Source organism: Prinia subflava, chromosome 6 (genome assembly GCF_021018805.1).
Source record: "Prinia subflava isolate CZ2003 ecotype Zambia chromosome 6, Cam_Psub_1.2, whole genome shotgun sequence".
Lineage (NCBI taxonomy): Eukaryota > Metazoa > Chordata > Aves > Passeriformes > Cisticolidae > Prinia > Prinia subflava.
In genome coordinates this window covers 13,293,052-13,579,568 of record NC_086252.1, presented here as the reverse complement: position 1 = coordinate 13,579,568, position 286,517 = coordinate 13,293,052, and the positions used below count along the sequence as shown (strand labels likewise).

Genomic DNA, 286,517 nt, shown 5'->3' with positions numbered 1-286,517 from the left:
CAGGCACTCAAGAGAAGTTACAGCCTGTAGGGCCCGTTCCAGTTCTTCAGCCTCTTCTGTGGTCGGAAGAAGATCTCCATTTTTACCTGCAGAAACAGGGACACCACCAGTCAGTGCACTGCTCTCAGGTGAACCTGGCCCTGGCACTCAAAGGATGAAGATGTACAGACATCAGTACAGAGTTGCATTGATAACCTTCCAGCATGGCTTGCAGTACACAGAAAGTATCATTCATCATCTTCACTAGCTAAGCAAAGTAAGAAAACCATGAAATTACACCTTCCTCTACCATGGAAATCCCCCCCTCTCCCTTCTCTTCCACATACTACAGTAGGAGATGCCTCTTAAACTTCATAGACTTAAAGTGAAAATGCTTAAGTAAGATCTTCTTCAATGCTGCAATAACATGTGGTCTGCAATCCCTCTTTCTACTTACCACATTACAGCCTCGACCTAAAATTTACACAGACAGTATAATTCAGGTTAATTTCAATTTAAACACAGTCTGATGTCATGTTATATCAGAAAATGACCAAAGAAATCACGTACTCAACTCCAGGCTGCTACAATTTCTTTGTTATATGTTACAGGTAGTGAGCTATAGAATGCAGAAATTCAAGCACATTTCTGATCAAAAGCTAGTTTCAAAAATGTATTTAAAGATTTTATTCTCACTCTCTTCTCTTTTTATCAAAGGCCAACATTGACTGTGATTCCAGCCCCACTCGATGGCAGGAAGATGCGATTACTGAGAACACTCTTGATTAAACTGTAACCCTGACAGGCAGTAAAAATGTAAAATGAGTTATTAAAATACTAAACCAAGTATGCTTTTCAGAGCAGTAATTATATGAGCAAGCAGAGAACTATGCACACAGCCTTCTTAAAAGTCTGCTTTACTTCAGAGCTCACAAACAATGCACACTTCCTTCTCCAGAATTTATTACCTCTGTAGGAAAGCAAGCAACTCCTCAAAATGCAGTTTAGAAACACTCACTTCTTCAGTTCACTGACTGTGTTCATGCTAGCATAAAATAAAATGGTACCTTCAAAGAAATCAAAATCTTGCAAGTCATCGGGCAGCCGCGGCAGGACATCAGAGAAGTCCTCCTGATTCAATTCCAAGTCATGTGGAATGTCTGTGATTTCATTGGCGATATCATCAGGCAGCTCATCGGCACTGAGCTCTGGTGTGGAGGGGCTCCTGAACAGAAAGGAACATTAGTCCCTGGTGTTCAACTCTGCCTGCTCCAAAGGACAACTATCAGTGCATATCCATCTACAACGGATGCTTCCCCACACATTTTTTTCTCCATTATCTAGGAAAAAAAATGCTTTTAGGTAGTTTCTTCAGGAAGCTTACACTTAGGCTACTCATTAATTACCTAAGAGGCAATATCAGGAGCAAGCAAGATATTTTACCCATCACACGCCATAATTGCTCAAATCCAAAATGACCCACTCTGAAGGTTTTTTCCAACAGCCACATGGAGATACAATTTTTAGCCCTGCTCCAGATGCTGCTTGGCAGCTTTGCACAGTGCTCACTGGCAATGCTGAGGCCAGCAGTGGGAAACTGGGCAGGAAGAGCACTGACCGAATGTGGGGTATCTCTACTGGCAGTGAGACACTGGCAGGCATGGTGAGGTTCCCTTGGGGCACTGCAGGAGGAATGGGTTTCTGGGGCCGGCGTGGGCCTCGCCTTCTCTTCTTCTTGTGTTTTTTGGTAAGTGCAGGTGGCTTCGTTTTTTTCCTGGGTTTCCTCTGCTGCTGGTGCTGAACTTTACGGGAGCTGTCCCCTCTCAAGAAATTATCCTTTGGGAACAAAACAACACCAACAGGAGCAGATTAAGAACAAGTATTACTTTCCTTGCTTTTTTCACCCTGGTCACCCCACAGACATGTAGAATTTAATGTAAGAGGGACTGTTAGCTTACACCCAGACACAGTTTTAAAAATTGAGCTGTTTCCTTCCTCATTGACCCCAAAGGCAAAAATAACATAGACCAAATTATGAGGTATTGTAAATACCTCATAATAAAGACCTTTAAATACCTCATAAATACCTTTAAAAATTATCACAGCAAACCCTAACTAAATACTGCAAAACTGTAACCTTTAGCAGCACTCCTGTAAGTATTAAAGACAAAAGGCTGTTGTGAGGTGGTGTTAATGTGGATAACGTGCAGCAGCTGAAGCCAGAATCCTCAAGTGCCCACTGACATAACAGAGGGACAGCACTGAGGAGACTAAATTAATACTGCTGGATTAGGATAAGGATGTGGATAAACAATTATGGCCTCATTGCTTCTGAACAGCAATCACTGACACATTAAAAAATAAATCAAACCATCATCAGTCTTTAGTTGCCATCATACTGGGAATGGCAGAGGATTATATTTGCTACAGAAGTAAACCTTGAGGGACATACTGAAGATTGCCTAGAAGAGGGGGAAACCCCATACAGATCTGTGTAGCACAAACACTCGCATTTTAATCCAAAAAATTCCATAATTCACAATTAGTGGAGAGGCTGGGAAAAAACAGTAACAAAAATCTTTCAATAATCCAACAAAAGATAACAAAAAAGGCAGTTTTACACCTCATTGAAGGCAGGACAAGAAGCCTTGAAAGAGGGACAGGGCAGAAGGGGATTTGTGAATTATCCTAAAGGTTTTGTTATGGAAGATTGGTGTCATAAAAGGAGAGCAGAGGACATCAATTTCATTTCTCCATTCTCTCAACTTGAGGTAGGCCACTGCTTTTTCTCTGGGATCTAGGGATCCTTGAAAGAGGTTAAAGATAAATTCTAATAGTTACTAAGGGGTTAATAAAGTAGCAAACCCATTATTTGCATCCTTTTAATTGCTGTCAACATTTCCTTCGGAAAGTATTTTGGGGCCCGTGTACTGAGACTGCTTAAGATGCAGTGTTCTTAATACCACACTCACATTATAGTCAGATCCAAGGACCACGAGTGAGCCCAAATAAAATGACCACAGGATCCCTCACAATGACCTTCTATTTCTTAATTCAAGACAATAATCAAATTTCCTCCAGTGAAGAATATTCCCATGTATGCTTTATTATATCCTCAAAACTAGGTAAAAGATTTTCACAACATACTTTATAATAATTAGGAATGTTTGGCAAGTTTTACCTTTTTTAAAAAAATAACAGCAAACAAACACTTAAGTTTGTAAACTTGCTAGTTGTCAAGGAAGAGTTCATAGGAAGACTGGGGTTAAAACTCCTGATCATCCCAATACACAAATAAATACAATGATGGCTTTGTACTCACCATTTTTTTGGCATGTTCTTCGCACAGAGGTGTCTGATGTGTAATGTCAAAAACTGGCACAGAGCACTGTTGACCATCTGCAAACTTGGCTGTGCAACTCGAGAAGAGCTGCTGAGAACGGTTCAATAAGATATCTGTGCATTTCTGCATCAGGAATAACACAAGACAGTGGTGGAGGAACGCCCTTTGATTTATCAATCTGATAAAGATCAGAGCATTCAACTCTATCTGTCCATAGCTGCTATTTTTAATGAGCGCCTTAAGTTTGCTATTTAAGTTCAAAGCTAGGTAAGGCTCAAACCCAACTTTTAAAGTGAAAAAACTGCATTCATGCAGAATCTCTAATGATTTTATTATATACTGAGATAGTTTTATAAAAGTGGCCATTTCACTAATGAGTTCTTAGCAAAAAGAAGCCTTTTCCTGGAGCCTTAATCAATAGATCAATAGTAGTAGTTGGAACAGTGTAGTCAACAGGACTATTTCCTTACAGACTAATGACAATCCATACTGAAACATTAAAGAAAGAGTATTTCTTAATTCAATCTTTTAAGGTACATTCTTGGCATTTATCTTTATAGCACAGACAAAAAAGTTTCAAGATCCTTCCTGCTCCTCTGAAAAAAAAGATGTGCAAGCAGACAGAAAGGTCAAGTAAATCCACACATAAGCTTGCTGAGATTTCCTTCAGAAAATTCCTTAGCAGGAGTAAAAATGTTTCCAGACTTACAGCAAATCAAACAGATATTTCATTGAGTATTTTTTCAAACAACATTAGAAGCACTCCTTCAATCTTGAACAGTTCTCAGACCTCAACATCACTATGTATGTTTATAAAATGTTAAAACAAAAAAAAAAAGGACAAAGAAAATGAAAAACCTGCAGAACAATCCAGATAACAGACCTGGATGGATGGGTCAGAACTAAGAACCTGTTCATTTACAGAAGAAAATGCAGAGAGAAAAAATGGGCATACATGCAAACTCACTACTCTTGACTACCCTGCTCTACACACAGCAACAAGCGAGACCACTTAAAATTTAAAAAATACCCAAACAAAAAAAGCCCATCAGAATCATGAGCCAAATCCCAAACTCAGCTGTATGCCTTGATGCTCTGTCATAGAGATTTTAAACTGCTCTGCAGACTGCTTTTAAGTGACCTGCAAGAAAATCAAGCAATAAAAACAAGGCATCTGCAAAACAAAAAGATTGCAAAGGTGCTGCAGTCTGTTAGTAGCTGAACACATCAGCACTAGTCACTTTTAATACCAAAACCAAAAGTTCCAACAAAAGGAGTCACCCCAACAAAAGCACCAACAATTCTTCAGCTAAAAAACAAAAAAGATAAAGTCTGCAGAATTTTTAAGTATTACAGGTCATAAGTCTGTCCCTTTTTATAGTCTTCAGAACCAAAATGTAATCACATCCAATATGCTCTCTCCTTTGTGCAATCTTCAGCCATTCACTTTTAACATCCTTTCAAGCACAGGGAATCCCTCCTCATCTGGACTATCAGGTTCTGTGACTCCTTCTACTCTGCATCTTTAAACAACACAAAGTATGATTTCCATCTTTCTGCTCATTGTAAGCCATCTTTTCATACTATCTATAAAAAGATTTTCCATAAAACTGTCCCAGGAAGCTGGTCTATTGGAACCTACCAAGAGCTGTACGAAAGCCAAGAGGCTGAAAGTCACATGGTTTGTACAAAGTCCTTGTGAAGGATGATCATTTTGTAAAGGTTTCTTGCACATGCTAAATACAGCTCACAAAGTAAAATGATGTTCCCATTACAGATACCAGAAGCAGACTACTTATCCTCACTGTCCACAGACCCAAATTAAAAGCAAAGGAGTTGATGACACACTAACAAATAGGTATTTCTTTGTGAAAACTTAGTTGCCATGCAAATATCTAACAAACAAACAAAAATCCTCCTAAACCAGAACAGCTTCCACGCCTGAATGCAATTCCCAGAGTTAAGAGGATACGCTGAAAACAGTGCCTGGTGAATGGAAGGGCCTTGTTAGTGCACTGCTCTCCCTTCGAAGTTCCACTGCAGGTTGTTGGTTCCGCATCTCTCTGCCTTGCTTGGCTTGTGCTGAAAAGAAAGCATAAAAGAGTTTACAGACAAACCCCCAGTCTCGGGTGTTACTCAACACAATTATTATAATGAATGTGGAACAGTAGGATGAAAAATTGTAACACACAAGTGTGTGCCATGATCCAGATGGGTGCACACTACTACCAGGCTCTACACAGGGACATTGAATAGATGTCAATGACAGGTGAAGGTGTGATTGTAGTAACAGGATTATCTCTTATTTCACAGGGCCTTAATTGTAATGAGAGGTGCTATGTGCTACTACCACGTAAATATTACAACACCTTGCAACAGAAAGGGCAGCAGTAGGTGAGTGTCAACACAGGTGACCCTCAAAATGAGGTCGCTCTTTAGAATTCAATGTACTGAGTATGCCTAGATGGGAGTCAAGTGCACTTCCAAGCCTGTTGATAAATCCAAACATGCCGAGCATCCCCAGAGCTTGCATGCAAGCATGTGCTCAGACAAACTTAGACTGAGCTCTGGAGCGGCAGAGCCTGAGCGTGCTCAACATGGATCAAAGCTCTCCTTCACCAACGTGCCACAGCCCAATCCACCGGCAGGTGCCCGGAGCTGGGCGCTCCCCCAGCACAGCCCCTGTGCTCTGAGCCTGAGCTGCAAGCAGGCCACCAGGCAGCAGTGTGGACGAGTACTCAAGCGTTACACAGCTCGCTCTCCAGGCATGTCACCTTCATGGAGATAAAGCTGGCGACTCCAGGGCTGACTTGCACCTCTGTACACGTTGTTTTCTAGGTTGACAAAAAGCTGTCTGTAGCCTGACTGTTTTCCTTCAGCCATTTCTGTCATCAACTGCACTTTGACTGAGCAAAGTTTTAGTTAGCACTATTCCTCCTGTGAAAAATTTTGTATCTGAAAAGATTCTGTGGCTACTTAAATTGACTAGAGCAGTGATGACAGGCATACCTGGCTTTGCTGGTCTACCCAAAATAACATTTTTTCTTAATAAAAGGCAAAAATAATAGGGAAAAAAACCCAGCAAGAGCTTGTCAGTTCAGGTAAACTTTTGCCACAGTTTAAGTTTGGAGACATTTATAAACAACTTTGTAAGCTACTAATGGACTTCTACATTACACCTCAGAGCAGCTCTTTAGAATCAGTCCACCTCCCCAACAATGAACCCTCCAACTGTCATGAACCACATCCCACTGTCCAGGCACAAAAGTATCCCATTGAACAGAATATACTCTCAGTACCCAGCTCCAATCTGAATCTCATACTATCCAGTACACCCCACAGTCACACATCCTCTAAAGCAAAACCACAACAGCAAAAGGATGCTTTGGATACCCCAAATGTAACACCAGGGTTCAGACTTAGTCTCTTCCTGCACTAATATGAATCAACCAACGCTCCATATGCTGAGAGCCGCAGGGATGTTGACATTATCTAGAAGGAATTCCCACAGAAGATAACCTTCAAAGTTGTTAGAAGTTATGTATTTTGTTGCCAGGTTTCATTTAATGTTAGATTGAGTTAAATCTAACCAAAAGCATGAGCTTAAATTTGGTTTGCTGGGAAGATAATTAAGAGGAGGTACAGACGTATCAAAAAAAGCAGTCTGAAAAACAAAGTCTGAATTGAAGCAGTGAACTACAGACCAGACTGCACACCTTCTACTGGCATAGTAAAGGACCAGATATCTGAGCCCAGAAACTGCTCAACAAACATCCACATTTTAAAACATAAAGCTGGAGAAGGCCTGTCCTCATGGAAAACTCCGTATGCCCCGTTTATTTTACTCCACTGACAGGCATTTGTGCGTCACGTTTTTCCTGCCTTGTGCAGGTTCCAGAGTCCACCATTTCAGGTGCTGCAGGCTCAGCCCATCTCCGCCCCGGCCAGCCCCAGGCTCTGCAGTCTCAGGGCAGTCTAACCTGGTACAAGCACACGTGGCTCTGCGCAGCTCCCGCAGGAGCTGCCCCGCGCGCTCCGGCTCTCTGCTGGCCGCCTGCAGCAAGGCTTTCCGGAGCGTGTGCCGGCATTTCTTCTGGCGAGATTCTGCCCGCTCCAGGCGGCAGAGGTGCTTGTATTTCTGCTGAAAGTAAGTGCAAAGTCTGGTCACCCTGGAACTCCTGTCATCTGCATTGTCATCATCGGACCTGAAGAAGGGAAAATAAAAACAAGTGTTTTAAGTTACTACTTTTTTTTTTTCCCCACTAAGTTAATTTGTCATTCTAATAGAATTAAGTTGGCATCCATCTTCTAGCCACACAAACATCCAAACACTGAAATCAGGCAGTGTTACTTGAGAAACAGCAAGAGCAGGAGCCCTTTTAAATTCTAAAGGTATTTACTCTTCTTAGTATGTCATTATTAGAGATTACATCACTTTAGCGTCAAGTTTGACACATTTAAATGTCTAGAGCCTGCTGTTCAAAAAGAAATCTATACTATTAACCTTTATTTACTGCAAATGTCTCAGCAAATGAGACCAATGCTTAAACCAAAGTGCAATTAATGGAGAGGACAAGAGTAGGGAATTGTGTAGTGGAAATTTATTGAGGAATGATCATGCTGGAGAAGATGGTCAAGTTCTAACCAGTACCTAAACTGCTGACTTCTTCCAATTCCTTTTACTCTGCCAGGCAGTGTACTCCTTTTTAAACCAAAGCACCCACTAACACAGCTAACAGCTGATTTCCCCTTGCTGCAGAGTTGCAGTTGAGTTACAGTACAACAGTAGAGAAGAAATTCACATTTAACTCAAAGATACTGAGGGAAAATCAGACCAGGACTAGGCAATGCCCAGATGAAGGACTAATTCAACTCTTTGTTGGCTTAAGAAAGTCTCCATTTATCTTGGCTCTCTGAATGTCCAGGCACATATCAACAAGACTATCAAACCATACCAACACATTCAGTTATATGAAGTAAAAGTTATGAAACAGAAAATGATCACTGGAACTTGTTAAAAGAACAAGGTCCATGAAGCTAACCAGAAGATCTCCACAACAAGCACTAGTTTGCAAAATGAGTTTTTTGTTCATGGAGCAAGAAAATACATGTGCTGAATTTAAGCAGACTCTGTTCAGCTTTTCCTCTAATTGTTTTCTCATAGAACAGAGAAAATTTTTGCCAACTTTCCTATCTGTAACACAAAGAAGGGGCAGGAGATAGAAGAGGAATCCAAACAAATTAAGCAAATCAAAAGCTGGCAATGTTCAGAGCCTGTGGGACTCAATGAGCTGACACCCAAACCTGCACACAGCAAAGGAGGCCACCACTTTGCAAGAGATGTGAAATACCAGCCATGATATTTACTAAATAAAGTAAGATCCAGAAACACAGACAGCAGATCTGTCCCTGAAAGGCAATATGGTGCAGACCTACTTTCTTTTCTGGAAACTCTGACTCTACTTAGACACAGGCCAAATGGAAGAGACTGCAGTCATCTCCACTAAGGCTTCCCACAAAAACTCCACAGCAGCAAACACTGCCTTTGACACAAATGCAGGTTTTTGTGAAGAGTTATGTAAGTCAACCATACGATGTATTTTATCTGTTACAACACATTACAGCTTATTTTCTAGAAGAAAAAATACAAGTAATTAACCTCTGCAATTACATGCTTAACAGCAAATATAACCTGTTAAAAATATTTAACATATGTAATGTTTAGAGTATTTTTACATTGAAAATCAAAAGAAAACACACTTTTAAGATCTCTTAGGAAAGAATGCTTACTGGGAAAAACTATCTGTTCAGAAAAAATTGACTGTGGGCTATTTAATACATATTTTTCTTTTCCAGTGTATTACTAAAAGAGGATAGCATGTATATTTATTGGTAGGTTTAATATCTTAGATGTTTCCTTACTGCTCTGGGCCAAGACTATTAAACAAAGTTACAGATTTAATTTTAAATACAGTTAAAATTAACTCTAAGAATAACAAGAGTATTTCTTAGGGGAAAGAAGTTTCTTTCTTGTGGAGTGTTTGTTAATGTACCTTTCTCTGTATTTGAGACTTTTTACTTCTCTCACATTGAAAGAATCAGAAAAAAATGTCACTGTATGCTAAAATATTTTTGATCTTCAGTTCATGAGATCTTTTTTAAAAATAGATGAAGACATATATCAAAGGTATAGAAAGAAATCATGCCTGCAGTGGGCAAGGGCTTATTTTGAGCCAAAATTTCTAAAAGCCCGTTCAGAACTTTGTTCCCAGGCCAGTAAGATTAGCCAAAACATTTATATGTTCAAAGAAACCTAAAAATATCAAAATAAAACCTTTTTTCTTCAGTAGACATGAGAATGAAAGATACTTTTATTGTTGTTCTTTCATAAACAAGTTTGCCAAACTCTATTTAGTTTATTCTCCTAAGCCGCATATAGAACTTCTGAAGTTCAACTTAACGTGTGGCATTTCATTTTTACAAAGATTTCTGAAAGTGCACACGAGCCATTTGATAATCCAAAATGCTTTCTCCCAACCCTTCCCTTTCAGACTGTTGTGTGAAACATCAGGGGGATTATTGCTGAGTGTTCATGAAGAAAACAAAGACAGCACGAAGCAGCAGACAGGAAGAGCAAAAGGCAGCACGAGCAGCGAGGCACCACCAGGGAATGAGGAGAACATGCTCTCTATTCTGAGACACCCCAACAGCTATATTTCAAATCCCTCCTTACAGAGCATTTTGAAGAACCTTCCCTTCTTTCTTTTAGTTATTCTACTTATTGGGAGTTATTAAATCCAACTTTTGACAACACGGTGTTGATATTTAATCCTTTGAGTGAGTTGGTATGAGGAGGGACTGACACTCCTTTTTCAAACTTGCTACTTGAAACATTTGCTTTAGCTATATTTTGGTGCAGGAAGTGAAAAAATACTTTGTTATAAAGGCATTTGTTTTCCAGCACTTTCTAAGATACCAGACTCAATAATCAAATAATCTAGGGGGAAGCTTCAGTAATCTGCAGCAGGGAACAGCCCCTGCTTTCTCTCCAAATTTCTGCTCCCACAAGGGATTCTTCCCACCCCAGCAACCTTCTCTGCCAGCACCCAGCCTGCACTGTGCCCACTGCCAGCTCCTGTGCTATTTGAACTCAAACATTTGTGCCTGTCTCGAAGCACTGCATCCCGAAATCCTGGGAGCATAGGAACACAATTTTTCAAAATTAAAGCCCAGAATAATAAAAGCAAACATTTGGCCCGCGTTTCCACAGATGATTGCAACAATATGAATTTTACAGATTAAAAGGCCAGAAGGCAAGTGAACCAAAAAATGTATTATTGTTGTCATGGTTTAACCCCATCCAGCAACTAAGTACCACAGTGCTGTATGCTCCCTCTCTCTCTCCCTGCTCCCACCAGTGGGATGGGGAGGGGAATCAGAAAAAAAACACCTTGTGGGTTGAGCTAAGAATAGCTTATTAACAGAAACAAAGTAAAATATACTACTACTATTTATTGTAATTAAAAAGAAAATAAACCCCACGAAAAACAAATGATACCCTTTACAGTTGCTCACCACCCACTCGCTGATATTCAAGACCACCTCAAGCAGCGATTGGTTCCCCCCAGTTTCTGTCCTGGCCATGATGTCCTGGGCTGTGGGGTACCCCCCCCTCGGCCATTGGGCTCAGTGTCCCAGCTGTGCTCCCTCACGGCTTCTGGTGCGCCCCTCTCTGGCAGAGCATGGGAAACTGAGGTGTCCTTGACTCTGGGCTAGCACTACTCAGCAACAACAGCCAAACCATCAGAGCATCATCAACACTGCTCTCGTACCAAACACAAAACACAGCACTGTGCCAGCCGCTAAGAAGAAAATGACTACTGCCCCAGCCAAAACCAGGACACTGTTAAGACATTAATTTTAAACAAATCTGGTACATTTTTGAGAGTTTAAGAGCAGCTAGACTATTACACAAGAAGTTCAACAGAGGTTTCCCCCACAGTCACACAAGCAGCAATGCTGAGAACCAGCTGTCTAGTAAAGCAGAAATTAACTGTTCACTTTCTTTCAATAGTCTATTCTGAGAAGCATTCCTCCCACTGTCTTCCATGTAGTCAAAAGGAAAAAGACAGAATGCAGTTAGCTGGTGAGGATCACAAACTTAGATACAAATGAACAGAGAAAAAAGAGCTTTAATCTTACTATGAAAACCAGCAAGTAAATCCCCTAAGTTTAGGTATGTGATTTCAAAAACTAAAAGTTTTGGGAAATAATGTCCATTGGTCTTCTGGTAAAATAAGTCCCCAGAATTCAGAGTTTTAACAAGTCACTGGCTGACTTTAGGAGTCACCAGTCTGTATCACCAGATTAGCAAGACCGAGTCATTTTGACAAATCAAATCTCCCCAGAAACAGCCTGAACTAATTCATCTTCAGCAGCAGACAGACCACACTGCAGAAGTGTCAAAGTGAAACATTTCAGGTAATAAAAACCTCTACAGAAGTTTGCAGAATAGGAACTAAAGTTTTAGAAGGCTGACATCAAGTGAATGCTTATCCATTATCGAAATTAGTAAGGTTGTTGAAGGGCTAACACTGAGCAGGCTGATGGAAGTACAAAAGAGCCAGCTGCATCCAAAAATTTATCCATCATGGATAGTTAAGGCAGCATTTAACTAAGGTGCACAGAAAGCTAGAATGGAACAGAAAATGTCAAGACAAGGTATTATTTTCTCTCAGTATGTGAAAAGAGTAGGAAGAATCTAAAGGAAGTTAAGACAAATAGAAGACATACAGAGATGACCTTTATAAGTTGACAAAAAAATAGGGATCCATAGAAGAATCAAATCAAATGTCAAAGAGAGAAGAGTGCAAGGGAAGTTATTTAATAGATATATCTGCTGTGAAAAATTATGTATGGTTTAGAAGTCTGAAAGTCTGTTCACATTTTCCCAAAACATTTTATTTAAAAGTTGCCTTTTAAGTTAGAAGTAATGAGAAAGCTCACTCTGAAACTGCTGATGCCCTAAAAAATGACAGTCATTCATAACAAAAAAAGACCCCTTTATTTTAAAAAAGTGAAGTCTACACTCTGCGTAATAGCTTTGAGTCACTGAAGGCTCTTAACATTTAGCATGCTGGTGACAAAGATACAGGTTTGTTGTTCACCTTGAGGACAATCTTCAGAGATGGCAGGAAATCCTAGTAAGTTTCAGAACTTTCAGAATTTAACAACAAAATAAGATTGCATTAACACCATTATGCTAAGTGTGATAGTTAAAAATTTAAAAAATAGGGGACAGTTGTAGTATCAAACAGCCCAGTTGCACAGTGAATTGAGAGTCACGTTACAGAAACTATAATCAAATTCTAGTGAGACCTCAATTTCTTTGTTAATAAAATACAACAGTTTTGTTACAACCCTACACCTGGGATGCTTTAACTGTGCACCTTTAAATTTACATTAATAGACCTATATTATCATATCCTGCTGTAAATTTAGAGTTGTGACCGAGCAGTACATAGAGACTATCATAAGCCTTTCTGCACCAGCAGCTAATTGCTGCTCTAAGGAACCAGCAGCTAAATCCTTTTGATCTCATAACTTCCTTCCAATGCTCACAAGTATTGACAGAGGTTTAAGTTTCAAAACTTAATTATTAAAAGAAATACCATGGCTTTAAAAAAAGCACATTAAAACAATAGCCTGCATAATTATTACAAGAATTAAGGAGTAAAATGTAGCGAGTTTACTGACAAAGCTATTCACAACCAGTAGGAAAGACAAGAAACTAATAGGAACCCCATTTGATTCTAATTCAAGACCTCCAATCATCAAGGCACACAAGTTCATTAATAAATCCCACTAAACTCAATTAAATTCAGGCAAACAAGCTTAAATCCTTTCCTGATGCATCCTTATGACAGCAGGCTGCACAAAGGTCTCGAAGTTAGCTGGAAACTGGGACAGAAGGTGACAAGCTGTTCCACAGCTATTACAAACAAATGAGTTCAAACAAGCCTTTGTTTCAGAAAAACACTTCAAGTGCTGAGGTTCCACTGACTCCACCTGAAGTGACGCTGACATTTGCATGATTTATTCCACCAAGGCCAGCACGAATACTGAAGAATCATACTCACTCAGGTCTCTCATAGCCGAGGCTTTCTCGGATAGACCACGCAACCTGGTAAGGGGAGGTCTGCTCTGAATCCTCCAACTCTTCTCCACTGTCTTCAGACCAATCCAGCCCTAAGGGAATTGAAAACATGGGTATTGGATGAAAAGAGCATCTGCCTTATATAAGCCTCTGAGTAACCTTTGGCACAAAAAATGAATGTATGGTAGAGTTGCAAGCATGATTACATTCAATTAAATCATGCAGTATTCTCAATTATACAGAAAAAGCTACAGTAGCAGCTCCATTACAGTGTGCAAATAGCACCCATTGATTTTTGTCATACCTGAATTTTCCTTTTAAAATCCTTACTGGCTTCTTTATCCATAAACAGTGGAAGAAAAATCACCAACAATCTTACTCACAGAGAAATACTGGTTTTCATAACCAAGTACGAGATAAGAGAGAAGTCCCTGTCATGAAGAACTGACTACTTGGTAAATTTTAATACTATATGATCTAAATAGGCCAATTTCATTTCTGTTCATACTCTGACCCCTTCTCTGTGCCAAAACATAGAATAATATGAAAACTGTAAGACACAGCAGCATGGACAGAGATAGACACAGAGCTACCCAGGATGTTCCTCTGCTCAGTTTCTGTAATTGTCTGCCAAAAGCACATATTAGCATGAAGAAAGCTGAAGAGAGAGGTGCAAACACAACACTCCTGCACTTTTACCAAGCAGCATGTTTTCACTTAATGATGATGCAGTATGGTACATTTAGGGTGTGCTCCGGCAGCCTCAGTTAGTCAGCCTACACAGAGCTGTTGAACAGGACAGCCAGAAAGAGGCCAGGAAGTTCTCAGGTGGAACATTTTATCTGGAACTTTATCTTTGTAGTTTTTCCTATTCTCTCTCCCACACCCAGTGAAATTCTTGCCACTTTCTTGCAGCAGGTGGGATAAAATCCCATTGCTGCATTTACAAACTAGCATTTTTTGCTTTTTCACCTTCTTCTGTGCTCCTTGAAAATTGACAGAGTTAAGGAGCATTTCATTTTTGCTAAAACTGAACTAAACAACTATATCTGAGATGATTCCAAAGTCAGATGCCTTGAATCTAGAAAATGCATCAGTACTCGGTCAAGCACTTTTAGAGTTAGATATACACACACATGCCTGGAATACAATCATCAGGTAACTCTTCATCATATAGAACCAGCACTTTAACAGGAATCACAGATATCAGAAACCCAAATTATCAGGAACTTCAGCATCCTAAAAAAATTATTATTTGTTTTTATTTTTTAAGACATACATTTGAACTAAATTAAGATACCTAAGACATTTGATAAAATGTCAGAATTATACTTTCAACTTAAATGTTCCTTTTTCCTGTTGTCTCTTCCATAAAGGAATGAAAAAACAACTTAATCATTCCATAAAGATGTCCACAGTTAACAGCTACATAACAAATTGTTAACCCAAAGTTTAAAAACAAAATCAGAAATCAAGTTGTTTTGCTTCTCCTGGGCACTGCAGAAAGGAAGGAACAAAATTGAATCCAGATTCAGCTATACTGACACTGAAGACTGCAGTTACATTAATATCCAATTACATGGCTCTGATGTTGGTACACATAAAACTGGCTTAATATGTTGAAAGATTCTGTGCAGTCATCTCTAGTGCTGCTCAAATATAGAAAAGAAATCCTGAAATTCTCTGAACTGGCATACTAGTCTTTAATATTAAGGCTTATAATGAATAAATAACAAATAAATTTTCCACTCTCACATAATTAATATGTAAATTCCTTTACTTTGCCAAATATAAACTGTTCTAAATGCATCCACATAGTTATGCACCTGCCTAACTGTACATGTATATGTCTAACTGGTTTTTATTTTTACTGTGACTCTTTTTTAGAAAAACATATTCTCTTCACCACTTGAGAATGTAGAATATTAAGCACAGAAAAGGCTCTTTCCACAGTCTTTCAAAACACAGGTCACTTTCTAAGCTCTTGAGGTCTGAGGTGACACTCAGAAATGCCTCTGGAGTTGCCATTCCTCTAAAGACCTGCACTACATATAGGACCAGCAAAGCTGTTTTCTGAAGAACACTTTCCTTTGGAGACACGCTATGGGATGCTAATTATCTCCTGAACAAGAAGTCAAACTATCCCATGAGTGCCAAAGGGCAGATCTTAACAGCAAATTAAGAAAAAGTTAATTGAAATAGGAAAAATTACAGATGTTTGCAATTAACTAAGACATTATATAGGGAATGTCCAGATTTATCTGAAGTCTTTTTTTGTTTTAAAAATCATGAACAATGTTCTTAACTTATGTCACACAGACTCACATTGCCTTTTCCCTGCCCGTATTTTACTTGTTAGATATATACAGTGTAAAACTAAGCAGAAAAGTAACTTGGGAGGGTGAGGAAGATGAAAAGGACAGACAGGTGTGCCTAGGTCTACATTCACAATCAGACAAATCAGCCACAAGGTCAGCTGCCTTTTCAAAGCTTACAGAGCACTACTATCACAGCACCAATTTGGTTATATTTGCTTGTATTTTCACAAGCAGCTGTTGATTATTACGTGTAGAAGACTATCTCTGCACGGTATGCATACAAGACTTCATCCTTCCAACTACCTTCTGTAACAATGCTGCTCTCCTGAAGTGGTCTTTTCCTTTTGTTCATCCATATTCTATACATTAACAGGGCCCAGTCAAGAAAAATTCCCATGTGTTCCAATTTTCTAATTAAGTCAACTGGAATTTCGAATCTGCAGAGATTGATGGCCCATATTGCCAAACTTTTAAATTAATTATCTCACGTGCACTTATCACACACCTAATTCCAATGTAACTTTGTCCACTCAGGTAGGTACCGCTAGCGTCACCTTTACTACTTGAGTTGCAAACCTTCTACATGAGGTCTCTATAATGCAAACAATGTTTTCTACACCTCAGTTTGATTTCTCAAATGGTTAACACCAAGAAGAATAAACAACCAAAATGCCATAAACCATTTGAGAGGGGTCCAGGCATTCCCTTCATAGACAACAGGGCTAAAGAAAATGCCAAGAGATCACCTAGCTCCAGGACAGGGCTAGGAAGACAGTTCCCTTTCGTCTTTTGGTTTTGGGTTAAAAGACACGGCTGCAGTGCATCATTCCCTACTTTCCCTACTCACCTAAGTGAGGAAACAGATCCGTGTCCAGCTGCTGCTTTCGAGTGCACAGTTTCACCAGTCTCTGGAGCCGGCTCATGCAGGACGAGTGCGGAGAGAAGGCCGTGGCTTTCATGAGGACCCGGTCAGTCCTGGGCGGGTCCGTGACAGGAGCCCTGGCGGGTGGCAGGAGAGGCAGAGGTCTCTTGTTGGACAACTGCCGTGCTTGTGCTATAGTGTGTGTGGTGGGTGCCACTCCCTGCATTGGTAGGCTGGTGTTCAGAGGTTGAGGTGACTTGCAGACGATGCCCTGCGGTAGCCCTGTCGGCTTTAACGAAGCTGATGAAGGTGGCAGATGGGAGTGCTGCTGCTGCAGAGGCTGCTGCTGCAAAGGTGCAGGAATGGGGCTAAAGTGCTCTTGGCGAACTTTTAAAATCTCTGTCTCTCTCTGGCGCTGCCGGTTTTGAGCCAACTTGCTCTGCAACTTTTTCTTCACTGTTGCCCCTTTCTTTAGGTCATCATCCTCCTCATTGAAAGCAAAGGGGTCTTCTAATTCTGCCTCCAGGTAGTGGAGAGGAAGCCTTGCCCCTGGAGGGGACAGGGACATCCCGTCCAGTCCGTTGGGCATCTTCAAGGCCAGGGTGGGCACTGTCAGACTGAAGGCCATAGCATCCATCTGATGCCTGACCTTTACCTCCTCTATGGGATCATTCTTTTTCTTCCTCTCCTTTTTGGGTATAAAGCCAAGTACCTGCAGGTGGCTGTTGCAGTACCTTTGAAGAGTAAAAGCAGTCAGTTATTAACTAAACTTCTGCAAGTAAAAGAAGACAAGACATCACTCAGGAGAAACCCACACACATGCATCTCAAGCAAATATAAACTGAAACACAAGAGGTTTTATAAGAATTGTACACAACTATTTTGAACACAACAGGTAACTGTGGTGCTCCCAAACCAGCAGGAAGAAAGCTTTTACAAGAGTCTATTTCTAATCTTAAGATATAAGATTCTTCATTCATTATTCATAGGAGAATCACATACAATCCTTCAAAATCTTAACTCTTCTAATATGGTAAACAGCCAAATCCAAACAGTCAAAATCCAAAGTGAACAAAACAAATGGGCAGTCTGATACATAAAGCAGCAGGAATACAAGCCATTAACTGCTCAGTACAAAAGCTCCTTAGAAAAAGTACATTGAAGGCTATTTCCTTTCATTTGCCCATTCCTTCAGTGGAAGTAGTTAACACTTTCATCAATGCATACATTATTATTATTATCATTATCATTATTATTATCAACTCCCCTGTAGTAGGGAGCAGTCTCTCATAAGGACAATCTCAGTAGATATCTGCTACAAAAGAGCCCTATTTCCACTTACTGAACAAGTAGCATAAATACTTAAATTCTGTTTTAGTAGTTTAACATGATGAATTTCGAAGCCAGAGGATTAGCTGAATATTCTTCAACAAAAATCTAGTTTAAAACAAATTCCCTGCTGCTAGAAAGAATTTACACAATGCCAGAAATATGTATACATACAATCCACAAGCACAGATTTTAGGTTCTTCTAATATAGAAAACTTTCAAAGTCATGCTATTAAAAAAAAAGAAAGCAAAAAGGTCTGTGAAAATCTGTCATGAAAGTAAAAAAATAATTACAATTTATGCCACAGATAACATACTAAAAAGTAAGCAATTAAATTTGTTTAATTGGAACCAGCATGTGACAGAAATTTAGGAACCATGATGTGATCCTTTTTCTGTGTGCCCCAGGCAGGCACTCCTGCCTCTGCAGAACCCACCAATAACGAAAATTTACCCTTGCAGAATCCCATCTACACCTTACAGCTTACAGATGACCTAAGATACAAGGAAAGACTGATGTCACATCAAGGTAATTATGGACAAGATAATGAAATACCCATGAAGGCATTCTTTAAAATCTGACCAGTATGAATCTGAGAACAGGAAGTTTTGTTGAAAAAATAAGTTAAAATGATATTACTTCTGGTCTTCATGGAGCAAAAAATAGCAGAAAAGCCCAAAACAACCCCCCAAAAAGGTTTAGCACTTCAGTTTAGTCACTTTCAATTTGTCAACCCATTTATAAAGAAACAATGTGTGAACAGCTCTAAAGGGTCCTTAAAAGGGAAATAAGAGAGCAAATTCCTATACGCTCTTTACTGGTTTCCATATATGTAGCTTCTTGAGAGACACAAACTCCTACAGTTTCACAAATCAGAAAAGGTTGAAAAGCACTGCTACTTATTATTGCTTAAATAATTTCTTCATTACATTATGTTGTAAATAATAACTAAACCTAGATGAGGCAAGCTAAAAGACAACAACTTGTGCAGTCCTTATTAGAACACACTGGAATACTGCAAATTCATACTAAGAGATGCACTTCTAAAAATAAAATTATATAATGAGGGCTCAATAAAGCTTCCCTTAAAGTCAACAAGCACTGTTTCCATATTTAAAATTAAGCCCATTTTAAATATTTTGTTTGAGCAGTTACCACAGCACTTTTAGTACGACAGAAGAAAAAAAACAATAAACAGACTAAAAAAACACAAGGGAATTCTTTTCCCTCTTATGCCAATAAAAAGAGTGTTTTGCTCAACACAAATGCTTCCCTTATATTGTTCAAAACTTAAAGTATTGTCATCCCGTGCTTGTGCTGATGTGAGGAGGTAGAAATGCATAGTCTGTTTTCATTGCAAAAAAAGTAAGAAAAGAAATAGAAAAGGTGAGTAAGTCTGTGGAAAGGTAATAAGCTTCCTAAAATTCGCTGAGTTTTAGGCTGTTAAGGGTTTGTCTTGTTCATTTAACTCTAACACAATTATTTTTCTATGGCAGCGAATAAAGCTTTGGCTCTAACAGTTGACCATACTGCACCACTGAGAGCCAACTGGCTCCTCTGGACACAAACCCACGGGTGCCAGGCTCCAGCATTCAGATTCCAGCACACACTGACTTGGCTCTGTGCTTTCGCCTCTGTCAACTCCCTCTCTTCCAGTACAACCAAGGCTGTTACACCTTGGACTAACAGGAGCAAGATTAACCAGGAAGAGCAGTTCAGTCTTCTCTGGGTAAAGAAGACTGCACACAAGCAGTTTTGGCTAGCATAGTTCCATTAGCATCCCCTCAGCCTTCACCCTGTTGGGTTCTTGCTTGCCCTGTGCACAGCCAGGGGGGCATGCACCCACATTTCCCCATCCTGCCATCCCAGGATGCCTGTTTAGTTGGTCCTGGCCTAAACTGGCTCTGACTTCACCCAGTGCTGCAGAGTCTGCATCAGTAGTTCAAACTCCATTGAAGTCAGATTACTGGGAAGACAGGAATCAAACCTGCAAGCAGCACAGTGCTTTCCACATAGCTCTGAGCATGAAACCTGTTAGGGTCAAGCTGGCCCTACAAGAGCCAATTCTGACGAGCCTGTCTCAGAGGCTCAGTTTGTCACTTCTATAAGCTGTCTGTGAGTTATGCTCAGCTGATAGTATCACAGTAAGTGTCTAATACAGGTTTTTTTCCCCTTCCTCATTGAGCACCAAAGGCACTTTTTCTGTGCAGGTAAGGTCAAATGAAGTCCACACACATGAGACTTGATATCCATCAGAATTATAACATGAAGCACACAAAATGTGATTGGCTCTGAAGACTTCAGCTGGACAGTTTCCTGCATCCACTGGGAAGGCAAGAATTCAGACAGTGAGGTTTTCAACCTATAAATGCATTCTGCTTTTTAGTACATCCCAGGTATCAATTTCCATCACTTACTTAAAAGAAGATCCAAATAAACTGGGGAGCAGCTTGTATATTAACAAAATATTTTTAAAGGTTCTCTTAAGTGAGGAGAATTAGAGACAAAATAGTGTTTAACCCAACTAAACTGTAGTAAACCTATATTTAGAAATCAGTTGCATTTCATTATCTTTGTGTGTATCTGGTTAAGAAAGAAGTAGGAGATATATTCAGAGAAAACAGATATATAAAACCTATGTGTGTATCATCCCACATATATATATTCTTTAAAAAACAAGATAGTGAATAGAAAAATCAGACTTCAAATAAGGCAATGAACTCACACACTATTAATAGATTTAATTTGTAGAATGTTAATGGTTAATAAGAAATCTAATAATCTGGCATCATATTAACCATCTTTGTGGCTGGTAGCATCTCATTTGTCTGGGATCAAGTGATAAATCTTAATTATTTGTGGACAGACTATGAAGCTTTTGGCATATAATGCATGCATCTTCTTGAAATACTTTTTTTTAACAATCTCTAAAAGTATGAAAGAAGATAGCTGTCAGAGCATCATACAGTCTGCTTCTGATCATGAACAGTTACGTGTCTAAAACTGACAAAATGACCATCTGACAGTAATTCTGTACACAGAAAATGAAAAGCTATCAGTGAAGAACTCAGACACTGCAAACATCTTTATATTGAACGGAGTGTGAAAAAAGTCTTCTAAGATACAGGTTTGCCTGCCAAAAAAAAAAGAAGTTTAGAACAGCCGCAGTCTTATCACCAGCATTCATTAAATGTTATTGTTAAAATTAAACTCTGCCCTGAGAAACAGTCTTTTAAAATATTCTTTCAAACTATCACATCCTCTCATTTGAAATTAAAAGTTTTTTCTCTTTCAGACACCTGCTGTCCTCTTCAAGTACTGTAATGTGACACTCGACATGCAATTGAATTATTCTAATATAACATACACCAGATGTCATGACCACACTTCACTTTAACTTGAGAAAAATCAAAAAGAACAAAGTGTGAACTCAATTCAAGGTGTAAAGAAAAATCACAAATTCCACGAGAACATATGAGACATAAAAAAGTCATTAAGTACTTTTACTTCTATTGTTTTTCAGTATGACCCCTGGTAAACAGGAACTCTCTCAGTCAGCTCTTGCATCTGAAATTACAGCATACCATTTGTGCTAACAATTTCTATGATCATTTCTGTGAGCTTATTTCCAAAGAGCCTCAATTGTATAGTAGCAAAGAAACACTCACTGACTGTCAAATTACAGCTTAAAGTTATTCATCTTGTGCCATTTGAGCATTTGCCCTACAGCTTTTGACAAACATTCATGTTTTTTTCTCACTTCATCAGTCTCCTCAGCTGAAATGGCAGGTGAAGTGCAAGTTAATTTAGAGCACAGTCCAACTGTTGTTTCAGACAAGAGAGGGAGCTGTGAGCAGAGAAGGAAGTTATATGTAGGGCACAGTGGGAACACTGCTAATAATGCAAAAGGTTAGTGAATGGCAGCTAATAATGTGAAAGGTCAGTGAATAGTGGCTTGCTTTTTTGTGGCATATTTTGTTCATAATTTAGGTTTTAAGAGAACAAGTCTCAGATAGTTAACACACACATCAATTAAACACTGTGTTACTGGCAAAACCTGCAATGACAGCTCTGAAAAACAAAGTCATATATAGATGGCAGCCAAGATTAGACAAATTTTGCTATTTCAGCCCAAGCAGCACCAATGAGACTGGTGTTCAGGAAGTTTTAAAGAGCATGGAAGAATGCCCTTGTGGTTACAGTATGGGCTGCAATTCACGAAACCTGCTTCTAACTCCAAGCTCTCAACAACTTCAAGTATTTTACTTTGAAAAGAATTTAATACCTGGGCACTCTGGGCATCTTCATTTCGGTAGGGAAGGGGAGAGAAATAAGGGAAGCAAAGAAGGAAGGGAGTACGTGGCACTTCCCCAGCTGGCTCATCAGTTATCAAGTAATATTTATTTTATTCCAGTAAAACAACACTACAGATCAGTACCAAATCACTAACACTGTCTTGTCATTCTGGATTTGTCCCTGTGTGTCACTGCTCCCCGTATCCAGAAGATAAGCATTTTCAACTGCTTGCCCTGAAAAAGCAGATGGAAGTGTGCCTTTGGCACTGCTGGCCAAACAAGCAGGCCTTTCTAAGATCGTGGACTGTGAGTGACAAAGCAAATGAGTTAGAACAGCTGATACTGTGTAGCAGGTTTGAGCCACAGTTTATAGTGAATTTGAGAAAAGCAGTGAACTCTCCAGTAAACTTCCTTGTGATTAAGTTACTGCCCTCTTACTGAGTACTTGACTCCCACAGAAAATAAAATAAAATTTACTGGTCTTAAAACAAAATCCTCAAAGGAACATCCTGGAATACAATTCACTCAGGCCAGTTCCTCCCTCATCCTGAAACCAGGCAGCAACTTAAACAAAACATTTCAGCCACTTCCCACTTTGCAGAGAGGAAAGCACAACTCACCTACGGTCCTCAGACTTGGGGATGGGGTTGGTGCAGCGTTGGCTATTGTACTTGGCCACATATTCACATTGCTTGAAGGGGGCAGTCTTGTCCTCCAGAACGTGTCTGATACAGAAGGCGTAGCCGTTAAGTCGCCTCTGCTTGCACAGTTTGGGGCTATACGAGCACAAGGGCTTATTGTCAACCTCAGAGAAGTGTATGTGTTTGCCTTCATACATCACGTGACTCTATTCCTTGTGAACATCAGCTGAAAGAACCAAAATATTGAGACAAATCACAGAAGGGAAGAAAAACTGCATTCAGTTCTAGGTTGTGTGTTTCGTTTTTGGCCGGAAAGAAGGACCCAAAACAATACCTGATTTTAAATCTTCTGTACCATGTCAATGTTAAGAGAGAGCCCCAAGGACACCACTATCCTGGAATGATGATGAACCAAGATGAAGCAGATTGTCTAAGGAAAATATGAAAAGGATTAATGTCAGTCAGAATAAAACAGAAATTACTACAGTAAGTAAATGGGCACATGTGAACCACACCAAGCCTGTGGTTCAGCTAGCATCCAATAAAACAATAGCACAATACTTTTCAATCAGTAGTCACAGATCTTTGGAAAACATGAAAGAAATTACTGGGGGAAAGAAAATTCTGCTGCCACCACACTTAAAGCACTTTAACAGAACTTCACTCATCTACCAGAAAGTGATTAGAAGCTACAAGTTGGAAAAGGTTAGGTGTCATCAGATTAAGATCACTTGCTTTCATAAATCAAGCTGAAATATGATTAACCCATTTGATTGCAGAGGGTTTACTTCAAGGTGTCTTTGCTTACAAAACCACCATAGACGGTCTTTGTTGTGCAAAATTATTTTGCCAGTCACTGCAACAAAGCTTTATTTTGAGAAAAGCTTTCTTTACCACACCTGATGACCAGTCTTTCAGATCTTGTAGCTGCTTACAATTTCTGCAAGCACCCATATGCAGTCCTTCCTGAGGTCATCACAGTTCTTCAAAGCTTATCCTACCTCACTGTACTTATTTTAGTGAAATACAGGCATTAATATCAGTCAGCACCCCCATCAATACCAGAAGGGCTGCAATGTCAATTCAGCAAGAGGCTGGGTTGTTTTCCTACCTAAAGTAGGTTCCTACAGTGCAAATCCATGCAGACATAAGGTACTTTTTCAGTTCTCTACATTATGGAGGTCATTGGCAATCATCTTTTTAAAAAAGCAAACAAACCCCTCAAAGCAGTTTCAAAAAAATTAACAGTACATACATTCTGCAGCTACTGTGACACACTAAGCTTAACCTGCCAAAGGTAGCTTTTATTCAGAAAGGTCATCCTGAAGCACTGGAATGAACTCTTTTCAACACTGTGTATTCATTCAGTACTCAGTTCAGTTTCATATGTTTTACACACCAGGGGAAGGAATGTTCATAGAGGTGATATTCAGGAAATATGTAATAAATTAGAGGCATGTGACAAATGTACAGATTACCACCTCAACGAAATTACTTGTTCCCGAGGCCCAAAAAGGCAAGAGCAGAATTACAAGGAGGAAGCCTACACAGACTTTGCAGGAAAGATGTACTTTCCTCTTGCAAAAGTACAAGCCTCCACTTTCTGCTGTAAAAAAGTACCATGAGAAAATGACAAAGCATTATGGCACAGGGGGATCTAGAAAAACAATTTTAAGTCACTAGGGCAAGACAGAACCCCCTATCCCACAGAGTAAACCGCATAAATCTGGCCTTCATTAGCATATATCTAGCTGTAGAAGCAGAAAGACAGAAGAGTACTAAAGATTTAAAACACACTTAAAATTCGTGGAACAGCTGTACATGCACACGTGCAGCATACAGAGCCTAGAATGGAGACAGGTGCTACAGAATGTAACTACTGCAAGCGACCTGAACAATCATTTGGCAATAACAGTAACTTTGTATTTCCTCTTGATACACATTTTCCCTTTCCATGCACACAGAGAAGCAGCCACCCCCAGAGGCAGGGGCCTCCCGCTTTGCTAACACAGAGAGCCACAACATAAGCACAGGCACCTAGTCCAGTTCCAATCACCTTTCCCAACTTTTCTCAAGGCATAGAAGCACATACACTATATATATATATATACACATATATATATACTTGAAACCAACTAACCACTGGAGTATGGCTTTCCACAACACATCAGTCTTAAGAACAAGAAAGATATTCATTGATATTCATTGTTGACTGTGCCCTTCAAAAAGACAGAATGGGAAGAGGGAACAATCTCTTCTTTAGCATGTTAAGGACCAAATATTCCTTTCAGTCACCTTGGCTCAGGCAGATACTGACATACCCTTCAGTATTGTTCAGCAACAACATGTAGAAAAAACATAAATCCCATGGGAACACAACCCATTACAGGAGCTGTGGTCAGTGTTTGTATCCCATGTATTTGAGAGATGGACTCTTCTACCACTATGGCAGCAAAAGTAACCAGATGAGTCTTAACTACTCGCATCTCACACACACAACACTGACAGAAAGCCTTTTGCTGGAGAGTCTGCTTCTCTCAGTTTATCAAAGCTTGTATTAGGCAGCACTGGACTGGACATAAAACTTGAAAGACCAAGTGTATCTTGCAGCTGGGGTGACCCACATGTTGCTCTCTATTTTCTTCTGATTTATCATCTTTTTTTAAACTACTACTATCAAGCTTTGCAGAGTTTCTGATGGATCACTAACTTTCTCCTCTTTTGTACAACCCAGCCATAATTCTTTGCTGAAGGTTAGCAAGCAAGAGACCAAAGAAAAAGAGTTCCTCAGGATGGTTCCAAAGTAAACAGTGAGAAATGCATACCTTGTGTGCCTCCGTTAAGCTTCTGTAAAGAAACTGCTCCACAGTTCCCAGCCACTATAATCCTAGATTTATTCTTGTGGCCGCAGTCTTATTTTTGGATTTAACTCATAATTAAGACTTATTTTTGCATTTAACTTGACTGTGCCAAGGCAGGCATGGTATTTCACTTCTCTCTTGTCTGAGAGATACAGGGCACAAGGACAATGCCATATGAAACATTCACACAAAACTACTGACAATAATCCCCTGGGAAACCAATGAGCATGAATGTGAGGTTTTGGGTCCAAATATACACTAAGAGAAGCCCATGCAAATATAATCATGTTAAAAATCCTGACAGCAATCAATTAGTGCAACTAATTCCTTGCAAACGGTGCAAGGAACAAGACAGCAAATAAGCACAGCAGCCAACCAATGTTATATTTAAAAAACCAACACAGCAATTTTCTCAAATTTGCAATTGTCTTTATTAGCAGATTCTTGAACAGACTCCCCAAAAGACATGTCACTATGTGGATACACTGCCAGGATAAGAAGTTGGACTTAATCTAAAAAGAGCTTTTTTTTTTTTTTTACTTCCATGGCATACCATAAAAGAGCGTGTGTGTGTGTGTGTGTATAAATATATATATAAAAATAACGAAGACACTTAAATCTCTTCATTCTGATTTCATTTGATGCAGTGGTTTATTTTGAACAATTTACAGGAGTTTTCAACAGAGCTTTTTGCTGCTACGTAAAAAGTAGCACAAGCATGGAATAGGCACGTGTCACTTAACTGAAGAGAACTGAAACTACACTTAGCTAAATAGTGGGTGGGGGAGAAATTATTTTTGTCCCACAGGATTCAGTAAGAGATGACGGAAACATGGACTTCCCCTGGAAAAAGCAAATGCTTAAGCAGCTGTACTTCATATAAAAATATCAGAATACAAAACTTCCTGGAAGCTGTTTTTGGTTTTGCATTTATACTCTCCATTGAAGATGTAGGAAGGTTCAACAGAAAAAAAAATTATGCCTGCATGTGCTCAGACTAACTTTAGCCACAACCTGTGAATGAGAAACCAGAAGCTGCTTCTTGAGGAACCTAGATTTTCCTTCAACAACTGATTCTAAATAAAAGATTTTGAGCTAGTCAGAAACAACAGGCCAAAGAACAGAAGGGAATCACAAAATGCCTGCCTTTGCCAAACGATGTCATACATGACTGAGGTTTAAGAAATCATGGTAGGGAATAAGGTAAATACAAAGCAGTCATACCAGATCACACAGTACTGCAACTAGGGGTACCTGATGAAGTTAGCAAGAGATTGACTCAAAAGATATCAAAGAAGTATTTCTTTATTGTTACTGCTCACAGATAGTGAACTGCTGGAGCTTGCTGTCACATGAGACTATGGAAGCACACAGCACCATCAGGTTCAGAGACAATAGAGAAGTTCATAGACAACAGGGACATAAGTGATGCACCTGCTAGCATGACCAATTTAACAAACATGGGTAGTGGAGGAGTAAGAGAAAAAAGCACAAAAAAGGTGTCTGGGCTTTCATGCCCTTCCTAAGTAGCATCACTTATTTCTATTGCCCAAGACAGAACATTAGGTTGGATCCAAGCTAATCTGACCCAGAGGATATTTTTCACGGTCTTATGAGGTTATCACTAATATTTGTAACTTCATAACACATTCACTTCTCCCCTTGTCCCATTTTTTATTCTTGAGCAGCTGACTGGAACACAATCTCCTCCCTCTGGCTAAAGTCCTATCTGGACATGTGAAGAAGAGTAACAAACGTAGCACCCCAGCAAGGCTTTACAGCAAGGACAGGCAGGACACAAAGTAAAGTCACACTCTGAGACATCAGCAGTTAAGAGCAGAGCTGTTTGTCCTGCTGAGTGCAGCCACTGGTAGTCTATAAGAAAACTGAAGGTGGTTTGCACAATGACTACAAAAAGAGAAATTAAAGACTTCAATGCACAAGGTACACACCTGTCCAATTGCCAGTATCTACTATCACCCTCTGGAACAAGCCAGCTCCCAACTGCTTTTAGTACTGGTTTTTCAGGGCAGGCACAATCAGCTCCCGGCAGTGCACATCAGCTCCAGGGACAACACAGTCATAGCTCTGCACCCCACATATCCTCTTCCAAAAGAGTTAAACAGTCCTTCAGAGAGGCTGGAAAACAGTGCAGCAGCAAGCTTTGGAGGACAATCTTTACTATAACCATACCCAAGTACCAGCATTATGTCATACAGAATCTGGTACCTAACACTGTGAGTAGTCTACAGGGAAGTTAATGGCTTACTCACTAATGGAAAGCCCAAAGCACTAGAGCCTCAAAACTCAGATCGGTAGTCTTGTGCAAATGCTGTGCTGAAAATATTAGAGTATTTTAAATCATGTGGGTTGATACATTCTTAAACATATGCTCAGAACTTGACATTCAATGTACGTAAGACCCTTTTAGGCAATGGAATCCCCAAATGCATTGTAAATTGCAAGGCAATTATATCCTGGTGGTTAAAAGATGTATAATTAAGAGGACTGAGCTTAGAGCTTCACACACTGCAACCAAACAAAATCCACAACTACAGAGGTCTTTACTATGTTGTTTGCATTTGCTAATACTAGCCTAAATTTCATGTTAAATTGCCTGGTGTGTTCATGACCTCTCACAGACAAGGCACAATCATCTCTGTATGATCCCAAAATCATCAGCTTGGGGCCAGAAGTAGAACATGGATCTAACAAGAATCTCAGCTTCTCCACAAGCACAAATAAGATAAATAGTACTTCTGTCATTTCCTCTTGACCAAGAAAGAACAAGTACCTGCCACTGTCAGACTCATTTCCTGAAACTGAGCAAACACGCAGAGTGCAAGATGTTTGGAAACATGGAATTTCATCCATTCCAAGACGAACAGAAGCCATAAAAGTCACGACAAAAAGACACACACTTAAAGCTATTTTGAAGCAAAACTTTTCAATCAGTATTAGTAAAAATTATACTTCTAAGTAGGAATCTAAAACATTCATTTTTTCTGTTTTATAGCAACTAATACCTCTCTCTGAAATGTTTTGTTCTATCATAGAAGCTGTACCACATCTAACTGTGGTACAATCAACACCACAAAGTTGTAACTTCTGTCCCTATGCTGTGATCTAACCATAAGTTTGGCTTAGTTGTAGTGTTTTAGCAGCTCAATTCTCTACTACATTCAGCTACCAAACCAAGAATGCTGTAATTGTGGAAACAAGAGTCTTTTTGTCAGTAAATGCATTCAAATTAAGACAGAGAACACTGGGAAGCAACCAAAGTCAACTACAAGAGTTCCTGTACAGAACACTTTTATTAACTGGAGTACAGCCCTTATTCAGGAAGGCCTCTGAAGTGCAGGTACATGCAAGTACCCTGACAGATCAAGGTATTCAACATGTTAAGATCTTACAAGGTATTTTTAGTTACCACCTGGAATCATATTTTGGACTACTTTTTTCATATGTTAAGATCTACCTAGGAAGAAAAAAGCAATATTGCCCTCATTCTGCCTTTTTAGAAAGCTTATTACTTCAGCTCTGGCAAAAGGCAGTTTACATTACATAAGGATGTCCAATATATTAGCAGAAAGGCTGCAGAATGTTTTAGGCAACACTGGTAAAACAGATTATACTTTAGAATATAACACAATAAATACAAAATTAAACTCAAGCATCATTCCTAATAATAGCAACAGCTAGAGGACTTACAGAATTGTAACTAGCTACAATCAAGAGCAGAAAACATAATTAAGAGGAGGGAAAAAAGAAGTCTTTGCTCACAAACTGAACAGGTTCTTTTCGTTTTCCTACACCAAATGAACTTAAGTAGGAATTTTCAGCTGATTCACTCATCTGTACCTCATAGTACCTTACAGAAAAACTGACAAAGGTAGCCCAAACCCTAAAAAAACCAAACATTTAAGACTCTATGAATTTTAGAAACTTCAGAGGATTTCTAAAGGAAAAAAGAACTTATGTAGGAAAATTTCTAACTAGTGCCAAGAGCACATTCCTGTAGATTTTAAAAAACTAATTTCCTAAATATGGCTATTCCTGACCTAAGGTTCAAGATGGGCTCTGTATCTTGAAAGTCTTTTGAACAGGGATTTCTCTATTTGAGCAGGTCTCAGGCCCCAGTCCTGCTATCACATCCTCACAGGGCAGTTGTCATGCACGCTTATTTCAATGTAGTTATAAGCAGGCCTGGGTTTTGCCAGGATGAGCAGGGCTGCAAAGAGGTGGCCTTCAGATACAGCAACAAATAAATAGGACAGTGCATATGGCAGAAATGTACTTTAAAAGTATTATCTCAAAATACCAAAAGTAAGATCCTGAGATAAAAGTAGAGATTAAATATACTACAACACACCTTGCATCTGTACTTGGGGGAAAAAATAAGTCCAAGTCTTTCATTTATTCAAATAACAAATAACCTGCCCTTCCATATGAGGTTAAACAAAATACTTTTGTCTTATTTTTAGTCCCAATACTACAAAGACAAATAAGCTTATTTTCTCACAATACAATATCATTCTTGCTTCAGTAGGAATACTCAATAAATAAACCAATAGAGCTCCTCACAGAGGAGCCCTTCAGCAGGCATAAGCTACTGGAGTTTCAGTGTGGTCTTACAATAAATTTGTACCTCCTGACAATTCACCATACACCTGTATTTACCATACACCTGTACCTCCTGATGATTTACCATACCGTGGTGTGGTAACATACCGAACATGGTATATACAATTCTGTAGGACCAGGCCCTACACACAAATTCATTCACTCACCACAAAAATACTGAACATCAAAATAACCCCCAGTACGTAAATTTTGCATTGCTTTCTGTAAATAATTTAGCTTTATAATTAATAAGACTTGTGCAATCTTTGTATATACTACAAACAATTAATGCAAAAGGCTGAATGTCACCAGGCTGTAAGTGACAGCTTGATACAAAACACGAGCGCTGCAGTTCAGCCATCAGCAGTGGTACGTGGTGGGCATGGCCTGAGCACCAAACACTGCCAGTACAGGTGAGCCCACAGGGAGGGCACCTGTCTGCAGGGGAACGGTGCACTGCCCTAATTTTGTCAGTCTTATTTTTACATCTCCCAATCCTCAAAAACTGAAAGGCCTTAAAATAAACCCGCACTGCACGTTACAAAGTTAGAACTAACTCGATGTATTTTAATCAGATGGTGTAAGGCTTTAGGGTGAGAGTGACTATCACTTGCAAAATTCATTTGAGGTTACTTGTACAAAGCCATTATCGTTTTGACCTAAAAAGACACACGAAGGAATATTTGACCAAAATGTGCCACCTCCCGCATTAGAAACCGGAGCTATTTCACCTGTGCGGGGTGAAGCGCGGTGGTGGGTCTTCCAGTGCACTCACTTCACAACTACCAGACGTTCTTTTCCCTGAAAAAAAGGATCCTTTCATTTTCAGTTCTGGGGGCAGCAGCACCTCACACAGACTGCCCCAGCCCGGCAGGACCCCAGCCCACGGGGACACTTGGGGTGCTCACCGGGACACGGGAGGGGGTCAGACACGGCCCTTGCCGTGCAGGGGCCCCTGAGGCGATCCCCTGCCCTGGCTGGGGTGCAGTGGGCTGTGGCTCCTGTCCCGCTAACGGGTCCTGGCACCGTGGGGTGGCCGAGGGTCCCCGGCCCGGGCTCGGCAGGGCTCAGGGAGCCGCCGGGCCCGGCATGAGCCGGGGAGCGAAGGTGCAGCCAGGGCAGCCCCTCGCCCCTACCCCTCGTTCCGCGCTCCGGGGGCCGGCCCGGGGCCCCACGTGCCGGCAGCTTAGGGGGCGGGGGGGACACTCCGAGGGCTTCCCCGCACCCCCAGAACCACCCCCCACCGCCTCCCAAAAAGTTGTGCGGCAAACCCGCCCGCCGCCGCCCCGGCCGAAGGGGGTCACCGACGGGGGGAAAGGGGGTACGGGACGGGCGGGGGGGACCTGCGGCCGCATTGCGAGGCGCCCCCGCCCCGCCGGCACCGTCCCCACGGCCGCGGGCGGGGGCAGGGCGGCGGCGGCGGTGGGGGGGTAAAGCACCCCAAAAACGCCGCGAAACTTTCCAGGCCGCGGCCGGCGCAGCCCCGCGGGACCGGCACCGCCTCCGCCGCGGCGGCCCCGCACCGGGCTGGGGGAGGGGGTGCCCCCCCACCCCGCCAGCGCTCATTAAAAGTCATTTCGGCAAATTAATGCCGCCCCCGGCCCCCCGTCCCGCGGCCCTCTCGCCCCGCGGGGGGGGGCGGGGGGGACAGGGGGGGAAGAGCGGCGCCTGCCGCGGCGCCCCCACCGCCTCCCCCCAGCCGCCCGGCCCCGGCGGCGGCGGGGCTCGGCCCGCTCTGGGCCCGGGGCCCGGCGCGGGGGGCCCGGCGGGGCGGGGAGCGGAGCGGCCGGGCCGCGCCGCGCCGCGCCGAGGCCTAGCGCCCCCCCGCCCCCGTTCTCCCCCGCCGCCCTTCACCTCCCGGGCAAAGGCGCCGCGCCCCGACCCTCCCGCTGGGCCCCGGCGGCCGTCTCACCCCCCTCCGGCGCTCCTCCTGGCGCCCGAAAGGTTCAAAAACCCCCCTGGCTCCCCGCACCCCCTACTGCGGCCTACGCGGCTCCGGCCGATCCCCGGCCTCGCGTAGCCCGCCTCCCCGCCCACCCTGCACCCTCCGCACCGCCTGCCGCGCTACGCGAGCCCGGGGATGCAGGCCGGGCCTGGCTTACCTTTCCAGCTGCTTTTTTTTCCCTCCTCTCTCTCCTCTCCCCCCTTTCCCTCTGTTGGGCTGACAGATCAGAGTTTCCTCCCCAGCAGAGGGACTGGGAATGTGCTCGGGCTCTGTGCTGAGGAGCTGCTGCCCCCCTGTCTCTGAGAAGATCCTGCTTTTTGTGGGGAGGAAGCTTTGGGGGCTCTTTATTATTTTAAAACTACAAAGTGCTCAGAGGGTAGGTGATTATTAAGGGGAATCCCTGAATATATTCTCCAGCAAAGAAGGCAGGGCTGCTGGGGCTGCTCAAGAAGAGAGCCAGCAGCCTCCTATAGCACCACTACAGGCACCGAGAGGACATAACATCAGAGAGCGGCTCCACTGCCCTCCAAAACAACAACTTTCCTACCATCTTGGAGGTAGTAGAGAGGGAGAGAGGGAGGGGGAAAAAAGTACAGAAGGTTTTTATAAAGTGACAATTTAGAGGAGGAAGCCAGATGGCCAAAACAAAATATTTTTTCATTTGTGTGACTTTTTATTTTAAATAAAAATGAAATATAAAGGCTCGTGGCTGAAGATTTTTTTAAAATAACCTGTAAAGAGCAGCTCTCTGGAAAAAAAAATTTAAAAGGTACGGTAAAATCTATATTTTTAGTAACTTCGTTTTTCTTAAAACCATGTAATTTTTTTCTGTATTTCTAAAGTTGATAACTTTTTGTCATTATGTGATGGTTCTAAAAATTAGTGTGTAATTGTGAAAGTTCGAAAGTAACTTTTTTTTTTTTTTTTGTGGTACTCGTAGTCTTAGTAAACAGCTGAGATTGATGTTGGATAGTTTGGCGTAACTGTACCATAACGTCTTTCTCTCTCTGAAGGCATTGTAAATCAAATTGGATATACAGGTAGGAAAAAAAACATATTCTTTTAATTTTTGCTTTTTTGTTTCTTTCTAGAATAGGCTATGTAGAGAAAAAAATGGGGGATTTAGTGGGGGTGAGAGGAACCTATGATAGACATCTGAGGAATTGTGCTGTCATAAATTTAGCATTGTCTGCCCTTTAGGATGGGATAAGAAAAACCAGAACTCATAGCAAGAAATTTGGGGGCAACAGTTTAGTTTTGTTTTTAATGTTTTCAAAGCGTTTTGCAGCCTTCTAAAAATCTGTTTCAGTTCTTTTTAAGTTACTGTTTTGATGTGGGGGCTTTGTGCTTGATAATTATGAATATTATTCCTAACTTACTTACAGAGTTGAGAAATGCTATAAATTTATGCTACAGTGTCTTGTAATATAAATTAATAATATTTTTCTTTAGATTGTAAAAAACTTATTAAATGCTGTCAAAACGATGTCGGATGCTGTGGTGTATGTATAGGTGAAGACACTGATCACTATTCTGCAGAGCTGTGATAGTGTTTCTTGAAGCAGTATTATGCACAGCCCTATTCAGAGATGAAGTGCAAAGATGCCTTTTTATTTGTCCCGAAGGAAGAAGAAATAATTAGGAGACTAATGAGCTATACATTATGTTTTTTCCATTGTAAAAATTATCCATATGGTATAGACTAACTGAACTGCAGTCAGACTAATGTTGTATAGATGAAGGTACTGAATTACTTCGTGTATTATCAACCTCTTCCTCTCCCCATCCAAATCTGAAATATATTGGTTTAGTTCAGTTCTTGTAATCCCAAAAAAAAAAAAAAGAATCCTGTATTTTAGGTACATCCGCATTTCAAAACATACTTTGAGTTTGCCCAGCCTGCATGGTCAGTGTAGTTCGTGTGTTCATAGTGGGTTTTTCATTTAGATAAATAGGTTTTAATTAATGTATAATTAAAAGTCAGCTGGTCTTTGTGTCAAACTGGTTTCGTTTAGCAGGAATTTTTGTAGATTATGGTTAGTCTACCTAGCTCACTTTAATAATCCAGAGTGTTGCGTTCAGTGGAATTATTGCATGGCAGGTGCTTTTCTGTTGGGTTCTTTTTCCCCTGTTTTTCAGTTATTAGTCTGTTAAATGCATAGTTCTGCTGATGTTAGAAAATTACAAAAAAACCCCAAACCAAATATGTTGCTCCTATATTGTATTTCAAAAGAGTTTGTATTTTGTATAGAAGTAACGCAATAATTAGGGTCCTTCATCATTTTACTAGTCATTATTGTATGCTTTGCAGCATGAAGTATGATTATTCTTTTTGTAAGCTGTTTCAACAAAAAATACTTTTATATCCTATACAGAAAATTCATTACAGGGATTACAAATACTGGTCAGGTATGTGATGATTGAAAACTGCAAACCCTTTGAAATAAATTATCTCAATTGATTTAGGAATATACAAATGCAGCATAAATTAGTATTTCCTTTTATTTTAAATAGATAAATAAAAGGCCAAATTCTTTGACCCCAGTTTTGCAAATGCCTGCAGGCCTTACTAACACTTAATAATTGAGAAGTGCTGGAAGGATCACTCTGTAATTCCTTGCATAAAACTCTTACCAAGTCGGTAGGATTTTGCTAGCATACCAAAGTCAAGTTTCTGTAGAAAGTGATTTCTTGTATCGACCATTGTGTTAAACAAGAGAAGTGCTACTTTCAACTTAATTCAGTAGTTCAGTATAACTCACCTACAGTTCGAGTTCTCTTCATTGGGCCATTAAGACGTTTTTTGTGTTCTAGGAAGAGATGTACACCATGAACAACTAATCTGTGCTGCATCTCTCTGTGGTACCCTTGAGAATATCTGTACAGCACACTTAGTATCTTGGAACTGTATTTTTTAAATGGGATGCAGACGATTCAACATTTTAGAGAAATAGCTATGAATGCATTTGAGCACAGAAATAATATTAAACCTTTTTTCTTTGGCTTATGTGTTTGACTTTGCAGATACTGACTTTAATCGGATTACTTGCCTGCCTAAATTTGAGCATGCATCATAGTAGTGCGCATATTTTGGTGACATCCTGAGATCTGTTTGATGCATTTTAATTATGAAACCAGAAGCTTAATGCCAAGCAAAAGGAGAAACATTTTGAATCTGGAAGTTTGGAATAGGAAAATTTGAAATGGGATGCTTTTGGTATCTTGTACAAAAAAAAATTCAATCTTTTTTAAGGAGGAGAAAGTAAAGAGGAAATTTTTGCCAAATCTTGGTTGTGTGGACTATTGTGTAGTCATTCAACAGAGAAATGAAAATTTGTACTTTATGAATAGGTAAGTTTATTTAACAAAACTTTATTTACCTGAAAATAATTTGCTTTTCACTGATTTACTAAGAGATGCAAATATCATTTTAATTGTTTTGCTGAAAATAAGATGTTACATGTAACAACCTAAAGGAGCAGTCTGCTAGCTTTAGTAATGTAGAATGAAATTATTTTTAAAAAAAGATTTGCTTATCTTAATGGAGAAGACTCCTTAGTTGGGACATAGATTATTTTGATGGGTAGAGCAGTGCTCAGAAATTACACTGGAGAACAAATTGGACTCTGAAACTTCTGTACAAGGACAATGTGTAAACCTAAAGCACAAAAGGTCCCCTGTCCAGCATTCAGAATTGTGTTCTGGAACTTCCATTTCTTCAGAATGGGTCTGTCTGCCTCGATTTAAATCGGCCTCGCCCCTGGACCAACTGCTCCAAACTCCCTGTACACTTGGGCACAGAGTGGTCAGAGAACATTAAAGTTCTGTAAATCACAGCCTTGTGGCTAATGGGGCATTCTGTGCCCATGTGTCTCACTGGTGTTCGGAATGAGACAGAGGGCAGTGACGCAGAGAATAAGCTTTGTGAGTCTAATAAAGCAATGAAAGAGGTGCTTTAGGCTGTACACCAGTGCCTGCAGGAGGCTGCATCAAGAAATGAACCTTGACTCTCTCCCAAGGTCGTGCGCACCCTGAGCGCAGACCTCAAGAATTTTTGGAGCATGACTTAGGCTCTGTGCGTGTGATGAAGACTCTTGGGTTTTCCACAAGTAGTGTTATAATGTTGGCATCTTGGTATTACTTTTTGAAAGACACATACTGAGGAAACAGTTCCAATGTCTTCAAATGCTTGTGAAAGAGATTAGCAATTTATTTAAAAGCAGGTGAATGTTGTGAAGGGGAAGAACAACTCTAAGTGTATTAGATGTTAATTCAAGATTTTCATATCAGAAGAGCCACATTTGTATAGAAGATCTTGTCTTTAGGCATTTAAAGACTGAAAAGGGTGAGAAATTAAATAACCCCAAAATTATGATATATTCTTCTAAGCAATGTCTTGAGCAGCTGTGATGTGGTATTAGTTGGTGTAATAGTGGCAAGTTCTGGGGTAAAGCTAACCATTAAATCCCAACATATCACTATTATGGAAAAATGCTTATTTTTCAACAATTCTTTAACATGGAAATTTTATAGCAGTGGTTGAATCTGAGTTTCAGTTACTCTGCTGTAGTTGTATGTTTTTGATAACCAGCATGCTTTTTGCCACTTTTCCAAACCGCAGAGTTCTTATGTCAAAAACCCTGTCTATGATCTGAGGATTTTTCTCTAGGAAATATACCCCAGTTATGGCATAAATTGAGCTCCTTAATTCAGCTACTAAACTCTTTCAAACCCGTGCTTCAGTGCACTCCTGCGTGGCAGATAGCACAGCAGAAGCTACAGGACAAGCCATATGTACAACAGGGTAACTTTGCCTGATTGTGTTTAAAGCCCCAAATGCCAGCAAAGCAGCACGAAGTACACATGACCAGCCTTGTTTTCCTGAGTCTTGGGGACTTCGTTAAAGCTTTTTTCAGCAATGGGAGTTTTGCTGTGGGTTTCAGTAGGAGTATAGCTGCAGAAGTATTTAACCAATTGGGAGCAGATGTATGCTAGCTATTACATGATAATATAATTAATTGATAGTGAACTGTACTGAAAATGGTAATTAACTGAGACTTCACTAATCTGCTCTTCATTAGCAATGTGTATTTTAATCTGCATTAAATAAATGGTATTGTCTTCCTAAAGCTCAGCAAAGACAAAGCAGTAAGACTTAATTGTGGGAAGATTGTCCAGAGTATGTTAGGCATCTGTGGAGACATCTTTAAATAGAGGACAAATGAATGGAATAAGCTGTCCCAGCAGAATGCTCTAATACCAACCCATTTTACTGGGAAGCCCTCTGTTAATTCAAAGTATACTATTGTATTTTTACTATCTGCTTCTGTCTATAGATATTTCATTAACTGTAAGTGTAGTGGTTAAAAAGCTCCACACTTTATCACCAGTCCTCTCTGCTATTAGTCCAGTTACTCATTTACATTCGGGTTGCACAGGATCTTGGTCACCAGTGCAAGCTGGAAAGATGAGAATTCCCACTCTGGACCAACTCAACAGTCTCTTAAGTCTTCTGAGAGTAGCTTCCAACAAAGCTACTCACAGGAATATGCTGTGATGCATAATTGAGAAATAAAGAACAGACGGGCCAGGATTTTTCTAAAATAGTTGGAGCTGAGCTAACATCAAAGCATAAGGCTTAATTAGTGTCTAAGGTCATGGGATTCCAGTGGATTTTAAAAGTGATTTGTTTCACATGAAGTTTTTTGCTCTCAGTGTATTTCTTTTTCTACGTGGTTCTCATCTCTGATCCATTTCACATAAACATAAACACAGGTGTACAGATGATGACAAGAAGAAATAAAACTATTTCCTTGAAATATTAGTTAATTATATTCAAAATTCAGCATTGGCTGAGTGAGGAGATGTCTTTACTGCTTATGCCTCTAAATCTCAGTAGGCTTCTCAGCGTTAGTCACTGTAGATAGATGTGTATGTGTAGCTGGAGGAAAACATAATTAACAGTGTTTAGCGTAGCAGGCTTTGCTGATTATGGAATCACTCATTTTGTTTGAATTACAAGGTTTTATATATGTTCTTTATGTCTCTCTGTGTCATTTTTCTGCGGTGCTGTGCTACGGCGAGTTGGAGTAATCTGGGTACTCTCAGATACTTTGCTGACATCATTCCATCAACTAATATGTGTTACTATAAAGTGTCTAGTGGATAAAACCTTACACAACAGACAGGACTATGACTTTATGAGCCAACACACAAGTGAAGGATTTGGTGCTCATTTCTGAACTAAGTTTTCCTCGTGACTCTCTGTAAACTTCAGTGTTTTGTTCACAAAGGCACTTGTGCCCATTTGGCATTTTATGAATAATAATAATAATCTGTTAACATCTGTTAATAAATTGAAAATGGTGTGTAGTGCTTGGCTTTGTTTTTTGTTGTTTTTAAATAGGAATTTGAAAAATTCTCAGGTAATTGTGGGAGAACTTATGCATTTTGACGTTTTGTGGGGTTCTAGTACTGGTTCCAAAAAGCTTACTGCCGTTGACCGGGAAGTCCTTGGTTTTTTGCTGCTCTCCAGAATTCCCCATTTACCTATTACTTTTTTTCCATGTTGGTACTCACCATGAAGTTCTCTTCTATCTGTTTGCTTCTTAGCACTTTCTGTTTGTCCTGTCCATGCCTTAAGAGTCATCTTCCAACCCTTCAGCACTAAGGGTGATTTCATCTTACTGCATATTTGAAGGACAGCACACCTAATTATTAGGAGACAGTCTTGTTTTGGGAGAGGATGTCCAGGCTTAGCCATTGCTTACAGTATTTTATGAGAAGCAGGATTGTGGGGACAGAGATGAAGTTATATTACCTTTCTCCTTTGGATTAAGGCTGATGCCAATCTGCCACCCTGCTTTTCCTTTACAGCTATGACCCTGAGCAATTTTTCTGTTGGTTTCAACATTAAAATACAGCACATCTCCCAATCAAGCATGCAGCAGACTGCCTTGCCAGAAGAATCTTATCAGCCTCAGAAGAGGCACTGATCCAAAATTGTGTACTTCTTGGGGAAATACTACAGACACCCTCTTTTCTGCCTTGAGCTATGCTTCAAAATACATTAAAAAATAAGTCAGTTCCAACTATTTTTATGCCTGGCCTAATTTTGCTGGACATTCCAGAGTCTTGCTGAGGACATACCTGTTTGACTTGAATTCCATAAGGTTTCTTTTTATTGAAGGAGCTCACTACACTGCCCAGGGTTTTAAGCACTCTCCCTTTGGAACTACAGAGGTGCACCCATAGGATGCTTGTGCTAGGTTTGGGTTTTGTTTTGGGGGGGGTTTGTTTGGTTGGTTGGTTGGTTTTTGTTTGGTTTGAAATTACAGCTTTAGACTTAGATGCTGAAATCTGCCTGCAGTTACAGTTTCTCTTTAATCTGAATGCACCTGGCTTAAACTTGCTTAAAAGTGTAACTGCATAGTATGGTTTTACCTGGAATTAACACACCCTGTGCTTTCTCTACTCCCCACAAGCACCTGCTGAAGACAAGACTGCAAAAAGGCAAGGTTTCATCTAAGTCATGTTTGGGGTTAATAGTTTGCACACAAGAGCCGTGTTTACACAGGGCTGTGCCCAGAGAGGAGGCTCTTTAATGACCAAGCCCATCCATCTCTCCCCACACACATTCCTGTTCCTTGGCAGGCTGTACAGGCAGGAGGGCACGGGAGCAGGCTGAAATTACTGCACCGGAAGGTAACTGGCAATGCACCCGCTGAGAAGTTCTGCCAGTTGGCCACCAGATGGAACCAGGGCTGCACTCGGGGAATTGCGGGAATTGCGTCTCCTCCGGGGCTGCTCCCAGCTCCAAAACAAAGCGTGACAAAGGCCCTGCCCATCCCAGCAGAGTCGGGATGAAGGCACCCACCAGCCCTGCGTGTGGAGTGAGCTGCAGCAGCACACTGATGGCTCAGGCAGTGTTATTACCTGGCTGCTCAGCCCTTACCTCACCACCTTACCTCGCCACCAGGGACAAGACTCCGAGCGTGTTTATCTCCCACCATCCCAGCTCTTCACTGCCACTTTTTCATAATTCTCTAACCTGAGGTTGCAGCTTCAGGACCAGCAAGTAGTAGCACTATCTGTAAACCTTTTCTCTTAAATAAGCAGAGGTAAGTTGTGTGAATAGTCCTGTTTCTGTAATTTTTGTTCCAATATTTTGCCCAGCCTGTGTCACTTCCCTGCCTTTGCAGACCCCTATTATCCTTTTGTCATTAGCTGGGTAAAAGTCCTCATGTGCACCAACTGTCCAGCCAGCAGAGCAAACAGAAGAGATAAAGGATGGGCTACGCTCCAAACTCAGTGGATAAGAGCGCTAATTTAGATTTCTCTTTCCTATCTAGTTTCAACTGTCAAATTTATAGAGAGCCTTGATGCCATTACCAAGTTTGGCTGAAAAATTCTGTACTTAACTAGTTAGGTGGGAAAGAGAGTAGAAACAGGACAGAGAGCACCACATGCATATCTTCCCCTTCTTGATAAAGGCTGGAGAGTTTTTACAAGAAACAAGAATCTCCTATACATATTAATTGAAGGATGTAGAGTTGTCAAAAAACCAAAATGTGTGCCAGAGCTCCCAAAGTAATGCTACAGCATTAAAGGAAAAAAGAAAATCTAAAGCTTTTGAACCCTTATAAATTCTGAAGTGATAACTGATTTGTTGCACAGCTGAAGTTACTCCTCTGTGTTTGTACAACAAGGGGGCGGGGGAGGTGACAAAAAAGTTTTCATCTTAAGAGCCTGAGAACCCAATGTTTATCTGATTACAGGATTCAGCTACACCCTTTCTTCCTAAACATGTGTCACACACGTTTTTCTTTTGCTCTGTGCCAATAAACCCCTGTTCCTCCTAAAGTAACATTCCACAAGGACAGGAGGAAATTTTCACAGCTGTACTTGGTCCTGTGAACTGCCACATTAAAACCAGATTTGAGTCTCCCTTGCTGCTCACTAACATGCATAGCAGTGTCTGAATAAAATGAACAGTTACCCTCGTCTGTACCACCACAAGAACTGACCCTGTCCCTGTTGGTAACTGGAGAGGGCAGGCTGAGTAAAACCATGTCCAACATTTAAGACTTAGCTCGTGTGAGGACACCGTGATGCACCAGGATAACCAGGAAGAGTCTTCTCCTGGGCAAAAGGAAAACAAGTTTTTAAAAAGTTCCATGTTTGTTACTGAAAAATTTTAAGCATGGAAGATACAAGGGATTTTAATAAACTAAGACTTCTACAGCACCACCCCCATGCACTCAGTACACTACACTGTAGCTTTTCTTCATGCAAATTTGACACCATTTTTAAAAAATAATACAGTTGGAAATTATGGCCTTATGATACTGTTCCCATTTCACAATTCCTGAATTTTAGTAGCCAGTTAAAAAGAAATTTATCCTTCTTCCAAATTTACATTAACCAGCATAATACAGAGGAGAAAGTCCCTGTTCTGAAGTTATTCTAACACATAAAAGATCCCCAACCACCCAACCAAAAAATACCACACACAACCCCTTCTCCCACTTTGCTATATGAAGATTAATGTACAGAGAAATATTCTGAGATTTTTTTTCTGTATTTGAACTGGTATAAAGGCCTTTGGTCTTTTTGCGAATTTTTAAAGCAGTTGAGTATGAGAAAGCTGGGTGAAGGCTGTTCTTTTTTTTTTTACCACAACATCAAAATTATTTGTATTTCCTTCAAGAGTAGTCTCAACTGACACTAAATGAAGAAACATACAAGTCCAGAGCAGGTCTGAACATCAGCATAAACCAGGTCTGAGGGACAACTTGCTTTAAAAGCATATTACAAACCTAGCATGTTCACGTTCTGACCAGGGTTTAATATTAACATACCTGGATCCTCTGGAAAGAAGTTCTAGTAAAATCTAGTATTTTTGCCATGTAAACACCTTCCTAGAAAATCAAGATTTACTGAGTCTGAGTTGCTTGCTGAATTCTTTTCATGGAACAAGCATGAGCTACATGAATTACACAGGTAATGGGTGGCTTGGTATTTATAATTTATTTGTACACAATCATCATGTACCCTGTCTCTGGGTACAGTAAGCTGAGTGCTGCATGTTCCCTCAGACACAACAACAGTCCTGTAGTATGATGGGGCTATTTGAAGTGACAAAAATGTGAATGAAAGAAGGAAAAAAAATGCAACAGCCTGTCAAATAGATTTTGAAAAAATGTATCTGTCACAGCAGTTAGCTGCAACAAAAACCTAGAAGAAGGTGGTGGCAGTCTGGTAAGTCTTTAGCAGATGGATGGCTCTTCTACTGCATGGGCACCTTCAACAACAGCTTTCACACATTTGGCCATTGTCTGGGATGCTCTACTGATGGAATCTGAAAAAAAATAAAAATCCAAACACGTCAGTGCACAGAAACAATACAAAATAAATTCAGTACAAGACTGGATACAGAGGATAAATAAAATCACTTAGTTGAAAATACAGTCTGTGCTTTATATATGTAAATTCCAAATAATTTTACTGAAAAATTTTGTTTCTTCAAAAGACTCAAATCCTATTTATCTTAGCAGAAAGCTTTAAATGAATCATAAGAACTTTACTGGAAAGCTAAGTAAAACGTTCTCATTTCAGAATAGAAAGACCACACTATACATACCTGTCATATAGAAGTCTTTTATTGTGAGCTGAGGTGGAACAAGAGGATCAGCAAGAAGCTGTTGCTTTGCTAACTGTGGTAAGAAAGGAAAATAAAGTCACCTGTATGACAGAAGTTTGTTACCAAAGCATTTGTTTAGTGAATTCTGCATTCAGTGCAGTCAAAAAATGCTTCTCATACCACATATGAAGATTTTTCAAAAAAGCATTGTGCTATATAACAGCACTAAATCATGCCAAGATGCTTCAGTTTTACTTACCTTTGCCAATTCATTTGCCTGGATGAAGTAGTTTGCTTCTTCCACATCATCATATCGAACCAGATTGGGTGATACTTCTTCTAAACGCTTCCGTATTTGATCAAGGTTATCGTAAGGCAAGGTCAAACCAGCCAACTAAGAGAGTCACAGAAAGAAATGCCATCAAGTCCAGGGATTGAACTCACAGTGGTTTAGATTACCAATCCACAAACATCCCTAAAGTCAAATGAGAAGTCTACACCTCTGAAAACACAGGCAGTTAGAATGAACAAACTGAAGCAAAGTCACTGTTCTGTTGGACCTCTGATGCTTACACTGCCAACACTTCCCCATGTTAAAACCAGGCTGTCCTGTTTGCTATATGAAGGATAAAAACAAAGGAAGTACTTTTCTCCTTCCATACTTGCATTTTCCTTAGCTTACCACCAAATGAGGTACAAGTTGATGCAATTACCAATGCATCTTGTTCCCTCTGAGCAGTGAGCACATATTTGACCTCATCTAATGATACCAGACCCTGGCCTCAGAGTCTAAGTTGTTTTCTTTCTAAAAGGCAAGAAACTGTATGCTCCCATCAGCTTCCTCTAAAGCACTTCACAAAGACCTACAAAACTTGCAAAGCTTCACCCATTATGCATTCCAACAGCATGCAGCAGCAACAATATTAGAGTATCCTCAACAGGGAAACAATATGATTTAACTCACAGAATTAACACAGGATTCAATACAGAACATTACTTCTTAAAACTATGTATTTCCCTACCATTTTTTTACATTGGAAAATGTTTACAAAAAAAATTTAACCTCTTGGTATACTTTTATTAGAAGCAACTTATAACACCAACAGTACCTCAGAGACAGCTCTAATAATCTTCCAGTCTTCCCTTGCCATCCCAGGAGGCGTTACTGCTACTCTTGTCTGCTGGGCCCGACCTTCAGTATTCACGTATGTGGCTGCCTTCTCTGTATACGCTGCTCCCGGGAGAATAACATCAGCCATGGGAGCTCCCACATCCCCATGATGCCCTAAACACATGGAAAGAGGAAAGAGTACACAACCACGTGAGACACAACTAAGTCAAAATAAAAAGAAACGCTTTACTAAGACAGAGTTTCTGTGTTCCCATGAAAAAAGGATTTTCTAAGTTTTGCTTAGGCAGCAATCTGAAGCCCATGAGGATGGCTGCTCTAAGATCTTGCTTCTCTGGAGAGAATGAATGGACTACAAGCACGAGTAAATGGTACTTCAGTCTTTACATTCACTCAGATTTGGAAGGTTCTTGGAACAAGGGTTCTTAGACTAAGCTAAGATCATGTTTGGTATGATAGAAGAGCTGGAAACTAATGCTGGCTTTGTCTGCCAAGTCTGAAGCTATGTTTCAGAAGCCCTATACTGATTTATATCCCGTTATTACTCATCAACAGTTTCCCATCTTTAGACAGATAGATAACCAGTACCTCAGGTATGTGTTAGAAGTTCCCTTTCCTGGCAGAAAACAAAAGCTAAAATTCCTCAAAGGGTTTTATGCCATTGTTTATGCTTTTTCTCCATCTATTAAGATAGCAACATTTCTTAATTTACATCTATTAATTACCTTGATAGATGATAAAACAGTCCTTTGTCAAGTCTTGACGTGTTATACAACCCGAATCTGCTCCCAGGAGATACAATACTTTGGGAGGATGTTTCCTAATTGCTTCCACTCCTGGTTTGAAACCCAGGTCCAAAGCAGCGACTTGGCTTGCAACCCTGTAGAAACAAATACATCATGACTTTAACTAATTTCAGAACTCTCCCTCTCCCATCAGAACAGACCTAACTTCTTTTTCTGGCTAAATATTTTGAAGGTATGTAAGAGGTTCCTAATAGTACCAAGACAAATATGAAGCTCAAAGGCAGCTGACATTTTTGACAGAATATCAAGTTAGTTTTGCATTTTGACAACTTGACACCATTTAAAGTTTTCACAGGGAATCTCACCTGTTTAAGATGGGATGGCAAAAATAAAGGCAGACCTTGAAAGTCAGGACCTAGTGGCAGGCAGCTCACTGGTGAAGCTTGATGCTCCACATGACATTTCAGCTATGAATGGAACTCATCAGGCCTTTATTTTAGGGCACTCACATGGAAGATGAAAGACCAACTCTAGGGCCATCAGCTACTTGAAATCAAAGTCTTAAGACCACTATTCATTTATGCATACATAAAAATACTTTTAGAAGAATGAAATAATAATTCCTGTTTTCTGGCAGTCTTCCAAAGCAACAGTTTTTCACAATCCTCCATAATCAGGTGCAAGTCTTACTTAAAAGAAAAAAGATTCTCTCTAGAGTACAGATCTTCCAATGTAACTCATTTTGTCTGCCAGAGTCAGACATAGAGGTTTCAATTAGTTAAGTGGCTTTTTACACTTAAGGTAGAACAGATGGTGCACCATAAGAACAGAAGTCAGTATAAACAACTGCAAAACCAAACTTGTATCTTGACTGTTCTTTAACTCATCAGTATTTTGGTACTACATATTTCAGTTTCAGCAGCAGAATGTTATAGCTGAGTTTCCTTCAGAGGACCAAGCCCTGCTATAACAATACTATTTTTACATGTCAATGAAGCTGCTTTTGGCAGAAAAAATTTGTAGAGTCTCCAGAATTAAGAGCTGTTACATTTGGTGAAATAATTTTTCCTTTACAGAGATGGTCAATTTGACAGTCAGAATTTTAGAAAGGGAATGGTGAAGGACTGTCCAAAGAGAAGCTTGTCTATTAAATGGAGTAATATCCTGACAAACTGAATAGCTAAGATCAAAAGCTCTCAAATGAAAATCTTTGAAGCCTTTCTATTAACTGTTCAGTTGAGAAGCTGCACATTAAAAGGAATATTAAAAAACCCAAATGAAGAAATTGTATTATTTACGTATGGCCATTTTGGTTTTTTTCCTCTAGATAAAATGCAATCATTTAGCAAGTGAACCTGGTCTGCCATGCATCCTACTGAGCACTGCGGTAGATGTTATTAAGCTCTCTTGTATTCTATGTCTAAATCAAAACCTTAAATTCTACATTTGAGTATCAGAAATTAATAAAAACTCATGGAGAGCCAGGCCAAGGAACCCATTTTTATTAAGAAGTTTTTACTAGCCTGTATTTCTGGTTTTTATATTCCCTACAGGTTTTAACCCAGTAAGTTGCTTGTGTGTAAGCAAAGCAATCTGTACACATACGTTGTGGTAACCTGTGTAGCCCAATGTGCAAGCAGGCTGCTCCCAAAGCAGTGTTAAAGCAAACCTGTGCAGGATGTTCATGACCTTCCAGTCGGCGCCGGCAGCGCTCTTGGCCCTGGCGTTCTGTGCAATGGTGGACACGGCAGCGTGGATGGCGGCGCCGTCGCTGCGCTGCAGGGCCGCGCTGCCCACCACCACCATGGGCTTCTTGGCGCTGTCGAGGACCTGTGCAGGCCAACAATCACAAATTCACTCCACAGCTACCAAGGCAATTCTTGGTACAGATTACGTAATAAATCCCCAAATTTCTCCATGTGTCTTCCTTGCAAACCTACGGTTCCAAGATGGTGATTGTTTCATGTAGAGGTAAAGCCAAGAGAAACTGCTGTAAGCAGGGAACCACCTTGTCAGTACAGAACTGTATGCTCCATAGCCACACATTTAAGTGGAAACAGCAGCGCTGACACAGCCTGTTTTATGTCAAGAAATATCCCACGAGTTTTCTGCACTGCAAACTTTTACACACCTGAATACCTTACACAGTTTATGCATACTTGGTGCACACTAATGATTACCTCAGCTCTGCATTTGATTAAAGGCAAATAACCCCATCTACAACATAACACTTTTCTTCAAATCTGTCTCTGGAGAATTCAGATTATTACTCAATGCCTGTGGAATTTAACAGTCACACTCTAAGTTCTGTGTACCTTAGAGAAGGCATGTTTGCCAGAAGCAATGTCCTGAAGTATCTGCGGGGACTCTCCTAGATGTTCATACGAGTAGGTCAAATTCACAGGAGAGCCAACAAGGGCCACTTGCAAGTCATTGTGAAGCCAGCTGAAAATAGAACCAACATTTTGTAAAAATTAAAGAAATACAGAGTTTTACCCAAACAAAGCCACTAATTTTAACTTCAGCAGTAACTTAAAATAGGATTGCAAAGGAATTTAAATGGCATTCATTGTTTTGTTAAGATGCAGTTTAGCTTTATTCTGACTGTTAAGCAATCCTCAAGTTTTTTAGAAGGATTATTTCTCTAGATATATTCCAGAGACAGTACAGAAACACACCTTACATAAGTTCATAACTCAATTCCCTCCTCCCCTCAAGCATCTGCCAACTCAGTTTCACAAATCCACTTATTTTTTAGATAAACACAGAAAAATTTAGTTGGTTAGAATTTTTTTTCTCTTTTGCAACTTCTCATGGCACAGACTTATAAAAATACATGAAAATACACATTCAAAAGTCTCACTGCATTTTCTCCTTTCAAAATTTCAATGCCATTACTGTTTAAAATTATGTATTTTCAAAGATCCCAACATTAAGGACACGGCTTTTATGGACCTCATTTGCCTCATGCTGACGTATCTTATTAAAATTGAATTAGCTATGTTCAAAAGTTTGGGAAAGCCACACTACTTGGCAAAGAAAATGTTGAACTGGAATGACTGCTCCTAAACTCAGCACATCTGATTTGTTACAATACAAACAGCAATAAGCTGATGCTGAAAATAAATCTTTAAGGAATATGCTTTAACAGACTTCCATAAAACAGAACATCTGAGGTGTCTGTGTAATGTAGCAAAGGAATAAATGTCTGAGTAGATGAACTTAATGTAAAATGTCAAAGTGAGAATGAACTAGCTCTACACTACAGGGTACTACCCTTTTTCCACACATAAATCACCATTCCCTTTACTAAAAGGTGAAGTAAATCCAATGATCCCGTCTGAATGAATGCTCTCAAGTTACTGCCTGCAGCTCCAACCGAGCACTGTATCAAATCCAGATGGATTCACATGCTTATTCCCTGCCATGGGATACAAACCTCTTCCGAATTCTAGCATTGAAAAGTGGCGCCTCAAAGCGTGGATTGGTGCCAACCAGAAGGAGGACATCTGCCTCCTCCACCCCAGCAATCTTGGTGTTCAGCAGGTAGTTAGAGCGTAGATCTGTGCTATAACAGAAAGATGTCAGAAAGAGGATGAGAATCCAGTAGAGGGAAGGAATGAAGAGAAAGAAGAGATTTCTCAATCCAAATTACTAATCATAACAGTACTAAAGCTTTCACACCATAAACAGGAATAGATTGACTTACCCAGCTTACAACAGAGTGTAACTGTCTTTCAGTGACTGACTGTTAAACTGCAGCAGCCGTACATACAGTACAACATGGGGTAAAGTGTGCAACCCTTGCTGGCGTAGAGGCTATGAATCAACTCACAGTCCATAAATACTCTGCATTATTTATTTGTAAATTCAAATAAATCCTGCTAATGCATCAGCAATTGTTAGCCCTGCTAATTTCAGAATATTGCCATGAGCTGATCTGTACACTGGAAAGTTTATTAACATATTAATTACAGACAGACATTGCCTGTCCTCTTACCCAGCTCCAGCAGTAGGAAAGATCTCTTCAGTGCAGAGTGTTTCACAATTCACTCTATTCAGTAGGTCTTTCAGAGCTATTAGTGCTTCTGCATCCACCAGCCCTCCTACAACTGCTGCTATATCCTTACCTTCCACTGCCTGGAGCTGGAGAGAAAGGAAACATAAACATAAACAAAAGAAACCGCTGAAATAAATTCTCATTCAGCCCAGGTAAATATTTGTTATGTTAGGGTGTGCCAAAGCCAGCAGTGCAACTGCTGGCCTGGAGAAGCACAAAGGGATCAGTGGTGTCTCCTGCCAGGCAGCAACTCCAGCTCCTTCAGAACTCATGAGAGGCAAGGAGGAGCTCTCTGTATTCTGTGCAGGTCTCTCCCGCTTGAGTTCTCACTCAGGTGTAGCTAATTCTCATTTGGTGTGCTGAGAGAGGAAGGTTGGTGAATGCTTTTATTTTAAGGAAGCTACAGTGCAGACAGAATACAAACTCTCATAACACAAGCTCTGGTAGTAAACTTAACTCAAAGGTATTATCTGAGAAGAAATAGCTTTTGTAACAAACCCTGCTCCTGTACCATGGGCAAAAACATCCTTGAGGAAAGTTCAATTACAGTTTATCAATTCTACTTCACCCACATAAAATTTTTAATCAAAATCCAGAGCAGTCATGCAGCACTTCATTTGAGCTGCAGAATCAATCACCACACAGAGAAAGCACTGAGGAAAGCACAATTCAGATATAAGTAATACAGACTTAATGTCTTTGATGGCAAAAGTGGTGATAGCACAGTTTAAATAAATTTAAAGATGTCTGCAGATTGATCAGAGTATTCAGGAAAATTGCTTCCTCCTAAATTTCCGAAGAAACAGTTTACTTTCCTATTTAAATAAAAGTAATTTCTCTCCCAATGCTCCAAATGAAACCACGAGAAGAAAAAGTTCTTTAAAAGGTCCAATACCTGAAATAGGAAATATTAGTCAAAATAAAAAAAATAAGTGGAAACAATGGATTAGCAGTGAAATGTTCCCCTCTAACCTTAAAGAAAAAAATATTTTTAATATAACTTATTTGTTATTAATATTCATAATACATCCAGCTTTAGAAATTAATTTTAGACTACTTATATTGAAAGTTTTTCTTACCACACCAGCAACACGAGCTAATACATCCTCCCATGAGGCATAAACAAATACTCCTTTCTCATTTTTCATCATTGGCTGAGTAAGTCTCTGACGCTTCAGACCATCATAAGCAAACCTAAGTGAACACCAAGAATATTATAAAAGAGCAAAGACAAAGATAATTGTGTATAATTATGTGAGTTTTCTAATTGCTTTTAGAAAGAGAAAACCAAGAAATATTTCCTTTGAAAGTTTAACTTCTCCTTCTCAAAAATACACAAAAAAATCAGTAATAGAAATAAAAGTTACCATGAAAAAATGTTACAAAAATCAGAACATTAGGCAACTCAGCAACTTCAATTATAGAATTAAAAAACACATTTCATCAATTCTTCTTCTTCACTGTAGCTTTACAATACTAACAGCTGAATACTGAAGTCAGTGCTACTGTGCACATTTCTGGTTCTGCAAAGAGTGCCTTTAATGTATGCACAACCACACATGGGTACAGGCACATCCACACACCTTGTTTTGTCAGATATCCACTCCTCATTGATATCTTCATGCAGCCTTGGCAAGATTCTCATCACTTCTCCAGTCCTCGTGCTCACTACGATGTTGCTTCCAACTGCATCAAGAACATCAATGGACTCTACCTTCCTGTTTAGAAGAACAGATAAACCACTTGCAGTCTTTCCTATATAAGCAACACGTGTCTTATTTTTGGCCTGAACAGAGGTGATTTTCTTCATAGTAACTGGTATAATGCCATATTTTGGATTTAGGGTGTGACTAGTGTGATAACACAGGGATGTTCTAGTTGTTACCAAGCAACACTTACACCACATCAAGGACTTTTCAGCTTCTCACCCAGACCCACCATCAAGGAGGCTGGGGGGACACAGGCAGGACAGCTGACCCCAATAGACCAAAGGGATGTTCTGCACCACACTGCAGCAAGGCCAGCACGTGAATGAGGGGGAAAGCTGGTGGAGGCTGCTGCTCAGGGACTGGCTGGGCAATTGCAGTATGCATCACTTGCTTCATACATTCGAATCCTTTTATCGTTATTGTAATTTTCTTCTTCTGTCCTATTAAACTGTCTTTATTTCAGCCCATAAGTTTTACATTTTTGCCCCCTAATTTTCTCATCTATGCCCCATGGGGGGCTCAAAAGAGCAACCTGCTATGTGGTATTTAGCTGCCTGCTGAGTTAAATCACAACAGCCTTTAAAGCATCCAGTGTGGGGCATGAAGAGTTAACAACAGATCCGACCGTAGTGTGTGAAAACAAATCTGTCATAAGTGCTCATTGTATCAGTTTAACAGGTGCTGGTCTCAGTTGCTGCACACGTTCTCAGAGCTGTGTTATGTAACACTTTGCTGTCTGGATGTGTACCTTGTTCGCTGTTTATCATCTCTGGAAGGTGGGTTAAGGATGTAATTCTGTCACAGTGTGTCACCGGTTTATGATAGGACAAAACTGCCGGTGCAGACACTGCTGCGGTGCTGGCCCCCAGCGCCGCTGCCGGCTCCGTGCTTCGGGAGCCTTCCAGCGGACACGGCTGGTAACTGCACCCTCCCCCTTCCCGGAGAGCCGATCCGCGGGGAGGCACCTTCCTCCGCTTCCCCTGCTCCTCCAGGCCAATTACAACAGCTCTGGGGGATTTGGAATGCCTTGGGATGGTCAAACCAGCATGTTCCTATGTTCGAAGCCAGGCTGATAAAGCCTTGAGCAACCTGATCGAGTGAGAGGCGCTCCTGCCCACGGCAGGGGTGGTTGTGACTAGATATCTCCAAGGTCCTCTCCAACCCTTAACGTTCTGTGATTCTGTCTCCTGAATATGTTTCAGGTCTTGTACAGGGTTAAACAACTACTTAAGAAAATCACGCAGAGATCTGCTCTGAAGCTGAACGGCTTAGTTTCACAAGGTATTTTAAATAACATCCTCAACAATTAGTGAGTTAATAAATTTGTGTTTTCCTTTATACACATCTCTCACTAAGCAATCAGCACAACCTACAAGTCCAAAACATTTTAGGGTAAAAATGAGGAAGAACAGTCTACAAGCTTCAGTCTGCATTCTTCCTTTTCTCAAATCAGCTGTAACAAAATTTGTGTTAGATTCAGTCTATGGGAAAGTCTACAACAAAAACGCAGATAATAAAAATCAGAGAAAATCCTTGTTATCACAGATGGACATATTCTAAGATAAAGTGTACAACAAACAGAGCAAGCTGTGTCTTCAGAGCTAAGACCCCTACCTTGTCTCCCACGGGCGTGCAGTAAAGGCATATGGCTTGGAGGTAAGGGCACCAACTGGGCAGATGTCAATAATATTTCCTGATAACTCAGACATAAACATTTTCTCAACGTAGGTTCCAACTTGCATATCATTTCCTCTTCCAGTTGTTCCCAAGTCATCTACCCCTGCAACCTCACTAGCAAACCTGGTAGGTGCACAAAGAAGGAGAAACAATCTGGCATGTACAGCTGCAACATAGAACATTTTTCAGCCCTCATCTCATTTTCTTATGACAAAACATTAGTTCATACACCTGAAAGAAGAAAACAATTGTTTAGATGCATTAGCCAGCACCATCACATGCAGGATCATCTGCAGAATTTCATTCAGAAAAGGCTACAGAAACTAGGGGGAGTTATATCAAAAACCACAGCAGTTCAGTACCACTGTAATACACCAACTGAGTCCAAGATTAGTCCTAACTAACAAGTTCCTTCTAGAACTAGCTGGGTACATTGTATTCTTTTCCATCTGGCTCAAGTTGGCCAGTACAGCATCTCAGGGATACAGAGCAACACAAATATAGCTACTGGAGCCTATCAAAAATAAATAAATCTTACAACTTGTGGCTGAGGAAGTCACATATCCATTCTGGGACCAGTTCTGCCCTGCAGAACTCTGATTTCACTTTCATGCACTGGCCATCTCTCTCTATTTCCTGTCTGGTAGCTCCAGGAAACCAGCTATCAGTCACTAACAGAAATAAAATTTTTAAGTATCATCAGGAAAGAATTTTTTAAAAAACTGACTACCCCTCATGGGGTTTCCTTCACTAGCGACAAACTGACACAAATATGCCTGCTCAGTACTCTCCTCAGTGAAAGTAAAGGACTTTACCTGATGCATCGAGTGCACTGTATACACCGGGTCATGATGGTTTTGACTAAGGGGCCAATGTTCTTGTCCTCCACAGCACGTTTGCTCTCTCTAAATCTGCTCCTATCACTGCCAAACATCATTGACTGGTCCTAAAACAGACAACACAACACACACATATCCAGGCTTAGCACAATTTCACCAAAGACAAGAGCATTGTACATAAGTCTACATAATTTAACAGGATGTTGTACCTGTAGATCGCATTCTCCACCCTGGTCACAGATAGGACAGTCCAATGGGTGATTTGCCAGCAGGAACTCCATCACACCCTCTCTGTTAGGTTCAGAGAATGAAGTTAATGTCAACTTAACATCATTTAGCAGACAGTACAACTAATCAGCCACAGGAGGCTAAAAGAAAGGTACCTTGCTTTCCTGGACTTCTCCGAGTTTGTCAGTATATTCCAGCCCTTCATAACTGGCATGGCACAAGCAGCAACTGGCTGCAATCACCATAAAAGGCAAGCATGAACAGAATATATTTCTTCACAGCATGGGCACAAAACCCCACCTCCTCCCGCCCAATTCTAATACAGGTATCTGTTATAAATAAATAGAAATAAAGAGGTCTGCAAGGAAAAAAGTGTCAAGAAAGTGTCTGAAAAAGTCACTAGAAGCAGTATTTATTAATAATCGGCTATATAAAAAGGTTAAATTGGTTATAATTTAAAGTTAAAAATTCTACACTTTCCAGTCCCAATTTAAGCAGTTACATTATTAAGAATCTCAGCTGTAATCAAAGGCAAATCAAAGAGCTTCAGCAGACATCTAGAAAACCTCTAGAACCAAAGTTCAGAGTATGACTCATTTACAAGACATTTATTTGCACAAAACCTGTATAGTCTTGGAATAAAATTCTTTGCAAGATTACTGCAAGATTAACAAAAACTCCTGCTTAGTAAACAAATCCCTCTTACTTTTCAGTCATATCACGACTTCTACCTTTAGTGATAACCCAACATTTCCACAGATACAAAGCTCAAACAATGGAATTGAAGTTGGGTGAGCTAAAAAATTTTATGAGTATAAATGTGTAACCCAAGACTGAACTCCAAAGAATGTGCATAGATTTCTTAGTACTGCTGAAGACAGCGTTCACTCCTGAAATCAACTATTTCACAACAGATATCAATGCATTAAAATATAAACTACTAACTAACTGCAATCTTTACTTAGAATGAACCTGCACATACTAATCCTACAGCGAAATTCATACAATATCTGGAGTTTATTATTTCTGTAGTATCAGCTGAAAATGTGTGGCTGAAGTTTGAACTACAAAGCATAAAATGCATCTAACAGCAAACACACAGCTATCAAATGCTCATGTCCAAGAGCAAGATAGCCCACAATAACCTGAGAACTGACTGACTCATAAGCAATCACTGCAGTCCAGTGGGAAGATGAGAAAAAACTGCTTTGAGCAAGATTTAAATTAAGCCCAAGCACAGCAAAAAATTCCTATTGAGTTCCATACTGCAATTCTTATTGCAGTATGGAACACAAACAATACCTTTGGAGCTTTCTCTATTTCCACAAGACACATCCTACAGTTTCCAGCAACAGAGAGACGATCATGGTAACAAAAACGAGGTATCTGTACTCCAGCCTTTTCACAGGCCTATAAAAAATAAGAAACAAAGGAAAACTAAATCTTAGACTTTTCAGTTCCACCTCAGAAAACACTATGCAGCTTTTCAAAGAGCAACACTATCAGTGCTCAAGAATAGAGTGCACTTGACCTTTCATCTTAAGAAGTGACCATAAATAAAAAATCGTGACAGAACAAAAAAAAAGGCAGGATATCAATTACAAATATAGTTTCTCTAACCTTTGTAAGTGATTGAGGAAATGAGAACTGACCTCTCTTTCATTCTTTCCTCCAATAATAGAGAGAATTCTGTGCAACAGGGCACTAGCAATACAAGTAATCATTTAAAGAACACATACACTCTTTAAGGAATGGAGCATGAAAGTAAAAATTGAAAAACGTAAAAAGAGCAATGATAGGCATAATGATTCCTGGAAATTCAACAACACAGACACTGTGTATAAAGTTACTCCAGCACAGTCAATCTTCAACTTCAGCAGACCCCAAACTCAAAGACAACATGACAGAAGAAGAGACAGGACAACAGAGCTAACAGATTTCCAGAGAACAGAGGAGACAGCCTTTCCTGCATAAAACCCCACAGCTGATGGGATCTACGCTACAGCACTATAGCACTATGCCTGCCAGAAGAAATACCACCAAATTTAATAAAAAAAAACCTCTGACAAGATCTAGTTTTTCTGACAATTTCTACCAAAAAACCCTTACATAGCTAAACTGAAAAGCTAATTTAAAAATAGCATTTAAGAAAAATTTACACTAGGTTCCTGCTGGGGGCATTCTAATGCCTAAATAAATTAGGACTTGTATCCAAAGAGCAAGGGCTGTATCTTAAAATAAATTGCATATTTTAATGTTCTAACTCATAATACCACATCTTCATTTAACAGCTTCTTAAAAAAAAGCTTTACTGAAATTTTAGCCTGAAAAGTAACAACACTCAGTATAGGCTGGGAGATCCAGGTTCCCTTTCTTCCCACACCAAGAAGAATAAAAGCAGCTAAGGAGGAGCACTCTGAATCATAACAACTAATAATTAAAAGGAGACAATCCCTCATTTACCCAAGACACACTGTAACAAGACACAAAATGTACAGGTTCTGAAAGGCTATGAGGTCACATAGTGTTCAGAGATAGAAGTTCAACCAGAATTTACTGAAGTCTGTTATTGCATTGCATAAAGTTTTGCACTGGGATTGATGCTGCCTGCATCTTCTTTCAAGCAACCATGGCACATTTTTCTTTTTCACACACTGAATTCCCCCAAGGATTTCTGTCACATGAAATTGCATCACAGGCAGTTAAACCACTGCTAAAGAATTGCAAGAAACAATGTAAAGGCAGGTGGCTTTTCGCTCTGTGGAACAGAACATGCTGCCAAGAAGTGAGATGGGAAGTCCCAGAAAATTGAGAATGCCATTCCCCACACCTGCAGAACTGTGGTTCCGGGGTTCACCAATACAGGATGGCCATCCACAAACACCTCTATTTGGTTGCTGGCTGCTGTTGCAGTTGTACGCCCTGAAGGACATGGAAAAAGAAAACAAAAACAACTTTCACTTACTGCTAGATGGAAACCATCAGACGCCCCACTCCTGATTTTAGTTACAGAGTGCTGATAGAATCCCAATTCTACCAACAGTGCAACACAGAATCCCTCAGCCTGCAAACCGAGTATGCATATGTGCCCTTCGATAAGTGAACTGCACATACATTTATCACCAAAGACCCAGACATAAACTACAGATGCTTACCACATACTCTGGAGGACTGGGTGACCCCAGCTAAGGTCCTGGGGACAGCAAGCAGTCGAAGCATGATGCTTTGGTAAGAGAGAAAACAGCATTGTTGTTATCAGCTGAAATGTTTGCTGGCAAGTTTTAAACAGGCAGAGTAAACACTTCTACATCAGTTGCAAAGGAGCACGTATGCACACCTATATGTACAGTTACGGGAGAGTGAGTTACCTCCTTCAAACGCAAGATACGATTCTCTAACAATCTATACATCACACACAGGAATGTCACCCAGCGGCCTCTCCGCCTGCAGCGGAGCGCCGGCCCCGGGCCCCGCTCCCCCACGGACCGTTCGGCGCAGCTCGGCGGCGGCGGGCCCGGTGTCGCCGTCCCCGCGGCCGAGGGCACGGCCGGCGACAGCGCTACCCGGCGCGGGGGTCACCTTGGAGGCGCCGCCGCCCGCCGGGCAGCCCCCGGCCCGCCGCCCGGCCCGTCAAGGACACAGGGAGCGGCGGCGGGCGGAGGCGGCGGGAGCGGCGGCACCCGCGCCCACCGAGCGCGCCTGCAGCGGCACCGCCATTACCTGGCGCGGGACGGGCCGCGGCGCCGCGGGACGGCTGCGCTCCGCCTCGGCCTCTATGGCGGCGGCCTCGGGCCTTTCCGCCACTGCCCTCAGCCGCCTTCGTCTATCTCCGGAGTCTTCTTCGGCAATCTCCGGAAAGGGCAGTCTGCGCTCGGCAACCTCCGGAGCGACCAGCTTCGGGAATTTCCGTCAAGCTATCGGCGAACGATGATTCCGGCAATTTCCGCCGCTAGCCCATAACCTTTTCGGCCACCGTCATACGCACTGCCCTTCGCTCGGCAATTTCCGTCCCTTTCCGTCTCTTCCTTCGCCCAACTCCAGCAACTTCCGCTGTGCCAGCGGGGCGTGGTGTGGCGACAGTACAACATTACAAAACCCCTGTAAAGCCGCAAAGCCCCCTAGGGTTCATAGTCAGCCTAGCTTTTATTACTTCGACGCTCTCCCGCACCTCTGGTGTCCCGTCCGCTGCACGCCGTGCGCTGCAGCAGCCGATCCGTGAGGGGCTACCTCGCGGCTCGCGCTCGCGGAGGAACACACTTGCGTGCGGTGACGCGCACGGGTACCGGCGCTATATAAGGCCGGCGCAGGCGCGCCGCGGCCCTTTCCCGCGGCGGTGGCGGTCGGGGCGGGCGCAGCGTGTGGGCCGCGCGCCGCCGCCATGGGCTTCGGGGACCTGAAGTCCGCCGCGGGCCTCCGCGTTCTCAATGACTTCCTGGCCGATAAGAGCTACATCGAGGGGTGAGAGCTGGCGGGGGGCTGCCGGGGTGTGGGGGAATGTGAGGGCCTGGCGGAGACAAGCGGTGGGGACGCGGGAAGGCCCTGAGTCACCCCGGCAGCTGCACGGGCGGCGCTGCTCCACGTGTTTCTGCGTGCCCCGCGCAAGGGAGTAGGATTAATTTAGCTTGTTCTTTGCAGGTACGTCCCTTCGCAGGCTGACATAGCAGTCTTCGAAGCGATCGCTGCCCCGCCGCCTGCAGATTTGTTCCACGCTCTCCGGTGGTACAATCACATTAAGTCGTATGAAAAGCAAAAGGCAAGGTATGGTTAAATTCCGAAGCTGCAATATCTCGCCGAAGTAGCCTACAAATCGTTGCGTTTGTTTCATCGAGTTTGAACAGAACTGGTTTTCAGTGGGACCACGTGGCATTTTGTGTTGTTGGAACACAAACAGCTCTAGAAACAGAGCAGACCTCTTCTGTCAGTGCCGAGGACAAAATTAATGATCTGCAGTACCGAAAGACACGAAAAGAAAAGGAGATATGAAAGGAAATAGTATCTCTTTTGTCTTTTATTGGTTTTAGGTGTTCGTGAAAGGTGCTGTATTGACATCCGTGCAGACTGCAGGCCTCTCTGAAAACGTACAGCATAGGTAGGGTCAGTATTGCTGCACTGAGCCTCAGTTCTCCTCAGAGGAAGCGCTTCCAAAGATGGATGGCTCAGTCTCTGTAGTCCGTTTCTGAAGCTTTTGTAATGCTAAAGAGGACTGAGATTCTGAAGTGGTTTCACAAAGTCCATCCTGGAAGCTGCTTACGGTTCCTGAAATCAAACGCCAGTTTTATGGTTCCAGGAAGAGCAGTTCACATTAGCAAGACAACTGTGAGGTTATTCTAAGATAACAGGAGTATATGAGCTGCAAGAGAGAATAAATTCAGGGAGTCTTGGTTCCTTGTACTGTTGAGAGTGAGGGTTTAGGGTAAAGTGTTCATTGAAATTTAGGGAAGTAATAGTTACCTTGCAGTAATGTGTTTTTAGTTACTTCCTAGTTTTTAAACAAGTGAAAGTAGTTCTAGGGAAGCATGAACAAGAAGTTGGTAATTTCTCCTAGGCAGAACACAGTGCAGATAAGGCATTCCAGGCTTTTCCTGCCCATGTACTTAGGTGGACAGGATCGTACCAGCTCTGATGAGATACAGAAAATCTCATATTCACAGATTACTCAGCTGGCGTGTCAGGAGCATTGGTGGTTGTCTTCCATGAGGTTTCAAGTTACAGAACTGGATTTTTACTCTAAAGCACAAGATTTTCATTACAAATGCATTAGTAGGTGTATTGGTAAACTGGCAGCAATTGTATTGATGTTTGAGCAGGTTCCTGATACCTGCATTTTTCTTTCAGCTTGCCAGGAGTGAAGAAGGCTTTGGGAAAATATGGTCCTGCTGATGTTGAGGACACAACAGGTGCGGCCGCAGATAGCAAAGATGATGATGACATCGACCTTTTTGGATCTGATGATGAGGAGGTACTTGCGACCTTTGTGTGTTATTTTTATTGCTTTTTAGAAATTAACACAGGTGTGCAGATTTTCACCTTGACCTAATTGAAGGTACTTGTATTTCTGTCCTTGGTAGCAGGTCCTATTTGCAATTCTCAAGTGTAGCTATCTTTGTCGGATAGGAAAGCTTGGAAGGCACAAACTCAAACAGAAAGTAATGTGTTGGAATGCAATCCAACTTTGACTGGTTACATGATGAGTAAAACAAAAAATCACCATCTTTCGGCTGACAGCTGTGATGTTTTGATTTTATCTGACTAGATGCCAGTCAGTTTGGTAGCGCTTTGGAGAAGCAGAGGTTTGGTGCTCTTCTGTAACTGCAAATTTCTCTTTCAGGAAAGTGAAGAAGCAAAGAAACTGAGGGAAGAACGTCTGGCCCAGTATGAGTCAAAGAAGTCCAAAAGTATGTGTGCCGAGAACTTCCTAATCTTTTACACTTGAGTTGATTTTTCATGCACTTGACAAGGATGGCTGGAAACACTAATTAACTGTAATAATAGATCAGCTTGACTGGAATGAGACAAGAGTAATTAGCTTCACTTGAGTTGCCAGTGAGCTCAGCCTTCCCATAGCAAATAGGAATGTTAACATGCTTTTTGTTCTGATTCATACACTCCTGCTTTTTCTTTCCAGAGACTGAGCTTTCTACATAGGTGGAGATAACCTGAGGCTTTTCTTTTAAAAAAGTACACAAGTTACTCCACAGCTACTGGTCTGGAACTGTTCAGAACCATAGCAGTTGCAGTATTCCCTCTGTGGAAAATAAACTGTTACACAGCATTAGGCTCCTTCTCAGATGTTCTGAAAAGGACTTCCTATGTAACAAACATTGTCAGCTGCTTAAATCTGTGTATGCATTGTGTATCCACAATATTGAACATTGAGATGTGAGCTGCAGTACTTCAGAAATGTACATTGGTGCCAGAGGCCTGTCACAGCAATGTGAGCAGGTTCTTGTTCCTGAAATTGGATAAATTGCTCTTGTAAAATCAGTTTGCAAGTATATTCATGAGTTTTTGAAAGATTCCTACCTCTTCATGGTGATTTTCTTCCCTCAGAACCAGCTGTTGTTGCCAAGTCATCAATCTTGCTTGATGTGAAGCCGTGGGATGATGAGACAGACATGGCCAAACTAGAGGAGTGTGTTCGAAGCATTCAAGCAGATGGCTTGGTCTGGGGATCTTGTAAGTAAGGGGAATGCCAGAGCAGGCCCTTGGGGTAATAGGATGAGAGTAGCTGGACTTGTGGTCACTGTTTGCTATCTCTGAAATGTGGGTAGCTGTAATGCTGCAGTACTTCAGTGTCTTTACATGGTCAGAGAAGGTGTATTAGTGCAGTGACCTAGTTAAGATTCAAGTACAGGTTTTAAAAGCTATAAAACTTCAACTCTGCTATCCTGCATTTCCCTGTTCAGTTCCTGATGCAGCAAACAAACACCTTAACCACCCACATCACCGGTTTGGAGGTCCACAGAAGGAAACTTTCTCAGTCGTTCGTAATGAATGCTGGGTAGTTGATTAGATGGTCCATAATGTGGGCAAAGGGCTGTTTTTACATATTCCTGCAAATTGCTTTGGTCAGTTCAGTCTTAAATCTGGGTTTATAAGAGATTCCACCAATTAAGGAGTACTAAGTGCTTTTTTTTTATTTTGCAGCCAAGCTAGTACCTGTTGGCTATGGTATCAAAAAGCTTCAGATCCAGTGTGTTGTTGAAGATGATAAAGTTGGAACAGATATGCTGGAAGAGAGAATAACAGCTTTTGAAGATTATGTACAATCAATGGATGTAGCTGCTTTCAATAAGATTTAAGTCTTGTTATATCTAGAATAAATGTTGTTGCAAAAAATGTGCAGTGTCTGTGCTTGTTTCAGAATCTTTGAGTAATCCAGCTCCAGAGTGTAAGGTTTGTTAACGGATAAAGTAGAAGCTGGCACTGAATTTCAAGGTTGCTCTGACACCTCACTGTGGTACCCAGGAGCATGAGCAGTGTTACTTCAGAGTTAACATTACCATGGCTTAAAAATACTGAAATGTTCTTTCCTCCGTCTGCAGAGGAAAGGGATGGTTTTAAGGGAACAGAGGAGAGGTCAGTCAAAGTGCAAGCAATGTTTTAGTGGGTAAACAGGAGTATAATTTATTAAGTAACAGTGGTGACCAAATGAACCATGGCTGTGTTGAATGCTGAAACTCCATTGAGAGAGGAAGCTAAGTTCAAAGTGACTTGCAGTTCTTTAGAAATAAGGCCTGAGACTACCCTGGTAGCTTCTCACCTGTTCTATGACTTGGACTGGTTTTCGTTGTTTCCTCTGAGCCTTCGGAACACCTGCAATGCAATCACGCCGAGTTTAGTGTCACAATTACCGCACAAATGATGCTGCTGAGGAGCCGCTTGGTGCGGGCTCGGGCGGTGCCTCCGGGGGGCGCTGCGAGCCCGGCGGTGCCGGGTGCGGCCCCTGCCCGAGGAGCCGGGCGGGAATCGGGAGTTACTGCGGGGTCTGCCCGGCTTACACCGGAGACTGCACACGTGCCCGTGGCTGAAACAAGAACAAAACAGCTGGAAATGCAAACACATCAAGGGCATCAAAAGTGGAGTCATTAACAGCAGTTTGAGCTGTTTGCTCAGCTCCAGATTGGTTTCTAGATTGATTTTGACATTTCTTTTAGCGATTGAAGAACCTGTCAGGAATAAATCCCAAAACACTCTCTATGGGAATGATACAAATGTAGAAGCTGTCAAAGCTGTGAAGCTTCTAAACAAATTCGTAATTCTAGGCCTTGCATTGGCCTGACAGGATTTCTTGTGACCATGAAATGGAATCCTTTTACATGCTGCATTGGTCGCTGAGAAGATGCCCAGTGTCAAAGTCTGACAGCAGCAGCTTAAGTAACTCTGTTGTTTTTTTCCCAGAGCATCTGTGTGGTTATCTGGCACAGCAGGTCCTCTCTCCTTGTTTAAAGGTCTGCCAACTTCAGATTATGTAAGAGATTTGTTTATAATTTGTCTCAGAAAAAAAATCTGCCTGCTAGAGGCTTAAAGCACAATTAAAGATCTGAAAGTGAGTATTGTTACAGGCTCACTTGCCGCCTTCCATAAACCTAACTCTTAAACAGTACCCTTTTTGTGGCAATTCTCTAGCTGTTGCTTCTGCTAAATCATGTAGCTTAGTTTTACCAATTCTGTCATGGTGTTGTTAAAAGCAAGAAACTAGCAAACACCATATCAGAAAAACAAGTGATTAAAAATTCTGCCTCAAAAATACAGATTTTATTAGCTTGGTCATCACTCTTTCTGACTTCCCATTCAATGTGCTGCTTACCTTGATCCTCTTTTCTTGGCTTTCAAATTAAAGCCTGAAGTGGATAAAATGGTTTGATTTATACATGCCAACTTTATTAAAATACAGCACTGAGTCATCCATGTAACCTGCCAGACTGGATTTGTGTGTGTTGCATTTACACTAAGCATGCACATACAAACTCCTTGGTTCTTGAGATTTCTTGTGTGTGTTGGGTTTTGGCAGTCTGTTTTGGGGTTTTTTTTCTAATAGTAAATAAAAAACTTGCACAGAAACAAAAAAACCCCCACCCTAGAGAGCACAGTGTTCCCAGTGAAAAAAATAGATATGTGAGCACAAGTATTCCACTGAATCCACGTATATTTGTGTTAGGTATTTTTGGGTAGTGTTTGGGTATGTGCTGGTATGTTACTGTGTCATTGTGCCTGTGAAAAATTGGCACCCTGGAATAAATTAGCTAAGTATCCCATAACAGAAAGATCAGTAGAAAATCCTGTAACTTCAATATTTTCTATACGGGAATACTGGGAAAACATTTTTAACAAAAACCAATCTACGTAAAAACCTTCAGAAACACAAACTGTCCAGGAAGAAGATAAAAGGTAACTAGAACCTGTCCATGATGAAATGCATCAATAGCTATTTCTATAGTATCTCTTTGCATGGTGACATAGATTCCTTTCCTTTTTCTGGCCCCCTTTTCCCATTGTGGTGAGTCGAATGAGCGTCCCTCAGTCCCAGCAGCATAGAACTGTTGGTATTGTTTTGGAGACTCTTTGGAAACAGAAACTTAGAGCGTTATCTGTTTTGTTTAGATATCTTGCATTAGTCTTAAAGAAATGATTTCGATAATTCTGTAACTGATCTTGGAGTGAACAGTAGCAGTTACATTGCACAACTGTTACTCCATTTAATGCCATAGATCAAGGCTGATTTCGGCCTTATTCAATTCAGTTCTCTCTCCCGTCTCCTTCAGGCCACACTTTCTGACCCTTTATGCAAGATGAGACATACATGCTCTCACATTTGAAAATCAGTCTCTGTGCTGTACATAGTGTGCACACATGAAAAAGCTGAAAAGAGCTGCTGTGAACCCTAAATCCCATAATAGAAAGGGCCAGGGCTTGATTTCACCTTCCAAAATCTTTGGGAAGGAGCTGTTACAAGAAAAGCCAGTCACTATACATTGATGCTAAGGAAAGCAAATGAACATGCTCTTTGGAAACATCAAAACTTTATTACTTCACTTGGACTATAGCCAGGAAAGAACATCATTCTTAGAAAGATGTCAGGGAACATGTGAAGAAAAACTGCAAAATGTTTGATTTAGACACATACAGCAGAATGGTGCCAAAATATTATGATGAGCAACTATGTACCAGGCAGCAAATGACTCAAAGGAAGAATGCTGCTTACCAGCTTTCCAGCCCAAAGGAAAATACACTGAAATTCCACTGATCCTGCCTAACTCCCTCAGACTCTGAAACCAGAGCCCAAAGAAATAGTTACAGAACACAGTCAGGCTGCTTCTACATGAGCAGCTACCAGTATTGGATGTGTTCATGCATACATATATATTTTATACAAAAGCAAATCTATTTTTATGTAAGGCCTCAATTACAGCATAAATGCTACTAATGTGTTGGCAGACCGTATAAACTAGGTAAATTATCTGAAAGTCAGTTTCATTCTATATGCCTAGGCCAATAACTAGGAAAAAAGTTCAAATTTACCCAAAGCTCTATGCTTTTACTTTCAGTGGAGTTTTGTCCCACAGTCAACTTTTTAATTAAGTGGTATAGCATCAGAAATTGGTTTACTCCACACAGCGCATATGTGTGTGTATATATATATATATATTTATATATATATATATTTGCACTGGTGCATGTGTGATTCTGCAGCGAGCAACAAGTTGGAACAGAATACAGCATAACTGGGACTACTTCATCTTTCTTATGGGAGTGGACTCCATTTCCTGGATGAACTGTCTTGCCTCTTATTTGGAAAAGAAGTCTCAATTTGGCTAGAGACTAGTAACAGAATACTGATGAATTCACTCCACCCATTTTTTAAAGCTTGATGTTAAGGCAAACAAAATGTTATATTATTTCTTTACCCTTGCTTGAAAGAGTAATAAAGAGCGATCAATAGTTGTAAACCTCTGTAGGACTAAAATTTTAAACATAGAAAAAAAAAGTGTAGCACAGAAGCTGTAAAATATTTTCATTAATTCTTTGCACATTTGGATTGAGCCTAATGAAACATCTGCTCAGTATTTTGCACTCAGCTAAAAATACAGTCAGTGACCAGAAAACACAGGGTCTCCTGTCTTAGTTTTGAGTATAAGATAAAGAGTGTTGGGAAAAGACAGGTTTAATTTCCATATTTTTCTTTTTTGACAATAGAAGACAGCAATTCAGTGTTCTCCATCTTGAGACTCCTCTCCAGCTGCAGAGTGAAGCCACTGACAGCTTCATTTAGGTGAGATGTAGCCAGGGGATTCCTCCTTGGGGCAGTAGTGGGCAATCAGGAGACTCAAGACCCAGTGAAGTACGGCCACAGCTTCTTCGAGGAGAATGCCTCAACTAAGAGTGGTATCAGCAATGGCAAGGGGGAATATTTTTATAATGTGTTCTTTTGATGTCAATGAGGTATGGAACCACAGCAAACCAACAGGATTACAACAGCTTTCCTCATCAAAAGCCCAGTTACAGTAATTCTACTGATGCTGATAACTTTCAGTTCAGGCTGTATGTGCGTTGCAGGGCACACATCCAAATCATATGTCCCTTAAAAACCTTCCAATTAAAGCAGCAAGTGCAATTAAGCCAGCTGTTTACAGAAGACTGTACATGTAAAGATGCACATCCGACTGGCAGATGTGAAGTCAAGAACACCTCCAAACCTGCTGCCAGCTCTTTTGGAGAGGGCTGGTGGCAGGAGCAGTCACTGGGCAGTTTCACAGCAGTGCACAGGCGCGTTGTCTGAGCTCCAGAGCTGCTCGCTGACCGTCCCCGAGCGGCTCACCTCCCACAGGGCCAGCTTCAGCACCTCAGACACTGTGCTCTTCACCTGCGCTTGGAACTTCTTGCTAATCAGAACGTAGAGGATTGGGTTGAGGCAGCTGTTGATGAAACCAAGGCCAGTGGAGAGGGGAATGCCATCCTGTAGTAAGTCATGCAAGTTCTCATCATGGTGAGCAGACAGCTCCACAATGCTGAATATATGATATGGTGTCCAGCAGACAAAAAAAGCTACAACTACAGCAATGATGGTCCAGAAAAGCCTGCTAGAAGTCAATACAGTTCTCCTCTTCACTTTGACAATCAGCAGTGAGTAGCAAATGACCATTGTCACTAAAGGAAAGAGGTAACCAAATGCAAGCCTCACCCAAATGAGAATGTGATGTGTCAGCAAAATAAGTTCTCTGTCATGCACATGGAAGTTGTTGTAGCAAATGGTGACATTGTTGAGAACTGTAGCTGTGTCTCTAAAGTATAAGGCAGGGCCACCAATAATTGCAGCTGACATCCAAATGACCCCACTCAGAAGGAGGGTGTTCTTTACAGTCCTGTACTTGTAGGAAAAGACTGGGTGGACAAGACGGATGTAGCGGTCAAGGCTGATGAATGTCAGGAAGAAAACACTGGCAAACATATTCAGCAGTGCAATGAATGAGTTCATTTTGCAGAGCCACTTCCCAAAAGGCCAGTGGAAGCCCATTGCCACGTATGTAATATAAAGGGGCAGGAAGAGAACAAAGATGAAATCTGCAATGGCTAGATTCAGGAACCAGAGTGTGGAAACTGATTTATCCCACTTAAAGCCCATAAACCAGATGACAATGGCATTACCTGGCACTCCCAGAAGAAATGCCACACTATAAAAGAAAAGGGAAATGATATGGGCAATGCTGAGGGAGGACTGGGGTGACTCATCTTCCTCAGACAGATCGTAGAAATAAGAGTAGTTCTCAAAATCTTCAAATGTCATGTTGCAGAGCGGCTTTCTGGGGAAGAAAAGAAATGAAATGGTCAAAGGATAAATGTTTTACTGCACTGTAAATAGTAAACTGCAATTCTTTCAAGTTCTTGGCCATAAACCAAAAACATTGCCTTAGTTTGGCATATCTGTCAGCTTTTATCTGTCAGTTGCTAGCATTAAACTCCTGAAGAAATTTGGTCACAGGCCGTTCAAGAAATGTTCAAATCAAAACAGAACTTGAAATCTTCAAGAACTGTTTTCCTTACATTAATTTCGTAACAGACAACACTGAGCACAGTATCACTGATAAATTTCTAGGAGACCAGATGCAAAGTTTTACTGGAGTATGATTGTGTATTCTTTTCTGGTCAGGTTTCATACTTTACTGCTCTGTTCCTATGTGAAGCAAGTTTTAAGGATTATATCTGTCTAAAATCAGAGGAGCATTAGACACCTATGTGGGGAAAAAATTCACTTAAAATGCCAGGAAGCCTTCTTTAATAAATTTTTATCCACCACTCTGCCTCAAATTATAGTTAACAAAATGACAGACAGCGATTTCTACAGCAACTAAAAGTTCATGTGTTTATTAATCTCTTTCATATATGTCTTTGTATCAAGAAATGATGATTTTTAGGTCCATTTGACATACTGGATTTCCTTAACACAGCAAAGAATGTAGAGAGGGAAATATATAGAACATATTGCAAGGATAATACACATCATAGTTCCACTAGTGAGCTGAGAAACAGAAAACAGATGAAAGAAAATAAAGTTTCCCATGAACAAAAACACATGGTAAGAGCTATAAATGAAAATATTTGTGTGTCTTTTTTCTTTTTTTTTAAGACAGAATTACAGAAATTTCTCCATTTTCTTCTCTTGCAAAAGCTTCTGGAACCTGCAAGTACAACATAATTTTTCACACAGAAATTCTTTCTGTGGGTGAGAGGGAAGGTGAGGGGGAGGGCAATGTGGAATATAAACCAAAACTGAGGGGAAAAAAAGAAATGAACGGGAAAACAGACAGGAAACAGAGTTTGAACAACAGAAAGAAAAGCAGTCAGAAGTTATTTCACAGTATTACTTCACAGAGTTTAGTTTGCAGTATACACAAAGCTGCAGCACATACAGGTGGCCACAGTCAGAAAAAAGTCTCTGCAATGATCAAAACAATTATTCTGCTAAACTCTGTCATCATTCAAAGCTGAATTTTTTGGCTGGACTCTGCTGCACTGAAGACCTGTGCCTGAGAGCAGTCAATTAGCCGTGCTATGATTTATCTTACTGCTAAATTTCTGAGTGCTATCTCCATTCGGAACTCAAAATTCAGCCCGCGCTTTTGGAACTCAGCCCTGCATTCCTGTAATTCCATTCATTATAGCATGCTAAGGATAGCAGGAGAGGGGTCTCCAGAGCACACCGTCTGCAGAGCCACATCTGCAAACTTGTATTCATGGACTTACCTCTCCTCCAAAATGTAGTTCACTCAGTTTGAAAGGATTACTCACACCAGAGAAGCTACGCATGTGCACACGCATTAGCAGGATTAGACTTCTCATTTGTAGATGGATAGACAGGGAAGCAAAAAAAAAAGGTTGTGTAATTTTATCTCTCTTGATTAAAAAAATATGTAGTAAGAGTCAGCACAGCCTGTTCTGTCAAGAGGCTATGATAGCATTTGTGATTTACATCAGGCTGAAGGAATGTTATTTGGTTTGCTGTCCTGATAAATGATACTTATTGAGCTGCATTTATGTAATTACATGCCCCTTGGGGGTGGATTCTGCATCAAATACCACTACCACCCATCTGAGTAATTTTTTCAAACAGCTTAACAGCTGCTGAGAGAAGAGTATAAACATGGAGCTGTACCACTAACATCTGGAACATTACATTTGGACAGTTTCAGAGGACAGTCAGGTTAATAACTGGATTGTTAAGTGGGTTTGCCTGTACAAAAAGACTATACCTTCAAATCAAATGTATGCAACTAAACAAAAAAAAAAAATCCAACTATAATGACAATGATAAACCTTTGCCAACTGCCCAACTGGTAATTTTATATTTAGCATTTTAAAGATGATGTATTGCAGGAGAAAAAACATACCCAAACAAATGCCAAATATTTCTGAAGCCTCCTGCAGCTTCAAACTCCAAGGAAAGAGCACACCTTTAGAATGTAATTATTTTTCCAGGCTTCTATTTTTCCTCGTCTCTAACTCTAGTCTTCAACGCAGGGACTCTTTAGCAGTGGGAGTAAAAAAGCAGAAGGAACATTGTTTACCATTGCTCCCAGCGCACAGATGCTGAAATTAGACTCTATGGCTAGGGCTCAGCAAAGACTGCCAATTACATTTGCAAAGCCCAGAAACTTTTACTTCTGACACTGACATATATGAATCACTTCTATAGCAGGATTTGTGGTGTTAAGCCCTGTCTGGAAAAAGATAAGCAGTAGGTGATTGTCAGTGGAGTTATATTGGTTTACATCACTGAGGACACAGATTTTTTCCATTAACCGTAATTCAGTAGGGATGTTTCTCTGTGGCCTTGAAACATATAATCTCTTAATACATGACTCTGAAATTAATAAATTTCCAGAGTCAAAATAGTCTTGCAGTTCAAGTCTAGGTCTTGTAAAGAAATCTAATTGTACTCCTTATTCTGTCACTAATTTCCTGTGTGATCTTTGATAAATGGCTTACTTTCCAAGCTGGAAAAATTGTCATGAACATGTTTGCAAACTGAGGCTCAGTAGAGAAAACAGTATTTTCAGACAGCAGCTTCTGCTTGGCTTTAAGGCAGCTGCTGGAAAGGGTAAGGGAGGTTTGGTGCAGTTCACTGGCTCAGTGTCTGCCAGTCTGGGGAGCCAGTGCATGGAAAGCATTTTCCAGTAAACAGGAAAGTGTGGTTAGAGGCCTGCCAATAAGCCATGGGAGCAGCCACAGGTTACAGAACAGTGTTCTATTGCATATGGATTAATACAACCAAGTTTAGATTTCATCCTGTCCTTTTATTTAAAATAAAAGTTTAAATAGTAAACACTGTGTGTAAAGTGTACACTCAGCAGTCATTTCATGAGTCCATTCCTGTTTGCTGAGCCACAAGCAGCTCTGAAAACTGAGCCTCCTTGATTCAGTTGCTTAATTATGAAAATAGTTGACCAGGAGGTTTCATTTCCTGTCCTCCTCTGTAAAACGGAAGTTAATTTCTAAATGACTTTATAGGAATATAACAGGATGGCTCTTGGCGCTTTTAGATCTTGGGACAGAAAGCAGAATTACCAAGAAATATGGATCATCAGGAAAGATTTCTAAAATACAAAGCCACAGAACTGCTGGGAAGAGACTTCACCACATGTTGCATGAACAGCCTTTCTCTGAATTTCAGCAGAGAATTACAGACTTGGATCTCAGTTGACATATTCACAGCTTTCTACTAAAAGTACCTAGAGTTCATGTCCTCTGCCCCTGATATAGCTAAGCCATAATGACAACTTGGACAAATGATTGGATCTGCCTAAAATAGAACTGCTCTTGTCACACTAAGAATGGCCTTACAGTTATGACATGGGACCGGTACTTTGGAATCTATTCGTGGCTATGCCACATACATCCTGTTGGACCAGGGGAAGTCGTTTGACCTCTCCACACCTCAGCCCTGAGGTCAGTGCAATAGCTTTGGAATTAAATTACATCGGCTTTTGGTCTAAAATAGAAGAAAACAAACAAAAAAGTTGCAATTTCCATCCACTTCACTTGAAGCAAAGTCCTCCTGGGGGTTCAAAGCTCCCTGGGCACCACACAAGTCAGGACCTAACTGAATTACAGTGGCACTCTTTACCACAGATTCGGGCTCAGCCCACACAACCTCTCTCTCTCACATTTGGTCTTCATCACTTTCGAATTTTGCAGAAAGGCCAAAGGGAAGAGTTTATTCATTGTCTATGTTAGTTAAAAGGTACCTCAAATATTTGAGTGGTAGTCCCCAAATCTATTTTTTCAGTGTGATAAACAGTGTTTAGAGCCTCTGCCCAGCTAAATTGGTTCCAGAGGTCACAGTAATGGGTCCTGACTTACTAAGAAAAATTATGGTTGGGAGGGTTGGCTGTCTCAACAGTTCAGTTCATAGAGGGAAAATATTACACAAATCCTCCTATCAATGTCTTTTCAAACAACTGTGAGCACATCAGAATCCATGTGTATTATCTGTGGCTGAAGGAAAGCTTATTTGATTGCATCACTTCAGCTTCTGTCATTTGCAAGAGTCAAAACAACCAGTTTTGCAAAAGGTCACCTCAAGCATGCTTGCCATACTGTGGGTCAGCAATTTTACCTGGGTATTGAATTCAGTTGAAAGCCCTCATAATTTTTCCTTGGAACTGAGGTGACAAATTTTGAATTTATCTAGCTTCAAAAACAATCTTGACATTCACCTGGTAGTTTATCTGTAAAGTTCAAAATTCAGATGGCTGAGCAAATTTATTAGTGGCACACATGGATTTCTGGCAAGCATTTTACAAAGACATAGGGTAGATTGGAAAACACAAGGAATACTGATGAAATTACAGAGTGTCATAGACTCATATTTCTCCCTCAAAAGGACAAAGCCAAGATAACTTGCCTCTATGCAGAAACATTCCTATAGCAGGAGATGCCTGATACAGTCACCCTACAATACCAAATCATAGCTATGCTACAGATTTAGCCTAAAGTTGCCCTGAATACAAAGCTACTAGGTAAGGAGCATCTTAAGGTGGTATACACAAAGGCAGAATCAAGGCTTTTGTCAGTTTTCTCTTTCACAGACATGTACACAAACAATTGTCTTTTGGCTATCCTTTTAATTGTAATTAGACATATGGTAACCTAATTACTTCATATGTCATTCTGAATTCGATAACTAGAATGGGTCACAACAGATACAACATGTGACTGGAAACGTTTTTGAGCCACAATATAGATGTATTTGTTCTAGCAGATAAGAAAGGAATGCAAATAATCATTCTCCATTATGTCTCCCAGTGAAGCAGTGTTAGAAATGGATTTGCAATGTACCAGCAAGACATGTCCTAGAATTTAGGCCAAAACTAACTTTCTTCGAACAAGGCTAAACACGACCCTGTTAGTCATAACACACCACCTCATCTGTGGTATTGAAGCCCTTTGACCAGATAACAGCCTGATAACACTTTACCCAAATAGGATTAACAAACTCATATAGCACAGACTCAGTTAATACTGGTAAATCTACAATTTCAGACTAGCAGTTTTGCCCACACAGAAATGTATAACAAAAAATGGAACAGCCAACTTTATATCTAAATAAGGTTGCTGTAATAGAAAAAGTAACACAGTAGTAAAATAAAAGTATCACATGTATAAAATATCTTCCAATATATTTCCACAGTCAAGGACCTGACAAATGTCTGCAACCATCAACTGCATATCATTGAAACTGATTTATTTTCATGCTGATCCCAGGCACCAAGTCTTCCATTCCCAAAGATGACAAAGAAACCCAGATGTCCCCTGGACATGCACTGGCAAAGGGGAGGGCACTTGATAACTCCATAGTTAATACTTGTTTCTGCTCCTATTCCCTTCTGTTAATACAGCTAAAAGTAAGAATATAATCTTAATATTTCTTTAGAATGTAAGGAGTTGCTGTAGCCACCACAAATCACATAACCACAAAAATCGTACATCAGAGACAGGAAAATGACTGATCATATCTGTGAAATACTGAAAAGTAGCACCATTTTTAGAGAAATATTCTAATATTCTTACCAAAAATTATAGACATTCAGCTAAACAGTGACACTTGAGATTTAAAAATTGCCTAATGTATGTGTCAGCACTGCCAAAGTATTTACATAACCAGTCCCAATGCTTCAGTATTCATAACCCTTATTGAAATGAGGCTCAAGTGAGAAGTATCATCAGTCTGGTTTACTGGAGAATGCTGAGAATGATCTACAGGAAGTCTCTGATCAAACCAAGTGCTAAATCTAGAGTCCATGCCTAGTGGTTCAACCACAGGCCTATCCTCCTTTCTTAAACTTAGCACTGTCCCTTTTCTCATGGTGAAGTGAAGAAACCACAGCTTCACCTCTGGGAGACCTTTCCCTTCCTGAAGGGAGGTTCCCTTCTGTGCCATCATGCTCATTGTGGTGGGGGAAGACAGCACTTACCTGGGCAGCCCTTACAGCTCCTGCTCTGTTTTCTCTGCACGGAAGGGAAAAGCAGCCTGGATTTCCACCCTTTGCTGCCATCCCCACTGCTCTGTCTCAGCAGTGCCAGCACACACCTCAGAGCTGTTAAGCACAGGTCACAGATGGCAGAGCCCAGCAGGTTCACCATCTATCCTATTGGCTGTCAGGTAACACACTAATCAAGTATTGTTCCCTGGCAGCTTGATGTGTTTTCTATTCCTCCTCAAATGCCAGCAGTATTTTCTTTGGCTATAAGCCACCATAATAACTACATACCTACAGCAACAGAGATATCTGATTTAAAAAAATATAAGTGCCTCAGCTTTGCAGTGACTGGACTGATGGGATAATGAATGCTTGCGTTTCTAATTATGGCTTTTTAATTTTCATGTAAAAATTACTTGGAATTTTTACTTTCCAACTGTTTAATATATTTGTGATGAAAGAATATTTTGACGAGCATTCATGTGATCATTACATGATCATGCAGCTCTGAGCATGTTTTTTAAATGGTTGTGCTGTTTCAACAAACACATGCTTTAACCACAACTCCCTCCTAGCAAAAAATAATAAAGTGAGAGTAGAGGATACAGAGTAGATACAGAGATTTTTTTCTGCAGTTGACTCAGCAGACTAATTAAGGCGAATTAAACATGTTAGACAACAGATATTTGAAAGGTATTGCTGGGTAACAACAGGTCATGACAGAAAAAAATCCAAATCACCACTCTCTCCAGCAACATACGAAATATCTATCAAATAACAGATAAAAAATAGGTCACAGTCTGCTATATTTACAATCCTTTAACCAGAGGAGTTAAGAAATAACCCCAGAGAAAACTGGCCCCCCCACTCATTCCTCTAATATGCCTTCTTATACCCTATTCAATTTCACAGATTAATTTCCTAGTCACTTATTACCGTATGCTTGGTTGTGTACTGCCCTCTAAATTGATCTCTGTTTTCCTAGGTTTATTCTACCCCTCATTTATATAACTCAGCAGTTTCTTCTAGTATAAAAGTAATATTGCTATTGCTTATATGACTCTTGACACATACTCTTGAATGGTATATCAGAACATCCAGTTCCAAAATACTGCTAGTACATCTCTTATCAGCTGGAATGTTTTGGATAACACACCTTATTATGTCCTCATAGTTAATATACTAGGATCACTATGTACAGTAGATTAAGGGTGTCTATTCCTGTATCAGTGTTATTCTAATTTTCCTACTCATACAAAGACAACATTTTTTTTTACTTTAAGATCAAGTCTGTAATAAGTCCTGGCTTTATTCCTGCAAAACTGAAAAATTCATATTGTTAAACATAGTTTCAGGAGGACTGGATATTTATCCATTTCTCTAATATGGTATTTGGAACACTCCCTAGCACTGATAGGAATAGATGGCACCTAAGATTAAGGTGTTGAATTCAGAGCTTGGAAATACTGGTTTTACAGGCTTCCCATATTACCTTTACAAATCACGTCTCACTTGACTCTGCCAGACTTGGTACAACACCCTCAGTTAACATTACTCAGGTTTCTTAAATGGGCAACAGTTCTTAACATTACCAAAATATTTCATTAAAATGATGTGGGGCTGAAGTTCATTAAAAGGGCATCACTAGAAGGAAGAGATGGGAGTGTAGAAAGTGGAATTACATTTACTGTACAGGACTTACTACACATCACTTTCTCTCACTCCTCTAGAAGGCCTCAGAGGGGAATAAAATTTGCATGCCAGGCTCACACTTGCTGAAAGAAGCAAGTACTTTATGTTGGGAAAGCACCCAAAGGCCCTAGTCTTTGAGATCAAAGCCTCACTGGATCTACTCACTATAAACATGTAATAAAAGACAATTCCTGCTTTGTTTATAATTATATAGAATAAACACATACAAGAAGAGTAAGGAAAGGACTAAACACATACAAGAAGAGAAAGTTAATCTTGCCCAAAGCCAAACAGTAAATTTGAAGGTAAAGTTGGAAGCAGAATAACTTCCCCAAAAAAATAAAGTGGCAAATATCTTCAGTGGATAGAGGAAAAAGATGCTGGTTTTTGATACTTGTGCCTTTTGATTCTTGAAATACACCCTTCAAGAAGTATCAAAAAGGGACAAGAGAGCCTGGGCAGGGAAAGAGAGGTAAGAGAATGCTACAAAGTTTTTGCTAGCCAATGTCCCTGGCAAGAACTGGATTCTACAGTGCTGGCCTTCACAGAAAATCCTTGCAAGCAAACCTGACCTGCAGCAATGGGTTTTGTTAGCTTCCTTCTGAGCTCAGTAATGAAAAATTATTGTATCTGCAGTAGGTCTGTTCAGCTCACCCAAAGAATTGAACAAAAATGGTGGGCCAGGTACAACAGAGCGGCAAGAAGCTAGCAGAAATTCCTTTTGGAAAGAAGAAACCTTGAGCTAATAAGGAGATTTTTGCTCCTGCTTTAAGGTCCTCAACCTCTGCAACATACTGAAGATACAAGAGTGCAGAAGTAGCTGAGCTCCCCTAGAAGCAGTATATGCTACCTTTGAAGACACATAAAGTTTTCTTTTCATCTCAGGAGCCTCAAGCATACTGTAAAAGTAAAAGCAATTGTAAGAGAGCTCATCTCCACATAATGGCATCTCCCCTTCCAGAAGCAATGCCTCTTGCACTCTGCCTACCCCAGTCACAGCAATCCCTTTCTTCTGCTGAGAGACCGGGAGAAACTGCTCCTCACAGTCAGCTCTCTTGTGCAAAGCCAGCCACAACAGAGCCCAGCTCTGTTGTGAAACTGCGAGCTTCAGACTGAATACAAATTAAACCATTATCAGAAATAATGAGTGCAAATCAGCCAGACAACCAGCCACCACAGTAAGAGAGACAGCTGAACTGCTGGCATATTCCATAGAACAAAATAAATAAATAAGCAAATAATAAGACCATTCAGTACATTACAATCCCCTGGAAACCTAGCTGCTGTTTAGTGCTTGGAATAGCAGAGTTATTAATACAAAATTAATATCGAATAACATCATAAACTTCAAGTGTCTGTTAAAAAACACAAGTAGAAGAAAATTCTTTAAGGCAACTGGATTTATTAAGGAAACAGAAATAAATTTTCCTCTTGAATCAATCTATCTGAAAAAAACAAAAATTGAAGCATTTCAGAAGTTGCTCATTTGGTTGCCAGCAGAAAAAGAAATTCTTAAAATTAGAACAAAGAATGTATAATGTACAGTACATAGAAATTGCATTATTTTGATCAACAATTTTCCTCTGCCCTCACCCATGCAGTAAAAATCTGTAATCAGATCCTGCCTAGGAATCCTTAGACAGAGCTTCCCTGACTTATTATCCTTTTCTACAAAGGCAATTAGAGAATTCAAACCGTAAATTCATTCTCCAGAGTCAAATAACTTCCACTGTGCCACAATCAAAGAGATGCTCAGCTCAACATAAGTGGACTCTGGAGTCACTCATGGCACATAAAAAATCCCTAGGATTGAAGTAGAGCTGACAGGACCTCTATCCTGTCTGCCTGGCATAAGCTGATGATAATGCTTTAAATTTGGCCAGAAGTTACAGTGACATTAAACAAAAGTAAATTGGGTTACCAAAATATTTGCATTCCCCAGTTCTGAGGCAGAACATTATGATAGTGAAAGTAAGCTATCCTGTCCTAAGTAAGTTAATCCTGAAATCAGTTTCTACAAATCTGCTCTGACAATCTATTTTACCCTGACATACCCTCTGTCACTCTCTTCTCCTTAGCTACATATTAGTAAGCATTTTATATTATTCAGGGATACATTTTTTTTTTGTAGAAAGCAAATGTGTTTTAATTCACAGGCAATGTTCAATGTTTTCTAAGTCCACAAAAACAAGTCTGGGATATTGTTTGGCTTGCAAGATCACATCTAGAAAGGCAACAGGTGACAATGACACTGTTATCACTAAGTGTGAATAGGAGGTGGAATCTATTCCTGTCTCATTGTGTGGTAGCATACAAGGCTTCAAATCTTATTGTGTTATAATACGCTTAATGAAAGCTAGATCCATATCCTACCTTATTCCACAAAGGTTAGGGAAAACACACTTTCCAGCTGAAATCACAGAAATCTTATTTAATTCTGTAGAACTGTAATTCTTCAGAAGTATATTGTTAATCTGCTATTTAAGTTGAAATTACTTCCAGTTTCTGTTCTAGAATCTGTTCAGAACTGATGTATTTTTAACTATTTATACTGGAAATTGCTACAGCTATAGAAGGCACACTATGCCTGAGCAAATAAAAAATTTAAAACCAACACACTAGGGGTCACAGAGGAGAGAGAGAGATTTAAGTTAAGGTCACTCACCATTCACTGACAGGATAAAACTCCTTGAAGTGTGTATTATCATAATCAAAAGTAATTAAAAATTAAATTCACACACATTTCCATCTCTTTTCTTAGTGCTGGGGTGGTTCAAAGTAATCTTTGAAGTAAATGAGTATCACATTCTTTCTTCCAAGAAGGTCTTTTAGCCAGTATATGCTAGACCACCTTACAACATTTGCCTGCAAATGTTGTTGCAGCTGTAGAGACTCACTATTTAGAAGGGAAGGGAGAGAAAGATCTTAAATATAAGAGAGTTTGACCTACCTTGCTTAGTTCTTTGAAACAAAAGGCACTGTAAGTCAGGGATGTGAGTTCTGTAGCAGAAGGAAGAGTGGAATGATCTGCAGGGTTCAGAGTCACTTCAGTGTGATTCCAGCTGCTTCACTTGGCTACTGCCTTCCTTCTAATAAAGCTGCAGAATGATATAACGCCCTGTTTGTTTTCAGCTGAGGAAGTTGTTTCCAACTTCCCTTGGTTTTCTAGACCCATTTTTGAAATATTGCCACGCTGTATAATCCCAGCATTTCACCAAAAATAAATGTTAGACATTTGAATGAATCATTTTGGTTAGTGTCCAAGCAAGCAACAGATGTGGTGGCTGATGAATGGAAAGAGACCTTACAGTTGTGGGCTGCTTTTTGTTCTGCAGAGAAGAGGTTGAACAGTATTTCTTTGTAAGCACTCTGGTTTATAGAAAATAATATTGAATGAGCTGAAAGATGTTTAAAAAGTCACACTGAAAGCATCATTTTGTAACTGTACAGTGTGATACATTCATTTGGTATTTAGGATTAGTAGATTCATCTCCTTTTATATGTAAGAGAGAAGTAAGCACCTCAAAACACTAATTAGTGACTCTCTCTGTCAGATAGTGTAAAACTGGTTGGGAATTTGAACTGGATTTTAGGCAGCTGGGCCTGACTCCCAGTCCTGCAAAGAGCCTGATGAGGTTTTGTGGCCAGGCCTCAATCTCCATGTCGCCCAATTTCTCAGTCAGTAAAATGGAAATATTATTTCACTAGTATCTACCTACCACAGCTTACCTGACTCTGATGGTACCACACTCATCATACCATTTTAACTCAGCATAATAAGCATCTGTCAGTCTACCCTGCCAGTGGAAACAATAATTTAACAATTGTACTCCACTGTCATTAATGCAAAACATGTAACATGTTCAACACTGATTGAATCTAGTCAAGGCCAAAATTTCCAAGTATCAAATCTATTGATTCCAGTGAAAAATTAGACAGAAAAATATCCAACAAACCAACCAAAATAAAAATTTAAACAAACAAACCAAACCAAAAACCAAAAAAACCACAAAAAAACCACAAAAAAACCAACCAACCAAACAAACAAACAAAAAAAAAAAACCACACAGAAAGTGAAGTGCTTAGTGACATCAGCTAAACTGGGATTTCAGCATCTGGTTAGCAAGGCTATCAGTGCTTAAGCAATTCTCTTTAGGTTCACAGACCACAGATTCTCTTAACAGGAACCAAAAACTCCACCTAGCAAAACTAATCTTCTTTGTCTTGCCTTCTTGACAGTTCTTCTTCTTCTGCCAATATAACTTTAAACGCTGAAAGTTATACACACATACTAAAGTTTTACATGTACATTGTACCTGAGTGGGAAAGACTCTAAGTCCATGAAAGGAGGATGGGGACTCCATGAAAGGTCCAGGGAAGCCCCTGGACCATAAAGAAAGAACAGGGGAGCAGGATTCCTGTGAATATATGGAGACAGGGGGCTGCCTGAGGAAAGCACCTCACTTGTTTATTTTAAAGATTACCTTTTTTCTCAAGGTAACTGATTGGTGAATCTTCATTAACACAAGCTCTTTTAACAGTAATTATCTACTTTTGTAAATACTGGGATAAGGTAAATACAGGCATCATTTAATAGCAGATCTGCTTAGGGGTTTTTTTGCCTGTAATGGCACAAGTCTGTGTCTCTCTAGGTATTTTGCCAAATCTAGGTATTGAAAGGCAGTTAATTCAAAGGTCTGCTCAGTACTATTTCAGCAGCACAAAGGAAATTAAGAGGTAGATAACCCTCAGGCATAATTAAAAAAAAAATAAAACCCCCAGCAAACAGTCACAATTTGCCAAACACTTTTCGCCTTCTCGGTGAAGGAAGCATTCTGGAGAGTGCAAAAGATTCTTGCAGTTTGGGATAGTGAGGAATTGTCCTTAAGGGGCTGCTCCCTTCACCATAAATTAAAGCAGGTTTGTGACTACTCTAACATATACTGGTGTTGATACCTCAGCTCTTCCATCCTTCAGAACGAAGGAAGGATTAAACCCAGGTAGCAATTTTCCTCATCTTCCCTTACCACTGCACCAAATATGAAATACCAAATGCTAAGGGCCCAGAAGTCATTTTGCAGAGGAAAGTATTCATAGGAAATGAGGGGGGTTTTTTTCAAGAATAGCAGATTACAGCATTTAAAATAATTTTCTACCTCTCTGTCCTATCTACATTTGCTCCTTTTCCATTGAAAAGACTTTTGCTTTGATGAGCAATTACCCAACTTGCACAGTATAACCAGCATAGTAGCATACCTGGGAGACAAAAAAAACCCAAAAAAAACCAAACAGATTTTTACAGACAAAATTGCATCGAATCCAAAAGGGTTTAGTTCTGCTTGTTTTCTGTTTAGCTCTAAATACAGCATTTTACCCATATATAGTTTTGATTAACCACAGAGGAAATCTTAAATCCCTGAAGAATGTAAGCTTAGGCTCTAAATCTCCCATTGTTTTAGTTCCTTCTGTGCTCAGACACAGTGAAACTGGAATGGTGAGTCACAAATTACATGGCTTTTTAATATACACTTTTGTGCAACCCATTAACCACTGACATCATTTGAGTGTGATCTTTTCAGATAATTTTGTTTGGAAGAAAACTACTGAATAATAATAAAAAAAAATACCTTGTTTACTTTCCTGTCTTCTCCTTTCTCTATTTGGAAGTTATATTGTATTTTGCCATCTTATTTGTGCTTTTTCAACTGGGTAAGTTATCAAAGCCCTCGAATTTTTACATTAAGTATGTCAATATGCCAGAGAGCTCTGAAGAGGGACATGCATTCATGAACATACAGTGCATGTGGAGCTTGCAAAGCAGGGAAATATTAATTTATACCTGATGGAAAAAGAACAAAGGAGAGGATTTACATACAGATAATACACATTGGGTGGTCCAAAAGCAAATAAACTGCGTCTATTGAAAAGCAAGCTAATTTTAAAAGCACTTCTGATTCTTTGGGGGCTTTTTAACCCTACAAAACAAAACAAGAGCACAGGATGAATGAAAAAAAAATATACAGGGGGAAAACTTTCAGAAATTCTTTACTGGTATTAGCCAAAGCACAAATTACAAAGCAGTAAAAACAAAACAAAACAAAAGTAACTTTTAATTTGTCTGGACTGGCAACAATTGCCTGATAGTTCTGACAATTATACCCTCTGCTGAGACCACTGGATCTTATCAAGTTGCCTATTAGTACCTGCAGATAATCTCAGCACCAATCAACATCCCATCAATGTTACTAAATTCAGTTAAATTGTACAAACCACGAATATGCAAATTAGATCAAACAAAAGATACTTAGTTTTTCTCAGGGTTAGTTTAAGCTGAACAACACAAGAAAGCAACTACTTACTGTTGTTTACAGTTCGGCCTTTTTTTTTTTTTCTTTTTTTTTAGGAAAGTAATTCTTCACTGTACCTTTGTTCTCACTGTTTGAGTACCTCATGGGCTAAAATCCACTCTGGAAAGACTGCATTCAACTACCAGACAATCAGGCAAAAGTGTAATTTCCTCCCTTCCTGTGAAACTAATGGCTATTTGTGCTTATCCTTTAGGTAAAGCTGTAATGTTTACTTGTGGCTTAACTACCCACTATAAACCAGAGTTAGCAACTATGACAAAATTCTCCAGCGACACATTTGAACAAACCACCCGATGAAGGAAGGTTTGGCTCATTTAGGCAGGTCCACACCTCTTTCTATGCTGATATTAACGATCTGAAAGATTTTCATGTATAACACATTGAAGAAATTCAATAATTCTGCAGATTGAAGAAATTCAATAACCCTTCCTCATTACTTTAGTCAAAACACACAAGCATATATTGTTTTACATGTATATATGAATGCATGTACATACCAGTTCAAGCAAGCAGTTCATGTAACTTCTGCAAACACAGTCAGCAGGGTGTTAAAGTCTATGAATTAATGAATATTAGAGAATAATTCATTATAGTACATATTTATGTGATGCATGTATTAGATGTTATTATATAATGTATTTGTATATGATCCCAGTGAAAAAATACCATAAGTATTACCCTTTTTCCTCCATAGATTTTGCTTTCACATGTGCATTTTTTCTCATTTTCCACAAGTAAGTAGGAATTATTTTCTACATAACTTTCAGACCACAAGCTCTGAAGGTATTCAAGCTCTATGTTCATATGACAATAATATATGAGATTATATCTGCCACTCAGATAACACTTGAAATCCATGGAATTTTCAGAGTGTGTCTTGACAACCAAACTTCTGACATATATCATTGAGTGCTAAAGATTATATTAATTGAACAGCTAACCAGCCAACTCAACAACAGTATTTTTCCATTTTAGCCAAAGTGCTGTCTCCTCCCATAGAAAGGAATGTCAGTGTTTGGAAAAATGATTTCAGAGAGATCTACAGAGATTAGAGACACAAAAAAAGGCTATGCAAACTATAGTTGTTTCACTACATACTTCACAAAATGTTTTCATATCTTCTATACTGGTATACAAATTAACCAACTTGCTCTTTTTTCACCTCACATAAATTACCTACAACAGAGTTACCTCTGTAGACAGGTCTGAGGAGTGAAGACAGAGTTTACTGCACCTTTGATTGAGTCAGATGTCTCAAAATCAGCCCAAAGCCTAGCCAGTCTAGGTTCAAGGAAACCCAAAGTACAGGGATGAACTGCTGGTTACTCTTTACAATATTCATTAGCCATTGGCATTCCTTAGGAATTATAACATGCTAAGGTTTTAAATTGGACAGTAGTTCTTTGCAATGAGGAATGGTTCCTGCACACCAATTGCAAAGCTGATGCAAATCAAATCTAAATCAAACTCAATCACCTATAGCTGTTCAGAGCATGTTCTGAGGTGCTCCTGGTTTGTGGTTTCAATATATATTCATTTGTACGTTTAAAGTTGCTTTTTATAGTCAGATACATTTGTCAGACTATTTTTCAGTTTAGTGGATGTAAACTTGTTTTGTGAAACACATGACCTCGACTCCACAAGGATTTAAGTTTTTTATCCATAGAAAAGAATGTGAGACAGGGAGAACCAATGCAGGTTTCTGTCTACTGCTCTGCATTTGTCCTCTCTGATAACAGTTTGCTTCTAAATCCTACACAGCTCTCAGCCTGATTTGGGAGCTGATAAATCCCTATAAACCTCCTACTTGTGACAGAGGCAAAGCAAATTATTAGATGCTCTGAAAAACACTTTGCTTGTTAAGGGCTTAGTGCATAAGCCAACCTCAACTCTTCCACTGCCTTCAATAAAAGCAAAGCTACCACCATGTCTAACAAACAGGCAGAGGGCTCAGGGGATGAGGCACAAGACACCAGTCTAAGCAAAGAGACAGCTAAACCCCCCAACATTTATTTGCCCATTCTAGTTCTAATTCTTAAGCTCTATCAAGACACATAAAGCTTAATTTTAAATCTTCCTTACTTTGCAATCTATTTTTAAAGAAGACTATATGACTCAAATTCAGCACTCAGCATGAACTTCAATTAGCATTTTATGTAAAGGATATTTAAGTTGCCACTTGTCTTTCCAAGACAAATAGGCTCCCTTCTTTTAAGCAAAGAGAATGGAAGTTTGTGGAGAAAGAACAGCCACTTCTCCATCTGCCTAGTTGAGAGACTAGGCAAAGGGAAATTACACTAATTGTATGTACCTTGGGTGCAAACCAGAAATTGAACTCCAATTACTTCAGTATTAGAAACACAGACAATCTAACAACATAGAATATCTCAAAGAAAGAGAGAGACTAAACTCTGATCCAAAGGAATAGTATCTGAAATGCTGAAGAAACACAAATCAAATGAAAAGCTTTTTGTCTAAAAGTTCTTTTTCTCCCTTTAAATTTTTTTCTATGAAAACCTCTGTGTTTTCAAACTGTAAGACAAAGACTTTTTTCAAAGGCTAATGTTTTTGCTTACCAGCATTCCTAGCCTAAAATTAAGTTTTGTCCTTGGGAAAAAACCCCAGAACTTCTCTTGTTTAACTTTCTGCTTGGTTCCTGAATAGGATAAAGAAATCTTTCTTTAAATTATTCCCATGGTAAAGCAAAGTAGAGAGTCCACTTTTTCTCGGATGTAAGAAAATATCTTATGTGGTTTATTGCAGGAACATTGAAAAAATTTTACATGATTTAGAACAGCCAAAGCAGAGAAAAATAACACTTACTTAACTGCTTTGGGAATACATTTTGACCCCACCTTAAATGGACTGCAGAATATCCAGTGACTCAACATAATAGTACATGTATTTGGAACTCCTCAACTCCTATAAATTGCACTACAGACAAGGAAGCTGCAGAAGCATTTTACATTCCGGATTATCTTAAATTCATATCCATCTATTTAAAATCAGAAAAGTCCCATTAAAACAGATGTATATAAACATTTAATTCAGAATATTACAAGGGGTAAAAGCTGGTTCAAAATTTCTGGGAGCTTGAAAATTCTTGATAAACAGAATTAATAACCTTTCATGCAGCTTTGAGAAAATTATCTCTTTGTATCAGAAAGACATTATTGCCTGCTGGAGTAATGGGAATAAATATTTACTTATGCAAAAATGCCTTGAGTCCCTACTATGACAAAATGTGAGGTAGGCTATAAGGGACTATTAGTCATCTACTATACTTATTTAAAATATTTCAAGACATTCATATTGGCATCTGATTAAAAAGCCACATTCGTTACCTTATCTGTTAATAAAAAGGATGGTTTAAAACAGGCTAAAGAAAATATACTATGCAGATGAGATGAATTCAGTTCTGAGTATAAGTTTATTTCAATGATGTTATCTGACTGTGGTTAATACAAGAACCTACTGGTGTTTCTGTTCCCTTCCTAGCTGAAGGCTCTCAGGCTGCAGAGTCCCTTCAGCATGGAGGAAATGGAGTCATTTTACACCTTTCCATTGCATCTGCCAGCACAGACACGTCGGAAATTATCATATATTTCCAAGAAAGTTGGTAATCAGCAATTATGCTTGGAAATACTGCAATTATCAAGGGTCAATCTGACTGTGGTAATCAGATAATTTAAAAATTTGTGTTATATTTGAAAGCAAATATGAAACAATGGAAAAACAGAATAGAGGAATTCTAAGGAACTGCTATTTTTGGAGCTATAAAAAAACTCCATGCACAACATGCACAACAAGGTCAAAGAATATCCTGCAATTCATGAGCAGCCACCTACAGGCAACCCCAAGCCTAATTACTGACCTAGTCCCTTCCTTTATGTCACTACCCTAAAAAAACAGGCAGAGTTATTTTGGAGAGACTAACTGAAAACAGAAATTACTCTAACAGTAAACTATTCAGCATTTTATGGTGAAAATGTCTTTGAGTGACAGTCCAAGAGATAGAATGTTACATTCTGTCTCGTAAAAATATTCAGGAATATTCTGAGGACAAGCTGTATGGCATTATAAGACGGACTGCATAGGTTTCTCATTGCTAAAATTCCATTCTGGAAAAGAAACTTCAGTGCCTCAGCTATGTAACCAAGCTTCCTTTGTTTCAACAAGCTATGGAGTTAGCCGAGCCACAGTAACTTGCTAATCCTGTCACAAACCATCCTAAAAGTAAACTATTTTAGCCTAAGATAACATGTCTATGTATGTGTTTGCCACATGTTTAAACAATGAAGCTCTGCTGACGCGCAATAATTTGGGCACGTGCCTGATCTTTCCATGCATGCAAATGCTCTCAGCTGAAAGCTCCGATTTTCCCAAGCTGTGTATGATACTAGGCAGCAAAATATCATCAGGCAACTTTTGTTTTGTGATAACTATTTATTTTTCAGCAAGAGTTATATTCATAGGTGTGTATGTATCAAAAGAATATAACAGCAACTAAATTCAACCTTCCTAAAGAGAGGCCTTCTCCTACTCTTCTGTCATCTGCAATTCGTGTTGAATTACTTGCTCAGCGTGGGTGGACATTTCTAAGCTATGGTTTCATAATCACATAGCCACACAGCAGTGCCTTTTTACAGCAACCTCTTTAAATTTTCCACGTTACAGTGCGTTCAAGATTGTTTTCTCTCCACTGCACAATCCAAGCCTGTATCTGCACCTGTCTTCACACATAAGGGTGTTGTGTCTGCCCGGATTGCTTCAAGTACCACGCTGCTTCAGCATAACGAGAGAAATATGCAATGGCTGATTTCCCACAGGGATAAACGTTCAGAACCCTGTACCTGCAAGTAAGAGACCGTGAGGTAAGGTCACATTCTTAAGCCCACTCATAAGAGGAATAGCTCTAGCATTAACTCTGATAAAGTCAGACTTTAATGTTCTGATAAAACCTACTTGAACAACCCACACTATTGCAAACAAGGTACTCTTAATGGCCGAAAAAAAATTAAAACCTTTTAGCCTGCTGTCAAGATACATGAAATAATGTGTTTCGAAGGAGAAAATGACCAGTACAGTTGTTGAAATGAAACTTAGCTAAGAGGTTACTTTTCCGTAACCAAGAACACGCGGCCGGGGCTGACAAAAAGACGCTACCCCGAGGTGTTGTGGAGCAGTTTTCCCGCGCCTGGGCTGGAAGAAGCGAGGCTCTGGGACTCCGTGCGAGCCGGGCTGAGCCCGCTCCCGACAGCCCGGCCCGCATGGCGAGCACCGGGACCGCGGGCGGGCGGGGCGCGGCGCTGAGGGAAGCGGGAGCCCGAGCCCGGCCGGGAGCGGCGGCCCGGGAACTGCAGCTCCCGCCACTCCCTTCGCGGGGCGCGGCCCGCCGACCCGGAGCAGGAAGCAGAGGATGGCGTCCCTTGACCCCAGCGCGGCACTGAGGAGCGAACGGGGAGTGATGGAGGTGAGACAGCGCTGGGAGCCGGGAATCGGGAGCGGACGGACGAGCGCGCGGCCGCCTCAGCGTCCCCTCAGCGCTCGGCGGGGCGGGCGGGGCTCCGCGGGTACGGCCGGCCCCGGCCCCGCCGCCCCCGGCCCTGCGGCTCCTGCGGCTCCTTCGGCTCCGCCCCGGGCGGCGGGGCCCGGCGGGACACGGGGCGAGGCGGGGCGGGCACCGCGGGCTTGGAGCAGCCGGGATGGGAACGGCGCCTTGCGGTGAGGCCACGGGGCAGGGGCCGCTCCTGAGAGGCTGCCCTTGAGAGGCTGCCCTGTTGTGGTAGTGCTGTGGGAAGGCAAGTGCCTCTGTTTAGGGGAGCGCTTCCCCTCTTGGTCTCCCTCTGCCTGCCCAGCACAGTTACTCTCGGGTGAAGGGGAGGCAGAGGTGTTTATGAGGTGTATTTCGAGGAGCAGTTTTTATCGCCTTTTCATCCTTTTTGTTTTACTTGTTGCGGTGCAAGAGTGACACTGTCTGGAGAGCTTGTCTGATAACTTTGGCACCCAGATACTATCAAAATGCATCACTGATATTTAAAAAAAAAAATTTTAATTTTTTTAATGTGTATGTTTCATACCTTTCAGTTGCATTGTTAAATACGATTGAAGCTTTTCATTCTTTATCTGCTGCACACAGAGTAATTCAATGAAGCCAAAACAAAGCCTTGGTTTTAGAGACAGCTGCTAAAATAGCTTGGTTAGAATTTTACAAAATCAAATATGTCTGTATGTAATTGGTTGTTTATAGATTTTTTACAATTTAAAGGATTTTTGTGGTTGTAAAACATTTAAGCTTGATCTTGAACAGATATTATTTACTCTTAATCCAAGAGTATAAGATAGTTCCCACTGTAAATGTCTTAACTAAGGCAGAATTATGCAGTCTCTTGTTGGACGTCTGAAAAATCCTTTGTGGATTTATAGCTGTAGTCCCTTTTTCTAAAAGGTAAGGATCTCAGGCCATCCAGATTTTGGCAACATAAATAAGGTGTCTACATAGCAAACTTCCTTAATATTATTAGCTTGTGGCTTAAGCTTGACTACAGATGCCAAGCAAGCTGTGTATAGTTTGGGTTCAGACTTATTTCTCTGTCCTGTACACTAGTGTTTTTTCAAAACTGGTATAAAGAGAATAGGTTTTCCTTTAAGAAATTTCTCTAAGACAATAGGTCTTCTTCCATCCTCCAACATACTGCAGTTACCGCTGCTTAGCATCTTTGAGATGAAACTAAACATTGGTGTGTCGAGGTGCTTTAATCTCCTTTTGGGCCAGCGGGTGAGTGGTTGTGGTGTCCCCTGCTGGCTGTGGAGCTCTCTGCCTGCCTGGTCTGTGGGGAAGCCTCCTCCGTGGTTGCTACACACTTGCCACACTTTTAGCTTTATTGTAAGATTGTATGTGTACAGGAGGATAAAATAAAATAGCAGGAGGTTGACTTCAAGCAGGTAGAACAAGTTATTTTACATAAAGCATCACTCATGAGGGATAGTGTTCTGTGTTTTTCCTTCACTTTCTTTCAGGTCCTGGCAGTGTATTGGAAATAGAACAGGATGAGTGAGATCAGTTGAGCTATCAAAAAAACTTTTCTCAGCTGCCAGATGAAATGGTTTATAGGAACAGCTGGGGTTTCTTGTTTATTTTGTTTTTTAATATTATTACATAAATTGCAATACTATACGAGTAGGAGTAGGAGGAGTTTGGTGTTTTGGTGGATTGTTTTGTTTGGAGGGGTGAGGGGACGTTTTTAAAGTTGAGCTCTTAGGATATTCCTTCTGACCATAACTGCTATAACAGCCCATGTATTTTATCATGAGCAGTGCGTAGTCTGGGAGATGACAATGTTTAGTACACAGGCCCCATGAGGAAGAAAGAAGAAATAAAGTTATTCCAGTAGGAATGGTTAACATTTACACAGGAAAGATTGTCAAAATTGCTTCCATATTAAAAAAGATGTGCTGCAGACTTCAAAAAGGTATATGCATTTGTTCAACTGTTTGCAAAATGATACAGAGAGATTTACATGCCTTAGGGCATGGAAAACATGCATTATTAATGTTATTTTAAAAGGCTCTTTAACTTCCATGTTGCCAGATGGGATGAGAGAAGTGTCCTGCACTGCAAATGGCCTCCTGTCCAACATTTGTTGCTTGCTAGTCTGGAGTCAGCTTTGGTGGATGAGGAAGATTGGTGACTCTAAGGTAGGTACTAGAAAGCTGATTTAATGCTTGTGTTCCATAGCCTGTGTGACACCTGGAAGTCCTTTGTGTTTGGACTGCTTGTTGCTGCAGTCATATTTTATTAAAAACGGTGAGATTCCAAATTGATTTCAGTTCTTTTGAGTAATAAGGATTACTTTTCCAACCTAGATAATTACTCTGTGTGGTGTAGGTCTCATATGGGTTTTCTTACATATATCTCTTGTCTTAATTGTTAAGGCAACTTATGAAATTAAGTAATTAAATTAATTTGACAAGGTTGTTGCTTAATAACCTAACAGAGTGTGGGTTGTGCTCAGAAGTATAGTATTTGATTTCGTTAATTAAAAAGTTAGCCCCTTCTGCCACAGCTAAAACATATTGTTAAATGTAATGTTAGGGTAACCTAGTAGAGCAGAAGTTTCTATTTAGAATGTACCTTCATTTAAATCAAGTACTGGTCTATAGCTGAAACAGTTTAGAGCTTCTAAAGAGCTTGTAGCTTGCAGTGAAGGAGAAGCTTCAGGATACAGTGAGTATGAAGATGGACTAACTTGAAAAATTTTTTACTTACAGATGTTTGAGAGAATCAAACGATCTGATGAAGCTTCTGCTTCTTCAGCACAAGGTAAGAAGTTGAGAAAGTTCAAAGTAGTCTTTGTTGCAGTTACATTTAAAAATGTGATAACTTATCAATAGAAGCATTAATTCACCTTGTAGTTCAATTGCATATTTTGATTTCTTTAATTTCATTATGAAAATTGGATGGAAGGAGTGACTTCTGAATCATCCACAAAGTTTCCATGTAGGTGTAATTTTCTTGTCCTGTTGTAAGCTCTGTGAGACCCTTTACGTTTTATCTCAGTCATCATGGATGTTGCAGTACCAATGCAGATTGCCTAGTCTTGAACCCAGACAAATCAGTAGAAAAACTCACTCACCTCAGCTATGAAAGAGTGAAGCTTATTTTATGAAATTTTAGGATGAACTTTGCAGACAAAAGGATCTCTTCATGCATTTTTGAACTTACTAAACCTTTTATCTTCCTTTAAAATAGTAGTTTTGATGAATGCAATGTAAGAGAAGTATCTAGCTGCAGGTAAAAGTCTCCATCTCCTTGATACTCTGTTGGGTTTTGCTTAGTACATGTATGTTTGGTTGGTTTATTTCTTGGTTGTTTTCCTTTTTCTGTAGGAATCCAAAGACATGGTGTTGAGGGCTCTCGACAGCAGGACAGCAGTAGCAGGTGAGTTGGGTGATGATCTGACTGGCATCCAGCTTACTGCTTACCAAAGTAAAAAGGGAAGAATCTGCTTTTCAGCCTTATCTGTGACCTTGTGTAATGGATGACAGTGGCACAACATGGATTAAGGGTGTGATTGGAGGTCCTTTGTATCTTATACTAATGTACTCTTAAAAGCTGTGGGGAAGGCATGTTGTGGTTCCAAAACTACTGTGTGGGTGTCAGGTGTCTTTGGTCTTTTTTTCTTTTATTTCAGAATATTAACAGATGCATGAAAAGATGACTCTGCCTTTTTCTTTAGAGGCAATTATTTTCAGATTTCAGCTAACTGTACCTGCAAGTAGTTATCCTCAGTTCTGCATTTAGGGAAAAATTTCTTTAGTGAAATTTGCTTGAGAATACTTTATAATACATAGTCTCACTTACCATTACAATTCTAAAATAGAAACTTCTATCTCGCAAGTTTTTCCCATCTCTGTAGTAAGATAGATATTTAGAATTTCTGTGCTACAGACATGGATTAAGCAACCCAGCATGTCTTGCTAATATTGCCTGCTCCTTTCAGTTTACACAGAAGAGGACAAGAACATCCTCGACCTGGAGCATCCACTTTGCAAAATAGGCAAGGATACTGCAACTGTTGCCACGTACACTACAGTAATCTGGAACAGGTGAGACAGCTTTGTATAATTTGGAAGCAATTTAAGTTCCAACTCAGAAAGATGTTTCAATACATTTTAGTATTATTTGAGACTGCCTAAGCATACTTAAAAATCTCAATTAAGATTTTCAAATAGTAAAAGAAGATTTTTCTTTTTATTTAAATATTTTTATAACACTGGTGTAATGTTTAACCTGGGAAGGAATTTTTAGGAATAGGCCTGTGTGTTAGCAGTAGTATTTGACTAATCATCTGCTCTATCTTTCACCAGCACATTTTCAGCTCCCAGCACAGGCATTTTGCAACATACTGTAGGAATCGTATGGGTACCAGCAGCTTGATGGAGCGTTTCCTGCAAGATGTTCTACAGCACCATCCCCACAGATACCATGACAGCAGGTATAATACAGAAGGCTTTTTGTTTTGTTTTTTTAATATGTGTTACTGGAATGCATGTGTTATGAATCCCTATCCCCTGCTGAGCAGTAAATTTGGCTCATTTGAGGTGAAACTTGTTCAATGAAGACAATTGCTGTTAATAAGACAAATAAACTTTACTACTTAAGGATTTGAAACAACACCTCTGATAGCATTTAAATGTGAAGACCTGAAAAAAGAAGGAACATATAGGTCATGTAGCACTTAAAATGGCAGACTGTACAATCTCACATGCATTTACAAATTCGTAAAATTTAGGCTTTATATGTTTTATTCTAAATATTATAATTCTGGGCTATATATATATATTTAGCAGTGTATTTTATGTATGTTTTGAAGAAGTTCATGATTTTGGTTTGTTGATTATGTCAGGTAAGTATTTATGTGTTTATTTTTTCATTATCCTTGCATGTTCACGTGTTCAGTTAATACTTGAATTACATTAATTGGCCAATTCATTAATGCTCAGATTGGGAAGTGTTCTCTTTATTTACATGTGCATGTTTCAAGAGTGATAAGAGGATCAGTGTGTTAAATTTTTCTCTGTAGCTGAAGGAAAATTAATTAAACCTCATTTGTTATGTTTTCAAAAGCAAACCAAAATCCCAGTTTGATCCCAGTACAGTCCAGTGTTTCTCAGTATACAGCTCTGCTGTATGTCTGACAAACAAGGAGAAAGAGTATTTTGTCTGAAAGCACTCACTGAGATTGTCAGGGATGTGACAGAATTAGCTAATATGCACACCTATGCCAAACTAGCCCAGGACATGAGGTACACATCACTACAAGTAAATAAATTGTCCTCCCATCTTCAATAATTAGATTTAATTGCACTATCTTGAGACCATTCACCATTTTTTGCCATGGAGGATACAGGATTCACTTTAAGAAAGCCGCCTCTTGAGGTGTCGCTGATACAAGGTTGTTCCTTTGGTGAACAAAATCTACTAACAAAGAAAAACAATCTGCCCACGTTCCTCTAAGTTGTTGGAAGAAGGAATAGAATAAGAAAAATAATGTACAAAATCTAGATTAAGTTGGAGGAAGAAGGGGGAAGAGTAACCCCAAATCCAGACAGAGTTTGGAGGAAGAAAAGCAAAGAGGGAAGAGAAAGCATTACTAGAATTATGTTGTGGCCCTGCTCTGAAAAGAAAGTCGTGGTCTTAACTGACACCTGAGGTAAGATTTTGATTCTCTCCTTTCTCATGTTAAAACACTTGGATTTATACACAGTTTCATTTAGTTCTTTAAATACCTGTTTTTGCTATTTATCTGAATTCACACCAGAGATCTTTGTGTCATTTTAAAAGATTATGGAAATATTTGTAAGACTTGATTTGTTTTACAGAACCAGTATATCTAGTAGTTATGTGGAAAAAGGAAAAATTCATCAGAGCTTTGCCTTATACTGAATTTCAAAGGATATTGTTGTTCTACCACAGTAAAAAAACGAAACAAAACAAAACCAAACACCCACAAACCACCAAACCATTCCTTCCTCCAAACTCTTGGTATGTAGTTTTTTACCTAAAGTAATAGTACTGAGCATTTTAGAAAGTGAATCTTCATTCTATTTAAGGGGGTAATTTGTAGCAAAATGGTTAGAAGTTCCTAACTATATAAAACTGTAGTTCTGTTCTCTTCCCCCCAGGGACATTTGCTTAAATGTCATTTTTGGGAAGTGCTTGTACACTGTTAACTGAGCTAGAGACCTAGGAGTTTGCTATGAAAATCTATTTCGTTTTATATTCAGTCTTTCAGCAATTCTAAATGCCAGAATGCAAAGATGTTTCCCATAAAGATGCAAGAACTCTGAAGTTGGGAAGTTAAGAGATTATTTCTGTTGCATCTGGCATTCCATTTAGGTCCTGCTTCAGACCTTAGGGGACTAAGAATTCATGCAAGGGCAAAGCAGCAGTTCAGATGATAGGCATGGTTTGATCATCTGATGTATTTGATTACTTTGCATTCATGTAGTAATAGTTCTTTTTTAATGTTTCATTGTATGAGGTTTCTCTTGCTTAATCAGTCCTATATCCCTTAGCTGTATGTAGTCTTAGTTATATAAACAAGAAAATTACTGTACTATAAAATCTGTTCACAGTACTTCTGTTAGCTGATGTCTGCCATGTATTAAAGTAAGCATCCATTTGGGTCTCTCAAAATCTGGTTTTAATTTTTGAGTGAAACACAATATTCTCTTCTTCAGTTATACTGACATATTTTAAAATGTAAATATTGGATTTGCCTGGCTGCTACACATTGAAGCCTTATGGGTTCCTGTGTTGAAAGGGAAAAATAGTCCATATCTGTCAGCTGTGTTAATTCTGGAAGACACCAACCCTTGTGTTTGAGGCACTCTTCAAGACAGAACTGCAAGTTACAGAATATATAAAATTCTGTTGTCACAGCAAGGCTGAACAATCCTAACTTGGCTTCTTACAGGAGTGAGTCAGAAGCTGTGGTATGTCTGTGAGAAAAAGTAAACATGGAATTCCTTGGCCTCATGTGCAGAGTTCCTATCAGGCAGCCATGTTTTGTAAGGAAAGGGCATTTGTACTCAACAATGTTTTTACACTGTGTCATATTATTGTGTTCCATTTCTCTACAAAACTCGATTTAAGTAATGATAGTATGATTAGTGAAATCACCTCTTTCTAGGCTTACCAAACACAGGAAGTATCTTTACTTTTCCTGCTTTGCTGTATTTATAAAATTATTATAATCTATGCTTGGCTATTCTTAATTGATGATTGCATAAAGAGAGTGATAGACTAATGCCCAAATTGTTATCTTTAGCTTTGTGGAGCGTTTCCCCCTCCATAATTTTAAAAAAATAACTATCTCTGCTAAAGTAGCAGAAACAGGAATTTTAGTCTGTTCAGAAGTGACGCAGTCTAGGTAATTATTCTTAAACCCCCCGCACTGCTGTTGTTTTCAAAATTTTAAGCATATTTACAGTATTTATATGAGCTCTTTTTCTCCCGCTCCTTTAGACCAACCTATGATGACATGCCACTCCCCGTCACTCTGGAGGCTCCTAGGATTTCTTGCCTGTCCTCAGAAGAGATGCAGAAGAAGAGGAACAGTGAGAAACAGGAGATTTCCAGCAAAGACCAGGAGTCCATTAGTGAAATAGGCTCTTCTGTTCCTTGCCTGTCTCGTGAGGGCACAAAGAAAACTTCTGTAATACAAGCAGGTTTTCAAAAACTTCAACGAGGCCAGGAACGTGTTTCAGGAATATCCCAGCAGTCTACTGGCGTTTGTAGCGATAAGAAATGGGTAACTCTGAAAAATGCTCGGATTGCAAATCATAGCCATGAAGGTCAGTTTACAGCTGTGAGCCCTGTACCTCAGCAGTTTTCTCTCAGTCCTACAAGCCACAGTTCCTCTGTTAATCCTAAAACAGGAAAAAACATGAGGGATTTGGCAGCATCAAATTTGTTTCTGTGCAGCGGACGTGATGAAGGAACAAAGGAGCTCTGCAATAGTGATGTGTTATTGAACCCACGTTTGAATCCTACTCCGGCACTGGTTCACCCAAAACGCCCTTCAGTTTCTCATCAGAATCCTACACACAGCCACAGCAATTCTTCCTTTATTACCTCAGGTCAATCTCTCTCAAAGCGAGATAGTTTACGAACTCAGGATGAAACTTTGGTGTCTGATCTCCAGCTCAGGGATACTGTGGGTATCAGCAGCTCCCTAGATCTTGGGACATCCCCACAACTGGTAAGATGCAAAAACATGAAGACAGACAGAGGTGATGAAAGTTCAGTGGATGAAACTATTGAAGATGTAATTTTGAAATACTGCCATGAAACTACATGTGAAGAAACTTATTTCAAAGAGGAGAATAATCCCAGTGTACCTTTTTCATCACTTCTGGACCATACTAATTTAGAGGGCTCTGAAATGAGTTTTGACTGTGATGCACCAATACAGGTAGGAACAGATTTACCCAAGGCAGCTATAAAGGATATAGAATTCCTGAAAGAGGTCCAAGTATGTTTGCAAGATAAAGACTATGGAACACAGCTCTCTTCTGTTTTAAAAACTGAGTCATTAGAGAAAATAGAAACAGTGAAAAAGCATGTCACAGTTCATACCGAAGAACCAGTTCTTCCAGCCCTGCCTCACGTGCCTCCTTCTTTTGTGGGAAAAACTTGGTCTCAAATAATGTATGAAGATGATATAAAAATTGAAGAGCTTGTACGTGATTTCAGGGAAGGTCGTTTTCGCTGCTACTTTAACAGTGAATCCTCAACCAAATGTACAGGGAAAAGAATGAAGAAAAAAAAGCAGAAGGATGAAAAAAGGATCAATATTATTGAGAGTAATAGAACAGAAAGTGCACCGGTTAAAGCATTGCCAGAATTTAATGATGCTTTAAGTGGTGGCTCTGATTTAGATAACCCATCTTTAGCCTCAGATACACTATGCAACCCAAAAACTGTAAAAATGCCTAGGAAAAGGACGTGGCGCCTGGCTTCAAGGTGTCAGGTGGTCAAAGTCAGCCATGGCACCCAAACAAGTCTGCTGAACTACCCTGTGGCAAAAAGGAAAATGTCTAGAAGAGAATCTGATCCAGCTGATCAGAAAGCAAGCATTGCATGGCTGGAGAATGAAAAAACTCCAAACATGAAAACTAGACTATGTGCCCTTAAGCTTCCAGAGTCCTATAGCAAGATCATGAGTCCTGTACAGCCCAAGACAGTGGTGTATGTACTCTCGTGCCCAGAGGCAAAACAGTGCAAAGGTAAACCTATAGATATTCCCAAAATGAGGAAGAATCGTCACTCCACAGATAGCAAGGACTCTGTAAGGTATAAATACAAACAGTGTTCTCTCAAATATTATGACCCACTGACAAATCGAATTCTGAAAACGCCTCCAAAGAGTACAGTTGGAGAAAAGGCCAAAAAGCCCTCTCATGTTCGCCAGCTTTTCAGAAGTCTCAGCTTTGATGCAAACACAAGGAAACAAGCTGATACGCAGAGAGAAAGCACACCATCAAAGTCACTCAATTGCTCAGATTTCTGTAGCTCTTCTTCAGCATCTTTCCTGCCAGATCGAGATAAAGGGAATGATGCAGCCTTAAGTCAAAAGGCAGATGGACCTTCTGTTTCCACAGAAAGAACAGATTGTCTTGTATCTGAGAACTCTTTTAAACACCTGATCATTTCACCTTTGAACTCTGTGATAGAAGGAGACTATAGATTAATTCCATTTAATAGAATTACCAAAACTCCTCTGACCTCTATCAGGAGTGAGTGGTTAGAGAAGGAGACTCCAAAAGCAATATGGAAGAGAAAAGAAGGCACTAATAAAGAACCAGTTTTTTCCAGAAAAGCTGCAGGATCTAAGTCTGTCAGATGTACTATTGGGAGGAGAGGAAACAGAGTAACCACAGGCAAACAAACGTCCAGAACTAAAAAACAGCAGAAAGAGGGGATGAGAAGACAACTCCAGCCTTGTGCCCAGAAATCTGCTTTCTCCATCCACAGGTACCAGACAAGGAAAACTACAATGGGAAAGCACCCTAAGAAAGAAAAGCCTGATGCTAAAAAATTAAAGGTGAGGAGGAAACCAAAAAGGCCCTTTCTGAACTCAACAGTTGTAACAGGGATTCCTGAAAAAAGGCAGAAAGTCACATCAGAATCTTTTCCCAAGAAACCAGAGCAAGCTTCCTCCAAAGTCAGGAAGTGGGAAGTAAGTGGAGATCAGGGTCATCCTGGCACTGTGAGCCGGCCCTCTAGAAGAACTTCTGCTGTACCATTACTTCGAAACTGTCTTGTTCTACCAGGTGAGAGCTAGCTACCAAAAGAACTCTTTCTTTTTTTTTTTTATAGCCAGCACCTGGAAGAAGGAAGCGGAAAAAAAGGAGGTCATAGACAACGCAGTTGAAGTGCTAGAGCTCCAGAAAGTGCAAAGCCAGTCTAATGTGAAACAAATACAACTGTAAACTCAGCTCTTGTTCCTGGAATATGGGGACACAATATATTGCACTGTTCTACTGTGTAAAGCTGCAGAAGTTGTGGATTTGATTTAAAAGCACTTAGAATCATACTTACTAGTCTTCACCTGTACATCAGCAAAATGACCATGAATGGTATCATATTGTTATTATGGTACTGTCAGTATGTAACAGTGCACTATAATAAGGTAATTTGGAAGCTGTGTTAATTAATTGTGCCTATTTTAATTTTTTCACATAATTCTAAAATGCAGAAGATGACTCAGTTGCTATGCTAGAAATTTAATGAAGATACATCAATCGGGGCTGAATTCTATGTATGTATTTTGTGTTTGTGTACTTGTGCACCTTCTTCAACACATAATATATAATTGCCTGTGGAATGGCATTAAAAGTAATACAGTATGATACAGTTCAGATCAATTCAGTGCTTTCTTGAAATGAAATATAATGTTACACATTTTTTGTATTGACTTCTTTGTTCCTGAAACCATGTCCAAAGCTTTTTTTTTTTTGGATTATAAGTCACTGTGGACTCTCATCAAGCAATAATGGACCATGCTGGTAAGGAAATATGTCTCCTTAGGGGACTGTTCAAATGGTAGTGGCTGAAGTGAAATTTCAAATTCTAAAAGGGTTAGGTTTAGGGGTTTCTTTGTTTGTTTTAACAGCTTATTGATTAAGCTTGTAGGTGAATTTCACATTCCTTTGTGAGGGGGGTGGAAAAGTTAAAATGCAAACAAATAGCATTAAGTTGTTTTAGAATGTCAGCCTTGACTTTGGAATTCTGTGCTTTTCTGGCTTTATTTGGTGTAGTGTTGGTTAAATTGTTATGGACTAGAGTTCAAACTTTCTTTCTAGACTTTCGGCAAAATATTTAAATAAACCTAACAGTATGCATCTAAATTAATTAAAGTTCAAATATTTGGTTAAAAAATGGTTGAATTAAAATTATATTTTAACCTGGTTGAATTAAAATTATATTCCATAGAGATTCATGCTTGGCCACTGATGTTCCATCTACTATGGTTTTGTGGCAAAAAAACCCAAACCCAAGGTATTTTAGCTTAGTTTTCTTTCTTTTTTTAATAGTTGTTATGATGACAGTTTATTTAATGAGGTCAGGAGACATAAAGCAAATCTGAGGGATATTTCTGTGCTTTAAAACCCAAGATTAATGGTTCATTTATAGTAAATTAAGCATGTAGTTAAACATCATCAGAATCCAGGCTTTGGTTTTAAAATCTTCGATTTGATATATTATATCATCTATTTTACCTTGGAGGTCTTCATAAATTCTCTAGTGGTACAATCCTTTTTTCAGAACACAAGAAAAACATGGGAAAGAACAGACCCACTGTCTCTGGCATTGAACATATCTGTGCATTTTCCCCTCAGAAAACAAGACCATTCTTGATTCTTCATTCCCTTCTTTCTGAAGGTTCAAGGGTCACACATTTGGACTGAGATAAAGGTGGACTTGGAAATGGTTTATTTTAATGTACAGTATCTGAAGAAAATATAAAAACTGTCATCATAAACCACATGTTCAGAGACTATTTGGGGGATCTTTTTCATGTATATGCATATTTCCCAAGATAAATTAAAAGATGTGCATGTGTCAGCTGGAAAGTAAGTTCCTTTACATGTCAAATATGGTCTGACAGATTTTTTTTAATTTGTTTTGTTTTAATTTATTTTTTATATAAAAGTTGATTTCTATGGATGAATTTTCCTATGGTTGTCAGTAGACACAGAATCTTATTGACTGTATTGCAAGTCACTGGAAAATGAAGGGCTATAATATAAATTCTTATGGCCCTCAACTAATCGTGCCTGTATAACTTAATATTTTGTCTAATATAAAACTGATGTTTTTAAAGCAAAGTTTTAAAGGAATGGTTTTTATAGAAAGGCTGATTTTTAGATAAAGCAAAAGAAGATTTTTAAATAGTTTGTTTTAAAGCAAAGCTTTAACTATAGATAAGTCCCATTCTAACGTATTTTTATGATACAAGAATGTTTTCCTAACTTCTTCCATTTTATTTTTCACAGTATTTCACACATGAAGAGCATGATTATTTTGTGTGTGAATTAAGTTTTAATGCACATTGTACTTTAAAAACACTAGTGTGTATTAGTTTAGAGTCAAAATACTGTTCTCCATACTCATTCATTGTACATTTGTCTTACTCCAGTGCACAACTTTTCCTTGAAATCTTGAGTAATAAAAATATGTTGAGGACTATAAAATGACTAATATTTTTAGACTTTAATGTCTTTTTTTTGTTTGTTTTGATAATAGACCCTCTTATCAGGGTGAGGTTTTTAGAAGAAAAATGTTATATTTAAATAAAAGTGTAAGTAGCTATATATTTTCCGTTAAAAAAAGAAAAATAAAAAAAAAGGATGAAATATAAGAATTTATTAGAAGAAGAAGACTTGAGGTACAAGTCTGGAAATGTTTCTGTGGTTGACATTTTCAAAATAAGGTTTACTGTAGGCTTGGGTGTTAATCTGTGCCTCCCATTGAGTGTTCAGAAACCTCTTCTGTGCATCCTCAATGACCACTAGGAAAAAGGGGAAAGACTGTGATATGAGAAGTAAATGCGGAAACTGCTTTGGAAAGAGAATGATAAACATATTTGCAAAACAAAATATTGCAGAGACACACAATATCATGTGCAAGAAGGACAAAATTCTGGGCTCTTGAGAAGTAGGAATACTGTTACTGTTACTGCTAGATAAGTAATATTGTCCCTATGGAATAGAACGTTGTTTCATGAGCAGCGTGGCTGATACTTTAAAACGTGATTGTGAAGTCTACACTAACGGCAAACTTGAGAACTGAAATAATTTCTCCCCAAAATTGGTGGGGGGGTTGGTTGGTTTTGGGTGATATTTCTTGTTTCTATTTTTGTTTGAGTTTCTTTTTTCCTTTTGTGTTGGTTTGGTTTTTTTGTTTGTTTGGGTTTTTTTTGAGGGGGGACAAAGATATTTTATCATTATGTTTGCATGTCTTAATATAGAGAGGCAAGAAAAGAGCTGGAGTACAGAGGAATAAAGTCATGCGTTTTGAACTAAATTGGCAGCAGTTAGAACCAGTACCTTCTTTAATAATTGAGAAAAATGTTACCATGTCTTCTTCCATACAAATGCAATTTTGACCTTTAAGTTTGTGGTTTTTATTATACATTTCATAATTTTTAAGAAGTCTCTCCCCGCTTAAAGTACTCCTTCAACCTTTCAAAACAATCGTATTCTAAGCAGATAGATTTTTATTATTGACTAGTATTGTGAGCCATGAGTGTCACCCAGTCATATTGTGTCAGGTGCTAACCAAACATAAAATAGCAGTCCCTTTAGATATCTGACACTTGCACCTCGCAGTTCTTCAGTTAATTTTCTGATAGGATTTTTTGCTCTCTTGTTCTTTCTGACAGGTTTGTATCCAATGTTCTCTCTGGGACTCAGATAAATGAGGTATTTCTGTTTATAAGGAGCCTGTGGCTTCATCTGAAGTTGGGTTTAAGTTTCATGCTAAATTTGTGCCCAAATGAGAATGTGTTTTGTGGTTTTCATGTTCTTATTATTGATAATGTATTTTGCAATAATTTTGCTTGATGTTATGATGTTTTATCTGCTACTCTGTCTCTTCAGCCTGTGGTCATTTGACACAATGTGGTTTTGTAAGGATACAGCGATACTACAGAGTCATCCAGTGCTGTTGCTGGATGTTCTTTCTCTGTATCTTCATTTTATTTCAGATTTATTATTTTCATTGTTTTTCTCAGTCATGTATTTGGACTTCTCTTTTTATGTTGTATAGAGCTAAATTTCAGGGCAGTATGTTCTGTTTGGAAGTAAATTAGTGACAGGTGACAGAAGAAGGTGCGGTGCCAGTCTGAAGTACAGAGGGCAGGTTGGCACAGGTGCTCCTGTGCTTGGGAGTCTGCTTTACTTCACTGAATAGTGTGAAACAGGAGTGGCATGATGATTCTTGATTCCTTTGCCAGTCTTCCTTTCTTTTTCCCTTAGGGTCACTCTGCCTGAGAACAAAGTAATCTGAATTCATACTGGAAATAAAGGTGTTTCACTTTTGGTGTTTTGGGGACAGATAGGAAAAGTAAAATGTATCTCTCTCACTAATGTAACTAAAATCACTGAATTTTTGCCTTTAATGTTATATCTACTGAATTACAGCATTCCTAGTAATATTTTTCAGAAATATTTGTAACAGCATAGTTCTGAGCATGCCCAGAAGCAACGGTTTTGTTCCTTGTTTGTTTTGCAGTTATAAATTCATTCATTCCTTCAGCAGAACAAATCTTGTTTTAATAAAATAAAGACTGAATATGTACTTTTGGAGTTGCTTTATTCTTGAAGTGGAATTTACCTTGAAGCTATTTGCTGTAATTTGTTTGGAAAGAACACCACTGAGTGCTGTGGAATAAGCTACTACTATGAAGGCAGACAGTTGTAATTTAAACAACTGTTCACAATGGTGTGATATCTTGACTCAGTGAAGCCAAGATTCATCCTCTTCTGTGCCAGCTGAAGCAATGACACCCTAGGATGGCATTGAAAAGATGACAGATACATTTAAAATGTCTAACTTCATTTTGGCAGCATGAACCCAACCACATGGCAAGGCAGTTCCCTGCAGAGCTTACTCATTAAGAGTTTTTTGAGAATGTGCACATACTATATGAGGGCAGGGGATGGAAGTATTACAGTCTTAAGCAGCTTTTTACTTTATGCAAAACAGTTTGGCCTCTGTAATCATAGACCAAAATAATGCAGGCAGAACTCTCTTCAAAACTGTGCAACAATACTTTTAAGAGTACAGTAAACAGATTGCTGGAATGCCTTGAACAGTGTAATACCTTGTTCTATCAATTTGGTAGCCATTTGCTGTTTGTAGCAGTGCCTGTTTAAACCAGTGTGATCTTTTGCAGGAGCAGTGCACACAGATGTGTCAGAACAGTAAGTGGCTGAGAGGCAGAGGCATGTGGTTTCCTGAGGCTAAAGTAAGTCTTAAAATTTCAGGACACACTTTGCAGTTTTCAGTCCATACTTGAAAATAGCCATGTATTATGTAGTTAAATGTAGTAGCTGACTGAAGTTAAAACAGTGCTGTCATATAATGATTAACTAAACAAATAATCATTCAACCATTTAAACATGGAGTTACAAACATGGTACTATAACCAAAGTTTAAGTCAGGTGGTTGTTCTTTCATGGGAAATCAAAGCAATTAACAATACTCCTATGGAATGTATAAGGGAGATCCTGTTCAAATTGGTGTGTTTGAGAGTTGTGATGGAATTAATAGCATGGGTTTAGTTAGCTTGGGATTCACTGGAGTAATTAGTGTTATAATTATTGTGTTTTGATGGTTCTGGAAGTCATAATTATTTTCTTGGAATGCAGAAGCATTTCTTATGAAACATACGAACACATCATTATTGCAGTTTGTGATTTAACAGCTTCAGCATTTCTAAACTTAGGTTCTTTTTTGTCAGTGTTCTACCCTTAAGGAAAACTGAAAACCAGCTTTTCCCAAATACTGCGATTCATAAACAGGTTTTTCAGTATCACACATCCTCAAGTGTAACTTTACTTCAATATTTTAAAGCTGGTCAGCTTCTGGTATTTGCCATGTTATACTGCATTAACATTGGCATTAGTGCATCTGAAAATGTTGGTTATAGCTTACTGAGTTATGATTAATATTGTGCAAACAAGTTGCAGAATCAACGTGCACCCTTGCTAGCTCTTGCAGAGAGCTTAAAGACTGTGTTGGCCTGAAGATTGTGCTGTAAGAATGAACAGAGAAGCTGAAGACAGAGTCCTTGGCAGACATGTTCCATCCCTTGTGGATGCAAGGCATGTGTATGACTTGCTTTTTATTACACTGAAAGTTTAAGATGAAGAGGGAGGTAAGAGTGATGCATAAGACTTAAATATGTATTTTAGATTGGAACTAGATCAATTAATTTCAGCTTTGGGGGGTTTTGTTTTGGTTTTTTAGTGTTTATTTTATCTGAACCTTGGCAAATAGTTGTCAAAATCCATCTATTCCTGTAGTGGTGCAGGTCAGAGTCTATCACTCATTCTTCTGGTATGTTACTTTTATTTGGTTAATGCATGGATAATACTTCTCTTTACTGCTGCTTGTTTCATACTCTCAGACACTGGTAAGAGGGGAAAAATGTTTATAACAAAGATTGTGCATGTACATCCTTTTGAAGGTTAAAGAGAAAAGTTGTAAGGCAGTACATGGCTACCAGCAGATTTCTTCATGTGCCAAAGGAACTCTGTTAAAATTCAGGTCTAATGATGAGTTGCCCAAATGATGACAGAAATACTTTTCATTTTATTGGCATTAGATGCAATCTGCATATAATTAAAAATAAACATACTGACTTTTTGGTGACAGTTATTTTATGGATTTCTAAATGTGTCTAGTGCTTTAATTTTTTGATCTGTTCTAGCAAATAATAATTTCCTGAGTTATTGCCAACACACTCTAGTTCTGATTGAATCTGTAGTCAGGGTAATAATGGAGTCAAAGTCAGCATATTTTTACCTACCACAATTAGTTACTGTTCATACAGCATTTTCTGTGGATATAAAGAACTCTTAAGTGTGTAATATTATCAAGAATTTTCTTCTGTACTATTCTTATTTTAGACATTCGTGTTAAATTATTTTTAAAAATGCATGGATACATTTATATTTTTGTGACTATACATGTGTATTTGTCATTGATAAACACAATATTTTTTACTTTTAGAGCTCAAAGGAGAGCACTAATGAAATATTACTTTATGTATTTTTATTTCCAATTATACAGAGACTACTCACTTTTTCTGTGCGTAGCAAATTTCTGTTTTTCCTCTCTCGCACTCCACCATTTTAAAATAAGAATTCATCTGCAATGCAGAGTTCTCCATCTTTATTTTCTCAGAGTAGGGTGTGATGAGTGTCATTCGACTGTATCACGAAGATGGTTTTATGTAATTATGTAGTTATTGCATATGCCTTCATAACTACTTCTGCCTTTTCATGAAAGCTGTAAGGGGGAGCCAAGCATCTCTGCCTAGCCCTCATCTTTTTGTCTTGTTTTACTGCCTACCCCATCCTTCTTGAGTTCCCTATGCAGCCAGTGGGTCACCTCCTCTCTTTTACATTGTTTCATTGAGCTATACAGTATGTTGGAAAACAACGTATTTTTAATTCACAGGAAAAAATGAGTTGAAACCATTTTCAACCAACTTTTCCTGTAAGACACTCACATTCTAGTGATTGTGTGGGGAAGCAACAAAACTCTTACATTTTGGCAAGCCTTGTGTTCCCACCATCTCCCCATAGCTCGCAGAAGCGCAGTGAGGGCTGAGGTTGGCAGGCACCTCTTGCCCATCTGCTGCGATGCCTGCTCACAGCAGGCTCAGCTGGAGCAGGCTGCTCAGGCCAGCCACATCCCACGGATTCTGAGCAGCTCCAAGCACGGACCCTTCACAGCCTTCCTGGGCAACCAGTACCAGCACCTGGCCACCCACACCCTCATAGTTAAAAAGGTTTTTACCTCTGTGTTTAAACAGTTTGCTGCGTTTCAGTTTGTGCTCACTGCATCTTCTCCTTTCACCATGCTCTGCACGTTTGTTCCCTGTGTGGCAGCTGGACCAGTGCTCGTGCCACGTGTCCCTCTGTGTACTGGCACTGTCCCCAGGGGCTGTGGGGAACAGCTGGCACTGGCACCCTTGCCCAGGTGTTCCAGGGGACATTTTCTTCAAGTAGGGAGCCCAGCTCATAAAGGTGAAGGTGCCAGTGAGGACCTGTGTGAGGTTTGGTTTTCCTGGGTTTACCTGGCTTCCATGGCAAATTGAGTCTTTTAAGCCAACTTTCTAAGGTTTGATCCTTCTTTTTGTCCTACAAGAGTTGGATCATTTGCATTTTTGATGTTTTTCCTTTCTCTCCACTAGATTTTTCCTTTGTTTGCTTGAATATTTCAAGTTATATGGGTTTGCTGACTGCACACTTCATACTTATGTGCTGCAATTATAATTTTGTTACAAGTCTCTACACTTCTTACCTATGCTCTCTTAATAACTTTTTTTTTTTTCCTGTTTGCTTTTAGCTCTATTTGTTTTTGATTGAGACTTCTGTATTGGTTTACATTGAGTCCAAGATTTTGTTCTAACTGGCTTAGTATTAGTTTGGTTGGATAACAATTTTACAAACATGGCATTCAGGGTAAGTTGCTGTGGCTTATTTTGTTACAGCTTTTTTACACTCTAAGTTTCTTATTGTTTGTTTTGCTTCTTTCTTTTGTATGGACTTTCTTGACTGTGTTCATAAAGAGCCTTTGTTTGGTGTCCTACTGCTGATGATTAGATTAAATAGCTTTTAATGAGGAGGGCTAGAGGAACAGGAGTTAAAAGAGCCCTCTTTTGCTGACTTTTTCTTCCATTGCCTTCTCCAAATCAGGCTTGTGGCATTGTGCAAAACCCCAGGCTTTTATTACTTTGTCACTTTATCTCCTTTCTTAAGGAGATGTCAACTCTGTAATAATATAGGTATGTAGATTAAAAGTCTTGTAGAACAGTTAGAATAGTAACATTAGATTTGCACATTTTGCCACTGTACTCTCTCCTAAATTTGCTGTGAACAAAACCTTGATAAATTTGTGTCAGATATCAGAGAGATGAAGTTACAAACATTCCCAGTATGACAGCTTGCTATGTGTGTCCCTCCTTTTATGCTTAAATTTATCTTTGAGGGCATTTTGTTTTCATTTTGTTTTTGTTTGAATACTGTGGCATGTCTCTGTCATCAGTCTAAGTTCTTTGTCTTAGTCCATCTTAGATAGAATGAGAGCGCTGTATCTTTTCTTTGTTTATATACTTAATTCTCTTAAGATTTCAGGGGAAGTAATTAACATCTACCAAAAAGTGACTTCAAAATCTGAGCTCCCCATCATCAGTTTGTGTGAAACTTGGTAAATTCTTTAAATACATCTGAAGAGGTGGGGAAGGCATGAGTCTGCAACTCACTCTGAAATTTTATGTGAAATTCTTAAGTTGTGGTGGGTTTGAGTTCTTCTTTCTCTTTCTTCAGCACTGTTTAAAGAGCTACTTTGTGCTTTTAGCAGTGTCTTGACAGTAAAAATTCTTAGCCTCTAAGTGGATTTGAAAGGACTGAGTTGTAAAATTCAAGCACAAGTTGACTTGGTTTTAACTTCCATTTTCATGTTTTAACACTTAGAAGTGAAGAGGACTACCATTTGTGTCACAGTATCAGCTTTGTACTTTCAAGGAAGAAAAATTTTCTTTCTAAATGATGAATTATGAAGGTATTTGTATGCTAAGAATGGCTACTTTGAGGAAAGGTTGTGGTAGTTTTTATTTTTATTTAAAGAAAATCTTTAAACTTGATGGACTTGCTCTAAGTGAAGGTCATGTAGCATCTCAGATGTCATTTTTGTAAGCAGGCAGTAGGAGAATACTTGCTCTTTTTCAGCCTCTTCGTATTATGTCACTTAAGGCACATATAATTTCTCTTGCAATTGCAAAATACACATGTACTACAGTGAAAATTAGTGTTGGAAGAAGTACTAAGAGGCTGGAAATACTCTTCTTGATTAAAAAAAAATTGTTGCATATAGTATGAAAGGCCTTTATGATGGCATTCACTATGTGGTGTCACATCACGAGGTTTTATCCATTCATATTTGTACATGTACTGGGCTTATTTGTCAGGAGAAGTCTAATTGAAAGACGGATTTGAAACAAATTATGTTTGAGTAACTGAGATTTCCATAAGTTTGGATGTGGATCTTAATTTTGCAGTTTGAATATGTGAATTTAATAAGTACAAAATAAACCTTAGTGTTGCTGTATCTGTTCCAGTTGAGGGAGGGCAATAGGACGTTAATTCAGTAAGTTACAGCCCAGATCATCTAAGAGCTAACTTCTGTCATCAGCAACCTTCTGTCAGTTCAAGGAGACCTACTTCTGAGCTTTATCTGAAATCTGTAACATTTTGTGCTGAACTCAGAGCCAGAGGCTGCAGGTATAGCAGAAAATTCATCCCTGGGGTTGGGCTGAAATCACCTGGTGACAGGGAGGAGCCTGGGTCAGCTCAGGATGACCTAAGGATGTGCTGTTCCCTGAAGTATCCAGTCCACTAGTCCTACTGCAAGAATATTTGTTCGTTTTACTTAAATATATGAATTATTTTGATACACAGTTATCAGTAGAGGAACAGCTTTGCAACTATAGCACACAGTCATTTCACCATGAGTGTACCTGCCTAACCCAGGAAGTTGAGTTGTGTTACAGTTTCTTACCTGCTGCTTCCAATTTAGGATCTATTTAGCTTGCTTTTCTTCAGTGGCTTACATGTTGGATGGTGTAGAATCAAGGACCACTTCCTATCTCTCTGCCTCGAGCCAAAATGCTAATTCTTCCTGTGTTCTTAACTGGTGCTTTGATATATGTATCACAACACAGGCGACTGCACAGCCGGGCTGCCAGCCTATGTTCTCCTCCCAGCTGTGCAGCTGCTCCAGGCAAGCTAACTATAGCTTTGTTTTTGTGAGTGGCATGTCGAAGCCATCTATTTATAAACCAAATTAGAAAATGCCTTGGAACTGTAATTTTTCTTTCAGGCTTCACTTCCAGCTATCCAGAAGCTCAGTATTCCATATATATAGATTTGGCTATGAAGTTTGAGCTTGTCTCAAAAATAAAAAGAATACATTAAAAAAACCAAAACAAAAAGCCCTGTTAAATTAAATTATAAAATTTTGGACTATAGGTGTAAGTCAAAAACACTGAAAAATATTTTTATACTTTACCTGTAAGATGAATTGTGAAGGATGTGGGGATGCACTAATACAATTATTCATATTTATTTTTCTATTTTCAGTAATTTCCAATTGTCTATCTTGAAAGTATTTCTTAGTAAGAAACTGATATTATGCTTGTTTTAAAGGCTAGAAAAATGAGGTAAGGTAAAATGCTTGAGAGAAGTATTTTAAACGTGCTCGCTAGTTTTGACCTCCTTCAGTTTCAAATCAAAATGCATGCTGACTGATGCCAGAAGTTTGAATGGCTTGGATGCTGGTCCAGGTATTTGCTTGGTATTTATGAGGATCAGGCCCTAGGTAACCTGAAATTATTATCAACAGAAATGACATTCAGCATAAATGGATATCCTTGATCATGTGGGGTTGAGCAACCTTCCCAAATCCACAAAAGCAACACAAAACTCTCCAATTCTTTCTGATTTATAGATTAATACATCAATATTGGAAGGACTCAACTTTTCTTATTATTTTGTAGGGGTCTGGGTAAAGTTGTGGAGTTTAGATCTGGATTACATAGGCTGAACTACACTAAGGCCTGTGGATAATATTCCAGTCTGTAAGCAGGCAGCCTTTTCCCTGCAGAGCCATTCTCTGAACGCGAGAGTAAGACAGCATGAGGTGCCAGTAGACTATAGTTCCCTGGGGTAGGTGATCTTAGGAGTCTATGCAAATGGTTTTAGGAGGGTTTTCTGCATTAAATAATAGACTTCTCTCACAGAATAATCTCCTATAACTAAGCATTTTCTTTTAAATATAAACAGGTCTGTACCACTTTTAGAACACTTGGATTACTTTGTTAAATTATTAACCAGTTTTTATCATCACTAGGGGAGTTTTTATAGAAATGAGAGCAGGATCTTACTCACTCACTGGTTATTTTTAAAATGTGCCAATGTGAAGGCTTGTACTTGTGATGGCCTAACAGAGCTGTTGTACAGATTTTAAAGGAATTACAAAAATTACAGATAGAAAACATTCTTTTTAGGCATTAAACTCCATCCAGGTTTGGTGCTTGCAGTATATTTGATATTCTGTTTCCAGAACCAGTGGATGTTGAGGCTGCATAGCAGCTCTTGTTAAGTTTGTATTATATTTCAGGATACAGCTAGTGAATATTGAAGCAAGGTGAAAAGTGGTATTTAAATCTTAATTTACTGATAAGTATTTTCTGCCTTGACACAAGACATGGGTTGGCAGTAAGATGTATGTCATCTTCTTTCTCTTCTGCTTTTTCTATCGCTTGCAAAATGGGCTGCAGGTAGAGAAGCACTGAGATCCTATTTTGCTGGAAGGCCTGACAGGAGAAAAGTCCAGCTGTAGGGGCACAGCTAAGTGGATTACTGTCAACTAAATATTTACAAGTCCTTACTCCCAAGTTCTCCATGATTTACCTGGAGGATATCAATGTGCCTGTTATCCATAAATTCCAAATCCTGGGCTAGTGGAGTGTGGTCAGGCATGGAAAAGTCTCTAAAATGATGTCTGCTGGATCTGGGGCAGCTCAGCTTCCAGACAGGAAAGACATAGGCTCTTCCAGAGCTGTAGCTCCATCCTCTTTGGTAGGCAACTGAAAGCAAAACAAGTCTGTTTTGCTCCAAACTGTAATGAAACATAATGCAAGACTATATCAAAATCTACCAGAAAATGGAATTACCTTTCTGCAGAGTGCAACTTGTCTGTTGTAACTGAAAATATTTTGGTGAAGGATGGTGTAACAATTAGAGTTGAGAGGGCTTGGGTGTCTCTTCCTCCAAGGCCCTACAGAATTACTTTTTCCAAATAAATTTAGAAGTCCCTGTTTTACATTTCACACACCTGTTCCAGTTTTCCTCTTCAGCAGGTTAATCATGGAAGTGATGTACTGAACAAGTACAGATGTCATGAAGGTGGTTTGTGACATCTCTGAGAATTAATATGGCCATATTGCATTATATGGCCATTTTTAACTAGTGTCAGTGTGCCCAAAATTAATATTTAGGATTCAATAACATCACTTTCAGTGTCTTATTATGCTGTGTTGTATTTCTGCTTTTCTCCTTGCATTGTACAAAACCAGATTTTATTTTCAATGGAAAATTACTAAATTTCAAAATTGGATATGGATATATGCTTTGTACTGTTTATATAGCAAAATGCTCTTCTGACATTGGCAAGGCATATTCAGCAGATGGCTGGGGAGAGTCTAATCCTCTCCCTCCTGGCACAAGGAATGCTAATTACTCTATGCCTTGAGCAAAGAGCCTTCTAGATACTCAGCTGCCTTTCCTATTGGTGCAGAAATGTCTGCTGGAGAATGTAATGGAAAGATCTCCATGTAAATTCCTTGAGGACATCTTTACTGTAAAAACTAAAAACTAAAAAAAACCTAAAAAACTAAAAAAAAAAAAAAAAAAATAATCTCTACTATCTCCAAATGTCAGTTGGAAAAGTAACAGGCCTTGCTGGCAGCCTAATGCAGATCATACCAAAGATTCATGCTGGGTGGAGCTTGGGTTTGGCAGGGTAAGTGGGAAGAGATTACAACTGCTTTCATCAAAACAGAATCCGTTTTCAGGAAAGGCAGCAAAGGATATCTCTGTCTCCTCCTGACACAGCCATCTGAGACCTGTGAAAGATGTGGTAGGAGGGTTACCAGATGAGCATTTGGCACTTCTTGTCTCATTATTTGCAGTTTCTTTGAATTGACAGTGAGGCATTGAAGCAAAGGAGCCAGAAAGAGGTCAGAAAAAACTGCTTGCCTGACATGGGAAAATCACTCAATGCAACCTGAGACCTTGCACCGTGAAAGCAACCCGGAGAGCTCAGGTCCTTCCAGAGCTGTACAAACGGGGAAGGCACACCTAGTGCTTCCAAGGTCCTTGTTCACAGCTGCCTCATTTCCAGCAGCGACATGACAGGAAGCCAAGGGATGAGAAAGACAGAAGGAGACAGTGCTTGCCCTAGCACCCGCTGAGACCTGGCTGTCCTTGCCCAACTCCTGCCTTTACTGAGCCCTTACCTGCCCCTGCTCCCCACTCAGCATGGCAGTGAGTGTGAAAGGTGACCTGGCTGCAAAAGTGGTTCTGCTGTGGGGCTGCTCCTGCCTGATCTGGCGGGGAGCAGGGAAATTCAGAGAGGTGCTGACTGGCATCTTCACTGGCAGTGAGATTTCCTCCAAAGAAGAGCCTGGAGATGGCCATGGGCCAGAGAAGGAGTTCAGTGCCTGACCCATGTACCTACCTGTGAGTGTGTGGTGGGGAGCCTCCTTTTGGGGGCTGGTGGGAGGGAAACAATCACCCAAGGGCCTTTTCTGTCTTTTTGTATTTCCAGCAAATGCCCTCAGACCCAAACCATGCAGGTCTTGGGTGTGGTGTTCAGCAATTTTCCCTGTTCATCCTCAGTCTCTTACCCAGGAACTCTGGGGGATTCTCACCCTCACCAATGAAGCCCCCCTGCCCAAGCCTGTCCCCAGAAGGTTGATGGCACTTGTCAACCCAGCATCTGGAGCTCCTCTGTGGCAATAGGCCAGCTGGGAGAATCACCCTGCTCACAGTTTATGTGAGCAATACTGACATGATCTGGCTGATATGGTGGCATCAGCCAAAAGAAATCCCAAAGGAAGCTTATTGTTTATCCAATATCTGTGCTTTTTAGACATTAAAGTTGTTACCACCTGATATTTACCTTCTTAATACTCTCACATACCAGGAGCTAAAGCTTCTGTGCTGACTCTTTTCACTTGCCCCTCAAGATCTCATGTTTGCTCCCAGCAATGCCTGGGTAAGCTCTCAGGCTTGGGGTCAGCACTCCTGCTCTGTGTCCCTGCTGCTGGGAGCCCTGCAAGGTCCAGTGCCAGAACTGTGCTGGGAGCAGCTGAGAGGCAAATGGGGCAGTCCAAGCTGTGGTAACAAGGTGGCAAATCTGCCACCTGCTATGTGAGCATGCCATTTCCTCAGTGACCTAGTTTTATGAATAAAAGAGTCTTCCCTCTTCATAACTACTGTAACAGAGTTTTATTAATATTTGCCACTATAAAGAAAAGGTTACTGTGTCTTAATTTTACTAGGTTGCTTTAAAACTGGTAAGATTTTATGGAAGTTGGGAGATGGTTTGTGATCAGCTGTCAGTTCTATGTGCATGCTTCTTCGAGAAATGAGTCTGTAGGGATGACTCAGGCTTGGCAACAAAAGATGTTCCCTCTGTAAAACAGTTCCCTCTGAAAATGTAAGGCTGTTTCTTCATTGCTGTCTTGGAGAAGGGAGGGGATGATAAGCTTGCAGGGATGATGATGAATATTTTAAATTTGAGCTCTCAGTTCAGCTGCATGACAGCTCATATCAGCCAAATAACATTTTCTACCCTGACTGGATAAGCACATTAGTGCTTCCAGTACAGATTCTAGTTTTGGCTCTACAACTGGTTGCCTTAACACATTTGTCTGTGACCAAAAAGGGTTCCAGAAACCTGCATTTAAATGTCACTGGAAGACTATTTGTATCTTATCTAAGCCCAGACTGAGGGCTGTTACCATATGCCCATATCTGTAAGGACTGTTCTCAAAATAGGAATAACTAAATTCACTTGAAAACCAGAGAGAGGGAGGTTTCAAGTGTGGTACCTCCTAGGAGGTAACCAGTGCTCTTTCACAGTGGTCTGGGTGCTGGGCTGCAGTATGATTTAAAACAATTAGGCTCAAGAAAATAAGGTCATTCTTTAGCTAGCATAAAAAACAGGCTGACATTTTGAATTGAACTATTGAGAGGCCAGACTTCCTGAAGCAGAAATAGCATTGCATGGGTTTCTTGTGATTGTTACTTAGCAAAATAATGCAAAAGAAACACTGTAATTCTGATCACATTGGTTTTGACTTAGGAATTATTTTATTATTTTATTACAGTGATGCTCCTTGTCTGCTTCCATTCAGCTACTGTTATTTTCCTCTTGGAGTTTGTAGGTGGTACAATGTTGTGATATACTGTTGTACTGCTTAAGCAGAGCCTGAATCAATGGATGGTAAAGGCTGCTTAAGAGCAGTTTTCTCTTCTACAAGAAAAGTCAATATATCTGTAAGCAGAATGAGCAAAAAGGGATATTTTGTGCTCAGCAGGATCTCTTTGGTAAACCTCTCTTTGGAAGTTTCACGGATTATGCAACTGTGTTGGAGAGCACCATAAATTTTGGGATGGGGCTAAAATAATGTTAAAAAAAAAAAAAACAACCCAGTCAGGAAAACACTGTCCAATGAGAAGTGCCTTGAAATGCCTTTGGCCAGCAGAGGTCAGACTGTCCTTTAGACTGGGTAGTTGATCTGTTTTGTACCTTTGGGCATGTTCCCCTGCTGTTAAATGCTCCAATCCACCGAGCTCTGCCAGCTGAAGCATATTTGTTTATGCATTTAAGAAATTCTTTTGCAATCCAAGCTCTACATGCAGTGTCAACACATGAGAACTGCAATAAAAATTAAGGATAATTCAAGTTTCTCTGGGTAAATACTTTATTTTGCAGCCGTATGATCCAAGTTTTGTGTATTATTTGATATGGGAATACTATTTGGTCTGAAATTCCATTTTGTCAGTAGTGAGATTTTTTTTTAAATTTTGGTTCTTGTTTAAGTACTTGATGCTTGCAATGTTTTGATTATTGGCAAACTGGTCCTTTTCAGCTACAAGTAGGAACAGCTAATTTTCTGGAGTTGCTTGCAGTTAGCAAACATTTTCTGCTGCAATTTAATGCATTCCTATGTTTTCTTATTATTTATGTGAAATTCTTTAACTGTGGTATTGTAGGATGCTGCAACTAAACCTGAATTATAGATATGGACTGCTTTTGGTGACGTTTTTGAGCAGTAGCTGGCACCTGTGTGCACAGACAACTGTGCCATGCCCCTTGTGCTGATCTGCACCTAGAAATTGTTCTGCCGTCATTAAACATTGGGGCCTTTGGTTTTCTCAAGGCAACAACCTTGAGAAAAGAAGCTACCTTCTTCTTTATTTATGGGGCTTCTGGTATCCACATATAAAAAAGGGGATGAAGAGACAAGATTCTGAAAATGTTGGAGCACTTCTTAGTCATAAGATATGGATGGAATTTAAGAGAGAAAAGCTAATTAATTCTCATAAGAACAAGTTTTATAAGAAATAACAGAAAAAATTATTTTTGAACTATGGGGTTTGAATAATAAACCTGTTCTTGGTAGTGGGGGGGTATAGGAAAAGTAGCACTTTTTCAATCATGTATGCTACAAAGATACTTGGTGCAGGATGAAATAGTGCTTCTTTAATTTCCAAGGATGTCTTAAAAAACATGCTACATTTCCATAGTAACAACAAATAATAATGTGTGTTTAAACTTGTGGTTAACTAGTGGGATAAGCAAATCCAGAAAACCATGGGGAACATATGCTTATAGAGAAATAATAAGATCTTTGAAGGGTGACTAAGTGTGAGTTCATGTGGGTGAAAGGAAAAATGAACGCAGCGGGGTAAAGGACATAATTTCACATCCCCCAGGTGTGGGTTCTTGACATGACAATCCACATGGGAGGGCTGTGTGTAGCTTCTGTGGGTGTGAAAGAGGTGTACCCTTTTTCATGGTGGTGAGAACTTCAGGGGTGTTCTGCTCTAAAAATTTGTGGCTGAGATTTTTGTCCACGAAATTAACATGAAGCCTGAGAGGTGCGTACTCCATTGGGGAAAGACTTTTTGGATCTTATTTGCATTTGTACAAAGATGATAAAGCAGAAGTAAACCCCTGAATTATCTGCTGCATTATGGCACTGGCAGCTCAAGTCTGGTAAAGCGGTAAAATATTGTTGGGTCGTGATCCTTTCTGTGCTTTGGGAGATTGAAAATTTACTTGAGCTTCCTTAGGAAGCCAGAAATTAATAGCAGAAATTATTAGCAGCAAAACATTCACTGGGATCTGTTCGTAATTTTGATGTAATGTTACAAAACAACTACGTTGATGCTGTCCTTGACAGATGGGTCATGAGAATGACCAAATCTGTGACTAACCTCTAAGATTTTGGAATCCATAAGTCCTGGATGACTGGCAGGGAGAAGCTGAAAGAGGACTTTCTTTGGCTGTATATAAAACTTACAAGGATATTAGTTTAGAAGATCTTTGGTGTGGGGATCATAACACACCAATCTTGATCTATGTCCGATATTGCAAGATATTTTTGTGATAAAAAATATATTTTAGTAACTTGTGTTGGGGACACCCTAAGGCTTTAGTGCAACAATTTGATAATACTTTGCACTGGTTTTTCTTAAAAATTCAGACCATCTCTCTAGAGAAATGATGGTTAAATGTTTTAGGCTCTTTAGGGGAATCAGTGCCAAAGCCTAGATACAGCATCGAAGAGGAATCTTTTAGGGTAGCAGGTTTCATATCTGATTCATCCCTATGCCTAATTAGGGAAAGAGCAGGGAAACTGGTCCAAATTTGTCTATGAAGAAAAGGCAGGATGCCTAATTAGATATAACAGTTTTTGGAGCGTTTTTCTGCCTGTTTCATAGAGCTGCATTTTTTGGAAACACCAGGATTTTCCTCATGCGATGAACACTGCCACTTCTCAGCATTTTTACCTGCCTTTTATAGCATAGCATGACAGCAGTGATGACAGCAGCAGCAGCAGCACCAGCACAGATGTCTCTCTTTAATGCAAGACTGTGTACCTGAGCAGCACCTCAGCACCTGCCAATTGAAGGAAGAATATTTCTATTTCGGGGTGAACATTAGAAAAGCAGCTGTAACACCTTTAAATTCTGTGTGTCCATGCCCGGTGAAGCATCCTCCAAGCAGCAGTAGCTGTAGATAGTAAGTCCCTTTTCGCAGTGAGGTTTAGTAGCTCAAGCATGTGTTGTGCTGGCATGGTCATATTCCTTCTGCTTCTCAGGCTAATGCAGCCTTTACTCTTCAGGGCCTCTCTGTGCTGACAGATATTTTCAACTTCAGTCTCATGAAATTTTCACCTATCACTTGGGCTTACATGCTGTAGCTTTGAGAGCCTGCTCCTTTCTACCAGTAGAGGAAATGAGCTATTAGTGCTAGTGTTGCCGCAGGAACAAAAGGGGGGCACAAGAAGAAATGGGTTTCTGTTGGGCATGAATAAATTTAGACTGGGAAGGAGGAGGATTGCTTAGTGATTCTAACCAGGAGCTTCTGAAACAGCCTTCCAGTGGTAGCAGAAGGACAAACTCCCCAGTTACTCTTGAAGGCAATGAACAGAATGCAGTGGAACAGCCAGGGGCTGGACTTGACGATTCCAGAAAACCCTTGCAGTCCCCTTCTCCCGTGTGCAAGTGTGTCAGGGAATGAGTGATGACATCATCCCTCCCCTTTCCAAAGCTGCACTGGAATAGCTGCAATGTGGCTTTTTTAGAACCAACCACTCAGAAACGTTTGATCAGCTGTGGCAAATGCTTGGCCTGTAAACTCCATGTGTTTATATTGAAGGATATATATATCAAAGTACATATCTAAGTAAGATTTCCCCTGCCACCCCATCTTACTTTCTTGACACTATTTTTACATTTTACCTCACAAGAGTGAAACAAGCTAGCAAGGAGCAGGCTGCTGCCACAGCCAGACTTAGAAGTGCTTGCTTATTTGAAGAGCAGCCTTTTTCCCCTGCTGGTTGCATGGATTTTACTCTCTAAGTATGTCTTCATCAGAGCAGTTGACAAGTGTGTTCTAGGTAGCCTCGTTGACCAGCATGTTTCTGCTTCTGCTCTCTCTCATTAATAATTTGGACAATATGGGTGAATAATTGGAGGTTTTAGTATGAGAATATTTCCACTGATGGCATAAACTCTCACTGCAGTGTCTTCTGTACAGTTTCTGACCTGCAGTTGCTTAAATGCTGCTGAGGAATCCTACTAAACAGCTTGTAAAATCCTTTGGCTAAGAAGGCTTAGTTAATTATACAGGAGGACACAGTGAATTAATTCTGAAATTAGTCTGGCACGTTTATTCAAAATAATTTTTCCTGCATCCAGAATTAAACGATTGATTTTAAGTTTCACCTGGAAGCAATTTGAACTGCAATTAATAAACCCTCTGACCCATTTGCTATTAGCAGCACAGCTCTGTTCCCTTTCCTTCCCTGCTGAACACTGGTAAGATATATTCTTTTATCATTTTACTTTTTTCACTTGACCTTAACATTAACATTTCACAGTGTTAAGGGGAAAGGGCTGACAAGTATATCCTAATTACTGTGTATAGTCTACCCTGGAGTGCTGGAACATAGAGTACTCGCAAAAGAGTTCATTTGTGCAGTACCACTGGTGAGCAGAGTTATTAATGAAGATATGCACACAGATCTCAGTAAATGAATGACAGTTCTGAGGGAAAAGTGACATTTTGTACTGTATTTTATTTTATAGTATTACTGTGTTTAAAACAGTGTTGTGCCCAGTATTGTACATAGTTCCACTATTGTACATAGATGGGAAAACTGTTTTTAGGACTCTGCTGAACTATGAAGTAGCAAGAGAAAGCTCTTCCTCTGAAGTGTATGAGGCTGAAATAAAGATGGAAAAGTGAAGGGTAATGGAAACCCAGTTCTGTTAGATCTACGGTTTGGAAAGTGATGTCTGCTGCAGAACAATCTAGAGTCAGTGCTCTGTTTCCTGAATCTGTCTTGTGTGTTTCTCACATTTCATGGCCCCTCAGTTACCGAAAAATATTTAAAGAGGCTAAAATAAACAGAATAAATGAAAAGTACTGATTTTTCTGACTAAATGCTGTGTTGTTGCTCTGCATTGTTATGTGGTGGGATGTGTAGCAAGACATGGTCATATAATTACAAAAATTTCTAACAGCTATATTCTCTTTTACTCTACTTACTGAGGAGCTCTTTAAGAATAGCTGAACATGGAGAATTGGTGAGTATTCAAACATGAATGATTAAAACCAGTTATGCTAATGCAATGCATTGTTCATTGCAATTACCAGGTTTCTTCTCAGTACAAATTATCCATACTTAGACTGCATATGATACAACGTAAGGAAATATGGGTGGCATGAAGTTTTAGTACAGCTTTGTCTTCACTGTTAACCCCCTGCTGAGAAATAGAGAATGGCTACCACCCTCTTCTGCGTGCAGATTACAGGTTGTGTGCATTAGTTACATGCCAGCTAATGAGGTTCTATTGTTAAAAGTCCCCAGTGTAATTACCACTTTTTAGACTTGCAGCATGCTTGGTACCCCTCCTAGAGCTGTTAGATTTCTTCTGTTATTTACAGCATTGGCTGGCCTATTTGCTATTGTAAATTCAAAGGAAATTTCTCTTAACAGGGCTCTGTCAATTTGTCCTGTATGTACAGCACAGAGCACAGCAGGACCCAAGCTGTTAGTGCTGCAGTAATGTGAGTAAATCAGAATCAGACTTGACTACTGCCCTTCTCTGGGAGCAGGGTTCAGCAATAGCTGCTTCTGCCGTGCTGTTTGTGCTGCCTGCAGCCCGTGGCATTTATACTTCCATTGGCCAGGATCAGTCTGGAGCTGCCCAGCTGGAATCACCTGTTATTACCGAGGTGACAGACTGCTAGTGCTTTACTCCTCTGTAATGATCACTACTGCTGTAGATTTGATCTGTTCTTATGGCAGCCTTGCAAAGACTTTCTGATAAATCAGTCACCCATGTTTGCATCTCCTGAACTTGTCTCCTTCATATTCCATCTGCAACAGAAATATTCCTCTTTCTATTAAAATGAAAAACAGTTTTTGTCTGTGGGGAATATCCAGGAATATCCCACCTGCTTATTTGTTACCGGACTTGTTACATGCATTCTCAAAATAAGTATTAGGTAAGAGACTACTGTTGAAATCTAGAAATTATCTTTATTTTCTAGTAAGATACTGTCTTATTGTGCTCACTCAGAAAGATCAATATTATTTATACTTTGTAAGGAACAAGTTCTTTAAACCCGTATTTTACACAGAGATTTTCCCAGGACAAGTGATATGATGACTTTTTTCAGGTGATATCAGAAAAGGCATTTGATTGTCTTGGAAGTTTGTTATCTTTGTGGTGGGTTAACAGAGTCTGGACCAACATCTTACACCTGAGTATCAATATGAATAGCCAAGATTATAATCAGCAGATTTGCATCTGAAGCCTTTTTTATTTGAGTTGTGACACTACAAAAATTCATCCCCTGTGCTCACTGCACCCTGCACCTCCTTTACCGTGGTAAAGGAGGAAGGAATTAGAAAGCTCTGGGCAATCATCTGAAGTTGTGATGTAAAGTCTGTTTAACACCCTGATGGAAAGTGTGTGTATACTTTGTATGGTACACATTTGCTCCTCGGCCAGTCTTGAAGTTCCAGCTGTCAGCTGTTTCCTGTGTGCTTCTGACTTAGATGTTGCAATTTCTTTTACTGGATACAGATGCTACAATAACTCATGCTTCTGGTATTTTGTTTTCAGACATCTGCAGTGCAATCTGTCTGGGATTATCATAGTGTCTTTCAAAGTTGAAAGCAAGTTCAAAAAAAAAAAAGAAAAGAAAAAGCAGCTGTCATTTGTAGTAGGACACTTCAGCTGATTATGCTCTGTGAGCTGCATATGACCATCTGAAGGTTTCTAGCAGGTTTATGAGGCACAGCTTGAGCTACATGCCCGTCAGGGCTTTGGAGAATAAGCATGTCTGCTTTAGATGGTTTTTCAGGTGCTTATTTCTGCTGGAGGCTTGTACATGTTACAAGAACTTAAGAAAATCTTTGCCCTAGACCACCTTTGTACAAAAAGGAAATCTATTTTCTACCCTCAAAATCTGGCCAGGAAATTCAGGACCTAATAGTTTCAGAGAGCAGGTGTTTCCAGTGTTCATTGTTGCTAGAGTTGTTTCTTGTGTGTGGTGAAAGTTTCTGGATTTTTTTTTTAATTGTCACGGTCATTCTACTCCTCTTTGCTCATAAAATATTTTTTTAATTGTATTTATTTTAGATCTGACTGCACTGACATAGCTGATCCTTTGATTTGTTTATATGTTTATGAGAAGAAACATGAGCTGCTGCTGTTTGAAATATTCTAGTGATATCTAATGATGAGGAACAGCTGGGCTGGGTGGGCTGCAGGGAAAATGCCTGGAAATGTGAGATTTAAGGAAGACCATTTTATGTAGAAAACTGGTATGGCTTTCTCATTAGACCTAGACAACAGTAAAATCCTAAGGCACATTTTATATTTTTTTTTTACCTCTAGCAATACCATGGATCTGTCTTTTCAAAGTGTTTGTCTGCTGCTACACACCTAGATTTTGAGTTTCCACAAGCAGCATCTATTTAACCAGCATGAGAATTCAGAATTAATTTTTTAAAACACTAATAACACTACTGTTATAAGGTAGTCTGCATGGTAATGATCTGTAAAACTGCTTATACAGTCTAAATTAACAATGATAACAAACTCAGGCTGGAATGTAGAGAAAATTATGTAAAACAGAACACTTCCTGTCTTTCTGGAAATCCATGTGGTATGCAGACTCAGATTAGAAGGTATAAACTGACAAATAAAAAGCAATATCCAGGAAACAACAACAACCAACCAAACAAAAAACAACGCACCAGGAGAAACATCTTTATTTCCTCAGCAGCAAGACTTGCACCAAAATAAAGCATATCTATCTGTTCTTGGGTATTAGAAGTCTGCTGGGCAAAACGTTTGCTAAGAACTTCATATCTAAACTTGTCTCTGAATTCAGGTTTTCTGACTCCTGAAGTCACGGAATGAATACAAAACAGCAGATTCATCCGCTCATATCACTTTGAAGTTATTTTTATCTTTGCAACTATTCTTCCTGGTGGTAGTTCACCCCAGGCATACTGGACTGGAAGTATGAGAGATCCTATTCACTGCACAGAAATGCACCAGTCCTTCTGTTTGCAGTCCAGACTGTGCTGCTGAACACAGCACAGCAGCGTGGACTTACACCAGGTCAGAATCTGACCACGCACCTCCCTGCAGTGCTCCTCTTGGTTTATTGTACACATATCTATTTTCTTTGTAATATATGTACACCTTTTTATTTAGGTTCTCACCTTCCACCCCTCTTCATTGCAGGGCTTAGCTGCAGACAGTGAGGATGAGCGAGTCCCAGGGAGAAAAGAGAACGCCGGGGGAATGCAGGGAACAGAGCTGCTAGCTGAAGGCGGTGGGAGGGAGGGGAGGGGGAAGCCTGAAACCCTGCACAACTCTCGAAGCAGGGGCTGCTCATGCATCCCTCTGCAGTAGCTGGAGACTGCCAGCTCTGGAACAGCTCAACTTGCAGAGCTGCCCGGGGCGCGAAGACCGGCCGGCCCGGCTCCCCGGAGAGCAAGCTGCCGCTCAGTCTCTCCCGAGACTTCCGAACTTTGTTCAGGGCTGGCGGATTTCAAAGTAATTTCACTCTGCGCGAAAGTTCTTTAAAATAATTCCTAAGCCCAGCTGGTTGCAGCTGTGCCCACGTCAGGGGAGAGGTCTGTGGGCTACGCCGCGGGCATTCGCGCGCCCGCTCCGAGCTGCCGCTTCAGCCCGGTCGGCCCGGCCGCGGCTGCGGGTCCCCGGCCCGGCGCGGCTCTGCGCGCAGCGGGCGGCGGTCACCCCACCGGCAGGCAGCACCGCTCCCTCGGCCGCGCAGCGGGCGGCGGTCGCCCCACCGGCAGGCAGCACCGCTCCCTCGGCCGCACAGCGGGCGGCGGTCACCCCACCGGCAGGCAGCACCGCTCCCTCGGCCGCGCAGCGGGCGGCGGCACCCGCGACAGGGGAGCGCGTCCGAGCGGCGCGGAGGTGCCGTGAGAGCCGCGTCCCGCCGGGGCCCGCGGGCAGCACATCGGACAGCGGCCGCTGCCCGGCCCGGCCCGCCCGAGCGCGCGTGCGCGGGGCCGCGCGGCCGGGGGCGGGCGCGGAAGGTGCGCGCGCGCCGCCGCGCGCCCGCCCCCGCGCTGAGGTGCCGAGGCGGTGCCGGTGTGTCCCTCACGGCGGTGGCAGGAGCGCACGGGCGGTGCCGCTGCGGGGACCCGCCCGCCCCCGCGCTGAGGTGCCGCTCTGTCCCTCGCGGCGGCGGCGGCAGGAGCCGCACGGGCGGTGCCGCTGCGGGGACCCGCCCGCGCCGCTCCGCCCGCGCCCCCCGGGCCCAGCCCGCCGACCGTGAGGGCTGTGCCGCGCTGCCCCCCCCGCCCCGGGGCGCTATGAGCCATGAAGCCGCCCGGCAGCAACTGCCTGCGGCAGCCTGGCTGCGGCGGCCGCCGCCCCGCGCTCCTGCCGCTCCTCGGCCGCCTCGTCTCGCTGCTCCTGCTCCTCCATGGCTCCTCCTGCCCCCGGGCCCGCGCGGCCGCAGCGGCCGCCGGTGGGTATGACGGGGCTGCGGGTGCCTGAGGTGGCTGCGGTCCCCCGCGATAAACCCCGGCAACATCCATTTCCTCTCAACCATTCCTTCCACCCTTCCCGATCCCAGCTTTGTGTACGTGTCTGTGTCGGTGTGTGTAACCCCGGGGCTCGGTTAACATTTCCTTGGTTTGCTTGCTTACACAAAAGAGGTACGTGCGGTGCCGGTGCTGCAGTGTATTGGGTAGGGGTGCTGTGCGTGGAGAGACGCCGGTGAGGGATGCGACACCAAGTGCTTCGGTGGGCTTTGTATGTGTCACGGTGCGTGTGGACGGCGGTCCGCTCATTTGTCGGCTTGGGGTCGCAGTTTCCTGTGTGTTTTGTTGTTTATTTGCTCTTGGTTGCATATAAGTGACATGTGAAATGCTCTGAGTGCAGTCTGTCTGTGCATCATGTTGTTATTGTTAGTACATTGCCGGTACATCGTAATATTGCTATGCTGTTACGGCACGTTGATTGACTGTCTTGAAATTCTAATGAGGAAAGATGCAGGATTTCATTTTAAAAGCTGCTGCTGAAGAAAAGGGCTCTTGTCAAAGTTAAAAGAAGTAGAAATCAATTCCCTTTACATAATCGGAAGTTTAGCATTCAGTGCACATGGACTTTGAATTCAGTGTATGTTAGCAACACGGGGAGTATTCTTAGCTTTTTGTAGATTCTTTGGGGTTTTTGTGAAAGAATTTAGCTATCCAGGAGAGGGTAGAGGGTAACTACATATCCATTAAGTTATTTTTTTTTTCTTCCTGAAGGTTGAGAGGTATTAAAATATTTATAATCTATGTCTGCATATGAAAGTGCATATGCAATTAAATAAATAATGTTATTTCTGAAACCATTTTATGTGTGAAAAATGAATCAAATCTAGCTTAATGAGTAAGCTGTCTTTTTGTTTGCTTGAATGATTAGTAAAATGTTAGGAAACTGCAAGAAAACATGTAGCTTTTTCATGGAAATAAACACATTCTGCCATGGAATTTATGGCTGGCATATCTTTCTTCCCCAGGCCTGCACTGGAATGAAACAGCAAGCAGTATAGAGGAAGTACTGGCAGATGAAGAGGATACATTTCAACAGAGTAACAGCAGTAACAGTAAAAATAACAGCTACAGCAATGCAATCCAGAAAGAAATCACACTGCCTTCAAGACTAATCTATTACATTAACAGAGATTCTGAGACCCCTTACCATATCCTGGATACCAGGGCAAGGCACCAGCAGAAACATGACAAGGTAGGATAAAAAGAGGCTCTTCTGAAGAATTTTCAAAACAGTGATATGTGATGTGAAACTATGTTTGTTTTAATCTGTAGATATTCAAGACTTGATGGTGGTCCCTACCACAATTTTTAGGAATTAAAGGAGTACATGTAACTAAACAAGAATGTAATTTCCCTTATGTTAAAAATAATTATTGTGAATTTCAGAATGATTCAGAAACTGAACTGTAGATAAAACAAATGAGAATTAGGTGAAGTTGACTGGCTAATCAGCGTAGATTCTGGTGTCTTCACTTCCGGTACACCACCATCAACAAAATGTTTGTTCCAAAAAAAGCTCTGGACTGCAGAAGTATCTGCAAGGGAGCTTCTTTGGAATCCTAAACTTGCAGCGTGAGTTACTTAGCCTTGAGTGTGCCAGGCACTACCTAATGCAGCATTCATTTCCTGCTGCTGTATGGCCAGTGAAGACCACTGTAAAGTGTTACCATTTTTTTCAAACAGTACCTGCATTCTTCATTTTTAATGGCGAGATGTAAAATTCCATTTTGTATGGAAGCAGCTAGTAAGTTGTTTGGGTTTTGTTTTGGTTTTTCCTGAAATTGTATGGAATTGAACAAACTTTGGTTTTGTGGAATAACTTTGTAAAGAAGTAAACCTGTCTAAACGATATCACTTAGTACCTTTTAAATTTATTTCATTCTGTTTTTATAAATCTTTATTTAAAAAATGATTTCTTCCTACAGGATAAAAAGTAGAGTGAAGGTAAAGATGGTTTGAATATAAAGAGATTACTATGGTAGGGCAGAGACAACAAGGCAAATCAGTGTGTATGAAATTACTGAAGGACTTAGCTGTAATGGAGTTCCTACCTATTGGATAGCATTTCTCATGAAATTTTAGACAGTGAATTTAATACGTTATATGTGCTTATGTTGTTCTTGATGATTTGCCTTTTCAAATGTGGAATTAATAAGAAGGTACTGAATAATCTTTGAAAAAAAATTCAGGTATAGTATACCTCCAATACTGTACAGGTTTTATGTTTTAGTAGGAAGAAAGGTTGCTTCATAGCTTACTGAACATGGATATGGGTGTGTGCCTTTGGATGCATCTCAATACAAAAATATGTTCTGGTTGGTGCAGAAAAGCTTTTTGTTTGTTGGAGACTGGAGCTACTTAAGAGAACACTACATTCAGAACTAATACTCTTTCAAATGAGACGACTCTCTTAAATACACTTAAAAACACTAAGGTCTTGCTGTTCCCCTCTTGAGAAGAAGGGGGTTTACAAGTGCTTGCAGAGTTGCCTTTGGGAATAATGCTTCCTTTGTGGAGTTGTATGTGGGGTTTTTTGGAATCCATAGGACACAATCTCCACCAGTCTCTACGCTTACCCAGCACTGCCCATGAGAACATTGCTGTTCCTTTCTGTGCCCTACCTTGTATCTACATGTTGGAGTAAAGCTCTGCAGAAATCAGTGCTGACAGAATTGGTATTGATTTCCCTGGGCGTGCTTGCTGCTGACTGTTGTGTAAAGTGGATCTTCTTTCTACTCACTGTGTCCCTTTTAAGCACAGGGAATGCTAATGCTGCAGTTTTTCCCACAGAAGAGTTCCTTAATCCTAGACCTTCATGGACAGTGACATTATATTGACTTCATTCTTCTGGCATGAAATTTCTATTGTTTTATATTTATTGTTTACATTTAACTGAAGGAAAGGGTTGGTTATGTTCATTGTCTGGATGGATTTTTGTATGTCTTGCTTCCAGATTATCATACCTGACACCTTCACCCCAGCTTGCATCTTGTGCCTTTCCTTGCATGAAGTAATTTCTTTGCCCTTTCATTTACTTTACAACAGCTAAAATATTTGTCATTATATTATTTTCTTCTGTTTAACATTTACTGTAATCTTCTCTGTAGAGCAATGATTGGGCTCCGGGGGAAGTCTGGAAGGTGTAAAAGGGAAATAATCCAAACAACCCATAAACAAACCAATGCAATTGATTGTGAAAGATACTCAGGGGTTGGTGTTGACTTAGAGGGAGGATTCTTTTAATTTCTGGTTTTTATCCTTCTCCAGAATTAAAATAAATGCTATATTGTAATAAACCCTACTTGTGTGATTTTGATGTCTCTTACATTGGTAATAAAGAAAAGTAGCTAAAAAACCTTTATAGTTAGGTAAAGAAAGACATCTGTATTTAGGATTTTTTTAATACCATGTGACATAAGACAGCCTTATATATGTTTAGAGTGGAAAATGTTGAGGCAAAAATGTTTTTGTTGCTCTTCTACTGTTCTTGGGACTATACATTTTAACCTGTATTTTCTTGTCAACCTCAATATGCCATTTATAGGCATATGGTGTGGAAACAGTCTCTAACTATTGATAACACTGAGTAAGCTCCGTTCTGTGGAACTTCTCTGTAGTGATCAGAATAATAAAATATGGCCAGTTTGTGGGATTAGGCCCGAATGCCTCAGAAGTGCTGAGTCACTGTAAGGAGGGGTGAGACCAGAGGAAATGGTGTGTGGGTGGGAAGAAAGAGGTAAAGTTGGAGAAATATAATGATGTAAAATGATTTAAAATGCATTTTTAAAGTCCTGTCCCAAAAGTAAGGGTCTGCAATGTTCTTCATGAAATGTTGGTAGAAATTAAATACTGTAGAGAAGACAGTTTATCAGAGAATTAAAAACCCCATATATAATAAGTTACTTTCTTAGCACTGACTCTCTCTATCCCCTTTTGGTGAAATGTCATCATATTGAGAAGGTGTATGTGATCAAGACCCTCTCTCATTCCTTCTTCTTGGAAAAAGCTTTTTATCACTCTTAAAAGAAAGAAATGTTCACCAGAGTTTTGACAGTGATCTATCTCCAAGGGGGACAGAGTTTTAGTATATATTTTATTTTAGTTTTGTGCTCTTAAAAAAGCAGATTTTAAGTACTTCATGTTTGAAAACTCTAAATTCTGTGTACCTGTTTCCTCATAGTTGAGCTAAGGCTAGCTGGTTTTGAGTTCTTCTGAAGTTATTTTTAGTGCAAAATGCTCAAAAATGAGCATCTATTTATAAAAACACACTGAAGAAGCTTGCAGGCATCCTTAAACTTGATGAAAAGGTCTGAGTCACTTGTATTCTGTCTTTTTAAACTTCTGCAGGTGGAGGTAGTATTTTGAAGGTAATCCCTTTATTGAACCAGATCACTGCTTTGGTTCGTTTTCACAGGCTACATACACAAGATTTTTAGGGCTAGCAGGAAGACTGCACGGGGCACAACTTCTCACAGAAGGCTAGGAGCAAGTCCTTACAGTGGCCAGCAGAAGGAAAAATCCTGCAATGCAAGGTGTTTGAACATAATAGGATTGCTGGAGAAACACAGCCTGGGGCAACCTTAGCAAATTTTGAGTGGAAAAGAGCCTGAACTGGATGCATATGAAGGCAGATTGTGTCTGCTGGACAGTTTCTGAGTCATAGGTTTTCAGGAGCTGTAAAGAAGCCATTTCTTCATGCGTAATTATAAGCTGTTAATACAATTTTGGGTCTGGAGAGAGGTGTTAGGAAAACTGTTTTGCAGGTCCTAAAGAGGGAAAAATAAGGAAGACTACTTTTGGCTATGAAGATTCCACAAAGTTCCACATTCCCCCAAAAGTTTGGTTTATTCTGAGCTATTTTTCATGGGGTGGAACTCCAGGTGTTTCTGATCAGGTCAGCTGTTTGTCATTTACATGAAGAAAATACTCCTGCCAGGGGACTGCAATAATTTTTGCTATGTTGCCTTGCTTTAAAGGTTGAGATACAGTGCTGTCTCAGTAGTTTTAGTACTTGGCATGTGAAAATTGAGCAGGAATGCATTCTTAAGATAAAGGAAAACAACTCTTTTCCATTTAAAAGGAAGTGATATTGAAGAAAAAGCAGGTATGTTTTTGCAAAAGACCAAAGGTCATAACTGGTAAACTCTTAAGAGTTGGCATCATGTGAATTCTTACTAAAATCCAGATAAATATCCTATGCACTAGTTAGTCTTCCCTTTCCTTGCCTGTTATAGGCCATGTTTTCACTTTTAATCCTCATGCAATGAAAATTGGTCAAAATAATGAATGAAGTCCATGTGACTGATATGTATTAGATTGTTATAGAATCTTTGTAGTATTTCAGCTGGCTTTGCCTTTCTTTTCTTTTTTCCTGATCTTTCGGTGGTGGATCTGCAGTTTGCACTACTTGTAAATGGAAGATTCTGTGTACTTTGTACTTTTTTCCATTCTGTATTGAATTTATATTAATGCAAAAGGCTTATCTTGACTCTGTCTTCAGTAGTTACTAACAGGAGGATTGAAATTGGTCTTTCTGTCTTTGGTTTCTGGGAGTAGGAGATTTTCCTTATGCCAACTTAAACTAGATCTAGATCTTTCTTAGCTGAAATGTGGGTCATGTTATTTCTACAACTTTTCAAATTCTTTTTTTTTTAAAAAAAGCTTTTTTGGGTCTTCTCATGAGCTTTACACAATAACCTATAAAAGGTTTCATTTCCTAAGTATTAGGTAGCACAACACTTGTACTTGTTATGCCTCGTTCCAAAATAGAAATACATTAAGTTTATAGGTTTTCTAGCATTTGTGGGAAGCTGGGTAGTGCAGGAAATTGGCCCAAGATAGGGATGCCCTTCTTTATAGAGTCTTACAAAAAATCCTATAGAGGGATATGCCCCATGTTCCTACAGAAGGGTGTCTAAGTATTGCCATGTTGGGAGAGAGTGGTGAGTTCTGGCCCCTGGGGTTTGGAGGCACAGTGGTAGGATTGCTTCCAGAGGCAGACCTGGGTCTTTTTTCACATGCCCACAACCTTTCTTTGAAAGAACAGGCTTCAAGGCTTGGGGTTCAATTGCATCAGAGTAACTCCTCAATTGTTAAAGTCCAGAGACAAATCATTAACAGGAGGTTTTCTGAAGTGCTGTATGTTTTAAATATCAGTTTTTGCATGCTGCTGGGATATTGATGCATTCTGTTTCCATATGAAATGTTTTATTTCCAGGGAGTAGTGGAAGGCTGGCTGGGTGGATGTGCCACGCAGCAGAATGTAACCGAATGCCAGAAGAGGGGATGGTTTCTGTATGGGGACTGAGGACAGGCCAACAAGCTAAAAGGAGGATTGTGAACTAATACATAGTAAGTCACGTTGACTTGTGACAAAGTTAGGCTATTATTAGAAGGAAGGTCTAGAGCAAAAAGCTGTTTTAATGGTCTAAAATCCATCTAAATCTGACTTATATTTCTATTTCTGTAATGAGAGGGGATGAAACCCCTTGCTCAGCTTCTAAACCAAGAGAGGTAGCTTTTGGCCATTATTTTAGTCAGCAGAACTGTATGCAAAAATAGATTTCTAAAAGCAATGAGCTTGTCCTTTGGGAGACTGTATCTGTTTGAATATAGCAAAAGACTCATAGCTACCATCAGTCAGTTAAATAATGCTACTTTTGTTTAAAGACATGTGACATAACTTCATATTTTTGAAGGGATAACACATTATTGCACTGCGCATAGTTTTACTGTGAAGAAAGTAACACCAGTATAGTACTTTTTGGTGATGATTGTAAATTTCCTCAAAGTCTGAAGGAAGTGAATTATCGACAGATGATGCCCAAATGTGATAATGAAAACAATAAAAGAATTCAAGTTGTGACGTAGATCAGTAGAACTGAGATTTCTGTTACAGCCATTTTTATCTTGAAACATGCTGTAACCTAATGACTGATTTGAGAGAAACTGGAATTCTTTATACATATGGATTTTTAGCTTGGAAAAAACCCTGAGAGCTGCTACTTTGCATAAGCAGCTACAGCACTCTGCACTCTTAGAATGTCCCTAGTATGAAGAATCTCTTATTACAATGACTACACCAGTAATTTGACCGTCCAGAACAGGGGAAACAAAAACCTTTCTTTTTTTTTTTTTTTTTCTGCTAAAGTTTAGGTATGGGGACAGGAAGAATTTGAAAGACTCAGACCTTTCTTCAACCCACATCTCTATACATCATCAGTGAATCTTTGAAGAAAAACTTTATATAATTTTGGAGCTTTGCCATTGGAATAGGCTATAGCTGTCAAAGCAGGAACCTCTGCACAGGTTTTTAGATGATAAGCAAACACAGACAAAGGAACTTGGTCTCCTTTTTATGTAAATATGCAGGTGTGAGCATTTTTCCTGCTAAAATGTGTCTAGTCTTCAAACTATGTGCTGATCTACATTATATTCTTATTTGAATTTGTATTTCTATGCCAATGAGAAAAACACTGTGTTTCAGATGATACTTCAGGTATTTGTATTACACAGTAGCTGATGAGAGAATATAGTGAAATTATAAGGTGCATAACAGAATTACAGATACTTTTCTGAAATATTTCCTCCCATCATTGTGGTACATGATGGTTGTAATGCTTAAAACACCTGGTGATAATTCACTGGTAGCTTTCTATGCTAATTTATTGCCGGAAAATAACCAGTTTCAGGATTAGATATTTAGTGTCATTATCTTCAGCTAGTTTCTGGCTTACGGCTTTTGGAGGTGGCTATCCATTGTTAAACTGGCTGTAGGAGCAGTGTATTGCATTCACCTGAATTCCAAACAGTGCTTTTGCTAAAGGCAAAAGGCATTTCAAATCTTTTTGTAACCAATGGTTTCAGCTAAGCTTGGTGGAGAACATGCCCTGTTGCAGGTCATCAAATTAGTGTCAGCTGCGTTGCAGCAATTGTTTTTGTGTACAGGCTGCATCTGTTAGATAGCAAGGAGTGTTTTTAAACACAGTAGTTGTTTTTCAGGAACAGCATGCTATATGTAATTCCACAAGAGGAACAGGTTTTATGATATTGCAGACCAAGAATAAAAATTACTTTAGATAATTTGAGACTGCAGAAAGATAAAGAGTACATGGTTCATGGCTTAGAACACTGAAAATGCACAGGTGTCATTGAATGGGCCTGACTGGACAGTAGAAAAGCTATAGCAGATCAGGCCAGTCATCCAGCTAGCTGTCACTAAAATCAGTATCTGATGCCTACGGAGGGATTTCTCATGTTTCAGAGTGAGCTTAATGGAATAGTTCATGCTCTTGTAAATTTTGCAGATAGTGAACACTGAAATCTTGTTTGTGGTGTGTATGAAGACACATCCTTTTAGGTAAATGTTGCATGTGGAGGAGATTCAAAGCAGTAGCTTGTGTAATTCATAAGTGGAATCTTTACAGTATAAAACTAATTGCAGCTCTTTTACTGTAACAAAATTTCATGCTCTAAAAAATTAAATTAATACATGTGTGTTTTGAAAACATAATAAAGTTTTTGGCATGAACAGGTGCTTGGAAAGCTCCTTGTGATAGTTGTTCCTTGATTTCACAAAAAAAAAAAAAGGATTTGGGGCTGAAAAGCCTCTTCTACTAAGCATGTATTTAACCTGACATTCCCTTTTTAAATTTTTTTTTTTAATGTATATGCTAGCAGATTCTCTCTGGTCATGCCACCTGTTTGTGTTTTACTTAAACTGTTTTGCTCTGCTGATTCAGAGCAGCTGTAAACTCCATTCTGCCAGGCCAGTGTTAGCAAATTGGTGAACTGGTGACACAACAAGATACTTTTACCAAAGAATAGAACAGAGAGAAAGCTTAGTACTAGTTTGCTTCTATATGATTTTAGATATCAGCTAGGAATATTATTTTTTTAATTCTCATTTAGGGTCATTGTATTTTTTCAATAAACAAAACCAGGCTTTAGCTAAGATTGTTTAATGGCATTAAAGGTATTGAAAATATTTTGTAAGTACATGACTTTTATTTTTAAAAAAAGAATCTTGATAGCAAAGCTCTGTGACCCTGTTGAAAGGGTATGATAATGATAATTCTGGCAGCAAAGAATGATAAAGTAATACAGGAAATGTCACAGCTGATTTTAGTCACAATAGCAACTTAAAAAAATTATGTTGAAGAATTTTCTGAAAGATGATGAATAACTTTGCTGAGAAAGAAGATGAAAATTGGTGTTCCTTTGTGTAGTGCAAAAATGGAAGAGAAACATAAAGAGCTTATCCTTTGTGGAGAAATTGCCAAAGGAGAACAGAACTGTGGACCATAAAAGCTAACCTTCATACTATTTAAGTTACACTGTAAATTAGCTAGAATTTGATGTGTTTTCTGTGGCATACTTGAAGATTAATTGTGGTGTTTAATAAAAAACAGGGGATTTTTTTGTCTTTTGATTAACAGGCTTAGTCATAATATTCCAACTTTGTGTAATTATTTATCAAATAAGTGTATCAAATTAGTGTACAAGTAAGCATGATTTGATTAGAACATTATCAGGAAAGACACTATGAAATTCAGATCTAATCTCTTCAACCCTGCTGGAACAGTGTCTTCACAAAAAGAAATCTTGGATCATCTCTTATCATCTCCCTATTTTTCTAGAAATCAGATAAGCGTGTTTTAAATGTCTTTTGCTACAGTTATTGCAGTATAGAGAAAACTAAAGAATACAATTTATCTGACAAGAACTGAATATCCTGACAAGCAAGACCAAGCTAATGTTGATTTGTTGTATGTTGACCAACATCAGTGTTCTTTATAATGGTTTAGCTACAGTGCCAAGTATAAAGCCATTAATTTTGAAGGGATTACTTTGAAAGAGTTTTTCATAATGTGTAATTTGAGCCTTGCCATGATTTTCATATTTGAAAGTGTGTATTACAAATGCTTTAATTATTTCAGCCTTTAAAAGGGAACAATTACAGTAACTTAATTAAAAGAACAGTATATTGCATTACTTATGCTTTTGTTACGTAGCCATCTGGTTATGGCAAAATACAGACATTTGTGTGAAACATTTTTCTCTTTTTGTTTTCTTTTCTTTTTGTGAGGGATGAGTGTGCATTTGAAAGCATGCGTTTCAGATACCATTTTCTTCCCTCTAAAAAGGAAAATGCTTTGGAATCAGAATTTGGTGCAAGGGCAAAAGTTTTCATATGACCCTGAGATTCATGAAAATAAGCATGTTTTTCATAACTTTGTTTTTCACAGTCACATTTGTTATATATACTCAGTGAATATTTTGACAACTGCGTGTTTCTGTTTACAGGCTGTACATCTGGCCCAGGCAAGTTTCCAGATTGAGGCCTTTGGCTCTAAATTCATCCTTGACCTCACATTAAATAAGTAAGTCCATAATTTGAGGTTTCTTTCACTCCTCTTCTTATCATCATGTGGTACAACATCAGGGCATGTAATGTTTCAAGATCTGTTGAAAAAAGATGCTGTTATCCAAGTTTATTAATACAAAGCAACATCTAACATTTTTTATGTAAGATAAACATTTTTTATGTAAGGTATCAGTAACCCTTGCTGACACCCATAAAGTAGATACTCTTAAAATTTTATTGTTTGTGGTAAAATAAGTTATGATAAATAGAGAAATTCTAGCACTGGTAGTGTTTGCAAAGTGTGAATTTTCTTGGTTTTTTTTTTTTTTTTTAACTAATTGATGAATTATCATGAGATGTTTTAGTTGCTCAAGCTGGTTGCTGTAAATACTTGTATGAATGGCTCATCTTTAATGATCTGGATATCGTGCTGTTGTCACTACAGTCGTGAACTTCCTAATGAGATGGGAATCTTAGTGGTGTGGCAGCCCTGAAAGGTGCAGCTGGAGTCTGTTTGCCTGTAAGACAGACAATTTTACATAATTGTTTAGTCTAGAAGAACTGACATGTAATACAGGGCAGTGGTGGTTTAGTTGTTTATATCCCACATGCTTTTATATCACTGCTGAAGGTATGGAACTATGATTTCCTAAAAATTGTAATGCCCTTTTTTTTTGCCACTGAAAGTTTAAGAGTAAAATAGAAGTACAAAATCCATACTAAATACTGGACGGGTAAAATGTAATGCTCAAAAGTGCGTTTGCCCCTTGTATGGCCCTTGAGACTGAACATGCTTTAAAAAAGGAGAAACAAGTTTACAGAAACAATTGCATACTGATTTTTTCAAAGCATTCCTCTGGTCTTGAGGTTCATATGAGGCCTTTTTGTTCTTAAACTGTCATAAAAGGGAAGTATTTTTAGGGACAGAGATGCAAACTTACTAAATCTAGTAGCTTTTAAAAGCAGCAAGTTACAGCTTTATAAAATTTGCAGAACTTATATTTGCGTATTTTGCTTCTTGGCTGCTAATTATCAGATATTTTGCTGTAAAGGTGAACTGGAAATGTTTTCCTTCATCCATGCATAATTTTGAAGTTAGGTTGCTCTTGCATTTCCATCTTTCAAAATGTTATGTGAAGTCTTGAGTATTTGGCAAAGATGAATTAGTGCAAAGGCTAGGAATGCCACACAAAATTAAAGAACAAAGAAAGCTTGAAGTTAACTGGGTGTTCTCTAGGCTCTGGAAAAATTATAGTGTAGTGCAAAACTGTTGTTTTATGAGGGTTAGACTTGTGCATAGTAATTCCAGTGGATGATTGTGACACATTTGTGAAGGCAACCGATATTTAGTGCTCTCTAAGCTACAGGTAATTCCTCCTCTTGGTCTGCTTTCCACTGCTCCGGTTTGCACATCCAGCGAGTAGTGACAGTGAGCCCACATTCCCAAAGTGACACTGTGTGGAGGGTATGGCTGGTCACAGAGACAGTGACAAAGAAGAAACATTGCCTTTACTGGCACCACATAAATGTGCTGACAGCACTTAGGTGAATAAGAGGAAAACAGGCTCATCAACTTCTTCCACAGCTGATGAGAAGTCAAAGTTTGCTGGTCGAAGGTACCCCAGCCCTCTCCTGATTCATGGGCAGGCCTGCATTCACTGATGCAAATGTTAACACAGGCTTTAAGTTCATTCCATATTGATGCCTAGGCTTGAGGTCTCTTATGGGGTCACTGTCTTAGGTCTTAGTCTTTCAGATAGAAGTCTCCTTATAATTGTTGACTGACCCTCAAGTTTCCTTGCAGATGACACCCATGCAGAATAGAGAGTGGGGTCACAAAGGGAGTATTTATTACAAGTAGGACTTAACAGGGGACAGACGGCAATGATCAGGTGCAGGGCTGTGCCAAACAAACCAACTGCCTTGCAGCTTACACTAGTGACTCCTTTTTAGGCCACCTCCTCTCCATTTTCCAACATGTTCTGTCCTGATTCACCTTCTCTCCCCTTGGCACATTCCCTGAATGTTCCCTAAAAATGATTGCACATATCCACAAGTCTGGGCAGACATCCTGAAATAAGTTTGTTCCTTCCCAGGAGACAAATTAAATTGTGTACCACTTCTTATCTGTTCTAAAGTTCTGGCTGAACCTCTTCAAGACCATGCTTGAGTGGCTTCTTCCATGGCCCGTCAGTCAGTGGCCTAACAGAGATAATAATGAAGACCAGAACTTTTATCTCCTGTTCCTTAGGATTAGGGGTTTGTTGCATTTCCTGTCTGTGTCTCATGGTGAATGGCTATTATCCAAATAAAATCACAAACCCATTGACATTTCCCATATCCTGGCAATGCTACCCCTTCTCCAGTCCTGCTGTTTGTCCTTGCTTATTTTTAATAACAAACGGTTCATGAGTAAGTGTATGGATTTTTTCTAGTTGTGGCTGCTTTCTCACCAATCAAGAAATGCAGTGCCTATCACTTCAAAAAGAGAGAGGCAGCTTACTTGCTGTGCACCCTAGCTGAAGAAGTTCTGCTCTTGTGATATCAGGAATGTTCTTACTGCCTCTATATAAGGTACAGGGTTAGGTTAGGTACAGGGTGTTCAGGTGCCTTACTGATATCCTCACTCTTGCCTCTTTATATGTTAGGTTTTCTCCTAGCTTCCTTAGTGATTTTTGACTCATAAACATTTGACTCTTTATCTGGTTCTGCTCTAGAAAATTACTTCAAAAACTTGTCCTTCTTTTTGACTGGACAGAATACTCTAAAACTCTAAGTCATAAAACTTGTACTATAAATTGTAAATACCCATAGACAATGCTTTGAAAAAGACCTGTTCTTGTGTTTCAGTTATGTTTATGTGTTCAGCAAAAAGCAGCGTTTTGCTGTATTGGATTTTAGTTGGCGTACTGGTACTGCTAATGTCTAGTTAGAAGCAAAGGCAGAACAATTTGGAATTCCCTTGTATATGGTGACAATATTTTTGTATCAATTGCCCTAAGGTGAGTTAATGCTACAGACACTGTGTGTATTCTGTGCATTTTGGTTTTGTTCCTGTGTTTTTTTGAATGTTCTACAAGTCATTAAAGCTAAAATCAAGGATGGTTGTTATGTACAAACAGGGTCTAGTTTTTAGTTTTCTTTACCTCTGTTGGAAACTGTGTGATTGCCTTCTATGCTGCAGATGCTCTTTTTTTCACAGCAAATATTATAACTTGACAATTCAGTGAAGAAGATTGGATATTCAATTTCATTAATAACCATTGAGATTTTGTAAGAAGACAAGGTGGCAGTCTGAAAGTTTATGGAGCATGTTACTTGAAAATTTCGCTTTGTTTTCCATCTTGCCATGATGCAATGGCACAAGCAGCTTGGAAGAAATGCAATCTCCTCAAGTCCTTCAATCCAGTGTGCAGAGACAATTAATATGTAAGATTTGTATGGCGCTTGAATGGGTAACCAACTTTGCAGTTATGCATGGTCTAAACCAGATGAAATATAACTTGTTATCCTAAGGGTGATTTTTGGTAGCTTTTTCTGACAAGAAGACTCAGGGAAAAAGACCTCTGTTTTGAACTCCTTTGCAAGGTGGCTTACTTTGAAATTTTAGACATCTTGCCCCTTGCTACACTCAAATGTTTGACCAGTTGCAGGCTCTCGGTGTGGTGCCAGTTATGATGATGCATAATAATTGCAGGTATGTTGATTGTGGAAATAACTTGATGCAAAAAGTAATAATTTTTATAATCTTGAATGGATTAAATAATGTTTTAGTTAATACTCAGTACAAAAATGGCAGATTGTAGTGTGGTAATGGGATAACAGTCCCATTTGAAAAGTTAGACTTACAATTCAGCTATGATTGTCTGTCCAAAAGCAATAAATTTCCTGTGCAATGAATAACATGTAGCATTGTCATAGAACACAAATTATATAAAAAGCCTTTAAAAGTGTTCACTTCTGTCCTCAAACGACAGTGTTGTAACAGTGTTGTAACATTGTATTTGGGTAATCGATGATCCTAGTACATCTGACCAGTTTCTTGTTTTATATTGATGCATTATTTACGCAAACAAATGTTTGCAAGGTGCTAGCAAATTAGTTTTTAATGATCTCATTTCCAGCAACATGTAAAAGGCTTTTAACTTGCTGTTCTGCTGAAAGAGAAGAGTTTTTGCAGGTAACTCTTAATATCCTGTTTAATGGTAGCAAGCTTTATGTTCTGGTGTAGTACTAAAACACATTAAAGAGCAGTACTACCAAAAGCAGTGAATTAAAAATGTCTACTTGCTGCTTTTTTAGAGAAGAGGGAAGCCAGCTGCATTGTCTGGCAGTTTGCAGCCAGGGTCTAGTACCTGCCTCTAAATAAAGAGGTCTTCACCAGCATAGGAGGCTGAGGCTATACTGGAACCTTCACCCACTGGGACTGTGGTGGCTGAGACACGTCCAAGAATAGGGAATTACTTGACTGATATGGACAGAAACAGAAGGTAAAATCCAAAGACAAAAATCTCTCCCTTCCTGCTGATAACTTGCCTCAAAATGTAGGATTCTCGGGGAAGGGGAGAAAAAAAAAATCACCAAAGTCAGTCTAATTTTTTTAACTTTTCCTTCTATTCTCTGTAGAAGTTTATCTTTCCAGGAAACTCTGTTTCCAGGAAAATGGATTTCTTTTCGATGAAGATATCATAGGAAAAATATTTGGCATCTTGGACCTGAACTGAAAAAACCCAACTCTGCTGCATTTGACCATAACATGAGTTAACAATTTGAGACACTAAAATATGACTGTGGTGGAAAGTCAGTTTCTTTTGTGAAGGGCAATCAACATAACAGCAAATTTTATCTAGTAGTTTGGACCTTATAATTGTTGTTTATTCTTTGTGGTATATGTTTCTGTAGGACTGAATTAACTTGAGAATGGTCCCAGAAGAGGTTACAATGTCAGCCTAATTTAAAATACAGTAGGGCAGTAACTGAATTATTTGAGAAACTACTTGATTTTGGTTTTTTTTCATAATTCTTTTTTTATGAAAAAGGGAAAGCTAGTCACAGTTTTTCAGAAGGAAACTTTGAGTAATTTTGACATTCTCTTAAATAAACACTTAAACATTTAAGGTATTAAATGGATCCTACAAGATACATAGGCTAAATTAAATGCAGTAGTAATACTGTGAAAAGTTAAACTCTAGTTGGCTTTAAAAAGTTTGTTACAGGTGAAATGCAAGGAACTCCATGTTAAGATTTTACAGCAATGTGTGTGCCCTCCTGTAAGTACAGTCTTGAATTTCTCAGCTGTAGATAACAGAGCTTTACTCCCAGAGCTGGAGGCAACCTATTCAAACTTATCATTTGTCTCAGTGGGTGTTTCATGTACGAAGTCTTAGAGGCAGATGTGAAAACCTCTTGCCACCCTCACAGTAAAGAGGTCCTTCCTTATGTCTAAATCGGTCATTTTTCAGTTTAAAGCCATTCCCCCTTGTTCTATTGCCACGTGTCCTTGTATAAAGTACCACTTGTCAAACCACTTGCTTGGGGAGTGAAAACTTCATTCTGTGCACTCCCAATCCCAGATTTAATTAAGTATGGATCTCTCATCCATCTGAACAGTTTTTAAAATATCTGTCAGTTGAGATGCAACCACAGCCATTGGTTTGGTGGATTGTTAGGGTCAGCAAGCCTTGGGAAATCAAATACTCATCTGTAGCGATATGACAGTGCTGTAAAATTCCATGTGGCAGGATGAGGATGTTGCCTTCTCCCTCCCATGTAACAATTTCTGGTATCAAATGCAGGAGAAAGTTTGAAAGAAGGTGCTTGTCACAAAAATAATGAAATTAGCTGTTTGTGTCTTCATATCCTTGTGCATAGCACTTTCTAAAGTGATATCATATTGAGCATGATGGTAAACAAAAATATGGTGGAAACTGACCAACATACTGTTGATATTCTGAAGAACTCTTCAAACTGCTGCTTTCAAAATGCTTGCTGGAGTACCCAATAAAATACAGCATGTTCCATTCTCAGAGGGAGAGCTTCAGGACATAGCTAGAGAAAGGATCATGATTTTGTTTTCTGCATTCCCTTGAACTGACTCAGGGTTTCTTGCACTGACAGGCAGACTGATCCAGGAAAAAAAATGCAGCGTTTTCTGCACTATTCTATATGAGTATTCTAAACTATTCTATTATATGCTTTCGTGTCAGTCTTTTCTAGAGACCTACTCCCCATTTGTAATTTCAGTTTGTAAATTTGTGGTTAGGTCATCCTTTTTTCTACCTCAAAGACAAATGAAGCAAAACTAGGCAACAATAGCAAGACCATACAAGGAGCAATTTTTAAATAAGTGTGCTGTTTACTGTTACAGAATCATTACACTATTAATAGCAGAAGTGAGTGAGGACTTCCTTTGATTCCATAGTTATAAAAAAGTTGACCTATACATTTCCTCATGAGTTGTTACTGGTAATTACTTGTAAACACATTTGCTTCATCCACAGTATCATATTCTGATTTTTAAGCTCCTTCAAGATAATATAAGAAAAAGTAGTAAAGCCTTGCTCTGTATTAAAAAATAATGAATATTAGCAGTATGTTTATTCCTTGGAGACACTCTTGTCAGAGTGTCTCCACTCTCTTGTTATTCAAAGATAACAGCCAAGTAAAAACTAATGTAAATGAATGCTAGAAATTTAATAAATTCCCATAAGCACAGTGAGTTCAACAAAGCTTGTGAATATAATTGAAACTGTTAATATAAACAAGGCTGTAGGTGAGCATTATATTAGATGACAGTGCCTTGATTGTCTTAAAAAAGTACTGCAGCAAAGTCTCTTTGTTTTTCCCATCTTTATGTGCTACTAAACTATATCAAATGGACAAAAACATCTGATGGTTGTTCTGTTAAATAATTCAACTAAACTAGGTTGCTCAGACACTGGTACCGAGCTTGAAACATTTCAGAATAGTTAATAAATTATTGCCTGGTAATAGGTTAGTAAAGATAATTTAAGAAGTATGCAAGAAAAGTAATTCTTGCTGTACTCTGTTTTTCTATCAGACTGTCTACTAGGTTGCTGGAAGCTAATTTGCCTTCTTGTATATGAGATATTTTTTAGTCATTTCATAGCATTTCCTACCCAAAACACTTCTGTTCATCAGGATAGGTAGATGCCAGCTGAGGTAAGCCACTTTTTACTCTGCAGCTCTCCTGCTAATGAAAACATCAGCAGTGAAGTACATGCCAGGGAAGTGGATGTGAGCTCTTTGGAAAGCATCTGCTGCTTGCTTTAACAGCTGGCCTGTGCCTTCGAAGGCAGCAGCTACAGGGAGTGGCATATCCCTTTGCTGCTTATTTTGCATTTCTCAGTGTAGCTCAGAAGAGCCAGGGAGCAAGACAGCTTAATAAGAGCAATTATCTAAGATAAGCAAAGCAGGGTGGAAGGAACTGTGGAAAAGGACACAGCAGACAAATTATTTTGTCATTAGTTCATTCAACATGTTGCAACTTGATGTGTTCATTGTAAAGGATCATACAAATGCGTCACTACCTAAATAGACTTCTGTCTGATTTGATCAAGACTGACACTGATTTTGGTTAAAGCTTGCACTTCTGGTGCTTGTCATATTGAAAATCAAATTTGCTGTGCTGGATGCATTTCTGCCCTAAGCACAATGTGAATGGCTCAAAATGGATCAAAGGTGACAGAACACAGTCCAGTGTAGATGAGATGCAAATGTATTTTCTAAAACTCAGGTCTGCCTGTCAGAGGTAAATTTAGGCATTCTTTAAGTGATAATGAAGGAAGAAAAGTTATTTTGTTCTGTGGGGACCCCTACTTTATGCATGAGTTCTGTGCCTCACTCCTCGGGCAATTGCACTTCTACATGAGCTCTTAATCAGTGTATTCTAGGCCTTTCTTTTTGATGCCACTTACATAAAGAACCCCATCACACCTCCTGGTGAAATTAGTGTTCTTCTTTGTATGTCTTTTGTGCAGGAAAAAAAGTTTGGAAGTTATTTTGGTTAAGCATGCTCTTTTTTTCTTTTCTTTTAATACTTTGTCTTTTGTCAGGTCTGTCAGCATTAATAACAGGTAAAAGTTTCGTAGGGGAAATTTGCAGTAGCAGTTTTATGTATATTTTTACATCTGTTGTTATTCTCAGAGTTTTAGCAAAATGTAGAACAAGCTTCCTCAGCCTTCCTGTCTTTCTCAATGGTTGCAAACAAGGCGTTCTTTTGGATATTTTGCTGGTGTAGGCAGATACTTGAAATAAGAAAATGTGATACAGAGTGCCTGACAAAAATCAGGTACTTGCCAAGGTAGAGGCATACAGTTTAAGGAGCAGCTGAGTGATTTTTTTTTTTTTAATGGAATGTTCAAAATTCTTACTCTCCTGAGGGAAATGTTAAGAGAAAAATGCTCTTGCATGACCTTGGTGGTTACGTGTGGCAAGCTTAAAAACATAATAATGACCAGAAACTGGTGATAAACATCCCAGCCCAGCCTCGCATGAGAAATGATTTTGTGAAATCCAAAATCCTTTATAAAAGATTTTCTACTCCACCTAGGTGCTGGATACTGTGTTACATTTGCCAAAAGGGTGCTTCAGAAATTTAAGTTGCCCTTTTTTTATTTATAGCATGGCATTTGGGATGTACAAACAGAAGGCCTTAATTTTCTTTGGAGGGAGTTCATTCAGCCTGGAGAATTTCACTGTGTGCCTTGTATCCTGTGTGCCAGATCCCAAAGGTCCATCTTGGAGCTGGCTGGCACCAACTCTATTGGACATGGGGAAAGTTCCTAACAACTTCTCAGAGAAGCTCCTATAGCCCAGCCCCGCTACCAAAACCTTGCCACACAGACCCAATCCATGTTGGAAAGTCAGTGATGAGAAAAGTGTGGAGTCTACTGGAAAGCTGTCAGCATCCTTGCTTTGTACTTGTAATATCTGTGTATATCCATGTAGGAGTTTTCCACCATAAGTATTCCGTGTTAGGTATCCTAACATATGTGACATTGTATTTGACACTGCCCAAACTGGGAATTCCTTGGTGATTGGAAGTAATGAGAAGCTAAAGAATGAAAAAGGTTGGCAGATGAGGGAAACAACTGGGTTACAACAAAAGCACTACCAAAATTCACTAAACTCTGGAAAAATTCTGGGAAGGGTGGACTAAAGAAATTTTGAGCAGCTCTTATGTTACGCAAAATAGGATAAATCTGAGAGAAATGCTGTAATTAAACTATAGTTAGTTCTGAGTCAGTACACACAGTGGGAAATCACTTACTGCAAGTCTTAGGAGATGCAAAAAGCACTAGATAGCATAGAATGAAGTTCTGAGATCAGTCATATAAGGTTACTAGAAGAGGGCAAAAAAGAAGGTGTAGAAGTGTGAGCTTGATTTGGCAACAGGTAGATAAGTGCTGATCCAGGAATTGGTTTGAGGAAACCAAAAGATCTTTGTGAATTCAAGCAGAAGTGTCTGTCAACGTTGGAATCTGGTCAGGGCCCTATCATGTTGAGCACAGTTCCTGTGTTTAATCATTCTCAGAAATTTTTTCTTAATACTGGTACTGTAATTACAGTTTTTAGTTTTCTTACTTATGTCAGTTACCTGTAGCCTTGTCTGTACCACGCCTACTGAGAAGAGCAGTCTTTGTGCTTCATAACAAGCATAAAAAATGCAAGTAATAAAACAACGTTATCAGCACCCTAAACTTTGTTTTGTGTATGTATGCCTTTTTAAAAGCTTCAGTCTTGCCACGATGAAGAAGTGAATATTTGCATTGTAGTCAAGCACTTAGACTATTTATACAGCATTTGTATTTTCTGCAGAAAGTTTACTATGACACAAATAGTGAAAGTTAAACTGATTTCATGCAACTGAATTTATTTTTAAATTTGCACTTAAAAAAATGTTTTTAATAATGCCTTTCACAGTGATGTTTAAGGCAAATTACTAGACTTAAGTAATTATTCAGGGTTATTAGCATTGGTTTTGCAGGCCCAGAGTGCTCAGAGTGTGCTGTGTCAGTTCACCAATAAGGACTTCTAGGAGAACCCCTGGTGACTGATTTCTGCAGGATGCTCTCTAAGGAGTGAAGTGCCTGATGAATACGGCATGAAGAATTGATTTGTTGAGCCAGGAGTCCCAGAGTTAAAGTGTTATCAGGATTGCTAATAGCCTAATCTAAGTTTGAGATACCCATTATCATGGGTTGTTTTTAGTTGTGAATTCCCATCAGAGTTATTTCGCCACACCAGACTTCCATAATGATGTTTTTTATTTGTAGCAATAATACTTTTGTTTTGATATATGTACCCTTTAATGATTTTTAAATTTTTTCTTTAGTTGCAAGTGTACTTTAGAGAGTTTAAAAATGCTAAGAATTCTGGATCACATTAATTAAAATGCCTGTCTTGCATATTTGGTGGGGCCAGTTAACATCTTTAATTGCTTTGCTCTCCCTGGGAATTATGCTGTAACCCTGATTGCAACAGGGTGAGATGTGAACGGGGCACTGAGGTTATTGCAGGATGTGTACAGGCTGGCTAATTTTAGTTTAAAAAAAAAAAAAGGTAAATTACACAATATGGAAAATTTTATGCTTCAGAAAATTTTCTTGCCAGAGTTAGGAAGAAAATAAGAATGTGAAAGGTACTTGAAAATAAAAAGTAAAAGTAAGAAAAAGGATAGTATGGAGGCTGTTTTGGGTTCTGCATTGTGTGTTTTCTTTTGAGGCACATTACTACTTTTGGAAAAAACTGAGTATTTGAAGTTTGTAAAAGTGATACACTCTTGTCTTCATAACAATGGTATATTTATTTGTTCAGCCTTACTTACACTCTATTTACACTTCTAGATAAAATCTAAAACTTACTTGAAAATGATGATGAACTAAAATACATTTGCTGTCATCAGGGAAAGTTCTAAAGCCAAGGGGTATCTTTTTTGCATATTTAGAATGATGGTAATTAGCTAGCCAATTAATCTAATTGTAAAGCTGAAATACAGAGGATTAGATTGCAGAATGAAGTTCTCCCTTTTGTACCACACTCTGACTTCCAGTGTACCATTAAACCATTTACTGAACACAAACTGCTTGAATTTTTTTAAACTAATGTACAAGGAAAATAAAAATTATTTGAAAATGCTAACAGAAACCCCCAGACCCTACCCATAGCAGTAGAAAGAGTACTGAGATTTTTCTCATCTTTATTTATCCTTTCTTTGACAGTGACTTGTTATCTTCCAATTATGTGGAGATTCACTACGAAGATGGAAAACCAAAATTTTCTAAGGTATTGTGTTCTTAAATTGTCTTCCTGAAGGAACAATGCCAATAAAATGTTGCAAAAGAGAGAAAACATATTTTCCAAGACTTAAAAACTTCAGAAGTGTTTTTCCCTACATAGAAGGTAACTGTGATCTCATCTTGTACGGCTATTGCAGTAATTCAAGAGGAACTGGACAAAAAATAAAAGCTGTGTTTTGGGGTGAGGAGTAGATGGTGGTAGTGGAGATGATCCATTATTGCCTGGACAATTACATCATGTAAAATATGGGAGGTGGGGAGGGGTTGAAGTCACCATCAGATAAGTCTTCATTAATTATTTATGTGTCCTTAGCACAAAGTGCAAGGAGAAAGAATAATGGTAATGTAAGACAAAAAAACCCAAAAGTCTTGCAGTGAATTTTGTTTGCAAGGCTTATACAGTCATGAAACAGAAAATGAAAGATTTAGCTGAAACCTTAACCTCTGGAGTTATTACAAAATCAACATATTGCTGGACATCCAGTTAATTTTGTTTGTCGGACTAGTTCCCAAATTGAATTCAGTGCCATAGGCTACTGATCCAAAGCCAAAGTAAAGTTCTGCAAGGTAGTTCAGCCCTAACAGAACCAGATCAGTCTTTTTGTTTGTTTGTAGTAACAAAATGAGGACTGGAAGGCTCCTAGGAGGGTTATAAGCAACATTTGCAGGGAATTACTATTTTTCTATTTGGTAGAAATGCTGAAATATTTCTTGCAAACTTATTATATCTGTATTTAGAGTGGAGGCAAGCAAGCATTCTGGTTGTATTCATGTCTTCAGAAAATCCAGCTTCTTGTTTGTCCAAATATTAGATATCTGGTTTGTTATTTTGCCCTTGCTGTAGAGAATCTCAAATAAACTAGTACATGGCAGATTAGGGCAGAATTAAGCAATTCCATTGCAACGTAATTACTGAAATATGCTGCTTTGTTTTCTTCCACTGAAGAAGAAAAATAGTTTCATGTTACATACAAAGGAAGTTGCTCCATTAAGACTCAGTATTCTGCAGAATAGGCAAAAATGCTAAATGATGCAAGAAAACAATTCCCTCTGGCATTTAGAAAAGCTCATGCAATTGTTAGCTGCAGCACAAGCATTGAGCACTGCGGTTGCTGAATCATGAATCTGACTGGAAAATTATATTAGAACTTCAGACTCAGCAAATGGGCTACCTTTGCATGCTGCAGTAACTTGATCCAAACTTCCTAGGGGATGTTTTCTGATTTGCTTTATTTAGAAGCAATAATAGAGCTCCTGAGGTCACATTAATCTGTAAAAGGCTTCATTATAGATAATAAAAAGACCCCAAAACCCCACACAATTTGCGTAGGAGGTCAAACGAGGACAGTATCCTGGTCCTTTGCAGTGTCTTGTAATACTTTTTAGGCGTAAGTAAAAGGTTGTTTTGTTTTCTGATGTGGATCTAAAGAAGTGAGACCTCAATGAAAAGTACTGTATTTTCTAGCAAGAGGTAGTTAATTACAAAAATGACTGAAGGACAAACAGCAATTTCTTTACTCAGATGATCATCTTTAAAGAAAAAAATCTTGAAAAGCTTTGTGTGAGAAACATAATCAAATTTAGCTGTTAAAAAGCATGTTTTATGCATTCTCACTGATAGAAAGGTAAACACAGAATGATTACTTGCTATGAAGTACTTTGATTTAATTATACAATAACCTATAAGGAATTTAAATCAGAATCTGAATAACTCATTAAATAAGATGCAAAATGGAAATAATGCTGTTATAGACAAAGAGCATTTACGGTTTTTGTACCTTCTCAAGTTATAATAATTGCATAAAGAATATGCAATGTTTAATATGCATGTTGGAGTTCAGATGACATGACACAACAATTAAAAGTGTTTTTATAATGAATAGTAGGTTTTTCAAACAATGGCTGAGAGACAACCACACTTCAGGGTTTTTAATAAAATTTTTTGAGATTACTTTTTATTTTTAGTCTACCTGAGTTTATTGCTGATAGACAGTAAAGACAAGTACATAAATTAGATAAATGTGTATTGTTACTGTTAGATTTTTTTGCATTGGTTTTGAGCAACAGATATTAAATCAGGATAATTTTGTGTGTGTGATGGTTTGTTTTTAAAAATTATAGGGGGGAGAGCATTGTTACTACCATGGAAATGTCAGAGGTGTGAAGGATTCCAAAGTTGCTATTTCAACATGTAATGGACTTCAGTAAGTGCATGTTCTCACTGTTTAAACAAGGCTATAACTAATTACTATTCTTGAATGTTATCTCTTAATATGTGAGGAACTGAAACACTACAGGCTCAAAGTTTTTTTATGTTTTTGAATTTTTGCTTAGTGTCATTTGAATTAGTGATTTGATGCTGTCTCATGAAACCTTTGAATACAGTTAGTGCAGATAAATATTTCCCCAGGTGACTTACCATGGTAAAGGATAAACAAGAATTACATTTCAGCAGTTTGCATGCTCAGCATTCATGTATGATTGTGTCATAGAAAAATGGATCTTTTTTGTTAGATTGTACAAGGAAAAAATGCAAGAAATTAGCATTAGTTACTGCTAAGTGCAGCTCAGCTGTTGATTGTATTTTTCATGTTCAGGGTGTGTTGTAGGACTTCTTTTTCCAAGGTCAAATCTTCACCCCTTTTGGTACTTAATCATTGCATTGCCATTACATTTAGTGTTAGTCCATTAAAATGTGCCAGATATCTTAACCCTCTCCCAGTCTTGGCTTTAACTACATGTGGTAGTAATGAATATATATTTAATATTGGTCAGTTTTTCAGCCCTGAGTTTGGTTTTATCTTACCAAAATTCATATCCTGGAGTCAAACCAAATGCCTTGTGAACCTAAATATCACTTCTTTTTCTCTATGTTCTAGTGGCATGTTTGAAGATGGTACTTATTTGTACTTGATAGAACCAATGGATCTGACCCACACTGCAGTAAGTTTATTTTTGTCTAATTTATTTGGCTTGGGAGAGTGCTCAAGGAATAGCCAATAAAAGTATTAGAACAAATCAATGAGTGGTATGTCTCATGCATTGGTATGAAAATGAAAGGTATTTTAAAACACTTGATTTGAATTTGTTTAAGGTGGCAAATGTGTCATTATGATTTACCTATGATTTTTCTCTCTTTTTCTTTAATCTTTTGTTTCCTACTTGGCTTTCTTACTTTGAGCATTTAGATGCTGGTAACAGCCAAATAAAACTGTTTCCCATAGCACATGGTTATGGACTGTCAAAAAGTGTTTATCAATTTGCTCTAGTACTTGAACTAAAGTGTTTATAAATTCATTGTAAGGATCTCTGCAACTCATTTATACATTCCTCTCTCAATAGTTGCATCAGATTGCTCTTGGCTTGCCATGATTCCACAAAAAGTGTAGTTAAGTCCATAATTACATCTGGGTATCTTAAACTTTGTATGTAAGTCAGTGATCATTGTATAGCTTAAATGATTGTGATCAAACATATTCAAATACAAGATTATGCCAGATCAGCATATAGGACTGCATTTACACAAGTATTTTGCTATCATTACTTTTGTATTTCATGCTTCCTGTGTACAACTGTTTCTAAAACTTCAGCTGTTAATACAGCTGACACAATTTCACAGCCAGTAGTAAAGCAGGTATATTTCTAACTTTTGAGTGATTGAAGTATTTGATTCTCAGTGAAATGATTTTGCAACAATGAGACAGAGAATTCTTGAGGTTTGTGTCGTGCTTGGTCTGTAGGATGTATTGCAGATGCTGTGCTGCAATTCTCAAGCTTGTCTCGCTCTAGTATGTATAGGACAATGTATGTATTGTATGTGACAAATAACTAATGCTGCAGAACTGACACCTTTTAGTGACTGGAAAGCTGAAATTAGAGTCTGAATAAAGATCTGCAAAATTATTGGCTGATACTGTCAAAGAAACTGGATCAACATTCAGAGGACTCGCTATCATTTGGACAGTCAATTATTGGGCTATAAATGAAACTTCAGAGACATGGGAAAATATTACATCTAAGAGAATCAGTCTCCCCAGGAAGAGCACACATGCTGTGTGTCTGTGATGTAGCACATGTTCATAAAGGTTGCAATTCTATAAACTTGTCAACAGAGACACAGTAAATTCATGGAGATTGTGTTTATACAGGGAAGAAGAAAATTGGACTAAACTGTTTTCTTGCTTGGGTGAACAAAGGAAACTAGGATATCTCTCTGAGTGATATTTCAGTAAAAACTAAGTAGAGCAAAAGTTCTGGTTATAAAAGTGAGCTACCATTTGCCAACTCAAGGTTTCAAGTTGAACTCCAAATAAGAAAACTGAAGAGATGCATAATTTCCTCAAAACTACTGAAAATAATACAGCTACAGAGAGCTTTCAGTGGCTCATTTTTTAATTGCAGTATGTAAGATAAATATCTTGAGCACAGCCTTCAGTATGTAATTTATTCAGCTTGATTAATGTTAACTATAGTAGATATTATATAAAACTCCTTCTCTTTACCCCCAAAATCTAGCAAATATATGCAGTATTGTCCTTCAGCGTGCTCTGTATTTCTTATGGAAGTTACAGAACAGTAGCAACCTACCCTTTGAAAGGAATTGCTTGTGTTGGCAGGCTCTGCAGAGGAGGTGTTACGGAAGAAAGGAGTTGTTTTCTACAGTAGATACTCAAATGTGATCATTTGAGTCAGACTTCTGAAAAATATCTTGTCCTTTTTAAGTGTGGAATACACCAATAAAACAGAGTGAAAGGATCTTCTTTAAGATAATATTGGTTTCTTGCAATTTGCTGCAATTAGATAGGATTTTTTTCATAAATAGTAACAGTGCTTTTCATCTGTGGAAGGAAGATTTCAACCAGATACAGACATTCTAGTTTGATTTATTGGAATAAGAGATCGGTGTTCTCTAACACTAAGGCTTTTGAAGGACTTTTTTAAGGTAATCTCAAAGACACCTGTGACACCTTTATTTTGTAGATTGGTCAATTTGCTGAAGCAGAGAGGCTCTGTGATTTGCTCAGGATTGTAAATAGATCGCTTCAAATTGGTACTACAGTGTCTTGCATTTTATAGAAAAAATAATAATAATTATAAATACTGAAATAAGTGCCACATTTTTCACATGAGGCTATTAATTATAAGAAAATTTCACGTATTTTTCTTTCTAGGAAAGTAAAAGTAGGCCACATATCATCCAAAGAACTTATGGAACACAAGCCTCCAAGCAGTTGCGGAACCTTGGTGTGTTTTTGCATATGTTATGAGCTTTTCAATATTGGAAATAATCATATATATAACTTGGAAAATTTAAATATTAGGCCAGCAGCGTTTATAAAATTGCTGATTATTTAGAAAATCTTTTAAAATAGATACTTATCTGCCTTTTTTCACAATTATTGCAATGGAATACAGATTTTTCAAAAGGCAGCTGTAAGATTTTCATCCATAGACCTGTATTTAGCTTTCCTCTGAAAATCACTGAATTTAATCAGTGATATTAATGTTACTGAGGCAATGAGATGAAAGAAAATATATTTTAGAAAAATTTCTTTTTCTAAAATTAATTTAGAAAATATTCTAAGACCAGATTATAATTTCTTGACCTCTCCTTGCATGCTTTAAGATTTCTGAATTGCTTGAGTTTTGATAAATTTTATATATTTTTAAAAATGACCTTTTGAATAGTAAGGGTGGTTCTAATTTTGGTGATCTTAATCCGCTTTTGGTTTGGACAGGGTACATAAGTAGGATAAAATAATGCCATGGAATTCTTAAATTGTAATTTTTACAGAGACTGGCTCTAGTTCTGAATGGCCCTTTCTGTCTGAACTGCAGTGGCTGAGGAGAAGAAGAAAGAGAGCAGTAAGTAGAAGTGTGACCCTGTGTTAAGATCATGTATAAATCCAAACTCACTAATTTCTATATTTTTTAATGTCAAGAGAACACAGGCTTTAGGAAACAAGTATTTTTAGAAGCTTAATATTATCACATAATACAGTTACCAAATGAGAACTTTTCTTGAAAAATAGAAAACTTGGAAGAAAGCTGATAAACTTTCTAAAGTGCAGCAATGTTATGTATCAATTAAACCAAAATTTAGTAGTGGAAGTTACTTTAGCATTTTAATTTTTTTTTTGACTGCTTGAGAATAAAGAATAATTTTGAATGAACTCTTGCTACTTTGTAGATACCTGACTTTATTGTCACTTGGCTCATTAAGCAGCATGATTAAATCAAACATCCAAATGAGGACACTAGAGCTGGATTACTGTGAGAACATAAGTGAGCAGTCCTCCTGATCTTCACATGCATATTCATCAGTTAGGGAAATAATTGAGTTAAAGTAGATTATTCTGTATTTCTTCACTGAGTTGCGCAATCCACACCATATTTTTGAGGGTGCTTATGTTTTTAGTAACTTCCTCATTAAATCTGTGGTGAGTAGTCCATAATAAGTCCATAAATGAGGAGAGAAGCAGTGGTGGTGTCTGAACAGAAGCAAAGAGTAGAAGACCCTGAACTTTTTTAGTGATGTGGCTCAGATTCTCAGCCAGTGTCTAAGTTACTGGAGCTATGATTCTTTACTCTACTTGCATTTCTCACCCAGTTGTCTACTGGTTTACATACCCTAAACAATATATATTTAATATATATCTATAATAAAAATCAGCTGCAGTTATTTTTGAAGATCACTACATCTTCATGATTTCTGAAAGAATTTCTTTAATTCATCAGTTATCTCGTGGTGTCTTTGAAGAAATGAAATATCTGGAGCTCATGATAGTCAATGACCATAAAATGGTAAGTATAGCAATTCAGTAGTAATCTTCCTTTTGCTGACTGATGTATCTTCCATTTGTAGGCTGATGTACAGCCCTGTGCTGCATCAGCTACTTTCGGGCCCAGGATTTTATTTATCAGCAGCTGTTAACATTTGTACTGTAATATACACTGTAGGCCATAATACCTAATGAAGTTTAATGTTACCTAAAATTTTTTGAGGCAATTATATATTCAAAATGTATCTTGAATGTTTTGGTATCATTAATATGCCCATAACGAACAAAGGAAAGCAACAAACCTTTTTTGTCCTGAACAAACACACCAAATGTTCTAAAATTACATCCTATCTTTGAAGTTGTATAGAAAGAGGTCATAATTTGTTACTTTGAGTTTAGTTTTACTAACTTAAATTTGAATGCAGCAAAACATGTAGACAAAACTCTGATTGTTCTTCGTGGTTATTCCGTACTTACAAACAGGAGTGATAATGGAGTGAAAGGTAAGTTGTTTGTTTGATTCAGAAAGTGTTTGTCATTAAAAAAAAAACCCAAAATTGGTAGGGGGAGGAAAGCCAAATTTTTTCCCCTTTTTGTCTTGAGGAAGGACTGGAAAAAGTCAGACTAAGTGACATTTGTTGTAAGCAAGACATATTTTTTTAAATTGAATTCTGCTGATACAATAGTGTCCCCTTTTTTATTTGCAAGTAAAGAGTTTTTTGTCTCTCACCCTGCTGCAAGTTTCCCAGTGCTTCATGGAGTTGTGGGCTCTGTTGTCAGCACTGAAGGATGATATTCAAGAGCAAGAAATAGAAGATACCAGAACAGGATGCAGTAATTCATACTTGTTCCGGTGCTGAATAGCCAGATTGTGTACCCTCCCCTCACCTCTCTAAAGAATCATAGAAATAGCCTGGGCAACATAACCTATTTTATCTGTGTTCATTTAGCACTGTGGAGGGAATTTGAATGGGTGGAAAAAGTAGGACAGAAATTTCTTGAGCTGTTTTCATTTGTAAAGCCACCCAGTGGGAAACTACTCTGAGAGTGTTCAGGTGTTGGTTATTTAGCAGTAGTGCACAGTAACTGAAGTTATGGCTGTTTTATTGTCTTGTTTGATGTGTGTGCTTGGTATTCCTTATGAAGAGAAAATATTCCTATGTCTGTCTCCTTCCTGGCCTCTTGTATTACAGACACATGCTTGAAGGTGTTCACTACACTTATTACAGACTTTGTTAGAACTTTAGAGCACAAGATTTTTTGCTTCATAGTTATCAGTGACTTAGATAATAATTCTGTTCAAGGAATAAAATAAATATACTTAGGGAGGTGTTCACAGTTAGGAGTCACAGCCTGCCAGTCCTGGAGCTCTAAATGTACTCACTAAATGAACTTTCAAGATTTTCTGTTTACCAGGAGAGGGCAGGTTTCCCCTGCAGCAAAGGTCTTCGTTGGAAGAAGTATCTTAAACCTCCTTGATCATTGTGTTAAATGGTGAATACTGTGTATTTTCCCAACATTTCCTTTTGTCTAGCAATAAAGGTACCTCAACACATTTAATTAGGTTGTTGCATTTTTTACTGGTTTAGGTTAATTTCTTTTAGGATCTGTGTTTAACCACATTATGTGGGATGTTGCTATTGATTTTAGCATTTTAATTCTTTCATGAAAGCCAAGAACATTTTCCAAAGCATATTATTTTACCTTTCCACTTCTGGAAAGGTTTGGGATTGGCTCAAAACAAAAAGGCCAAGCCACCCTTTCCCCTTTCCCCTTTCCCCATTGCCTTTCTTCTCTGGGGACCAGTCCATGGCATAATGCACCTCTCTGTGTAAATCCTAGGCACCTACAAGAACCGTACCTGAGAGCAACTACTCAGTTGCTCAGAGAAGAGTCTCTTCTTCCAAGGCCTCTTTAAGTACTGTGTTTCATAGAGAGAATAACTGACACTTTAATGTAGCACTGTGAGTCAAATGCGACTTGCTGCTTTTAACCAGTAGTTGAAATTAGTAAGTTTTTTGATAAAGGCTTTTCCCCCCGTTCTAAGCTATTTTACATTAATTTTCCATGAGATTTTGAAGACCTATTTTTCCTATCTGCAAATCATACTGTGTAATGTAATCTTGGTTCATAATTTTACAGTTTCTTGAAAGTCATATGGAGTCATGTTCAGATACCATAGCTGCATCTTTAAAAAATTTGAATTTGAACAGAAGGGGCTTGTGAGGCAGGATGAGACATGAAACCATTTCAATGACATGCACAGATATTATGAAGCAGAACTTGTAATACAGCTCATCTAGGTCTATAAAAATAATAAAAAACTAAGTTAGAATTTAAGATATTCAGCTGAACTCTTTTCATGTTCAAACACATTTACTTTTACCATGTGCTCCCTCTTCCATGTTACCTTTTCCTATAATTACTGCTGCATGTCATGGAAGTGTTGTGCTACGGTAGAAAAGGAGGCCTTTGCAGAGAGCTGTGCACAGGATAAGTAGTAAATGCTTCATCTTCATGTGTGGTAATTAAAGTGATGGAGCGTGGCTACTACAGTCTGATATGTAACTCATCAGGTTGAGCAGTTTTAATGGGTAAAGCATCCTCTCAATTTGGAGTTCATGTTTATGTTCATGTTTACCTGTAATTTTGTCTCAAACATTTGAACTCTGATTCTAAACACAATATTTTTTGTGGTTAAATGCTCCTTTTAGAGTTGGGAAAGGCTGCATAACGTACATGGCTTCCTTTGTCTTCCAGGGATTCTTGAATATGAGATATAGGCTGTGGTCTGAAAAGTTTTTTGAGTTTTTCCCCTACTCTTTCTTAAAACATTATTTTTATTTTCATGCTGTAAAAATAAAGACTTAGTAATAAATATTTAATTTTTCACTGTGTTCTACTTTCTCTTCTTTTAGTTCAAAAGGCACCGTTCTTCAACTGCATACGCAAACAATTTTGCAAAGTCTGTGGTAAACCTTGTAGATGCTGTAAGTATCAATGTTTTTGTGAAAACTGGTTCACTGACTTCTACTTTAGCACTGTATTAAAAATGTTATCATTTTCAGATACCAGATTTCAATTGCACTTTAAAGTGCACTTCTAGGTCCTCTGCAGAACAATAGCCTGGGGTGAAGGTATAAGAAACTACCAGATTGTCTGTGGCATTGTTCTTAAAGCTTGCAACAGTCAGAGTATGCCCTTGGCAGGGGTGATTTCCATATCTAGCACCAATTATGAATGAGATTTGATCAAATGTAGATTTGTGAAACAAATCTAACTACAAGTGATCGAAACTGCAAGTATAGCTCACAGGGGTTACATATATGTATTGGGAGAAAAAGTGAGTGTGAGTAAAAAATCTGCTTTATAAATCTCTATTTATAGCTTAAAAACAAACAAAATGCCACTGTAGTACATTATACATGGATGGAACTGACACAGATACCATACTTGTTACTGTGCTAAATTTAAAACAATTTTGCTTACAGCATATAAACTAAAAGTAAATTTTGTGGTAAAATTAATTTGGGTTTTTTTTTTCTCTTTTTGATACACATATAGTGATCACACACATTTCAGAGCTCTGTCTGGAGTGAAAAGAAGTAGATTTTCTAGTAGGGATGAATAAAAATGCTACCAAATGCTGACTCTAAGTCCCTTTTCCATGTGACATTATTTATACCAGTGGAACTGTGGGATATGATTCAGTGCAAAACATGGTCAACAGTTGGTATGGCTCAGAGGAAAAAGTGCACTAGTTGTTCTTACATATAAAGTGTACTGGATGTATATTGAAAATTTAGGTGAATATATTTACAATACATGCAATAACAGAAGTGTTTTGGAATATTTTTCTGTAATGATCTGAAAATGACAGTAGCCTAAAGAAAAGTTACTAGAGTACATAAGAATGTAAATAATTGTAGTATTTCTGCAACTTGTATTCCGCATACCCAGAGAAAAGGTGGCGTCTTTTTTTCCTCATCTGATAATTATTACTCTCATTCCTCTAAATTTTGACAGAAGTTATTTCATCCATCTTTTCTTTCTTTCTCTGTTTTTTCCATTTTTATCTGTGTGTATGCAGAAACGTCAAGCTTCATTCTTGTGTAGAATTCAGTGCCTTCATAGAGATCTTACAAAATGACATCCTAATGGCTTCTTCTTTAAATAAAGCATGAAAAAGAGCAAGATTTTCTGCCTTGTTGTTCCCTTGTGTCCATAGGGTGTGGGCTGTATTTCTTATTGATTTATTGTTGGGAAAAGGATATTGGCTTTCAGAGGCCTTCAGGTTCTCTGCCCTCTCTTCCATTCTTTTGTTGCTGTTTGCTTCAGGAAATAGTTTTCCTCTCAGTAAACAGAAGCAAAGTCTTTATTGATCGACCCCTGTGTCATTTCAGGCAGTTTAATTTCATTGGGTTTTCTCATGTTGTAAACCATTTTCTGTGTATGTTCTCAGCCTGTCTCCCTGAGACTGAAGCATGCTAATACTCTTTTCCTTCAAAGGTCTTGACCAACTGAGTTTAGCTGGTTCCTATCTCTTGTTTTTGTATTTCTGTTATTTTTCCTAAGCTATATTATAAATTGCATTTTTAATAAGGGTAATGCTGCCCTGATACAAAACTGGGTTTCTGGTCGGGGTGAATAAGGAATGCATCTTTTGTAGGTCTCTAAGTTCTGCATAACCGTAGTTAATAAAATTGGACATTTTTTGAACTGAACCTAAAGACAGAAGCAGTTTAATGTCAGAATCAAGTGTCATGCACTGTTAAAATGCATATTTTAAAACTGTTTTGTTATTATTAATGCCTGATTGTTGTTTCATTGTCTATTGCTACAGTAACATTAAAATTTATAGAAAAAGCAATATTTTTCCTTAATTCCACTCAAGCAATATGAGAATTAAGTGATCATACTATATAAATAGAAATCAACCATTAATTAAAATTTGGATTTATTGGAAAACTGAGTAATTATTTAATCTCAGCTTTAAAATTGTCTTTGACTACTCTTTGAGATCATTCTTTTCTTTTTCTTTGAGATCACGCAGTGTACCTTTACGTTTCTTCTTTGCTGATTTTTGCACAGGTTTTCTTCAAAACTCAGAGGCAAAGTTATTTGCCATGAGAATTCTAAAGAAAATGGAGTGGCTCAAAAAAAAAAAGAGCAACAAGGGTTGTTTTTTTCCTTTCTAAAACATAAAATTTAAGTTGATGAGATCAGCTTTTAGGAAATGCAAGGCATTACCAGCTAACTGTTTCCCCGTGTTTTCCTCCTGCTTTATCCCTCTTGTCCTTCCGCTTTACTCTTGCTGGCTAGCTGTGCATGTGTGACCCAGTGTTCCACTCCTGTGCCTGTCCTGTCTCTGCCCTCAGATATACAAGGAGCAGCTGAACACGCGGGTGGTTCTCGTTGCTGTGGAGACGTGGACAGACCGAGATCGCATTAATATTCACCCCGACCCTCTGCAGATGCTGCACGATTTCTCCAAGTACCGGCAGCACTACATCAAGCAGCACGCTGATGCTGTGCACCTGCTCTCGTACGTACCCTTGGCAGTGGCTTGGGATGTTGTTTCCTGTCTACTGCTTTGCTCTACTTGTCTCTTCTTTCTTACTCTTTTTGCTTGGTATTCTCTGTATTAATCAACATCTATCTTCCTTAAGAAACTTAATTGATATTTAACACTTGTTTTTAATAGGTGTAGTATATACCGTGGTCACGTTAATATATATCTTAATGATATTTGAATGTCTTTGCAATCTGGAGAGAGTGTCACATGTGAGGTGTCTTTTGATGAGCCCTTAAGGATGCTTAGCTTTGCTAATCAGGTGTGTAATGTGCTGCTTTTCCCATTATGATCAGGAGAGGGCAGAGCTAACAGGATTATGTGTTGCCACAAGAGTGTTCCAGTTAGGGAAAACTCCACTTGCATCACTAGGCACGACTTCAGCCATGAGCAAGGATTATTTTACTTCGTGGCACTGTAACAAAGAGAAGGAAATGTGTGTTCCCCTGTGCAGCATAAAGATCTTGAGCTGTCTCCCAGCAGCATGACATACTGTGAGGATGGAGTAACTAATGTCTTCTATGGGATTCTCCCGCAGTTCATCTTCTGCAGAAAAAGATAAAAATAGGGGATGAAGAATTTCCTCCAGATTTCCTTAGTACAGGCATTGCAATGAAGATTTTGTTCTTCATAATACAGGCACAGTGCTTGTGACATGCACTCTTAGTGACTGCCATGTATGTTTTATGTCACCTGCTGAAGAGTTTGCCAGCAACAGGCTCTTCTCATGGTGAAAGGTACCAAATCCAACCTGAAACAGAAGAAATTCCATTTAAACTTAGGGCAAAAACCCCCTTTCACTGTGAAGATGCTGGAACAGGTTGCACAGAGAGACTGTGGAGTGTCCATGCCTGGAGATTTTCCAAAACTAATGGAACATGGCATGCTCCAGCTGAGCCTCCTTGGAGCTGGGGGGAGATGAACTAGAACATTTCTAGAAGTGCCTGTCAGGCTCAGCCCTTACTACAATCCTGTCTGTTGTAAAGCCCCTGGGTGCCTTTAGTTAAGCTGCAGTCCGAAAGTTCTGATGGCTGTTAGAATGTTCTGAAAAATAAATACATACCTGTATGAGGTAACGTGTAATTTAAAAGAAAACATTAGTTTTAAAAGATTAGGTCATTTGTGCATCATGCAGGGTCACTGTAGGTTGTTTGTAGGCTGTGTAAATTTATTATTATGACTATGAAGTTAAAATAGGTGCAATTCATAGTCATTTATAGCCATTCTATTGAATAATTTAGATCTTCCAGATTACATTACTTAACTAAATGATTTGGGACTTACTAACAGTAAATGAAGGAAGGCAAGGTTAAAGAGCAGTATTAAATTACTTTCCCTTTAGGTATATTCTCAATCTTTTCATTTGGATTTGAAACTAGAACTTTTAATTGGTTTGGATTAAGATAATAATTTTAAGAATTCTCAATACTGGTACATTTCAGAACAGAATTCCTTCCTGACAGATCATAAATTGGACTATATTGTTAACTTTTTAAAGAAATGTTATCACTGTATTGTCTTAGGAGTCTGGCACGCAAACTTTCTGTGCTTGGTTTGTGTGTGAGTTAAGACTGATTCTGACTCTACAAGAGAAAAATAGTTATTTTGTCAAAGCTTATATAAAACCACCTCTTTCAGTGTTGGTGTTCTGTTTATAAACTTGCAGTTGCTTTTTATGCTAGAAATAGATGAATGTGCATGCAATCTATCATAGTATGTGTGAGAGTATGGTCTTTCAATGAGCTCTTGGTGCCCAATGTCAATGTGTTATAGTTTCTTCATTTTTATTTGTTTGTAAGGAATGTGACATTTCATTACAAAAGGAGCAGCTTAAGTTACTTTGGAGGTGTTTGCTCTGTGGCCAGAGGAGTAGGAGTGAACGAGGTAATTTTTTTTTCATGACTAAAATGAAATAAAGTAGAATCTCTACATTATAATCTCAAGAGTTTGTGTTTCAGTATTTGGGGCTTTAAAGATAACTTATATATTAAAAAGCTAGGATTTTCACAGCCAGCCTTCTTGATCATCATCAAACTACTGCTCAGAGTGCTTTTCTTTTTAGAAAGTATTTGTCCTTATAAAGAGCTTAAATTGGCTTTTATTATATTTGACAGAAATTTAGACCCCAAAAATCTCAGACAGGTGTTGAAACACAGCAATGAATATCTTTGTCCTACCACTGTAAGACACTTGATCTTCTGAGGTACCAATGGCTTGTAATTCTTCTTGAAATTTTTAAACATCGAAATTAAAAAACAAATTGTTCCTGTGTATTGATTTTTTACTCTTGTAATTTTTTTCCTCAGTGCAGTGTTAAATTGATAATGAAATCCTTCTGTTTTTACATGAGTTAAATCCTACTATTACAGGACTGTATTGCATATATATCAAATAGACTTCTTTCTTTAGATTAACCAGTGGAGAGAGATTGCCTGAGACTAGGAGAGGAATATTTTATCTGTTATATACTTTATTGAGTTTGTTTTCCTTATATGCACACAGAATTGTGATTGGCTGCACTGAATTATTGATGTAGTAGGTGTGTGGTAAGCCAGAATGAGCCAGTGTAGTGTGCATTGCAATAACTGATGGTTTGGGGTTTTTTATAATTGTGCTCCTCTTGGAATGCAGTATGGCCTCCCTTTGCCCATGGCACAGGAACTAGCACAGAGTCTTGCTCAGAATCTTGGAATACAGTGGGAGCCAGCTGCCAGGAAACCGAGTATGTACATGGAGTCTTTTGTCTTCCTTAGCTAAATGCATAAACACTTCCTTTCTTACGTTTGAAAAAAATGCCAAAATTGCGGTAACCATAGAACAAGAATTGCTGCTTTTGGAAAAATATGTAGTGAAATTTCAGCTTCACCAAAATAAGAGCCAGCAGTTTAGCAACATTTTGCATGATCTCAGTGATGTCCTGTGTTGAGAGGTTAGATTCATAACCAATATTCAAAGGTATATAGGTAAAAACAACATTAATGTTATTTAGAACTCCTTTTCTATCATAATAAAATCTGTAAATCTAATAAAACATTTGCTGACTTCCTAAAGTGCAAAAATACCTGATTTACAGTTGAAGAAATGGGAAAGAATTGTATCCTAGTCCTGTGTGACATTTGCTAAACGTTTTACCTTGCTGCTTCACAGCCAGACCAAATTTGTGTGGCCTTAATAAATGTAGAGTGTTGGCACAAAAACTGCTGCAAAGCCCTTTTCAGGGCTAAAGAAAATTGTTTGGTTTTTTCACTTGCATTTTGTAAGCAGTTTGGCTACCTCTTCTCTTTGTTTCCTCTTTAAAAATGTGAATAATAACGTTGACTTCATTGTGGAATCACTTCAAAAATCTGTAAATTAGGAAACCATGCTTAGGAATATTGTTTTGTAAAGCATTGCTTTTGAATTGGGTAAACTAGAAAACTGCTAAAATATTTTCTGTATTATTGTTTTTTGGTTACAGGTAAAACAGAGTTCATACAATTTACAGATCAGAATATTTTTTAACTGAAAGATAGAGGGTTTTGATATGATAGCTTAGTGTCCTTACTTGGATGACCTTTACAGAGAAAGATTAATCAGACCTGGGGAGAGTAGAAATAACCATATCAATAATCTCTCAGTATTTCCCATGGAGAAACTCTGGATTTGCAGTAGTAACTACAGTACACCTGTGTTTGGTAGATCATTTTTATGGGCAGTTTGCAGCTTGTTTTACCAACCACAAGGTGCTGATCTTTTGTTTTTCTGTTATGAATTTGGTCACTGTTGACTTACATGCAATAGCAGTAAGTAAACTGTAAATCCATTTTCATTCAACTACTTTTTCGAATGAATGTTTAATTGGCTGACTGACATGTTACTGCTAATAATTTATGCCAAAGGGAAAAGGCCTGGCTTGTCCAGAAACAATCCTCTTCAGGGTATTCTGTATTTTTAGAAAGGAGAAAATGTGAACATTTAAAATCATTATTATTATGTGTACTGCACACAGCTTTGTGCTGCTTGTTTTGAGTGCACATAGGGAAGAACCTTGCCAGCTATTTTTAGCTTTGTGTACTGCCTGAAATTTAGTGTTGAGTCTCAACAGCCTGCAGATATGGAAATCTGAAAGTACCATATATATATTTAATGTATTAGTATGCCTTCAAGTGGGCTGGTTTCCTTTTTGGGGCTAGAGTTTGTACAGCCAAGCAACCATCAAATCTTTGTAAAATTAGTCAAGCTCCGTTTGTACACTGAGTACTTCGTATTTATTATAAGCATATTTATAACTTCTCTCCTTTTCTGTTGTATTTTGGTCTTGTCTGAGAAGAGTGTGACTGCACTGAATCCTGGGGTGGTTGCATCATGGAGGAAACAGGGTATGTCATAAATATCAGTAATCGAGGGCTTTGGAATGAGTTCATAGTTTACATTCTGACAGAAATATTTACGCATTGATTTATCCATGTGTTTTAGTGCTAATAAACAAAAAACTAGAAACAGTTGGAACTCAGTCCTTAGGTAAATAAATGGTCAGTGAAGTCTGAAGGGGAAGCACATCTCTATGGGAGGAATTTCATTGCCCTCCACCCTCACACACTGCCAGAGGTTCTTTTCTCTATACTGTGAGCAACTGATTAGAAAGGGATAACTTCTGAAATACAGAGGTTTGAGTCGTGTAAATCACTGCCTGTCAGTATCTTGCTAACTGTGGAAGCTTGATCACAAAACTCATGGAGAAAATGAGTTACAGATAAGACAGAAGGAGCTTCATTTCTTTGTATGGTATTTGGAAATGGGTTCTTTGGTAGAGTTATTTTATGGCTTCTCTGTAGACTTGTAATTGTCAGCCACTGTATGAATGCAGCAGAAAATCATTCCATAAATTTGCCTCTGCAATCCGAGGTGAGGCGTTGATCAGAATGGACACCGGCTTCCCTCATACGGTGAACTCATCAAGGTACTGGTCTTGGATGGAAGTATCAGAAGAGGAGGCTGTGGAATAAACCTCTTCTGTAGAGAAGGTTAACAGTAAACAAAGGCCAGGAGCAGAGGATGGTCATGTAGAAGCTGAAAAAGGACTGACTAATGAAATGAGTGAAAAATTAGCTGCATTTTAAAGCCTTTTCTCTGTCAGTGTCAGGAGACATTTCTTCTATATGGAATAATTCAGTGGGGAATAGCTCAGTAGCAGTGAACTGTTAGGAAAGGAATGGACAACCTCCTTTATGGCATGGCTACCCCAGTCTTTAGTAGTGTGAATAGATCTCATTCCCAGATCTCAAACATGACTAATAAACACGTCAGACAATTTCTGAGTGAGAAGGTAATAATAAAGTACATTTTCAGTAGTCTGGGAAAAAGATTGAGTTGAGGAGATATGAGAGAAGTCTGTAACATCATGAACAAATGATTACTCTTTCTTCCAGTATAGGAACTAGAGAGAAATGAAATGAGATTAACAAATATGACAGAACAAAATGGGATAAAATTGTTCTGCTACCAGTCTGTATTAAGCTGTGAAACTTCTTGCTGTAGCGTCTTCTAGGTGCTAAAAACAAACCTGAGAGGATACTGGATTATTCATGCAATAGAAAGGCTGAATAGCAGCTACTAGGATAATGTGGGTTTATCTTATTAAGAAGTTTAAAAGCTATAGTTTTATATACTGTACATTCATAAAATAGAAATATAAAAAAGGCAAAATGTTTTAAAATTTTTCTTTTGTTCTGATTCTGTTGTTTGAGAATAAGACTGAGCTGTCATACTGTTGGACACAGTGGTTGTAAGAAACTGGGATTTACAGTATTTAAGAAAAGTTTTTACCCCTTTTCCCCTTTCCAGTAGCTGATGGTGTTTCAAAACGTTTACTCACCTAATTCTTTGCCATTTTAGGGTATACCATTCCAGGAAATTCTCCAAATGCAGCATTGCAGAATACAAAGAATTTTTACTTCGTGGGGGAGGTGCCTGTCTTTTTAATAGGCCAACAAAGGTAATAAATAAGTTGATAGTCAGGACATTGTAATGAAAATGTAATAATTTCACTGACATAATCTGTTCTCAAATTTATTCAGGTATCTGTGTGGGTATTTTTTTGAAGTTGTAATTAGCTGTTCAGCCTCATAGCATTTTAAAATAATATTGAGAGGAATACAACTTGTTTTCCACAGTTCTTCGTACTCAAATAATGATAAATATCACATTCAGCATAAATGCACTACTTATTGAGCTGGAAGTAGTGCAAAATAAATCCAGAAGTGAGGTCATAGTGTATGCTCCACCTACACTCACTTCTTGGACTTTGTGTCTGAGGTTGTAAAAAAGAATGCCAGTTACCACATTAGGCAATAGAAATCCATAGAGGATTTCATATAGACAGTAATACATTTGGTTGTTCTCAATGTTAGCTGAATTTCGTTTCAAATGTGCATCTAGCACACTCTATCATTCATAGCTCTTTCCTTGTACCATAGCTTTTTTTTCCTAAAAACTTACCAAGGTCATAATTTTTTCTAAGACAATGTTAGCCTGACATCCCTCTAAAGCTGAACAGTATAAAAATATTCCATGTGGCTCTTTTTGCCAAGTAAGAGCAATCCAAAGCATTAATATTCTATTTAATCATAGTGTCAAACTGCTGTCCTTGTAGAATTTAATACCACATGAGGCTATTAGGCTGTTCTGTTTACTGTGCTGTACCCTTTGGTGGACCATCACCTTGTACAATTAACTAAAAAAAAATTTTGCTTGTTCGAGTGGTTTTGAATTTTTTTCCCAGGGTAGCAATCTTTGCTTATAGAATAAGAATACAAGAATTCTTACACAAAGAATAAGTTAAGAAATAGAAAAAACACAGCTTCAGTTTTTAGTGATAGTTGTCAGGCAAAGTAATATGAAGAAGTTGTCTATTTGACTCAATTTGACAGAATAAAAATCTGATTTATTTTGGGGAAAAGGTTGAATTATCTGTGCCAGTGCTTTACAGCTTTAAAGTACTTTGGGAGGGAAAAATAATCATACAATGTTTAAATGCTGTTATTTGGAGGACAGGAGGCAAGGTAGAAAATTGTGTGTTTAATCCTTAGGTAAGTAAAACAGAGCTGTTAAGCAGTCACCATGATGCCATTTTTAAAATTACATTCTGAGTTATGCTCAGACATATATATGAATATGAAATGGTTCCTGATTGCCATAGGAAATTTGTGTGTGCCTGCTTGTGTTCTGTAATTTTCTTGTTTGATAGAAAAATGAATTTGAATTTCAGAGTAAAAGATCTTGCTGTTTGCCCCAAAGTGTAGTAGAAACAGGAGCTTACAGAGGGTGGGGGGGAAGAAAAATTAAGTGTTTTTTTTAAATCCTGTCAACATTACTGGTGAAGAAGAGCATATATGGATATTTCTTCACTCACTGTTGTTTTGCTTCTGGCACCCAAAATTGTAGGTGCTATTGATTACCTATGTGGTCTGTACAACAAAAGTGAAATGTTGTATTTCTTTTTTATTAGGCATTATGATTCCCCCCTGCCCCAACCAAAACTACCAAAGAAGAATTCCATACCAGTTTATATATAATTTATATTGTATTATATGTTGTGTTTCATATCTTGATGATTCTCTACAGCTTTACTTCCACTAAGCCCATGCAGAATGGTTTACTCACATCCTTCACCCTTAGATTTATCTGTTCACATTTTAACTTGCTAACTTTTAACTTCTCATTTCAACCATGTTCTAGTGAATGTGTTTCTTTTGCTAATATTCCAGTTAAACTGGAGATTCCTGATATTCTTGTACGATTTTAAAGCAGAGTTATATTGAAAACAGAAAAGCTTCTTGCAAAATTGTTTCTGTGAGAAGTATCTTTAATCAAAATTATGATATGAAACCACTACAGACTCTGCATCATCCTGAACTGCAGAATTTATCTGCATTGTTTGTATCTGGTTCTAGGATTAGCTGTTTAGTACTGTCTGTATGTGGTTGTGTATAACTTACTAATAGGGCACACAGGACTTCCTTTTGGCAGTACTTCTTTATTTTTATCATTTTCATGCACAAACGTTGCACAGGAACAGGCAGTAGCTCATTGCATAAGCAGGTGTGGGTACCTGAGCAAATCCCAAGAATGATATTGTGGACTGGTTTCTTGAAGGAGTTGTCAGAAAACTGGGAGTCCATGGGACAGAAATGAAGTTCAGATGTCATCCCCTTAAATATTATTGTAGTGTGTCTCTATTTATGATGCTTTTCTGAGCCCAGTATTCTCCTAATAGGAGGTCCTCTGTATGCCTTTCATGTCTGAAACATTCTGATGAGCAGCACATGAAAACCACGCTGCCTTTCCGTCACTGAGGCACGGCACCTGCATTTTCTGGGATAGCACATTGGTGTAGCGTTGCAGAAATGGGTTGTGTGTGACACAGAAATCACTTGGCACTAGTTTTATTCTTACTTTGGGGTGGGGACTTTTTTCTTTCAGCTCTTTGAAGCCACCGAGTGTGGAAATGGATATGTAGAAGCAGGAGAAGAATGTGATTGCGGTTTCCGAATGGTAAGTAGGGTTACGTATTACTCCAGAGTCTTTCTTACAAAATTTATTAAGATATATTAAGTGGTTGGTAAGAGAGGGGGGAAAGGTTATGGAAATGAAGTTTGTTTTGCCTGTTGTTTGGGAACAATTTCATTAAAGGCCTGTGTTAAAACATTTTTCCAAATGACAATGAGTGCAGAGACAGTGTCCTCTGAACAGTTCCTGTTACACCAATAACAAGATACAGCAGTTTCCCAGCAGTTTTTGAGCTGCGCTGGAGAAGTGCTTACCCCTTTGCTTTTCCTGGATATCCTGCCTGGAGTGGCAGACTCCTTACTGATACTTTGGAGACTGGTGCCCATGTTCAGAAAGAATAAGTAAACTGCTGTTTCTTTCTCTATAGCAGGAATACTCCAATAAAGTTTTTGCAAAAACCTGCTTTCTAGATTTGAGTCCTCATTCTAGTATTTAAATGTAATTGCACCTGTGATTAGATTGGGGGTTTTTCTGCATTGAATACTATCAATCTAAACAGCATAAATTTGGCACAGGCTTCAGAAGATGTGAATCCCTGTGTTGCTCTAGCATTGTATGTCACAGTTTTCCCTTTAGTATTTGAGTATTGCAAAGGCTTCTTCCAGCTGATAATTTCAGATCATCAGTGCTAAACTGAATCTTTTGTCTGCTGGCACATAATAGTTTATTGTTGGAAAGATTGTGAGGAAAAAAACTTGGTTAAAATGGAAAACTAAACTTTTTGCTTATTTTTCTCTTCAGGAATGCTATGCAGACTGTTGTAAGAAGTGCTCTCTTTCTAACGGAGCTCACTGTAGTGATGGACCCTGCTGTAATACATCGTGTCTTGTGAGTGTTGCTGCCATATATCAGTGGTTCTTTTCAGTTGTCCATGGCAGTCATGTCCAGCCTGCTAAAGCTCAGAGTGTGTTTTAGGTAGAAGGAAAAGGAGCAGCTTATGCACAGATGTATTTTTAGTGCTGAACTATGTTTTTTCATTTCCTAGTTTTTCCCACGAGGTTATGACTGTCGATACGCAGTGAATGAGTGTGACATTGCAGAGTTCTGCACTGGAGATTCTGGACAGGTATGCGTGCAGAAATGTTCTCTGGTTGCACTGCTGATGTTTGTTTGCACTCCTTTTTTTGTATTCATTTAACAGGAAAATTGGATTAACAAACTGCATGGCCATACGCCCAAAACGATAATCTAATAATGGAGTATAAACTATTGTAAACTCATGAAAACAATAATCTAAGTGGACTCAAAGGATGACTTCTCTAGGTTTATTTGATTTTTATACCTCTTGGGGTTTTGTGTATAATATTTGTCAGGCATCCTTCTTTACTCTTTGCCTGGTCTATAACTTAAAAGAATACACTGCAAATATGAATATATTTAAAGGTAATAACACTAGGATTTTATGAAATAAAATAGCTTAAAATATAACTGTAGAAAATGACAACTAATGGAGTATAGAAACATAAAATCATTTAGACCTTTTAGATTGAGTGCAACCTTTAACCCAGAACTGCCAACTCCACCACTAAACCGTGTCCCTAAATGCCACAGCTATGCGTCTTCCAAATACCTCCAGGGATGGTGATGTTACCACGTCTCTGGGCAGCCTCATCCAGTGCTTGACAACCCTTTTGGTGAAGCAGTTTTTCCTAATATCCAACCTAAACCTCTCCAGCATATCTTAAGGCCATTTCTCTCATGGTATCATTTGTTACCTGAGCAGAAGAGGCTGCCCTCTGTGTCTCTACAATCTCCTTTCGGGGAGTTGTAGAGGGTGAGAAGATCCCCCCTAAATCTCCTCTTGTCCAGGCTAAACAACCCCAGATCCCTCATATGCTCCTTGTAAGACTTGTATAAAGTGTGTTATGTTTTCTAAGAGTGTGCACATATATGAGAATTTTAAAACTTGTGGATCTTACACGTTTGTCCTGAAAGCATTTGGCTAATATACTCAAAAATATAGGAATAAATAGCAAACAAAATGTTCTTTTGAGTTCTTTTAAATAGTCAATATTCTGTACATTTTCCATTTTCAGAGCAACTTTCATGCTTTAGGTGCCAAATACTCCCCTTCAATATTGAATGTTTATATATTTATTCTATTTATATAAGTACCTCAAGTTTATATAAAGACTTCGTAACTGATGCAGTCATCTACTGCATCAAGTGCTTACCTTTGAAGAAATGAGATTCAGGACAGATCACAATCTCTCTGGGCATTAGCTGTACTTATAAATGCCAATAAATTTACAATAACTAATTTTATCATCTGAGATGTCAACACATAGCTAAGTGGCTGTTGCCAGTATTTTATCGTAAATCTTTTGCTCTGTAGATGGAACATTCTTCATGAGAGAGAGAGGGGCTTTCTCAAGCTGTCCTCAGAGTGTTGGCTAACACAGTCCAGTGCAGCAGCATACTCTTCCCAAATTTTCACAGGTCCCTTTTAGATGAGGAAAAACCTTAAGAATGGTTTGAAGTAAGTCCTTACTTTAGTAGTCTGAGGCTTCTGGACCTAGTCTCTTGTTTGTACCAAAGAGTTTCCCGTGCCAAGGGAACATAACAATTTACATCCTTAAACCCCCTGAAGCTCTGTAGGCAATAGACTGGTAGGCTGTGACCAACCTCACTGTTGCAGTGGAACTGAAATGAATGTGGTGGCAGCGTTGCAAACATGACCCTAGTTTTAACTACCAAATATCCTCTTACTGAACATATTGGCTTTCATTTTGCTTCACCTCCTTAATTTCTTCTTGGAATATGCAGGAAGTTAGACTTGAACCTTGTGTTTCATGGCTTAAGAAGTAGATTTTTTCATTTCTATTTGTAGCTATAAAGATTATTGCACTAATTAGGTGTTCAACCCCCTTTATATGTTGTGCAGTTTTCTTAAAAGCTGGAAAATTCTGTATATGATACTCTGATGTATTATTACAGTATACATGACAAAAAAGATTCTTAATTTTTTTCAGTGTCCACCAAATCTTCATAAACAAGATGGGTATGCCTGTGATTCTAATCAGGTATGCAGTGTTATAAAAGCTCTGCACATCAGCAAATAGAAATCAACCAAATACACATTCTTGTTTTGTTTTGGCATTGATTTTTTAAAATCCTGAATTCCATATTTCTTCATAAATTTTATCCTTTAAACATCAATGTTGTTTGTGCTTTATGCACTCTATAAATAATAATAATTTCTAATTTGAGTGAAATCTACCTGGTATATCTACATTTTATATGTAGATATTTTACTACACTCCATGTTGAGAAGTTCTTTACAACTATGTAAAAGTATAAAGCAACTGCTTAAATGTATTGGACACAAACTGGCTTTGGGAAGCTGGGCCAAAATGTGTGCTTCATCTACCCAAATTCATGGAATCTACATCCCAACGTGCATGTGAAGAATGAAAATGAGACATTTGTTGTGGGAGGGGAAGGAGATGAAGTTGTTTTCAGTTCTCATTCCTAACATATTGTGTTTTGTTTAGGGCCGTTGCTATAATGGTGAATGCAAGACAAGAGATAATCAGTGCAAATATATCTGGGGATCTAGTAGGTTGACTTTAACTACCTTAAATGTATTTTATTTCTAGTTCGTTCCTGCCTTTGTCTTGGATTTTTCCTATTTTTATTTTCTGTTCTTGTCACTCCAAGTTAAGTTTTCTGATCAGTGGAGTGAGTAGACTGCAGTGGGAGAATGGCTTGATTGCCAAGTGGAATTCTGCATCTGGGAGTGGTGTCAGTGAGGGAGTTCTGGCATGATGTGGCCGCAGATCTGGGGAGAGCAGCAAATGCTACTGGGGCGAGGGGGTGGAGGATTTTTTGGGTATAGTTCAAAAACAGATATTTTGAGGGTTTTCTTAATGACAGTCACCAGTTCCATTATCCCATTAGTGGTTCGTGCCAGAGCTGCTCCACCTTGCCTCTCCTTCCTATGCTGTCCTCCAAGTCAGGAAAATTCCTACACTGGTGTGAACTTAAATATGCACAGGATGGATCTAAGTCCAGAGGTGTTGAGTTAAACAGAATTGCAGTTGCAATGGGCTTTGCTTGCAGCAGAGAGGGGCTGAATGTTCTGTGTCATGACTTTGAGACAATTCAGCAGAACAGAACTACCAGGACGTCCTGTGCTCTGGCATTCAGTGTGTTCTTGTGCATTTTGGCTAATCATAACTGCCACTGAGGCCACTCCGTCTTATTATCTTCCTCTATATAATTGTTGCGGTTTTCTATTTTCTTTTTTTAGATTCATTTTTCGAGAAAAACAATGAGCTCATCAGTAAATAATTATGGGTTTAAAACCTCTTAGTTCAGAATTTTACTCCTAAAAATAAGTAAAAATTACACTTTTTTGAAGTTCGGTTTCTGGTGAATATCTGAAAATTAGAATAAAATCAACATAAAGTTGATGTCAGAATATATGCTTATCATAAACATATATCCTATATAAAATCTTCTGAAAGGCAGATCAGGAACAACTGCATTGAAAAATAGCTAGATTAAATCTATGTGCAACTGTTATGAAGTGAACAAAATTAGACCACAGATAGATTTCATATGCAGAATACAATAGAGACACAGTGGAGGCCTACTTTTAGAAGTTGAGAGCAGATTTTGAACATATCAGTAGGTGTTTCAGTTTAGCCTTTTCTCCCTTTTAGTCTGGAAAATACCATCTGTGCACATACAGGTGTATTTAAATTAATGTTTCGTATTAAAATAATTACAGAGAACAGCTGCAATAAATTATGCACGTTTCAAAGCTGTCATGTTGTTCGTGGAAAGCATGCTTCTTTTTTTTCATCAACAGAGTCTTCAGGATCTGACAAATTTTGTTATGAAAAGCTTAACACAGAAGGCACAACAAAAGGAAACTGTGGAAAGGATGGAGACCGATGGATTCAGTGCAGCAAACAGTAAGCTCAGTTTGGTAGAGATTATAAGTAATTTAAATAGATTGGTAATAGTTTAATACTGTCTACTTTTTCTACTTTTTCATGCATGTTTCAGCAGCTTGTGTTGCATTATTTTGAATCTTCTTTCCCTCATGAGATTTGCATCTTGAAAAAGTTGCATCTGACAAACCTGTGAGTGACTCAGCAATACACTTGTAAAGAATTCTAGATTTTCAGAAGAATATACTGTGACTTCAGTTATTTCAGAGGAGCTGAGGGACAAGACAAAAAGTCCCAAGTTCATAACGTAAAAACACCTCAGCCTTGGCAGGGATAAATTGGGCTGCAAATACACACACTCTGTTCACTTGCTCTGGGACTGACACCAGATTATGCTGTTCCAAGTTTGTTCCAACCTTTATTTTGACCAGAGAGCACCATTAGACATATGGATGCTATAGAGAAAAGGCCCGATTCATTTCCAAGTCATCAATATTACTACATGAATATTTTATTAAATTTACTTTTCATGTTAATGACCATTAGTAGATAGACCTAAATTTCTCCTGATTTACTTCTGTTTTGTAATTTTTAATTATGTACATACAGATTTCAGTTTTGGAATAGCATTTTCCTTCTTTGATGCTTGTATAGTGGCTTTTTTTAATAATTAGTTTTCAGATAGGATCATAAGGAAAGGAGTTGTCTAATGGACGTTTTAATATTTAGATGAGGATAGTGTGTTCTAACATGTATGTAAACCCCTTAATTTCTATAAAAGCTGTTCTTTGTTGGTAGAGAGATGCAGGACAGTGATCTGGCTGAAGGCTATTCACGGCTTTTTTCAGTTTTAACAAAGTCAATTTCCAGCATTCATCCAGCTGCTTCTGTGACTTAGGACAATCAGTACTAGCTGATATCCTTCTATTGAAGATATAAAATACCATTAAAAAAGGCAGATTCTTTACTAAGGCTTGGGCACATACAATGCACACTAAAAAATGTTGTTATGGTTCTGTTGTCCTGCAAGGGAAATCAAATGGAATGAAAATCTTAATCTTGACATTAATGTATGTGTAAGCTGCCAGAGAGAGGGAAAAGCAATTCAGCCTAAGATGACAAAACTTTCTACTGTTTGGCCCCTCTTACTTGTACTGGATTGTTCTTAGAGCACAGATACATCCTGTGCATTCTGTGCTCATGTGAGTGAGCACTCACTGGTGCGTTGGAATGAACGGTGACTTGTTTCTGCCTCTTGTCATTTAAATGAAATAATATTTTATTTCCAGGCTTGCACTCTGAAAGTCTGTCATGTGGCTTATGGTAATATGTTACTGTGATCAGCAGCACCATTGCCAGACTTTCTTTTTTGTAAGTTTACCTCATATTATTCCAGTAATATTTTGATTTATGCTTTCATTTTCCAGTGATGTTTTCTGTGGATTTTTGCTCTGTACTAATCTTACTAGAGTTCCACGAGTTGGTCAAGTTCAAGGAGAAATTATCCCAAATTCTTTTTATCATCAAGGACGCATAGTGGACTGCAGGTAAAAGATAATGCAGTGCTCCAACATGATTTCTCTCTGTCAAACCTAATTGAATTAAGATAGACATAAATGTGAGATTCTGTGTATTTTAGATAATTGCTGCAAAATCATTATTCTGAGTGGTATTTCTTTTGATTAAAAAAAAAATCCCCAAACCGACAAAAGCCGGTGCTTTTTAAAGAGGGCAAAATGTGGGTTATACTCCTGAATCTTCTGCTTGATCCCTCCAACAGCAGAACTTCACATGCAGGGTATAATGCTCAGCATTATGTTTTTCTAAGAGTGGAGAAAGTCTGTGATTGCTGAAAACCCATATTTTAAATATAATGAATTTGAGTATTAAATACTCAGAGAAACAGCTGTAGTGAAGTAAAGGCTGAGAGAGAGGAAACTGCAGAGTTATGGCAGGATAAGGTGCTCAGCTGCAGTTCAGTTGAAGAACAGGTAAATGAGTTTCAGTCTGCTGCACTCCTGAGTCTGTGCACACTAGGTTTGTATTTTGAAGACATTGGCAACATTGCATTCTCCCTAAGAACACTCTCGTACATAATAGGGTCCTGAGTGAACAGTAGTTCTTAATTCTTTCATTAGTCCACTAGGGTTTTTATTTAAATCACATGGAAAGTTAGTTTTTTAGTATTTTTTTCTAACAATAGTATTTCAGAGCATTTGGGGGGAAAAAAAAGGAAAAAAAAAAGAAAAAAAAAAAGAAAAAAATGGCCTGTCAGAGACTTAAAAAAACCCAAAACTTAAGGTGCCCTTCTTAAGTATTTAAACCCTAATCTAGACTTATTTTTATTTTGACAACTGGAACATTGTCATTGCTGTGGACAGACAGAAAAACTCCACAGTTCTGTTCAGTCTGTCTGAATTCTTAAATGCAGGTGTCTACACTGACATGCTTTTGAAATTTTCAGAAGATTCCAGTCCTAATACTAATACTCTCTTAAAACTTATTTCTCCTAGTGGTGCTCATGTTCTTTTAGATGATGATACGGATTTAGGTTATGTGGAGGATGGAGCTCCATGTGGACCTCAGATGATGTGTCTGGACAAAAAGTGCCTGCCAATTCAGTCCTTGAACATAAGCAGCTGTCCCATTGGTTCCAATGGAAAAGTCTGTTCTGGTCATGGGGTGAGTCTGTCCTGGGTGTGAGCAGCTCAGCTTCCCCAGCTCCCTCTGCTCTACCTTATCCTGACACTTGAAAGTCTTCCTAAGACCTTTTGATCTGAAACCACAAATGTTGGATTCAGGGGAAGACTGCCATTTTGTGATGCATAAAATAAATTTAGAAAGGAAAGTTCTCAAATTGTTTCTGCAATCATATCCAAAGAGTTGGGTTTGTTAGTAGCAAGAAAGACGTTATTGTAAGGACTAATGTAATGGACTACCCATACTTCAAGCTATTTGCCATCTTCAATTAAAGTTTTTCCTGCACACTAACACCTTTATAAAGTTGGTCTTGTGTTCATGGATTTATAGCCCATGGCTTAAATAATTAAAATTCCAAACTGTGGGTCCTCAACAGAGACGAAGTCCTTGAACAGATCCAAAGTGTGTAATTTTACATTCAGGCACATTATGTTCTGTTATGCTACCCGTTAGTTCATTTGTCTGAGATGTTTTGATGAACAGAAACACCAATAAAACCCTTCCACTGGGGGATGCAGTGAGACAAACACTTGCCTAAAGGGCTAGACTTTATACAAAGAAGGGCATTATTTCTTCTTGTTGTCTATACTTGAATATGAAAACGAGTCTTTCAAAGTAGAGGGTTAGGTTCAAAATCAAGAAGAAAAATTTTAAAATTGGAAAGTAAAGTATATAGGAGATTAGAAATTATCTTGGTACTTTTTGAGAGCGACATGAAGGGTGAGTGAACTATCTTAACTGTTCTGTTTCGGATTATTACAAGTCCTGATTTTAAAAGGGTATTTCAGCTGATCAAACCTGCCATAAAATGAATCTTCAACTTCTTAGGTAAGATTCTCCAGTGAGTGCTTCTTAAAAGCAGAGCATGATAAAAGTTGAATTAAAAAATCACATGAGCTACTTAGAATCATTTGTGGGTAGGTTGTTTTCTGGGTTTTTTTCACATTATGTTTCAGTGTCCAAAAGACATTATTAGCTGTTTGTCTAATGATTGACTTAATTTCTAGTTCTAGAATCAAAACTTCATTCTTTGTCTGTGTCTTGTGTCATGCTTTTTTCCACAGTAACCTCTTTTAGCAAGACCATTCCATGTTCTTTTTCATATGGAAAGTTTATAGCTATTAACTCCTACTATTGATTAGATGGTTTAGGTTCTGTCCACTGGATAGGTTTTTCTCTATCTAATATACTGCCAATTTTAGAGTGCTAAGTCCTTTTCTAGATGTCATTCAGGTAAATGTAATCTTAAGAACCGCTCCCTCTCTTTTAGAAGCCAGACAAGCATTCCTCATTGCTGCTTAGGAAAAATGCTGACAAAACCAATGAAAATATATCGACTTTGTTCTACTTGGGAGCAAGCTGTAAATGAGAGGGTGGGAAATGTAACCATGTCTCAAACCTTTTCCAAGGCACGTGTTTGTATCCCTTCTGGGCATCCAGGCTCAAAGCCCAGACAGTTGGCTGGGGAAGGTGTAACTAGTCTAGCTAGATTGCTGTTGTTTTGCACAGCCTGTGCAGGTGTGTAGTGCCAGTGATGATAGAACCACTTCTCTTCTCCTGCCATGTGAGAGTATTAGGAGGGTTAAGTGAAACTTCCCGGTGTGTTACATCATTCCAAACACTCAATGCTAGTGTTACAATATATAAATAGGTCCGTTTTGTACCATGAATTTAATTACATGTTAAATAAATGCAGTGTGATGTGTTAATAAAGTGTAGTTAAAAACTAACTGCTGTCACTTATTTTTTTCCAGGTTTGTAGTAATGAAGCCACTTGCATTTGTAATTTCTCCTGGGCTGGGACAGACTGCAGCATTGATGATCCTGTCAGGGATACTGGTGGCAAGAAGGATGAAGGACCCAAGGGTTTGTGTTTTGTTTCAGTTTTTATGTTCTTTTAAGTATTTATGATGTTTTTCTGTTGATACATGGTAGCAGAATTAGCATATAAAAAGCAAATACTGTTGTACAGCTGTGTTTAGACCCAGACAGTAAAATTCTGCTTCATGTAGAGGAAGTAGGTTTTTCTACTTTGAGAATTGATAAAACTTTTACTTTTCTAACATAAATTCGGGGAAGATTTCAACAGATAATGGGTTTTGCCTTTGTGTCTTATTCTCTATTTTTAATGATTGTTTTCGTTGTGATTGGAATCTGACTTCATGTAGCTCTTATTTTTTATATGATAATTAATATTTATATTTTGTTAGACATTTGCAGGACATTTTCATAGTCAGCTAATTCAGAGAGCTGTAGCATAAAAAAGGGAAAAGTGGAATGTCCCTGGTAAAATCAGATTCCTTGAAATGCCTTTCATATTGCAATGAAAGAAAAAATACATTAAGATTTTTGAGAATTTAAATTATTCTTACAGTCATTGTTGCTTGATCTTATGTACTTGGTATATATTTTAACTACATATTAAGTACGAATACAAAGAGGAGGTATTGAGGAAATAATCCAAAAGTTTTTTTCAAAGAGCAAAGAGTAAGGAAAGTATTTGAGTTTCTCTCTGACTCCTCTGCCAAGGAATATCTTTGGATATCTTTGGACTTGTGCTGTCCAGTTTTTTTTAATGTTGTTCCTGTCATCAGGGCACAGTTCAACATCAAACTATACTCATCCAGTCTTATGCATTTACAGACAAAGTTCCCAGTTCCAGGTTCTTCTGCTCCATTTGCAAGGCAGATGGAGAAAAGTGTTATTCAGAAATGTAGTCCTGAGGACTCAGACTCTAATTGATTACTCTGAAAGCACCAAGGTTTCAAGGAAGGAGAGGATTTTGGTATGTCCCTCTGGAGTGGCTCTACATCTGTCTCGTGTGCCTTTTTCTGTTACCCCTTAGCAGAACAGTTCCAGTGGACCTTTGCCAGGAACTGTCTGAAGAGATCATCTTGAAACAAGTTCCTGTTGTGAAGGAGGCTCTGTAGACCCAGATTTGTACAGGGAATCTGTACAGGTGCTTCCTGCACTCCCAATCCCAACACTGGTCAGTGTAGAGCTGCCTGGTTTCTCCTCTGCCTTCCAAGCCACTTATCATTCCATTTCCTCTAAAAACCTTCCTGACAGTGGAATGCTGCTTAGAGAGTCTTTAAAAAAATACAGATACCAACTCTACAGAGCTATTCAGATCTTTGTGTGTGTGGATAAGGAGAGCAGAATTTACAGCTGTGACACTGAGAGCACATGAATTTTACTTTGTTCGTTTCCAAATAGGTAAGAAATTATTTCCTCCTCTGTGAAAAGGTCTATAGGAAGGTAACACAGAAGGTACACTTATCTTTGATAAATTACTGTAAGATTAACTCATCTAGTTCAGAATGGAAATACCTTTATGAAAATTAATACATCAACGTTGAAATATTCTGGGGAAAAGCCTTAAAGGAATAGTATGTGCATGGATTTCTGCCAGCAGGTACAGGCAGAGTTTAGACTGCGTTTTTCAGTGAAGTCCCCTGCAAAATGGCAGACTGTGCTTCTGGTCGAGGTGGCCCAATGATCTCAAAAGATGGATTATTTTTCTTACAGTAATTTACTGATGTTGAATCACCTAGAAATGAATTTAGGAGACAGAACACTATGATCTCTTTCTGTGTGCTTATAGAGGAATTCCTTTGTGAAAAGATTTCAGAAGAGTACAGTAGTAGTTTGTCGTAACAACCCAACATACTCAAGAGTAGCTCCCATTAAGTTTTTATCCCTTATTACTCCCTGCGTCATATGCCAGTTTACAAGGAACCAAAATGCTTGTTTTTCCTTAGCCATAAGGTTGAATGAAGTGAAACACTCAAGATGTCAAAATTCATCTAATAGGTGTAAGATTTTTCACACCAAAACTCCAAGCATTTTTCTTGCTACAATTAGAACATGTATAGTTAGGGAGTGTTGCTATTTATTTATGTATTGTTGTGATAATTGACAATTGACTGCTATTCTGCTGCACTTTTCAGACTTTTTCATCATCCATCAATTGCTTTTTGGCTCCATTCTCAATTTCAGGATAAAAAAATTAATGGTCCTTAATTATGCTGCTATTAATACATGACTCTTGAATTACTCTAAACTCAGCAACCTACTGTATCCTGTACTAGCAGATGTACATTGCATTTAGCAATCTGAGGAAGACAAAGAGTTCTTGCTGTTAGTTTTTGGTTACTGCAGAAAGTTTGAATTTAGAGTGTGGGTTAGCAGTTTTGAAATCAGTGGGACTCCATATACATGTGAGATTTGTCTTTGCAATTTAATTTGCAGAATCAGGCCTTTATTTGACTAGTGGAGTAGCATTTGTTTATTTTAATATAGAACTTATGTCTCAAGTGTGTGTGTGTTTGTGTGTGTGTATTTATGAAACAGGAAAAAAAATCCAAAATATACTTCACTCAGCATGGAGTCTATAAAATCTTTGTCCCTGAGTTCCCACTTGGCAGGGAATCCAGCTGCTTGCCTGTGGTCTGTTGTGACTCAATGAATCTATCAAACTTTTCATCTCTAACGTAGGAGATGTATAGAACGTTTTCCTCAAAAGAGTTCCCTTAAGGATTAAAAATAAAGCCTCAGTGTCTTGAGAGACTATCTGAACATGTCAAAATTTCTAGGGTGTTACCTGAAGCATGTTTCTGGGGTAGGTTTTTGCTTTTAATGGGTGTTACCTGTTTTTAGGTTACATAGATAAACAGAGAGTCCTATTGATAAATGCAGTAACAAAGAAAAATATTAATAATTAGTAAACGAATTAATTTAAAAGTTGGGGGGTTTTTGGTTTTTTTCCTGAGGTGGAATTGTTTCCAAATAGTTTTCATTTTCTTAATTATTCTATGGATACAGTAAGTTTCTGGTGATCAAAATTTCTTACTGGCAGTTTATTTACATTTCAGCTGTTTCAAATCAGCAGTAGGTTGAAGATATTCCCTTTTAGAGTAAATAATAGAATCACAAGCTGAAAGGAATTTATAGGAAAACTCATTGAAATATTTGCAAGCATTCAAAGAAAACCAGAACTCATTTCAGAATTTTTAAAGCTACGTTATTTGGTAAACAAAGGTTTCTGAGGAGATTTGCATTGTTTATCCAACAGTGGATTATATCATAAAGTGTTCCTTTGAGGAAATATTTCATGTTTTCATTTCAGACATATATGTGATGATTTCCTGAAAAATTCTTCCCTTTTCCCTCCACACAGTGAGCATGGCCGCTAACAGGCTAATAGGTGCAGTGGCAGGGACCATTCTGGCCTTGGGGGTGATTTTTGGAGGCACAGGGTGGGGAATAGAGTAAGCACTTTTCTTAGTTTGAGTTCTCTGTCTGGTGCCGTAGTGTGTGAGGTAACCGTATGCACCTGAGCCCTCTGTGTGCCCCTTAGCTTTGTCCTGTGGTGACCGTATTTGTCGTGTGATTTGACTGTGTCTGTGTCATGTGGTTTGCTCATGCAGTGTTGAACCTTCTCCTGTCTGGGATAATGTGGGGCATAAAAAAATAACTTTGTGAAATTTTACATTGTCACCCTAAAATTAAATGTCTAAATGTTTCCATTACACCAAATTCCAAAAAAAAAAAAGCTGGGGGGGGGGGGGGAGGGGAGAAAAATGGAATTTCTTGATTATTTTGCAAAACAGACTGAACTGTTTCATTATGTGGCGGACTTTCAGTCTAATGATCAAGCTAGGCAGAAGAAAGCTGATGACAGTCATACAGACAGGTAGTTTTACAGTACAGCTTCTGAGGGTTCTGTTGCTAGGATTCTGTTACTGTAAGATAGCGCAGTGCTGGAGTGTAGTATTCATGTATAAAGAATATGTATGAGCAATTTTTATTGTCTTTTCATAGCTCTAGGAAATGGTAATCCTAAGTGTTGTCCCAGTGCCTGTTTTAACAATGGCTATGATTTATATAAATTTGTGTTCACGTATATATACCCGTATAAAATGGCCCACGTAAGAGCTGTCTTCATTCTGCATTCACTGTGCAAGCTACAGATGATGACTGCTATTTCACTGCTGTGAGATTTCCAGCTTCTCCGTGTTTCTAGTGCTGTATAAGACACCTGCCTGTGACAGTGGCACACCTCTGGAGGGGCACTCGTTAGCAGGACAGTCTGTGACTTCAGATCAGGCTGAGTGCAGAGGCATTCACACACAGTGCTAGTCCAGTGAGGCAGCACTTCGTGTATCTGAGTCTGCAACCCTAGGTCCTGTCCATACATGAAACTGAGCCAAGATTCTCAGAAGAGTAGAGACCTTTGCGTTCATAAAGGACAATTATTAAAAAATAGAAGGAAGAAGGTAATAGGTCATTTCCTTGAAAGATCAGATCTGTATTTTACTGGTAGCTTGTACAACTTTGCTAAAAACTGAAGACTGTGAAAGTTGTAGAGGTTTGGGGGACAGATTCTGGAGCAGAAATTTAACTACAAGTTGAAGACCACTTGCCTTTTGCCTACATTCTGCCTTGTTCCCCTCTGTTTGTCTCTTCCCTTAACCCCCTGTCTCAAGCCACTCAGCTCTGACCAGTGTCCCTGACCATTTGTTCGTGATCCTGTATCCTTCTGTACCAATGCCAGCTTTTCTTCACCTCTTCTCTGCTTTTATCTCTCACTACCTGACCCATTCTTTTTGTTTCTATTCATTCTTTTTTCCTGCATCTCATAAATATTTCTCTATTCTCTGGTTTCTTCAGATACAAACGTGCACTCAAGGCAAGCCACTGCTACTTTTTGTCGGTTTACGGAAAGCAGCAGGGAATGCCAATTCCCTCTCTGTTCCTATTGCCCTTCAGGCCCTGCTGGCGTTACCGCTCGTGGCTGCAGGGGAGGGTGTGATCATCACAACCTGATACCAGGGCCTGTCCTTCTTTCTGCTTCCTCACCACTTCACTTGCAAATTGTAAATGCTTGTTCAAAGTGCTGAAATAACTTCAATTACCTAATGCTTTGTAAACTTATTTCAGCAACTATGGGGGACAAAATGGTGCAGTAGGTTTTTTTCTCGGATTTTGTACCAAAATGGATACTTAGCTTTGATAACTTAAACAGGAGGATTTGGCTGGCAAAGTGACAGGCAAGAAAAGACATCAGATCACCAGAGTTGTTGTTACCTGCAGGACAGCCTGCAGTAAACTTGCCTTTTCTAATACTGGCAGAGTTTCTGATGGTGTGTATTGGTTCTTGTAGAATCTATTTGATGATGATGAAGATTTAGGTAGTAGTCTAAAGTCTACTAAAGTTACAGGTGTGCTCTGCTTTAACACCTTCAGTAGGATTTGTGTCAGGGTCCTAAAGAATGGCCAGGGACGGTACAATAGCCCTGCCAGAGCAGTGTCCTTGCAGGACAAGAAGGTGTTCCAGGCAGTTATCTGCAGGAGTTTCCTCCTGATAAATCTGTGTCTGCAGGTTATAGCAGCAGTGTGGTGGAAAGAACAAATGTACCAAAGTGTTGCCTCTTGTGATAGTCTGGATGGAAAATGATCCCACAGTATGGTGGTTATTAAACCCTTCCTCTTACTTCTGATTTGTCAAGCATCTGAGTTCAGTGACTATAGAGGCTCATGGAGCTGAAACATGGATTTTTATTTTTCTTCATCTGTGTCCCTTTACTGGTAGCAAAATTCTGGTTTATTAATAATACAATTCATTTAGTAATGCTTAATAAAAAATAAGGCATATATCCTTAGAGTAAGTATAAGACATAAAAGTAATCTCATTTTAAGTGCTTTTATATGCACAGTCTATCTTAAAATGACTTATCAGTGATCCTCTTAGATCTCTGTATTTTGAAACTGGGATTCAACAGTTGGAGTACCCCAGTCTTAAAAATAAGTGGTTGCTGTTTAGTCATATTACCTATTCTACAAGCTTGATTTTTTTATATTTATACTTTATTATTACCTGACCCTAATTGTTTCTTATACTATCTTCTTCTGTTTAAATGGATTGAATTATTTAATATTTATAGTAAATAAAACCAGTACAGATTTGCTTTACTGAAAGAATAACCTGCTGTTTGGTGATTAGATATGCACTGTGAAGTGGATTTGCATCCCTGGGCATTTAACAACTAGGGAACACAGTGAGAAGAGGAATGTAAAAAGTGGTGATTTGGCACATCTTTATCTGACTTATGACTATGTTACAATCAATTAATCATTGTACCTCTCTTGTGAGAAGATGGCATTCTGTGGCTAGAAAGAAATTGGCTTAAGCCTTGAAAAATGCTAATGAAATTTATTACAGATAAATCACTTGCTGTGTTTTGAGTCATTTGTTCTGTGAGATCATTTGATGAAATCCAGAGTAAGCCATAGATCTCAGTCAGATATGGTGGCTCATTAGGCTCATTAGGCTGCTTGTGCAAGCAAGCCTTAATTGGAACCACAATGCCTGCAGGATGGCACTTACCCTCCACCATGCTCAGGCCTGTTAATTTGAGCCAGGTGTGACTTAAAGGTAAGTCCAAATAAGATGCATTCTTCCAAATTGTGCAAAATTACCTTTTGATTTTTGTTGTCAAATTTGTGCACTATTCATCTGTAAAGCTCGCTATATTTTTCTTCAGTCCAAGTATTTTATTCATATTCCTGAATATTCTTTGTATAGGAACTACAGGAAGCAATTTTTAAAACTTGGTTTTCTTTTAGCTAATCAGAATCTCCAGAAGCACTGAGGTGAGAAACATGTAGTGGAGGCAATAAAGTTAGGTGGCTGCAGTAAATTTTAAAACTTAGGGCAAGTGGTTATTGCAGTGTGTGGGGCTGGGCATGGGGAGGTTTTGTGATATCAGCCTGACAGATCAAAACTTTCAGTTGTTGCAGCTTGCCCTTGTTCTTTCTTTGCTGATGTCTGGCTGCTCCTATTTCTTCCTTATATTAGCTGTGTGACAGTTTTCCAAACTCAGGTTCAGAACAATTAATTAGGAAATTTCAATTGCTGCGTAGAAATATTGGTTTGGGGAGAGTGGGATAGGAGGCAAGAACTGTTTCTGAAGGCTATTCCTGGATATGTAAATGGTTAAACAAAAAGTGTGTGAGGTGCTGCAGAAGAACTGTTGAATTGCTTTCATTTTGCCTAAATTCAGATGCCACGTTTTACATCAAAGACTGCAATAGGAAGTTTTTGTACAGAGCAAATGTTAGCCAAGCCTATGTCAGTTTTCCTCTACCCTGTGTACACAGGGCACTTAAGGGTCAATTCTTAATATCTTTAGATGTTCTCTTGCCCTCTTCAGAAAATTGCACGAACGTATTTTGTGCTGCTTCTTTTTGTTGCTCTTTTTTTCTGCTCCACCCTTCCCCACTTTGTTGTTCAGTAGCTTCTTGAGGATGACAAAGAGATGCTTTGATGTTTGGAAAGCTTAGTGGACATAAACTTCTATTTCAGCTTTTGTTCCCTATTATATAATCCTTTGCTTTTGTCAAACAACTGTAAATTTAGCATTGATGTAACTGTAGGGAGTCTGGACTCTGATGAGTAAGTGGTGCTAGATGCTCTCAGCTCAAATTAAAATATCTACACCTTTCAGGAACAACATGTAAAAAGAGAGGGCTTTTTGATTTTTATTTCTTTCTCATTTTCTGTAGTCTTAAAACATACAGCATTCATACTTTTCCCACTCAGTTAAGGAATTGTTCACAACTATCCTAGTGTCCTCAGCTGACTGTTGATGCAGCAGATAATGAAGTAAGTTACAATGGAATTCACTGTCTAATACTAGGTTTTTATCTATGGTCAAAGTCAGCATAGCACAATGCAGAGACCAACAGCTTTGTTTATTCCTATTGTTAAAGACAAGTAAGTTAAGTTGGGCTTGTTGAGACTGTCTAGAGGCATCACCGTGCGTGCTGTCTATATTCCCTGAATTGTTTGACCACCCTCCAGATGCTTCACAGAATGTGAATGAAGTCGTTGGTTCTCATGTCTGTCTTCCCCTAATCCTTTACCACAGGTCCTAGTGCCACCAATCTTATAATAGGCTCCATCGCTGGTGCCATCCTGGTAGCAGCTATTGTCCTTGGGGGGACAGGATGGGGCTTTAAGTAAGCAATGCCGCATGTCTTCTCTTCGGTGGCTCTGGCATTTCTATTTCTTGCTTACATCACTAAATTTTGAGCTCCTGCTACAAGAGTTCCAAGTTAACCCCCCCAAACTCTAACAAACTGCTTTAAACAAAAAAAGAAATTACACATGCAGTAAACAAGGGGAAAAAATAGATTTGAAAAGAATAAATGTTACCAGGGTGCAAAGTTGAATAACAATTAAAAAATCAGGTGAATTCATGAAAATTAAATTAACACTTAAGGAATAAGGTCCTTTTTCACCTCCAGTCAGTAGCACTGTTTTCAGAAGCTGATTACATTGGTTAAAAAGAGAGATGTTGTGTAAATGATCAGTGGTGGAAGGACCAGAGTAGTTTTCAGGAAGAACTGTGTTGACAGAGTTGCCTTGGGAATAGCAGACCTAACTAGTTTGTGGTTACAGATTTTTTATTATTATTGATACACAATTTAATAAAGAACAAATTCAGGTTTAGAGAGACTTGAAACGTTAGAGACTTTAGAGAGGTTTGAAATCTTGAGCTGTTTCCTGAAAGATGAAAGCTTCCTCTCCTAGTTCTAGTTGTGTTTTGTAACTATAAAGACTAACAGATTAGTCATTGCACTTGGGACTGTTAAAGCAGTCTTGTATAAAGGTACTTCATTCCTACCTACCCTTTTTGTAGTGTCCATTCTGCCCACATGCATGGTCTGTATTTGATAACAAAGATCTCCCTTGAGAATCAGTTTATAACCTTATAGATCATGGAAGTAATTAAATACAAGTGATTTCTCATGGCATTTAAAGTTGCTGTTTCTTTTCAATAACATGAATCAAGGTTAAACGATGATACAACAATAAGCTATAATTCTTCAAGGAGAATAAGTAGTAGTAATAATTATTATTATTATTAAAAGAAAATTTTCTGTGGCCTCTATTAATATTTCATGTCAGAGTTGAGAAGAAAAAAATTATTCCCTAATTGATTAAGGCAGTTATCAAAGTGGAATCTAGTGATAAAGTCATATTTATCTTGTAATTCACTTTCAAAGGTCACCTGAAAATGTTTTTTACTTCTGGTTTATAGTCTTACATTTTTGAAGTTTCAGCTGGCCTTAATTAAATATGCAGATAGAAGCAAAATATTTAAAATCTCTTTCAGGCCTGCTGAAAGCAGCAATTCAGGCTTTGCCCTTTCTCCTGGACAAGGCAATTACGCCTTGTTGCACTGCCTGTCACTATTGGTGCTCTCAGAAAGACTCAGCACCTCCACATTGATTTTTCTCTCAGTGCTTGTTTAGAGGGTGCCCGTGGGAATTAACCAAGCTAGATTCTTTTGGGGAAAAAGAAGTCAGCTTACCCTTTTGGATCAGGTTTCTACCATAAGAGACATTTGTCCATTACTTAGCAATTCATAGACTTGGCAGAAACAGGGTGTGCATCCCTAGATGATAGGACTGTATTGCACAAGGTAGTTTGCTGAAAACAAAATCATGTCATGAAAATATAAAATAATTAGTCAGTTCTTCCTCTGAGTCTTTTCAAGCTATCCTGTGCCCTGGCCACCTTTGCCAAGCACTGCAGCCCCTGCCTCCAATAGCCACAGAGCTTGAGAATTTGCACGAGAGAGGAATAGGACAATCCCTCCCTGTCTAAAACAACAGAGGATGTAATTGATTCCTTCTCCGTGTTTCACACCTCTCGAAGTGCTCTCACACCTGGTCAGCTTTGCACCCTGGTGTCATTTGTTTCCCAAAGGGAGAAGCTCCTTACCCCTATAGAGGACCTGCACTGGAAGCGCCTCCTGAAGCTCTTCCTGTGACCAGAGCGAGATACAAGTGTTTATTCTGTAGCAGAACCTCAAATACACTGGCCTGGCCTAGCTCACAGCTTGAAGTGCATGTTTCTTCTGGGGCCAGACGGGAGCAGAAGAGGCTTTTCCGCTCGTAGACAAAGAGGGCTAGCACATGTAGACCCCCGATACTTGGCTTCAGATAGATGTGGAGGGACAGATCAGGATCATAAAGGGATTTTAACTTTGCCTTTTTTTAAGCAAGTGATATATTTAGTCTCTGCAACTATGAGAGAAGGTAGCTAATGCTTTACAAACTGGGAGATGTGATTTCTGTTTCACAGGTTATCAGATGTTCATATGAACATACGGTACTGTGGTGTCAAGGCCATATCAAACGTAAGCTGCAACTAAGCAAACTTTGTTCATGAACTGGGGTGGGGGTTGGAGGGGAAGTGTGAAAGAAGGCTTGATACAAGTTCAGAGAAACAACATAAAAACAGCTGAACAAACAGTGTCCGGTTTCTAGAATGAATCCACAGGTAATTTTCAATCAAGTTAATGTATGGACAGAATAGGAAAGAAAATGTTAACTGACAAGTTTCCAGAATATAGAATCTCATCAGACATTTCAGGTGGCTTAAAGGCTGTGGGTAGAAACCTTGGTAAGAAGTAGATTTTACTCAGTTGAGCCTTGCTTAGTATTTTTAAATCTGTTGGTGTTTAGAGAGTGGTAAGAACTTGATTTTGGTACAGCAAGTCTATGCAAGGTTTCAGTATACAATGTTTAATAGAGGAAGGACTTTTTACCATTAGAGTAGTTCAGGGGCCTACACTTTCTTTTCCTAGCATATATTCACTCATTTCTGCTAATTTACTGCAGTAGTATAAGTCAGTGAATGCTTTTGTTACTGACTGTAACAGCAATTTTGGTAACAAAACACTGCTAAGAGGTAATACTAGTAAAAGTGATGTGGAAATGCACATGAAAAACTGCTGTTGTTATAGCAGAATACAAAAGTGGCAGATAGAGAATTGATTGTAGGTACGATTCTATTTTCAGCAATTGTTCTTAGCAAAAGAGCTCTAAGAATAATAGAAGATTAATGCAGGAACCAAAGACTTACCCAGCTATAACAGATGTTGAGGTCAAACTGGTCTGTGCAGTTGTGTTTAGGCCCTAAAGGTTTCCACAAGTTAAAGCAGTGGAATGCTGGTGGCAGTTTTGTGAGGAAGGGGGTTTTTGTCCCTTACCAGCATTTCCATCAAACGCAAATTGTGGACCAGAACCCAGTCATCACTGCACAAACAGCAGCCAGAATAAACGTGAGGTATTTTCTCATTTTTTCCCCAAACTACTGGAATAAATGGGAGGTCAGTGTCTTATTTTAATTTGCTTTTTTTAGTCCCTCATTTTGTTAATGTTAATCAGTTTTGTAGGAAAAGTTAATTTATTTAAGTTCTTCTTCAGCATTTGAACCATGCTTTAAAAATGCCTATGAAAACATTAGCTAGTTGAAGTGATTAAAATACTGGGTTTCCATAAAATCTGTAAATACTTCAATAAAGTTTTGTACTTACATGCTCACACACAGGGACACACATTTGCAAGTAATGTACTCTGTGACCACTTTCTAGTCAGTTGCACAAAAGAATGCAGCAGATAGCTGCAAGGTATTTCTTGAAAACCTCCAGCCCTTTTTGAAATCAGTTTTTCATTTCTGAAATGTTTTTTTCTTTGTAAAAACAACGTTAGGCAGAGATGTGCTGTAGCATGGAGTGCTTTTCTGATTAAAAATAACCTATACTTTTCTTTTTGTTGGAGACCCTTTTTCTGGTTGGATTACAGACAGAAAGGCTGATCCTCATTATTTAAAGAGGCATTAAAACTTTAAATGCAAAGAACAAATTGATCTTGTAAGATCTTCCACATAAACTAACACGGAACTAGGAAGCAGCATCATTCTCCTGTGTGTCCTTCCATAGAGGACACTTCTGCCCCCTTACATAGCAGAAGGAACCTTGTCCTGCTGTAACTCACAGCTTAAAATGATGGAAACATCCAGAACCTGCTACTCACCTGCTCTTCTTTATTGTAATTTTCTTGGTGAAGAGGGAGATTAGTTCTATTTGCCAACTGACATTAGACAATGAGTAGTCTTCATTTTACTGTTATAATGGTTGGTAATTCAGGATGAAGTTGTTAAAGCAGGTCAGGTAATCAGAACTTCAATTCCTTGCAGGGTAACACCTCCCTGCCCACCTCTGAGGTGCTACACTGGCAGCTCTTGTTAAAGCTTTGCATGTGTGTACTGTTTCCTTATTGACACTGTACCTCACATTCTGTATTTCAGGCTCTTAATTTAGTTCTTCACATGTTTCTCTCTCTCATACAACATTGTTAGCAGAATATCTTAAGTGAAGAAAGGCAGTGGTTTTTGGTCAGTATCTTGTTCCTCAAAGGCTGCGTTTCTGCTGAATAAAACTAGGAAATAAGTAAATGATATGGTTTGGGCAGATCACAGAATGCATGATGAGGTTTGTACTGGAACACTGCACTTAGTGAAGATCAGATTAGAAAAGAACAGACAGGAAAAAGTCAAAAGGGTTCTGTTAGATTGTACTGGGAAGCATCTGTCTTCTGTAGCATGTTCTAAGACTTTGTAAAGTCCATTTCTTTAAATAAAATAAATTCAGGTAACAATGTAATTCAGTGTCTGTTTTAAGGACTTGTCCTCTTCAAGCAAATGGGGATATGGTACTTCCCGTATAGTAGAAGGACAAGTTATGTCACCTGGACTTTTCATCTGCATTGTTGATTTAAAAGGACTGACTGATTAGTTATTTATCATAGTACTTGAATTCAAGGATACTAGACAGTATTTAAAAGGAGGACGTGGGGGGAAGAGAAGCAGATGTGTCCTTTTCCCAATGAAACTGGCAGGACAAGCAGATGCACAGCAGCCTTTAACTCACATTTAACCAAGTTGTGTAAAATTCATACTTCCTATCTGGCAGTTTTGCAAGTTGGGCTGGAAATTAATTTCTTTATCTCAATTTATCTGTAGTTTAGGGGATGAGGAATTGAGATACTGAGGTAATGTCAGCCTCATTCCAAAGAAGCATTAGTACAGTAATCCTGGAGGGGAAAAGACAAAGATGAGTACAGTAATCTTCTTTCAGAAATTAGCAATTCTTAAGCATTCATGTTGCACAAATTCAATCTCAGGCATCCAAGGAAAAAAATCAAGGATACCCAAGAATTACTAGTCTTTGGAAGTCCTCTCAAAAAGAAGTTGCCTTTGCATTAGTCTCAAGTTAAACCTTACGTATAGAATAAATATTGTAGCAGTGGTGGAGGTTAGCAGGGCTGCAGAAGATTGAAAATCCAGGGGTTGGTCTGTAGCTTTAGAGAACATTGAACTCCTGTTCTGTATTTTTTGCATGTTGGTTTGGTGGTGGTAGTGGTGTGTATGCCCAATGGTAAAACTAAATGCATGAGCCCCTTGCTTGATGCCCCACATGAAGCCAGATCCTGGGGAGGTTGCACCCACCTTTGTTGTTGCTTCCTGATGTCGTGCTGTTTGACATAGGACATCAACATCGCAGGAGATTGGATGTCACCAGCTTGCTGCCCACGGTTAACATTCGGTTCTAATCCCACAACTGACCAAGCTGGCCAGTCTCCTTCGAATGCAATGTCTCAGCTGTCTTCTGCACCTTACTAAGACTCACAGCACGTACGGTCAGTAGTGTGGTAAGGGCTCACAAAGGCACACACACTTCTGGATTACATAAACTAAACTCTGGTGTAGCCAGAGCTGGACACTTGCTCTGAGAACTCAAGCCTCTGGGGGCTGAAGTGTTGCCATTCCTGGCCCTTGTGACTCTCTTCAGGTAAACGTGTGCATTCTTGGCCTAGCACACACATGTGTTGCTGGGAGCTGAAAAGTTCTACAAATTTAGAGCACCACTTGAAGTACTACAGAAATAATTGATTTCTGTATGCCAGCATGATCTTTAAACTGCATAAGGAAACAGTACTTGATATCATGCTGCAGAAAGCATGCAACCAAATTCCTTAAATAGTTACCCCTTGAAAAAATTACTGGTTAAACTGTGTCAGTGTGAGCCTTTTACTTTACTATGACCTTAGCCATGGCTTTGTTCCTGTTATATCTAACTAATGTCTTGCATTTTTCTCTTTCCATCTCCTTTTGATGCAACCCGGAAGAAATGTCAAAAAACGAAGGTTCGATCCAACTCAACAAGGCCCTATCTGAAGAAATGCCATTCAAAAAGCTACTTCTTGCACTGCTGGATTTTGGGTACCATGTCTTGGATGTAGCTACACAGGAACTAAATCAGTACAGAAGAACATGAGAACAGTAACTATAAACACAATGTTGGGATGTTGGAATTTGAGTTAGTAGAACACTGTCCTTTTTGGAGATAAGTTGGAAATACTTCCTCTATTCACCTTTTTCTTGTTAACATTAATTGACAAGTGGTACAAGCAAACTGCTTCAAAAATCAGGTGTTTTTTTCCTTTTCTCAAATTAAGAAGGAGACACACAGACCAAGTGCAATAAGAGAACTGTTCCAAAATAATGGAATTGCAAAAGATTCTTTCCCAGCCTGCTGGCACTCTAACTTCACTTGAGTTCGCATGACTTCCTTTTTCTTATCAAACTCCAGTGGCATGAGGAGCTAATTTTGAAAGGGTAACCTGCATGGCTCACATACAAACAACCAAGTTAGCAAGCTGACCCCAAGCGGAATCTGCAGCCCCATAAATACAAACCACTGGGAAGCCAGTGCCAGGCTTCGATAGCTTTTCCAGCCACGCAGTGCATTCTGCTGCTGGACTTGAGGGTTCCCTGCTCCATGGGCTCACTGTCCACCTTGGACAGGAGCCTGTTGGGTATGGAAGCTAGTGAATGATGGATGGAATTCTTCCAAGAGGGAAAAAGTGTAAATATGGAAATAAGATTTTGATGTATCATTTCCACAGATTATATATAAATATATATATATATGAGAGAAAAGAATTTCCATATAAAAAGGTTCTATTCTTTATGTAAATCTATTTTTGATGTTGGGTTTGGTTTTGGGTTTTTTTCCTCCCCTTTTTTTCTGTAGCATGTTGTACAGCAGATGTTCTGGGCTTGCTCAAAAAAGGCAGATAGCAGCATGCAGATGCAGGGAGTTCTGACACCAAACAGATGTGATCTAAAGTTTGTATGCTTGAAACCAAAAACAATTAAAATGTATAAATGCATATCTATGTATTGACTATAAGTCTGGATTACTTTTTCTGGCTGTTATACAGACTTTTCCATGAAATAAGTAACACACTCTCAAGCTAATCACAGAAGTGCCAAGCTCTTTTTTTCTTTTAAGAAAAGCTACTTTTTTTTTTCCTGCCTAGATTCTGTAAAATAAAAACTTAAATAAGCCTTAAAATACTCAAAAGATGTTAAAGCTTGGAATGAGTTATTGTCTTGCCTTCTGCCCATCCACTTGAAGCAGCTTGCAAAGGTGACTGACCTTTTTAACTCACTCCCTGTATCTCTTTGATGCATGTCACTTTGCAAAGTTTAATGCAAGATTTAATACTTTGACCCTTGGCTACTGATAGCCAGTTACCTTCACAATATGTGCAAGATGCCAGGTGATTTCAGGTGTGTTGTCCTTACCTTTAGAGACACCTTCTGTACAAACACAGACTTCCACTGAGTAGCCTGGGCAGCAGTCCTGTGTCCCAGGAGCCAGGCTCGCCTGGCTGCAGCTGCCTTGAGAAAGGTTTGTGAACAGCTCTAGTTTAGGGCTCCCTTAACGTACAGAGCTGGACAGTCTGACTTATCCTTTTAATCTTGACTTAAATCATTTGCTAAGTAAAGCCACTGAAAATTTAATTGCTGGGTCTGATAATCAGAATTAAAGACTTTTGTAATTTTGGATCTAATTTAAAAGTTGTAGTTTAGGAACAACAGAAGCCCAGTTACTCTACTTCCTGCATCTTTGTTCAGAGGAAATCCATTTCCCAAGTTAGCTTCAAGAGCCAAATCATTTAAAAAAATGCTGCAGACATTTTCCTGTGGGTTAGAAAACCTCATTTCAGTTATTTTTCTTATAATGATAATGTTCAATTCAATAGTCTCAATATATGGGTTTTGATTCACAGTTATTATTAAATATTTTCAATCAGCTTTAACATAATCACATTTACACTTACTACATTATAAGTTAAAGGTGCTGCACACAGGTAGTTGACATAAATAGAAATTATAAACCTTATTCTGAAAAATTCCCGCTTGGCTTTAAGCAGAATTAAATTACTGACATTTCTCTGATGACAAACCAAAAATACTTACAACTCCATTACGGTTCTTTAAAAATGTTTTGATTGGGAACACAATGAGTAACTTTTTCTAGGTTCTGCTTCCAAAGCAAGCATAACCCACAACAGAAACACCAGTGGTATCGAAAATTGCAATAAGTTTACTGGATATACATAAACTACCTGTGTAATAAACCTTGGAGAAGCATTTCACAAACAACATTGTTAGTGTGTGATGTGATGTTTAAAGTCAGACCACAGTGGTCCCCAACTACTATGTATATATGTTCAGTGCTGGAGTAACCTTTTCATTTACACCAGCAGTTTCATAGCAATTAGGATTTCTTGACTGAATTTATGCTCCAGACCTCAGCCATTGTGTCTGTGGGAAGAACACACTTCTGCCCTGTGTGTACACAAGTGACAACACAGTCCAGAGCAGCTACAGGCTGAAGGGCTTCCTGTGCTGGTAGGCAGTGAAAACACTGGATTTGCTGGGTGTTGATTTTGTACATCCCCCTCGCTGTGCTTTGAGAAGTGCATATCCATTTAGCAGTAACTTGTTCATCACAAAGCGTCACCAAAAGAAGACCAGGTTGACTCTGCCTCCATTTCATCCACTCTGCATTTGCTCCATTATTTGCCTATTCAGCTGGACAAGAACTGTGGTAACTGTATGGCTCATTCCAGTCTGCTGCATGATCTCACTGATTTGATCTGATATTCCTAAAAGTCAAGTCTGCCAGGCAAATTAACAGCTGTGTAGGTGCATGTTCAACAAACAGGTTACTCAAGGCTGGAGTCTAACCAATTTTTCTTTACTATGCAAAGATGGGTATTGCACAAACTGGTGAGACAAATGTCTGAGGAAATGCCATAGAATACTTGAAGTTATGTTTTAAGCCTAATCAGTCATGTTTTATATTCATTACTGCTTCCACTGTTACTCTTCTTTTTAAAAATGATCTGTAATTATTTTTTTAAATGCACAACTTGATGTTGTTATAAATCAAGTTTTTGTTTGAAGTTAATACTCATTCATATCCTGTTGGCTGCTAATGAATGGAAATTCAGTAGTCCTTGTTCTGCATCTTACTTAGCAAGATGAGTATTAAAAATGTCATGAACATGGAATGGAGTAGTTTTTAATTTTCAGTCTTTTTTTTCTTATTTATTCTCTCAGTTTAATTTAATTTCTGTGTTCAAGGAATCATCACTTTTGCATTGGAAATGGAATGGAGTTTTCTTTTATGGAAGGTCTCAGCCTGTGTCAGGTCTCCCAGTGAGGCTCTGTGTGTGGGCGGACACTGCCCACAGCCTTTCTGCCGTGCATGGAGCCAGCGCCTCGGCACCAGGGTGGGCCCAGCCTGCTTCAGTCCCAGCTGCTGGCTACACTGAGTTCAGTGAGACCTGCAGGCTTTTGGTACTGGAGGGAAGCCTTTTCCAGCTCAAAAATCTGAATTACATAATTACAAGAACTCCAAAATAAGGCCCTTGAAGTATTCTTTAAATAATTACATCATAACAACCAGATACAATGGCCATCACTTTAATGGGATACTGAATGCAACTCTATTTCCCTTTTCTTTTTTTGCCAGACTAACTCTAGTGAAGCCAGCCTGGGAAAATGAAATGCATGCGTGGCACAGTTACCAGATAACTACTGATATTATTTTGCTTTCTCCAGCTCCAGACAGGGAAACAAAATACACTTTTATGTTGTTATCTCCCAAGGTTCTGTATGAAAGCATGTTTCTCATTTAGAACAACAGAGTGAGGGAACACTCTCATTAATGGATGCACTATTATCCACTTCCATTTCCTGTCATTTGAATATAGGATTTATCCATAAACTCAATATAAACATGCAATTAATTTCGGCTATAATTAGAATAGACAGTCATTCCTTAAAATAGGAATTAAGTCTTTTGCAGCATATGAATAGAAAAGCAGTACAGAGACAGGCACAAACCTGCTTTTGATTTTACAAGAAAAAATTCTTAGAATTGTTTTTGAAAAGTTTCTCAATTCCAACACAAAACAATGAGGAGCAATCATGCTGGGGCACTTACTACCATGAATGAAACCAACACAACACCAAGCCATGTTGTACAAACCCAAAACCACCTCTTCCGTTCTAAATGCACTTCCTATAGATGCCTACCCACAAGAGCTGAAAAGTTAAACATGAATCATCCATCAGTAATATCACAGAGACTCTTTAAGTGCCCACAGAAAGCTTAACTTTAAAATAAAGAAAGAATTTTAGTAGCAGATATGCTCAAACCAGTACTATTGAAAGCAAAAGGTCACAAAAACATTACCTTAAAGCTACACGTACTATAATTCAGTTCAGTGATTTATTGTTCACAACTCAGCACGCACATTTTTGTGGGTTTATGGAATAAGTTATTTACTGGGAACAGGTAACTCAAGAGGGGACACAACCCCTGGATAAGTACAAGGACTCTATGTCAGACCAGCATCAGCAGCCACTTAATGTGTTATTTCTGAACAACCACAAACTGCTGAGGGCAGCACAATTAGGAATGCTCTGATTTGTAGAAAACCCATAATCAAGTGTCCGTTGATTTTTTCTTACTAAAATTTTCTTCTAAAAAAGCCTGGTTTTGTAATAAGTCATGGGATAGCCCTGATCTTTACCACTAACACTGTAACAGGCCATGCTGTAGTGTGGCACTTTCTGAGCCAGTGTAAGAATTGCCCACATCAAAGCTGGTAACTCAAAGCATGGAGGAACTGAAATGCATTTTACATGGTCCAAGTCCAGCTGTCAGACTTCATAAGCACAACACCCCACCACTGTGTATCATACATTCACAGATTTCCTCAGCCATCAGTCCAGCTACTGAACTTGCCTTGGAGACTGTGAAGCAATGTTTGCATCTGCCCTACACAGAGAAGTTGGGAGAAGGGCTGGTTCTTGCAGCTCTGTTTTAACTGGTGACAAAGGCATGAGTGTGACACACTCCTCACGTTCCACACTGGTGACATGCTGTGGGATAGAACATCGGTTTTGCCTCTTGTGCAGGATTAAGTGTCCCCACACATAACATGTGCTGCTTCACTGCAGGCTAACCTGGACACTGTCCAGCCAAAAAATGGCACAGGCAAACTACTTGTGACTGGTTTTCTATCTCCAGCTGAGATGGTGATCGGTTTATTTTCATGAATGAAACGTCTAAATATCTAGTACTATTTGCAGAAGCCTTAAGAGAAATTTTAAAATGGTAACTTCATGACAGCTGTGCTAAATTTACTTGCATATAAATTGCAGGAAGCATAGGCTAACAGCTGAGCTCCCAGTTTCCCCACTTGACTCCTTTAAAAGTATTTTGCACATAATGGAAACAAGAATCAATATTCTTGTGCATGTTGCCCTCACACTTAACATCCAAGAAACAAATTTATGACTTGCCTTGAAATAGAGTAAGCACTGACCTTATTAATTCAGTACCGTTTTTCATAGATTGGGTCTTTGGACTATTGAGGCTTTAATTATCTACTATCTACCCACTCTATTGGGAGGGGATTCCTCAACACACATACCACTCCAGATGCTGTGGATTCACAGCACAGTGGAACACTCCTAATCAGTATGTAAAAGCTTTACTGTTCCAAGAAAGGAGTATTTAATATTGCAGAAAACTGAAGATCTATCCCTGGTGTCTAATCCAGGTGATGGGGCACCTGGCTGCCTTTTGGAACTTCAGCACAACCCAATAATTCACAGTACTTGCTTAGAGAAACAACCCCTCTTTCCCCTCCCAGCTGGCCACTGACCTGCAGACCAGCCGAGGTGGAAGTTTCTGTACTCACAAGGGTTACAGAAGAAAATGGCACCAGCAGCAACAACTGATTCTCCTGTGAGCCTGCAGCTCTGACAATGTCCTAAAGATCCTTGTGCTGTTAGGCTGGAGGAAGTGCCCAGACCCTTCTGGCACAACACACCCCTATTTTCCACTGGTCAGTGGTCCGAGCTGTGTGGCAGCAGCTTTGGGGACACCTCAAGCTCCACCTGTCCATAGCACAGCCTGACTTCCAGCCTTAGTGCCATCACACAAAGATGCTTCCACTCATCTCTCCAGCCTATGTAAACAGAGGTGTTTATCTCCCTAACAAGCACCTTTCCCCAAAACACAATTTACAGCAGTCTGGTTTGCTCCAAAGCACACCAATAAACTGTATAATTAGGGAATAAACAGAACTTGCAGTAGCAGTGCTCGTGGTTTTGTTAAGCAGTCTCAATCTGTTCCTTCAAAGAGAAGGCTCAAGTTACTTTTAAAAGTAAGTACAAGGGCCACAGTAAACCTCCATACTCTATTCATATGTTTATGTTGGGATTTGACATATTCTGACCATCCATTTCCTCTCCAGACAGACTTTTTCCTTGTCCACGTGCCTCGCTCTGAGGGTGGCACAACAATGAAATCAGATGGCAGCAAAGTGCACAATCCAGCCTGTTTCCTTTGGACTCTCCTATCTCCTTTCAGGCACATCCAAACTCTGTTGCTATTTCAAGACTTGCTCCATTATGAAGTTACTCTTACAGATATTGTTAACAATAACATCATTTACAGACAATGCTTGACCAGGATTTCTGTGCAATGAGAAAGCAGTTCCAGGAAACTGAACTATTCTAGTGCCCTCCAGCATTCACTGAAAAGCTTCAGGAAAATTTAACTTCTGCCTTGTGTAATGAGGAAGCCCTGAACACAAAACAGAAAATTGCCTCATTTGCAGAAAGAAAGAAAAAATTCCCTTACATTGCAGAATCCTGTCTGTGTGCTGTTGGATCAGAGGTCTGGGCAGGTAGGTAAAATAATTCAGGTCCTGTTACATTTTTGCTTCGGTTTTCCTTCCTCTGATTTGGCTGGGCATTTTTCACTTCAAACAGAAGATCTCTAGGACAGGTACTGTTGTAGTCAAAGGTGACCTTTAGCACCTACGCCAGGGATCGCTGGTTTCAGGCAGAGCTGGTTGGCTGGTAAGTTTGAGACAACCCCCCTTCCCAGGTACTAAAAAACCCTATAATCTTCATGAAATATGCAGCATTTTAGCCATGCCTGATCAGTAATAGGATAGGAAAGAAAGGACCTTGTTAAATCAAACCATAGTCTTTTCAGAAGTTTCAAATTAAACTCATTACATAGAAATCCACTCTAGCATCATCTTTGTTACATCCCCTTTGAGAACAGGTTTCAAAGGGTATTTTTGTGAAAATAAAAATGGGAGTTTCAAAGGTTGAGTGGCCTGACCTATTAAAAATAAATAAAATACATGCTCAACTTTTTAAAAAATCCCCATGTTCTATCTGCCTTTATCGCATGATTCCTTATTGATACTGTATAGGTTTTGTCTCATTTAAGTATTCTAAATGACAGAGCTTGTACTACTTCACTCAGGAAAATCATTCAAGGAGGTAGATTTCTCTGCCAATAAATTATTCATGACAGATCTTGCATATTAAAAATCCCCCAACTTTCTCCTCTGACAACAGCAATAGTGTACTCATAAGGCTTCACATCTGTGGTTTGAGGAGTTGCAAGTACTCTGTAAGTGCTGAAGGACCCCAGCAGGAGCTAGCAGCAGAGCACAGAGCAAAGCAGATAGTCCCGCAAACAGTCTGAGAATGAGCAGGCAGCCAAGGAGAGACAAAGATCCCACAATTCCCTTTCACACAAGGCAGAGTACCCATCCTCATTACAGAATCTCCTGTGACCTATTTCTTGGCCCTTAATAATTGGCTATCCCCCCCTCCAATTTCTTCTTGAAGACTCTTTTCCCCAAACAACTTTGAGCGGGAATGTGCAGGCTCCCAGCATGGGGCTGTGGCTGCCAGGGGAGTGTCTGTGCTGTGGGATGAGTGTGACAGTGGCAGGGCTGGCACTCCTCCTTGCTGGCCCACTGGCATGGCCCAGGAGCTGCCCTGAGGCAAGTGAGCTCAAACACCCTTTTGTCCCAAGAGCTGCAGGAAAGAAACACCCAGAGAACAAGAAAAGGTAGGAGACTCCACACTGCAGTCCTGCTCAGCTTCAGGAAAAGAATGCATTGTGAAAGTGCTTTTCTTCCCCAGAAAATTTGGCTGTAACTCCCTGGGAGAAACAGATCCCATAACAGCCTGGCTTTCTGACATGTTTCATGGAGTTTCATGGAGACGTGTTTCACTGCACTGCCCTTCTAACTGTGATGTACCCAGGGTGACTCCTGTCTGCCCGGAGTGCTCAAGGTGAGAAGGATTTCTCCATTGTCTGTGGGAACATGAACAAACAGGAGGGCTGAGTCAGGAAGAACCAGTGACTTTATTCTGGAACAACATGCTGATATCAGTCCAGCACCCAAATGGCAACGAATCCCTTAATTCAAAAACTAATAGTTGTCTGGCTATAAATATTCAGAATACCATTGAAATTATCAAAAGCTCTCTAACTGAATGGTTAATGTGAGACAACTTGCCCAAAAGACACAAACAACTAACTTTTAATGTACTATACTATCAGTTTGGGGTTCTTTCTCATTTTCTTGGAATGTTTTAGTCTAGAGAAAAATATGGCCACATCCTTTACAAAGGTCATTTGCATTTATAGTGTCACATATCACCAGATTATATTTTCAAAAATACATATTAATTTTTAAACCAAGATTGCTTAGCTTGCACTTGTAAAAAATACCTGCTCCACACATCTTTTCAAAGTTTGTGTTAAATACATTTTCTAAGAGAAGTGTTACCTCTTCCACAAATTAATTTAAATAAATGGCTTCAACAATGAAGCCAGTTCACATTTCTGACATGTCACCTAAATTGGCTCTTGGGGAAGCACTCCAGATATGGCCCTGGAGACAGAGCTGCTCGCATACAGCAGCTGGTAGGCATAGAGAGAGACACATTATTAAAGCAAGACAAATCTGTTCTAATGAGGAGCTGCAGTGCCTCAAACCTTCTAGCAGAAAGCCACTTCTCAGCATAGGCCAGAGCCATGCCAGGGTGTGCACAGAGCTCCAGCTCCTGGCACAGAAATACCTTGGTCTCCTTCCTCTCCCATGTCTTGTCTGCCAGTCCCATGGAAATGTTTCAGGTCATCAGCAATTGTGTACAGCACTGAAGAGTTGTATGTTTGAGTAACTACATCTTTCCACCTGTCTGAGCTGCTCAAGTGTTGCATCACACCCAGTGACTTTCCTGCTGGCCATTTCAACAGGGAATAGACCTAGAGGATTGTTTAGAGCAGTGTGAGGTCATCAAACATTTCAGGAGTAGAAATTCAATCCACAAAAACCAAACCAAAACAACAAACAAACCCCCAGCTGGACATCAAAAGTTTACAAAAACAGGTTTCGATACTTAAATCCCTCCACATATCATTTAAAAATGAATAAAATACAGCTGTAGACTTTAGATCAAGTATTACATTTCATTTCCAAGAAGCTCTCAGGTATGTTTGTCAGGGAGCCAATTTTAAGGACAGTTAAATCTTCTGCTTAAAAGAGAATTGGAAAAGTTAAAAATGGGAATAGGATTCCACATTCTGCCTTTATGGAATTTGAAGAAAAGTCAAGCCTCTGCCAGGTACCATGAATTTAAACCTAACAGACCTTTGGGTTTCCCCCACTTTGAGAAACACAAGTTTTCTTTATGTGTAAATGCTTACTTAGCTCAAGCAACCTTAAGCCACTTCCTATTAACTTAATTTTAAACCACATCAGAAGGTATGCTGGGAGCACATGCAGGAAGGAAGCAACTCTGTATATAGTTATTTACACCTTTGCTCTATTCAAAATGCAATTATCAGTGAAATGGCCTCCTACTTTTCTTACTTATCTTTTGTTCCTTTATCCTGATCATTTAACCTTTTGTTTTATTTTATTTTTATATTTTTCTGGTAGAAATAGCACCCTTTCTGCAGGGTTACACAATCTAAAACCTGTCTCATCCATGAGTAAATAATCGATTTTTCTTGATAAAAATATCTTTCTGCAAATGACTCTGGATATGAACCTACAGCTCATGTGAATTAAATTCATAAGACATGGAGACCCATAGAAGATATGAACACTGGCTTCCAGGGGAATATATCATGTGCTGCAATGAAAGAAAGATTACTGATAGCTTAAGAAGGACACAGAAAGGGAGTGAGGGAGTATGTGGACCTGAATGAGGTGGCCAATCCCAGTATGTTTCTTCTCTGCTAGGAGGCTGGGGCGATCAATCTAATTATCAAAAACCTCTTTCCCAGAAATAGAATATAAGTGCCCTGGTTCAGAGGGAGCAGAGTGTAGTAGGCTCAGGAAGTATTTGTAGAGCCAACTATTTTATCTGTAGCAATATTTCCCTTGAGCAGCAACTCTCATGTCTGTGAGAGCCCCTGGTTCAATACCCTTGGGTCTGCCAGGATCCTGAGTGCAATGAAACCAATGTTGTTCTTGATCCAAAACCAGATAAAGTGCACCCCAGAAGGGTACTCAAACTCACTCCTCAACAATGAGTCCACAAAGGTTGCAGGTTGACAGAAATTTATCAACTCAAAAGAAACATTTTATCATTTCCTTTCCATTTTGTTCTACCCTTAACAACATGAGGCACAGTCCTTAGAGTGACACACCACAGATACAGAAACAGCAGCAAAAACCACTTCGGTGGCATTTCAATCTTGTCTGCTCTGGGCCCTGCAGCCAGGCCAACCATGAACACAAACAGCACCAGAGCCTTTTCTACCCAGGGACTGCCTTCAGGTTCCATCCCAACACAGGTCTTACCTGCACACTTCCCTTCTCTCCTTTGCCTGGTTTGATCCCCAAATACAGAGGCAAGGAGAAGCTCACTGGCTACTCACTTGCCAAGGGGGCTCCAGATTGCACATGGGTCCAGAGTCAGGTAAGGAGCAGACTTTAAAAAGAAACAAATAAAACCAAAGCTGATCCTTAAAGATCATTTCAGCCCTAGAACCTAGGAGAAGGAAGTCTACTGGAATAACCTGTATTCAGTAGCACAGAGAAGAAATATTGGAGATCCTACATGAGAGGTTCCCCCCCACCCCAACCATTGCAAGGGCCCCTTGCAAGGTATTACACTCTCTAGTTTATCCTGAAGTCTGTTTCAGCAGTTGGTGACCACTGTTCCTGCCATTCCCAAACTCACACTTCTAGACAAATAAATGGAACATTTGCAAGTTGGCCAAAATCCTACAGTATAGCTATTTACAAGAGTTCTAGCCAGTGTTCTCTCATCCCCAAAAAGTTCCTTGCACTTTTGTTACACAAAATACACTTTCACAGAGATTGCTTATTGAGGAGATAAGGCATCAGAAGAAAAGCAGTGTTTATTGTCATAAGCACGTCACAAAATCAAGTGTTTGGAAAGGAAGTTGCTTCTCCGTTTACATGGACTGGATGCACAGAAAGAATGCAAACTCTAAAGGTACTGATGAACATCAGAGAAATCAGCGTCTCAAGCCAACTTTCTGGCTGATGTGAACCAGCGTGGCCCCACTGACTTCAACTAAGATAAGCCTTTTGCTATTGAAGCCCAGTTGCTTTCTGGAGAAGAGATTATGATTCCATGTGGAGAGATAAAAGGGAGGTGCCAGTGAAGGCCTTGGGAAAGCAAATGGTTTGCTGCCCAGGTATGGACTGGTGCAGCTGCAGTGGCTTCAGACAGGCAGCAAGGTGCTACATGATTTGGCCTATAAACTACAGTGGGGAAAAAGAATGGTCTCACCTGCCTATTACTTCAAATAGCTGGTGTTAAGCAAGTTCTGCCCAACACTGGTTATCAGCATGGTCACAGAGCCCCAGCTATTTGAGTCCGTTTTCTGTTCACAGGGGGATCACAGCAGGCACAGTGAGCACAGGCAGAGCTGTGCTCAGGCTTTTCTCTCCATGCTACATATAACAGGAGACAGCCTTTCCACCAATGCTGCCTTTCACTCCCTACCAGCTTAACTCATTTCTCCAATATGCAGAGGTTTTTCAGCTGCTACAGAGGTCACAATCCAGCTGACAACCTCACAGAGAGAAAATGCAACAGTAGACCACATTATTGTTCTTGGAAGGGAAAATGTAACTAGACTGCCACCCTCCACTGGAGAATGTGCCCTCCAACTTAGCTCTTCTTTAGGTAAAGTTGTGTAAACTGAGCTTCAGTGAGCAGCAGCTCAGCCCAACTACTTCAACTAATGCCTTTAAGTGGAGCCCTTCTGTGGCTCTTCTCTGGGTCTCTGCTTCAACTTCCAGGAGAGCTGGACGTGCAGCACATGAGCTGAGCCCTGGCCAGCAAACAGCTCTAGTGGTGCCACACAGACTCCTGCTCTGGGCTGGAGGGATCTGCAAAAGCCAAGCACGTAGAGCAAGATGCCTGAGGTCTGAGCCAGCTCTGGACAACATGAGCTCCATGGGCAGACTTGCTTTCTACTCTTCCCCTCCTGGCCCTGCGGTGCAGCGCTGGTAAGAGAGAGGGGCAAGGGGAGGGCTGCAGCTTGGCCAGTCTGTTACTCTTCCGTCCCGCTGCGCACCCCTTCCCCTCGGCCGGAGGCAGCACGGCCACCAGGCTGCCCCGGAAGGGCCGGGGTCCGCAAGCAGAGGAGGACAGGCAGGGCAGAGAAGCGGAGCAGACTTGCAGCAAGGACAGCTCCGCGCGGAGAAAGAGGAAGCTCGGGGTGCCCGGGAGCAGCTGCCGGGCACAGGGGGTGGGGGCTGCTCCCGAGCCCTGACGTAAAAACTAAGTGGGGCTGGCGGCTCCTGCTTCTTAAGGAGCGCGGCGGCGGCAGCGGGCTCGGAGAGTCCTGCCCTGGCCGGAGGTAAGCGCTGAGAGCTGCGGGCGGCAGGGGCGGAGCGCGGCGGGACGGGAGCGGAGCGGGCGGGCGGCAGCGCCGGGCTGAGCCGAGCGGGCGCTGCCCGGAGCCTCGGGGGCCGCGCGGGGCTGCCCAGGGGTGCTGCAGCCGCCTGGGACCGGCGGAGCCGCACGGCCGGGGGACCTTCCGTAAGAGAGAGCGCCAAGTTAAACTATCACAACAAATTAACTGATTAGTTTTTAAATTATTGTTGTGAGGCATTAGCCATGACGGGGAGTGGAGCAGGAGACTAAACTGCAAGGAGAAGCAGGGATAGGGGGGAGGGTGGGGAAAGTCAGAATCAGGACGTGTAAATAGCACTCACATACACACACACAAACTTCAATGGACAGAAAGACCTAAAGATTGGAGGGTGTAGGGGAGGAATTGCATGCATGCACATGCACAGGTAAGAAATCAATCTGGCATTTCCTAGCCAGATTCTAGTTTCTCCAGCTCTCAACTACCTAAAAAATTACAATCTTGAACCTTGTGGAAGACTAACAGAACAGTGCTGCCTGAGTTGGACCAGACCATGAGCACTAGTGGCCTTTGCTACTGGCCCTTACTAACACCATGCACATCATACTTTGAAGGGCACCAATTCTCATATTAATGCCCTACCAGCCCCCTCCCCAGGGCTCTCCCTTGGTTTTGACAAATCCAGAACCCTTGTCTTAAGCCAGTTTTGTAACTTATAAAGTTTAGAATAGGTGCTGGGAAGCAGAAAATGCAAAGCAATCAGTTCAGTTTTTAACCTGTACAAATGTGATGGGCTCTGTCAAAGTTTCAGAACCATCATTTAAATGATTTAATTTTATTATTCGGTATTGTTAGCCTCTTTTAGTATTATTCCTTTGTTCGAACAATCTGTTGTTGGGGCTCCCTGCTCACTGTTGGGTGTTTTTCTCCTCACCCTCCCAGTCATATTCGAGACTGCTAAATTGCTTTGAAAACCAGAAATTTGATAAAGTTAACTATGCCCCTTGAAAAAGTCTCAGTAAACAGACATATGTGCACACCAGGTATACATTGGTGTCTGTGCCTAGTGGAAGGGCTCTGATGTACAAACAAGAAGACTCACAGGATGTTTTTGGCTTGCTTCTGAGAAAGTAATCAAAGCCTGCCTTGTGCAGTAGGGTACAGAAGACTGCTGTTTCTTGGGGATCTTGGGAGCAGCAGGAGGACAGCCCTATTACTACCACCACTGTTGTAAGTAATATCCACTAGGCAGAGCGGTGTGGGAAGAGCAAGCTGTCCCTCTTTTGTTCCTTAAATGCAATGTTCAGGTCCAGGGCTGTCAAGCCAGCTCCTCTCACAATACCTGAACTTGGATTAAAAAGTGACTGTAAGCAGCTGGGCAGTAAAGTCTGAATAGTCTGAACACCTCAGAAATGTTCCCAGAACCTAACCAGGTAGCCAGGGGGCTAGGTAAGAATAACATTTCAGGACTGAAATCTCCAAAGAGATTCTTTAGCTCTACAATGAAATATATTTCACAAAGCAGACTACTCTTCCCTGGTCTCGCACAAAGGCCATGGCTGGGCTACTTTTCATGTACAATCCCTCTGCACAGCAATATCCTGCCTTTGGCATTTTATTCAATAGCAAAGGAACACTTCTGCAGGATCACTCATGGAAGAGACTTTCTATACAAAAAGCTAGTTGCTTATCTAGCTCATTAAAAGAAGTAACTTCCCCACCCCCAGCAACCAAACTGAAAATGTACAAGCATGAACACTCAGCATTTTAGAATTCTGAATTAAAGCAGAATTAAATAGAATTCTGTCCTAAATACTGATCTCAGATGTAGCTGATTTCCACAGATGGGAAGTTCTCCATATGCCATGAGCTACACTAAAAACAACTCCCCAAACTTGTTCAATATCAAAAATGCTAGAAGCATGTTAGAAAATACAACAGAGATGTATTAGCAATGAAATCTGATGGAGACAACTGGCCTCTGTCCACAAAAGGTTATTCTCAGAATTTCTACCCACCCAATATAAATACTACTTAGCAAATTTCAGTTTTAACAGTCAATTCTTAGTGATCTGCAATACACATCTGTACTTTATATACATAAATACATCTCAGCACAGGAAAGACATGGGCCTGTTAGAACAAGTCCAGAGAAGGGCCACAAAAATTATGAGGAGGTGAAGCAGCTCTCCTGAAAAGACAGATTGAGAAAGTTGGGGCTGTTCCACCTGGAGAAGAGCAGGCTCCAGGGATATCTTGTTGCAGCCTTCCAATATTTAAAGAGGGGCTATAAGAAAGATAGGGACAGGTTTTTAACAGGGCCTGTTGCAAGAGGACAAAGGGTGATGGTTTCAAACTGAGGGAGGATCAATTTAGATTAGATATGAAGAAAAAATCTTCTACAATGAGGGTGGTGAGACACTGGAGCAGACACAGGCTATTCAGGGAGGTGGTAGATGCCCTATCCCCGAAAAGAGTTAAGGTCGTGTTGGACAGGACTCTGGGCAATCTGATGTGGTAGAGGATGTCCCTGCCAATGGCAGAAGGGTTGGACTAGAGACCTTTAAAGGTCCCTTGCAGCCTGAACTGTTCTATGATTCTGTATGCATGGTTGCATGTTGTACAATACAGCTGCTATGTGGTGGCTTTGGTATACCCTCTTTTCAGAGCTGTTCTGCCCTTTAGTACCTAAACCACTCCTGGTCAATGGATTAATGTGAAACCTGCAATAATTAGAATCATTAAAACACATTTTCAACGAAGTTTTTCTACCTGCTGTCACTGATCCTTGTGATTCTGAAGACTATGTTAAAGGGCTCATAAAATTTTGAGAAAAGACTGTCTAAAAGCTTAAATTATGTAAAGAGGGATAGATTTTTAATGAAATAAAATAGGGCTCTGTAAAGCAAAAATGACAAAAAGCTTTTAATATTAAGAACTTCCAGATAAGACAGTTCATCATTCAGATCTGAGGATGATTAAATATTTTTACACATGCTTCTGCCACACAGAGCAACTCTAGTATTTATATACATGCAAAAAGCATACACAAATCTTTAAGGAGCAGAGAAACAATAACTGAGTGCCTTGTATATCCTGTAAAGTAACAGGACTTTATTCCTGCATCTAAGAGGGAGACTTTTTCATCTTCTCTTGGTTTTCTTATATTTCAGTGACACAATGGATCTTGGGAGCAGAGGAAGAACCCACTGCACCATGAGACTCACCTGCTCTCTCTTACTCATGGCAGTGTTCTGTGTGACACCTTTCCTCTGCCACAGTCAAATGGATCCGCTGGCTCTTGGGCGGGCAGACCCCCAGTGCTGGGAATCCTCCTCAGCCATTTTACTAGAAATGAGGAAGCCTCACATTTCTGACTCTGTCAGTGGCTTTTGGGACTTCATGATCTTTCTGAAATCCTCAGAGAACTTGAAACATGGGGCTTTGTTCTGGGACCTGGCACAGCTCTTCTGGGATATCTATGTGGACTGTGTGCTCTCCAGAACCCATGGCCTGGGGAGGAGGCAGCTGGCACAAGCAGAGCAGAAGATGGCTACTCTACGTTCTCAGTTCGCAGGCAGAAACCAAGGTCACTACTCCTTTAATATGCATCCAATGAGCAATAATTAGAGTGAGACTCTCTCATGCAGGTTTTCAGACACAACTACAGCTCCAGGAAGAATACCACCACCCGTTACACTAAATGCTGCAATTCATAGTCTCCAGGTTCCCAGTGCCCTCCCATATGCATGTCCATTACCATCCTCATTCCCAAAAGGGAGATACAGCATAGCTTTCCCTAAATCTCAGTCCTTTCCAAGGCTTCAGCTCTTATCCTGCTACCAACAGATATACTCTTGCCTGGAGAATATCCACTTTCAGATGGGGGTAGAGGCTATAATTTGATGGAGAGGTAGAAGTGCTGTTGCCTTCACCAACAGTGTAGTAGTGCATGGGCCCACGGTGAGAAGCCAGAACTGCCTTTACACTTCAACACATTGAGATCCTTTTCTCCACTTCCTAGAGCAGTGTCTTAGTTATTAAGATGTTTGGGGGAACATTCATGAAATAATGAAGAACCCCTCTGAGCAAGTACCCATTAGAGTGTCTGAAAAATGGACTTGAACTCAGGATTCTTGCACCCAGGGACATATCACCAGACCATCCCACTCTTGCCCACAAACCTCAAACATTTTTAAGTATTGAAAGCTAGAATCTGGGATAGAAAGGACTGAGAAGTCCTTACCCTATTACCTACAGGCAGTATCCTGAAATTTGAGATAGGAGTTGAGTTTGACTCAATCCCCTCAGACTGAAACACACACACAGGGTCAATATCTAAACTATAAGTCAAACAACCACTACCTGCATTTTAAAAGCAAGGACAGGATCCTATCCTGCTCTGCAAAGAAACTGAGCTCTGGCTGGATTTTAACTGTGCTGGCATGTAGCACAAAACCCAGTTTTGGTTTCCAAGTGGTCTTAGACATCACACAGGCAACAAGTTGCTCAATCCTTACCAGACTGATGCCCTTTCGGGGGCAAACAGAATGCAGCTTTAGACGCATGAGGCAGCAGTATTGTCAAAAACTGAGATAACCTAACAAGTTGAAGCACCAGATTAATTTTTGTTTGGGCTTGCAGCTTTGAATATCACTGCCTAAACTCCCACTTAGCCTTTTGTTTACATCTGGCTCTACATATCTATATCCCACTGTGATTTTCCTAAACAAAGAGCTTTTATTCCAGTCAAGATTAAAGAGTAACAGTATTTTGAAGAATTAAGGCTTTTATGATAAATGCTGACTATTCTTCACTCTAATACAAGGAGATTTTAAGTACTACTAAGTATTCACACCCTCTTTGTTTTGTGAATTGTAGTTAATCTCGTTTCTCCGTACAACTGATTAACATCAGTTTGTAGCAGGGAGCTTATAGCAGTGACAGGCTAAGTTTGTTGGTTTTTTTTTAGAGGAGATATTTAACTTCTCATCCAAGTCTCAGAGTTTCTTAACAAAGCCAGTTGTTTTAATCTTTATAACCTGTGATCATACTGCCTTATTTCACCAGTGAAAGTAAAAATCAGTTGGTAATAATTGCAGATAAAATCACATAGCAAATGATGAGGAATAGAATTTCCACTTCCTATGCATAAAGAAAGGTACAAGCTTGTTTTCTCAGCCCCATAAGCAGCACTAATGGCATTTAAATAACCTTGTGTACTTCATATCTACATGACCAAGTATAAATAGCTTTCATAGACTTGTTTCAGAAATCCAAAAATAAAGACTTTTTTTTTTTTTTGCTTTATACTGTTACTTGTGCAATAGTTGATAACCTTATTGCTTCATACCCAAGTTTTTAATCTTATTCCTCTTAAATAGTTAAAACTTCAATATGTTTGGTTTTTGGTTTTTTTAATTGCAAACAGGATCATAAATCACACATAAGGTGCAATCTGTAACCTGCATTCACTGTAGTTCCTTAAACATATCCCATGAATTAGAAAAAGCAAGACAGAAATCTGAATTTGGCACAGAAATACTGATGTTAAGGTGTTATTATTAGCATTACATTTCAGAACTAGTGGATAAATCCTTGTAAAGATTGAGAATCAGAAACTTTTCTAAGGAGAGAAAAAGTCCTCCAAGCAAAAAACAAACAAAACAACAACAACAAAACCCCAAACAAAACTACTGTTTCATATCTTACAGACATTTCCACAGTTACCCCTACTTGGTCCTCCTAGGAAAAATTTCTCTTCCAACTGTGCACCAAGAAGTGGGAGAAGTAGCCCAGTTCCAGCCTTACAGACTCAAATCAGATTAAAACAGTTTTCTGGACCAATCTAGTCCCTCCAGGCTTTTGACTGTATTCACAGTCCAAAGATACTCTTAAACTATACACAATCCATGAAAAAGACTACAAAATCAGAACAGTTGAATAGGAGTAATCTGACAAACTATCTCAACCCACAAAAATTTGTACTTAACTGAGCAGCATTTCAACTTTCCTAGATATTTTGCAGAGAAGTGTTAATCAGCTTTAAGTAGAGACAAGTAAGGAGAGTTTTTCAGTTACCTGGCCAAGCTATCTTTAGTAACTCATCCCTTTCCCCTAACAAAATCCAGACACTACAAAAAGGCAGGTTTCTTAAATGCATTTCCAATCTATTATATTACTATATCGTAGTTACATTATAGTTATAACAAGTCTTAACCAAAATAAGACTTTAGAACCACAAGGAAAACATAGTTTTTGTACTCACAGCAATCTTCCTGAAGAGCAGCTGTACAAGAAGATCCTCTTCAAGAAGCCACATGGCACATTCTCCCTAGAAACACGTGAAGGCTCCAGCCAAAAGCCCTCTGCCTCTTTTCTCCCTGCCCAGCAGCCCCACTGCCCCTTACCACTCAGTGGCCTCAGCTGTGCACACCTCCCTCACAGGTGCAGGGGTTTGGGCTCAGACCAGCCCTTGCACCTGGCCCAAGACAGACACAATTTGCTGTCCCAGCTCTGCAGGGTGCCACGAGGGGTAGTGGAGCAAAGGCTATTGTACAATTAAATGGTCTGGTAAATAAGCAGGACTGTGTTAATCAGTTAGTTTCTCAGAAAACAAATATGTCTAAAAGAAAGAAAACCAACTTGCTGCCTTTTAGAGATCATTGCAAAGAAAACACCCCATAGTTCCTCAAGGAAATAATAAATGTGCTACTAAGCAGTGTGGGAGATCTCACCCACTGTGCAGAGAGGTTGGTAACAGGCCAGTGTTTCAGTAGGATTCTGAGCAGACTTAAGCACTTTGATTCTGCTAATTACAAGCAGAAGAGTTTTATAGGAAGACTAAAGGAAAAGGTCCATACTGGGAAGAGATCAAAGCGACTTGACACTAAAAGGCAACAAGCACATGGAGGTAAATGGTCATCACCAGAGCCTTGGGGGCAGTGCTGATAAAATGAGGACCAGCAGCAGCTAAAGGCAGAGGAAACACAGATGTGGGAAACTGAGTATTCAGTTGCTCTTTGCTGTTTGGAAATTATTTACTTATATGCATTTTTATGTCACTTTTCAGGGACCTTTTCTCATATTCAGAGGTCACCAGTTCTGAAGAAGAAAGACTCATTTGAAGATTTAATAAGTATCCACATACATAAGAGTAGATCTATATTACTTGGAAGAATCACTGGAATGCTAGGAAAAAAGAGGAAATTACACATTTAGTCTAAGATTTTGATTTGTAGATAATTTTCAACTATTTCTCCTTAATTTTTGCATTTCAATCCCCATTGATATCAATTTATGTGGTGGAAGAAGGCATATAACCTCGAGTGCTACATCTCTGATTAACTTGGACTTATGGATTTTCCTAATTACCTATGAATTTAGTCTCCTTACTGAACTGCATGATTGATAAGCAGTTGCCTACTTTAATCTGTATGTGTATATGTAGGGTTTTTGTAATACATGTGATCTGTGCAAACTATTGTCTTTTGGGTGCCAAAACAAGAAATAACTGATCCTTCAATAAAACAGACAAGCAGAGAAGGAAGTTGTCAAAAAAACTCCACTGGCTCCAAGATAGGATCAGAGAAGAGATGGTGGTGTTTGGTTGTATGCAGAGCTGTAGATTTGTACAGAGCAACCCTTGCTTAGAGACATCATGCTACTAAAGAAAAATAGTACATATTTCTACATGAAAAATACCTTCCAAGAATGTTTTCTGTTTTCCAGTAAAAGAGTTAACAAATTTTATCAACTCCTCTGCTTTCACACTTATAATATTTAATCACAAAAATTCTTATACATAACTTGCATTTGCTTCTTTTTTAGTTTACAAATTCTTTGTAGAAACATCAGTTTCCTCTGACCCTTATTGATAACCCTAAAAGGCAATTTGACATTAAACTAATGCAAAACAACTTATGGCAGGTAACATTTGATTGCTTTTATGATATAAATTATTTCCATTGCCAGACTGGCTGGATAAAACTATGGCTTTCACCTTCCCAGGGCTATTACATTTAGTTGTTCATTCAAAGTTTCTTTACTTGAGTATGTAGCAATATTTGATGGGTTTTTTTTAATTTTTCTCAAATGCCCACAGAAAAATGGGCTTCCTGGTTTTTCATCAACTTGCAGAAATAGGTTCGAGCAACAAAATGTGTACAGAAATCTTGAAATGGTTACTGGCCTGAGCAAAATAAGGCTTAATCACAGTCCCATGGAGGGAAATCTTGATTTAAGGACTCAAACAAAAAACTGTCAGAGTGCTAGCAGCTTCTGAATTTGTGCTTCAAGTTAAGCATGCAGCAAACCATTTTAATGTTCAAGAGAGGAGAGGATACTAAAGCAGGATGAACACAGGAACACAGTTTATTGCACTCAGCAACAGCCAGTTGCAGCCACAGCCTATGAGAGTGGTTTGCTACCATGCGGGAGGGCAGCAGGAGCATTGTTACAACAGACCTGCTCTCTCCTCTGCTGATGTTGTTAATTAATTACATTATTGTGATATAACTAAAAAAAACTCAACAAACTCATTGTTGCAGCTTTGTGTGAATACAAGAGTACTCAGTCCCTACAGCTACCAAGACCAGCACCTGACCAAGAGTGTTAAGGGCTGGATGCCTCAGCCCAGGAGGACTGGCACTGGCACAGAGCAGATGTTACCTGTTCCCATACACTCCCAAGATCTAGCAAATGTGAAATCAGATTATCTGAACAGCTCCTGTTTAACTGAGATGCTTTTCCACAGGGCCCTTTGGGCAGATGTTAGTGCTTCCACTTGAGATAGGTCCCACCTGCAACAACAGGATCCCTTAGGAAATGGCTCATGGCAGCTTTCTTCCTCCCTTCAGACAGAAATACCACTATGGGCCAAGACAATATTTAGCTTAAATGAATTTGCAATACTTCTCTGCTTCAGTAAGCTTCTTAATTAATGGGCTGTAGCAAAATTGAGCCTTTCAGGCAAAGGGCAGGAAAGGAGGTGGAGGCAAGACTGACAAAACAGATGAATCTCTAGGATAGATCACACTATTGAGAACATCTGGAAATTGCTGATGTAAAGAAACAACCTATGTTATTAATTGTGCTGAAATAAAAAAGGGCGTGCAATTAACTACATGTAAGTCTGCAAGTGATAGAGTGCAAATGATAAAAGAGTGTCTATATTTTTAAAAAAAGCAAGGGCTCTCAGTATGAGACGGAAGTAAATCTGCTATACAGGAACATTTTAAACTGTCACAGTGTTCAAAGACAGGATATTGCCTCCTACCACTCTACTGTTCCTTATAAACTTCATGGCAGATCTTTGAGTGAGCTAGGATTATTTTTGCAGATACTGTTCCTGGCTTATTGTTTCTCACAGTGTGTCAGAAAAAGATGGGATGAACATGTCTGACTGAAGGTCCTTCACCATCAGCTGAACTTAATAACAACAAAATAAAGACCTTGTGATTTTGTCCCTTTCGTCTTACAGGGATCTGTGAGCTAAACAACTGATTCTTAGCATGGAAAACAATTCATTAAGTTTCTTTATTCTTTACATAGTGACATGAAAGAAGTATTCATGGTTGTTCAGGAATATCTATTTGTAAGAATTTGTGCTCCCAGTCTGTTCCATGTTGCTTCAGACCAAACCAGCATTTGTCGGTTGCTACTGTTTCCAACCAAGTTTAATTCAGATGCACGCACTGGAAAGAGATTTAAAGGCTCATCAGAAGCTGATGGGTATCTTCCCATAATCAACAACTAGGATTGCTCTGAGTGTCTCTTGGCCCTGGTGTATTGCAAAAGGTACTAAGCTTCTATCTCACAGTATATTTATTTATGTTATGATATGGGTATGTCCACTTTCCAATCACCTCATCATTATTTGTTCTCTGGGGTTCTTCCTCCTCCCTCAATAAGTTTCTTTTCTTTAATTTTCACCCTCTTTATACCTCCTTTGCTAGAGACATACCACGTGTTAGCTTCCAGTAGCATACCATTATTTCTTGCTGTAAATTCTTGAGTGTTTGCAGTATGTGTAATTCAGGGCTCCTTTGACCAAAACTAGCAGAAAGAATGAAAAATGTTCATTAATCTCACTACCATAGTGTAAGGTCTTTCAAGAAAATGGCTGAGGTGCTACCAACAGAAAATAAGATTTCTAGACTCTTTAATGAGTCAGGCAGTCCCTTTATCTTGATGATTATAACTTATTCTGAAAAATAAAACACAAGGAAAATCTATGTGGAAAAGCTAAGCAGCTTTTCTTAAGCTGTATGCTCTTCATTAGCCTTTTCAATCATATCAGCCTAAACACTGTTTGATTATATATGAAACAAAGCTTCAGAATATAAAATTTACCTAACTTTTCTCCCAGAGTTTCCAAAAATATTTTGTTTTCACCCGAGTAAAATTTATTTTATTTGTAATCACAGAAAAAAATCCTGTAAAAACTAGGACTATTTTCTTTCTTGGAAAGCTGGTATTGTTTCAGTGACATAACTAAAATCCTTAAAAGTATGCAAATTTTTTTGAACCATAACTGGTTTTGAGTGTATATGAACATACTTATTTACTATTTTTATGCATTTCCTGCCAAAGAGTGATAGTAAATAACTGACTGTATATTGTTTTGCTCTCTGAAGTGGTACTGAATAATTACCATTTCTCAGGTCTTCAAAATCCTTCTGTACATTACAGGAAAAAAAGTTTTCCTTGTTACTGGCATCAACAAGAAATACAGCACCATTCCAAGGAAGCACTTGACCATGGGTATCAAGAGCTAAAGAGACAGAAATGGGCAATCGTTTGCACTGCTGAGGAAGTCACAGCACGGGAGCTGGAAATCACCAACAGAAAAGGAACGTAGCTCTCCAAAATGTTCCTGGTGAAGTCAGTAAATGCAGAAATCTGTCATGCTGTGTTATTACAGGCAACATCTGAGACACTTTAAAAAGTCTCTTTTAAGAGGCATGGCATCAATTACCTTAATAGTTCAGTGGAGTTGTAAGGTGAATGGTAGTTTCCATCATTTACAAGCTGGTGAAATTACATGGTTGATGAGGTCACAAAAGGACTTGGAAACATGCTCAGCTGTAGAGAAGAACTCCTGGTGCAAAGCAGTTTGTTGGGCTGAAAAGTAGAACAGATTTTAAGTCTTTCCAAGCTTTTGGATGCTGCCAGAGCACTAGAAAACTCTTTATAAATCCCTACAATAACTCTGTAGAAATACCGTCTTTTTCTGTCATATTCCTTATTACATCTTCATTATCAAAAGTGAGGCACCCTGAGTGTTGAACAAAGCTCTGCTGTGTAAGACCATTGATTACAGAGGGATTCTGTACTGCTGGAAGTCTCCTAAGACTATAGTTGCAGTGTCACAGAAGAGGCAAGAGCAAAAACCTCTCGTGCCCTTACCAGTTGAAGTTTGCACCTTAATTGACTGCCAAGACTGATTACCTCTTAGGAGCTTTGACTCATCCAGTTCCAAATCAGTCCAACATTAGGGGCTATATTTGGAGTATGTTCTACCTTACAATACAGAATAATACTACAAAGACTAAAGCAAGATTCTGAGTTTCCTTTGAGGCTTACATGATTATGAACAATATTATGGAGTAAATGGGATGAAGGTAAGAAGACAGTGTCAAGATGACTGGAGAATTTATACCTGGTTGGGTTTGGAGAGACAGTGTATCCTCCAGTTTCATCATTAGCAGTTCCAATTCCTCTCTGACTTCCTTCTCATCAGGTGGTATCTGCATTGCAGTGGGAATAAGAACGGTATTGCCTATTCCACCAAGAGAGTTTTCTGTCAGTTTAGGTGGATATGTTTGTTTCTCTTTTGCTTTGTTATGCTGTCCCATAAAGGGTTTGTCACTCTGCGGGGACACTGACTCCAGTGGGTCATCTGAGAACATAAAATCCACTGCAGTGGGAACCTCAGGTGTCTGTAAAAGCTGCATTCTATTTACAGAGTTTGGGAGATTCAAAGATTTCCATTCTGCACATGTTCTGGAAGTAGGCCTTATTTGGGCAGGATTTAATTCACTCTGCATTCTCCTTTCCAGCAGAACATGTGGATTTCTTGGCATTGTATTATGACACTGTGCAAAAGGATGTTCTGATGACTGCAACACAGTCTACAATAGACAAAACACAGCAAATACATTGTAAATATAATTGATATTTCAGTTTGCCAGTAGTACTAAAACAGCACAGCAGAAAATGCTACAAAAATGCTGTAGGAGAAAATCTGTAAGCATTTTTTGTGAAATAAGGGCCCTTTAAGAATCTCAGAAATAATTGTAATGATAAAGAATCACTACAATTGAAAACAAAGATATATTTTTAATAAGATGTCTGTATTACATTCCAGCAATCAGGAATGATACTTTATTTATTCAATGCCAGCACTTTGACTCTCCTCTGAAGAACAGACTGCAATGAAGTATCTAAAATTTCTGTTGGAAACATTTATTGGAATATGCATTATTTTCACTGCAGTAGTATTTAAATGTGCTAACACGGATATCTGTGCTAGATGCCAGATATACACAGAATGACAAGAAAATCCCTACTGCAAAGACCATATCTGCTTTCCTGAAGAGAATAACCTAAGATGATTGAAAATACAAGTGGAAGGTGCATGAAATGGTATTCAGAGTGCTGGGCTACCAGAAAAGCAGTTGTTAGTGTTCAGTAATGGCTCATAGCTGTGACAGCTCTTGATATATATATCACTATACCTTTACTTCTTCCTTCATGTGCTGCAGCGTCATTTGCAAGTTTTCATGGCTTACTCTCAGCCTCTGGAGTTTTGCCTCTATTTCGCAGCTTTTTTCTTCCTGGCAGTTATGAAGAAATTGCATTTTGTCCTTCCATTTATTGAACTGCTTCTTCATGTACCTACCAGAGATACAGGAGGGTGGGATTTGTGCTAGACCAGACATACACAGATATACGCAGTCACGGAAACAAGCAAACACTTTAGCAGAAACTTTATCCCCTTTACTAGTCCAGGAAATTTTTGTCAGCTTTGGGATTAGAGGCAAATATTTCAGGAGCTGGACTGTATCCATGGAATTACCAAGAACATGAGTATTCTAGATGAGAAAATAAGAGAGCTGAGTAGAACTGTGACCAGGACTGAACCTTGCATCTTGTGGTTTTACCTTTTCCACAAAGGCAGCTGCAACAGGAGAGACAGTAGCAGTCCCTCTGTATAGAAGAAAACTACTTATAACAACTCCTGATCTGCAAAAGATTCCCATAACATGCCTGGGCAACAATGAAGTAAAAGCAGCTTCTACTCCTTTGACAGAGTTTCTTCTTGTGGTGTTCTCTGCAGTTTCTTTAATGATACCAATAGCTTCTGCACAGGCCACTTGTCCTTGAAAAAACACTCTGGTTTTTGCAATCAGAAGTAACACCCTCCTATGCACATCAGAGATTTAGAAATTACCTACTCAGAGCACGGTATGACAGAAATACCACCCATAATTCTGTTCTAGTTGTGATTTCTCTAAGAAGTCAGGGTAGAAATAGTTTTGCTTTCCTCACAGCTGAGGTGCAGACAGTAAAGTTTGTTAACCCTACAGTAATAAACCAACTGCTTCATATCACATCTGAAATAGTTATCTGCCTTGCTTAGTTACATTCAGAAGTTCACCTGATTCACTTTCTTTTGGTTATGCTTTGGCCCAGAGACAACAGCCCCATCATCTTTCACTTGAATTATGCTTGATTTGTCTGAATGGGACAGCAAGTCAGGCCATTAAAAATTAAAATTAATACTACAGTGGTCCCTTATAACAACATTTAAAGGCTCTCCACTGTAAAATGCTGTCTCCTATCTCAGAGCCCAGTTCTGTGAGCAGACAGGTGAATGCTGGAAGTTGATCCACAAAAAGGAATAAAGAGCTTCCCATGAGTAATGTGATTCATTCACTCAGTTCCCTGATAAGCTCTGGGTCAGAGCAGCATTACAGGAGCAGGCATACCAAATATCCTCTCAATGATTGCTAATCTAAAAGAAAGCTGAAGATCTTTGCCATATCTCTATTTTCACAAGTGAGAACAGACTTAAAATGAAACTGCAATTGTTTAGCTCTAATCTTGGAGTGCTCTTGTGTGAACTTGGAGCAGCAATTGTACTTGGAATGAAACAGAATAGGAACAGAAGGAACTGAACATACTGAAGGAAATAGAGTAGATACAGGATCAAATTCTACACTTCACTGTAATTCCATCATTTTCAGTTGTCATAGGCCTGGTTATATAGAGAACACATTGATATACAACTACAAAAATGAAGGAGGGGGAGGCAAAAATGGAAGTAAAAGGTAAGCATTGTTGTTCACACACCAACTTCCCCCCTGCCATGTCACCCAAGTGAACAAGCCTCCCAAGAGATTTTTAATTTAGGAATTCATATTTTACAGTGTCAAAACTTTGACTATCAGAAGGAACTTCTGTGATAAACTTTTATAACAACAGTTATTGTAATCAGCCTATTAATCTCTATTTGATGTACAGTATAGTTTTTAGAAAGAAAATCTACTTTGGTTTAAAAGCTTCATGCAAATTATGAAATTTGTTTTGATTAAGCCTTAATCAGAGAAAAATTTGAAAAAGTATGCTATTCTGACATTTTTATGTGGATGAACACCTTTTTACCTAAAAATTACTTTTAGAAATGCAAACTAACAATTGCAGAAATGGTGATGAAAGCAAACCAAAATGTTTTGCTTTGCCATTGTTTTTCCAGTGATCTTTATCTAAGATTTTTGTTGCTGAGTTTTCATTATTCATCCTCATTTGATAGGATTTTTTAAAATCTCAAATTCTCTGAAGTATGGAAAAATCATCTGTCTTCTAGCCCTCCAGCTGGAGCAGCACTGCCCACCAGTCTTCAGTCAGTATACAACTGCATTTACTTACCTGCTGTCACTGTGAATGCTTTTAATGGATTCGTGTATTTTTAATACCTCTGCTTCAAAAGAGGCTATTGCCTAAAACAAAAAGAAGTATCTGTTCATAACTTTATCAACAATAGCATTTCATTTTTATAGGCAAGTTTTATTGTAGGAATGCATGTCAAGTTTTGGATTTGGTCTGTTTTACAGATTAACTAGTTAATTTTTAATTTAATGTATTACACTGAACTGATGCATTGAAGTATTTCTAATGGCTGGAAAATTTATTCTATGGAACAAATTCTTTGATCTATGACAAATTTAAGTGTAAGAGAATTTGTTTGAAATTAGAACAAAATCTATATTCCCAAAAAATTTCTCCAAAATGGAATATTCTGATTTGGGAACAGTCTTTCCCAAGTCCCATAACTGCTTTGAGACAAGGAGATAGAGAGAGAGACTGTATGTAGAAGAAAGAAGAGAAACTCTTGGTCTGTAAATGGAAGTAGCATTCTCTAAACCATGCAGAGAACAGTAGCCCAGAAGTCAAGGAGTCAAACATTTTCCAGCTAAGCTACTTTTGAGGAATGCTATAAGTTGGGCAGGAATCAGGCCTGCCAGGAAATTATGAGACTAAGAGCTGATCACCCAGGACCTCCATACTCACAGATTCTATTAAAAAGCAATCATTGGACTTACTGTCCACATCTTTCCAATCAAAGTGGAAATAATCTGCACTATAAGATCATATAAATTAGTACTAGGAATTCTCAGCCCAGAGAGAAAATAAACAAGAGAGCAATGCACCTGACAGAATCCCAGCACAGGGATGCAAGTACTGTCCTGCTGTTTTCTAAAATGACAAATGCCAGCTGTCAAAATTCTATGTTTAAGCAATGTCTGCCCACAATGTCTCCTGCAGATATCTGCTGGCTGGAACTCTATCTTCAGCTGGGCAGCAGAGTTCCAAAAGACAGATCTTCCAAAGGACAGCACAGGAGTAGCAGCTAAGGGAGTGACCTGACACACAGAGGCCAGTTCTGTGTTACTGCACACCTTGGCTCCTGGGAAGAACAAGATGAGTGGATGACACAAATTGGTTTGAACACAATCCAGCATTCCCTGTATTCTGAGTAAGTGCAGAGCTACCAACACACAAAAAAATTAGAAACAAAAAATTGCTATGTAGTTATTTTTAGCTACACTGTCCTACCCACTCTTTCAGCATTGTTTCTTTGGAGGGAAGCTGGGAATGGATTAATGGAGACGTTTTGTGAATTAGCTATTTTAGTAGGAGTGGACACTGCTCTGAGTTTATCCTAAGAGGGCCCATTCTGTCCTCTTGCTATTTCCATGGTAACAAAAATGGCCTGAGTCTAATAAGGATTCAGGCATTCTTCTTTGACATTTGGTTGCAGTAGGAAGACATGATGGCCTTTTTTACTGTCAGAATAGTAAGAGGACTCCAGACTCATCTAGATCTTAGCGTGCTTCTCTATGACAATTCAAAAAACCCCAAAGCAAATATTCTTCCAGGTGCTTCTGAAGGTCATGGAAGTCCAGGAGTTAGTCACTAATCTTGGGAAGATAACAAATCCAAACCTCACTAAGTTTTCAGATTCCACATTTTTCACCATAAGTGAGGAACTAACAGAAAGGTGAGGCTGCCCATTACATTTTCATTGGAATTGGAAGGCAATTAGATAATTAACTTGCTAGGTCTTCTTCACAGCTTTAGAACTATTACTGCTTTGTGTTTTGCTCACCTGAGCTATTGTCTTGTCTTGCTCTGGTGTCTTCTCATTATTCTCACTCTTCTGCATTACTGTCCTGTTTTCAGGCATGAACCTGGGTGACTCTGGGACACAGTTGTCCACTGGGAAAGACATATTTTCAGGAGCAGGAAGTGATGAAGCACTGAATTCCACAGGAGGACTGTATACCAAAAGGGAAGTAATGAGTAGGGAAAGGATAAGGATTCACATAATTTTGCTACCCAGGAAGATCTAAATGCAGAAAACTAATGCAGTGTAAATAGACAGACAGATGTGCTATTGACTAAGCGAGAAGTAATGTTTACTATACCTGCTGGCATATTCTGGTTGGAAGAATGAAATTCCTGAAAACAAATTCCACTCTCCCAACAGAATCTCAGCAACAGGTTCTTCTTTCCACCCATTTATTCTCAGTGCAATTTGCTGCTTCTCTTTTTTTCTTCCTTTAGCCAAGAGTCAAGTATAGTAGGAATTTCAACTACAAAAAATAGCAAAGTATCCTGCTGTTCAGGCTATCATATGCTAGGAAAAGCCTAGATATTTATCAGACCCACAGTGACACTTGTAACAGCAACCCCAAATTCTTTGTCTTCTTACTACCCAAGCAGCGGATAAGCAAACACCCATAGAATTAAAGAGAAATCTCAATTGCTTCCAGAAAGATTAAATTACATTCAAAATTATTAAATATTGTTTTGTTGCTGAATACAAGAGAGGAAATATTAGCAATGAAAGATGTTTTGCATTTCACCATATCCTAAAAAACAAACACTGAAATAATACTCTCCGTGAGGATCACTGTAACTATCATCAATTGGTCTTAAAATACATAAAAAATGCTTTTCTAACTGAGAACCTACCAGAGTAGCACAGTCCAGTTTTATAAACAGATTTTTGTTCTCCTTCACATAAGGATGAAATTAATTATTTTAGAGAGGACTGACCGTATTTTCCCTATTTCAGCCTCACTGAAGCTTCATTTGGAGAACGTGTGAGATGCAAGACAGTTGCTAGATCTATATACAAATAGGAAGGAATCTCACCCTTTGTATGTTTCTTGTGCTAATGTCCTAAAATCATTCCCTTCAGTTTCTATATCTAAGTATCAACCAAAATCTCACAGCAAGGAAGGAGAAACTATTGGGAAAAATCTCAACATAACCTCCAATGCTCATTATTAACCACTGTGATCTGTGGAAATACAGTAATGACTTTAAATATTAACCAAAGCAAACAAACCAACTGGTCTGAAAGAAGAGGAATGGTGAGATCATCAACTTGCTATTGTGAGTAATTCCACAGGATTGCAATTTAGAGGGCCTTGAGTAGAATGTCTACCAGTGAATGCACTGTGGGTCACACATGGAAAGTGTTCACAGCTAATTTCCAATGGATTTGTCAGAGAGGAGCTGCTTAAAAACCCATGCAGTTGTAAAGGTAGTAAATATTTGCAATGCTTGACAGTAGACTGAATATAAGAAATTGAATGGTGTGAAAGAGACAACATAAGGAAGGAGGAAACAAGACACAAGTCTGTATATTTTATAAGACAACTGATCATTAGGTTGTCAGCATGGTAACCATAGTTAAGCTACAGAACAATGTGCAGCAGCTTCTCAGTTATTCTTTCCTTTTTTAATAGAAAAATCATGATATGCTATCTGTCATAACAAAATTCCTTACTCAAAGGACATTAACCAAACAATATTCCACAGCCTGACATTCAGAAGTTATAAATGCATCTGAAACTGAAACTCACAAAGTTCCTTTGTGAGCAGGGAAGTGCCTCTCCTCCACTGGCTCCAGAGCTGTCCTTCTCTGAGCCTCTTTTCTTCTGCAGCGTTCTTGAAACAGGTTGTTCCTGATGGTGCGGAGAAAGTGCTTTGCATTCACCTTTGCTGACATCTATTGGAATGAGGGATAATAAAGAAGAAAGTGACTTTTCAAACAGGTACTGCCCAGAAACAGACATATTCCAAAGCAAAGGTCCACCTGTTCACCATCTGATGAGGTTCACGGCTGCTATCTGAGCCCTAGAAGGGGAGCTGAGGTGGGTAATGCTGCAGGACCACAGGCAAGAGCAGTTCCAATTCTTTTATGCAAAATACTGCCTGGATCAAAGTCAGGCAGCCTGGAAATGCCTAATGCAGGATTTTGGTAGTTACAATGATTAATCTCATAGTCACAACAATAATTCTGCTGACTAGTATCTAAAGAAGAAATACTTTTATACTTGTATAAAGTATTGGTAGATATAGTCTTCCATGGCTCCCATCCTCCTCTCACAGCATACAGTAAAATACACATTTATCACAGGAGTGTCAGGCTCATGTACAACAACTTAGCTCAGTAGCTGTATTGTTGGAAGACACAAACCAGTTCTGCCCCAGGTGACTAATGCAGAACATGGGGTGAGCCCTGACAGACTCATCAGCAAAACAAAGAAAAGACGCCACATGTCTCCTTGTGCTTCTCAACGTGGCAGTAACATTACCACAAGGTGTCAGCACGGTAAGGAAAAACTCTGCTGATATTTTAAAACCCCACTCAGCAGCAAAATTCCTGATAAAGACAGTGTGAAAACTTACTCAGAGAAGAACAGCACCTGCTAAGAGTCGAAGGTATGGGGATAGCAACTTACTGCTGATTATTTTATGTCCCACTCAACAGACACAAAAATGGTGTCTGTCATAGTGACTAGCTTATCTTTTAAATCTTGGTATAGATTTTGGCCTGTATTGTAATATTTGGCTTATAAAGTAATATTTACAGGGTTAGAGTAGGGCTTCATAAAGGAAATCTAACTTCAGTGATTCAATTGCAATTGTGCAGCAACAATGTGGCTGCAACATCTCTTGCCTTGCTTTATCTCTCTTGCTCTTCCTTCTGGTGCTTCCACTAACACATACTCCCATTCACTCTCCATTCACACTGATTTTAATGCCTCTATTTAGAAACCTCTTCATTAGAAGATCAGTTAACATCTGATTTTCCTACTTCCACACAGATGAAGTATGAGGAACAATATTTGGAGAACTGAACTGTTATTTTTAATGCAGATATTGAGGATCCAGATATAATTTTGCACAATGTTAGCAATAGGGTTTTGTTTTCAGACAGAGAGCAATGAAGTGGCAGGAGTTTAATGCTACCCCAGACAAAGGGTGACTACAAGAGCAGTCTAACAGTCTTTAGTTTTAGTGCAGACAGTGGCTGCCCAGGTATCTTTCACATTAACTGCAGAGGACTGGGAAGGAGACCGGGAGGTACAGTTTTCTCGGGAAATTTTCTTAAGTGCTTTTCAACTCATTTACTGGAACAGAAGGATACTGCTATAGAGATCCACAAAAAACCTCATCTGCTGCTGTGTGCAAGATCTGGAATCTCCTGTTCAAAGGAGAAGCTGGTATTCCAAACACAAATTGCCAGTGTTGTACTTTGCCACTAGTATGATGATAGCACAAGCTGCCCCTGTAACAGAGTCCTGGTATGTGATCTTAGCTGGGCACATGCTGCCTCTTTGTGCTGTAGCCCTAACTGACAGAGACAAATGAGTTAGAAAGGTTTACAATAAAGTGGAAAACTGAAGACATTCAGAAAAGAAAGATATTTCATGCAGGAGTTTGTATCACTTTAGGATTAGTTAATTTCTGGATGAGTCTGTGTTGGGATTGGGATGAAGGAACATTGGGACATTGAGGGGACTTCTCATATGTTTAAGGATTATCTGATAACAGAAAATTGCCATAAAATTCCTTAAGAAGAAGACTTGCACTGGAGTATTTCATAGCTCTACTCAGTTACTTCAGAACAAAACACTCATTCTAAGGTTAGAAGCCTGCTTTTGTCCTTTTCTTGTCTCCCTGTTCCCAGACTAATAATGCTAATACGTCATGGCCGTTTATGGCTAAAACACACATAACTTTCTAATGCATGTAGTTCAAGAATCTGCTGCCTACTTGCCTACAAAAAGAACCACAACAGGGAAATGAATCAGTACAATAAGACTCTACCTGCTCACAGTGCTCCACAACAGGATGTGATCTCTTATGTGGTTTGCAGAGACAGCCAGTGAAAAAGCAGGCTTGGCAAAGGTCAAAATTGAGGCATTTTAAACAGCGATACCTGTGAGGGAATACAAAAAGATTTATTTACTTTCCCACAAGTCAGAACTTGGTGTAAGTAAGCTTGATTACTGGAAACCCATATCCCTGGGTGCTGAAATGCAAAGAAACATCTTTGTTAGAATAATGGCTTTCCTCGGCATTCTCTGAATTCAAGTTATTTGTCCAAATGATTGTGGACTTCTCTCCAAAGCCACCAGTGGTTTTTATCTTATTTGTTTGCCACACTGAAATGCAATCCATGGAAGAAACTGTTGTTCTAGCATCATTTCCCATTTTTCAAATTGTAGTTACAACTTCATATGCTTCTTATGCACCAGCTTCCCTCCATTTGCCGCTCCCATGGAACTGTAATATTGACATAGGATTCATAAACAAAAACTAAAAATGCAAGAAACTAAACCTGCAAGCTTACAATCAGTGAGAACACAGTAACAGTAAAATGCTTTTCTGAGCGTTCTGGTCAAAAGGTAATGGATAGTGTTCTTTTTATACCACTATGCCATTTTATACCACTACTTAAATGACCAAGATGCTAAGATGGAAAACCTAAAGAGCTAGTTAATACAATTTGCTATAGGAAAAATAACTAAGAAATGAGATTCACAGGTTTAATTTGCTTTACCTTTGGACTGCCATTTTACCTTTGGCAAATTTTCATAGTCATGTCTGTGCTAGTAAGCTAAAGAGAAGTATGATGAAGGCTTGAGCATTAGATTGCAGTGGTTCTCTCTATCCTCTTCTCCTGGTTATATAAGATTACATCCAAAGTTTGTTACTTAGTACATCAGTTACAACCTGTAAGGTATGCAAACAATGGTAAGAACTAATTATGTGGATGCTAAAGACTATTGACACACCTGATGCCTGTAATGGGGAAAACTTTGCAGACTCTGCATCTAGCTTGGTGAGAAACCATATCCGTGGCTGATAATCTGTAACATGTAGGGAGCCACAGGAGAACAGCAGGCTCTGATCTCAGCCAAGACAGGAATTTTTCTTCAACAATAGCTGCATTCAGAACCTAGAAAAAATACATGTCTCAAGTTCATACATTTACTTGAAAAAAACTGGTGGTTCATCTACAATCTCTAATAAAAGCTCTGATATTGGATTTTGCTGGCATAAATTTTCCATTCCTGTAAAATGTTACTGGGTTCCAAAGGTTTTGGAATAAATGCAAGAGTCCTCAGTAGTATCTTACTGAGCATCTTTTCTATAGATACAAATCCTCCCATTCTGTGAGACTGATCATCAGCCCTGCTTCTTAAAAGTAGATACTTGGGGATGCTATGTGGTGATACACTTGAAGTTTTAATCAATCAGCAACATTCAGAATAATTTCGCAGGACATCAGAATTTCACTCACCCCATGGAAACAGTCATGAATTGCAATTTCCACACAAGACAGAGTGCAGCCTTCTCCCACAATGGCTGGGATCTACATCAAGAAGAAAGGTTCAGAAACACCTCAATAAAAAACAGATGTTCCCGTCATGCTCTGCTGCAATGGTGACAGCACACAGATGGTGAAGTATCTATAGCAATGTCATTTTACACACTGTTCTGAAGAAAATCCGTTCATATTCATACCATCAGTATGCAGTTTCACAGTTCAGGGTGTGTCAGAATGATTTGTTTCCAACTCACTTACTGTAATGGATCAACATACTATGTATCCACACTATCATACTGAAGGACACTGAGTTTAAATCTCAGAGCTCATTTTCAGATCCCATTTTCAGCACCAGTTCAGCTGGAAATACCTGTATGCTAAGACAACTTGCTGCAATTGCAAGCTATTCTAGTGAGTACAGACATCTGAATTTTGGAGTTGCTTTAGGAATAGTTGTATCCAGCTGTTTGCAGGACCTGTAAGCTCATGCAACACATATGCACAGAGGCATTCACTAATGCAAGTGGTTATTTTGAGGAAAGGGACAGAATTTGTTTCTTTTACCTACTTTGCATGATAGCTCCTGATGTCCACAGTGTCCTATTAACTTCAGTCCCATGAGGTAATCAAACATAAAAAGCATCAATCATGAGGGTTTTTTCCCTCCTAGGTTAGAACACTCCTACCAAATCTGTTGTTAAACAGCACTGCAGTGACATTACCTGATTTAGGTCTGTTAGCAGGCTTCTCAGGGCACTACGGGTAATCAGGGTCTCCTTCCCATCAGGGACAGCATAAAACTGAAATAAAGCTGAACATAAGGGAAACAACCTTTTATCCTGGCAGAGCCTGAACTGTCTTCAAGATATCCTCAAACTGCTATGATAATTACAGTCTAACAAATAAACCCCTCAAGAAAGTTTCACTTTATTATGTACCTAACAGGCTCTCAGTGACTGCTGTGACCATGATTCTCCCTACAGAAAGGGAAAGAGAAGAAAACAAGGAAGAAAGCAATGAACTCATTCTTACAGCAATAGGAAAAATATTTAAATATGTTTATACAAGAAGTGCTCTATTTAAATTGTGAATTGCTAGTTTAAAACCTGGGGTTTCTGTTCTTTTCTGCTAGGCAAATAGAAGTTCTACTTAAACTTTACTATGATCTCTTCTGAGGCTCTTTATTGCAAAGATGGCTATAGATATTGATTGAAAAGCATTATTCTGCATCAGCCTTTCTCTTTAACTAACCACTTGACATAATTGACTTTTTCACAGCAGAGCTGAATTTTATTTAAAAAAAAAAAAAAATTACAATCAAAATTTTCCTCAATGTTCAGAATTTCAGGCAGTGTATAAAATCATACATTTCCCACCTCTGTATTTAGCCAGTAGAGTGTCTCCTGAAAGGGAAATTAAGGCAGCTGCAGCAGATCTAGTTTTGATATACCCTGTTCCAGATCTAGGAAAATGAAATAAGTTACACTACATTCACTGAGAATATAAAGACAAACTTATAAAGAATAGAATGCTATTTAAGAAGAAAACTTCAAAACAAGTATCCTTTTATATGTATAAACCAATGTAACATTTCAGTGACATTTTATGTCTAGAACCCTTTGTCACTGAACATAACTGCAGAGTTAACTGTTCCAAGATACCGTGGAATCATAAAGAAAAAAGACAACATCTCCTTCAAAGACTTCACATTCCAAGTAAAATGTAATTTTACATTTACAATGTAAGTCCTAAAAATTTTCTGCTCTTTTTTGTGGAAAGCCTTCCCAAATACAGTAGTGAATAAAGGATACAATCTGAGTTTTGTATATATCATCAGGCAGCTCCATTAGGGCCCCAGATCTGCACTGAGCTTCTCTTGGGGTGACTACATTTAATTTCACTGAAACTTAATTTAATCAAAAGGATACATGCAGGAGCAGGACATTTAGTTTTGATGGTTAGATAATAAATAATGTAGATTAATTTAGAACCCAATTTTGTGACATAGGCACCTAATGAAAAACACTAATTTTTTAAATGAAAACAATGCAGATATTAATCAGAAACCACAAATCAGGAAATCCTGGAAATCTATATTTAAGATAGTACTTTTGCAAAGCTTCAAAATATCATTACATAAAATTGTCTTCAACAGTCTTTAGATAAATCCACATGGTAAAGCTGCAATATAGTCTTTAAAGTATGAACTGCATGGGAAATTGTTTTTTCAAAAATTTCAAAGAAAAAACTCCAAGACTGAAGCTAAAGTATGCAATCAAACTCCCTTAAGATGTTTATGTAAGCTTATTAATTAAACTACCACACAAACATGGAAAATTTCTATGTGCTCCTCCTATGAAATCCTTTCCAGTGTTAATAGTGGAGAATATCACTCTACAGAGAAAACATGATTAGAAATTTATAAGAAGCTTTTTCTATCTTATATACATATCAAGAAACTTGTAAATTTTTTTTAAAAAGAAATAGCAGCAAAGAGAAAATGACACAGTCCTAAGATAATAGACTAAAAGACCAAGATAGATCTGTCAAGAAGAGTCTTCTAAATAATTTCCCTACAGGACACAAAATTATTGATATCTCTTGATGTTTCTGGCTTTCCTTCTTAATAAACCATTAATTATTAAACTTAATTGATTTTTACAAAAAAATTTGATAAAATGGGACCTTAAGCAGTAATGATGATATGAGTAATGAATAATGATTCAAGAAAAATTCCTGCAGATCACTTACATCTCATTTACTTTCAGTAAAAAACTTGGCTGTGGTGTAGAAGGAAAAAATTTCACCTGTGGTAAATAACTTGTACAATGAACTTAGTCTTTGTGTTTCAAATCTGATATAATCATAAAACAATCTTCCTTTAGTGACTTAACTCATTATTCACCAACAACACATAAGAAAAATACACTCTGTGACCTGTTTCCTTATTATTTTCAGAAATTTTTCTATTCACTAAGCTAGTCAGCTTAGTTATGAGACATCAATTTTGTTTCATAATTGGTAGATGAACTTTTTAAGCTTGAGAAAAATGAATAATGAAAAGTGACTGGCAAATTCCTGACCAGTGCACAGGTACTGTTCTCCAGAGGCAAATATGGATTCTTTCTTAGGAGTGTATCAAAATATCTTGGAAGTCAGAAGAAGAGCTACTCTGTAAAGCTGTTCGGAGAAAAAGCCAGTATGGAGTGGCAAAAGTCTGGATTTCCAGATAGTTTTGGGAACATTTGACCACTGTTTTTCTGATGCAGTTTTGTGCCTCATATTCCTACAGATGAACTAGTCCTAATTTTTATACAAAGCAAAACCAATCAAAATGTGAGATTTTCACACAGAAATGGTGTGTGAGTGGTAGAAACAAACTTAGTCTAGCAATACTTGGGGTGGGAGCTTTATGATCTTTAAGGTCCTGTCCAAAAAAAAAAAAAAACATTCTTTGTTTCTATGGTACTTCACAATGGATCTACATTTATTCTTCTCACCTGTCATACATGGCAATCAGCAGGCTCAATGTGAATTCAGCAGCTCTTGGATCTACCTGGCCTGGTTTTTCTAATCTTGCCCTCTGGAACAGTTTCATCAGCATTCTAGAGATTTGCTGCATGTTCAGAGAAATCTGCTCTTCCCTCTGGCTTTGTTCACTTGATAGGACATGCTGAATCAGAGAAACGTCAATCAAATCCACTGTGGGAAAATTAAAGAAGACATGAATGAGGATCCCTGCCTTTTCATGAATGCAAGCATGACTATTTTTTAAATCAGAAATGCCTAGCTAGGACAAGTCTGTAAAATGAAGCCTAGAACAGTACACCACATAAAAAGAAAACAGTACTTGTATGAATTGGTACTTCCACACTGACACAGAACATCAGGCAGATAAACCACATCAGGGCTGAGACCAGACTAAATATACTCACAGAAGAGAATCCCCAAATGAAAGAAACATGTCCAAGGCCAACAAACTAGTCACCTGCTACCCTGAAGAGCTCACCTGCAATATTGTGCGTTTTCAGCAACAGACTGTTTCAAATAGAAAATTTGAGATTTCCATGAAATTTAGCTCAATATGGAATTTACATCCAGTAATTTCAAAGTGAGCTAAGTGACCAGGACTTCGTTGCACAACTTTCTGCTTGCACTGAATTCTCTCTCTCACTTCAGGCAGGGAGAATGAATACTAACCAGGAGTTTTCTGGTCTATCATATTCTATTTTGCTCTCATAAATTCTTATAGTCAGTCAATGCATTTTCAGTAAGTCATGATTATTTCTAATAAATCAGCTCCTAAGAAACACATTGGCATTTGACTTTTCATGAGCATAATAATACATATAGATTAATAATTGTCATTGATGTCTACATAGCAGTGTTGCAGATTGTAATAATTTGATTCTCTCATAATTTTAGAATTTCACTAATGTATTTCCACTGACATTCAAAAGGAAAAAAAATCAATTTGTATATGAAGCACTACCTAGATCTTAGGTGTTCATAATCAATTCTGAAACTCTAAGGTGGAAAATGAGAGAACAAAGTAGCATAATAACTCATGGTGACAGCAGTACAAATTCTATACAGATTCTCCTCCCTGTCAAAACACAGGATTGTCTTTGGCTACTAACACTGGCAAAGACTTTGTACTGAGCGTAGTTTTAGGGCTGTTCTGTATACGGAGCTCTGAACATCACTGAAGGCCTCTGTGAAAGAAAAAAAACACACATTACAATAGAGTGGTTCATTCAAAACTAACTAAAAATCAAAACAAACCAAATTTGGAGTTTTGAATTGATCGACACTCTGAAGGAAAACTTGGGGGGAAAAAAGAGAAAACAAAAAGAAAACATTTTCTTTTTTTCAAATAACTTTGTGGGGTGAACAGTCTTCTTGTAAACAGTGACAATTTAACAGAGAGAGCACATCTGCTTCTTTGGGAATCAAGTTTATTCACAGATCAGAACAAGGCCTATGAGGGTTCTGCACTGCACATACTTTTAGCCAAGATCATAATGAAATAATATTTCTTCAGGCAAATAGGTTTTTTGATCAGAGATACTCTTCTACGAGGAACAGTTTGTCAGTTTGCACAGCAGGGTTATTGTTTTGGATGCATATTGTTTCAAGCACTAAACAAATCTTCTGTCAAGATCAACATGTGGAAGTCTTGGAGAAGAAGACAACATTTACCAGAGCAAATTACTTTTGACATCTCTGTTTAGCAGATCCACTCAATCTGCTTGACTAAATCCCATACCCTTATATGATTTCAGCTTCTTTCTTTCACATCACTAAAGGATGTTTTTCTGAGTGGAAAGTAAGAGATGCTGACCATGACCTATACCTGATATTTTACACACATACCTAGAACTTCATGACTAAAAAACAAGGCTTGTTCACTAAACTTCAAAAACTAGAAAGGGATTTATGAGTTATCCTTCTGTCCTCAGAGACTCTTTTCTCCCTGTACTTCAGGAAGGAGGAGTTACACACAGTTGATTAAGGTCAAAGATAAGCAACAAATATGTATAAATAACTCACAAAATACTTCACCTGTTCAGTCTGGAAAGGAACCAATCTGTGTGCAACGGTTCCCAGGAAATACACCAGATTAATATTAATAGTCAGCAAATTATGGGCTCTGCTGGTTCCCAGATGCTGTCTAAGCTATAGGAAGATGACAATAACTGCTATACCATCTGTTTAGTCCTGATCTTGTCATACTATATTTTGTGATATTATTTGGAAATGTAGTATAGCATGCCATGCAACGTGAAAAATGGGTTTTGACTTCCACGCATCATCAGTTCTCTTTCCTCAATAAACTGATCCAAAGTCCTTTTGAAAGCAGCAGAACAACTCCCACAGCTTTCAGTAGGCTATGGATTAAGTTCCAAATGATTATTTTCAAACACAAATGCTAGAAATATAGACATGATTCAACTCAGACACCTTCCATGCACAAGATGATTTTCAAAGTGAAGGGAATCTGTTTTAGTAGCCATCTGCTACCTAATTCAAGTTCACCCTTATAGACAACATGTGGCCTCAAAGTAGGGCATTCTGTGCCTGTCAAGCACAGTTCCAGAATTAACTTGTGAGGACACATAAGTAAAATAGCAAAGCATTTCAGAATTATTATTGATGAGAGGCTATTTAGGGACATTAAAATCTTTCATTTCTCATAGGAAGGGAGCTTCCCCTCTGGACAGAAAACCAGCATGCAATCATTCTGCTGTGGGTCAAATTTCACCTCAAGAAGTATAAATGCCCTTTGTTGAGAAGCTGACAAAGGAGCTCCTACACCCACAAAAGTGTATTGATTTCTGACATCTTCAGCTGGTTACCTGCTATTCTGCATTTTGAGCTATTTGCCCTGTGGCAGATGAGACATCTGCTGAGATTTTGCACTCAAAAAGGGAGCGTATGGCCACCCTTCATGCCTATTCCAAAGTACGGAAAAAAACTTAGCATTTATTATAAATTAGGGATCATGGCCCTGTGTGCCTGACCATTCCATAAGCCAACATGATAATGCCAAGGAAGGTGCCAGGACGGATCCAACAATAAAGGTAGGACATCACAGCTGTGTAATTTGTAATTTACATGCTACAGCACAGAGATTCTCAAGGTGGCATGATTTCATTAAAATTCAGTAGTTTCTGTTCAAAAAGACACAGAAATGCCTTTTGAGAAAAGTTGGGAAAAAAATAAGAAAAATCCTTACCCTGCAAGTCTGGATCCATTTGAAATTAACAGATGGCATTAGGCACTCTATAACAAAACAAACCAAAGTGTAAAACCACATATTCTAGACAGAGACATATCGAATCATTCAAATTAAGCCTTTTAATCTGAACACTTCGCTGGATGCATTTCAGAAATTAAATTAAACAGAATTACATTAAACAAAATAGTTTTGGTGTCACGTGCAGAGAAATGCCAGCAAATTGCAAGCTCTCTGCTCAGCATAATATAGGAGTAATTCAAGTAACTGCAAAATTGTAGCGGGACAAAACCAATCCTTAAAACAGTTTTAAGTACAGGAAATGAGATCTTTCACTATTAAGACCCCAATGTTTACATGCAGGGTTACTACACGGTCCATAGTGTACAATAGCAGGTCACAGAGGGCATATCTACATCAAGACTCTTCCCAAGATTCATTGATTAAAATTACTCAAAAGTATCTTCTAAAATTTTCAAGCAGAACTAAAGTTTTAGGCTGAGCTGACATTATTTCTTATTGACCTGATACGGAAAGGGAAAAGGAAGCTTAACCATGAATCTACTTATTTAAACAACTGTGAAAGCAAAAGTAGTTATGTCCCTGTAATAATGGAAACTGGATGTCTCCCCTCAGGATTTATTTCACTAATGCTCTAAAGTACATTATATTTCCAACCACAGAAATATAAATATGAATTAACTGTAGTAACTATCTTTCAGCTAACACTGCAGTTGCAAAACAGTAGGTATAATGGATCTAAGTCACACAAGATTCCAAAGGCCATCTATATGTCTTATCGTCCAGAACAAAGGGATTTTGCTAAAATAAATAAAAATTAGATAGTTGGAAATTATCTAAAACTTAAATAATAAATTTGGTGTTAATTCTGAACTTCAACAAATGTTCACTTTTTGCATTTTTTCGGTGAGAATAATTGATCTTTTGTCATAAACATGACGAATACTGGCCAAATATGAAACATAAATATTCAATGATCTAAAATTATTGAGTCTACCAAAATTATGCTTCTCACCATTTTAATTGGTGAAAGCTGCAACTTTGTGTTTCAGTCCCTAAATTTCAGTCATAACCTATATTTAGATACTTCAAATACTGAGATACAGATCTGCTTTAATAGTCTTTTCATTCAAGAAAAGACTATAATGCCACAGTTTTTACTTAGTCCTTCTTTGAAAGAAATACCACTATGTTTCTTTTCCACTATTCTATTTTCTTTCTTACTAAAGGTTCTGCAAAACTACAGCTCTGCCCAGCACTTACACAGGCACATAAGTTTGCCTACAGATATATATTCATATGCAACATATATGAAAATGTGATACAACTGTTCCTAAAATAGCTGCAGTAGTAGGAGCCTCTGCATAGCTTGACAGAAAAGTTCATATTCAGAAACCAATGAAATCAGAAGACACAGAGCAATGAATTAAACATAAGTGTTTGGTGAAAGCTACATGTAGCAATCTAGAAAGGTAGATTTACAAACACACAGCTTGTCTCCTTTATTTTCTCCCTGTACCAGAAGTAGATAAAATAAAGGAAGTGGACGGGACGAATGTAAAAATATCCAGGTTAAACTCACTTAAACTAGAACTCATTAAAATTTGCTCACTCAAATAAGAACAGATCCACTGACTTACAGAGTTATAAAGCATGCATAATCTATGAGTGCTTGATACTTACTGTAAGATGACCAGATCCAGTACAGCACAATGTCTAACATTTAAATTACCCATATGGAAAAACACTCTACAGTCTTGTGCTAGGGTATTCATGGTCTCAAAGTTAACCATGTGTTTATGTGTTTTTCCAAACTGGCTATCATTGTACAGTATCATATCTATGAACTCTCCCTCCACAAACTTACAGAAGACATTATAAATGTATGTACAGTCCACATTGTCATATACAAAATGCTGTGGACAGTCCAGATCTTGACTGCAGTTGGAGTGCCTGGGTGAAACAAAGAGAATCTACTTTGGTGGTAGCAAATGAACACAATATGAAAGCAGAAGCAGTATCTGCTGCCCATTGATACACTATTTCAGCCCGTGTGTCATATTTCAGTTAGTGTGCTTTAATACTGAGAAACACTTACCAAACAAAAAAATTAAAACTATGTACAAATGTTAAGGAAACAAATTGCCACAGTAAACAATCCTGGCCCTATTAACATGAATATTCTTATGTGCAAACCAGGATAGCCTTTTTCATGACTCTTAGTGGAATGTGAAAGAAAAGCAACACTTGATTACTTACATGTACTTTGTTTGCCTTACAGGTTCTCAGAATATGTATTTTAGCAAATAAAATGCATTTTGAAGCATGCTACATAATTAAAGTACAGAGAAAGACAAGCCACAGGAAGTAAGGCAGAAACCTCCCAGCAGATCAATTGAGTTGATCACAGAGACTTTTCCTCTTTTGAAATCAGACAACATTTGATCAACATCTTAAATATGCATAAAAGAACCTACAATTACTTTTGTTTCATGTGAAGGGTGAAAACATTCTATGTTTTGTTCAAAGGCAAAAATTATTGTCTCCTTTTAAATACAGTAGCTGTGCTTACCTTCCTCTCATTACTTACTAAAGGTCCAGAAGTCAGAGGACACTGCCAGAGAAGTCCAGTAGTTTTACAGCACTTAAAAGTTGACTTCAAGACACGGCTCCAAAGGTTTTGCTTTTAAATTAAAGCTGCTCAAAACAAATGCCTAGCAAAGGCCCAGATCAAAGTATCAGGTAATTGTCTAAGCAGTCAAAACAGAGAACACTAATTAATTAGTAATAAATATCCTGAATTATTAAAGATGAAACTTCTTTGATCTTTGTTTCAAAGCACTTTTTTTTTTTTTTTTTTTTATGGTTGGAGTGCAATATTTCTGAATTGTGAGGCCTTTACTAAGCATCTCCCAGTTGCTGAGAAACTGTTGCTATAGAGATTGAAAATGAGGTAGAAGCTGACACAGTAATGCAGAAAGCACAGTGTACTTTAACAAAGAGCTGGGGCAGCTATACAAAGAAGAAAAACAGTAAGCCCTAGTGGTAATGTCCTAGAACAAGAATAGTTCAGACCAACCACAAAGCTCTTCAATACACCCAAATGCTAGGGTTTATGAGGAATCTATATATAAGAATTGTAAGACACATACAACTTAAAGCCCTTTTTCATAAATTTTTCAACAGTTACCATAACACCCAGGTAGTAGGAGACCTCAATACCGTGAATATCCTGCATACATAACATGACTTAGAGACTTGTGAAAAAATGTGTACCAGAAATTGCTTATTACTTGTAGAAAATCCAAACTTACAGATGACTAAGTCAATTGCTGTTTTTCAACTGTAACCGACTTTGAATATGTTACCATATTTTAGCTTTCCTATTATTATTTTTCTTTCTTTTTTCCCCAGCTAGGAAAAAAGCTTTTCCATTTACTTATGCTTCCATGAGGAAAGACCTGAAATACCTTGCAGACCACTAGACAAGTCCAGTTAGAATAATTTAGGATACATGAGACATCCCAAACATGTCTCTCTCTTTCTTTCTTTCTTTCTGCACCCAGCCTCTAAGAGAGGTTTTCAGCTGGTGATTCAGAAGTGGGATAAGCTACTTATATATTGCAGGAAGAGTTATTTTCCTTTCCCTTAACAGCTGTGCAGTGTTGGTGCTTGAACTGCAGTTTGTTTGAACAATCTCCACAAGCAGAAGAAAAGAATTCAAAAAGTAAGATTGCTAAAGCCTAGTCATACAGAAAAAGCCAAAACATAAATACACATTAGAAAAGCTAACTTTTCTATCTTGGAGAAGGAATTATATAAAAACCAGGTAGTTTGTAGAGACTACTTGTAGCACCCCTCCCTGCTATTTTCTCCTGAGACTTCTGCCTCCAGATGCTCCCCAGAAACTCAGCCAATCTCCTGTGCATACACTGCTGGAAACTAATTCCCTGGAGACCATTTCCTCATGAATTGAATGGTTCCTAAGCCCTCTCTTCCAGAAGCTTTACACCTACCTCTACAATTTCCATGTGAACTCCTCCATGAAGATACTTACAGTTATAGTATCTCAGTTCCTCTAAATGTAGCTTCTCCCATATACACTTTACATAGAGCCCCACATTCTTCCAGATCCCTTGAGATACCCCAGCTTTCTGAGCTCCTCTTTCCAAGACATCCCTCCTAGTCCTGTCCTAATCAGCCAGTAATTTCTCTTGCTTTCCTCACAGAAGAAATCTACCCCTATTCAAAGCTTGAACCTCCAGCTGAACAGAAATAATAAATTTATTGCAACTATATGTAACTGATTCAAAGAAGAGGGAGCTTTCTATTTTGTTTTAAACATAGCTGATAAAAATTTTTCAAGTACAGTAACATTTCATTAACACAGTCTCTATCATTTAAGACACCAAAGATGCAAGTAAAAGTGGTTCCTCAACAATTCTATTTGAATGAGAATTTAATTATGTTTGACTTAAAATACATGAGTATTCTTTTGAAACTCATGAAATAAAAAGGAAAAACATGGAAACAAAGATGAATTTGTCACTAAGGAGATATCTAAACATATTTTTGTGTAAAAAATGAATTTTGCGTAAGAATATATTTTATTACAAAAGTACTGTGTTTCAGTATCTCCGGAAAAAATATTTTGAATTATAAAACTTCTACTCTGTATGCAGCAGTCCTGCTCAAAATTTTCATATGAACATTTTAGGAATTAAACTATGTTTTTGCAATAGTTTATTGGTCTGAAGAAATACGTGGTTGGATGCAAATGAAATCCTAGACTTACTAAAATCAGTAGGAATTTTACTTTGGTCTACAGGTTAAAATGTTACATTCACACTGAAATATTGAAATATTTTTCCACCTAGAGATTTCCTGGGGGTTTTTTTAATGAGGAAAATACTGCAAAATCTACAGCAATGCTTAGACATTCTTTCTAGTTTGCTCTATTGAGGAATGGAAACCTAATTTTAATACAGGGATTTCCAGCATTTTCTCCTCAGATAACTCTAGCTAAAGTGACCCAGCAGGCAAGGTTTCCATTTCTGTAAAAAAAAAGCAAAATCATGAGCTATTTTTGCTAGCCTCTCAAAAAACTTCTACCTGCAAAGAGACAAAGCAGGACATTTTGGGAATACTGGAACACCTGATACTGATGTAACACGAGAAGGCCACAAGTAAACACATCACTGCAGTGGGAGGGCCTCTGCTTAACATTTAACGCTGACACGAGAGGAGCGGCACACCCCTACAGAACAGCAGTGCCATACAAACAGAAGGCAGACAGGGAAGGACACTCTTGTCTAATTGGGAATTCCCTGTCTGGATTAAACAAGGTCATGATTAGCCAAATAATTAAATTCTGCATTCATCAAGGATATCTTATTGCGTCTTTAGTCCTTTCCCAAGAAATAATCATGGATAAGCAAAAGGCTTTGTGCTTCACTAGAGGCTCTGGGCATCTAACTCCAAATAGTTTCCCCATTCTTCAGCCTATCCTTAATGAAGAAGAACAGCTCATAGCACAGGAAGGGCTGATATAAAAGTACTGGAAAGAATCTGAAGGAAGAAAGAAAACAAAGTAGGAAAAAGGTCTGTGGAAATGAAAATCAGAAAGAAATGGCAAGAACATTTGAAAAGTGCAGGAATTTCACAAACTGAAAATAGAGAAAAAAGTGAAAAAACAAAACTAAAACATGCTTTAGTGTTTATCTATTCTTGTTTTTATGAATGAGGACAGAGAAAAAGACTTTTTAATTTGAAAAGCAAATTAAATAGGAAAAGCAGCAGAGAAACACTTGGGAGAAGATGTGGAGTTTCTATTCAGCTTCATATGGCTGCATTTCGTTTATTTCCTTTAGTGCAACGAGCTTTTCCTAAATGGAAGAAAAAACACTTTTAATACCACCCTTCTTTTAATCTGCTCTAATTTCTAGCACAAACCTAAAATACATTAAAAGAAAATAATTCTTACACATTACTAGTACGACTGAAGATCACAAATCTGATTAAAGCTACAACGCAGAGTTTGAGACCAGTCTTTTAAAATATTTCAATAGTACAAATAAATTAATTTTTTCTTACTAAGTGACAAGAAGTTCATGATGAAAATAGTGTTCAATAATTTTCTATTTTCTGAAAAATCCCTAATTCTAGTAAGGTCTGGCCTTCATTCATGGGGAGTCACAGCCATAAAAATGCCAAAAGATATGTCTTCTAGCATAGAAATGCTCTGAATACCACATAAGCAAAATCAGCATAGAATGTAGAAACATTAAACGAAAGGCAATATTTCTGTTTTGCACAAAGCCTGCGGAACTTTGGAGTACAAATTCTACACTTACATAGGTAAACTTATTTTATCATCTTTTTTGGGCAGAAGAACAGTTATCTGTTCATTTCAATACACAAATTTTACCTTTCCCTTATAAATACCCGGTCTTTACCATGCATGTGTGCATGTGTGCATTTTGTACATCTAACACTTAAAGGTCTCTGTATTCAGAGCTGTATCACAATGTGCCCATAGGTGGCAGAATGGGCATACACGAGACGCAAGAAATCCTCACCTGAACCAGCTCATGGGATAAGCGTTCCAGAATTTTTTGGGTCGTTTCATTTGTTTCTAATTCTGTCATGACTTCCCAGTTACCATCCTGGAACCTCACTGGCATAGAGAAGATAATTCCCTCAGGAACGCAAAACTGACCTGAAGAAGAGGGGGAAAAATGACAAATACATTATCTCTGATAACACGCTCACCAGTGTCAACATTAAGTCCTACAGACTTGCAAAAGTCTACAACTGCAAGATCTCATTATAAATGGGGACTGCCTTTTTCAATCTACAGTTCAAAAAAGAATGTCCCTTTTACTGTAACTCTGTATTTTAGTTAGACGTACATGAATCATAGCATCAGATGGGTTTGGGCTGCAAGGCACCTTTAAAAGTCTCTAGTTCAACCCTCCTTCCATGGGCAGAGACATCTTCAAAGGTGTCTGAGCCCCATCCAACTTGACCTTGAATGTTTCCAGGGTTGAAGTGTCTCCCATTTCTCTGTTCCATTGTCTTACCACATTCACTATAAAAAACGTAATTACATCTAATCTAAATTGACCCTCCTTCACTTTAAATCTATTACCCTGGTCCTGTTGCAACAAGTCCTGCTAAAACGTTTGTCCCCATCTTTCTTATAAGAACTTTCAAGCACTGAAAGGTGTTATAAGGTTTCTCCAGAGCCTTTTCTTCTCCAAGCTGAACAACCTCAACTCTTTCAAGCCTGTTTTCACAAGAGAAGCGTTCATCCCTGTGATCATTTTGTGTGGCCCTCCTGTGGACCACATCTGGACCACCATCTCCAACAGATGCCTTTCCTGTGTTGTAATAACACTATTGCTGTATTGACTGTACATCTTAAAAAAAGCGGAAACATATTTATTTCATAAGGGTTAAATGGCTGCTGTGAAATATTCCATTTATTGGTATACATAGGTACACAAGAAAAACACACTTTCATAGTCTAGCCTCTAAGAACTCTAAAGAGTTCTTGCACCAAACAATACATCAGAAAAGCACTTAAACTAAAAGACTAAAAGATCATATTCAAAAGACAATATTAACCTAAGAGATGCCTGTAAAAAGTGAGCACTATCACAAGCTCTGTTAGATTTGGAAGTTTTTATGATGAAACAAACTCTTAGCCGCACATGATTTGTTCTACAAGTTTTTATTAAATGAAAAATATTGATTAAAAATAACATTTTTAATCAATAGAGAGGGGAAATAATTAAATATAATTAATAATTTAATTATTTAATTATATAATTAATAATTTAATTAATAGAGAGGGGAAAGCTATTATATGCAAGGCAAAGCTACAAGAGCATATGTGAAGGAAAAGCAGCTTTACCTTTACTCAGTACTCCCAGAGAAATGATCTCCTCAGGAGGAGAGCCATGGTACCAGTACCGCAGTACCGTGGCCACCCCGTGAGCAGGTAACATTCCTGTGCAACGGGACACCCGGGAACTCAGTGTACTCTGTGCAGACTGGAGTTCTGAATGGATCCATTCACTGCCAGCAAACACATGGAGAAAAAAGGGTGAAAAACTAAGATCACTGCAGGAAGAGTAGTTTCCTAGAGAAAAAAGAGAACTAAACCTGAAAACTAAACTTCCTCAAACTTCACTGCTGAAAGCAAGGCATTTTTACAGACAGAGGAAAAAAAGGTCTAACAAAAAGTAGCTTAAAAAGTAACAAGCTCTATTTTCCTATGAAAGTTAGGGCATTTCCTCAAGCCATAACATCTATTATTATTGTAATTTATATTTTATATGTAATTAAATATTTTATAAGTAATTTATATATTACTGTCTTAGGTAAGAACCCAGCCATGAACCAGTCTGCCTGTGTGAGGCTCAAGGCAAGCCTAGAACATAGAAATGTCTGCTCTCCAGTAAATGCCAAGTCTAGACCAGAGTGGGAGCTCCAGATAGCCAGGCCCGGGTGTACGTCACATCTGCTGCCCTCTCACTGCTCCCACCCTTTCTCTGCTGCTGTTCATTCCACAGAAAGCTATCTAGCTGCCAGGTATCCTTTTCACATATATTAACAAATCATCTCTTTTGGGAAACTGCCAACATGAGTCTGCTCAGGCCTAATCCATGTAATTCAGGTACAAATATCTGTTTAATACTATTTCAAAGTTCCCTCATGCAAACTAGACATCTAAGTCACCACCTGGTCTTCCATTACATCTTATAAACTGCTCATGATATAAGAGAAACCCACTGAAAATGTAGGAAAAGTATAGTTATAAACAGAGTTGGCAGGAGAGTCAGAACTATGCCCAGCACTACGAACTACCCTACTTTTGCAGATGGAGTATCTCAGCTTGTGTTTTCCTTTACGTACAGTGCCAGTCAGTAAAGACAAATCTTGAAAACAAAAGTCTTTCTTGATGTTTTACTACACAATTGAGATAAACATGGATTACAAGCAGTTATTTAATTTTACTTGAAAGAAATAAATCTGTACTGTACCTATCATAAATCATATTCAACAAAGGACGTTGAAAATTAGGAGGGCCCCAAATAGCACAGTCATATCCATAAAGTTTTGCATGTGATAAATCAATGTAGTTAGACCCAGAAATATTGCCCCAAACAATCACATCTTTAACTCCTGTAACAAAGGAAAGTGAAGAGACAAATACTTTTAGAAAAACGGGCTTCAGAAATCCTTTTCAAAATGAATTATTCAAATCTGTGCCCTGCCTTGCTAGCAGAAATTGTTTGATCTGAAAAATGCAACCAAGTTCTCTGTAATATATGAAACCTCATCACAAGCTGGAAAAGGAGTTTTAATTTATATCATGTTACTATAAATAATAGTCAAAATCTAGTGGATATTTAACTCTAAAACAGTAACCAATCATATTGCAAACACACAACAATGTTCCTTTTAAAATCCTGTAAAAACAAATATATAAACAATAAAAAAATTATTTTAAAAATCTACCAGCTTCGGTGCAAAAAGATTTTCTCAAATATCGACTGATAAGCTATTTTCTAGTTTATTAGGCTGCAAATTATCTAGACTTGTCATCAATGGCCAGTTCTAGCTATGCAACACTTACAGAATCCTGATGCTGAGCAGACTGTCAGAGCACACCTTTGCTATGCAGTGCAGAACTGTGCAAATATAATGAAGCTATAACAATTGACCTGAAAATGAAACTTAATTAACCTCAAAATAATACTACAACCCAGTTCTACTTTACTCTCATAATCTGCACAGCAGTATGTTGTCATGTTTATTCACAGCTCCAAAATAACAATGGACTACAGAGCGCAAATGCAATCTTGAAGTCCTAGTTCCCAATCTGCAAAACAATTGTTTTCCTTAGCATATTTCCAGCATGAAATACACACCAGAGTGGCAGGGCTGCATCTCAGAGCACACAAAAGAGACTCTGGCATTCTGTACAGCCGAGAAATTCAGTGGGTGCACTGCTGTGCATTTCTGCATGCACATCAACAGGGTCCTGGAATGAAACACATACTCCCAAGGTGTGCTGAATTCCCCAAATGGTACATAAACATTCACCTGTTGTGTTCATATTCAGCTTCCTGGCCAGCATGGCTTTAGCTGCACTTTCCCAGGATGTCGAGATGGCAATAATATTTTCAGGCCTAATGGATGGGCCATATGTCCTTAACATTGTTGCCTTAAGATTTGCAAAGGTTTTTCCTGATGAAATGACTTTGACCTCACTCTTGGCATTCTTCTCAATCAAGGGAGCATACACTTGGCAGATCTCACTCACTTCTCTGATGTAGTTCTCATGGGCTTGGACTTCAAGGTTTAAGAGGACATCATCAAGAACAATGATAATATCAGCATCAATAAAAGCCTGATCTATCTGTGTGTGCTCTGAAATACTGCGGAGAAGTGGGAATGCCATATCTTCAGCTTCCATTACAATACCGTGAAGAATGTCCTTAAACTGGTCAGTGTCAAGCAAATGGATACTGATTTCTGTGGTCATCCCAAACACTTCTCCATTTGCCAGCAGAGGGATCAGATGATAACAGATTGGAACTGATGCACTGGTAAGAGAGCATGTAGAAAAGCTGCAGTTAACAATGAACCACTGATGTTTGGAAGTATTACATAAACACAAAGGTGTTCATTTTGTATTTGATTACATTTAAAGATACTATTAGCTTGGATCCTGTTCTTTTCATTATTTTAACAGGTTAAGAATGAAAACAGTTGAGTCCTCCTTCCATTTGAAGGCTTCTGCATCCTGTGCATTTCAGTCAATGCCATCACTTAAAAATTGATGTCTTTATAGAACCACAGTTTTTTAAGGTGCTCTACAAGGACCACTAGAAACACAAGAATTTCTAAAGGTAAAGCTGCAAGTGACTTTACTTACTCTAATATTTCCAACAACATTTAATGCAAGATGGTTGCACCATAAAATTTCTAGCTTATTTTGCAACTACTTGCTTTTCTCTAAACTGATCTGAGTTCTAAATGATGCCTGTTCATACTCCTCATTTGAACTGGTGTAAAATGTAATAAAAGTATAAATTATTTCTGAGTTGCTTATAGTAAGGGGTGCAGAACCCAAGCCAAGTAATCAAATTACAGGTCTTTGGTTTAACTTCACATGATTACATCGGTTACATGTGATAGGAAAAAGTGCATTCTTCTGAACTAAATAAAAGTTCACAGATAACTCTCTCTAGTCTCACCTGGTGATCCAGATCTGCATAGGCTTGACAAGACTTTTAATCTCTTCATCCTCTTTCACAATTTCAAGATGTGCCTGCAGGTTCTCCTCAGCAATGGCTAACATTTCCTCACTCAGCATCATTGAAGTGATGCCATAATATTGCTAAGAACAAAAAGTATGATCTCTAATCAAATGGCAGCCCAAACCCATCAAGGTAACTTTAACAATAGCTTTATTTTACATTTGAAGGAGGAAAAAGGAACAACACTGTAAAACATGGGCTTACAGCATTAAAGGCAGCTTATTACCTGAGCATATTCCAGAAAATCATTAAGTCCTCCCAGAAGCTGACCCTTCCCTCCACGGTCCAACAGTTCTCTCCAAATGATAGGACATTGTCTGTGTTCCCATCCATTTGTTTCACAAATGTCGTGAAGCCACTGCTGATGTAAACATCCCCACCAGATGTTTTAATACGTCACATTTGACAACATTTAAACGTTACAGCTACAAGCATTCTTACTATTTCCTCTCAACATATAATTAGAAGGTGCTTCAGAATTTATGTACCAGTGGGTACAAAATGGGGGAATAACACAAAGCAAGGTATGATGATACACTGGGATAGCTCACCTCAAGGTCTTGATTTAGTTGTCTTAGTGGTAGAGAAGACAACAGTGTTGTGAAGCAGCAACTTATCTGAGGATTCTTACTCAGCCACGGAAGGTAAGTAGGGCCAAGATTCCTTTCCACTTAACTGTTTGAGTTACTTGGTGGAGGTGTCAAGCAAAATATACAAGGTAATAAATACCATAATACTGCCTATCTCATGGAGTAAGACTGCAGGTTTTTTTAGAGCCTTGTACAGCATGTATACAGCATAACTACTCAGACCCATCCACACTGTAAACAAATATGTGATATTTAACTTCATACTTCCACTGTAATTCAAAGCCCTTGAATGCCACAAAGGCTCTTGACAAGTAACAACTCAGAAGGTATATATAATATCAGTGAGCAAAAGATTTACAGGCTGAACAGCCATTTATACTTTAAAACAAAACAAAACAACAATTTAAAAAAAAAGAGAAAAAAGAAGAAAAAACAGAAACCCAACCAAGCAAAACCACCTTGAACTTTTTCTTGATATAATAAAGCTTTAGGCTGGTTCACACTTTGTGCCCGTGTTCTGTGGTAAAACTCAGCATGTCAGTTGCTCAAAACATTGTAACCTTTCCTCTGGCTGGCTCTCATAGCAAAGCTCCTTCTGCAGCATCCCTATCCACACAGCAAACCGCTAATAGAAGAAGAAACACTACAGATAAGCACATTTCTCGGTTTGTAGAGCACTGGGGCACCTGCCAGCGACCTGACTTACAATCCCTTACCTCCCATTCGTCAGGATGCTGAGTAATCTTGTGAACCCTGAAGTTGGGCAAGTTAGTCTGGAGATAGTCAGCCAGGAGTTCAGCTTTGGCATAGTAAGGACAGTTTGCCTTACCTGTGAACATACCAACAGCAGCATAATGAGATGACTTGGTCATTTACTGAAAGGGGCTTAAAAGACCAAACCTTGTTTAATGTGAGCCAGCTAAGGAAGGGCAATTCTGCAGGTGAAACAGACTCCCGAGCCAGCGCCCAAGGGGCAAAGGAGGCCAGTCCTGGGGGGACAGCAGCAGAGACGCTGACGCCTCACCGACGGGATGAGAGGGAACGCTGACCCGGGACCGGCTGAGGCTGCGCGCCGTGCGGACACGGCTCCCAGAGAGCCACAGACATGGGCAGGGGCTGAGCCCGCAGAGAGGGGCGACTGGTGCAAGCACGACGAGCTGCCCCGCCCGGCGCCCGGTACAGCGTGCCGCTGCCGCCGGGGCTGCCCCGCCCGGGTGCCGGGTCTCGGTACAAGGTGCCGCCGCCGGGGCTGCCCCGCCCGGGTGCCGGGTCTCGGTACAAGGTGCCGCCGCCGGGGCTGCCCCGCCCGGGTGCCGGGTCTCGGTACAAGGTGCCGCCGCCGGGGCTGCCCCGCCCGGGTCCCGGTCCTCCCTCACCCGCCACCACGAACTTGGCCATGCTCGCGCCGCCCTCCAACGGCCGCCTTGGCGTTGCTGAGCAACGCGCCGCGCGCCGCGGCAGTTTGTCCCTCAGCACGCGCCGTCCGTCTCGCGCGGCCCGCCGGGAGCTCGCGGCGCGGCGCGGCGCAGCGGGCGCGGTGTCACGGCGGCGCCGCGTGCGAGGTAACAGCGGCCGCCGCTGCCCCGGCCCTGCCCTGCCCTGCCCTGCCCTGCCCGGCCCGGCCCGGCCCGGCCCGGCCCGGCCGGCGCCATCCCCGCCGTCCCTCCCGCGTGCCCCGAGCAGCTCCGGAGCCGCCGAAAGACCTCTGTCCCCGTGTACTGTCCCGCCCTGCTGGGCAGCCCTCCCAGGGCCAGCAGGAAGTGATCCCGAAACCCAGCGGCTTCTCCCCGGCGCCGGGAGAGCGAGCGCCCGCGTGTGTGACCTGGAGGCGGCTTTCCCGTGGGATGGCAGGCAGGCTGGGACAGGCTGGCGGGAGGGATCCCCTTACCCGCTGCTGAAGGTCTGCAGAGAGCCCCCAGAGCCCTGTGGGAGACGCGTGTGCCTGGAGAAACGTCCTTTAGGGAAAGACTCGGCTTCCCGGCAGAGCTCTCAGGTAGAGCAGCAAGGAGGAAGCAAGAGTTGATGCTCGGGCTGTCCTTGTGCTGAGATGTTTGACTGAAGTCTAGGAGACCAAATAAAAGTCTCTCTGCGAACCATTTTCCGGGGATCTTTTACCAAATCTCCCTTCCTGTAAAAATGTGCGGATTCGGCAATTGAAGCTGTGGGAATTGAAAGTATGGTAACTAATCCGTAACTTTCAATTGTTTTTACAGATGAGTGATCTTTGCAGTTTCTCCAGAACCGTTTCCACTGGTAGAATGTCATCGGATCCCTTACTTTGAGTTGGCATTTCAAATCTATTCATGAGACATTAGCAGAAATGAATAATAAAATAAGTTACTTGTTAAATATTGTTAGATGTGTGCATAGGTACAGTTCTGTGCTCGCTCCCAAATCTTCAGCCACAACAAGAAAACACATTTTATGGATTGGCAGATACAAGGATCCCTTAGGAAATGTGAACTTCAGGAAATTACTTTTAAATATTTTGCCTTCTCCGCATGGATCATCTCTTCGATTTCTATCACAAAAGATAGATGTTTACAGCACAGGTGCAGAGGCTTTGGTGAGTGAGAAGGCTTCCCAGAGCTCCGTGGAAGTTGAAAAGTTGGATGATTCTGGGAGCTTCAAACCGAAGGATGGAGGGGATCACAGCGACCCGTTCTTCACCAGTCTCCAGAAGTGCACCTGTCCTTGCGATGCGCTGGACTTGATTTCAGGGGCGGCTGTTTCCATTAAGCACTACACAAACGCTCTAACCATGGCCTGGAGGCTCTTCAAGAACCTGTCTGAGGAGCAGCAGCGCTACGAGAGGCAGCTGATCTTCGAGCACCCGGCTTTCGTGAAGCTGTGCCAGCAGCTGCTGCGCGAGGCGCGCAGGATGACGCGCGGCGACCTGGTGTTCAGCCTGCACGCCCTGGTGAACCTTGGCGTGCCGCAGAACACGCTCCTAGTCCAGACCTTGGTGAGAGTGTGCCAAGTAAGTACGACAATCCTTCTAAATTTGGGCTGATTTACTGGTGGGTAAGTCTGGGAAGCATCAGAGAGAGTTGGATTACATCCCTGATTTAGTCTGATGTTCCATGGAAACAGTTCCCACAATTCGTTTGTGTGTGCTTCTAATTTCCTTAGCTTTTGAAACCACTGCTTGGTTTCAGACTTAAAAGAGAGAAGTCTCTTCCAAATCAACTAATTTTGACTGATGAGACCTTGTGGGTTCTGCAGAATTAAAGCTAAAAAATTGACTTTTGAGGGGAAAAAGATTAAAAGGAGTCAGTTTTTCTTTTCTGAAGCTTTTACTGGTTTGAAGTAATCCAACATTGTCCACATTTTTAACAGGAGAAGCTCAATCAACTTAATAACCGATGTATTTCAGTTTTGGCAACTACTTTAGCACGGATGGATAAAGACAAGAATGTGAGCGCTCTTCAAGCTGGATTACAGTGAGAAAAATATATCTTTCACGTGTCCTTCATATTTAAATGTTGTTTGAATGCATGTCTGTTAGGAATCATCAAGGGTATGTCTGCACAAAAAATACGTTCTGTGGTTTTAGGATTTAAATGATCACATGAGATAAGAGCTGTGTTAGTGAATTTTGGCACTGTCTTTGCAGTTTCAAGGAGGAAGGCTTCCAGTGGTAAAGGGTGCTAGACTGGTCTGTAGGAGATTTTTGTAGGTTTTTTGTGATGTTGATAAAGTCTCTTCACATTATCTATCCCTCTTTCATCTGTATGCAGACAGGAGGTAATGTGACTATCTTCCTTAGGGATCTGTCTGATTTTTCATGATGAAAAACATTGCTTAATAGCCCGGGAATATTTTCTTACAGTTTAGTAAGTGAAAATTCAGATGAAGGCTAGTTGTGTCCAGCAAGTCCCTCTGTGTAGTGATTTATCTGAATAACTTTGGCTTTTTTTTCTGGGCCCGTGCAATTTATGTGTGTAACCAATCTGCTCACTCCCATGAGACTGATTTTACTGAAGCTATCACAAAACTTGCCATGGATTAGTGCTTTTGACCCTGTGTTACATTCTGCTTTGAGAAAGTGGATACCCAAAAACCAGGTTCTCCTGGAAGCGCAGATACACAGATCCTAAAAGTTGGTGGAAAGCAGTAGTTGTGTCTGCAGTTTTCTGTCTGATGTCTGGAGCTCTGGCCCATTTGCAGGGATGAATTTCAGACCAGTGTGCTGCCTTAGAAAGTGACACTTCGTATTTTTGTAGGTATGTTTACCTGTGCAGGTATATTTAAAGGTGGTTCAGACATAACAATTACAGTACCACCCACAGAGCCAGAAAAGGAGGTGCTAGGAGTCTCCCTTCATCTTGTGCATGTGATCTCCGTGTTACCTCCTTCTGTTCGGCCCACAGCACTGTTTGGTTTTATTCCTCACTTGCATCCAGTTGTTGTTATGTCCGTTCCTGAGTTTCCTGTTTCAGAACTTGCCTGCACATCGATGATTTAAAGATAAAAATGTGCAATTTTCTTTTTCTGCAGAAGGGTGTTAATGCCTTGAGGCTTAACAGCACTCATATTTGCACTGTCACGTGTGCAGCCTGGTCAGGTGCCCCTGCTGTTACGTGTATAAGCAACAACGTTCATCTATCAGGATTAACATTAAGAAAGCATTTATAATTGTTTCCATGTGTATAATATCTATGTCACGTAAAGTCAGCATTTCAAAAAAAAGGAGATGGGAGAGGAGCAGGGAATTACAACTTTAGCTTGGGGGGTACATGAGTGAAGAAGAATGGGGGTATTTACCTGTTTCTGCTGAAATGAGGAGAGCTCTTGTGTGTTTCTCCATCAGGTTACTAGTGGAGCAGCGCATTTCAAGTATCAGAGACATCTTTATTCTGCAAAACCTGATGAAATGCCTGGGAAAAGATGCTCCAGTTTTTCTGAAAAAGAAATTAGAGGTAAAGTTAGTTGGAAGCTCATTTTTACTGTCACAAAGCCTGTGCACTTGCATCATTTATAAATTGTGTATGGTTCTTTGCAGACACTGAAAGAGAAATGTAATAGAAGAGTAACTGTATTTGATATAGGCATCATAGACCAGCTGTATCTGTAGAAAGAACTTTTATTTGGAGGCTGGTAACAAAAGGGATTGAGGCAGTAAACCAGCAGTGCCCTCACCTCTTTGGGTTGGCCACGTGGTGTTTCATAGAAGTGCTTACAGGCTGTTTCCTGATTCCCTTGCCCAGCCTGTGACTGAAGGTGAGGTGACAGAAAACTGGTCTGTGATGTAGCTGCGTCCAGTAACTGTACAGGGCAGGACTGGTGAGCGTGAGGTGCCAGAACTCCCCAAGCTCATGGTATGTTTTATTGTCTATGTCATAGGCCCCCGGGAAGTACAGTGGCTGGGAGCAGGCTCTAAGTTTTAGGGTGGGGGGGTACTGGCTTTTGTCCCCTGATTTCAAAACCCATTTGGAAACCTTCTTTCAAACAGGGTCTGCCAGTGTTTTCATCACAGCTGAAGGGCTCTGACATCAGAGGGTTTAATAGCATTCATGAAACATCATAAAACTGAGAGGAAAATAACAGTTGCACTTGTTAACCAAAGGGAGCACTTAATTTTCTGAGCCCACAGGGTGCTATTTTTTTACAGGGCAATTTCTTATCATAGATACATTTTGTATTTAACCTCTGATACGTGTACAGTAAAAATACTGTATTTTAACAGCTAATATAATTTGTAGTTTCATTTTTACTGTCATTTATATCAATCTAATGTTGGTTTTGATAAATGAAATCTCCTTTCTGGCTCCAGAGCCGACCTTCTCTGCCTCAGTCCACATTTGTAGCTGGGTGTTTGTATAAAATACAGGCCACTCACATACTGTTGAATCACTTTGGAGGCTTACAGCTTTCATGCACATGCAAACCCATAATTGCACTACTATGAACTTTTAAGTTAACTGTGTCTCTTTTATTTCTGCTGCTTTCTTAAGGTTGGTAGATGTATATTCACAGTATTTGGAAATGACCTTTACTGAGACTTTTTTCTTTTAAGATAACCACATAAAGTCAAATTGCTGGAAACTTGCGTAGTGACACATCTCTAGAGCACTTAACATGCTATAATTGTGTATTAAGAAATTGACAGTAGTTATTATATGCTTTTACTGTTTTTTTGCTTCTTTTTCTTTCATATAAATCTGAACTAAGGATTTTGGGAAAGTTTTGGTGATAATGTCTTCACCAGAAAGCAATGATAATGCACCTGAAGAATGAAGGATTTAATAAACTCTGGTTCACTTTAGATGGCAGTTCTGAGAGAACTAGACGGTTTGACTTTTCTGAATGCTCTGCGTATGTTTTTGGCTCTTGCTGCAATGAATTATTGTTCCCTTCCAATCCTGAATTCCTGCAGTAAAAAGATCCAGGGTAAGAAAAAATATGTTAATTAAATTTCCCTTCCTTATACCAAATTCTTCCTAATTATTGTCTCATCTCCCTTTTCTGATTTCCTTTAAAACTCAGGAAACATCTTTGTTTTACAGGATATTATAGTTATGTGGAGCCATTTGACAAGCACCAGGACAGAAAATTACTGATCAATAATAAAAGCAAATAGCTGTTATCATGTCTGCCCTTCTTAAAATTTATCTGAATTACATATTTTTCTTTACATTTTTCTGTACCCAGGATTTAGGAAAAATAATTTAATTTTAGCAAGGAAAAGAGATTTCAAATAAAATTTTCTAACAAATCTGAATTGGAAATTGACAACTTACAGGATGGATTGGTGACTTAGCGTGATTAGTTGGTAAACTAAAGGGAAAATAGCATTTCCTTGATTACTGGATTTAATTATTGAGTACTGCTTAATAATTAACCTCATGCTGTAGCCCATAAAAATATTAAATGAAAGCTAATGCTTTCATCTCTCTGTACCTTTCCAATACATTGCTTAAGTGTATGTGGTCAGTATGTGTTGATTCATGCTTAAAGTACGTAAGCATTTTTGTCTCAAAACGCATTAGATAGCAAAATAGCATTCTAAATAGAAATTACCCAGAAACATTGAGGTTGCTTGTACAGTTTTTATTTGTCCTGGTCATTCATATATGTTAGGACACAACGATTAATTGCAATCGTGGCTTCTCCCATGGGCCTTTCACCACACTCAGCACACAGGCCAGGTGGCATACACAGAAGGAGCAGTGACTTTCTTCAGCTTTTTTTAGTGCATGCTGCAAATGAAAAATCCCAGAACAGAAGACATCCTGGGAACACAACCTTCTTACTTATTTTGTTAATTTGTCCCCTTTTGCTGATTAATGTGTTGTAGCTTGATTCTGGCTCAGTTTGGTTTCTTCTGTCTCTTGGTTTCTTAATGTGTTTTAGCTCAGCTGAGCTTTGCCTAGCTAGTCACAGTTTTCCACAGTTTCTTATCATATTTTTCCCCTCCTCCAGACTTAAGCAAACTGTTCCCACAGTGTCTTAATGTCTCCAACCTATGGCTCCCATTGCTTTTTATCATTTTTCTTTCTTTGATCTTTTACAGAAAATGTACATGATGTTCCATTTCGGCAGTTAATTCTCATTCTGGAAGCTTGTCACACTCTCCTGTACCGTAATGTAAAACTGTTTTCAGCATTAGCAGACTATGTTAATTCTACTGCCTACCTCTGGGACAAAAGACAGGTAAATTTTTTGAGACCAAATAATTTGTAGTGGTACTATTAGAGTATTTGATGCTTCCATCTTACCTTTCCTCGTGCATGTGCTTGATCTTTGAAGAACAAATATGAATACCAATCTGATGAAGTTGATAGTTACATTTTTAAAATGCTGTTCTATTTATTGATAAGTAAAGAAAAAAAAGTTTTGAAAATTTTGCTTTCATTAGAAATGTCTTCTATGAAGTCAACAGGTAGGATCAACTTCACTGGTTTTCTTGACTCATAAAACTGTCTTTCTTTTTTAGATTATCCTTTTTCTCTCTTCCTGTGAGACACTTGGCTTTCAGCCTACTGAGTTGCTGGATATTTTTGCTGAGAAGGTGACAGAAGACCCTGATTTTCTCAACTTGAAAAACCTCTTGACTGTTCTTCGAGTGTATTCACGACTCAACCATGTTCCCAGAGTCCAAACACATCTGTAGGTTTTCATTTAGAGTGCCTGATAATACATTACGTAGTCATTACAGAGTGATGTAGGGCAACTAGTATTTAATTTTATTTGTGAAAGAGCTCATAATCCTGTTTCATTCATCTGTAAGGTAAATTGCTGTGTCTTTTCGTATTTTTTCTAAATATGATATTTTTTTCTCTAATTGAAAGGCCAACCTGGTTCTAGACTGATCAGGCTACTCAATCTGTTGATAGGTAGCTGTATCCTCAAAATAAGAATCAAACCCTAATGACAGATAACACAAAATACAACTATACAAGATAATAAAGATTTCTAAGTTGTATTTTTGTTTGAAATATGTATTTTGTGTAGCCTTATTTGTGTACTTAGATTGTGTACTTCTCCTTTTGGAAAAGGTTTTTTGAGACTCTTCACAGCTGCTTGAATAAGTGCCTGCCTCAGATTTCCAACACAGAACTGCTGAAGGCAGTGTATGCACTTGGCATCTTAGGATATATTCCCCACCATGCACTTGATGAGCTGCTGCAAAAGGACAGCAAGGATGAACTTATACTGTCAGGTCAGACCTTACTTTGTCATGTTCTTGTTTTAAACAGGATGTCTGCCTGTGTATGTAATTTATTGTAATTGTGTTAGAAGATTAGAAATTAAAGAACAAGCATGATTAATATTAAATTTGAAACCCTCAAGACAAAGCTAATTGGTGATGGTGATCCGAGTGATCTGGGTCTGCACTAGGGAATCAGGCTTATTGCCTTGAGCCCCATGGTGGCAACAGTTTAACAGCAGGTGTGCACTTAAACATGGGAAGTTTTAACCTTTTGCAAACTAACTTTTGTACCTGGAGTCATGAGTAAAAGTGGGATTTGGAATACTCTGAGTTACAATAAGGTCCTTGGAATGGTTTGTAGGAGAATGTGGTTTCTACATTACAATTTTGTACAGCTAGTAGAGTAGTCAAGTGGAATTTGCTGTGCTATAACAAGTAGAATTTGCTATTTATGTGCTATAAATGATAATAAAATGAAAAATTCTGTGGGATAATATATTGTATGTAATATTTTTTGTATCCTTTTTCAGATGATCCTAAAGAAGAAAACACGGCAATGCTTCGCTGTGTGAAGACATGTATGGAACTTGACAGCCCTTCGTTCACAAAGCCTGCATTTGTGCTGACTGAGAATTTGTCCTCATTAGTATCTCTTAATCTCAGAAAGGCTCAGGAGGCACTGTTAGAACTTCTGGGAGATAAGAAGATGTTTTGGCAAAATGTTCGGCTGCCATATGGATATCATATTGGTATGAAGCAATATTGCTTTCGTATTATTTTTAATATGGATTTATAATCCCCAAAATAAAAAGATGGTAATAAATTTGCATACGGTGCAAGTGATTAAGAGTTTAACACTTGGAAGACTTTTAACAAATGATGTCATTGATTGGTGAATCTACTTTTAATGATGCTTCTGTTGAAGTTTTTCAGTCCGTTTACTAAAACTTTTATAATTTCTCTTGTTTACAAAACTGCTTTGGACTTCTTTTCAGGCATCAACAAACAGATGTTAATTGTACATAAATCTAATGTGGCCCACTTTGAGAGAGTTGACATGTTAATACCAAATTGTGTTAGAAACAAAGCCAAACAGCAGCTGCCTTTTTTCTTCTTCTGTTCTCTTTTGTTCTCTTGTTTCTTCTCTGAATTTCTGGCTAAGATTGAGGCTCTACTTTCATTTATGAAATTGGATATGACTTCTTTTGGTTTCTCTTATGTTTTGATACTGCCTTTTTTGTTTGGTTTCGGTTTTGTTTGTTTTGGTTTTGTTTTTTGTTCCAGCCACCCACCTTACCAGTTTTTCTGTACTAGTAATAATTTTATTTCTAAATATTTCTAGTGAGGAATTGGATTGTGGGAAAATCTGAGTAGGCATGACAGACTGCGGTCAAAAGTAGTTTCTTTACATGATGATTTCACTCCATAAAATTAAATCTGCAGTTTCCAGAAACAAATTTTTTTTTTTCTTGAGATGGGCAAGCTATAACTTTATATTCTTTGCAGGGAGGGAAAAACTATCAGTAATAATTGAATTATTAGAGAACAGCAATTAGAAACAGTCCAGTGATGGTGTCTATTAACTTTTTCAAATGAGCTGTTCATCTGAAAACAATTTGAACAATTAACGGGTTCAAATGACAACATGAATTTTAACCTCTTGCAGAGTTAAATGTTTTGTCGTTTTGTTTTCAGATTTTGAAATCAGAATGGATTCAGACAGAAAGAAAGTGCTCCCCATAGCTGCAACAGATGATCCTCCTGACGCGCGTGTTCAGAGGTGTCTTTTTTTACTGCATATTTTTTCTACCATGCTAGTTTCATTCGCATGTATCCCATCCAGTTACTTCGTTGGTTCACTAATTTGCAGAAGCAAAGTAGATAACTCAGTTGTTATTTGTACTCACTGGACTACCTAAAAGTTGCCATGCCAGTGTAGAGCAACAATTCATCCAGCCTGATACCTTCTTCTAACAGAGATTAACACTTAACAGTTCAGGGAAGGAGGCAGGAATGATAGAGATGTGATACTCTTGTAATGAATGCAGGTAGCAATTTTTTAAAAAGTGTTTGTCTGATTAAACATTCAATTATTTTCTCAAGTCTCAAAGATTTACATCTCAGTGATATGTTACGGCAATTAATTCAGCTACTGAAGTATAATTTAAATAAAAAGGATCATCATATCCAAATTTTAGGTGATTAATTTAATCTTGTGTAAAAGACTGACCTCTCAGTAACTGAAGCAGGACATACATCATTTAAGTAATGCTTTAGCAGAACTGGGTAATACTTAACATTTATGTGCTGGATCACTGCACAGCAATGTATTTTGTACAGTTTTCTTTTTGATAAAAGGAGAGCTAGTGGATTGTGTAACAGAAACTCAGTGTTCCAAGGCATTCAGCTTTCCTCACCCTTCCAACTAGGTTATTATGGCAGGAAGTGACTGATTCTGAATATCATTAACAAAGGATCAAAGTAAATACAGAATCTGTCAAATTAATGGAGAATGTTGAATGATCTCATTGTGGGAGAACTGGAGATCTAAGTACATAATTCTGCTGTAGGTATTTGTGTAGATGCTGGTACTTGTGTGAAGCTCATGGAGGAAAAGAGTGTAAATTACTTAAACCTGAAGAAGGAAGAGGATAATGAAATTTGTGCAGTTCCAATATTTTTGCCTACCAGAAAGACACATGTATATTCTGCGGTGTTAATGGACATCATTGAATCATTGTCTTACAAATGATTATTCTGCATTTGTACAGTGAAGTATTCCCTACTTTCCTTGGTTGCAGGTTGGCTTTTCTGTTTGCTCCTATGTCTGCCTTCTGTCTGGGTACAACACACCCCCAGGGGAAGCTGGCGATGAAGAAGCGGCATCTCAATAAACTGGGCTATCATGTGATTCTGGTGAGAAGAGCCCTGGTACTGTCTCTGTGTTAGTCCTGTTAGCAGCACAGTGATGAGAAGGTTTGTTAGATCAGGCCTTTTTCTTCAAAGCAGGAGGGTTCACCAGGAATGGTGGGCTTTCTCCAGAGTGGTAATTGTGTATCATTTCTCATTTCTAGTTAGACGGTAGTGGTGCCCTCACTAGGGAGAAAAGAGAGAGCAACTCTAAAAGACAAGTGACTGCTTACCATTATCAGTAAATAAATAGTTGAGGAGAAAAAAGTCAAGTCACAAATTGCTTTGTACCTGAGAAACCTATGTGTCTTTGGCTTATTTCCCTGATTTTTATAGACTCAGTGATTCAAGTGAACTTGTTTTCAGAATACAGCAACTTTCTGTGGCCTTCTCATTGCTGAGTGCTTGGTTTGTAGGACAGGGTAGTTTGGAGAATAGAAGTAATGTACCTTGTCCTTTTACTTTCTTACAGATCCAGAACAAGAAGTTTCAGGAAATGAAAAATAAAGATGCGGTTGAGTTTTTGAAAAGAAAAATTTATTCAGAAGATGCTTTCTCTTCTCCTGAAGCAACTTTGCAGGATAATAATTAAAATAAACTAAGAGTTTGGGGTCTCCTGATTTTTTCTTCTGTAATTACTGTAAGGATTTCAACAGAAGAAATAAATAGTTTTATACACAACTGCCTGCTCCATCATGTTACTGAGTAAGAAAAGGTTGTGAAATGACCACTGCCTGTTGATAGTGGGGGCTTTCTTTTGTAAAGTGGGAGCAGATTTTCTTTAGTGGAAGGAAATAATTGATCCAAAAAGCACTCTGACATCTATTGCTGTCAGAGACAGCAATACAGTATCTTAATTTAATCCGGACTTTGCTTCTGCTCCTGTGTGCCCTTAGTCAAACTTCTCTCTTCTCCTGAGCTAAGCCAGGGAAAAGATGTAACTGTTTCAAGTGCTGTTGGAACCTGGCCTGCAACTAGGCACTAGAAGGATTTCCCCTCAACTGTATAGTTCTTTATGCAGAACTATATATGGTAAATCAGTAAATAACCAAGCCTAAGTGGTATATTAAAAGAGCCTGTCATGTGGAAACTTTCTGAAAAAATCAATTTGCTCAGTTTTCAGAAGTTTAGGCCAGTAATGGTCCTGTTTGCTGTGTGCTTTTTCTTTTGAACCCTTTGCTTTGAACCATACTGCTACTGTAATAGATTTTGATGCTTCTAACTGCAAGAACACAGATCTGCTGTGTCTTTATAAGCTGACTCCTCCCTGTTTCTGATATTAGGAGCTCCACAACTATTCAAAGAGGTGTTGCAATACTCAGATTTGTTCACTACACCCTGTGATGCATCTCCACCGACCTGTTATGTAGTGGTGCAATTGATTATGTTGGCAGAGCTCTAGAACTGCAAAGCAGCTGTGGACCTTTGATAGGCAGGAGCAGAGAGAACTGATACTTCTTTTCTGTTCTTGGTAATGTGTAACTGATAAAATGAATTTTGATCTCCTGGAGTTGCTCAAGTTGCTAACAGCTTGCTTGTTTCTGTGGTGTTATCAGATCTTCACTCACAATTTTGCTGTAGCACAGTCACAGGCCCGTGGGTATGAGGGGAAGCAGGGAAACAGTGATACTTTCTACAGTGACTGTGTGCTACCTAACCGTGGTGCCCTTGCTTCACTTGCTAAGCTACAAGCACTGTGTTCTTTGTCTTTCTGAAGTAGCATGGACACATGGTTAAGGTACTACAATGATGATACAAAAAGGTATTACAGTAATGAGATGAGGTGGAAAGAAACAATAGGGTTAGAAAAATTCACTGCCTAACTTTTTGTGGAACATGTAGATAAAATACGAATATTTATGAAGGAAGCAGTGCAACCAAAGCAGCATGGCCACCTCTCTGTAGCACAAAAAGCAAAGAGAGCTGTTCAGCATTTCAGTCTCTGAAATGCAGCACATGCAGAAAAACAGATTTGAGGAAATTGTAAAACCTAACAGCCAGAGCAGAGGTCATCTGCTTGACTTGAGAAGTTTGTTATGCTCCTTTTTTGGGTCTTCTACCCTAAGGAAGCATTGTCTGTGAAGCAGGCTGGTCAGTGCCATTCTGTTGTTCTGAGCTGGACTCATGGTCCCAGCCTGCACTGGAGCCTGGCTGAAATAGTCTGTGCTGGAGGGCCAGGTAGCACACAGAGCTGTGTTTGAGAAGGTACTGGGTGCTATTCAAGCTGGGAACCTGCAAACCAGTACTGTGGTGTCAGCTGTGGCCCTTGCCTGGGCTGGGGAGCTGTGTCCTCCAGCTGCCCTGAGCTTTTCAGTCAGGTCCTCAGTGGAAGGTGTGTAAATTCAGGGACAGAACTCAGGCAGGGGTGCCAGCAGCCTGGACAGGACTAACCACCAGTGGGTACAAAATGGCACAGCATGTTATTAAACTAGCTAATCGCTATATATTCTTTCTTAAACATCGTGTGAGTAGGTAGAAACTTACACAAGCAGTGTTGAAGTGTAGTAGTCTGCCATAAGGATCACCTTGCTTACTAAAGTTTCTTGCTCTGTGCTCTCTCAATAATTTATGTTATTTCTATGTCATCTACACTGATTCAGAATTCCAAGCAGGTTGTAGCTGCTGCCAGAGACTTCAGAGCTGTGAGTTTCTTGGATCTTTACATATGCTAAATGCTAGTCTGCTGAAAATAAACTCACGTTTTTCAGGTGTCTAACTTACGTAGTAAGGAATATGTAGTCCCTTGTTCTGTGCATTACAATCTGTATTTAGAACACCGTTCTCCTCTCCTGAATCATCATTAAAATTAGTGGGACACTCACAGTGAAGATCAACAATAATTATTTTGCATCTGTAATTATGGGGTTAGTCACTGCATGGAGTGCTTGGTGTGAAAGGTGCAACCAACCCCCCCCCCCCCCCCGGCTCCTTTTTCAGGCCAAACAGGTACAAAATTAATGATTTTAGCTGATCTGCCAGTGAGGCTAACTGGAGATGTAAGCTGCTGCTTTTTCTACCATTTTCACAGTCTGCCTCCAGATTCAGGAACGTGTGTTTCTAACTTTTGTTCACACTTGGCACACTTCATAAGTGCAGTGGCTGGAAATTGTTTCTCAATGAGGAGTGAGAAACAAGGCAGCTGTATATGGCTTTATTTCATACAGCCCATGGATGTATCTTACTAATGGATGGAACCCAGACGTTTGCTGTGATGTTTGATTGACTAGAGAGGTATTTCAAGGGTGTATGGAATCTGTAGCAAACCAAGGTTCTCAACTCCATGTGAAATGAAAATAGGTAATTCATTAAGTAAACTAAATTGCTGAAGCAAGGGAGTATTTTCAGTGAAATAAAGGCTTATTAAAGAAAGTATAGGGCTTAAAGTAATTATGTATCTATGACTTAAAGGCAGGGGACTCAGCTGCACAAAGCAACCATCTATTTGACCAGACCCTCTTAGGAAGGCACTCTATTTTATTCCTGAGCCACAAAGAAGTCAGGAAAGCAGAAGCACATCTTTCCTTCATTCTGAGCGATGAAATACTGGTCTTCAGTATTTGTCCTGCCAATCTCAAAGAAACAAATACTGCCTTTCAAGATTCCTGGTTTTTACATGCTGCTTACTGTTAGACATTATTTCATTCATAAATCTTGTCTTATTATAAAACAGTAAAATGTCATTATAAACCTGGATTATCTGGTAATGTTTTCCTTGAGAACAATGCATATACTGTTCATCTTGTGAAATCTCCATGTCATCAGAAAGCTATACATAGAAAGGGGTGACAAGGTTAGATCATTGTCAGGTATCACGCAATCAAAAGGAAACACTGAGAGAAGGATTTACAAATATAAGTTATATGGCAAATTTCACAGGCCCAAGGATCCATAGTAAGCATTACAGGATGTGTGAACAGATCTAAAATGAAAGCAAGAAACAGGCAAAAGATGTGGGGTGCAAAGGTCAGGAAGGTTCTTGCATTACCAGAAAATAAACTGCTATCATCTGAGCAAAAATGAAACAAGTTTTGTGAAGTAATGCAAAATGAGAACAGAGAGTGTTTGGAAAAACAAATTTTCCCCATAAACAGCTGGATTTGCAGACCCTGATGATTTGCAGTTCTTTCCTGCTTGGATTTCCTCATGTTTAAAACTACTTTTGAACCCTAACTCAGCCTACTCTGGCCACTCATTTCACAAGCAGGAACTCTCTTTAAAATTTCCTCCTTGATCTCAAAATGATGATATTCATAAGTGACTGGAAAAGAGGGGTCATTGCAAGAGTGTGATTTTTGTTAAGAAATCAGAATCTAAATAAACTGGATCTTGATTTAAAGACTGTTTCTCAGGTATTGCAACAGTTTCTGCATGGACAACAGGTTGAGTAATGCTTTGTATGCAGTGACCTAGAGATGTGGCTCTGGTTAATTGGTAAAGTGAAGAAAATACTAAATCTTCCCTCTAATTGGCTTCCCCCTCCCGCCTCTGGTCATTGCAGGAAGTATTATTGTATATTGCCATTTGTTAACATTGAGGTGTTCTCTTTGCACACAAATATCAGTGCATGTAAGCTTGCATGAACGAGGTTCCAGTTTCAATAGCTCCTTACTGACTCTAGAATATTGGAATTAAAATAGATCTGCAGGTGTTTTGCAGAGCTCAAAAAAGGCGGAACATTCACTCCTAGGTGAAAAGTGCTGAAATTAGTTATTTCAGAACAAAACCAGAGCCATAGTTATCTGATGGTCATGACATGCATAGTTTTAAAGGGACTATGATGCTTAAGTGTAGGTTTCACTGAACATGTAAATCTTGTGGTATTGGGGTTTTTTGCTATAGTAACCACAGTGGTTTTAGTAGTTCTTCATCTCTTTCAACTGATGCAAATATAATGGAATTCTGAACTATGTTTAAAATCAGTCCTTCTAGTTGTAGCAGGTTTTCCCCCTTTTTTCAGTATTTCTGGGTAACAACGGTATAAAGTGAAAATATGTGAATGTGGTGGCAATTGTAAATAGCCACCCAGAAATAATAAGAAGGAGCGTTTGTGTTTGTCTGCAGCAAAAGTCCTTGTGTCCACAGATAATCACTGAGCTTTTTGTTTCATCCTGTTTCCTCTCTCCAAAAATGCTTCTGCGAGTACTCCAGTAACATTGTTGCCATGGCACCTATTAAAATCTAGACAAACTCTTGCTTTATGAAGCAAGATGAAAATTTTTTAATAAACAGAAGAATTTCTTTCCAGTTTTCACTGCCATAGGTAAGAGACTCTATCGTTGCCTACAGACAGGGGCATTTTTTACTGAATGTTCCTGATTCTTGAGTGGGTGCCATAGTTTATTCTTATCAGTTCAACCCACAAAGGGCACTTGCAAAATCTTCTGTATTTCCCTGTTTGATTTTCATGGCAGAGATTCTGCTGCACATAAGATGTCACCTGTATTGATCACAGTTTAAAAAGGTGGAGAAGTATGTGGGGACTGTGGGGAAAGGGGGAATGGCACCTCAGCTGGTTTAGAATAAAGTCAAGTCACTACAGCAAATATACACCAGCTGAGGCAACAGCTGGCTCTACAACTTCAGAAAACTTCAAGTGTTAAGTGAGCGCAGTTTTCTCGTTCTGCAGTAGGGAGCAGCTGGAGAATTGGCCTCTGCACAGAGGCTGGTGTAAATATCAGCAATTGCCACTGAAGTCTTGATTTGTGCTGACACAGATGAGATATGATTCAGGAAATATACAATGGCCTGTCGTGGAGGAGCCCACATTTGAAATGTCATTCACATAATAAAAAACTATTTAATCTTTAAAAATATATGGATTGAAGACCAATGGTGGGTTGTCATTTGCCCTTGTGATTGCTCAGCTGTTAGATATCAGTTTTTGAGAACAGCAGCTCCTTTGACACACAGAACTCTCCAGAAAAGACAAAGGAAACCTAGACCCCTTGCACACTGCATTGTGTGGGGCAGAAAGCGGGCAAAGATGATACATTTGTATTTCTTGGTTTAGAACATGCTTCTTTTTGCCAATGAATGATTTGTTCCAGGACATGCTAACTTCTAAATGAATCTTAAGTCTGGGCCACTTCTGTATAAGTGTAAGGAACATGACAGAGAGCTGAAAAGTAAAGCAGAGAGAAAAACTTTGTGTGCATGTGTGTTTGGAGATTTGCTCTGTATCAGTCTGTGCTCAAGGAACAGTAGAAAATGGTGAGTGCCTCACTGATGTTAGCACGAAGACTTTCTTTTCAGAAGGCAGTAATCTCCCCAAAAGGTAGTATTGAGGAGGATGAAGGTGGGTCTGGTTTCTGCTGATGCAGAATAAAAAGAGAACTTTCCAAAATTTCTGCTGTAGGTTTGATGCTCATTTGCTGAACCCAGTAACTTAGCATTTGAAGGGGGAAAAAGAGAAAAATGGAGGTATGAAAACCACTCACTCTGAACAGATAAAATGATCTGACACTAAGGTAGTAGTCAGAGACATGGGGAATCTGACCTGAGCTCCCTGCTGGCCACTGCTTATCTATCTTCTCCCAGGAAAGGCACTTAGAAGGTCCTTTGGGTGCATCCAGATTCCTGGTGTTCTGCACCCATCTCATTAGTGCATGACTCCAAGGAATGCCTGGTTTGGCAGCAGAGGCACAGTTCTAGCACAGCCAGGTGTCTGTGTCCCCAGTCTGTATATTGGGGATGCTCCCATGTTGAGTTGCTTGGATTTATAAACTCTCTCAGGCAGAATTGGCTGATATTTCAGATCCACTCCTTGTAAAAAGAGTAGGAACAGTTCAGACATGAGAATGGAGAAAGTTTTGGCTGCCTTTGCTGAAGAACTCCAAAGTTTGTGACCAATGCAAGCCATGTCAACAGCATTAGTGCAAACCTACCCAGCCATGTCACACAACAAGCACTTCAAAGCTTGTCCCAGTCCCTTACAGAAATACTATTAGCAGCAATTATTTTTAACAAAATCACACACCAAAATATGAGCTGTTTCTACTGCATGTCACACCCATACACACACATCACACTTCAAACCTGGCTTATAAATTCTTTAAGGCTCATTTGCAAAAATATGCTGGAAATTCTACTGACTGTAAGTTATGCAGATGGACTTGTTTGACTCAGGCACGATCCATCTGAGATCCTCTGTCAGGTACTATTACCTCATTAATGATCTCTGAGATTCTTCAAGGACATCATAAGCATTTTTAACAGTTTCTTACAGTTGTTGAGGGGGCTGGAGCATTACTCCCTTGCATGTCCACGCGTACATAACTACATGCATGCAAACAATTTACATTCAGCGTGCTGGCATTGCACAGAAAGCTCTGTGTGTCTGTCATTGCTGATAGAGTGAAGGACAAAGGTTAATATGAACATATTTATATAGCTGCAAAAGCTAATTACTGTACAGTGTGTATTGTTTGTGTTTAAGAAATCATATGCAAGCATATTCACATCTAATCATAAAGTATTTTAGTGCTTGTAACAGAACTCATTAAAAATAATCTTGGCTATTCTAGGACACAGTGCAGTAAGCTTGTTTTTTAACCATTAAGCAATAATGGAGACTTATGTGCTGTCCTTTAGTGTTCTGCTAGTAGGAATAATATAATACTAATTTATTTACATAAAAAGGCAATTATTTTATTTAAAAATGCAAGCCAGATTTTTAATGTTATATGACATTACCTTCTGTAAAAAGACCTAATTAAAACAAACAGTGCATTACTATGACAGCTAAACCTTTACAGGAAGTTTTGTTTCTTCACAAAATAGAGTATTTTTCCCTAATTCTTGCCCACTCAGAACAACAACACAGGATCAAACACTTCTGTAAATTCTTTCCCCCTAGAACAATACCTTTGAAATCATGAGTTGTAATCATGGTATCAGAAGGTATTCTTATAAAAGAAAGTTTTTAGGACTGGAGAAGATGAGTTAAAAAAATTACTTCTTTTTCTGACAGCTGATTGAAGCACATTAAAAACTTTGATCAAACTGCAAGAACAATACTCTGCAGCCAGCCTTGTATGTGTGGACTTGGAGTTCCGCTATTTACCATTGCCCCTGAAAAACACAGCTAATAGTTTGTAAAGTTTAATTGCACAATCCTCATGCAGAATAATTTCCCATAGGAATTGTGTTTATGTAAGGATTGTAGGATTTTGCACACAACTCCTTGTAAACATGATCACCTGTAGCCCCTAGAGCAGAAGCAGAAGAGTGTTTTACCTTTGAGTAACATGTGGTAAATATCATCTCGAATTCAGACTGTATGTCAAAGCTCAAGATCCTTAAACAGTGATATTTTGCTGTCTAAAGGATGAAGTAAAAATAACCATTCAGGCCACCTGTTGTTAAAAAAAGCCAGTTCAGTACTAACATTTTTCTCTCCTGGTTAAAGAAAGTGGTGTCTGAGAAAGCTGGTCTGCCAGGCTAATCAGACCAATACAGGTTTTGTCAGCCTGGTTTCACCCACTTCCATAAGGAGTTGCTTGCTGAATTGGTACTCGAAGCTCCTCTCTGATAGAAAAACTGTCTAAAAGCTGCATCACAGGATTTGTGGAGAAAAGGCAGGTGTTATTTCCCACACTGACACAACACACTAGTTTTTACTCAAATATGTGACTATGCATGTACATAAATTCTGTAAAATCTATTGAGACATCCTTGAAAGAGTCTTTAAATGTATATTTCCTGATATTGCTAGATCATGTGCCAATAGTCAAATTAGTTCCACTAAGATAAAGCTAATGTATCCTGTGTCGTTTGATGGTCTGCAGGACCTTAAATAGGTTGGCTTAATGGAACTAATTTTAAGGTTTGCTAGTAATGTCATTCTAATCTAGTGTATGTTGGCTGGAATTCTTCCTGGTTTGTGATTATTTCAAAGTCCCAAATGCAAGCTTAATGGGGTGTTTTCACTGTAATATCAGAGACAGAGAAAGAACAAGGAAATGTCCGCAAGATGACTCTAGAACAAAATTGTTGTAACTCAGAGTGGTTTCCAGTATATTTCCATTTATCCTAAGATTGTTGCTGGAACTAATGAGGTTTGAGAACATTTAGCACTGTCAAATGAAGTCCAGAGATTTTCAGTAAAATCTTTCTATAATGGAGCTGTGGAAACTGAAGGCTTGGAATACTGAGGGGAACAATGATTCACACTGCAGACCACACAACATATTGTTGAATACACAAATGCTACAGAATTCCATATATATATATAAATAAATATATACAAATATAATCTTGTAGAATTAATTGGAATGTTTTGAACATTGCTCACATAACACCAGAAATCTTTTGGTACTCATAGAAAAAGACAATACCTATTGAACATTCTAGTTCCTCTGACAAGACAGTGGGAAACGGAACTGTCAATTCATTGTGTGCTTCCCCCAAGTAAAATTACAGTGATAACCAGAGGATTTTTTAGTAAAACAGCTGAATTACCTACCCCCTCTTCAGTGGAGCACAAGTCTAGGATTTAAGGCACATTAGTCTGCTGCTGTTTTGACCCCACTGAGTGATGATTCTGCTTTGGACACATACAGTCAGTTTTCTGCAGAAATGATAGAGAGAAGAAAATTTAATGGAGGATGATTTTCTCTGAATCCAAATGATTTTAAAAAATGTTGATTGTTGAATTCTATCTAGTTTAGTTAGGTTTTAGTTTCAGAGTGGGATTTAGCTGTGAAGTGGGAAAGCTTAACATGATTAACTGATGTTTGTGGAGACACACAAGTGTGTACATTTTGTTGTCTTTTTAACAAGCTCTTTGTCCTTGAAAGTAACATACAGCTCAGTAGAGAATCTGGGTGTGGGCAGCTACCAGGATCAAACTCACTGCTATATGATAGTGGTTTAAAACATGTGGTATGCTTCAGTATGCAATCTTTAAACAAAACAGTTCTAGCTTGTGGCTGTTGCTACACAGACTCTATGCAGATAAGTCACAAATAGCTGAGCATATGTGTGGTGCAAGGTTAAAACAATAACAAGCAGGTCGAATCATTCAAACACTGGAAATCACTTTGACTCCAGGCCAAAAGCTTAGCTGGAGATGATATCAGTATGGGATAAAAAGAGGATAAACTAACAGGCTTAGCAACCAGCTTGTTGGAGTCAGCATATAGTATCTATACTTCCAGCAGTAGAGCAGATGGTCATATATTTAAGGAAGCACCAGACAGGGAGTCAGGAGATCTGAATTCTATTCCTGGCTCTGCAGCAATGTTCCTATGTCACCTTGGGGAGTCACTTTTTTTCCCTTTTTTCTTAATCTTTTAAGTAGTGGAAATAATATTTGCTTGTCTAACAGGGCAGTTGAGAGGCTAAACTGATGCTGCAAAGAAATACTCTGAAGTTCTGAGAAGAATGTATGGAAGACATGCAAAGTAAAGTTTTTTAGAGAAAAGGACACCACATGGCTTTATGTGTCATGTTTGTGCCACATATTTAAGACCTTTCCTCTCCCCAGAAAGTCCCATGCCTTTTTGCCCACTATTTTCAAGGAGGGAATAAATGGATTAAGCTGCCTTCCACATTTGCGAGGAAGATAAGCAGCTGCCAGTAAGAACCTGACCAAAAACCAGACTTTATTACTGAGAGGCACATTATTTGTGCCTAAGAGGGCAAAGCTTGTTGAAGCTAACTGTTCAACCCAAGATATTTTTTTTTTGCATTGGTAGCGAAATAATGTCTCCAACAGCTTTTATTCTGAATTCAGAAGTGCTGCTTGTAAACTGAACACAAGTAGAAAATGAAGTATTGTCTTTTGCGAACTTCTGCTGAAATCCCCAAAATAAGTCCATTTCTTAAATTTCTTTCCACAGGACTTTCATCTAAAGCCCATTAAAATCAACTAGACTTCAAAAAAATCTGAATCAAAGACCTAGCAAGCAACTGTCATTTCTTCAGAATTCTGTATTGATTAAGCAAAATCTATCTATCTATCTATCTATCTATCTATCTATCTATCTATCTATCTATCTATCTATCTATCTATCTATCTATCTATCTATCTCTGTCTATCTGTCTGTCTATCTGTCTATCTATCTTCATAATTATTTGGCATCATAGGAGTGATGATTTCACCACAGAATAACCAGCTTCTGCTTTCAACAAGAACGTGGAAGCTTTGGATTGGAGTTGAATTTTAGTGCTTATCGTAATTTGCTCCATTTCTCTTTATGCCTCCATATTTTTTCCTAGATTCTGAGTCCCTGTTAAGGGACTGAACCCCAGTTCAAAGCCAGGTCTGTTAAGAGGGCACAGACAACACTGCAGAAGTCTTAAAACATTAGTTTGGCTGTTGAGAAAGTTGCAATAAAACAGGAAGGGTCTGTTGTGATTTATGAAGAAAAGCATATTCTTCTCTTGCCTGCAGCTTGGTTTTGTGAGAACACACTTCTGAGCTAAACTGTTCCTCTTTTATCCTGGGACAGTTCTGCTGCCTGTTTCCTTGATAACAGCCTTCGTGAAAATGTAAGAGGACTTCGTACTTTGATGGGAGGTATCTATAAATATCCCACAATTACAGCATGGTATCTGTCCATTACATATGTACATAAATTGACTTACTGGAGTCTCTGCACCCCAAATCCATGCAGTTTTCTTCATCAAATCACCACAAGTTAGTTTTAATCCAAAAGAGACCATGTGGGAAACAATTTCTTTCTGAAGGACTGTGCTATATGTCTAACTACAGTCTACAAATGTTTACTCTTGCTAAGTGAACTAAACAAGAAATTAAATATTTCAGATAGTAACCAGCTCACTTTTTTTAATATATAACAAAAACACTTTTTATGACAGTGTAGAGTTGTAAGCCTGTGGCCAGAGACTGATCTGGGCCAATTGAGAATGGTTTAGATGAGATTCTGATGTCCCAATATTTCCCTTTTATGGGAGGATTGGTTGTTCTTTCATGTCCTCTTTTAAGTTAGGTAAGTGATAGAGCTGCACTTTAGAGGTCACAGATGTGTTCCATAAAGGCACAAACACAAAAAGAAAGAGTAAGGATGGAGCTGGTTTTACTACTGTTTTTCTGTTCTTCCCTATCTCTAAGATTTTTATAAGCTAACCATCATGATTTGCCATGGATCTTGCAGGTAACACTTTCTCTAAATACTACTAATTTTGTCACAAAACATCTCCAAAGATAGTTAGGTGACATGAAGAAAAATGTTCTTACTTCTTAGGAAAAGTGTTTCAGTAAGAATGTTGCTAATTGTGTTTGTGTTTTGGGGTGTGGAAGAGACCTGTAAGAATTAAGAAAAAGTAGAAGTACAAATGAAGTTAACCATTCATCTAGAACTATTTACAAGTGAAATTAATGATTCATCAAGGGCAGGCTGGCTTCCAGGATAAGTCTAGTTGTATATTATAATTATATATATATAATTATGTGTTCAGTCCAGATCTATCCTCCTCCTCCTCCTCTTTAGTTCTTCACTGTCAGTGCTGGGCTCTTTGCACAAAGATGTGGCTTTCTCTTGAGATCATCTTTTCTCTGGGGATACTAATTCCTGGAAAATTCAGCTTGAAATTGCAATATGACAGGTGAGTGTGAATAAGGTTTCATGAAGAATTGTGCTTGCAGTGAAAGTCCCAGAAACTGTGTAAGAATAATAACAATTATGAGCTGAAAAACTGGACACAGGGTTACTAAGCTGTAAGTTTTGGAAGACTGGGAAAGAAAATACTAAGATGGGAAATGAAAAATGGAAGAATCAAACCCAAGCCAACAAAGGCATAGCTACTGCTGTAGGAGCCAAAGAATGGCCCTCAAATGCATCTCAGGATGCCCTGTGTCCATTCGTTGAAATTCATTTGGCTTAGCCTCTTTCATAATGAACTTTGAAACCAGATGCTGCAAGTGTAAAATGCTTTTTCTGATTATAAAGCAAGGGGTATGACCGAGCAAAATTATATCTATTAATAAAAGATTAGGTTATGTGAAAAAGATAGTGAAGACCTGTTGGAAATCTGTAACAATTAAAAAAAAAAAAAAGCCAAGGGAGTTATTCTAGACAGTCTTCACTCCAAGGTGTTCAGAGAATGAGATTATCACATTTTTTATTACTGATTAATGTTTTGAAAAGTATGAAATCTCTAATTATACTTTATTTTCCATTCTCAGTTTCACCTCAGAAAATGAGTGATGCAAAATTATTCTGTTTGCCTATCTAAACTATTTTTGTCTCATTCACCCTCAACTTTCCAGGAATGATAAGCAACTGCCATTGTGGCAGCTGGGATTTGCAGGGTGGGCAGGAGCATAGTGTGGAGGCCACCTCTCCACATATAAGTTTATACACGGAATTTTCTAAAGTAAATGGAGAAAGTAGTCTGGTGCTGAATGCCTCTAGAAAAATTGTATCCCTATATATACCCCTAGAATATAGTCATAAAAAGGGCAGAAAACCAAGTAATAAGTACATCAAGTAAGTTCCCTCATAGTGTAGCCATTCAGCAGCTCTCCTGGAAAATCTCCTAGCAGAGCATACAGAATCACTACTTCAAATGTGTTATTTCCTTGGATAATATTTAGTCTTTAGATTTGTATCAGAGATGCAGTTAGAGACTGATTTTAGTGAATAGAATTCAGCAGATCCCTGCTAATGTATTTTTCATTTTTGTTTCTAATTATTGTCCACAATTGAACCTGTTGAGTATTTGCATGGAATTTAAAAACAGGTATTGAATAGGCAATGTGACTTTGGGTGGGCAGCACCTGCACAAAGACCAAATTATTAATAAAGCCCATTTTCATTGTCCTCTGCTCTGTTTAACAATGAAATGAAATATCCAATCTATGAGCATCCAAGGTCACACAGCTTGTGCTGAGAACAGTCCTTTAATTTGTTTAGAAAGCCTAACTGTAGAATTTTAAAAAGTGTAGTTCTCCCGGGGTCACATGGGCTGACTTTGCACTTCTCCACTGAGAAATTTAGTCCATAATCACAAACAAATGTATGCTTTCTAATCTTAGTTTACTATTAAAAATGGTTTGTCTCCACACTGGCTATTGTGAAAGGTTTATCAGTAAATAAGAGCTGGCCATCTGGCAGCAATCTGACTGTCTGGAATTTCTCTGATTTGGTGTAATTAAGACATAATGTCAATGAGGATAGAAAGATATTACAGGATATTGTTTCCCTTCCTGATAGACAAAGAACAAAGCAAGACTAGGCATTTAGAGAGAATAAACTCTGAACTGCAGCTGAGATGTTTATTCTGCTAGCAAAGATGTTTATCCTGCATCTACAAGGTTTATTACAAAGACATCATGACTGTTGTACCAATCTGTGCAACATGACTGTTGTACCATTGCCGTGAGCAATACAAATGTAATAATTTAGCCCCACAGATATGGGGCTATCAGCATCTCATAAACCAGTAGTAAACTGCCTGTTTTAACTATCAAGTTCTCACTCAGCAAAGGCGATATTTTCAAGAGAGATGTAAAAAACCCCACAAATCCCTCTATTTTTCTAGGGATAAAGTGAATGAACAGTGAATTCTATTAGTATGTATATTAAGCTGATAATTGTACATTCCTGCATGGAAGCACAAAAGATGGCAGTTGCAGTTCAGATGATGAGAGCATATTATGTTGGTGCCTATAATGACCATGGCTTGATTTGCAACAAGAATTTCTGTTACAAAAGCTTTAAAATGTAAAATGTTCATTTTTTATACTTGTCTATACTTTACTTGGAGTAAGGACTCCATTGAAGTCACTAAAAGAGACTGTGAAGCAGTTTTTGATTGCTCACAAATAGGGAAGTTTCTAGCATTCCCCATTCTATTCTGTTCTCATCAGTAGAGGATAACTGGTCTCCCACTTTTGAGTAAAGCGATCCAGCCATCAACATCCACTCCTCACTCTCAAACCCTTTCACTGGAAACATCACATTTGCTGTCAATCCTGGAAAGCTGATCTGAATGAACACTGGAAAAAATATAAAAAACACACAAGGGCCTTTTTAACAGAAAATACTGATTTCCTTTTTCTGCATTTCCACCAGTTTTAATTTGTTCTTTGTAAACTTTAAATATTTTTATCAGATTAAGCCTATAGTAGATGAAAGTTTCATGGGATCTCATATATATTAAGGCACTGGATTCTTTGTGTCTTTTCTAGAAATTTAAAATGATAGATTCTGTACTAGAATTTTTTATTTCATGTGAATTGAGTAAGAATATGCAGTTCTAGGCACCATAATATTCACTATTTTGGAATAAATTGGCTATTCTCATGACAAGATGTTTGTGGACATCTCAAGTTCTTAGCAATGTTCATTTATCATGACTATCAAGTTTCTGCATGCTGACATGGAACAGTCAAGCACAAAGTTAATCTGAAATAATTGAATAAATCTCAAATGTGAGGTAAAAAAATCTTATCAAATAGACAGTTTATCATGTGTTACCAGTGTCCTCATTTTGGTCCTGGTCCTGCAAAGGCAGAAACATCAGGGCTCATGCCAGAGAAGTAGTTGGCTTCTGTGAAGCTGGTATGGTGAATAAAGCACTGCCACTGGCAAGCAAGAAGAGTGGCTAATGCTCTAGCAACAGAAAAGTCACATCACTTAGTCCTATTGGCAGCAAAAACATTGCACAAATTCATAATTCATGTTTTTGTTGGAACAGCACAGTTACATGCTCTGTCTCCCTTCTACATAACAAAAAAATGTCCTTTTGACTTATGAAATCATGGATACTTTAACAGATGTTAAAACTGATCTTGTTTCTCTGATGAATTTCCAGGGATCAGGTTTTGCATATTGTGCCAGAAACATTTCAGCAAGTCCAGCATCTTCAGCTCCTTTGCAGTACTTTAATGGTAAGTGAAAACAACCACATGTGCCCAATGAGCAGAGTGGGGTCTTGGGCTGTAATACAGATATGCATGTAGCTTATGATAGGAATGAAGGTTAAAGTAAACTTGTAAAAGCTTTATTGAACTTTTATTGTTTGTCTTAGTATAGCGTAGAATTGCCCTTTTACTACCTGAAGGAATTTATGTGAAGACGTTAGTTCCTCTGCATGGTTCTGTGAAAGTGCTGCTCCTTATGAGTGGTGCCTGAGTCAATAAAAACACTGAGCCTGTGCTGTGTGCTCTATGAACAGATGGCTGGAGAGCTACCGAGACAATTTGAAGGAAAACCTTTCATTTGTTGATATGCAACTATTCTGTCTTTAATATATTTCTAATTCTGAAAACAGAGCTTCATTTGTGCATTTCTTTCTTCTCTGCACAGCTGGATTTGTGGAAGCCCCTGATGCCTGAAGACATCAGGGCTGGGGAAGACCTGCATATAAGGGTCCCAGCCCCTCTGGTGCAGGAGATGAAAGACAGCTTAGATCAGCATATGATCTCTTACAGGTACAATCTCTAATACCCTGATAGGGGAAGGTGGCTCTAATAATCTTCCTTGCTATCAGGAAAGGACCAAGCCCTATCTGATAAACAGTCAGCTTGTACTGGCAACGGGACCCAACCTTTGTTCCAAACGCCTCCAACTTACCTTGACCAACCAAACACAGAGATGCTGTAAGAACCTTTAAGAGCCCATTCCCCTCTACCCTATGTGTTTACCTTCCACCTATCCTGGACTGTGAATTTGGAATTGGAGCCTGAGACAGCCCAATATGTCTTGTTTCCTGCTGAGGCCTTCTCAATGGTCACTGAGAGGATGGTACTTGGATATATGACTCAGTTTTTTAGTCTAGACTCAAGAGCCCAAACTTGGTGTAAACAATTCTTATAGGAGCATGCTTTGCTCTTGGAAAGCATGGATATCTGAATGGAGGGTCCTTCCATTTCTGGAGAGCCCAGAGTTTTAATTGGTGTCACTGCAGGAAAGCAGTCTCTAGCCCTCCTTTTCCCTTTTCCATTTATTCTTATTCCTCTGATTTGGAGAAGAGACCTTCCAAAGTGAATATTCAGCTACTTTCTTCAAAAGCTTCATTTTTCTACCCCTATCCCCTTCATCAGGCTGGGGAGAATTTCCTGGCACCATGCAGCCAAAGAGAGACATCCCAGCTTGGGACAAAGATCCCGGTGGCACGTGGGCACTGTGCACACAACCGGGAGCCACAACCTACAAATGTTCCACAAAGTTTTATCACACCTATGCAGCCACACCTTCCCTAACTCACAGCCAGAAGATCTAATCCAGATACAAAGAGTGTTTATAAAGGCAAATGGGATTAAATAAAATCTATGCCTCACACAGTCCTGTTCACATTTGGAATTGACTTTTTCAGGTAACCAGTAGCTAATTTAATTTAGCTGTATTTAATATAAATAACCCTGTAGTCATTCAGGGCTGATGACAAATGGCCTATGGACATGCACTGACATTTACCAATCAAAAATGAGTATAAGGAGGATTGGTGTCACTTCAAAGCTGTTTTGAGTTAAAGCTGATGTTGACATCCTGCATCTTGCCTGACAAGTTCCTTTAGTAAGCATGATGCCCTGAATACCAGAGATGAAGAGATATGAGGCTGAAGCCAGTACAAATTATCTAGCATGAGGTTTAGATATTCAGTACTTAGACAACTCCTTTTTATGTCAAGACTCTTCAGTTTCTAATGGTTTCAACTGATTCTAGTGGAAATTTAAATACTAAACTGAAATTGGCAGCTCAACTTTGTTTTCCCTTGGCCAGAACTGTATCTACCTTACAAAGGGTTCTAAAGAAAGAGAGGAGTAATTATTAGTAAAGATGAAAATTTTGGGTTTGTATTGCAAAGAGGCTGAGATGAGTACAACAATAAGAGAGTCAAAGTTCCTATAACAGATTCAAAGCGGGAACCACCCTTTAGAAGGCAGATGACATGCAGGGAAGGTAACATGACAGTTAGGTAAATAATGATAGAGACATAAATGACAAATTCTAATAAGGACATCAATATTCCAACTGTGTCAGACTCTGTGGTTTCAATTCTCTGGAGCACTGATAAGGTATTTTGTGTGTCTGGTTTCACTTCATGGGAATTTTCACTGCCTGAATTTTAGTTTGAAGTTTAGATGTGAATAAACTTCAAAGCTCAGAGTGAAAGTCAGCTGTAACTACTGTTAAAAGTTTCTTATGTGCAGTTTTCAGAAATGCTGATAAGTGCCACTGTCAGCAGAAAAGCCTGTTAGTGCTTCCAGCATTTGAGATCAACAGTGCTGGAGCTACCTTTGCAATTGTCTTATCACAAGCATTTACAATGAGCACAGATTTGCAGCAGTTAGAAGGGGCTGATTGCAGTGAGAAAGAACAGCCTCTGATCCCAAGTCCACTGAAGCCAAGGAAAAGGTTTTATTGACTCTCTGGATCATAGAATCATGCCTGTGTTATACTAGTTACTGAGCTATTTTTGTAGCTAAAAAGCAAAAAGAGAGATTTGAAGGAAATAGGGGTTTTGTTCTGATTTTTGCAAATTGCAATGAATATTTCAGTGAAATCTTTGCAAATTGAAAATGTCTCAATAAAAAACAATGAAAGCCTAATCTTAATTTTTTCTCTTTTGCTACCTTTTCCCAAAGGTGGTATTTTCAGAATTTTGCACAAAAATAGAAGTGGTGAAGAAAAGAAAATCTTGATTTTTTTTTTCTTGGTAGAAATTTGACAACTTAAAAAAATCTGCTAAAATGGTTATTGTTAAAACCCTGCGAAAATCTCAGTATTTTGGCCTTCGTTTTACATGAAAGTAATCATAATGCTGATGGTGATGGTTTTGCCATGCAAATCACAACAGAAGAGGTTAAATCCTTTTGTTTGCTGGTGTAAGCAATTTACACACCGTGGAAGTTCTGCAGTAACTGTTTGGGATTGTTTTCTCTTCTATCTTCCCTTTCCCCATCTTTCAGAGTCCTAATACCTGATGTGCAGAAACTTGTGGATCAGAGCATGCCTAGGGAGAGGAGCAGCCACAGACAGGTCTCAGAAGGTTATGTCTACACTGAATACCATCCAATGGAAGAGGTAAAGAGGAACCTAAGTCTGCTTCTGTACTTTGTTGTTTTCTGTTCTGTAAATGCCACAGCAGGCAACTCTGTGTTTGCTGAAAGCTCAGCTGAAGTCAGTGGACCTCTTTCTTCTTTAAAGAATCAGTCCTTATTTTTTGACTAAAATCCTAGCCTGGTTGAATAGAATATGGATTTACCACCGATTTTGATTAAATCCTCAATTCTTCACTGAACAAAATATAAATGCTTTGTGCAAAGTAGTTTCACTGTTTTGCAGATAATATTCCACGGTTCATTTGCTTGATTTGCTACCTTTCTAACCTGTCATTCTTTGTCTCTAGTATCTATTAAGTCCCAGTTTGTTTGGTGCTGAGCCAAATGCACAAAGTGCAACGATTGTGGTGTCTGGAATCCCAGTGAGGAAGAAGAGGTGAACAGTGAGAGATCTGTAGGAAGAAGTAATTTACGGACAGGATTTTGACACTTTAGGAGAAAACAGTGTCATGGGGTGGGCAGTGATGGCTTCTTGGTGCCATGTTTCAAACACCAGTTGGCAAACCTGGAGAAAAGCAGAGCATGGTGGTAATTCTTTCTCCTAGCTGCATAATAGAAGTGAGAGAACAGAGTAAACCCTCATGTATGTTTTGCTTGAGCTATCCATTGAGGATGACTGCTGCTGGCTCAGATGCTGACAGGGAAGAGACTGTAATACTGGTTGGAAGAGTCGATGGTGTGGCTTCTTATCTGGTGCACTCAACAAGAGGATGCCCAATAGGATGGGCATGCTGAATGAGATCCAGATTGGAGTATCCCTGTTGTACTGCAGCAATGTTCTCTTTTAACACCCAGTGAGACATGGCCTTGCCTTTGCACAGAGGCATGTGAAACACCTTCCATGCCTGTAAGTGACCTTACAGACTGAAATAAACCAAGGAAAATGTTGCTTGTCTAAACAAAAGAAAATACTTTAAGGTGGAAATGGAAGTGGGAAAGAGAAGGAAACTCCCATTTTGGACTAAGAATTCTTGGCAATTATTTCAGATTTATCAATGGATGACTCAGATTCAGAAGAACAACAGTGAGCTGGTGACTCAGCACTTCCTGGGGAAGACGTTTGAGAATCGAGCAATGTATTACCTACAGGTAGGGGAGGAAATTCCTCTTAATAATATAATATAACTTAACAAAAAAAGTACTCAGGAGAAGACAGGATTCAGATGTTTCCTAAGATAGTGTTCATCGCAATTCACTGAACAGGAGATGGTTTTACTCCTCTACATTACAGTAAGATTTGCCAACTTTCACAGACACTATCATTATGAGCTTGCTATTGCTATTATGTACTGAAAACAACAAATTTAACTGAAGCCTTGTTTAGAAATACAAATCAAGCTGAAACTAGCTTGGCAACAGCTGTGTGTGAAGATAAAGACTTTCGGTTTGTTATTTTTATTTCTTTTTACAGGAGATAGCCTTTCTGCTAGCAGTATTCCATGACTTTTTTTTATTGGACACACTGGCAAAATCCATAGTCTTAATATTTGGGTTAGTTATTGCCTAATCTGTTCCTATCACTGAGTAGTATTAGATTGCCTGCCTTTTTGTTTCTCCCCCTCTAAAAAAAAATTTAAAATCTTCAGCTAAGAGCAAGCACTCCTGTGAATGACAAATACAAATGAAAAAGGAAAAAAAGAAACTGTTGTATTAACACTCCTGCTCAACAGATACTTTAAAACTCATGCCTTGTGATACTATAGAGATTGGGTTATTAGGAAAAAGAGCTTGTCATAAAGATATCTGTAGTAGTAATAATAATAATAATAATAATAATAATAATAATAATCATCTCAGATGGCTCAACGGCATATCAAGGCACATCTTTTAAGTTTTTTACATTAAGCTATTTTATTGTAATGTAACAATTTTAAAATTATCACATTTACATCCTCGCAGATCAGCCAACCATCAAATAAACCCAAAAAGATAATTTGGATGGACTGTGGGATTCATGCCAGAGAATGGATTTCTCCAGCCTTCTGTCAGTGGTTTGTGAAAGAAGTGAGTCCTTACTCTTGCATTTAGATAATAAAAAAACCACTTTGGACACTTCAGTTCTCTTTTCTATTGTGGTACCAAGAACCATGCTTTTCTGTTAAAATGTGATTTGGAAAATTAGTGTATAGTACAGATATCTGTGGAGAGTCCAAATCACAGTTTGAGATATGGGACAGTATTAGTTAGTGCGCCAGTGCCTCCACCTGAACATTTCCAAAGCCTTCCAAAACTTGTATCAACCTCTCCTTTTCCCGCAGTGCTGTTGGATCAAGCCTCTCTGTATCAAAAAGTCACAGTCCTCCTAGACTAAAGAAACCCTAATCTATGATATAGCAATGTTCCATGTGTACACAAAGTACCTGGCCCACTGGAGATCAAGTAGATCTTGGGTACCATGGTGATATCCAGGAGTGAGTGATGATAATTCTAAACTCACTTTTTTCAGTGATTATCACTAAATTGTCTGCTCAGTGCTCCATATTTTTGATTTATAGATTCTTCAAAATTACAAAACTGACCAAAAGATAAGCAGATTTCTACAGAATTTGGACCTCTATGTCTTGCCAGTCCTCAATATTGATGGCTACATCTATACCTGGGAAAAAGTAAGTAGTGAAAATCCAGGAACTAGACTGAAAATTAGATGGGCCCAGCCTGTTTTGTTACTTTTAGATAGGGTCATTGCAATTATATTTAAACAGAAAACAGCAATAATCACATGAATCTTCTCATGCTAGAGAGATTTTGTTTCTTCTGGCAAATCAGTGATCACTTGAGATTGCAGAGCTAAATATTCCTAGCAAATACCATGAGACTTGGGAAGACAAAACACAAGATCAATTGGTTTTGGGTTCCTGGGGATGGGATTATTTCTTTGATAACAGCTCAAGGCCTGGCTGATGGACTTAATCATGTCTGGAAGAGTCACTAATTCTTCATAAATGATGTAAGTAGCAGATGGGTCTTAGCACCTTTGCACAGGACAGGAGGAGAATTGTCAATTATCAGACTACTTGGTAATGAAGTAGGTGGGCCCTCCCAAATTATCTTCCTTTTCTGATATGGAGAATAATGGAAAATGTTGGTCTTTTGCCACTCACACCATGCTTCAGGCCCCTGTGCCCAGCTGAAGCATCTTTTAATGCAGAACCTTCGGATGGCCCATGGCTACCACCATGTGGCTGTCTCCCCGGCAGGTGTGGGGCATACCAAACACTGCTCTTGGAGGCACAGGTGATTCAGCTGGGAAACTCATACAGGCAGTGCAGTGAGGTCTGCACAGAACCAAGTATAGCCGTGAGTATAGCAGGGAACCAAGAAGCAGTAGAAAGATTAGCTGAGAAAAAAGAATTAATCTTCCTGAATTGGAAGCACCCTATCATCTCTTATCCCTCACAATGCCAAGTCTTGCTTAGGAATGTCACGCTGCACAGAAGCAGTTGAGTTCTACAGAAAAAAGTATACTTTTAAAAAGAAGGTCAGGAGGCTTATCTCAGGGTGCATGCAGGTTTGTGGCAGATGACAGCCTGGCTGTAGTAGATGAATTGTTCTGACACTGAGCTTTATCACCCTTGCACGCAGAATTGTACTTTTACAATACCAGGGTTACCTAGAATGCAGAGGTCAAAAATAAAGAAGTATTTACTCTATGTATTCACTGGACCATATGGGTCTTTGAGTTTTTATTATGTAACAGAAGTTACTTTTCTTCAGGATCGTTTGTGGAGGAAAAGCCGTTCTCCATATGAAAATGGCGCCTGCTATGGCACAGATCTGAACCGAAACTTCAATTCATCCTGGGGCAGTAAGTTTGAAGTATTTCAGATCATGAGCACAAATGTAAAGCAAGAGTAATAACTAGTTTCTGAAAGAAAATGTAGTCCTAAAAGAAAGGAATATTCATCTTGTTGTCATCAAGGCATATGTCAAAATAAAATCCTGCTTTTTCAAAATATTAACTTACTGACTTTCAACCAGCACTTATTTTTTTGAGCAGAAAATTGCTCTTATGTAACTATACCTTTAACTCACTGCAGGAGTAAGCATCAGCTCTAGGCAGGGATGTTAGGAGTTAGTCACTTAACAGCCAGCATTTACATTTGCCGTGAATTTCAAGGAGCCTCCAAAGTGTCCCCGGTGTGTGGTACACTGTGGTGGAGTCAAAGTATTTTTGTTGCAGCCATCCTGTAAATGCGCAACAAATATTTCAGTCTTGCAGCAAATTTTATTTGCTACCTACTGAGAGTAATGCTCAAGTCCCACTGAGCTGTCTAGCCCCCTGCCCATATAAACACAAGCCTTAATACTCCAAGGTAAATTTCCCAGTTCCCTCTGAACTGGTGTTCTACATTTCTCCATTGATTCACTGTTTGTATTCCTCCCCAGGTGTTGGTGTATCTTTTAACTGCAGCAGTGATGTCTTCTGTGGATCTGGACCAGAATCAGAGCCTGAGACAAAAGCTGTGGCTGAGTTTATCAGAAGCAAGAAGAGTGATATTTTGTGCTATTTAACAATTCACTCCTATGGACAGCTCATCCTCACTCCATATGGTTCCACAACCAAACCTCCAAGTAACAATGAAGAACTGGTAGGGCAAAACATTCATCTTCTACCTTTGTAGAGGGCAAGTACAGGCAGTAGCATGTAGTGCAACTTTACTTGCACTCTTGCCTTTCCTTCAGAGGAGCTGGGCTTGTTCAGCATCAGTAAGGTTTATTTGCTTCAGAAATCCTAATTCTTCATCTCAAATCAGGAAAACTGAACTACTACAGATAGGGTTAATGCAAAGCAAGGTAAGGGGAGAAGAGCACCAACTTTTGCTGCATACAAGAAAGAATTTGCATATACACATGGTTATCATTATTGTATCCAGAAAGGGTATTCCAAACATACTCTCAGAAAAATGGGAGCAAAGTAAGTACCTATTTATTGGTCACTTTTTCCCTCAGTTTCTGAGTGTTCTGATTGCAGTTTGTTTATGTGTGTATTTATAAAGATTAGAGTAGCTGAAGCACTAATCAAAAGCATGAGGGATTTGAGTTTGGACTTCATATGAGTCATTGGAGAAATCACTTACTTTGTCTATGGGTTAGTTTGTAAGGATGGTGGGATAGAGTCTATGGCAATAAAACAAGTAAGAGGTCTATCACTGCTGTCGTCAGTACCAGTGTCTTATACAGCATAGACTCTAAATTCTCCAAAATACAGGCTCTAGCTTTACAGTAAAGCAAATAGCATCTCTACCTAGTAGCAGAGTAATCTTTAAAATTTTAACACAATTTGCATTACAAAGAATCAAGAACAATTTGTCCAAATTTTCTAATGAGTTCCTCTAAAGACTTGAAGTAATATCAAAACCTAAAGGTGATCATACGTAAACATAAAGCTGAAAGAGACAAAAATTTTGGTCCACTCAAAATAATTGCCAGAGGTACTGCCACTGATGCCAGTGCTGTTCTTATTTTGAATTTCCAGATGCAAGTTGCAAATGAAGCAGCTGCAGCATTGACAGGAAAGTATGGGACCAGCTACAGAGTAGGATCAACTGCTTTAATTTTATGTAAGTTTTTTAATGTTTCCCTTTGATTGCTCTGAGTTTCAAAGAATTGTTGTGTCACATGCATCAGCAAGTACTGTTTTGATGAGTTTCTACTTTGAGTTGTATTTAAAGGGCTGGTTTGGTGCAACATGTCAGCAGCAGTCATTTGAATACAAGATAACTCTGTAAGTTATAAATCTGACTGCAGGAACGAGTGAAGCATTGATCAGAAGCTAGTTCCTGTGTGGATTCCTCACAGATCCATCACAGCGGACAGAAGGCGATTGGTGATAGATCATCCTGACCCTGCTGAAGTCAGCAGCAAAAGTCCTATTTGTCTTCAGTGAAATCAAGCAAAAATTAAAATCCCAATCAGGTCTACAGTTACTCCATCAGACATTATCACATGGCAGCTGCTTGCAGTTCTGTGTGAAGTATATCGGTTTCAGCCCTGTTCCTCATAGACTGAATGGCCACATCACAAACACATGATAGCTAACACGAGTTGACAGCCTTTACAAAGAGGATTGAGGGCCCTAGAGACTGCCCAGTAAACCCAATATTTTCCCAGTAAGCAATAAGTCACGCTAGTCAGTGAGAACAGTAAGTAGCTGGCTCCAGGACCCATGTGGTTTGCATATTCCAGTGGCTGTCTCTGCCAGTCCCCGAGGGCCAGTCCCTGAGTCACAGACTGCATGAGCAATGCAGTGTAAGTGTAATGCAACTTGCCTGTGCCTTGGGCTGCGTTTTGCCAGGGCTTGTATTTACACTGAATAGGTAAGAAAAACAATCCACAAGGAAGATGAACAGGGATACAGAAAAACCCAGAAAATTTCCAGATTTGACCAAAATTATGCTTAAAAAAAAATTCTAGTCAATATCCATGTAGGAAATGAAATACAAGAACTGATAAATATCCAATCCATCTTGTCTTGTACCCCACACTAGTGACAGTAAAAGGCTAAAAACACAGAAGCCCTGAAACTCATCTCCTGTTATTGTACAATACCATATTATGAAGAACTGTGTCACTTAGGAAACTCCATGGAAGACTTTTAGTATAGCTAAGAATTACAGCACCTAGAAACTGTTCTCTGTGTCACAGTGATATATGGTTACTGCTGAGTTCAGGGATTCTGGTATAAACTTGTATTAACTATAACAAGAAGTATTTTCAAAGAAGCATGCTTAATACAAATATCTCCTCTCAATTTTTAAATCCACAGACAGTAACTCAGGCTCCTCACGGGACTGGGCCCACACCATTGGCATTCCTCTCTCCTACACATTTGAACTGCGAGACACGGGTACTCATGGATTTATTCTTCCCGCTAACCAAATCCAGCCCACGTGTGAGGAGACCATGTTGGCTGTGACAGCTATCATAGACTATGTTGATAGGAAGTACTCCACAAATGGAGATGTGGTGCTGACCTCCAGCAGCTTGGGCCTGAGCCTTTGTCTGAGTATTGTACTTACATGGATTGTTTCTTAAAAACTGCTTAGCCCAGCAAGAGACTCACGTGAAAAATACAATGTCCCCCCCAAAATAAAAAGTTGTATCAACAAAGGAATTTAATGTCAAGTATTTCAATAAAGGCTCATCCCATAAAATAAAAGGACTTGCGGTTTGATAGCTATGTTTTGGGGAAGAAGGAAAAGATAAAGAGCTGTGGCAATTTCCCAAGCTTCACTTGCTGGCTCTGCTTAATTCTTTAAGTGACCTTAAAACATTTATACATGACAAGCACCCATGGGGACATAGCACTATTATACCCTGGTTCTTTGGAGCATGTTTTCAGGGGTTCACCTGGACCTGTGCAGCCCTTCTGTCAGCCACAGTCCTGATCTGTCACAATCTTCCTTACTGCCTGAACCTGCTGACTTCTGTGTGTTGCTGGCCTTAGCAGGATGGCTGTGAGACTTAAAAGTCTGCAAATCCCACTTCAGAAAATTGGATGACTTCTTTGTCCTCCACTTTTCTTCCCTAAACTGCCACACTGGGATTTGCTAGATAGGATAGAGCTGGTGAACGGTCATGATCAGGAAACCATCTACAAGAGCCTGAAACAATCTGAAGAGTTGAATTGTTGCAAGCATGTAGGGACAGAGAAGAGGTGTGGCCCTGTCACTTAGATGCAGTTAGATTACTGAAGATAAAAGGTGCCCAAATCCTCCAAAAGTTAGAAAGGGAAAGGGAATTGAAAGATAAGGGTGGGTGCTATTCCTACAGAGCACACCAGAGAATTATTTTTTTGCAATTTCAACTTCCAAAATTGACTGGTGGTGACAATTATCTTCCTTAATTTAGACTTCTGAGGGATTTAATTAAAGATTGTACATTTAAAAGTCTATTTACAAAGAGGTTTCTTTCTTAATTTAATCCTTTGGAGCTGACTGTACGGAAGGGGGTCCTGTTGTCTGCTCTCCATCATTTCTGAGAGCCTGCACCTTCAGAGATTTGGCTGGATCCTCATGCAAAATTGGAAGTTCAGTGAAGTGCCAGAGGAAAGAAAATATTTTACCCCATTTAGCAGGGACTCTCCAGTTGAGCCACTCAAAAGGGAATGCCAAGGTAAGAGCTTCTGTGTTGTTACAGCCAACACCAGAGGGTGCAGGGCATTCACTGAAATAAGGAAGGCCTATTTTAACCTGCACTCTGCTTTTGAATCCAGGAGTCCCTCATTCCAGAAATATGTCCACCAGGCTTGGCTACTACAGATAAAACATGAGGGGGGTTTGTCATGATAGAAAATGAAGAATCCAGGGAATAGGAAAATAAAAAAGTATGAAATGTCTGATTTTCTTAGCAAATGTCAAGATTGTGCTTGAAAATTGAGTGTGATATCCAGAGATTTTTCAACAAAATATTTTCATCTTTGGCGAAGAGAATGCTGTCCAATTCTCTTCCAATGCTGCCAAGAGAAGGATGTGTATCACTTCACCATGGCACCGTTAAAAAAAAAAAAGAGACAACCTTGCATTTTTCCAAAGCACATCCTATTGTCATTTTGTCTGTATTATTAGTTGACAAATCTTACCTCCTGTTTTCATTGTCCACAGATTATTACCAATTGGTGCAACTAAATCTCCCTAACTCCTGCAGGTTCCCCGGGGCATTGTCTTTCCAGACCAACCACTCATTTACAGTAAGACCCGTCTGTTGTGAGGTGCTGGAGCAGGTGTCTCTAATTAGCACCTCTCCCCACAGAAGCTGCATTCCCTAAACTTCTGTTTAATTTAGGATGTGACTTGTAAGTCTTTATATTTGTATTTGTATATTCTGTCTTTAGAACTGTATGAAACCAGACAAGTCCATCTGGCCCATGACTGTGAGCGATCTTTAAGCAAGAGAGGTTTGACCACAAGTGTTCGTAGCCATTTGCTGGTGAGCGGCAGTGAAGCTCCCGGTGCCACCAGCAGCAGATGGCAGTGCCCTCTGGGAAACAATGCCCACATGCTGACCTGGCCAAAGCCAACCCAAGCCCGGGTTGCCACCAAACACTTTCCAAACCTAACCCATGACTACACTGGTAGAAAAATGCTGCCAGTCAGGGCTTCTTTTCTGGATTCAGAGACATTGCACAGCTTCTATGTCTAGAGCCAGAGAGGAAGTGAGCTGGTTTTGCTGATCGTAGGTATCTTTTGATAGAAATGTTTATCACTAAAAGATACAACCAGGTGTGTCCTTAAGTTAGTTAGCAGGCTTCTGTGGAATGGCTCAGTCCCTCACTAGCTCTTCTTGTTGTAATAGCATCCATCAGGCATGGGAAGATACCCCTGAACATGGCCCTGAGGCAAGAGGATATGGGGAGATTTTACCGCCAGCATTGCCAGCATTCAAGAATCATAGAAGTGGAGAGGAAGAATTGCCAGAAAAAAAGAAGTATTTGGCAACAATCTTCACCTAAAAGAATGTCTATTGATTATGCCTGGCGTGCAGGTCCTTGGATCTGTTAGCAATGGCTTACCCCTTTGCACAGGGAAACCACAAATGAACATTGTGTGGAAGCACCACCTTGCCCTGTCACTGCAGAACAGACGTCCTGTGAGGCGTGCTTACAGCCCCTCTTAGGAATTATCATTGCATAAGCAAGGCACAATCACTAAAAGGCCAAAGCTGCAGCAAATTGATGTTTACAATTTTACATGGGCTCTGTATTTCACATACCCTCCCAGCTTGCTGACCTCTCTGTGTATCTGTTGCACTTGTACAAGAGTGACGTGTATGGCTGACAAAAATCACTGCGGAGATGGTGTATTTTACCAACCGTGTTTTGCAAAGGAAAATTTTAAAGAAAAATGTAGTGTGGCTGTCTCTGCTGAAACTCCCCTTAATTCACAAATCCTGGCTTTCTCTCTCTGGCATTCCTTTGTTGCCTTCTCTGGCCCTTGACACTTTTTCTTTATGATGAAGTATGGAAAGAGCTGCATTCTGGTCTCTTGTATATTAGCAGAAGCACAGCATTATCCTGATGAGGCTATAGTGGGACTTTAGATTCACTCATGTAAACACCTGCTAAACAAAAAGTTGTCATGAAAAAATAGAAAATTAGTCTATTCATTGTCATTTCTCCCCAGTGATTTTACCAAGATCCATGCTCTTTCCCTTTCTTTCTCACAGTTAAACACCTGTACTGTGCCAGCTTTAGTACATAATAAGTACTGTGAAGGTTTAATTACTTCTGGTCATTCAGGTTATTGAAAAAAACAAGGGCATCTCAGTTATAAGTGTGTTCTGTATTATCCTTATTAACATTTTGTCTGTAGTACAAAAATAAAGATTGACAAAAGGACCATCGGTGATCTCATTCCATTTCACACAAGGAGCTACTCTCTCTGCTAATTTTTCCTCCATGCTATGTTAATTTGATACAGTCCTCAGGCTCTAACAAGTTAGCAACACTGCCCTCATTAAGGAAAGTGAACATATCACAAGGGAACTATATTATTAAATGAATGTGTGTAGCCTCATTTCTTAGAGCATCACATGATAGAAGAACAAAAACCTACAATTTTGAGAGGGCAGTAAAAAGCACCTCTTGCAGATCACCTTCTGAGGAAGCATTTGCAACTCAAGTTGTTGCTTTCTGATAAGCTGCTTATGTTCCAAATATCATTCTTTCGTGCAGAGTCTATTCCAAGTGAAAAACTCTCAGACTTAAATATCCTACACTGCGTATGAAAATTGGGAGGAGTCTTAACCAGAACAAACCTGCTCAGAAACACAGAATGTTCTCAGTATGTTCCAGACAATCTTCCAAACATCGTCTGGGGGCCTACTTCAGACAGAAAGATCAGGCTCTGATTGAAAATCAAAGTATCCTAAGCTGGTTTTGGGCTCCCTTTAGCCAACAAGCTGTAGGTACATGTGGTCCTGATAAGCTTTATTTCAGGATAAGCCCGTGTATTCTTTTGGCTTCTTCTAGAGCTGGGTTTCCTTGACTGGAAATGTCTGGGATGTCCAGTCATATCATACACAAAAACAACAGCAGAACCCATTGCTTTATTGAGACATGCTGTCCTAACTATTTCCTTCCTTGTAGATGGCTGGCCAAGCCTGCTTTGTTTTCATTACCACTAAGCTGAGAGGGGACAAATAATAAGACAAAATTACCAGGGGTTATGATTGGGCAACAGGATTAGTAAACTTGGGTACTCTTAATGAAGGCCTTGTCTAGAATGCATTTTATATTTCTTGTATCTGTCTTCCAACAAATCTGTATGATCTTTATTGGTATAAAATATAACAGAATAATTTGATAACAGCCTGTCATCACTTGTTCCTGACTGCCAAATCTCATGTGGTCTGTTTATGTGCATGGTAGGCATTCATAAAATGCACTTCTTTTCTGCAAGCTGGCAAACAATACAAGTGCACTATTCAGAACTGGCAAATGGAAAGAGTAAGTGCAATGCCATCATCACATCTTTTCATTCACCTCAGTACTCTGACTTAAAGCACATCCCATCACAGCTGCACTCTGTTGTGTGGAAATGCCTCAAATGAAGGCAATGTAATTTAGGGAGAGGTGGTTAAGATTGCATCATATCAACTTCAATGGAAAATCCCTAGAGGAGGGATAGCATTTGTGAAAATGTTAGATACTTATTGTGCTGACAAAGATGTAAGCACCCTGGATTTAGCAGTGGGTATGAGGAAATGGATAGGTCACAGATGGACTAATAATGCCATTTTCCTAGCTTTAGCTTCTTCTGCATGAGCTTCTAGAGAGATAGGTCTTGCTTTTAAAATGCAAGCTCTTCCTGTCCTCAAACACCCATACAGCTTTACCTTTGAGGGTTCTGAGTGAGAAAAGGATTATTGATGAATGTTACTTATCTCTGATTAGTGAGGCACAGGGCGGAAGAAGGATAAAATTAATGAGGGGGATACTGAGCACAAGCAATAACCAGACAGCAAGCAACACACAAGTAGGCAACACACTCTGTGGTAATTAGGTGTAAAAGTCCATTTGCCAGAAACAAATAACAGAAGTTTCCATCCTGAGACTGCAGTACAGGCCTTTATGTATTTACTGCTTGTTCCAGGGCAAGTCAATCAACTGACTGCAGCACGTATTCCCCATCCATTGCCATCGCCTAACACACAAAAAATGTATGTTTGTGTTTTATGTCTGTGTTCCTAGCTTCTAAACTCAAAAGAGAAATGCATGAATCTATGTACAGGCCAGTTTATTCCAAATTTTATCTTTTCACTTCAATCACTGTTTCTGCAAAGTCTTTTGATTTGCTTCTTGGGACTTTTTTTTCCTAAACTACCCAGTTAAAACAAATGAGATTTTTTTTTTTACTCAGGTTTTTTTTTTTACTCAGCATAAGCTCAGGTGGGAGCTTATGCTTCAGCTTCCACTTGAAAAATGAGTCTTCACTTGGATTAACAATGTCCCATGTGGTTGACTACTTGTGATGCTGGAATTGCTCATGAATTTGTTGGTGTTTGCTTCACCAGTTACCTGTGACAATGGTCTGAACCAATCACAGTATGACTGTGAAAATGCTTAAAGGGATCATTACCTAGATGTAGAAATCTGGGAAAGCCAGCTTGGTGTTGAACAGTTGACTAGGAAATACTATAAAAGGGTCATACACAGGGATAACAAACCATCCCAGACCAGAAGAATATAATTCTACTGAGGACATGATTGCACAGGACTCCACAGCCAAAATGCATTACTTGTCATTGCTCCCATCTCAGAGACAGGTATTAAGCTACTTGTGCATGGATAAATCTATTTTGATGTATTTCGTCTGCTATCCAGAAAATCCCATTTATTTCAGAAACTTGTTAGTATCTTAAATTCCCAAAATATTATCCAGGGATATTCTTAGCATCCAAGCAACTGGAAATCAATACCAGTCTTGAAGAGCAAGATGAAGAATAAAGTTTAATAGCAGTTATTCATGGAAAGCAATCAAAACCATTTTTTTCATATAATTTGGAGTGCCAAATTTAAAGGATTCTTGAATGCTAAGGCCATCTCCATCATGATGATCCTGTGTCTTATTGAGTAGGACCAGAGTATAACTCACATTTTGTGACCCTGAGTTATCAAGGACATGCTGGGCAAACAGCCAAGGTAATACAAGCTCCATAACAATAATCCATGTTGAAAGCCAACATGATGGCTACTTACATGATGGCTATGCCAGTTGGAAGAAGGCTAGACCTTCCAGCTCTGGTAACTGCTTGACACAGTACTTTTTTTTAGTGCATAAGAAATGTTAAAAAGTAAAGCATATATCTTGCAAGTGGGAGAGAAGTCATGCAAGGTAATCAGCAAAGAAATGGGAAGAAGTAGCAGAACGATAAGGTGGAGAAGCAGTGAATCCAAAAGCAGTTTGAACACTTTTTTTAGGGAAAAAAGTCAGTAAAACTCTTATGGCTTCATCTGCACATAGGACTGTCATTGTGTGTGCCAGCAGAACAGATCAAGAGATTGATAGGAGCCCTGTTCTATTTAAAGGACACAGAAATGTGTGGAATCAAAGAAGGTAGAAATGGAAAATGGAAGACTATCTATCTCCTAGGATTGTTCTCTGGGGTGCATTCCTGGGTGTGATTGTCTACTTGAGTCAATAAA

General features: G+C 39.1%; 11 protein-coding genes, 1 long non-coding RNA gene and 2 other non-coding genes across 50 annotated transcripts in view; 9 read left to right on the top strand and 5 right to left on the bottom strand.

Annotated features, from left to right (window-relative positions):
• Window positions 1-32,649, bottom strand: part of INO80D (INO80 complex subunit D) — a 45,543-nt gene extending 12,894 nt beyond the window's left edge. For 2 of the 5 annotated variants that reach the window (XR_010080756.1, XM_063400352.1), the window contains exons 1-11: window positions 31,140-32,027; window positions 23,259-23,354; window positions 22,904-23,150; window positions 16,644-17,392; window positions 13,462-13,570; window positions 7,303-7,527; window positions 5,295-5,404; window positions 3,302-3,435; window positions 1,598-1,815; window positions 1,047-1,204; window positions 1-86 (exon numbers count right to left, since the gene is read on the bottom strand). The exon at window positions 1-86 is cut by the window's left edge and continues 1,107 nt beyond it. Coding sequence is in view for 4 of the 5 variants with exons in the window: in XM_063400352.1 (XP_063256422.1) it covers window positions 1-86; window positions 1,047-1,204; window positions 1,598-1,815; window positions 3,302-3,435; window positions 5,295-5,404; window positions 7,303-7,527; window positions 13,462-13,570; window positions 16,644-17,392; window positions 22,904-23,121 (2,007 nt within the window). In the remaining variant the exon portion in view is untranslated. Of the gene's footprint in view, window positions 87-1,046; window positions 1,205-1,597; window positions 1,816-3,301; window positions 3,436-5,294; window positions 5,405-7,302; window positions 7,528-13,461; window positions 13,571-16,643; window positions 17,393-22,903; window positions 23,151-23,258; window positions 23,355-31,139; window positions 32,028-32,320; window positions 32,353-32,510 lie in introns of those variants that run through there. The other 3 variants (XM_063400349.1, XM_063400351.1, XM_063400350.1) reach the window with 3 other exon arrangements.
• Window positions 32,431-42,220, top strand: LOC134552071 (uncharacterized). 3 transcript variants are annotated; one of them, XR_010080759.1, is made up of 4 exons: window positions 32,982-33,122; window positions 33,294-33,393; window positions 35,378-35,704; window positions 40,007-42,220. It is a non-coding gene; the product is annotated as an uncharacterized LOC134552071 (long non-coding RNA). The 3 variants fall into 3 exon arrangements; XR_010080758.1 differs by lacking the exon at window positions 40,007-42,220 and adding an exon at window positions 39,230-39,958; XR_010080757.1 differs by lacking the exon at window positions 40,007-42,220 and having other exon boundaries at window positions 32,431-33,122; window positions 35,378-38,725.
• A 143-nt stretch (window positions 42,221-42,363) lies between these two features.
• NDUFS1 (NADH:ubiquinone oxidoreductase core subunit S1) lies at window positions 42,364-57,382 on the bottom strand. Of its 2 annotated transcripts, none has more exons than XM_063400353.1 (19): window positions 57,104-57,382; window positions 56,539-56,606; window positions 56,214-56,305; window positions 54,686-54,793; window positions 53,539-53,615; window positions 53,365-53,446; window positions 53,132-53,262; window positions 52,254-52,439; window positions 50,514-50,648; window positions 50,010-50,124; window positions 48,871-49,016; window positions 48,310-48,438; window positions 47,186-47,315; window positions 46,540-46,700; window positions 44,850-45,004; window positions 44,105-44,280; window positions 43,255-43,389; window positions 42,996-43,068; window positions 42,364-42,713 (listed from the first exon to the last, which is right to left on the bottom strand). In XM_063400353.1, exons 2-19 carry the CDS (start codon window positions 56,600-56,602, stop codon window positions 42,622-42,624), a joined length of 2,187 nt encoding a protein of 728 aa, XP_063256423.1. In that variant the 5' UTR covers window positions 56,603-56,606; window positions 57,104-57,382; the 3' UTR covers window positions 42,364-42,621. The 2 variants fall into 2 exon arrangements, with proteins under 2 accessions (XP_063256423.1, XP_063256424.1); XM_063400354.1 differs by lacking the exon at window positions 57,104-57,382 and adding an exon at window positions 56,752-56,879.
• A 300-nt stretch (window positions 57,383-57,682) lies between these two features.
• Window positions 57,683-64,982, top strand: EEF1B2 (eukaryotic translation elongation factor 1 beta 2). Its single transcript, XM_063400363.1, has 6 exons — window positions 57,683-57,841; window positions 58,019-58,141; window positions 59,219-59,342; window positions 59,712-59,778; window positions 60,434-60,559; window positions 61,031-64,982. The coding sequence occupies exons 1-6, from the start codon at window positions 57,762-57,764 to the stop codon at window positions 61,183-61,185; spliced, it is 675 nt and encodes a 224-aa protein (XP_063256433.1). The 5' UTR covers window positions 57,683-57,761; the 3' UTR covers window positions 61,186-64,982.
• LOC134552443 (small nucleolar RNA SNORD51) lies at window positions 59,560-59,639 on the top strand. Its single transcript, XR_010080864.1, has one exon. It is a non-coding gene; the product is annotated as a small nucleolar RNA SNORD51 (small nucleolar RNA).
• Window positions 60,074-60,207, top strand: LOC134552446 (small nucleolar RNA SNORA41). Its single transcript, XR_010080867.1, has one exon. It is a non-coding gene; the product is annotated as a small nucleolar RNA SNORA41 (small nucleolar RNA).
• On the bottom strand, window positions 63,888-81,096 carry CMKLR2 (chemerin chemokine-like receptor 2). 7 transcript variants are annotated; one of them, XM_063400358.1, is made up of 3 exons: window positions 80,913-81,094; window positions 77,504-77,651; window positions 63,888-66,684 (listed from the first exon to the last, which is right to left on the bottom strand). In XM_063400358.1, the coding sequence occupies exon 3, from the start codon at window positions 66,666-66,668 to the stop codon at window positions 65,622-65,624; it is 1,047 nt and encodes a 348-aa protein (XP_063256428.1). In that variant the 5' UTR covers window positions 66,669-66,684; window positions 77,504-77,651; window positions 80,913-81,094; the 3' UTR covers window positions 63,888-65,621. The 7 variants fall into 7 exon arrangements, with proteins under 7 accessions (XP_063256428.1, XP_063256430.1, XP_063256427.1 ...); XM_063400360.1 differs by lacking the exon at window positions 80,913-81,094 and adding an exon at window positions 68,126-68,213; XM_063400357.1 differs by lacking the exons at window positions 77,504-77,651; window positions 80,913-81,094 and adding exons at window positions 68,126-68,213; window positions 72,856-73,023.
• Window positions 81,097-86,274: 5,178 nt separating this feature from the next.
• On the top strand, window positions 86,275-101,295 carry ZDBF2 (zinc finger DBF-type containing 2). 2 transcript variants are annotated; one of them, XM_063400348.1, is made up of 8 exons: window positions 86,618-86,645; window positions 88,513-88,619; window positions 89,193-89,244; window positions 89,811-89,862; window positions 90,425-90,530; window positions 90,792-90,919; window positions 93,955-96,535; window positions 96,811-101,295. In XM_063400348.1, exons 1-8 carry the CDS (start codon window positions 86,627-86,629, stop codon window positions 96,850-96,852), a joined length of 3,087 nt encoding a protein of 1,028 aa, XP_063256418.1. In that variant the 5' UTR covers window positions 86,618-86,626; the 3' UTR covers window positions 96,853-101,295. The 2 variants fall into 2 exon arrangements, with proteins under 2 accessions (XP_063256417.1, XP_063256418.1); XM_063400347.1 differs by lacking the exon at window positions 86,618-86,645 and adding an exon at window positions 86,275-86,394 and having other exon boundaries at window positions 93,955-101,295.
• A 20,449-nt stretch (window positions 101,296-121,744) lies between these two features.
• ADAM23 (ADAM metallopeptidase domain 23) lies at window positions 121,745-191,689 on the top strand. 7 transcript variants are annotated; one of them, XM_063400326.1, is made up of 27 exons: window positions 121,745-122,130; window positions 123,172-123,398; window positions 132,512-132,588; window positions 143,816-143,879; window positions 146,015-146,097; window positions 146,773-146,836; window positions 149,065-149,137; window positions 149,688-149,758; window positions 150,632-150,697; window positions 153,594-153,665; window positions 156,054-156,220; window positions 158,047-158,131; window positions 158,879-158,969; window positions 160,557-160,605; window positions 162,122-162,221; window positions 164,708-164,779; window positions 165,536-165,622; window positions 165,780-165,860; window positions 167,767-167,817; window positions 168,289-168,352; window positions 169,611-169,716; window positions 171,123-171,242; window positions 172,209-172,377; window positions 174,150-174,261; window positions 182,328-182,418; window positions 184,553-184,607; window positions 188,443-188,556. In XM_063400326.1, exons 1-27 carry the CDS (start codon window positions 121,980-121,982, stop codon window positions 188,554-188,556), a joined length of 2,562 nt encoding a protein of 853 aa, XP_063256396.1. In that variant the 5' UTR covers window positions 121,745-121,979. The 7 variants fall into 7 exon arrangements, 6 of the variants coding, with proteins under 6 accessions (XP_063256396.1, XP_063256395.1, XP_063256394.1 ...); XR_010080753.1 differs by lacking the exons at window positions 182,328-182,418; window positions 184,553-184,607 and adding an exon at window positions 187,802-187,953 and having other exon boundaries at window positions 121,747-122,130; window positions 188,443-188,551; XM_063400325.1 differs by lacking the exon at window positions 182,328-182,418 and having other exon boundaries at window positions 121,747-122,130; window positions 188,443-188,582.
• DYTN (dystrotelin) lies at window positions 156,600-233,072 on the bottom strand. 11 transcript variants are annotated; one of them, XR_010080755.1, is made up of 17 exons: window positions 232,935-233,063; window positions 230,324-230,370; window positions 228,225-228,299; window positions 227,085-227,286; window positions 224,961-225,046; window positions 224,307-224,395; window positions 223,558-223,629; window positions 223,049-223,212; window positions 222,078-222,189; window positions 219,824-219,969; window positions 218,056-218,224; window positions 216,315-216,385; window positions 214,121-214,280; window positions 213,043-213,514; window positions 212,359-212,504; window positions 156,941-156,998; window positions 156,600-156,793 (listed from the first exon to the last, which is right to left on the bottom strand). XR_010080755.1 is itself a non-coding variant. In XM_063400336.1 (16 exons), exons 2-15 carry the CDS (start codon window positions 230,340-230,342, stop codon window positions 212,401-212,403), a joined length of 1,941 nt encoding a protein of 646 aa, XP_063256406.1. In that variant the 5' UTR covers window positions 230,343-230,370; window positions 232,935-233,063; the 3' UTR covers window positions 156,600-156,998; window positions 212,359-212,400. The 11 variants fall into 11 exon arrangements, 9 of the variants coding, with proteins under 9 accessions (XP_063256406.1, XP_063256408.1, XP_063256405.1 ...); XR_010080754.1 differs by lacking the exons at window positions 156,600-156,793; window positions 156,941-156,998 and adding exons at window positions 191,829-196,823; window positions 197,594-197,780; XM_063400336.1 differs by having other exon boundaries at window positions 156,600-156,998.
• Window positions 197,789-209,002, top strand: FAM237A (family with sequence similarity 237 member A). Its single transcript, XM_063400346.1, has 3 exons — window positions 197,789-201,012; window positions 204,554-204,969; window positions 208,453-209,002. Exons 1-3 carry the CDS (start codon window positions 200,951-200,953, stop codon window positions 208,599-208,601), a joined length of 627 nt encoding a protein of 208 aa, XP_063256416.1. The 5' UTR covers window positions 197,789-200,950; the 3' UTR covers window positions 208,602-209,002.
• Window positions 233,073-236,092: 3,020 nt separating the features above from the next.
• MDH1B (malate dehydrogenase 1B) lies at window positions 236,093-243,735 on the bottom strand. Of its 5 annotated transcripts, none has more exons than XM_063400343.1 (9): window positions 243,647-243,735; window positions 242,987-243,099; window positions 241,907-242,041; window positions 241,618-241,760; window positions 240,461-240,963; window positions 239,395-239,536; window positions 238,263-238,426; window positions 236,923-237,062; window positions 236,093-236,229 (listed from the first exon to the last, which is right to left on the bottom strand). In XM_063400343.1, exons 1-9 carry the CDS (start codon window positions 243,666-243,668, stop codon window positions 236,173-236,175), a joined length of 1,419 nt encoding a protein of 472 aa, XP_063256413.1. In that variant the 5' UTR covers window positions 243,669-243,735; the 3' UTR covers window positions 236,093-236,172. The 5 variants fall into 5 exon arrangements, with proteins under 5 accessions (XP_063256413.1, XP_063256414.1, XP_063256415.1 ...); XM_063400344.1 differs by having other exon boundaries at window positions 241,907-242,038; XM_063400345.1 differs by having other exon boundaries at window positions 243,295-243,678.
• Window positions 243,713-254,517, top strand: FASTKD2 (FAST kinase domains 2). 3 transcript variants are annotated; one of them, XM_063400327.1, is made up of 12 exons: window positions 243,713-243,832; window positions 244,484-245,250; window positions 245,610-245,713; window positions 247,084-247,192; window positions 248,540-248,663; window positions 249,787-249,926; window positions 250,210-250,382; window positions 250,772-250,935; window positions 251,457-251,675; window positions 252,622-252,706; window positions 253,728-253,842; window positions 254,309-254,517. In XM_063400327.1, exons 2-12 carry the CDS (start codon window positions 244,591-244,593, stop codon window positions 254,426-254,428), a joined length of 2,013 nt encoding a protein of 670 aa, XP_063256397.1. In that variant the 5' UTR covers window positions 243,713-243,832; window positions 244,484-244,590; the 3' UTR covers window positions 254,429-254,517. The 3 variants fall into 3 exon arrangements, with proteins under 3 accessions (XP_063256397.1, XP_063256399.1, XP_063256398.1); XM_063400329.1 differs by lacking the exon at window positions 243,713-243,832 and adding an exon at window positions 243,845-244,121; XM_063400328.1 differs by lacking the exon at window positions 243,713-243,832 and adding an exon at window positions 243,845-244,263.
• An 11,257-nt stretch (window positions 254,518-265,774) lies between these two features.
• On the top strand, window positions 265,775-279,999 carry CPO (carboxypeptidase O). Its single transcript, XM_063399802.1, has 11 exons — window positions 265,775-266,406; window positions 269,620-269,695; window positions 270,114-270,238; window positions 272,720-272,834; window positions 273,860-273,961; window positions 274,772-274,876; window positions 275,368-275,478; window positions 276,587-276,677; window positions 277,259-277,461; window positions 278,349-278,433; window positions 279,639-279,999. Exons 1-11 carry the CDS (start codon window positions 266,327-266,329, stop codon window positions 279,905-279,907), a joined length of 1,362 nt encoding a protein of 453 aa, XP_063255872.1. The 5' UTR covers window positions 265,775-266,326; the 3' UTR covers window positions 279,908-279,999.
• Window positions 280,000-286,517: the final 6,518 nt, after the last annotated feature.

Excerpts from the sequence above, each read along its gene's own strand:
- NDUFS1 (XM_063400353.1), bottom strand. The coding sequence starts at position 56,602 with ATGCTTCGACTGCTTGCTGTCCCCAGGACCTTAGCTGGGGTCACCCAG. Across the intron at positions 49,017-50,009 it reads TAGCTCGTGTTGCTGGTGTG|CTCCAGGCAGTGGAAGGTAA; the intron begins GTAAGAAAAACT and ends CTTTCTCTCCAG. Across the intron at positions 43,069-43,254 it reads AGGCAAATGAATTGGCAAAG|TTAGCAAAGCAACAGCTTCT; the intron begins GTAAGTAAAACT and ends TTCTTACCACAG.
- EEF1B2 (XM_063400363.1), top strand. The coding sequence starts at position 57,762 with ATGGGCTTCGGGGACCTGAAGTCCGCCGCGGGCCTCCGCGTTCTCAAT. Across the intron at positions 57,842-58,018 it reads GATAAGAGCTACATCGAGGG|GTACGTCCCTTCGCAGGCTG; the intron begins GTGAGAGCTGGC and ends TGTTCTTTGCAG. Across the intron at positions 58,142-59,218 it reads TATGAAAAGCAAAAGGCAAG|CTTGCCAGGAGTGAAGAAGG; the intron begins GTATGGTTAAAT and ends TTTTTCTTTCAG.
- CMKLR2 (XM_063400362.1), bottom strand. The coding sequence starts at position 66,668 with ATGACATTTGAAGATTTTGAGAACTACTCTTATTTCTACGATCTGTCT.
- ZDBF2 (XM_063400347.1), top strand. The coding sequence starts at position 88,518 with ATGAGAGAAGTGTCCTGCACTGCAAATGGCCTCCTGTCCAACATTTGT. Across the intron at positions 89,863-90,424 it reads CAGCAGGACAGCAGTAGCAG|TTTACACAGAAGAGGACAAG; the intron begins GTGAGTTGGGTG and ends TGCTCCTTTCAG. Across the intron at positions 90,920-93,954 it reads CACAGATACCATGACAGCAG|ACCAACCTATGATGACATGC; the intron begins GTATAATACAGA and ends CCGCTCCTTTAG.
- ADAM23 (XM_063400326.1), top strand. The coding sequence starts at position 121,980 with ATGAAGCCGCCCGGCAGCAACTGCCTGCGGCAGCCTGGCTGCGGCGGC. Across the intron at positions 150,698-153,593 it reads TAGTCAATGACCATAAAATG|TTCAAAAGGCACCGTTCTTC; the intron begins GTAAGTATAGCA and ends CTCTTCTTTTAG. Across the intron at positions 174,262-182,327 it reads GAAGGATGAAGGACCCAAGG|GTCCTAGTGCCACCAATCTT; the intron begins GTTTGTGTTTTG and ends CCTTTACCACAG.
- FAM237A (XM_063400346.1), top strand. The coding sequence starts at position 200,951 with ATGAGCTCCATGGGCAGACTTGCTTTCTACTCTTCCCCTCCTGGCCCT. Across the intron at positions 201,013-204,553 it reads GGCCCTGCGGTGCAGCGCTG|TGACACAATGGATCTTGGGA; the intron begins GTAAGAGAGAGG and ends CTTATATTTCAG. Across the intron at positions 204,970-208,452 it reads GTTCGCAGGCAGAAACCAAG|GGACCTTTTCTCATATTCAG; the intron begins GTCACTACTCCT and ends GTCACTTTTCAG.
- DYTN (XM_063400331.1), bottom strand. Across the intron at positions 224,396-224,960 it reads TCTACTGGCTAAATACAGAG|CTTTATTTCAGTTTTATGCT; the intron begins GTGGGAAATGTA and ends CCTTATGTTCAG. Across the intron at positions 218,225-219,823 it reads CCTGCTCACAAAGGAACTTT|TCCTCCTGTGGAATTCAGTG; the intron begins GTGAGTTTCAGT and ends TTTGGTATACAG.
- MDH1B (XM_063400340.1), bottom strand. The coding sequence starts at position 243,142 with ATGACCAAGTCATCTCATTATGCTGCTGTTGGTATGTTCACAGGTAAG. Across the intron at positions 237,063-238,262 it reads TCTGGGAGTACTGAGTAAAG|GTCAGTTTTGCGTTCCTGAG; the intron begins GTAAAGCTGCTT and ends CCTCTTCTTCAG. Across the intron at positions 236,230-236,922 it reads TATCCCATGAGCTGGTTCAG|GAAAAGCTCGTTGCACTAAA; the intron begins GTGAGGATTTCT and ends TCTTCCATTTAG.
- FASTKD2 (XM_063400327.1), top strand. The coding sequence starts at position 244,591 with ATGAATAATAAAATAAGTTACTTGTTAAATATTGTTAGATGTGTGCAT. Across the intron at positions 245,714-247,083 it reads GCTCTTCAAGCTGGATTACA|GTTACTAGTGGAGCAGCGCA; the intron begins GTGAGAAAAATA and ends TTTCTCCATCAG. Across the intron at positions 249,927-250,209 it reads ACCTCTGGGACAAAAGACAG|ATTATCCTTTTTCTCTCTTC; the intron begins GTAAATTTTTTG and ends TTTCTTTTTTAG.
- CPO (XM_063399802.1), top strand. The coding sequence starts at position 266,327 with ATGTGGCTTTCTCTTGAGATCATCTTTTCTCTGGGGATACTAATTCCT. Across the intron at positions 272,835-273,859 it reads AATACCATCCAATGGAAGAG|ATTTATCAATGGATGACTCA; the intron begins GTAAAGAGGAAC and ends CAATTATTTCAG. Across the intron at positions 274,877-275,367 it reads GTCAGTGGTTTGTGAAAGAA|ATTCTTCAAAATTACAAAAC; the intron begins GTGAGTCCTTAC and ends TTTGATTTATAG.